Source organism: Meleagris gallopavo, chromosome 27, assembly GCF_905368555.1.
Source record: "Meleagris gallopavo chromosome 27, MGAL_WU_HG_1.1, whole genome shotgun sequence".
Lineage (NCBI taxonomy): Eukaryota > Metazoa > Chordata > Aves > Galliformes > Phasianidae > Meleagris > Meleagris gallopavo.
This window is the reverse complement of record NC_139430.1, coordinates 2151238-2421450: the sequence shown is the minus strand read 5'-3', so window position 1 is coordinate 2421450 and position 270213 is coordinate 2151238. Positions and strand designations below refer to the sequence as shown.

Here is a 270213-nt window from a genome sequence, read left to right as displayed (position 1 = left end):
GTAGGGATGGACAGATGTAGGGACAAACAGACCGAGGGGGGGATGGATGGACCAAGGGAGGGACAGACAGACTGCAGCAGGGATGGATGTACCGAGAGGGATGGATGGAGGCAGGGAAGGACAGATGTAGGGACAGACAGACAGAGGGAGGGATGGATGGAGGCAGGGAAGGACAGATGTAGGGACAGACGGACAGATGGATGGAGGCAAGAACAGATGGACCGAGGTAGGGATGGACAGACAGACAGAAGTAGAGACGAAGCAAGGCAAGGACAGCGGCAGGGCTGGACACAGGAAGGGAGGGAGGCAGGCAGGGATGCATGAAGGCGCGGATGGAAGGACTGAGGTAGGAACAGAGCGAGGCAAGGACGGACAGAGGTAGAGACGGACAGAAGAACGGACAGACGGACCGGGGCGGGGACAGACGGACGGACGGACGGGTCCCGCGATTCGCGGGGTCGGGAAGGACGAAGGGACTCGAACGTCACCGCCCCCCAGCTCAGCGCTCCCCGCGGGGGAAGGACGGACGGACGGACGGACGGACGAACGAACGGACGAACCGACGGAAGGACGGACCGCTGCCCCCCCCCCCCCCGTACCTCCCGTCCGCCGACCGCCGCTGCCCCCAGCAGCAGCAGCGCGCCCAGCGCCGGCGCCGCCATTTTCCTTCCGGTGCAGCACATCACGTGACCGCATCTCCCCTCCTTCCCCCCTCCCTTAAAGGCGCCGCGCCTCCCGAAAGAAGACGCTCTTAAAGGAGCCGCTCCCCTCCCGAGGTTGGGAAGTAGAGGACACCTCCGCCCGGGTCAGCACCGTTCACCCGCCCAGCGCAGAGCCTTGCTGAAAAACGGGGCTAAAAATCCCTAAAACAATTTAAGTACGGGGAGCCAAAGGCGGCAGAAAGGCAGCTCAGAAAACGGGGTAATGGGGAGTAGATGTGGGGCTGGGGAGAGGGGGGGTGGGGGAGACGGAGAGCAGGGAGGGGACACGAGGACACGTCAAACGGGGAGAGATGGGAAGACTGAGGGAGGGGAGCAGACGGGCACGGGAGAACCCACAGCTGTTTCACAATGAAGCCCCCCAAGATGCGATGCCTTTTATTGTTAAGGCAAACTGCAAGGAATTACAGACTTAAATTAAACACCAACACCTCCCCCCAGTACACAGGCACTGCGCCCTGTCCCCGTCACCACGTTCCCATCCCACCCCCCAATTCGGGCAATTAACTTCAGGGCCTTTGCTCCAACTCGGGACGGGGAAACGGCAGCTCCAGGTGTGGCCCCATGGCACACAGCCCTACGGAGCACGGCCCCACTACTCCTGGGCTGCCTCAGTGGGTGCTGGCGCCTTGCTGTGCTCCTCGCCTTTCTTTTTGTGTCCCGAGACGATGTCATCGATGCGGAGCAGGAGGACGGCGGTCTGCAGGAAAGCCCACAGCCCGGTCAGAGCAAAAAGCGAGGGATGGAAGCACACACGGGCAGCCCTCACCTCGCAGAGCAGCAGCTGCAGCATCAACATTTCCACCCAACTGCCAGGAAAGGACGGCAGCCCCAGCAGCGACCCAACCCCAGGGAGCAAACGCTCACGCTGGGCTGAAATTGAAGGCACGGCAGAGCCGAGCTGCGCTGTGCTGCCCTCCCAGTGCTCATCCACGCACCCAGCACTGACGTTCCCTGCTCCGGGAGACACAGCAGACGCCCGCCCACCCTCCTCACCTCCACGGCCGTTTTGTAGGTCTGCAGTTTGACGGCCAGGGGCTCCCAGACCCCCAACTCCTTCATGTCAGCCAGGGCTCCGCTCTCCCCGTTCACCCCCCACGTCTGGCTGCCCTCCTGGGTGTGCTTGGCCTGCAGGGAGGACAGGGAGGTTGCACGAGGGAAACGTGAGCGCTCGCCTCTCCAACCTCAGCACTGACCCAGCACAGAGGAAGGTTTGAGCCCTGCCCACCCCCAGGGGTTCGTTATTGAAACGGAGCACTGAATTCCACATTCACACTGCGGTACAACCGCAATTCCGACAGCTGCAGCAGGCAGAGGGGTTGGAACGGTGATCTTTGGGTCCGTTCTACGATTCTATGGGTCCCTCCACCAAACCGGAACCTGGGAGCTCCATCTCAGTCGAGCCCATAGCGGTGGGAGGGCTCTGCTGGACAGACCCCAACCCACCGGGGCACCTCTGGTGATGAAGGGAACCTGCTTTAAGCAGGGGGGGAAAAGGGGGTCTCCAGTGGTCCTCCCAACCCCTGCAGCACTGCAAGAGAGAATGCTGCAAGTGCCGAAGAGCTGCAGGCTCAGCCTGAGGAGCTGCCCCACGGAACCAGAGGGAGGAAGGAGCAGCCCCATAGGAACCTGGGGGCAGGAGAAGCGACCCCCTGGGAGCTGGGGGGAGAGAGGAGCTGACCCCTGGGAGCTGGGGGGGTGGGAGGAGCTGCCCTACAGGAGCTAGGGGGAGGAAGGATCGGCCTCCATGGGAGCTGGGGGGCAGGAGAAAGGAGCTGCCCCCACAGGAGCCGTGGGGCAGGAGAAGCAGACCAGAGGAGCCCTAGGATGGGAGGAGCTGCCCCACAGGAGCCAGGTGCCTTACCCGCAGCGAGGTGAGCACGCGGATGGTGCTGGCACCGCAGTTCTGGATGAGCGTGCGTGGGATGACCTCCAGCGCCTGCGCCACCGCTCTGTAGGGCCACTGCTCCACGCCCGTCATGCCTTTGGACTTCTCTGTCAGCGCGTGGGACACGGCCATCTCTGCAGCCCCTCCCCCTGGCACCAGCTGGGGGTCCACCAACACGTTGCGGCACACCTGCATGGCGTCCTGCAGGTTGCGCTCCACCTCCTGCAGCGGGGGGAAGAACATCAGTGCTGAATGCAGAGTGCTGCTGGGGGACACCGGCCGGGCTGGGCTGCAGGCAGTGCACGGATGGGAACTACCACCACTCACAACACCAGCAATGACTGACGCCAGGGAGGGAGAGCAGAACTCACGGCCAGGATCTCCTTGCTGGCCCCACGCAGGACGATGGTGCACGCTTTGGGGTCCTTGCAGTCGGTGATGAAGGCAAAGTACTCATCTCCAATCTTTTTCACCTCGAACAGCCCGGCGCCGGTGCCCACGTCCTCCTCCCGCAGCTCGTCGGTGCGGCTGACGATGCGTGCCCCGCAGGCCCTGCGCACGGAGGGGGACGGAGGGGACGTCATCGGGTGAGGACCGCCCCAACGTGCGCCCGCGGCGGGACGGCGCTCACCTGGCGATGCGGTTGTTGTCCGTCTTCCTCACCCTGCGGACGGCGCTGATGTTGGCTCTCATCAGGTAGTGCTGGGCCAGGTCTGAAAGCGGTTTGTGGGCAGCTTAGGGGTGGGCAGCGCCCTCAGGACCCCGCGCCGGCAGAGCGGCGGGTGCCACTAAAGGGGGTGTGGCGCCGTTACCCGAAATGCCCTTCTCGGTGATGACCAGGTCTGGCTTCACCCTCAGCAGGTCCTCGCAGATCTGCTGGATGTACTCCTCCTCCATCTGCAGGATGCGCGCAAAGTCCTCCTCCCGGGTTATCTCAATGTCGGTCTGCACGGGACGAGAAGCATGGCTCACAGCCCAGCACCCAGCTCACGATTCCCCCGCCCCCATCCCGGGGGAGCACTGGTAAGGCTGCAACTTTCTGCTAACGAGAGCCGTGCAATTAACGGCAAGAGGCTGACGGCTGGCTCAGCCCCGCCATCCCGCTCACCTGGCTCTCCCCTTTCTTGTACTCCAGCGAGCAATCCAGCAGCACGATGCGTGGGTTCTTGATGAGGCGGCGCATCCTGGGGTGCGTCACGTCCTTGTTCACCATGATGCCACGCAGCACGCACGAATCCTCGCTGAAACCACCGGGGATCTGACAGACAGAAGGGAGATGTGAAGAGAAGGGAGATGTGAAGAGATCCACCTGCTTCCCCAACAGCGCTCCCAAAGCGACGCTCCCTGCCGACTCAGCACATACATCCCATAATATGAGTTCGTGGCACGACAGCACCGAAGAGGATGGAACAAAAAGCTGCAGAGGACGCCGAGCAGCAGAACCCACTGAGTTCTCCCCGCAGCATCCCAGCATCGCCCACCCCGCACACACGGGCGGCAGCTCAGGACGCACCTTCTCCACTTTGGCGTATTTCTTGATATCGATCTCCTTTCGGCCGTTCTCCTCCAACTCCACCGTCCTGACGGCATCCAGGGCGATGCTGCAGGCCAGCTCGGACCAGCGGTTGATGGCTTTGGTGTTTATGGCGCTCTTGATGATCTTCAGCATCATCTCTCTGTTGTTCACATCCACCGGGGTGCTGTGGGACGGGGAGGGCTGAGCAGCGACCCGAGCATCGCTCCACGCCGTAACCGAGCTGTAATTGTGTGCCACCCCCCAGCTCTGCGTTTCGCCAACGTGAACCCCTCCGAGCCACACAGAACCCACAGCCCTCCTCACCACCTCCACAGAAGCGCGGATGTCAGGGGTTGGGAGGGACCTGGAAAGGTCACCCAGCCCACCCGGGCTCTCTGGGCAACTCAGTGCACGGTGAAAGCCAGACCAAGAGCAGGATCCCGAGAGCCAGCTGTGCACCAAATACGTGGGGCACATCCCCAAGGACCGCAGCACAGAGGTACGCCGGTACGATGGCAGCAGTGCAGGGCAGAGGGGAAAAAAGACCCCTTCTAAAGGAGCTGCTTAATAAACTCCCGGACTTTGATTACATTTAGCCCCTCTACGACTTCGTGTCTCAGCCTTTGCAAAAGCAGCGGAAAAACTGGGCAGAACGGAGAGCAATCGAGAAGACACGACGGATGAACCGCCTGCTGTGCTTAATGCTGACGGATGGCAGCACGGTGGGCCCAGGATTCCCAGAACAGCCTCCTGGAAGGGCTGATCAAATCGCTTTCCTCCCAGCCGCATCAGCCAAGGGCTCGGCTCAGCAGCAGACGTCCTCCTGCTCGAGCAAGGGGCAGCAGGAGGCCGACGTCACGTTTTGCCTCGTGGCTTTGCCTGCTGAGCACGGAGGGATCTGCAGAAGCGGCATAAAAAATCCCCTCCCGCACTGCGGGCGCGGGCCAAAGAACTGCAAGACGGAGCGACCACCAGAGCAGCTGCTCCAAAAAGCGACCGCTCCGGTTGCTGCGGGACACGGCAGCAGCCTGAGAACACAGAGGTACCAACAGAGGGGTGCTGCCCACAGCCGGGGGGGGGAAGGGACAACAGGCTGCGCTGGACCGGGTGGATCAGGCGGCCTGGCACATCAGAACCACAGAAGTCGGAGGCACCGGTGGCCGCGGGGTGCAGAGGGGGAGGAGCAGCTCTCAGGACCTCCCGCACCCCCTCTTCTAACACACCTCGGGACGCCTCCAGCCTTCTCGGCCACAGGGGCACAGCGCTGCCTCGCGGTCCTCCTGCTGCCCACCAGGACCCCCAGCCCCCTCCCCTCTGCTGCTCTCCAGCGGCCCGCTCCCAACCCGCTCCGTACCCAGGCTGCTCCTGCCCACGCTCGAGGCTCTACGCTGCCCCTGTTCCCTCTCGTCCCACTTCTCCCCGCCCGGCTCTCCAGCCTGCCCAGCTCTGCCTGGATGGCAGCACAGCCCTCTGCCGCGTCAGCCTCTCCTCCCGCTCCCGGGCCATCGCCAAACCGACTGACGGCGCGCTCTATTTCCTCACCAAGTCGCTGCTGCGCGCACCGAACAGCGCTGATCTCAGTACCGACCCCCGAGGGACCCCGTGGGACCCCGGCCTCCGGCTGGATGGAGATGAGTCTGATGCCCTACAGTTACCCAGCTCCTCCTCGCCCTCCGTGAAGGCTGCAGTGACGTCTGCTTTCCTTCACTCCTCAGCTCTCCCACCCCCCACCGCTTACCAAAGACAAAGCGGCCGAGCAATGCCTGCCAGCTCCCTCAGCACCCACGGGTGCTTCCTGTCGGGACCCACGCATTTATGGAAGCCCACAGAGCTCAGCCGGACCCTGACCCAGGTGCACTGACCTGATCTTCTTCAGGACGTGGATCATGTCGTCCAGAGCTTTGCGGTAAGCGCCGATGATGACAGTTGGGTGCATCTGCTGCTCCAGGAAGTGCTCAGCAACAGAGAGCATCTCTCCAGCTGTGGGTGGGGGGAGGCGGTTAGGGTTGGGGTCTCCACGCTCCCACAGCATCGGCACTTCTCACTGTGCTCCACCCAGGGGCAGAGCACAGCTCTGTCAGCACTGAGCCCCACCGACAGCTCTGACCGACTGCTCCTCTCCTCTCACAACCCCAAACCCACGTTTTAGGGCTGCAAACCACAGATGTGTCTCTGCAAGGCGAACTCACTGGGCACGCGATAAACCTCAGCTTAGGTTTTACGCACATCTTCCCCCCTTACCGAGGATAATGACAGACGTGGTCCCATCCCCGACCTCCTCGTCCTGAGTGCGGCTGATCTCAATCATGGACTTGGCAGCGGGGTGCTGCACTTGGATCTGTTGGGGGTAAATGCTGCTCTGTGCTCTGGAGATCTCAGCACCGCTCCCAGCGAGCGGAGCTGTTCTGCACAACTGCAGCACAGAGATTTTCTTTCCTTCTGGGAGGAAACAGAAATTCCTTCCCCCTTTCCAAGCACAAAAGCCCTTCCTTCTTCAAGGAATCACACCATTCCTCTCCCTCAGTTTTTCACCCCTTTCCAGTCCCTACGATGCTCTTCCAGTGCCATCTGCACTAAAACAAACGCAACAATTTCTTGGTCTAATTATCCAGGACAGTAAAACAAAGCATGGACTCCTCAGATTCCGATGCAAATGATGACAACTGCAATGGGCACAACTCCCAGGGTCCTACAGAAGCCCAGTGACCACTCCGTGACCAAACCCACCTTTCGGAGGAGGAGCGCTGCATGGGATCATTCAGTGCCCCCCAGTGAGGACCCCACGGCTGCTGCTGATACTCCAGAAGAAAATCAGGAGAACGCAGAGAACACAGCCTCACCCAACCCCAACCCCAACCCCAAATCCAATCCAAAACCCAACCCCAACCGCTGCTCCCTCCCTCCCGGAGGCACTCACCTCCCTCAGGATGGCATTGCCATCATTGGTCATCACAATGCCTCCCATGGGGTCCAGAAGCATCTGCAACCCAAAGATGAGCACTGCTGGTAACGACTCCCTTACGTGCAGCGCTCGGTCAGCACGCAGCACGGGGACGCAGCACCCACCTTCATCATCGCCCTCGGCCCCAGGCACGTCCGGATGATGTCAGCGATGGTCTGTGGGGCACAGTGGGAATCAGGGGACGCGAGGAGTCCGAGCAGCACTGCAGGAAACCACGCACCACCCCTCCCCACGCCCAGCCTGCAATCTGCAGCACAGCTCCGACCCCACGGCGCTCAGACCCCCCTGCACCGCACTGAGCGTCGCCCAATGCCCACCCCCACGTCTGCACCCGCTCAGATTTTGCAAAGGAAAAGGTCCGATGGGTTCAACCCTCTCCACGTTCAGTTCCGTCCCCCTATTGCTCTTAATACTGAAAATCCAGCGCATCCGCTCCTTCCAGTGCACACAGACACCGCACTCACTGAGCGGAGGCAGTGACGTCAGTACCTTTGCAGCAGTGATGTTCCCAGCCTGGACTTTTCTTCCAGACTCCCGCTTCACGTTCTGACCTACAGGACACAGAAACAAATTGCTAAGAGCTGCCATCCCATCGTGTCCCTTCCAACCCAACTGCACAGTGATTCTGTGTTCTGGACCTACAGGATCCCTTCCAACCCAACTACGCGGCAGTTCTTTGACACTGTGATTTTTAAGGTACAAACCAAAGCCATTCCATAGTTTTGTGGTCTTCAAGGATCTTCCCAACCCCATAATTCTGGGGCTCTACGGTTCTGTGGACTTCCAGAACGCTCCCAATACAACCATTCTGTGATTCCATGGCGCTACGACCTTCCAGGACCCCCCAACCCCACCAGGTTGTAATACTACAGCTCTGTGATCTTCCAGGACTCTCCCTACCCCACCACCACTCTGTAATTCCACGTTTTCGTGATTTTTAAGATCCCTCCAATCCAAGGCACTCAATGGCTCTACAGCATTCCAGGACCCTCCCAACCCAACCACTCTGTGGTCCCGTGCTTCTGTGTCTCTCCAGGACCCTCTCACTCCAACCATTCTGTGATCCCGTGGTTCCACCACCTTCCAAGACTCTTCCAACCGAACCATTCTGTGATCCCACAGTTCCATGTCCTTCTAGGACCCTCCCAACCCCACTATTCTGTCTCCCCATTGTTCTCCACTGAGCTTCCAGGACCCTTCCAACCCCACCGCTGTGTCACCCGATGGCCCTATGGCCTTCCAGGTCCATCTCAACCCCACCGCTGTGTGACCACACGGTTCTGTGGCTTTCTAGGACCCCCCAAAACCAACTGTGCTGCGATCCCACATTTCTCTGACCTTCCAGGACCCCCAAACCCCACCCTCCCGCCATCCCACATTTCTCTCACCTTCCAGGACCCCCAAGCCCCACCCTCAAGTCATCCCACATTTCTCTCACCTTCCAGGACCTTTTTTTCTGCCATCCCACATTTCTCTCACCTTCCAGGACCCCAAACCTCCCCCCCCCCGCGCTCCCGGTCCCCGGAATCCAACATGGCGGCCGGCGATGGCGGCAGGGACGCGGCGGCCGCCCCCCCACCCCGCGCACCCCCCACCCACGACCCCGTCGGCGCCGCGCGGCCCCCCGGCCACTCACTGAGCACGAGCACGGGGCGCGGGCCCATCATGGCGGCGGCGATGACGGCGGACGGGAGCGCGGAGCGGCGGCGGAACGTTCTGGATCCGCTTCACATGGACTCAGCGCTTCGCTCCGCCGCCGCGGCGCCTTGCCCCCGCCTACCGCCCCGCCGCGACCAATCAGAGGCCGAGCGGCGGGCCGTGCAGCCAATAAGGAAGCGCTCTGAGCTCAGCCGTTCGGATGAGGGGAGGTGGGTGGTGCCGTGCTGTACTGCGCATGTGCGGGATGCCCGAGCCGAGCGCGTGGAGGGGGCACTCAGGGCGCATGCGCAGAGGGAGGAATGGGCGGAACCATTGTGCGGTGCTGGAGGGGTGGGACGGACCATTGTGCGGTGCTATGGGGGGGCTGGGAGGGACTATTGTGCGGTGCTATGGAGGGTGGGAGGAGCCATTGAGCCCAGTTGTCTGTAAAGCTCAACGTTGTGCAGGTTGAGGAACCGTTGCTGTGAAGTGACAGAGTGTGTGCTGAGGGGGAGGAGACAGGGACGTGGGATGGGATCTGGAATGGGAATAAGGGCACAGATAGGGACAAGGTGGGGCAGCGCTCCTCCCACCTTTTAGCTTTGCACTGTTCTCCCCCAGCACTGGGTAATCCTGTATCGGGGTGCAGGTTGGTGGGGGGCGATGCACGCAAACCCCGACCCCCCCTCTCCTACACAGGGACTGAGCACCAGGAGACGCACGAAACGCTGCAGCACAAACCCTGAGTCTATCCTCCCAACCTGGCACCCCCCCGCCCCGAACCTCAAATCACCGCTTCTGGGGCTGCAACGTGGAACTGGAACTTTTTCCCCCCGGAAAATGGGTGTAACGGACCCCATCGCCCTCAGCACATCGGCGCTCCATTAGAGCCCCCTGCAGGGCTCTCCCACCCCGTAGCCCCGCCCATGAACCCACGCCCATAACGGCTAAGCCCCGCCCCACCACGCTCCCTGCGTTGCATTTCCTCAGAGCGGCAGCTAGAGGGCGCCGCAGCGCGGGGGTGAGTTATGCCGCCCCCTTGCGTCCGCGCGGGGAATGGAGCGGCACGGCCGCGCGGTGGGCGGGGCTTGGCGGAGGGGGGGTGTCGCGCGAAGTGGGCGGGGTTACGAGGCCACGCCCCGTCCCTCTGGCGGTGGTGGCGCGGCGCGAAGATGGCGGCGGAGCCGGGGCCGGGCTCAGACCCGGAGCTGGAGGAACTGCTGGAAAGTGAGCGGGGCTCGGGGGCTCCGTGGGGTACCGGGGGCATGGGGGGGCTGTGGGGTCGGGGGTACCGGGGGCATGGGGGGAATCGGGGGGCTGTGGAGCCTGGGGGTACTGGGGGTATGGGGGGGCTGGGAGTCCCGGGGGCACGGGGGAGCTGTGGGGTTCTGTGGGGGGGTACAGGGGTCTATGGAGGTCTGTGGGTATGGGGGGGCTGTGGGGCTCTGTGGGTCTGGGGGATGGCCGTAGAGTTCTGTGGGGTTTGCGGCAGTTTAGAGGATTTTAGAAGAGCAATGGGGTCTGGGGGGGGGGGGCTATGGGGTGCTGAGGGTGGGGTGGTTGGGGTTCAGAGCAGTTTAGGGGCTGCTGTGGGACTGGGGGGACATGGGGAGTGCTAGGGGTATGGGGCAATTTGGGGTGGGGGGTCTGTGGGGGACAGTGGTGCCTGGGAGAGGTTATGGGGCACTCGGGGGTCCTGGGGGCTGCAGCAGAGCTGTGGGATGGAGGGAGGTGTGGGGGTCCAGTTGGGTATGGGGGGGTGCAGGACTCTGGGCAGTGCTGGGGGGCTGGGGTCGATTTGGGGGAGTTTAGGGGGGCTTAGCGGGGGGTTACGACCCACTGGGGCGGCTCGGGGGTCTGGGGGTGAGGTGGGGTCTGGGGGGGTTATTGGGGTGTGGAGCTGCAATGGGGCGGTGGGGCTCCAGGTGAGGGTCTGGTGAACATTAGGGCACAAAGGGCTCCAGTGGGTTCTGGGGGGATTTTGGGGGCAGTGGGGGGGCTGTGGGGCACTGGGGGAAGTCTGAGGGTTGTGGGGGGCTGTGGGGGGAAGGGTTCTCGGGGAGCAGCGGATGTGCTGCTTCAGAGGGGGGAGCAGGGCTGCGGTGGGGTCTGGCAGAGTTATGGGGCACGGTGGGGCCGGGGGGGCTCTGTGGGGCCGGGAGTCACCCCCTCACTGTGCCCCCCCACACCAGGTGCCCTCGATGACTTCGAGAAGGCCCGGCCCGGCCCCCCCGCCCCCCCCCCACCGCCCCACGTTCCCGGAGACCCCACTGCCACTGAGAAATCCCCCGGCGCCGCAGCGCAGGTGCGCCTTCACTCCACATCCAGGGCTGGAGGGTGGGGGGCTGGGCAGACCCCTCCCCACAGCTCTGACCCCCCCCTCATTGTGCCCCCCCCAGGACTCGCTGTTCGCCTCGCAGGAGCGCTTCTTCCAGGAGCTCTTTGATGGGGAATTGGCCTCGCAGGCGTCCGCCGAGTTCGAGCGCGCCATGAAGGAGCTGGCAGAGGAGGAACCGCACCTGGTGGAGCAGTTCCAGAAGCTGTCGGAGGCGGCGGGGAGAGTGGGTGCGTGGGGGGGTCGGCGGGGTTGGGAGGGGGGCCGGGATTCCTCGGTCGGGGGGGAATCTTTTTATGGGGCTGGGAACCCGCACAGAGAGCTGGGACACCCAGGTGAGACTGGGATCGTCTGTGTAGGAATGGAATTCTGAATAGGGCTTCGGAACTCCCTGTAGGGCTGTCTCCCCTCAAATGGGGCTGGAAACCCCTGTAGAGAGCTGGGACAGCGATGTGGGGCTGAGGAACCCCTGTATAGGGCTGGAGCTCCCTATAGGGCTACCCCTCCCCCTCCCCCCTTCTCCCAAATGGGGCTGGGAACCTCCCCCCAGTAGCACCACGACCCCCTCTCCAGTTAGTTGGGATCTCTCCGTGGGGTTGGTACCCCCCCCTCGCCCCCCATGGGGCTAGGAACCCCCACAGAGAGCTGGGACATCCCTGTGGAGCCTGAAACTGCCTATGGGGCTTGGGAACTTTCTGTAGGGCTGCCTCCTCCCCCCCGCCCCCCCATGGGGCTGGGACCCCCATGTAGGTCCATGGGAACTCTCCTGAGGTTGTGAATCCCCGTATAGGGCTGGGAATCCCCAAGTTGGCCTGGACTCCCTGTGGGGTTGGGACGTTCCCTCGGGGGCTGGACCACCCCCATAAGGCCGTCCTTAATGGGGCCAATGGGACCTGGGCCTCATTGGGAGCGGGGGTTATGGGGTGGGAGGAGGGGGGTCGGAGTCCCACAGCCCTCTGTGGGGTTACGGGATGGGATGAGAGGGTTGGGGGACCCACAGCCACAGGGGGTGTTATGGGATGGGAGGAGCAGGGTGGGCGGGAGTCCTGCAGTCCCTCAGGAGTTATGGGATGGAAGAAGGAGGAAGGTGGGGGTCCCGCAGCCCCTGCCCACCCCGTCCCACCCCGCAGGTGGTGACGCCGCGTCCCAGCAGGAGTTCACCTCGTGCCTGAAGGAGACGCTGAGCGGCCTGGCCCGGAACGCCACCGACCTGCAGGTGGGCATGGGGACGGGGGTCCCCAGCCCCGGTGTCACCCATGTCACCAAGCCCTGGTTTCAATAATGTCACCACGTCCCCACAGGGCCTGGGGACATGGATGGTGGGCTGTCCCCAACCCCAGTTCCTGATGTCACCAACCCCTCGTGTCCCCACGTGGCTCAGTGATGTGGAATGAGGGGTGTCCCCAACCCTGGTCCCTGGTGTCACCGATGTCACCTGCAGGACCCAGGGAATGGGTGGAGGGGTGTCACCAACCCCTGCTGTCACCCGTGTCAGTCACCATGTCCCTGCATGGCCTGGTGACGTGGAATGAAGAGTGTCCCCAACCCTGGTTCCTGGTGTCACTGATGTCACTGTGTCCCCACAGGGCCTGGGGACATGGACAGACGGCTGTCCCCAGCCCTGATGTCACCGATGTCACCAACCCTTGGTGTCATTGATGTCACCACATCCCCACAGGACCCGGGGATACAGAGGGCCGTCCCCTGATCCCCGGAGTCACCGACGTCCCCACATCCTCGCAAGGCTCGGAGACACCAACAGAGAGGTGTGTGTCCCCAATGTCCCCGCTGTCACCCGCAGGGCTCGGCAGCATCAGAGGAGGATCTGGCGAAGGCCATGGAAGGGCTGGGGCTGGAGGAGGGCAGCGGGGAGGGCGGCGTGCTGCCCGTGGTGCAGAGCGTGCTGCAGCACCTGCTGAGCCGTGATGTGCTCTACCCGTCGCTCAAGGAGATCACCGACAAGGTGAGGGACAGCAGGGACAGCAGGGACAGCAGGGACAGGCTGCTCCTTGTCACTGTCACAGCACCCCGAGCGGCTGCTGGGGCTGCCGGGAGCTGGAGGGTGAGGGTCCTGGCGATGGGGATGGGGACAGATGGGAGGAGTGGGGACAGCGGGGGCACCTACTTGTTGTCACTGTCACAGTACCCCGAGTGGCTGCAGCGGCACCGGGCGGCGCTGCCGGAGGAGCAGTACGAGCGGTACCGGGCGCAGCACGGCGTCATGGGCCGCATCTGCCAGCAGCTGGAGGCCGAGCGACCCGAGGACAGCGAGGGGGACAGGAGGGCGCGCTTCGAGGCCGTGCTGGAGCTGATGCAGCAGGTGGGGACCTGGGGACGCAGTGGGGGGAGCGGGGATGCGGGGCTGGCGGCGGGTGCTGATGGGGCGCTGCTCTTCTCCAGCTGCAGGAGCTGGGGCACCCGCCCAAGGAGCTGGCTGGCGAGGCGGTGAGTGTCCCCGAGCGTCCCCGGCTGTCCCTAGAGGTCTTTTGTACGTTGTCCTCAGCTGTCGCCGGCTCTCAACCATCCCTGGTTGTCCCCAGCAGTCCCTACTTGTCCCCACCGGTCCCCAACTGTCCCCCAGGTGTCCCCAGCTCTCAGCCGTCCCAGCTGTCCCTAGCTGTCTCCAACTGTCCCCAACCACCCCCAGTTGTCCCCAGCCCATCCCCACGAGTTCCTGATTGTCCAACCAACCATTCCCAGTTGTTCCCAACTGTCCCCAGCAGTTCCCAACTGTCTCCAGTTGTCCCCAGCAGTCCCCTGTTGTCCCCCAAATGTCTCTAATTGTCCCCAGTTTGCATTCAGTTGTCCTCAGCCGTCCCTAATTGCCCTCCACCATCCGCAACTGTCCCCAGTTGTCCCCAACTGTCCCTCATTGCCTCCATCTCCATCCAACCCCAGTTGTCCCCAGCTGTCCCCTCCGTTTCCCTGGAGCTCTGGACACCCTATGGGGACGGAGCCCCTTGGGGACGACCCACCTCAGGGTGCTGAGCTGTCCCCATTCTCTTCCATCCCCGCTGTCACCTGCAGCCCCCTGGCTTCAACCTGGACCTGGAGGGGCTGACTCTGCCCGAGGCCACCGGCGAGCAGTGCCGCGTGATGTGACAGCGATGTCCCCTCCCCGCTGCTGAGTGTTGAGGCCAGCCCCCGGCTCGTTAATTAGGGTCATTAACGCCCGACGAGGATGATGAGGACGAAGGACCGGCGTGTGGCTGCGTGGGACGCGGAGCGGTGCTGGGTGCGGCGCTGGGTGCGGTGTCCCCGATGTCCCCGTGGGGATGGGACCTCGCTTTGAGGGCAGGAGGAGTCGGGTGCCGGGCTGGGGGGGACGTTCCTGTCCCCAACCCCACAGCGATGTCCCCACGCATGGGGACAACCCGCAGGTGGTGAGCGGCCACCACGGCCCCAATAAAGGTGATGGCAACCGCGGCGCTGCCGCATGGCGGAGCTCATGGGACCCTGCAGTAACACGGGGTGACCCTACAGTAACATAAAGGGGGACGTGATCCTACAGTAATGCAATGAGGGGCGTGGGGTGACCCTACAATAACATAAGGGGGGACATGACCTTACAATAACGCAATGAGGGCCATAGGGTGACCCTACAATAACATAAGGGGGGACATGACCTTACAATAACGCAATGAGGGCCATAGGGTGACCCTACAATAACATAAGGGGGGACATGACCCTACAGTAACACAATGAGGGCCATAGGGTGACCCTACAATAACATAAGGGGGACATGACCCTACAGTAACACAATGAGGGCAAGGGGGTGACCCTACGATAACATAATGGGGGACATGACCTTACAATACACAATGAGGGCCATAGGATGACCCTACAATAACATAAGGGAGGACATGACCCTACAGCAACATGGGATGATCTTATAATGGGGCAGGCCATGGGGTGACCCTACAGTAACACAATGAGGGCCATGGGGTGACCCTACAATAACACAGGGGGGAGCACACGTGACCCTACAATGGCACAGGGTGACCCTACAATAACATGGGATGGTCTTGTGATGCTGGGGAAGGTGATGGGTGACCCTACAATAAAATAAGTAGACCCATGGGACGGCCCTGTGATAACACAGGTGGGGAATGTGACCCTACAAGAACACAGTGGGGGGACATGTGACCCTACAAAGGCACGGGGTGACCCTACAATAACATAAGGAGATCCATGGGGCAGCCCTATGGTAACGCACGTGGTGGATGTGATCCTACAATAACATGGGGGACCCTACAATAACACGGCAGGGGAGTGGGACCCTACAATAACGTGGGGGACCCTACAGTAACACAGGAGGGGTATGGGACCCTACAATTACATGGGGGACCCTACAATAACACGGGGGAGGAGGAGGTCACGTGAGAACAGCGCCACGCGCCGGGCGACCTTCGACCCGACCGCAACACAGCGGGAGGGGGCGCGGCCTCCGTTGCCATGGCGACGGCGGGGCGGGGAGCGGGTGGTACCGCGGTGTCGCACAGCGGCCGGTGCCGTAGAAGGAGACGCGGTGCCGTAACGCGCGCCGCGCTGCCGTAAAGGACGCCGCGCTGCCGTAAAAGTATCTGGAGGCGGCGCACTGAGATGGCGACGGTTGGGCTCGGGGCCGGCGGAGGGGGAGCAGTTGGGGAACGCGGGGCTCGCGCCTGAGCGTTGGCCGGGAACGGCAGCAAAAGGGTCTGTGCGGGACCGCCGAGCGGGGAGGGGTCGTTCTTTCCCCTCTTATCTCTCCCGGTAGCGGTTGGGCCCGGGTTTGCGGCCTGCTTCCCCCTCCCCCCCCCCGCCTGAGGCCTAGTGAGCCCCGAGGTCCCTGCGGGCCTCTGCTGGGCGGCCGGGTGCGCCGTGCGGTGACCGCGTCCTGGGGAGGGGACCGTCTGACCCCGGGGGGTCCCTCGGGGGTCGCTGCCACTTTACGGTGGTGCAGAAGGGGTCCCTGAGCCCTGCGTGTGGCCGTTACTCTTATGAAGGGGATCGCTGCTCTTCTCAGGGGGATCCCTGTTATTGTGAGGGGGGTCCTTGGTGTCCCTCAGGGGATATCGCTCTTTCTGGGGGGGCGCAAATGGGATCCCTCGTCTCCCCGTGGGGCCGTTGCCCTTTTGAGGAGGAATCCGTGCTCTTCCTTGGGGGTTCCCCCTTCTTTGGTTGGGGCGAGGGAGTACGTGGTGCCCCTCGGGGGTCACTGTTCTTCTAGGGTGGGTGCAGAAGAGGTTCCTGCCGCTCCCCATGGGGCTGTTCCCCGTCTGGAGGGAGTCCCTGTTCTTCCCAGGGATTCACTGTGCCTTGAGAGGGGTACGGAGGAGGCCTCCCTGCTGCCTGCCTTCCCCTCCCCACTCCCTGAATACGCTGTCCCTTCGGGAGGGGTCCCTGCTACCTCCATGGGAACGTTGTCCCTTTGAGTTTGAGGTCCATGGTCGTCACCGTGTCCCTCAGGAGTTGCTGTACCTTTAGTGGGGGGGCACAAAGTGGGGATCCTTGCTTCTCCACGTGGGTACCTGATGCCTCTGGGGTGCTCTATGCAGGGACTCCTTGCTATCCCACCCAGGGTGCCCTGCATCTTTTGGGGAAGCACTGGGGAGGGGGGCAGGGACCTTGCTCTTCCTAAGGGGTCACCCCTCCATAGGAGGTGTCCCTGCTTTCCCTGGGGAGGGAGTCAGAGTGCTTTTTGTGGGGACAGAAAGGAATCCCTGCTCCCCCCAGGTCCCTCTGTGCCCCCCCCCCGTGGGCATAGTGCCTTTTGGGAGGGAGTGGGGGGTCCCTGCTACCTATAGAGCATCTGTGCCTGTTCTGGGGGAAGCTGAGAGGGCATCTTTGCTGCTCCATGGAGATCCTCCAACCCCATTTGAGAGCTCCTGGGGTCAGGGGGTCTGGAGGAGGTGGAGGGAGAGGGGGGTCCTTTCTCCTTTATGGGAAACATTACAGGGATCCTTGTGCCCCCAGGACAGGACCCTCTGTGTGGGGCTATCGTCTCTGTTGCACCCAGATCCTATTTCTGTAAACCCAAAGATCCTCAGCCTTTGGGGGGGAAGGGGAGGGGGGGTGACAGTGGGGGTCTCTTCATCCCAGAACGCCATCATCCCATCGAGGGGCTACTGGGGCTCCTCCCTGCCCCCATGTCCAACCTTTATCTACTGTGTGGCTTTGTCACCCCCTCCTTTCCAGGACTGTCACCATTGTCCCCGTGGCGCTGCGGTGCTGGGACGGCTGTCCCCGGTTCCCGACCTTGCCAGGCCTTCACCCTTCCTCTGCTTGCAGGTGAGTCGGGCACTGGGCAGCACCTCCCAGTAAAGGCTCAAACTGGGAGATGGGAGCTTACTGGGGGGGCTGTTTGCAATGGGCAAGTTCTGCTCCTTGGGTCTGTCTGTCCATCTGTCCTTCCTTCCTGTGCATTGATTTTTGGGGCTGTGTTGGTGCTGATCTCCATTGTGACGCCGGACTCCTGGTGTCAGCTCGTGGCAGGGAGCTCCCGGCTCCTCATATGTGGGGGTTTCCCTGTTCTTGGGGTTGGCCCACCTCCCCCAGCCCCAGTTCCTCTCAGTGAGGTGGAGCCCCTGTCCTCGCAGTCTCCGGATGGAAAAGGGGAGATGCAGGGTGCTGAGGGGCTCATTACCTGCAGTTAATTAGGAGCACAGTTGCACTGTTCTGTATTTCCGTTGCTCAGCCTCCCCCCACCCAGGAAATAGTGGGGCACTGGCTATGGGGTTTTGCTGTGGGAGAGCAAATAGGGGTAGAAGGGGGCCTGTGGGGCAGCAGGGCACTAACTGTGGGATATTGCTCTGGGCTGCAAATAGGGGGTACGGGGGGGTCTGTGGGGCAGTAGGACCCTGGGTCTGGGGTATTGCAAGGGGGGACACCAGGGAGTCTGTAGGATGGCAGGGCCCTGGGTCTGGGGTATTGCTGTGGGACAGCCCCACGGACGGACGCTGCATCCCCATAGAGGTGCTGTGGGTCGGTGTGCTGGTGGGCGCAGATACTCTGATCCGGGGGGAGAGATGGGACCTGTGGATCTCCCTTTAACCGCGAGTGGGAAGCTGCTTAATTAGCGTCATCAGCGGGGACTGGGAGCTTTGTAATTATCCAAACCTCTCCAGATCTCTCAGCACAAGAGGGGGGATTTCCCAAGCGTTGGCCAACCGGAGGCTCCCCCCGCCCCACAGGAGGGATTTGGGGTGGGTGCTATGGGTCGGTGGGGTTTTCTGTGGGGACTGAGGTACCTGCTGGCCCCGGAGCCGCCCCACACTGCGGGCTGCCGCCGTCCGGCCCCGATGAGAGAACTTTCCTTAAATAGAAGAGGCTGAAAGGAACCCGGCACAACACGTGTGCAGGAGCACCGGCAGCGCCAACGCCACGAGGCTGCGGCTCGGGGTGGGGGGTGGGTTGGAAATGGGGCCGAGGGGCTCTCGCTTGTGACTGTTTTCTCTTTTTTTTTTTTCTTTTTGTGTCTGGTTGCTCCTTATTTGTGTATCCCAAACACAGCCAGGCTGCCCGGTGGGGCTGCGTGGTGTTTATAGAGCTGTGTAAATATCGCAGGGAGGAATTGTTCGGGATGGAGCGGCTCTGAACGCTGCGATTGCCGGCGCCCTGTGGCCCGTTGCTGATTTGTGCCAGCACCCAGGAGCAGCGCGAGCTGCTGGAGCGGATGGGTGGCTGTGTGTGAGCTCAGCGTGGAGGGAACGGACCCAGGGAGTCCGTTGTGGTCACTGGGGATGAGCTCAGGAGGCGGTGGCGGCTCGGTGCCGAGGCACCCGGGCGGCTGTGGCATGCGGAGGGATATTTATAGGGCCCTCGCAGGGTGCTGCGAGCATGTGAGGCGTTCAGTGCTGATCCTGTCCAGATGCAGCGTCCGGGGCAGCGCAGAACCCGGATGTCGGTGCCTGGGAGGGGAGCCGGGCTGCGGGACGGGGCGCTGCTGTGGGGCTGCTGATGGGCGCCCGGCCCCCGGCCCGGATCAGAGCGAGCGCCCCGTGTGGAGCCTTGGGGCCTGCTGTGGGGCTGAGTGACCTCCAGCGGGGCCGAGCGGCGTCCCGTTGATCACCTGAAGCATTGCTGCACGCTCGGGGAGGTGGAGGCGATACCTTTGGTGCTGCGGTTCTGGCGTAGCCGTCCTGGCAGCACCTCTGGCAGGTAACAGCCTCAGCTCCGCGCTGCACGCAGCACACTGAGCTGTTCCCCACGCGCTGCCTTCCTTTCCATCCCTGTTACCACCGTGAGCCGCAGCCCCGGCTCCTCGGGGGTTTCTTTCCGCCTCCCTGCGGTGATGCCTTGGGGTCGGGGCTCCTTCCAGCCCTCAGCACGTGCCAAGGGGCTGCTGGCATTGCGTCTCACGGTGAGCGGAGCTGGCATGGGGCCATGGGGATGCGTTCCTCCTGCCGATGCGGAGCAGCTGCCCCTGGGTGATAACTCTCACAGCCCCACATGAAGAGATGGCAGAGCTGTGGCTGTGCTCCTCCTCCTTGAGTGTCCTCAAGCGTGCTGCTCACCACCAGGAGCTCAGTGGTCGGCTCACTTTCCTTCCAAGTGAAGCCCTGTCCCCTCGTGAGGGTGGGTGAGACATGAAGACAGGCTTTCCCAGAGGAAAGGCTGGATTCTTTTCCTCTGGGAAGCTGCTGCTCACCTTTGTGAATGACAGATCAGAGCGGGTGATTTGGCAGAGGAAGAGCCCTCCCGAGGAGCAAAGTGCAAACGCTGCTCCCTCTGTGGGCCCTGAGGCTCTCCCAGTGCGGGTGTGCAGCCGTGGGATCCCTGATGTGACAGAGCCACGCAGGGCTCTTTGTGCTGGAAGAGGCCGTGCTTGTGACCGGACGCTGAGCTGTGGGTTGGGGTCCTCGGTGGGCAGGGCTGTGACCCGGTGCCGGCAGATGTGCTCAGGGCGAGCTGCCCCCCCCGGATCCCCACGATGAGTGTGGTTGGCTCGGAGCATTTGGCCTTTGGCTGTGTGCTGCCTGGGGCTGGTGTTAATTCCTGGTTAATCTCGGTGCTGATTGTAATCGGAGTTAATGATGGCCCAGCTTTGGCTTTGCCCTCTCTGTAAACGGGGAGCTGAGAGAGCCTGAAAGCGCTCGGCCTAAAAACAGGAGGGGAGCACTGAGTGAGCAAAACATCCCTGAAATGCTTTTGTTTTTCTCCTCTCCTTTACCTGCACTGCTCGTGTCTCCCCACTGTGTCTCCCCGGGTCTGGGCCGGGCTTTGGCTTTGGGCTGCACTCGGTGTGGGGTTGGGATGTGCTGTGCCCATCCGTGGGGAAGCACTGCTTTTTGATGTGGTGTCTGCTGCATCCTGTGCAGAAATGGGTTCTTTTTGCCAACGGGTGGCCTTGGTGGCCCCTTGGTGGGCCTTGGGAGGGAGGGGAGAGTGCTGTGTGTGGGAAGGGGCTTCAAAACCTTAAAAAATTGCCCCTGGAGCAACTTGTGGGCTGCAGGTGCTGAGATGGAGGGGGAGGCCCAGCACTCCTCGTGCTCCAGGTGTCGGGGGAAGCAGCACAGGGCACTGGGTTATCCCGTGGGGTGTGCGGGTCAGAGTCCATCGCTGGAGGAGAGCAGCCGGGCTTCACGGGGGATGTGGGGCGGTGGAGCTTTGGGGTGTGCTGCGTGCGCTCACTGTGTTCCTTTGTGTTTTAGGACAGCGTGGTCCCCACGGCGGGGCCGCTCCAGCTCCTGCTTTCTCCCTCTCTTGCCTTCAGGGGAAGCACGCAGCGGGAAAGGAGATGTCGGATAAAGGGAGCAGCATGGACGGAAAGACGGACATCACAAATGGTGAAGGCAGGGGAAGCTCAGCCCCAGGAGAGCAACTTGGGGAGCACTGGGGGGGCAGATGGAGTTGGGGGAGACAGAAAGAGGGACCGAGCCTGGTTGGGGTCCAGCTCTGCGGGCTGTGGCACTGGGTGCAGAGCAGAGGCTGGAGGGGTCAGGGCTCGCTCTCACCACCTCAGCTCCCTGTCACAGGGACACGTGCCTTGCTCCTCTGCCATCGTGCAGGAGATGGATGGGGTGGAAAGAGCAGGTGGCCGGGAGGTCTCGGAGCGCCGTGTCTCCCGCTGGGAGCTCACAGCACTGTCTGTGCGGTGCAGGCAGCCTGTCCAGCAGCCCAGAGGAGATGTCAGCCGAGGAGGGCAGAGAAATTTCTTCCGGCATCGAGGTGGAGGCGTCCGACGTCAGCCTGAGCCTCACTGGAGACGACGTGGGGCCCAACCGCACCAGCACCGAGAGCCGCGACACCGACACCGAGAGCTCGGGGGAGGAGAAGGACTCTGACAGCATGGACGACACGGGCCACTACTCCATCAACGAGGAGTCGCGCACCCTCGACTGCTCGCACTCGGAGGAGGAGGAGGAAGAGGAGGAAGAGGAGGAGCAGCGATCCCACCGCCGCGCTCAGCGCAAACGTGCCAACCACGACCGAGACTCCTCGGACGACGAGCAGGCGCTGGAGGACTGGGTGTCCTCGGAGACCACGGCGCTGCCGCGGCCCCGCTGGCAGGCCATCCGTGCCCTGCGGGACAGGGAGCTGGGCTCCAGCCCCCGCTTCGTCTACGAGGCCTGCGGGGCCCGGCTCTTCGTGCAGCGCTTCCGCCTGCAGCACGGCCTGGAGGGCCACACGGGCTGCGTCAACACGCTGCACTTCAACCAGAGAGGCACGTGGCTGGCCAGCGGCAGCGACGACCTCAAAGTGGTGGTGTGGGACTGGGTGCGGAGGCGGCCGGTGCTGGAGTTCGAGAGCGGCCACAAGAGCAACGTCTTCCAGGTGAGGAGCTCCTGCTCTGGGCTCTGTGGGTACGGTGTCCCCTCCGGTGGGATGAGGGGGTGCCGTTTCCCTGCCTGGTGCTGCGCGGAGCAAAAGGGGTTTCCTCAGAGCTGGGGGGACGCGGAGGCTGTGCCGGCCGTCAGAACTCGAGCGGCTCCAAACTTGGGTCGGGGGGCGCGCGTCCCGCTTTGCTGCTCTGCCCGGAGCCCCCAGCCGTGCTGCTGCTGTTGCTCGGTTGCTCGGATCCCGGTCTGGGAGGAGCAGCGTTCCGGTGGTGCTGCGCTGTGCCTCGGCTCTGCCGCCGCCAGAGGGGGCCCGGACAGCCGGCCTCGCCATGGGATGCCGGGACGGTGATCCTTCCCGTGTCTCCTCCGGGTTCTCCAAAGAGAACTGGGGTGGTTTCTCAACCCTCCAGCTGTATCTGTGCCTCTAGAGATGAGACGGAGGGTCAGATCCTCATTCCTGCTCTGACTCAGCCGTGAGCCCTCACCCTCTGCTTGCTCTCTTCCAGGCCAAGTTCCTCCCCAACAGCGGTGACTCCACGCTGGCCATGTGTGCTCGGGACGGGCAGGTGCGGGTGGCTGAGCTCTCGGCCACGCAGTGCTGCAGGAGCACCAAGCGTGTGGCGCAGCACAAGGGAGCTTCTCACAAGGTGAGCCCTCAAAACTGCCCTTACCTCCTTGGGCTGGGGGCGCGGGGGGCTGAGGAGGGCCTCGGTGTGCTGCCTGCCAGACAGCACGCAGCCGTGGGGCTTCGAGGGTGCGGGGATGTGGGTGGGTTATGGGGAGAAAGGGATCTTAGCGCATTGTTGGGTGAAAAGGGAACCAATGCCCGAGTATTTATCTTACAGCTGGCCCTAGAACCGGATTCCCCATGCACTTTCCTATCAGCAGGTGAAGATGCTGTCGTCTTCACCATTGATCTGCGACAAGACCGGCCTGCCTCGTGAGTATCCCCCTCCTGCTGCAGGTGGGGATCTGTGGGATCTGGATTGGGGGTGAAGGTCTCTGCCCCATAACCATCGTATCAGTGTGTTGGGTCACCGCTTTCTTGCTGGACATGCGGCATTTTGGGGCTGTGACAGCACTGTGTTCCCTAAGGGCACTGGGAGGTGACCAAAGAGATTCTGCTGCTTGGGAGGAGCAGCGTTGGGACCCCAGGCGGGTTTGGTATCAGTGTGGCTACATTCCTCATTAATTAGTCTGCAATTAAACCTTGTCCTCCACCAGTGTGGAGCGCAGGTAGAGCAGCAGTGCTGCTGCTGTGTGTCCCCATGCAGCCCCTCTGTGCTGGCAACTCGCTGTGTCCCCACCTCACTCATCATGTGAGTGCTATCCCAATTAATCAAAAGCCAATAACGAAGGAGCAGAGAGTTTGGCCATTTCTGACAACCCTCCAAATCAGAGCGGCCGTCTGGGCTTGGACTCGGGGCGCTTCTCCAGCACAGCACAGTGTTATTGCAGAGATGATCCTGCTTAGAGCACAGAGCTTCACAGCTCAGCTGCTGGAGCTCTGCTTTTATTTCTGTGCATGAGGGCTTTTGTCTGCAGCCCCGAACGCATCTGTTTCATAACCAGGACAAGAGCAGCTTTGCAGCTTGCTGTTCCCTCCCCAGGATGCTGCCTGGGTTTGTGTGCCGAAATATTTTCCCCAGTTCCTGGGGGGGGGAGGGGAAGGGAGGCAGTGTGTCAGATTCCGCTCAATCTGGGCCTCGTTACAGCGAGACGGGTGGGGAGAAACAACAGCAGAGGGTTTTGGCTTTGGAGTTTATCTGATTCCGCTCTCGCTGCTGCTGGCCCGGCTCTGCTGGGCCGTGAAACCCTTCGGATGCTTTCAGAGGCCGACGCCAGGGGATGATTTCACTGCGCTGTTTGACTCACAGACAGAGCTCGGTTTGGAAGCTGCGGTGGTTGGGAGGTTTTTTGTGTGCGTGTGCTTTTTTGTCTGAGTGTGAGTAAGAGCTCACGCCGCTCCTGCGTTTCCCATCTGGGCCCTGTTTGGAATCCAAGGTGGATTTTTTTGTTGGTGGTTGTTGCTGTTATTCCCTGTCTCTTAAAGGAAACTGGTGGTGACGAAGGAAAAGGAGAAGAAGGTGGGGCTGTACACCATCTTCGTGAACCCAGCCAACACCTACCAGTTTGCCGTGGGAGGCAGAGATCAGTTTGTGAGGTGAGTGGGTGCCCCCCCAGCAGCACTGCGGTCCTTAATGCCCGCAAAGCCCGCTCTCCCGTAAGCAGCACGAAGACCAGTGGGATTAATAGAGAGGGATTTGGATCCGTGGAGGTTTAGCACTGGGATCTGCTGCCAAGCCCTGCTCTCCCTTCCCCCGGAGGCAGTGATTCTCTTAGCCTTAACGAGCTTCTGAGCCATCTTCTCTCAGCCCTCACTGCCGGGCCAGGCCTGGTGCGCTTTGGAGCTGAGATTGAGCTCGGGGAAGGTCTTTGTTTCTGTGAGACTGGGCTCCCTAATCCCAGCCCCCTCCCTTCCCCTGCTGCAGCAATTAAAATCTCCCTGCACTCAGATAATGGGCAGCACTGGGACGACCCCACAGCACCAACTGCTCCGTCCCCGCAGCGCCGTGGGTTTGCCCAGCTGAGCCCTTCCCCACGGCCACGTGCCATCCCCTCCCATCAGCAGCTGCTGGGATCCAAGCTGCTCTCCCCTCCTGCCGTCGTCCCCCCAGAGCACTGCCCTGGAGCACTCAGGGCTTTGTTTTCAGGCACAGTCCCTCTCTGCTTTGGGCCGAGGTTGTGTCTCCACGTGAGCGGCTCCACCACAGCACCTGCAGTCAGCAGAGCTGCTCATCCCCCATCCCTCCTCACCGTCCTTTGCCAAGCATCCGCTCGCTGCCTTTACTGGGAGGGGGGATGCTGAGCCCTGGACGCGCAGAGTGCTGCTGGCAGCAGCTTTGCAGCTGCACAGAGGTGCTGCTCAGCACCCTGAGGACACGGCCGGGCGCACGGCTCTGTGCCGGCGGCGTCGCCAGCCTTCCCACGTGAGCTCAGCAGACTGCGAGCAGAGCAGCGGCGCAGCGCCTTCCGGGAGAGCCCTCAGAGAGCAGCCCCTCCTCCTCCCTGTGCTCCATCTGCTGCCTTTTTCGGCCGCCGTCCCCGTGCCCCATCCCGACCCCATCCCTCCTCCAGGAGCCAGGGAGGAACAGAGAGGTTAACAGCTCCCGTGGGGTGCAGAATGGTGAGCTGACAGTCACATCCCCTGAGCGCGGGTTGCGGCCTGCGTGCTCACAGCCATTGACATTGCCGTGCAGCGCCGAGCAGCGCCTGCGACGTAATGAGAGGTGACACTGAGCTGCTTGGGCTGCAGTTCCTGCCTCTCCCATCCGCTCGTGGCTCCGCAGAGCATCACTGAAGGCTGCGGTGTCCGACGTGACATCGCCTGGTCGGGGCTGAGCCGCCCTGTTTGCAGGAGTGTTTGGGGTGAGTGCCACGCATCCTTCCTCCCCCCAGGATCTACGACCAGCGGAAGATCGACGAGAATGAGAACAACGGCGTGCTGAAGAAGTTCTGCCCCCACCACCTGGTGAGCTCCCCGCTGCCCGAGCCCCTCACGTGCTTCCTGCCTGGGAAACACCTGGGGCAGCTGAACCGGCAGCCCAGTGCTCTCTTTTTTGCGTTATTTGACCCAAATTTCCCGCTGTCCGTGCTTGGCTTGGGAAGGCACAGCAACTCGTGCTCTGCCTTCGAGATCAGTGAGCACGTGGCTGGTGTGGGTGCGCCGGGTCCTGGCAGGGGAGGAGCAAGCTGAGCTCTGCGCTTTCCCTTTAGGTAAGCAGCGAGTCCAAAGCAAACATCACCTGCCTGGTGTACAGCCACGACGGCTCTGGTGAGTCCCAGGCCCCCCAAAGCATGAAGGGTGAAGCTGGGGAGGCCATCCCAGCTCTCACATTTCTGCCATCCCCCCGCAGAGCTGCTGGCCAGTTACAACGATGAGGACATTTATCTCTTCAACTCCTCGCACAGCGACGGCGCTGAGTACATCAAGAGATACAAAGGGCACCGCAACAACGCCACCGGTGAGGGGGGGGATGTTCTGCACGAGGGGTGGGGCTGGGGGATCAGGTTGGGGCTGGAGGGGAGTTGGGCTGCGGGTCGGGCTGGGAGCTGAAGGGGGTCGGGCTGGGGGGGCCGGAATGGGGGGCTGGCTGGGGCTGGGGGCACAGGCTTGGGGTCAGGCTGGGGCTGGCAGGGGCTTAAGCTGGAGGGACAGGCTGGAGCTGCAGGGGCTGGGATGGGGTCAGACTGGAGGCCAGGTTGGGGCTGGGGGCTCCCATCCTTGCAGCGGGGTGACAGCTCCCCGTGGGCCGGTCGGGTGGCTCTGAACGTCCCATCTCTCCTTTCCAAGACTCCTAAAGTCGTGGGCTCACGAAGAATGAGCCATTATGTGTCTGGGGACGGAAGAGATCCGCGCCGGTTACCTTGGAAACTCGCTGGCTGCCGGGAGGGGAGCGGAGGGGTGCAGGGAGGGCTGCCCGGCTCTGCGGGGCCTCACCCCGCTCCTTTCTGTTCCTTTGCAGTGAAAGGCGTCAATTTTTACGGCCCGAAAAGCGAATTTGTGGTGAGCGGCAGCGACTGCGGCCACATCTTCCTGTGGGAGAAGTCCTCCTGCCAGATCGTGCAGTTCATGGAGGGCGATAAGGGCGGTGTGGTGAGTTCGCCTGCTCCCTCCTCGCTCCCTCCACACCCCCACCGACCCCCCCAGGTTGTGTCAGCACCCCGCCGAGCTCCTCCTGAGCCCGGCAGCTGAGCAGTCAACGCTGCACGTCCAGCATCGGGGCTGGAGGAGCCCCTGGCTGCTGACGTGAGCTCAGAGAGCAGCCCCACATCGCTCCGCTGGGGGTGGGAATGCAGAGGGAAGAGCCCCCGGGTGCCCCCACCCAAGGAAGGGGACGGCAGTGGGCCCGGCTCTGGGTGAAGCTCCGCACCCCACTGTGCTCACAGCTGCACGGGGCCGTCCCACACTGCATTTCCCACGCTCCGTGCTCGGCTCCCAAGTGACGACGCAGCCCCCCCGCCACATTTCCAGCCCCCCCGCCACATTTCCAGCCCCCCTGCCATCATTTCCAGCCCCGCCTTGGGCTGAGCCGTGACAGCCATGGAGCTGCCGGGTCCCCGAGCGCCGGCAGCTCGGTGCCGCTCACGCAGCACAGCCGCCCTTTGTCTGGGTGGCCAAGGCAGCGTGCCAACAACGCCTGGTGGCCGCTGGCACCGCCGCCCCCCCTCCTCACCCCCCACCGGGCTGCGGTGCCGCCGGGCTCTGCCTTTCCCTTTGCTTCCCCCCCTCCCCCGTCGCTCCCCTCGGCGCCCCGCGCATTACTCAGGGCTCGATGCACCCTTTGCATGGCGATGGGGGCGGCGATGCGCTGGGCTGGCAGTGCGGGGCTGGGGGGGGGCACGGGGAGCCCCTCTGCCCGCAGCCCCCTCCCCTGCCCTGTCCCTTCCCGTGGGCACGGGGCACCCGGCGGTGCCTGGGATGAGGGTCCTTCTGTTGTGGCACCTAGAGGTGCTGATTGCGGTTCCCCCGTGGGCCTGGCTGTCACTGTTTTCTCCCCTTCCCCCCCCCCCCAAATTCATGCTTTTGGGCCTGTTTTCCGCCCCTCTTCTGCCCCTGGTTGCGTTTCTGTGCTCCCCGACATTCATGTCTGTCTGTGTGCCTCTCATTCATATCCATGTTTGTCTCCTTTCTTTCATGTCTGTCCCCCCTCCCCTCTCATATCTTCATATCTCTGTGCCCCCCCATTCATACCACTGCCTTCATGCCCCCCCATTCATTTTTCTGTGCCCATCTTTCCCCCCCCCCCCCCATTCATGTCTCTGCACCTCTGTGCCCCCCCCATTCACATCTCTGTGCCATGGGTGCCGTCCATTCACCTCCACACCCCCTCCGCTCTCTTTCTGCCCCCCCCCAGGTGAACTGCCTGGAGCCTCACCCCCACCTCCCCGTGTTGGCCACCAGCGGCCTGGACCACGACGTCAAGATCTGGGCGCCCACAGCGGTGACCCCCACCGAGCTGAAGGGCCTCAAAGAGGTGGGTGAGACCCCAACCCCTGGGCCAAGGGGGGGCCCTGACCCCCCCCTTAACCCTCCCCCCCCCACGGCCGCAGGTGATCAAGAAGAACAAGATGGAGCGGGACGAGGACAGCCTGCACCACACCGACATGTTTGACAGCCACATGCTCTGGTTCCTCATGCACCACCTCCGACAGAGGCGTCACCACCGGGTTGGTGCCCCCCCGCCTTTGTGTGTCCCCCCCCTTCCCCAAATCAAACCCCCTCCCACTTTTATTCCCCCCCTCCTTCCCAGCAGCGCCGACGGGATCCCGGTGCACCAGAGGCCGACTCGGATGAGTCCCCCAGCTCTTCTGACAGCTCTGATGATGAGGAGGAGGGTCCGGACCGGGTGCAGTGTATGCCCTCCTGAGCCCCCCCGCAACGTGTGGACCCCCCCTCCCCCCCTCCAACCCCGGGGTGTGGTGAGGGGGGGCTCCGGACTGCCCCCGTTTCTCTACTAACAACACTTTGAGCTTTTTATTGACATGTTAAGGACCCCCCCTCCCCCCTTTCTTCCTTCCTCATCCTCGCAGCCCTACGGGTGGGGATGGGGCCACAAGATGGGGGGGGTGAGAGGATGACACACTGTGCCCCCCCAGCACCCACACGGTGATGGGAGGGAGGTGGGGGGGGGGCGGGAGGAGGTTCTTATATTAAAACCCCCACTGTGCCCCGAATCCCTGCAGTTTCACCATTCCCACTGAACTGGGTGTGGGGGGGGGATGCAGGCTGCTGCCCCCTCTGTTCTTCAGGGCTCCCCCCTCCCCTCCCCCATCCCGGGGGGCTCCAGCTGCTCTGCCCCCCCCCCCCACTACAGGGCTGCACACTCTCCTTTTTTTTTTTCCTTCCCACCCCCCCAAAAAGCCACAGGGGTGTTTGCAGAGCGATGCTTGTCTAGTTTGTACATATCGGTGATTTGCACTTGGTTTGACCTCCCCCTGCCCCCGCCCCCCCACAAAGCCCCCCCTCACCCAGGGCATCGGCTGGAGCCCAAACTGGGGGGGGCGGGGGGGGGATTTGGGGGAAGATCCTTTAATTTTCAGTTCCTTTTGAGGAGATCTCACAGGGGGAGTGGAAGGGGGTGGGGGGGGTGCAGCACAGAGGACCCCCCCCAGCTGGCTGCCCCCCCCCCCCTTTGAGGGTCACCCCCCCCATTCACTGTTAGAGGCCTAATTTTATATGTATTAAAACCAAACGGAACTTTGGATGTTATCCACCTCAAATTGTTATTGTAAAAGTTGGAATATATATTATTATATATAAATGCAATAAAAGCCAGCGGAGAGAGGCGCAGCGCCGCGTGTCCCATCACCCCCCCGCCCCCCCCAGCCTTTATTTCCAAGCCCCCCCCCCTTTAAGGCTTCAGGTCCATTTTAGTGCAAAAAATGGGTTAAAATGGACTTAAATCCTAAAGAGGGGGAGGGGGCCGAAAATAACCCATATTTTGCACAATTTCCCCCCACCCCCCCATATTTTCAGCCCCCCCTTCCCCTCTATTTAGGATTGAGGTCTACTTGAACCCATTTTTTGCACAATTTCCCCCCCCCCCCCAGGATTGATGTCTATTTCAACCCCTTTTTTGCACTATTATCACCCCCCCCCCCATATCTTTAACCCATTTTTTGCACTATTTCCACCCCCATATTTTCAGCTCCCCCCCCTTTAGGATCGAGATCAATTTTAACCAATTTTTTTGCACTATTTCACACCTCCCCCCCCCCCCCCCACAGAGCCAGGCGGACCCTCCAGAGCTGTTTCATCTCCATCTCTTTATAGGAGCTGTACACAGTCAGTGCGGTCAGGACATGGGGAGGGGGGGGATTTTTTAAGGTCTGGGGGTGGGGGGGGACAGGGCTGAGCCCCCCCCCATGTCCCCACTGTGGGGTTGGGGGCCACCACGTTCCCCCCCTCCCCTCTGGGATCACAGCGGTGGTGGGGGGGGTCCTGAACAGTCATTTTGTAACCAAAGCCACAGTTTGGAACTGGGGGGGGGGGGGACAGACAGACACACAAACACAATAAATACGGGGGGGTTGGGGGGGGGGACACGGGGACACACAGCCGCTCTGCGGGTTTTAGCTTTTATTAAATAAAATATATTAACATAAACTCTCTCCAATGCCCCCCCCCTTGGTTAGTAACTAAGAGCTGTTGGACCCCCCTCCCCCCCCCCCCACAAACTACCCCCCTCAGTGGGGGCTGTGTCCATTTCTTGCTCCCCCTCTCCCACTACAGCACTGGGAGGAACCACCCCCCCCTTATATCAGCCTGGTTGATTTGGGGGGGGGGGGGGGGAAATTCTATTTCTGCACACCACCCCAGCAAAATGGGGGGGGTCCTCTTGCAATGGAGCTTCCCCCCCCCTTTAGAATACCACTACTCTGCACAGGGGCTCCCCTCCACCCCCCCCCCCCCCCCATGTCACCTCCTCACCACCCCCACCCACTGCAGCCCCCATGGGGTGGGGTGGGGCAAATCCTCCCCCCTTTCCCCCCCATATGGTGCTGAGTCCTTCCAGCCTCATGTCCTCCTCCAGCCCCTCGGGGGGGTCAGCAAAGGACCCCCCCCCACACACACACACATCCAGCCCTGCTGCTCTCCTCCATCCCAACATGCCCCCACCTTCAACCCTGTGTCCCCTCCCACAGCCACGTTCCTGGGGGGGGTCCCCTGTCTGTGCCTCCCACCCCAATTTGGGGGGGGTCTCTATTTGTGCCCCCTACCCCACAACTGGTGGGGGGATGTCTCTGTGCACCCCGCAACTGGTGAGGAGGGGGAGGTCCCTATCTGTGCCCCCCACCCCAGCATTGGGATGGGATGGGATGGGAGGATGGTCCCTATGCACCCCCCCCTCAAAAAAAAAAAACAAACCACAATATGGGGGGGGGGGGGGCATCCCTGTTTCTGTTATCCCAAAGATTTGGGTAAAGGGTCGGAGGGGGTCCCCTGGAAATAGCAAAGCCCCCCCCCAAATCACGCTCACACACACACCCACGTGCACACCCACGCACACGCAGAGCCCCCCCACAGCGCTGGTTTTGGGGTGGGGGGGGCGTTAAGACTTTTGTTAGTGACCGTGTGACCCCCATCCCCCACCCCCCCGTGGGGTCGGAGTGGTGGGGGGGGGGACACCTCCTCTTCCTCCTCTTCCTCACCCCCCCCCCTCAGGCTTTTTTGGGTGGGGGGGCCAACTTGATGATCTCCTCCTCCGAGGGCTGTCGGATGATGTCTGTGGGATGCTTGGGGTCAGTGCCCCCCACCCCGGCCACGGGGGGGGGGGAGGGGGGGGTTGGGATCAGCAAGGGGGGGAATCCCCCACCCCAATCATTAGGGGTCATTTGGATGCGGTCTGGGGTGGATTTTTGGGGTCAGGAAGAGGGTCCCCGTTGGGGTGGGCAATCGGGGTCAGCAAGGGTGGGTTCCCCAACCATTGGAAGCCATTGGAATGGAGACTGGGGTGGGCATTTGGGGTCCCCCTCCCCAAACATTGGGGGTCATTGGGATGGGGTCCAGGGGGAGGCTTGGGGGTCAGGAAAGGGGTCCCCCACCCACAATCCCCCATCCCCAACCATTGGGGATCACTGGGATGGGGTCCAGGGTGGGCATTCGGGGTCAAGAAAGGGGTCACCCACCCCAACAATTGGGGTTCATTGGGATGCAATCCAGGGAGGGTATTTGGGGTCAGGAAGGGGGGATCCCACCTGTGGACCCCTTCCCAATTATTGGGGTGGGCATTTGGTGTCAGCAAGGCGGGAGTCCCCAAGCCCAATCGCTGGGGGTCATCGAGATGGGGTCTGGGCATTTGGGGTCCCCCTCCCCAGCCATTGGGAGTCACTGGGAGGGGTGCTGGAGTGGATATTTGGGGTCAGGAAAGGGGTTCCCCTCCCCAACAACTGGAGTGGACATTTGGGGTCAGGAAGGGGGGCCCCACCCCAATAATTGGGGGTCAGTAGGATGGGCTCTGGGGGGGGATTGGGGTCAGAAAAGGGATCCCCCACCCACAGTCTCCCACCCCAACTCTTGGGGGGCACTGGGATGGGGTCCAGGGGGGTATTTGAGGTCAGGAAAGGGGTCCCCCACCCACAGTCCCCCACTCCAACCATTGGGGATCACTGGGGTGGGGTTCAGGGAGGCAGTTGGGGGTCAGGAAGGGGGTCCGCACCTGTGGTTCCCCTCCTCAACCATTGGAGGTCACTGAGATGGGGCTGGGGTGAGTTTTGGGGTTACCTACCCCAACCACTGGGTGTCATTGGGATGGGTTTGGGGTAGGTTTTGAGGTCAGGAAAGGGGTCCCCCACCCATGGTCCCCCTCCCCAATTATCAGGGGTCACTGGGTGGCATCTGGGGTGGGTTTTGGGGTCAGCAAGGGAGGGCGATGGGCCGGGGGGGCTCACCTTTGTACTTCTTGGCGCTGGGGATGCGGGTGAGTTTGGTGTCCACCTCATCCTCCTCCGAGATCTTCAGCACCTGCGTGCGGTACTGAACCACCATGGTGAGCAGATCGGGGCGGCGCGAGATCTCAAAGATGTGCTCGATGTACGACAGGTTGGCTGCGGGGACAGCGGGACATCGTGGGGACAGAGGGACAGCGTGGGGACAGAGGGACAGCGTGGGGACAGCACTGGAGGACACTGGGACAGGGGGACATGTGCACACGGGGATATGGGGACATGGGGACACAGTGCTGTGGGGATGGGGTGGGGGATGGGACAGGGCTGAGGGACAGGAATGGGGACGGGGCAGGGATGAGAACGGGGGTGGGGTAGGGGACACGGATTGGGGACGTGGCTGGGGGTGTTTATTGGGGTGGGATGGGGACAGAGATGGGCGTGAGGACTGAAAGAGGGGACATGAGACAGGAACGGGGACTGGGATGGGGAGTGGGGCAGGTGACAGGGAGCGGGGTGTGGGGTGGGAAGTGGGATAGGGATGGGATGAGGGACGGGATGGGGCCAGCAGCACAGCCAGTGATGGGAAAAGGGGTGAGGGGACTGGGATGGGGACCATGAAAGGAGACAGGATTGGGATGGGAACGGGCAGGGGCCAGGGATGGGGGGAACAGGGTTCTGGGGCCAGGGATGGGGGATCGGGATGAGGGGACAGGAGAGAGGGACCAGAGGGTAAGGATGGGAACTAGGAGAAAGAATGAGGTATGGGAACAGGGATCAGGGGACCAGGATGAAGTCTGGGATGGGGGAAACAGGGACTGGGGGAGGGGACGGGGATGGGGGGACCAGGATGAGGAAACAGGAGAGGGACCTGAGGGTGAGGGTGGAACCAGGAGAGGGGACAAGGAGGATCGGGGGGACCAGGGGAGAGGAGAGGGACGGGGCAGGGGTCCCGGGGGGGGGATGCTGACCCTTGTCCAGCTTGCTGTGTTTCTCCAGGAAGGCGAACCAGTGCTGGCTGGTGGCGATGGCCTCCCCCTCCCCGCTGGGGATGTCCTCTTTGCACGCGGATTTGAGCTGCTCCAGGTCCTCGGCGGTGATGTTCTGCGCCAGCTCCTCCAGCAGGCTGCGATACTCGGCCATGGCTGCACCACGTGTGTCACGAGCTGCCCGGTCTCAGTTGCCCCCCCCACCTCGGCCCACCCTCCCCCCCCCGGCCCCACAGGCGGCTCTGCTGGGCCGTGACTCATGTGATGCTCACGGGATGTGACAGGGATGGGGGATGAGGGACAGCAAGGCGCATATGTGTGGCCAACCCCCCCAACCCCCCCACATCCCACACCACCCCCACCCCCCACGGCTTTGATGTTATGGGAAGAAAAAGGGGGGGGGCACCCCAAGTTGGGTTGGGGGGCTGCATCGTTGTTTTGGGGAGGCAGCGGTCGCCATGGCAACTGAGATGCAACAGGAGATGGGAACAGGTTGACCCCCCCCCACAAAAAAAAAGTGAAATGGGGGATGGGGTGACCACGGTGGGGAGGGGGAAGCCAACCTCATGACCCCCCAGGGGTGACAGTGGGGTTGGGGGATGACACGGGAGGTACAGCATTGTCACCCCTTGTTGGGGGGGGGATGGGGTCACCCCCCCCCCCACAGTCACCATACCCCCACTGTCACAGCCCCTCCCCTACTCCTCTGTCACCAACTGGGGGGGAAAGGGGGCGGATGGGGATGAGGTCCCCCCCTCCCCCACTGTCACCCCCTGGGGGGTTCAAACTGTCCCCACTCACCCCCATAATGCTCTGGGGACAAAGGAGGTCACCCCTTGGGGGGGGTGAGGTGGGGGTGGGGTGTCTCCCCTCCCCCGTTGTCCCCCTGCCCCTCCCACTGCAACCCCTTGGGGGGGGGAGGGAGTTGACCCCCCCGTCCCCATCTCCTGTCGTATCTCAGTTGCCATGGCGACCGCTGCCACCCAAACCCAGGGATGTGGTTGCCATGGTGACCAGTGGCCCCGCTGTGCCCCCCCCACTCACACTCCACTCACACTCACACTCACACACACACTCACACATCACACACTCACACACACACTCACACTCACGTGGGCAACCCCGTGCCCCCCCCATGCACTCCCACTCCCCCACACCCACACCTGATGCACACCCACGTGCACACCCCCCCCACGTGCACACACAACCGTGCACGCATCCCATGCACACACGCATCCATGTGTGCACACACCCACGTGCACACCCACCTCCGTGCACACGCCAGTGCGCACACCCACACCCGTGCACATCCACATCCACCCCCACCAACACTTGTGCACACATCTGTGCATGCAAAACCTTGCACGAGCACACCCTCATAGTGCACACCCACAGCTATGCACATGTGTGTGCACACACACCCCATGCACACATCCAGGTGTGCCCACCCCAGAGCACACCCATGTGCACACCCAGACATCCCTGTGCACACCCCCATCTCCGTGCACACCCAGGTGCACGCACGCCCCATGCACACTCACACATACCCACGCACACCCACCCAAATGCTCACTCACGTGCACGCTCACCTCCGTGCACGCACACCCGTGCGGAAGCACACTCACACTTGTGCCAGCACACCTGTGTGCTCACCTGCATGCACACACCCACGTGCACGCACACACCAGCACTGCCACACCACCTGCACACCCACACCCCTGCACACACACTCTCCACATCCACGTGCAAACACGCTCACTAATGCCCACACACACACCTGTGCACGCTCACCCGTGCACACACCCACACGCACACACCTAGCACACCCACGTGCACAAACACACCTGTGCACACCCCCCCGCGGTGCACACGCACACCCACATGCACACCCCCACCCCCACGTGCGCATTCACACTCTTGTGCACATGCACAGCCGCCCACATGCACGCCCACACCTGTGCGCACACCCCCTGCACACTCACCCCTCTGTGCACACTCCTTTGCACACTGCCCCCTCCCCCCCAGCCCTGCACTGTCTCTTTAAGGCTCTCAATGACTCAGCCCTCAGCCCACACCCCTGTGCATTGGGGGGGGGGCAGCATCCGTGCCCCCCCCATCACTAAATGGGATGCTCCCCCCCCCCCCCATTTTTCCCTTCCCCTCTCCCAGTTAACACTGCCCCCCCCCCCCCCCCAATCACTTTTGGTATATGAACAGGAACGTGTATGGGGGATGGGGGGGGGGGGTCACACCATGGGGGGGTCACACCGGGGGGTCCCATGTGGGGGGGTCACAACAACCCCCCCCATCTGACCCCATTTAGGGCACTGTAATCCCTAAATCCCGTTCCCATGGGGGGGGGCAGGCAGGATGCGGGGGGGGGCACTTCCTTCCCGCCTTTGTCTCCCGCGCTCCGTCCATCAAATGAGGTGGGGGGGGGGGGAGTTGGAGTGTTGGGGGGGGTCCTGGATGAAGAGTGAGGCAGCAATGTGGGGGGGTCCCCAAATAACACCGCCCCCCCACCCTGCCCCCACCTGACTTTGAGAGGGGTGGGGGATTGGATTTGGATGGGGGGGGGGGGGATCCCAAATAAACTCCTCCACACTTTGGGTTTTTTTGGGGGGGGATTTAAGGGGGTGCCCCCATATTGTGTGCGTGTGTTCCCCCCCCCCCCCCGGAGTGACGCGGGGACAAATGGCCTTTGTGTCACTGGGGACAATGGGCCCTTTGGGGGAGGGGAGGGGGGGGGGAGGAAACTGAGTCACGGTGGGGATGGACCCATAGGGAACAGTGGGGGGGGGGTGTCACATCCGAACACATCTGGACACATCTGGATGCCCCCCCACCCCCCCAGTCTCTGCCTCCCTTTTCCATAGTGGGGGGTCACATCCATCCCTCCCCCCCCATATCCCTCACCAGCCCTCCCCACATCCTGATGGTTTGGGGGTGGTTCCCGGGGGGGCGTGGGGGTCACCACTCGGCCCAGTTTGGTCTCAGTTTGGGGCACGTGGTGACATCACGCGGCCCGGGGGGGGGGGAGGGGGCACTATCTGGGGGGGTGACATCGTGGGAAAAGGGATCTGGAGCAGGGGGGGAGAGATTTTGGGGGGGGGGTCACTGACACGGGTGGCACCGAGGGATCTAAGGGGGGGGAGGGGGGGTTGCATGGCAGCGTCACGGGTTTGAAATCCCCCTCTGTCTGCTGTGGGGAAGGAGAAGCGAAAGTGGGACCGGGGGGGAGGGGGGGCTGCAAATTGTGAGGGGGGGCCGTACCGGGTCTGTGGGGTTTGGATGAGGGGGAGGAGAGCACGGCCGGGGGGGTCCCGGTACCACCGGGGGGGGAGAATGGGAGGGGCAGGGGAGGGGTCTTTGGGGAGTGCTGGGTGTCTGGGGGTGGGTTATGGGGGTGGGGGGGTCCGTGAGGTTGGAAGGGGTCTATGGGAGGGTGGTTGAGGGCGGGGGGGGGTCTGTGGGAGCGGGGGGGTCTTTGGAGAGGGGGTCTATGTTGGTGGGGTGGGGGTCTGTGGCTGGGGGGAGTTTATGGGGTTGGAGGTGAATATGGCCACGGGGGGAGGGGAGGGGGGTCCTTGGGGATGGGTGACCATGGGGGGGTCTGTGCGGAGGTCGGTAGCTGGGGGGGTTCTATGGGGTTGGAGGGGTCTGTGGATGCGGAAGGGTCTATGGGGTGGGGGGTCTGTGGCCGGGGGGGGGTCCTCGAGGATGGAGGTGTCAATGGAGATGGGGGGGTCTATGGGGGTGGGGGGGCTTTCTGAGGCCGGAGGGGTGTCTTGAGGATGAGGGGTCTATGGGGCTGGAGGCATCTATGGCCGCGGGCGGGTCAACGGAGATGGGGGGGTCTATGGGGAGTCTGTGTCCGGAGGCGGGGGGGGGGGCTTTGGGGATGGTGGGGGGTCTACGGCCGAGGGGGGTCAATGGAGGATGGAGGGGTCTGTGAGGGTGAGGGGGATCTGCGGCCGGGAGGGGGGCGTCAATGGGGCGGGGGTGGGGGGCGGATGGAGTAGGGGTGGGAATGCGGCCCCCCCTCCCGGTCCCCCTCCCGCTCCCGTTCCCGTACCGGCCGGTGGCGGTTCCGGTGGCGGTGCTGGCGGTGCTGGCGGTGCTGCCGGCGGTATCGGCGGCGGTGCCGCTGCGGCCGCTCCGTCTCTCGGCTCAGCGGGGCGGAGTCTGAAGCCACGCCCACTTTCCCGCCACGCCTCGTTAGGCCCCGCCCCGTCCCCGCGGCCCCGCCCCGCGCCGAACCGACGGGCGGGGAGCGCTGCCAGCGAACCCCAAAGCTGGGGGGGGGCGGGGGTGAGGAGGGGGGGCGACCCACGGGCGTCACTGTCCTCTTCGGGGGCTCCGTCCCGTAGGAGTGTCCCCATCCCTGTAGGGTGTCCCTGTCCCCTTCGTGTGTCCCCATCCCTTTGGGGTGACCCCACCCGCCAGGGGTGTCCCCGCCCCTTTGGATGTCCCTTTGGGATGTCCCCATTCTCAGGGGTGTCCCCCTCCCTTCGGGTGTCCCCCTCCCTCCCCACGCACACTGGGGACCATCCCACATGAGGACATTTTTGCCCCCCCTCCCACGTCCCCGCAGTCACACAGCCCAGTGCTGGCTCTATGGGGACTTTAATGGCCACACACAGGGATGGGGACAGGGACGGAGTGACCCTAATCATCGTCATCGTCATCGTCATCGTCCTCAGTGCTGATCTCCCCCTCCAGAACGTCCTCGATCCACTCCTCCAACTCCGCCGCGTCCGGAAGGTCGTCCTCATCCGCCATCGGCAGCCACACGCTGTCAGCCTGGGGAGGTGGGGGGTGGGGAGGTGGGAGGTGAGGACATGATTGTATGGGGATGTGGGGACGTGGGGATGTGGAAATATGGGGATATGGGAACACGGGATGGGACATGGGGACATGGGATGGGGACGGGGGATTTGGGGTCCCAGGGATACTCACATCTGTGACATTGACCACTCCGATTTGGGGCTGGGAGAGGTCGATGCCGAAGGTTCTCTCCCAGAAGGGGATGAGCTGTGGGGGGACACGGGTGAGCCCCGGGGGGTGACAGTGACACGTCCCCTGTGGGGGGGGGCCGTACCAGTGGGAAATCCTCGGGGTCGATCCAGATGATGCTGAGTTCGGGGTTGTCGGTGTTGTCCCGCGCCACCTCCTTGAGGGTCTCCAGGAACTCGAAGCCATCTGTGGGGTGGAGACATGGGGACATGGGACGGGGTTATGGGGACACGGGGCAGGGAAGTGGGGAATTGGGCAGGGACACAGGATGGGGATGTGGGGACATGGAATGGGTCCATGGGGTGGGGACATGGGGACACAGGATGGGGACACAGGGCAGGGACATGGGAATATAGGATGGGGACACGGGATGAGGACATGGAGTGGGGACATGGGGAAACAGGATGGGGACATGAGATGAGGACACGGGATGGGGATGTGGGCTGTTGGGGTCCCTTACCAGGATCGTCCTCCTCTGCAAAGGCCACGATGTGAATCCCATCAATGTCATCCTCCTGGGGGGGTCATGGGATGGTGACATACCGGGGGGGGGGGGGGGGACGACCTTGGGACAATGGGGACAGTAGGGACAGCCCCCTCCCAAACTCACCCATGTCTCATACATACTCTCGGGTTTGAGCTTCCGCAGCGTTGCCCTGGAGGGTGGGAGGGGTGTCAGTGAGGGGCGCAATGGGGGGTCCCTGTGCCCCACAGATCCCTGTAGGATTGGGGTCATTTCTGGGGAGGGGGGAGTGGAGGGGTTGATCTATCGGCATTAATAACCCCCCCCCCACTGCCATCATGTCCTCTCTGTCCTCTGAGCCCTCACAAACTCATGTCAGCCCCAGGGCTCACCCAATCCCCCTCAGCCCCCTGCACTGTCACTGGGAATCCCCCATCCCCGGGGGCACCGCTGTCCCCGCCATCACTTCCCCATGGCAACCACCTCCCGTAGCAACCATCCCCCTGGCAACCACATCCCTATGGCAGCCACATCCCCGTGGTAACCATTTCCCATGGCAACCACATCCCTGTGACAACAACCTCCCCATGGCAACCATTCCCCCCGACAACCACAGCCCCGTGGCAACCCCATCCCTGTGAAATCTGGTCTCCATGGCAACCACCTTCCCTGACAGCCACCTCCCATGGCAATGTGATCCCCATGGCAACCATATCTCTGTGACAATCTGGTCCCCATGGCAACCAGCTCCCCATAGCAACCACCTCCCCATGGTAACCATATCCTTGTGACAGTCTGATCTCCATGGCAACCAGCAACCACCTCCCATGGGAACCAGATCTCCATGGCAACTCGATCCTTGTGACAACCACCTCCCCATGGCAAACACATCCCTGTGACAACCTGGTCCCCATGGCAACCCCTCCCCATAGCAACCACCTCTGGTCCCAAGGTGGGTGACATGGGGGATAGGAGGGACAGTGGGCCCCCACCGCTTGTGCTCTTCCACGAAGGCGACGATCTCCTCTTTGCCCTGGGGCGGTGTGGGAAGTGTGAGTGGTTCCTCCATGAAGGGTTCATAGAAGTCGATCTCGTTGAGCTTTAGGGTCAGTTTCCTGGCCACCTGTGGGGCCATGGGGATGTGGGGTCGTGGGGCTGTGGGCTCAGGGTGGTCCCCGTGGGGCACAGGGGGAGGGAACAGAGTACCTTGGGGTCAAAGGTGGCAAAGAAGGGGATGTATGGGTGGAACTCTGCTGCTGCGGCTGAGAAGGCTTTGAAATCTGGGGGAGGGAAGGAGGGACGGAAGGAAGGATGGAGGGGGAGAGAGAAGGATCAAGGGAGGGGGAGAGAGAGGGAGGGATGGAGAGAGGGATGGAGAGAGGGGGGGTGGAGGGAGAGAGGGAGAGAGAGGGAAAGAGAGAGGAAGGGAGAGATGGAGGGATAGAGGGAAGGGTGAAGGGAAGAAGGCAGGTATGGAGAGAAGGATGAAGGGAAAAAGGAATAGAGGGAGGGAGGGACAGAGAAAGGGAGGCATTGAGGGAGGAAGGGATGGAGAGAGAGAGTGAGGAAGGGAGGGATGGAAGGAGGGACGGAGGGAGTTAGGGAGGGATGGAAAGAGGGAGGTGTGTAGGGATGGAGAGAAGGATGGAGAGAGAGATGGAGAGAGACAGCGACGGAGGGAGGGAGAGATCGAGGTAAGGATGGGAGGTGGGAGGGAGAGAGGGAGGGATGGAGGGGTGGAGGGAAGGATGGAGAGAGAGAGGGAGGGATGGCAGGAGGGAGGAAGGGCTACACAGCCACCGCTGGGGTGGGCAGAAGGGACACGGGGGGGGCACGAGGGCACGGTGGGCACCCCACCTACGCTCTGATTCCCCCCCCTTGAAGTATCCGATAACTTTGGGGTCCTCCTCAATGTTCTCGAACGCACGCAGCTCGTGGTCACCCTCAATGAACTCCACGGGGTCTTCCAGCACCTGGGGCAGATGGGGGGGGGATGTCGTGATGGGGGGGCGGTGGGAGGGTCCCATTTTGGGGCGTGGGGGGGGAGAGACGCTGACATCCAGCAGGAACTCCACCAGCGTGTCGGCTGACAGCTCGCCGTCGTACTCAATCACCTCATCTCCCTTAAAGATGTAGATGCTGTTCTCCTCCGTCATCCCTGAGGGGGGGTGGGAAAGGGGGAGGGGAGCGTCAGCCCTGTGCCGGGTGGGGGGGGCACAGGGGGGTCCTTGTGACAGATCTGGGGGGGTCATGGGGTTCGTCTCCCAGATTGGGGCATTCTGGGCCATTTTAGGGGGTCCAAGGGGGCTATTCTGGGGGGGATGGGGGGATGGGGGTCTGTGGGTGTCTCTGTACCTCGATGGGGGTTATGGGGGGCCCTGTTCCAGGGTGGGGGGGGTCCTCGGGGATCCCTGTGCTGGGTGGGGGGGAGTTGTAGGGGGGTCCGTGTCCCAGGTCTTTGGGGGGGCTATGGGATCCGTCTCCCTGGCATTGGCATTCTGGGCTATTTTTTGAGGGGGGTCCATGGGGTCTCTATACTTCGATGGGGAACATGGGGGTGTCAGCCCTGTGCCAGAGCGGGGGGTGGGATGCCCAAGGGGGACCCTGTGCTGGGTGGGGGGCATGGATGGGGGGGGGTCCCAATGCCAGGTCTGGGGGGGTCGTGCTGTATGTCTCTCAGATTGGGGCATTCTGGGCCATTCTGGGGGGGGCTGGGTCACTTTTTGGAGGAGGGTCCAAGGGGTCTCTATACCTGGATGGGGGACCCGGGGGGGCCCTGCTCCACGTTGGGAGGGGTCCCCCTACCTCTCACGGGGGGCACACAGAGCGATATCTCTGTTCGTCTATCAGAGCCACGGGGGGGTTCCGGCCCTGATGCCCCCCCACCGCATGGTGCCCCAACCCCCCCAAACCCCCTCACCCAATTTCTGGGCCGTGGCCGCATCCTTCTCCGCATCCACGAAGCCAAACCCCACTCCTTTGTCCTCCAGCACCTGCGCTGCCAGCTGGGGGGGGGACACCGAGGGGACATCACCACCCACACTGTGACCCCCCCACCCCCTTCAAGTCCTGTCCCCACAGCGGGTGACAATGGCAGTGGGACAGGTTGGTGGCCTTTTGAGGGGGGGTCGCCTCATCGTCCCCCCCCAAGTGTCACGCAGGTGGCACCTGCACCACCCGACCCCACCAGTGTCCCTTTTCCTCCAGTTGTCCCCAGGTCCCCCCCGTCTCTCCAGTCCCATGTAGTCCCCCTGTGTCCCCCAATGTCCCCTACTGTCCCACACCTCCAGCACGAGCCCCTCCACATCCCCGTGTCCCCACCATCCCCCACTGTCCCTCGATGTCCCCCAATGTCCCCATTCCCTCCAGTCCCTCAATGTCCCCCACTGTCTCCTGTTGTCCCTCACTGTCCCCATCGCTCCCAGTTCCCCACCATCGCATCTGTCCCCCGCTGCCCATCCCTCCAGTCCCCCAGTGTCCCCTGCTGTCCTTGATGCCCCCCACCTCCATCAGGAGCTCCTCCCCTGTCCCCTCCAGTCCCCACTGTCCCCCACTGTCCCCCACATTGCCTCCAGTCCCCCACTGTCCCCTTTTGTCCCCCTGTCCCTCCAGTTCCCAATGTCCCCCACTGACCCCATTGTTTCCAGTTCCCCACCGTCCCATCTGTCCCCAACTGTCCCATCCCTCCAGTCCCCAGTGTCCCCCATTATCCCATCCCTCAAGTTCCCTCCAGTCCTCCAATGTCCCCCGCTGTCCCTACTGCCCCCCACCTCCATCAGGAGCTCCTCCACATCCTGCTGTCCCCCCCGTCCCCACTGTCCCCTTTTGTCCCCCATTCCCTCCAGTCCCCAATGTCCCCCACTGTCCCCACTACCTCCAGTTCCCCACCGTTCCATCTGTCCCCAGCTGTCCCATCCCCCCAGTCCCCAAAAGTCCCCTGCTATTCCTGCTGCCCCCCACCTCCATCAGGAGCTCCTCTACATCCCGCTGTCCCCGCTGTCCCCCCAGTCCCCACTGTCCCCCACTGTCCCCATTCCCTCCAGTCCCCAGTGTCCCCTTTTGTCCCCCTGTCCCTCCAGTCCCCAGTGTCCTCCACTGTCCCCATTCCTCCCGTCCCTTGCTGTCCCCAGCTGTCCCATCCCTCCAGTCCCCCAATGTCCCCCGTTATCCCGTCCCTCCGGTCCCCATTTGCCCCCCGCTGCCCCCCCCCATCCCCGCCCCCCCGGCCCCCCCGCACCTCGAGCACGCGCTCCTCCCGTTCTCTCCGCGTCCCCCCGGGCCGATGAAGGAGCAGCGCGACCACCGGGGAGCCCCGCAGCGCCGCGCGGAAATTGCTGGCGGTGACGGACAGAACCCGCGGCGCTCCGTCGTGGGAGGGGAAGCGGAGCCCCTCCTCGGCCCCCCCCGGGGGGGGAAACCCCACCGCCAGCAGCGCCAGCAGCGCCGGCAGCCACCGGCAGCCCAACATCGTCCGGACAGACGGGAGGAGCTGCGGGGAGGGGAGAGGTGGGGATGGGGCGCAGAGACGGACGGACGGACGGACGGACGGACGGAGGGAGCGGAAGGGGATGGAGAGTTCGGGTTGGGGCGGATGGATGGACAGACGGACGGACACTAGGGAAGGGGACAGAGGTTTGGGTTGGGGAGGACAGACAGACGGACAGACACAAGGGAAGGGGTCAGAGAGTTTGGGATGGGGCGGATGGGTGGACAGACAGATGGACGGATGGATGTGATGGAAGGGGTTAGAGGCTTGGGTTGGGACAGAAGGACGGACAGCCAGAGACACAAGGGAGGGGAGCAGAGAGTTTCGGTTGGGGTAGACAGATGGACAGACAGACAGACAAATGGATGGATGCTATGGGAGGGGGTAGAGGCTTGGATTGGAGCGGATAGACAAACGGACAGACACAAGAGAAGGGGTCAAAGAGTTTGGGTTGGGGAGGACGGGTGGACGGACAGATGGACAGATGGATGGACGTGATGGAAGGGGATAGACAGATGGACGGATGGACAGACACAAGGGAAGGGGACAGACACAAGGGAAGGAGACAGACAGTTTGGGCTGGGGCGGGCAGACAGACAGATGGACAGATGGATGGGTGCTATGGAAGGGGACAGAGGATTGGATTGGGACGTACAGATGGACAGACAGCCACAAGGGAAGGGGATGGAGAGTTTGGGTTGGGGTGGACAGACAGACAGACACATGGATAGATGCTAGGGAAGGGAAAAGAGGTTTGGGTTAGGACAGACAGATGGACAGACGGATGGATGCAAGGGAAGAGAAGAGAGGTGTCATTTGGAGTGGACTCTTGGACAGACAGACAGATGGACGGACGGATGGATGGAAGGGGATAGGGGCTTGGGCTGGGACAGAGATGGACAAATGGACGGATGGACAGACAGACAGATGGGGTTATAGAAGAAGATGATAGAGGCTTGGGTTGGGGTGGACAGGCAGATGGACGGATGGACATAGCGAAGGACAGACAAAGTGACAGGCAGACATAAGGGAATGGGATGGAGAGTTTGGGTTTGGGGCAGATGGATGGACAGACAGATGGATGGACAGATGTATGGATGCTACGGAAGGGGAGAGAGGTTTGGGTTGGAGAGGACAGATGGACAGACAGATGGACAGACAGACAAACTGACGGATGCTATGGGAGGGGACAGAAGTTTGGGTTGGGGTGGATGGGGACGGACAGACAGACAGACCGAGCAATGGATAAATGACAGGTGCTACAGAAGGGAACAGAGGTTTAGTTTGGGGTGGACAGATGGACGGATGGACAGACGGACAGACAGCCCCTGGGGAACATGTGCGTGCTCAGAGACAGACAGATGGTGCTTCTGTATCTGGTGGGGACAGACAGACAGACCCACAGCCCCACAGGGACAGACGGACCCACAACTCCAGAGGGACAGATGGACTCACAGCCACACAGGGACAGACAGATGGACAGCCTCACAGCCCCACAGCGACAGACAGACGGACTCACAGCCCCACAGGGACCCGCAGCCGGACCCACAGCAACGGACAGACGGACAGACGGACGCCTTCCCTCCCAGCCCCCCCCAGGGAGGGGGCAGCCGCAGCCCCTTTCGGCCATGGGGCGGTGACAGGGGGTGACAGCGTGTCCCCCCCCAACCCCCAACCTCCCCCACCTCTTCCCCATAGATGGGGCACAAAGGGGGGTGCGCAGGCTGGGGTCCCCATAGGGTGGTCAGGGTTCCCCTGGGGGGGTCACGGTGCCCCGTGGGGGGGTCACAGCCCCCTCCCCCTCCCCGCTCAGCCCTATTCCTTATTAAGGAAGGAAATAGGACCCGAAGGGACAGGGGGGTGGGGGGGAGGAACTAAAAATAAAGAGTTGAGAAGGGGTCACCGCCACGCCGCCATGGGGACAGCGTGGGGACAGGGACCCCCCCGTGTGGGAGACCCCCATGATTTGTCCCCATCCTTTGGGGACAAATGCCACCGCAATGGGGGCCCCTCCATCCGTTGCCCCCCCCCCCCAGACATGGGCAGGGCCGGGGGGGTGGGGGTCCCACTGCCCCCTGCCCCCCCCTTCCCCCCCATCTGCCCGTCCCCATCAGGATTTGGGGACAAGATCATTTGTCACCTCTCTGTCCCCCCCCTATATCGGATGACCACCTCTGAGCGCTGCAGGAGCGGATCCCTGTGGGACCAGGGATGGGGGGGGGAGGGGGCAGGACCCCCATGACCCCCCAGGTTATGGGGTGCTCAGGACCCCCACATTCAGTGACCCCAAACCCCAGGGCTCTGGGTGCCCCTATATGGGATCCCTGAGACCCTATGGGCAGCTGGGGAGCCAGGACAGCCATGCAGAGGTTCTGGGGTTCCCAAGATCCCTATGTGGGGGCAGTGGGGTTTTGGGGTGCCCCTCCCTTTGCCATGTCCCCATTCCCCCCCAGGCAGTGTCGGATCACCCCGACCCCATTATTTTGATATTTTATTTTTAAACCCCAGGGCCGACACCAACACCACGCCAGGAAACCCAAACCCCCACCCTGAACCCCCACCCCCCCACAGAGCGGCTGTGTGACCCCAAAGTTATGGGACCATCCCCGGTGCGACCCACAGAGCCCCAGAACCTCTGCATGGGGGTCCTGTGCACCCCAGTGCCCTATAGGTTCTCAGGGCCCCATATAGAGATATCCACAGGGATGGGGGGGGGTCACTGAGTGTGGGGGTCCTGAGCACCCCATGACCTCTACATGGGGGTTTAGGGCACCCCGATGGCCTATAGGGTCTCAGCGAGCCCATCTAGGGGCACCCGGAGCCCAACCCCAGGCTGGGGAGGTTACAGAGTTTTGGGGGTTCTGGGCATCCCATAACTTCTGCATGGGGGTCCTGGGGACCCCATATCTCTAATGGGGGTTCTGGGTTGGGTGTTCTCTAAGGTTGGGGGTCCTGAGCACTCCGATTCCTTCCCATAGGGGTCCAGAGACCCCATAGGTTCTACATACGGGTCCTGGACACCCCACAACGTCTGCATGGGGGTCTTGGGTACCCCAAGTCCCTATAGGGTCCCAAGAACACTATATAGGGCACCCAGTGCCCTCAGGTTGGGGGGTCACTGAGTACAGGGGTCCTGGGCACCCCAAGTCCCTGGGGTTTGGGGTCACTGAGTGTGAGGGTCCGGAGCACCCCTTGACCCAGGAACAGCAGTCTCAGGGGCCCCATAGGTTCTACATAGGGGTCTTGAGCACCCCATAACCTCTACATGGGGTCCAGGGGTCCCCAATGCCCTATAGAGTCTCAGGGACCCCATTTAGGGGCACCTACAGCCCTGCGGTTGAGGGTCACTGAATATGGGGGTCCCGGGCACCCCCGTTCCCTGGGTGGGGGGCGGGATCCCAGAGACCTTATAGGACGTGTCCCCCAAAGTGTCCCCTGGTAAGGGGCTCATGTCCCCAGTGTCCCCAAAGTGAGGGTGGACAGTGGGTGCCCACCCCTATTGATACCCCATAGCTACCGGGTGCTGATTTCTAGGGGGGTGGGGTGGATATAGGGGCATGGGGGGGGGACAGAACATGGGGACACGGGGGGATTTGTGGGGATATATGGGCGGATGGGGGCATGCGGGGTATGGGGCAAGGAGGGGCACGGGGGTCTGTGTGGGGGTGTATGGGGTAGTGGGGGCAATAGGAATATGGGGGGGTCATGGGGGTCATGGGATATAGGTGACTGGGGGGGCACGAGGATCTGTGTGGGGGTACAGGGGCAGCGGTGCATTAGAGATATGGGGGGCATGGGGGTCTGTGTAGGGAGTATAGGGGCGGGGGGGCACGGGGGGTGATGGGGGGTGGGGGGGTATATGGGGTATAGGGGGCGTTAAGAGTATGGGGGGGATAGGGGCGTGGGGGAGGCGAAGGGGATATATGGGGGTACGGAGGGGTGTGGGGGGTGTAGGAGTATGTGGGGATGGGGGCACGGGGGGGGACAGTGGGAGCGCGTGGGGACGTGGGGGTATATGGGGGCGTGGGACCCCCCAGCACAGAAGGGGCAGTCCGGCAATGAAAGGGTTAAACTGCTTTATTGCTTTGGGGTTAGTATGGGGGGGGGGGGGGGGCGTGGAGGAGTGCGAGGGGGGGCCGGGACCCCTGTGAGTGGGGGTCCTTGTGGGGGCGTGGGGGGAGCGGGGGGTCCCACGCCGACGCTCAGTAGTACGTCTCCTTCTCCACCCAACCTGGCGGGGGAGACGTTGGGGGTGGGGGGGGGCAGTGGGGGGGGGTGAGGGGGGGATCCCCCCTGCCCCATGGAGACTCCCCCCAACCCACGGCCCACTCCCCCACCCAGAATTTCCCTTTATTCCTGGGGGTGAGTGGGGGAAGGGCGCCTCAATGGGGTATGGGATATGGGATATGGGGTGTGGGGTGTGGGGTATGGAGTATGGGGTATGGGGTACAGGGTATGGGGTGTGGGACATGGGGTACAGGGTATGGGGTGTGGGACATGGGGTACGGGATATAGGATATAAGCTATAGAATATGGGATACAGGGTGTGGGCTATGGGATATAGGGTGGGCTGTGGGGTGTGGTTTATGGGATATAGGGATGTTGTGGGGTGTAGGTTATGGGATGTAGGGGGGTGGGTTATGGGACGGGGGGGGCTGTGGGTGGTCCCGCTCCGTGCTGACGCACCTCCGGGGTAGCGGCGCAGGATGAGTTTGCGCACTTCGTCGTAGGCAAAGATGAGCAAACTGTAGGGGAAGGCGCAGAACCACCAGGTGACCCTATAAGGGGGGGGGGAGACCGTCAGCTCGGGGGGGTCCGGGATGGAAGGGGGGAGGAGGGGCGGAGCTGGGGACCCTCACTTGAGGGGGTACATGCGCAGTGCCACCCCCATCCCGGGGCAGTAGGACAGGAACGCCGCCAGCGCCGTCTCCTCCAGCAGCCCGAAAATGAGGATCTTGTTCCTATGGGGGGGAGACGTGGGAGGGGCTACGGGGACGAGGGGGCACCTATGGGGGTGGTATGGGGTAGAGGGGGCACCCATGGGTGAAGGGAGTGGGGGGGGGGGCATCTTTGAGGAGTGAGAGCTGGGGTGGGGGGGAGCCGTGGATGGTGGTACGGGGTGGGGGGGCACCTATGTGTGGGAGGCGTAGGGTGGGGGGAGGAATGCGTATGTGGGGGGTGGGGGGGCACCTATGAATAGTGGGAACTGGGGGATGGGCACCTAAGGTGGGGGGTATGGGGTGGGGGGGCAGGCATGGGTGATGATTATCTAGTGGGGGAGGAGAGAATCCATGGGACTGTAGGGGGGCACTCATGGGTGATAATTATGTGGTAGGGGGGCATCCATGGGCAGGCAGGGGTGGGGGGGCACACATGGGTGATGATTATGGGGTGAGGGGCACCCATGGGTGATGATGTTGTGGTGGGGGGGCACCATGGGTGATGATGTTGTGGTGGGGGAGCACCCATGGGTGATAATTATGGGGTGGTGGGGCACCCATGGGTGATAATTATGGGGTGGTGGGGCACCCCAGTTGATGCTTACGGAGTGGGGTGGGGCATCCATGGGTAATCATTATGGGGTGAGGGGGCACCTACGGGTGATGATTATGGGATAGGGGGGCACCCATACGGGAGTAGGGGAGTGGTGGTGCACCCATGGGTGCAGGGTTTTTTTTGGGGGGTAGGGGGGTAGGGGTAGGGGGGTCCCCACTTCATGCCCTGCTGGAAGACGGAGTTGCGTCGCGTTTTGCAGATGATGAGGTCGGCCCACTGCACCACCACGATGCTGGCGAAGAACGCCGTGTGGCACGTGAACTCCACCACCTTGCGCTGCTCGTACGTCTGCGGGGCACACGCGTGTGCAAGGTGAGCGGGGGGGGGCGGGGGGAGGGCGGGGTGCAGCGCAATGGGGAGCCTGGAGCTGTGTGTGTGTGCAGGATCGGGATGTGTGAGTGTGCAATGCAGCTGTGTGCAAAGCAGCTGTGAGTGTGCAATGCAGCTGTGTGCAATGCAGCTGTGAGTGTGCAATGCAGCTGTGTGCAATGCAGCTGTGTGTGTGCAATGCAGCTGTGTGCAATGCAGCTGTGAGTGCAATGCATCTGTGCGTGCAATGCAGCTGTGAGTGTGCAATGCTGCTGTGTGCAATGCAGCTGTGAGTGTGCAATGCAGCTGTGTGCAATGCAGCTGTGAGTGTGCAGTGTGAGGGTGTGTGCAATGCAGCTGTGTGTGTGTGACTGAGTGCAGCGCAGCTCTGTGTGTACATGCAGTGCAATGCAGCTCTGCGTGTGTGCACTGCACTGCAGCACTGTGTACATGCACTGCCGTGCAGTGCAGCACCATGTGAATGTGCAGTGCATGCAGTGCAGCCCCGTGTGTACATGCAGTGCATGCAGTGCAGTGCAGCACTGTGTGTACAGGCATTGCAGTGCAGTGCAGCCCCGTGTGTACATGCAGTGCATGCAGTGCAGCCCAGTGTGTACGTGCAATGCATGCATTGCAGCCCCATGTGTACCTGCAGTGCATGCATTGCAGCGCAGCACCGTGTGGCTGCGCAGTGCATGCAGTGCTCACCCACTCCTGCCCATAGGAGTCCTCCAGGTCGTTGGTGGAGCGGTCGTCCCACGCCAGGCGCACCCCCAGCAGCCGTGCAGGCAGGAAGCCGTTCTCAGCCAGGATCACAAAGTATGTGAAGAACCCCCCCAGCGCCTGAATCATCCCTGTGCACACACAGACACCCGCGGGGGTCCCGGTGTCACCGGTGGGTGCTCTGGTGTCATCAGTGGGTGTCCCGGTGTCGCTACGGCTGTCCCAGGGCCGCCTGCGGGTGTCCCACTGCCACTCGTGGGCACCCCGGAGTCACTTGTGGTTGTCCCCCATTGCCGCCTGTGGGTGTCCCGGTGTCACCGTGGGCACCCTAGTGTCACTCATGGCCATCCCAGTGTCACCTATGGGTGTCCCCATGACAGCCGTGGGCACCTCACTGGAAGATACGGTGTCATCAGTGGGTGTCCCAGTATCACTATGGATGTCCCAGTATCACTATGGATGTCCCGGTGTCACTGTGGGTGTCCCAGTGCCACGCATGGGTGTCCCGCTGCCACCCGTGGGCACCCCAGTGTCACCCATGGTCACCCTGATGTCACCCATGGGCACCCCAGTGTCACCAGTGTCATCAGTGAATGTCCCAGTGTCTCTATGGGTGTCCCAGTGTCACCTATGGATGTCCCAGTGCCACTATGGGTGCCCCAGTGCCACCCATGGGTGTCCCACTGCCACCCGTGGGCACCCCAGTGTCACCTATGGGTGTCCCCATCTCACCCATGGGAATCCCAGTGTCATCCGTGGGAGCTCTGGTCCAACTATGGGTGCTCTGCTGTCACCCTTGGGTGTCCCAGTGTCACACATGGGCACCCCAGTGTCACCCGTGGGTGTCCCTGTGTCACCAGTGGGAGCTCTGGTCTCGCTATGGGTGCCCTGCTGTCATCTGTGGGTGTCTCCATGTCACCCATCGGTGTCCCAGTGGCACCCATGAGTGTCCCACTGCCACTCATGGGCACCCCAGTGCCACTATGGGTGTCCTTTTGTCATCAGTGAATGACGTGGGTGCCCTGGTGTCATCAGTGGGCATCCCAGTGTCACCAGGGGGAACTCTGATATCACTATGGGTGCCCTCTTGTCACCTGTGGGTGTTCCACTGCCACTTGTGGACACCCCAGTGCCACCCGTGGGCATCCCAGTGTCACCAGTGGGAGCTCTGCTGTCACCACTGGGTGTCCTGGCGTCACTACGGGCGTCCCGGCATCACCTACGTGGGAGCCCCACTCACACCAGTGTCATCAACGGGAGCTCAGGCACAACTGTGTGTGTCCCACTGCCACCCATCGGCATCCTGATGTCACCTGTGGGTGCCCCCATGTCACCCATGGGCACCCCAGTGTCACCGGCGGGAGACCTGGTGTCATCAGTGGGTGTCCCAGTGTCACTAAGGACATCTCAGTGCCACCCGTGGGCATCCCAGTGTCACCACTGGGACTTCCAGTGTCATCAGTGGGTGTCCCACTGCCACCAGTAGCTCCCACTGTCACCAGTAGCCCCCAGTAGCCACGGCATGGACCGATCGGCCTGTAGGCCATGCTGATGAAGTATTTGTTGACCAGCTGGTCCCTATGGCCCCCACTGGCCCCACTGACCACCAGTAGCTCCCATTGACTCCCATTGACCCCCAGTAGCCCCCAGTAGCTCCCAGTAGCCATGACACGCACTGATCTGCCCATAGGCCATGCTGATGAGGCCCTCATTGACCAGTTGACCCCTACAGCCCCCATTGGCCCCATTGACCACCAGTAGCTCCCAGTAGCTCCCCCTGATCACCAGTAGCCCCCATTGACCACCAGTAGCTCCCGCTGACCACCAGTAGCCCCCAGTAGCTCCCATTGACCACCAGTGGCTCCCAGCAGCCATGACACGCACCAATCTGCCCGTAGGCCATGCTGATGAGGCGCTCGTTAACGAGTTTGTCGGTGCGGGGGTTGCGTGGCTGCCGCTTCATGATGTCACTCTCAGCTGCTTCGTACGCCAGAGAGATGGCGGGGACCTGCGGGGGGCACCCTGTGTCACACCATGTTACCCCATGGGACACACTATGGGTCCACCTATGGGGCAGCTATGGGGCAGCTGGCCATGCCGGTGCCCAGGTCGATGCAGAGGATGGCTATGGTGCCAAGGGGCAGCCATGGGGCATCTATGGGGCAGCTATGGGGCAGCCATGGGGCAGCTATGGGGCAGCTACAGAGCAGCCATGGGGCAGCCATGGGGCAGCTATGGGGCAGCTACAGAGCAGCCATGGGGCAGCTATGGGGCAGCCATGGAGCATCTATGGGGCAGCTACAGAGCAGCCATGGGGCAGCCATGGAGCATCTATGGGGCAGCTACAGAGCAGCCATGGGGCAGCCATGGGGCATCTATGGGGCAGCCATGGGGCAGCTATGGGGCAGCCATGGGGCATCTATGGGGCAGCTACAGAGCAGCCATGGGGCAGCCATGGGGCAGCCATGGGGCAGCTACAGAGCAGCCATGGGGCAGCCATGGGGCATCTATGGGGCAGCTACAGAGCAGCCATGGGGCAGCCATGGAGCATCTATGGGGCAGCTACAGAGCAGCCATGGGGCAGCCATGGAGCATCTATGGGGCAGCTACAGAGCAGCCATGGGGCATCTATGGGGCAGCCATGGAGCATCTATGGGGCAGCTACAGAGCAGCCATGGGGCACCTATGGGGCAGCCATGGGGCAGCATGGGGCAGCTATGGGGCATCTATGGGGCAGCTACAGAGCAGCCATGGGGCAGCCATGGGGCATCTATGGGGCAGCTACAGAGCAGCCATGGGGCAGCCTTGGGGCATCTATGGGGCAAACTGTGGGGCAGCTGACCATGTCGGTGCCCAGGTCGATGCAGAGGATGGTGACGGTGCCGAGGGGCAGCGGGATGTTGGCGATGATGAAGAGCAGGAAGGGCGTGATCTCGGGGATGTTGCTGGTCAGCGTGTAGGCGATGGACTTCTTCAGGTTGTCGAAGATGAGGCGCCCTGCGGGGACACGAAGGGTGGGGGGGGCGGATCGTGTCACCCTGCGGCCGCGGTGGCCCTCGGGGACGTGGGGGTGGCGGTCACCTTCCTCGACGCCGGTGACGATGGAGGCGAAGTTGTCGTCCAGGAGGATCATGTCGGCTGCCTGCTTGGACACATCCGAGCCCGCGATGCCCATGGCGATGCCGATGTCCGCCTTCTTCAGCGCCGGGGAATCGTTCACGCCATCCCCCGTCACCGCCACGATGGCACCCTGAGGGGTCAGGGGTCATGGGGTGAGGGGTCTGTGGGCAAGGGAAGGGGTCATGGGGTCACAGGATGAGGGGCCAGGGGGCCATGAGGTTGTGACCCATGGGGTCGCAGGGCCGGGGGTCATGGGGTCACTGGATCATGAGATCAGGGGGTGAGGATTCAGGAGGGTGAGGGGTTATGAGGTCATGGGTCACAGGGTCAGAGGGTCGTGGGGGCAGAGGATGAGAGGTCAGGGAGTAGAAGTCATGGGGTCAGGGAGAAAGAGGTCAGGGGTCATGGGTCAGGAGGTGGGGTCATGAGGTCATGGGGTCAGAGGCACAGAATGAGTGGTCGGGGTCACAGGATCAGGGGTCATGGGGCCACGGGGTCAGGGGTCATGGGGTCACTGGGTGAGGGGTCAGAGTGAGGGTCAGGGGTCACTGGTAACAGATTTGGGGGCAGGGGGCAACGGTCATGAGGTCATGGGGTGAAGTGGTAGGGGTCAGAGGTCATGGGGTCACAGGGTGAGGGGTCAGGAGTTCAGGGGCCACAGGGGTCAGGGGTGAGGGGGCGTGGGGGTGGGGGCACTGTGGGGACAAGGACATTGCAGGGGTAACGTGATGGATGGGGCCACCGCGGGCTGGGGACACTGTGGGATGGGGATGGGGACACTTTGGGGACATCACAGGGACGCCACCACGGGGCTGGGGACATTATGGGGATGGGACACTACAGGGTGGGGACACTACAGGGACACAGGGATGGGGAAAGTGTGGCGTGGGGACACCTTGGGGTGGGGACACCTTGGGGTGGGGACACCTTGGGGTGGGGACACCATGTGGGGACGGCGGGGCACCTGGCGCTGGCAGCCCTCGACGATGATGAGCTTCTGCTGGGGGGAGGTGCGGGCGAAGACGATCTCGGTGTGGTTGCGCAGGATCTCGTCCAGCTGCTCCGACGTCATGTCCTTCAGGTCGGAGCCGTGCACCACGCACGCCTTGGCCTCCCTGCGGGGTCACAGCCCAGGGCGCCGTGTCCTCAGTGTCCCCATGTCCCCAGCGTCCCCGTGTTCTCACATCCCCATGTTCCTTTATTCTCCATATCCCCACATCTGCACAGCCCCATGTCCCCTTGTTCCACTTCCCCATGTCCCCACATCCCCACGTCCCTTTGCCCCCTCCATGTCCCCACATCTAGGCACCCCGTGTCCCTCCTGTCCCCATGTCCCTCCTGTCCCCATACCCCCACGTCCCTACGCCCCTTCATCCTCCGTATCCCCACATCTGCACAGCCCCATGTCCCATTTCTCCACGTTCCGATGTCCTTATGTCTCCACATCCCTACATCCCTTTACCCTCCATACCCCACACGAGGACACCCCCAAGTCCCTCTTGTCCCCATGTCCCCACGTCCCTTTATTCTCCATATCCTTTTGCCCCTACATCCTTCGTACCCCCACTCCCCATGTCCCCATGTTCCACTTCCCTGCGTCCCCACCTCCCTTTGTCCCCATATCCTCCATGTCTCAGTGTCCCCATTTCTCCATGCCCCCATATCCATCCCACTCCCACCTCCCCATGTCCCTTTATTCTCCACATCCCCATGTCCCCATGTCCCTTCATCCCCCATACACCCAGGGAAGCGGCGGGCCGAACGCTGCGGAGTCACAGCACGTGGGGATACGGTTAGAGGGCTTGGGGTGGTGGGTTGAGGTCAGACCTGGTGGTCCTAGTGGCCTCCTCTGACCTTAACAATGCTATGATCCTATAACTCTATGAGTGGGATGAGTTGGGATCAGACTAGATGACCTTAAAGGCCCTCTCCAACCTTAACGATGCTACGATCTCATTTAGGGACACGGTGAGCAGGCACAATGGTGGCACTGGTCGATGGTTGGACTGGGTGATCCTAAAGGTCTTCTCTGACCCTAATGGTGCTACAATCCTATAATTCTACGAGACGGATGGGTTGGGATCAGACTGGATGACCCTAAAGGCCTCCTCCAACCCTAAGTACTCTACAATCCTATGGAGGGACAGGGTTAGCGTGCACGGCAGTGGCGTTGGGTTGATGGTTGGTCTGCGTGATCCTAAAGGTCTTTTCCGACCTTAATGACACTACAATCCTGTAACTCTGAGTGGGATGGGTTGATGATTGCACTGGGTGACCCTAAAGGCCTTCTTCGACCCTAAGTACTCTTTGATCCTACTTAGGGATGTGGTTGGTGGGCACAGAAGTAGCGTTGTGTTGATAGCTGGCCTGGGTGATCCTAAAGGTCTTTTCTAACCCTAACGACACTATGATCCTATAACACCATGAGTGGGATGGGTTGATGGTCAGAATGGATGACCCTAAAAACCTTCTCTGACCCTAACGATCCCATGAACAGCCACGTGGAGACGGGTGAATGGTTAGACTGGATCCTACAGCTCATTCCCAACATGAATGGCTCTACAATCCTACAATCCTACAGTACTCAGTCCTCTCACCCCCCGTGTCTGGGTGCCCCGTGTGTGTAGACCCCACACCCCAAACACGTACCGGGGGTTCACCTGGCTGACGGGGATGTTGAGCCGCGCCGCAATGTCCTCCACCGTCTCGTTGCCCTCCGAGATGATCCCGACCCCTTTGGCGATGGCTTTGGCCGTAATGGGGTGGTCCCCCGTCACCATAATCACCTGAAGGATGGGACCACCCCCACGAACCCCTGTTAGCCGTAATGGGGTGGTCCTCCATCACCACAATCACTTGACGGATGGGACCACCTCCACAAATCCCAATTAGCCGTAACGGGGTGCCCCCATCACCAGAACCACCTGAAGGATGGGACCACCCCACAAACCCCCGGCTATTTGTGGGGTCAGCAAGGGGTTGGGTCGGGGTCTCACCTTGATCCCAGCACTGCGGCACTTGCCGACGGCATCGGGGACGGCGGCGCGGGGGGGGTCGATCATGGACATGAGCCCCACAAAGCAGAGGTCGCTGGTGGGGAAGTTGACCTCGTCGGCATCGAAGCGGAAACCCCGCGGGAATTTGTCCGGGGGCAGGTAGAGGTGGCAGAAACCTGGGGGGAGTGGGGGGTGACGGGGCTGGCCCACCACCCTCTCTTGTCCACTTGCCCCCGGTGCCGTGTCCCCTGTGCTCCGCTTCTTCCATGTCCCCGTGGCGCTTGTGTCCCCACATCCCTATATCCCCATGTCCCACTCCTCCGTGTCCCCAAGTCCCCATGTCCCTTTGTCCCCATATCCTTCGTGTCTCCACATCCCTTTACCTTCCACATCCCCACACCTGGACACCCCGTGTCCCTCTTGTCCTTCTACCCCCACATCCTTTTGCCCCAATACCCTTTCTACGCCCATGTCCCCATGTCCCCGTGTTCCTTTGTCTCCATATCCACCATATTCCCACCTTCCCACGTCCCTTTGTTCCTATATCCTCCATATTCCCAATATCCCCACATCCCTTTGCCCTCATATTCTCCACATCCCCACGTCTGGACATCCCATGTCCCTCCTGTCCTCATATCCCCATGTCCCCGTATCTTTATGTCCAAATGTCCCCATGTCCCCCTGTCTCCATGTCCCTTTGCCCCCATATCCTCCATGACCCCACATCTGGACACTCCATGTCCCTCTTGTTCCCATGTCCCCATGTCCTTTTGCCCCAGTATCCATCCTACTCCCATGTCCCACTTTTTCATGTCCCCATATCCCCCGTATCCCCATGTCCTCACGTCCCATTGCCCCCACACCCTCCCACCCCATGACACCACTCCCCCAGCACGCGCTCCCCCGGCCCCCCCAGCTCCATGTAGCATGAAGGCCCCCAAAGACCCCTATAACCCACCAAATCCCCCCATAACCACCCCATAACTTCCCCAAAGCCCACCCAGCACCTCCCCCAGGCCCTCCCCATACCCAGCACGCGCTCCCCCAGCCCCCCCAGCTCCAGGTAGGCGTTCTGGAAGGCCTCCTTCATCTCCTCGTCCAGGGGCACCTCCTGGCCCTGCAGCAGGATTCGGGAGCAGCGCTCCAGGATGCGCTCGGGGGCCCCTTTCATCACCAGGATGTGTCCCTGGGGGTCCTCCTCCCGCTCGTGGATGGAGAGCTGCAGGGACGGCCACGCGTTGGCACCACACCTCGGCTCCCCCATCCCTTGGGTCCCAAACCCTTGGGCACCCCAACCCCTGGATTCCCATTTCCTTTGGTCCCCAAACCTTTGGGCACCCCAACCCCTGGATTCCCATTTCCTTTGGTCCCCAAATTGTGGACACCCCAACCCCTGGATTCCCATTTCCTTTGGTCCCCAAACCCTTTAGTCTCCAAACTCCTGGGTTTTCAAACCCGTGGGTCCCCAGTCCCTTTGGTCCCCAAACACTTTGGTCCTCAAACCCCGGGGTCCCCAATCAATTTGATTTCCAAATCCTTCAGCCCCAATCCCTTTGATCTCCGAATCCTTTGGCCCCAAACTCTTTGATCCCCAAACCCCTGGACCCCAAAAATCTTGGATCCCCAACCCCTTTGGTCTCCAACCCCTGAGTCCCCCATCCCTTCAGTCCTCAAATGGTTGAGTCCCCAAACAGTTGAGTCCCCAAAACTTGGTGGGTCCCCAGGCCCTTCAGCCCCAGAAGCTTGGGTCCCTGATCCCTTTGGTACCAAATATCTCAGGTCCCAAATCCCATTGGTCCCCAAACCCCTCAGTCCCAAAACCCTTGGATCCCTAAATCCTTGGGTCTCCAATCTCTTTAATCCCCAAACTCAGGGGTCCCCAAACCCCTAAGTCCCCAAATCCTTTGGTCCCAAAACTCGAGGTCCCCAGTCTCTTTAGTCCCCAATCTCTTTGGCTCCAGGCCCTTCAGTCCCCAAAAGCTTGGGTCCCTGATCCCTCTGGTCCCAAATCTCTGGAATCCCAAATCCCATCAGTCCCCAAACTCTTGGATCCCTAAACCCCTGGGTCTCCAATCCCTTCACATTCCCACCTTCCCATGTCTCTTTGTCTCCATATCCTCCATATTCTCCATGTCCCCATGTCCCAAACTCATGTGTCCCCAAACCCCTGAGTCCCCAAATCCTTTGGTCCCCAAATTCTTGGGTCCTCAGTCTCTTTAGTCCCCAGTCCCTTCTGTCCCCAAATCCTTCTGTCTCCAATCCCTTCCTTTGGTCCCCAAACCGCTGGGTGCCCAATCCCTTCAAACCCCTTTGGTCCCCATCCCGTGTCCCCACCCCGTGTCCCCGGTGCGGCCCCACCTGGTACTTGTTGGTGGAGTTAAAGGGGATTTCGGTGACTTTGGGGTTCTTGTCCCGCATCTTCTTGACGGAGCCACACGAGAGCTGGATGCACTTCAGCAGCGCTGACTCGGACGCATCGCCTGCGGTGTCGCGCTGGGGGGGAGCGAGCGAGGTGACACATGGGGACAGCAAGAGATGGCAGTGATGTCACCCCAACACCGGGGTGGGGATGGGACAGGGATGGGGGCAGGGGCAGGGATGGGGTTAAGGTTGCTTGGGTTTAGGGTTGGGGTTAGGGTTAGGGTCAGGGATTGGGTTAGGGTTAGGGTTAGGGTTCGGGTTAGGGTTTGGGTTTGGGTTAGGGTCAGGCTTGGGTTGGGGCCAGGGGGTTAGGGTTATAGGGTTATAGGGTTAGGGTTATAGGGTTAAGGTTATAGGGTTATAGGGTTATAGGGTTATAGGGTTAGGGTTAGGGTTATAGGGTTATAGGGTTAGGGTTAGGGTTAGGGTCAGGTTTGGGTTGGGGCCAGGAGGGCACTGACCTTGGAAATGGAGATGTTCTCCTGTCCCGGTTTGAAGACGGCGCGGTTGCAGAGCCCAGCGATGCGTGCCAGCGCAGCCCAGGTGGGCGAGCGCTTATCAAAGGTGGCACCTGGGGGACAACGTCTGTCACAGCCTGAGTGCCCTGGGGTCACCCCCTGGGGGGCTGGGGACATACCCTGGGAGTGGGGGCAAGAGGGTTGGGGTGTCAGAGGACTGGGGAACCAGAGGGATTGGGATATGGGGTTTGGGGACTGAAGGGATTGGGACTAAAGGGATTAGGACCCAAGGGTTGGGGACTGAGAGGATTGGGGACCCAAGATTTTGGGGTCCAAGAGGACTGGGGACTGAGAGGACTGGGGACCCAGGGATTTGGGGGCCCAAGATTTTGGGGATCCAGGCTTTGGGGACCCAAAGGTGCAGGAAATACGTGTGAAGGAGGTGGGAACCCAAGGATTGGGCATCCAGGAAATGAGGACCCAGGTGATGGGGACCCAAGGGTTGGGGAGACGATGGTTGTGGTGTTCAGAGTTTGGGGAAACCTTGGGATGGGGATCCAGGACTTGGGGACTCAAAGCTTGGAAATTGAAGGGATGGGGCACCCAGCGGTTGGGGAATCCAGGAAATGGGGATCTGCGGGATGGGGAGCCAGCGGTTGGGAATTCAGGGAATGAGGACCAAAGGGACGGGGACCCACGGGATGGGGTGCAGTCACCCACCCGACTGATCCTCGGTGGTGTCAGCCTCGTGGATCTGGTTGTCGAACCACATGTGAGCCACCGTCATGCGGTTCTGGGTGAGGGTCCCGGTTTTGTCGGAGCAGATGGTGGAGGTGGACCCCAATGTTTCCACTGCCTCCAAGTTCTTCACCAGGCAGTTCTTGCGTGCCATGCGCTTGGCCGTCAGCGTCAGGCACACCTGGAGGGGCACCCACGGGTGTCACAGAGAGCCCATGGGGCTGAGTGGGCACTCATGGGGCTCACAGGGCGCCCGTTAGACTCATAGGGCACCTGTGGGGTTTATAGGGCACCCGTGGGTCTCATTGAAGCACCTATGGCTCACACAGGGCACCTATGGGGCTGAGAGGAATCCATGGGTTTCACAGAACACCCATGGGGCTGAGAGGGCACCCACTGCTCTCATAGGGCATCCACGGGGCTGAGAGGGCACCCATTGATCTCACAGGACACCCATGGGGTTTACAGGGTGTCCATGGGACTTACAGGTCACTGATAGGGCTCATAGGGCACCTGTGGGGCATAGAGGGCAACCATGGGGCTCATAGGGCACCCATTGATCTTACAGGGCACCCATAGGGCTGAAAGGGCACCCGCTGACCTCACAGGGTACCCATGGGTCTCAAAGAGCATTCATGTGTCCCGTAGAGCATCTATGGGATGAGAGGGCACCCATGGAGCTGAAAGAGCACCCATGTGTCTCATAGGGCATCAATGGGGATGAAAGCACCCATGGGACTCATATAGTATCTATGGGGTTCATAGGTCACCCATGGGACACATAGGGTGCTCACGGGTCTCAAAGGGTACCCATGGAGCTCAGAGGGCACCCATGGGGCTCAGAGGGCACCCACTGATCCCACAGGACACCCATAAGAGGGAACCCAAGGCTCCAAGCCCAGTGTCACCAGCACTCCCAACCCACTGGCCCCTCTGCCCCATCGGCGGCCCTTACGGTGACGGTGGCCAGCAGCCCCTCGGGGACATTGGCCACGATGATGCCGATGAGGAAGATGACGGCCTCCAGCCACGTGTAGCCCAGGATGAGGGAGAGAATGAAGAAGGAGAGGCCGAGGAAGACGGCGACGCCGGTGATGAGGCGGATGAAGTGCTCGATCTCCATGGCGATGGGCGTGCGTCCCACCTCCAGCCCCGAGGCCAGCGAGGCGATGCGCCCCATCACCGTGCGGTCCCCCGTGGAGATGACGATGCCTCGGGCGGTGCCTAAGGGACACCCACAGGGGGAGGGGACAATGGGACATCTGTGGGGCTTGTGGGGTACCCGTGGGGCTCATGGGGGGGACCCGTGGGGCTCACAGGGCATCCATGGGGCTCACAGGGTGTCTATGGAGATTGTAGGGAATCTATGGGTCTCATGGGGCACCCGTGGGGCTCGTGGGGATCCACTGAACTCACAGAATATTCATGGGACTCAAAAGGCATCCGTGGGGATTGTAGGGCATCTATCAGGCATGGACATCCGTGGGGCTCATAGGGCATCTATGGGTCTCATGGGGCACCCCTGGGGCTCATAGGATATGAGGGCCTCACAGGACCATCTGGGGGGACCCATTTATGTCATAGAGCATCCATGGGGCTCATAGGGTGTCTATAGGGCTCACAGGGCATCTACAGATCACACAGGGCACTCATGGGGCTCACAGTACACCTATGGGGCTCATAGGGCACCCAATTATCTCACAGGGCACCCATGGGCTCAGAGGGCATCAAAGGGTCCCACAGAGCACCCGTGGGGCTCATTGGACATCTATGAGTCTCCTAGGGTACTTGTGGGGCTCATAAGGCAGCTATAGGTCTCACAGGGCACCCATGGGTCTTACAGGGCATCTGTGGGGCTCACGGGGCACCCATTGGTCTCACAAGACACCTACGGGGCTTAGAGGGCAACCATGGAGCTCACAGGACATCCATGGGTCTCAGAGGGCATCTGTGGGGCTCATAGGGCACCCATGGAGCTCATAGGGTACTTATGTGTCTCACAGGGCACCCATGGGGGACATGGAGGGGCGGTGGTAGCACCCACCCCCCTGGGTGCCACTGGGGACGCGGTGGGGACACGGGGACAGCCGTGGGTGCACACCTTCCACGCAGTTGGTGGAGAAGAAGCAGATGTTGCGCGTCTCCAGGGGGTTCTCGTGGGTGAACTCCGGGGAGCGTGTCTGCGGCTCCGACTCCCCCGTCAGAGAGGAGTTGTCCACCTGCCAGGGGACGGGGCAGCGGGGGGACAGCGGGGGTGGGGTGACAGAGGGGTGACAGTGGGAACGGAGTGACAGCGGGGTGACAGTGGGGACGAGGTGGCAGCGGAGTGACAGAGGCGTGGTAGTGGGGTGACAGCGGGGACAGTGGGTGACAGGCCAGTCCCAGAACCCCGTCCCATAGCACACCCGGTGCCCACCCCACACCAGTCCCAGTTCCCATCCTGTACCAGCCCTGGTGCCCACCTCACAACAGAGCTGGTGCCCACCCAGTATCACCCCACCCCAGTCCCGGTGCCCATCCCGGTGCCCCCCGCCCACCTTGCAGCCATGGGAGGAGATGATGCGCATGTCGGCAGGGACGCGGTCTCCTCCCTTCACCTCCACCAGGTCGCCCACTACCACGTTCTCCGCGTTGATCTGGATCTTCTCTCCCTCGCGGATCACCAGAGCTTGCTGTGGGGTGAGGGGCACCATCAGCTGCTGGGCACCCCTGGGACCCCCCCACCCAGTGTGGAGCGGGGACCTGGAGCCACCTCCCATAGCAGATGGGTGCCCACCCCATCACAGAACTGGTGCCCACCCTGTACTGGTCCTGGTGCCCATCCTATACCAATCCTGGTGCCGACCTCATCGTGGTCCTGGTGCCCGTCCTGTAGGAGTACCAGGTGCCCATCCCGCCCCAGTCCTGGTGCCCACCTCATAGCAGACTTGGTGCCCATCCTATACCAGTCCTGATGCCCTTCTCATCCCACTGCCCACCCCATACCAGTTCTGGTACCCACCCATCCCCATCCTAGTACCCATCCTGTAGTGGTTTTGCTGCCCATCGTATACTGGTCCCAATGCCCACGCCATCCCAGTCCTGGTGCTCATCCTATACAGGCCTGGTGCCCACCCTGTACCAGACCTGCTGCCCATCCCATATGAGTCCCAGTGCCCATCCATCCCCGTCCTGGTGCCCATCCCACACCCCACCCCAGTGCCGGTGCCCCACAGCACCTGTGGCACCATGTTCTTGAAGGAGTCCATGATCTTGGAGCTCTTGGCCTCTTGGTAGTAGGAGAAGCAGCCGGTGACAATGACAACGGCAGCCAGCACCACCCCCAGGTACAGCTGGGGACAGGCATGGGGACAACGCGGTGACAATCGGGGGCACTCTGTGTCCCCCCCACAACATCCCCCCCTCGTGCCCGTGTCCGAACAATGCCCACGTCCCCATTGTTCCATGTCCTACTGTTCCACGTCCCATTGCGTCCATGTCATTCCCACGTCCCTGTCCCCTTATGGTAGCAATGTCCCCTGTAATGCCCATGTCCCATTGTTCCCACATCATCGCCACATGTCCCCACCTGTCCCCACATGTCCCCACCTGTCCCCACATGTCCCCACCCGCCCCCGCAGTACCATGTCCCCATCCCTGCATGTCCCTGTGTGTCCCCCCTGTCTCCATGTTCCCTTGTCCCCACCATCCCCACGTCTCCACCATCCCCTTAGTCCCCCCGTCCCCACCGTCCCCCTGCCCCTCCATCCCCCTGTCCCCATGTGCTCCCATCCCCCCCATCTCCCTGTCCCACTGTTCCCCTGTCCCTGCTCTCTCCCTGTCCCCCTGTCCCCCCGTCCCCCCGTCCCACCACCCGCTCACGTTGTCGTTGGAGGGCTCATCCTCCATGGCAGCCTGGATGCCGTATGCCAGGAAGCAGAGGATGGCTCCGATCCAGAGCAGGATGGAGAAACCCCCGAAGAGCTGACGGCAGAACTTCACCCACTCGGGGGTGGTGGGAGGGGGGGTCAGCGCGTTGGGGCCGTCCTGCGCCAGCACCTCCGCAGCGCGGGCATTGCTCAGCCCCTGTGGGACAGCAGGACGTGGCACATGGGGACGTGGGGACACGTGGGGACACGTGGGGAAATGGGGACAGGTGGGGATAGGGATGTGGGGACACATGGGGACAAGTGGGAATGGGGACGTTGCACTGTGGGGACATGGGGATATGTGGGGACGTGTTGGGATGGGGATGTGTCACTACAGACATGGGGACAGTGGTGAAATGTAGGGACATGTGGGAGATGGGGAGGTGGTACCACAGGGACATGTGGGGACATGTGGGAAGGTTGTGGACAGGTGGGGACAGGTGGGATGGGGAGGTGGTACCACAGGGACAGGTGGGGACATGTGGGGACATGGGGACAGGTGGGGATGGAGACACGGTATTGTGGGGAACAGGGGACAGGTGGGGACATATGGGGATGGGGATGTGGCAGTGCAGGGATATGGGGACATGTGAGGACACACGGGGACATCTGGGGATGTGTGGGGAAGGGGATGTGGCACTGGCGGGGATGTGGGGACATATGGAAATGTGGGGATGGGGATGTGGTGCTGTGGGGACGTGGGGACACATGGGGATGTGGGGATGTGATACTGAGCATATGGGGACACATAGGGACACAAGGGGTTGGGGATGTGGCATGGTGGGGACGTGGGGACATGTGGAGACACATGGAGACAGGGTGGTGGCACCAAATGTTGGGACAGATGGACACAGGGTGGTGGCATATGGGGATATGGGTACAATTGGGGACAGGGTGGTGGCACCACATGGGGACACATGGGATGGGGACACGTGGGGACAGGGTGATGGCACAGGGCGACGTCTCACCCGGGACAGATCCACCTGGTACTTCCTTCCCAGCTCATCGAGGGACAACTTATGGTCATCCTGAGGGGGGAGGGGACACACACCGGACGTCACCACGTCACCCCATGTCCCCAACCCCCTTGCGATGTCCTCTGTCCCGTCCCCCCCCTCCTCACCAGGTTGACCTCCTTCTTCAGCTCATCCAACTCCTTCTCCTTCTGCTTCCGCCGCCCACCCCCATTCTCCGACGTGGTGGCAGCGGGGGAATATTCGCGGCCGTCCTGGGGGGGACATCGTGGGGACACCATGGGGACACCGTGGGGACAGCGGCGCTGAGGTCACACGGAGCGGTGCCACCGCGGCCGTCATTACCATGGGCATGGATGTCACCGCCAGCGAGGGCGTCACCGTGGCCACCGGCATCATCGAGGGGACAGGACGGCAGCGCGGGGTGGAGGCGTGGGGACGGGGGGGTCGCCGGGGTCATGGGGGGTCAGCAGGGCTACGGGGGGGGGCACCGGGGTCATGGGGGTCACCAGGGCTATGGGGGATCAACAGGGTGATGAGGGTCATAGGGGTCGTGAGGGGGCACCGGGGTCACGGGGGGTGTTGGAGTGGCAGGGGATGTCAGGGTCATGGGGGTCGCTGGGGCAACGGGGGGCACCGGGGTCATGGGGGTTCAGCATGGTTACAGAGGGGGCACCAGGGTCAGGGGGGGTTCGCTGGGGTCATGGGGGGTGGGGGGTCAGTAGGGGTTTGGGGTCATTGAGGTCGACAGGGCTATAGGGGGTCACTGGCATCATGGGGGGTCATTAGGTTCATGGGGTCACCAGGACTATGGGGTCAACAGGGCTGTGGGGGGATCACTGGGGTCATGGGGGACATTGGGGTGACGATTGCCAGGGCTATGGGGACACCAGGTGATGGGGGTCATTGGGGTCATGGGGAGGTCACCAGTGCTATGGGGTGTGACTGGGGTCAATAGGGGGATCACCAGGGTTGGGAGGGCATTGGGGTGATGGGGTTCGCCAGGGTCATGGGTCTCCAGGGCTATGGGGTCATCTGGGGCTATGTGGGGAGGGAGGAGTCACCGGGGTGATGGGGTTGCCAGGGTTATGGGGTCATCAGGGTCATAGGAGTCACCAGGGTCATGAGGGGGTCACCAGGGTCATGGGGTCATCAGGGCTATGTGAGGGAGGTCAGCGGGGCCATAGGGGGTTGCTGGGGTCATAGGGGTCACCAGGGCCAAGGGGGTAACGAGACCCATAGTGGGGGGGTCAAAGGGGTAGGGGGTGGTCAAGAACCATGGGGGGTCATGGGGTCATGGAGGTGACACTGGGGTAAGGAGGGTCACCGGGGCCATAGGAGTGTCACCAGGGGGTGTCACTAGGGCCTTGGGGGGGGTCACCAGGGTCAGGCAGGGTCACCAGTGTAATGGGGGCTATGGGACCACCAGGGTCGGGGGTGACCAGGACTATGGTGTGCCACTGGGGTCAGGGGGGGTCATGGGAGTCACCGGGGTCAGGGGGTGGGCACCAGGACCATGGGGGGGTCACCATGGGGGAGTGTCATGGGAGTCACCAGGGTCATAGGGGGTCACTGGGACTATGGGGAGGTCACAGGGGGGGTCACCAGGGCCATGGAGTGTCACCGGGTAGATGTCACTGGGGTCATGAGGGGTCACCAGGGTCATGGGGGGGGTCATCAGGGGGGAGTCACCAGGGTCATGGGGTCAGCAGGGCCATAGGGGTGTCACTAGGGGCGTGTCACTGGGGTCATGGGCAAGTCGCGGGGTCGTGGGGGGTCACAGGGGTCACGGAAGGTTACAGGGTGCCACTGTCACCACGGGGGTGTCCCCAAAAGCCACGATGATACCCCCCCCTCCCCCAGAACTGTTCCCAAGTGCCAGGGATGCCAATGCGGGCAGGGGAGGGGCGCAGTGCCAGGAACCCGCTGTCCCCACGGGGGGGCTGCGGGGGGGGGGTGGAAGGGGACACGCACCCCCCCTGTGTCACCAAGGGGATGAGAGGGGGAGGGGGGGCAGCAGCGCTGGCACAGCGCAGTGACACGTCCCATGGGGTTGGCAGGAGGAGGAATGGGGGGAGGAATATGGGGGGGTGGGAACGGAGGTGGGGGGGGACAACGGGGGGGCCGTGATGGTGTCATGGAAAATGGCCCCGTTGCCAAAAACAGCACTGGGAGCGCTGTGGGGTCCTGTTACCGCGGGGGGGGGGAATGTGGGGGGGTCTGGCTGCCCCCCAACTGCTGCCCCACTGAGCTGAGGGGGCTGGAGGGGGGTGAAAGGAGAGCTGAAATACGTCGCTCCCCTCCCCCCCCCCCATATATTGGGGTCCCCCGTGTGGGGTCATTTCTCTTGGGGGGGTCACCCCCTCACCCCCATTTTGGGACACAGTGCTCTGGGGGGGACACCTGAGGGATTTTTGGGGTGGGGGGGCTCAGAAGGGGCGTGGGAGAACCGCAATGTGTGCCCTCCCCCCTCCTCATATTGGGACCCCCCCCATCCCCCCATTCGAGGCCATTTCTGCTTATTTTGGGGTCACCGCAGCGTTTGTTTACTTTTTTTGGGGGGGGGGCACAGCGAGGTGGTGTCACGTGGCCGTGGGGGGGGGGGGGGGGGTCAATGTCACCACTGCTCCCTTCCCCTCCCCCCCCCAAACCCCCCACGCCGTTGCCATAGCGATGGCGACCCCCGGGGTGAGGAGCTGCCGTGTGACAACGGCACGGGGCCACCTCCCCGCGGGGACACGGACACGGGTGGGGTGGGGAGGGGTGGGGGGGCACGGACACGAGTGGGGGGAGCAGCGGGAGGGGCTGTGCCGCCATTTTCCCTCGTGGGGGGTGACAGTGGGAGTGGGACACGCGGGGTGAGGGGTAAGGGGGGGGAACGGACCCACGCGGGACAGTCTGAGTGGGTGACACGAGTGGGCGTGGGAAGGGGAGGGTGGGGGGTCAGAGTGGGCCCGTGGGTTGGCGAACCGCTGCGAGTGGGTGAGTGGGAGCCCACGGGGATGAGTTACCCCGAGTGGGTCAATGGGAGACACGCGTGGGGTTGTGTCGCACTGGTGCTGTCACGCGTGGGTTTGCACCACGAGTGGGTGAGCGGGAGTCCGGAGTGGGTGAGTGGGTGGGTGGGAGTCGTTAAGGGTGAGCGCCCCGAGTGGGGTGGGTTCATGTGTGGGTCTGTGCCAGGCGTGGGTGGGAGCCCACCAGGATGGGTCCCCCGAGTGGGTCGGTGGGAGCCTCGCGTGGCCGGTTGCCCTGAACGGGCGTCCTGGAGCCCGCGTGGGCGCACCACGCGTGGCTCGGAGTCCCGCGCGGGTCGGTTCCACACGTGGGCTGCCGGGACCCCGGAGCGGGCAGCCGTGTGACACGCGTGTGTCCGCGCCGCGCGTGGACGGGCTGGAGCGGTTGCCCCGCGTGGCTCCGCGCCCCCCACGCGTGGGAGCTGCCCCTACTCACCCCTCTGCCCATGGCGCTCCTGTCGCTCCGCGGACACTCGTGGGCGGCGGCGGCGGTGGAGACGGCGGAGAAAAACCCTCCGGGCTCCGCCCCCCCCCCCCCCCGGACCCCCCTTCCCACCGCCCCCCCCGGACCGCACCGCCCCTCCGGACCCCCCACGGGGACGGGGAGGGAATGGGGGCTTCGGTCACGCGTGGGGGCGGCGGTGCAAGCCGAGGGGGGTTGGGGGGGAGCACAGTGCCGTCCCGTTTTTCCCAGTCCAGTCCCAGTTCTCCCAGTATGGTCCCACTTCTCCCAGGATGATCATATACCCATTCTCCCAGTTCAATCAGTACCATCCCAGTTCAACCAGTACCGCCCCAGTTCTCCCAGTATGGTCATTTCTCCCAGCATGATCATAACCCAGTTCTCCCAGTACGGTCCCAGTTGTCATCGAATGGTCCCAGTTCATCCAGTACCATCCCAGTTCTCCCAGCGGCATCTCACTTCTTCCACTGTGGTCCCAGTTCTCCCAGTACAGATTTCCCAGCAGTCCCAGTTGTCATTGGATGATCCCAGTTCAACCAGTAAAGCGTCAGTTCTCCCTGCGCCATCCTGATTCTCCCAGTACAATCCCAGTTCTCCCAGTACAGTCCCATTTTTCTCAGCATTGTCCCAGTTCAACCAGTACAGCACCAGTTCTCCCAGTAGGATCTTATCCCAGTCCTCCCAGTTCAGCCCCACTTCTCCCAGTACGGTCCCATTCTTCCTAGTACACATTTCTAAAGTCCCAGTTTTCATAGCACAGTTCTATCCCAGTTCTCCCAGTACAATCTCAGCTCCCCCAGCACCATCCCAGTTCTCCCATTACAGTTCTATCCCAGTTCCCCAGCGCCAACCCAGTACCCCCAGTATCGTCCCAGTTCCCCCAGCACCACTTCTCCCTGTGTGGTCCCACTTCTCCCAGTACGGCCCCAGTCCTCCCAGAACAGTCTGAGGGGGGGTTACATACTGGGGGGGGTTAAGGCCACAGCTGAGGACTCCCAGTACCCCCCCCCCCAGTGCCCTCCCAGTACCCCCCCCCCCCCAATCTCCATGGCAACAGCCGCTGCTCAAGGGCAGCCCAAGGGCACTGGGGGGGGGGGGGGGAGAGGGGTGTACTGCACCAGTGGCACCAGTCTGCACCAGTGTCCCAGTTCCCCATACCCACTGTGCACCAGTACCCCCACACCTTGCTATGCAGCCCCACAGGGTTCCAGAACTCCCAGTTCATCCCAGTATATCCCAGTTTGTCCCAGTTCTCTTGGTACCCCCAGTACCCCCCAGTCCATCCCAGTGCCCCCAGTCCCCTCCCGTCTCTCCCAGTTTGTCCCAGTTATCCCAGTATCCCCGGTCACCCCAGTCCATCCCAGTCTGCCTCAGCACTCCCCAGTCTGTCCCAGTACTCCCAGTCCCCTGAGTATCCTCAGAATTCCAACTCCATCCCAGTCTCTCCCAGTTTATCCTAGTTTATCCCAGTGCCCCTGATCCTCCCAGTACCTCCATCCCAGTCCATCCCAGTGTGCCCCAGCATTTCCCACTCTCTCCCAGTGCTCCCAGTACTCCCGCAGCCCAGCCTACACCAACGCTCCCATTATACCCACACTCTGCTCCGCAGTCCCCCAGGATTCCAGAATTCCCAGTTCATCCCAGTATATCCCAGTTTGTCCCTGTCCTCTCAGTATCCCCAGCCCATCCCAGTATATCCCAATCCAAACCAGTATACCCCTGTCCATCCCAGCCTGCCCCAGCAGCTCCCAGTCTGACCCAGTGCTTCCCAGTATCTCTCCCCCAGTATCCCCAGTGTCCCCCGGTCTCCCTCAGTCCATCCCAGTCCTCCCAGTATCACCAATTCCCACTCTATCCCAGTCCATCCCAGTGCCCCCCAGTCCATCCCTGTCCTCCCAGTATCTCCAGACTCTTCCCCCACCCAGTCCATCCCAGTCAGTCCCAGTGCCCCCCCCCTTTTCCCCTTTCCCCTCCTTCCCAGCCCCCCCCCACTTTCCCCCCATCCTCCCCACGCTGGGTTGTGGCCGTGAGCCCCCCCGTGTCCCTCTGTCCCCCCCCGCCGTCCCGCCCCACAGCTGAACAAACACTGCTGCGCCCCCCGCCCCCACGCACCGCCCACGGCCCCACGGGGGATCGCGGCGCGGGGCCCGGACCCCCCCGTCCCGGCGGTGCCCCCCCACTGGCGGGTGGGCGGTGGGAACGTGAGCGTGGGGACACGTGGACACGGGGAGGGGGCGTGGCCTGGGCTACGGGGGCGTGGCCTGTTCGTGTGGGGGCGTGGTCTGGTAAATGGAGGTGTGGCTTTGTGAGTGTGGGCGTGGCTTTTGTATGAACGGTGCGTGACGGGGGTGTGGTCTGGTAGTAGGCGTGGTTTCGTGACGGGTCCTTCCCGATGCCCCGCCCCCTTCAGCCTCACTCCGTTCCATGCGTTCTCCTCCCCACCCCGAACTCTCCGTCCTTCCCAGTCCATCCCAATCCATCCCATCCCAGTCTGTCGCAGCGCTGCCTGTTCACTTCCAGTCCATCCCAGTCCATCCCAGTCTGTCGCAGCGCTGCCTGTTCTCTCCCTGTCCTTCCCAGTCCTGCATCCTCCCCCAGTCTTCTCGGTTCCTCCAGTCCTCCCAGTCCCCCCGGTCCATCCCAGTATCCCCAGTCCATCCCAGTGCCTCCTATTCCTTCCCAATCCTCCATTCTCTCCCAGTCCCCCCAGCCCATCCCAGTGCCCCCCCAGTGCCTCCCAGTCCTCTCATTCCATCCATCTCCATTCTCCCAGCCTGGACTGGGAGGGGGGACACACAGAGGGGGCAGTGGTGCAGTGGGGGGAGAGGTGTGCAGAGACCCCCAGGTTGGTGCCATTGGGGGGGGATGGGGTGACACACACAGTGTTTGGGGTATGGGATGAGGCCCCTCCCCCACCCCAGGGACACCCCTGTGACCTCAGGGTGGGACGGGTGGCACCGGCCCCACACCCGCAATGGGAGCAGTGACACCCTGACCCCAACGGCCTCTCAACCTCAAATCCCCCCTACCCCGAACCCTCCAACTCCCTGGAACTCTCACCCCAAAGGCCCAACCCCAAAGACCCCCTGAATCCAAACCTTCCCAACTCCAAAACCCCAACATCAGCCCCTCCACCCCAAAACCCTCAACTCCCCTCAATCCCCACCCCAAACCTCCCCACCCCAAAGACCCCCCAAGCCCCAAATCCCTCCCACAATAACCTCCCATTACCAAGACCTTCCAAACTCCACTCCCCTCAACTCCAAACCCTCAACATCAACCCCCCACCCCAAAGACCCCCAAAACCCCAAACCCCCAACTTCCCTCAACCCCCACCCCCAACCCCCCCACCCAAACACCCTCTGAACCCCAAACACCCCCAACGCCCCAAACCTCCCACCCCAGACACCACCCAAACCCCAAAACTTCCCACTCCAACTCCCCCACCTCAAAATTCCCCCCCAGACCCCACCAACCCCAATCCCATCCCCCCAACTTCAAATACCCTCCAAATCCTCCCACTCCAAGGACCCCAACCTCAACCCTCCCAGTCCCAAACCCCACAGACGTGTCCCCATGGAGGCTGTACCCCATAGACGTGTCCCCATGGAGATGACCCCATGGAAGTGATGTCCCCACTGAGATGCCCCCATAGCGGTGGTGGGATCCCAATAGCGGTGTCAATGGAAGTGACATCCCCACAGAAATGTCCCTGCAGAAGACGTCCCCACTGAGGTGTCCCCATGGAAGTGGTGGCACCATAGAGATGTCAATGGAAGCGATGCTCCTGTAGAGACGTCCCCGTGAAGATGTCCCCATAGAGGTGTCCCCATGTCCCCACAGGGATGACCCCGTGGAGGTCATGTTCCCGTAGTCGGGTCCCCCTCGGGGCTGTCACCCCCCACTTATGAGGAGGGAACAGAGGGGGGGGGATGGGGCTGCAGGGGGACGGCGGTGAGGAGCGGATGGGGGGCGATGGGGGGGGGGTCGTATGGGGCAGCAGGACACCCCCTTACCCTCCGGTTACCTCACTGTGCCCCCGCACTTATGGGGAGGGGACAGTGGGGGCAACCCTTACCTCCCCATCCCCAAATCCCCCACGCGTGACTCGACCCCACGCGAGAACACTCAACTCCCCTCTCATTCCCCCTCACACCCCCGAAGCCCCACGGCCGCCCGTGGCCCCTCCCCGCCACCCCCCTCCCACCCCCCACGGGTGAACAAAGGCTCTTTGTGCCGCGGCCACGGGGGAACCGCGCCGGGAACAGCGGAGCTCTGTGCGTGTGGGCCGGGGGGGGGGGGGGAAAAGGCGGCAAAGGCCCCGCGAGCCCACGGACACGCAGCCCCACGCACACCCACCCCACGCACGACCCCATGGAGAGGGGAAGGACACGCATGGGGTGAGCCCCGAACGTGTCCCCAAATCCGCAGTGGGGCCCCGGAGCACCTCAGTAGGGTCTCATCTCCTCACTCCAACCGCCACGCAAAACACGAGTGGGACAGTGGAGTGCTGCACCCCCACACACAACAAATTGAGGGGGGGATGGACACACGTATGGAGGTGACCTCCGCCCACATCCCCGACCCCAACGTGTGGTCCCCAAACCCCTCTGCGCGCTCCCAGCACTCGACTCCCACCCCCACGCAAAACACGCGCGGAGCTACGTGAGAGGAGGCGGCGGGGTGGGGGGGGGGCACACGGGGCGAGCTCTGCTCTCACCCCCAACCCCACAGCGCCGTCCCGGCACCCCACAGCGGGCTCCTGGCTCCCCACTGCCCACCCCCACGTGAAACACGCGTGGGTCCCCCACACCACACCGAGGTGTCGGGGCGCTCCGTGCCCGTTCTCCCCCCCCAACCCCGCCCGCCCCACAGCCGGTAACGTGACCCGCCCCGGGCTCCTTTTCCACCCCATTAACCCCCCCACCCCCCCTCGCCGCCCCACGCCGGCTCCTCCCCACGCCCCCCCCACCCCCCCGCGCATGGGCCCCCCTCCCCGTTCCCACCAATCGGTGCCAGCCGGGCCCCGTCCCGTCAAACCCGTATGGGGACACGGCGGCAGCGGGAAGGCTGAGCGCGGCCACGCACCCCCCGCGGCCCCACAGCGAAGGTAAGGGGCTGCGTGGGGGGGGGTGGGGTGGGCGCGGACCCCTGAGCCCCCCCACCCCAAAAAGGCCCCGTTGTGAGGGGGGGCTGCGTGCCCCTCCTGGAGTGGCCGGGGCTCTGTCACAGTGTCCCCAGTCCTGTGGGTGTCCCCATCACTCCATGCCCGTCCTTCTGCGTCCCCACATCCCCCAGCCCCACATCCCCCAACCCCACATCCCCATCTCCACGATGTCCCCACGTCCTTTGATCCCATACCCTCACATTCCCCAGCTCCATGTCCTCATATCCCCCATCCCCTTGTCCCCATGTCCTCTGACAGCATGTCCCCATGTCCTCCATCCCCATGTCCTCATGTCCCGATTATCACCATGTCTCCATGTCCCCACCCCTCCATCCCCACGTCCCCATGTCCCCAATGTCCTCATGTCCTCTGACCCCATATCCTCATATTCCCCTTCTCCATGTCCCCACGTCCTCCTCTCCCCACGTCCCCAGTGTCTCTGTGTCCCCACGTCTCTCTGTGCCCTGTCCCATGTCCCCATCCCGTGTCCCTCAGCCCCGTGTCTCCATGTCCCCCCTGCTGTGTCCTCATGGCCCCATGGCCCCATATCCAAACCTTAACCCCACATCCCTACGTCCCCATGTCTCCACGTCCTCATTTCCCCATGTCTCCAGGGTATGGGTTAACTGAGCTATGGGTTAACCAGCCTGTCGGATAACCAGCCTGTGACTTACCTGGGCTGTGGGTTAACCAGGCTGCAATTTAATTTAGCTGTAGCTTAGCCAGGATATGGGTTAACCAGGTTATGGGTTACTTGGGCCGCGCTTTAACCAGGCTATGGATTAACTAAGATATGAGTTAACCAGGCTGTGAGTTAATTAAGCTGTGGGTTAACCAGGCTGTGGGTTAACCAGGCTGTGAGTTAACTAACCAGGTTGTGGGTTAACCAGGCTGTGTGTTACCTGGGCTGCAGGTTGGGTGTGTGGGATTAACCAGGAGCGAAACCACAGATTAGTTACGCTGGATTAGCGGGGCTGCAGATTAGTCACGCCGGATTAACCAGGTTGGGATTAGCGGGGCCGCAGATTGGCTATGCCAGATTAATGGCGCTGTGGGGTCATCCTATGGGGTCAGAGAGTGGGTGGGAGTGTGGGAATGGGGTGTGGGTTATCGGGAGTGGGTTATCAGGTGTGGATTATCAGGTGTGGGTTATCAGGTGTGGGTTATCAGGTGTGGATTATCCCAGGTGTGGGTTATCAGGTGTGGCTTTTAGGAGTGGTTTATGGGGTGGGTTATCTCAGCCATGGCTTATCAGGAGTGGGTTATGGGGTGTGGGTTATGGGGTGGGTTATGGGTGGGTTATGGGGTGTGGGTTATCAGCTGTGGGTTATGGCTTGCAGTTTATCAGGTGCAGGCTATCGAGTGTGGGTTACCTGGGTTAATTGCCTGCAGTTAATTGGGGGTGGGGATAACGAGGCTGCATTACCAGTGCTGTGGGCTCTCCGCTGCACATCGGGGCTGCGCTTCCCTGCTGCCCTTATCCACCCCATGGGTTACCCCCCACCCATGGGTTACCCCCCACCCATAGCCCTCCGGATGAGCTCCTCTCCCATCGCCCTTCCTTGGAGGTGGCAGGTTTGACAAGAAGCCCAAAAAGGGCTTTTTTTTTTCTTCCCCCCTGCTGGGTGGGGATGGGTCACGTGGAGGTTCCGCAGTTCTGGTGCAGTGCTGGAGGGGAAACTGAGGCACTGATGGCTGCGTGGTCCTGAGGGGCGTCCCTGCATTTCCCAAATCCTGCACGTATGGGGGCGGCGTGTGAAGACCCCCCCACCCCACAAAGATCCCCGCTCCCAGGGAACCCCAAGTCCCACGGACCCCCCCAGCCCCATGGACCCTCCAATCCCAAACCCAATGACCCCCCTGAACCCCAGTGACCTCCCCATGGATCCCCCAGGCCCCAGGGATCCCTCCACCTTGAGGACATCTCCACTCTCAGGAACCCCCCCAACGCCACGAAACCCCCAATCCCAAGGACCCCCCCACCCCCAGGACAACCCCAACCCCAGGGATCCCCCAACCTCGTGCCTCCCCCCGCCCCACAGACCCCCAGCCCCCTGGATCTTCTACCTCCACAGATCCCCCGACTCCCAGGACAATCCCCACCCCCACAGATCCCCCAGCCCCATGGACCCCCAACTCAAGGACCCCCGACCATAGGGGCCCCTTAACCCCAGGGACCCCAACCTCACAGACTCCTCCACCCCCAGGGACCCCCCGAACCTCAGAGACCCCCAAACTCTCAGACTCCCTCACCCCAGGGACCACCCTCCAGCCCCATGGACCCCCCACCCCCAGAGACCCCCTCAGCCCCAGGGACTCCCCAACCTCAGAGACTCCCCTCAACACCAACCCCACGGACCCCCCAGCACCGAGGACCCCCCAACCTCATGGACCCCTGCGACCCCATGGACCTCTCCTCAATCCCACGGACCATCAACCCCCAGGAAACCCATAACCCCATGGACCCCCCACAACTCCCCCCAGCCCCAGGGACCCTACAGCTGTACCAAAATCTGGGGGCAACGTGGGGGTCCCAGGACAAGGGCAGAGGATCTGGTGGCGGGGGAGTGAAGGGGGAAGAGGTGACAGGGGGATGGGGGGGGACGGACAGTGGGCACATGGCTCTGAATCTTAACGAAGCGCTTCATCAAAGCCCCATTGTGCCCCATTCAGGCCGCTCCTCCGGGGCGCACAATGGCCCCACTGTCCCCGTGTCCCCCCCCCTTCTCCGCCCGCCCTTGCACATCCCCCCACCCCCCAACAGCCCTATGGGACTAACTTCATAGCGTCCCCGCTGCTGCCATCCCCATCCCATAGCTGTTACTTGGGGGTCCTGAGCACCTCATAACATCTACGTGGGGGTCCTGGGGATCCTATATCTCCTATATAACCCATAACGTGGGCACAGGGATCTCACGGACCCCATATTTCCTATACAGGAGTCCTGAATACCCCATAACCTCCGCATGGGGTCCTGGGCATTCCCTATAGGGTCCCAGGGACCCTATGTGGGGGCACACATAGCCCTGGGGTTGGATTCCTGAGCACCCCGATGCCCTCTCATAGGGGTCCAGAGACCTCATAGCACCCCATAACCTCTATATAGATGTCCTGGGCACCCCAATGCCCTATAGGTCTCAGGGACCCCATATGGGGACACCCACAGCCCTGGAGCTTGGGGTCACTGAGTATGGGGGTCCTGAGCATCCCATAACCTCCACATGGGAGTCCTGTGCACCTTAGTTCCCTATAGGGTACAAGGGACCCCATAACTTCTACATAGGGGTACTGACCACCCCATAACCTTTACATAGGGGTCCTGGGTACCCACATTTCTGGGGTTGGGAGTCACTGAGTATGGGGGTCCTGAGCACCCCATGCCAACGGGACACAGCGAAGGGTGGGGTGGGAGCGTGCATCCCTATAGCCCTACAGGATTGGGAGGGGGAGGTGAGTCAGGAGGAGAGTTATGGGGTTGGGGTTAATGGGTAACTGAGCCGGGCTCCGCGCTGTGCCCCACGGCGCCGTACGTGCATGGGGAACAAGCAGTGCCATGTCACAGCCCGTGTCGGGGACATGTAGGGTGGCAGTAGGGCGGCCTGGGGAGGGGGAAAGGGGGGATTAAAGGGGGGTAAGAGTGCGGGAAGCCAAAAGAGAGGTTGTTGGGGTGCAGCCAAGGGGTTGCAGTGCTCCTATGGGGTTGGAGGAGGGGATTGGGGTCCTGAAGGGGTATGGGGACCTAAGAGGCGTGTGGGAACCGCAGAAGGGGTATCAGAAGAGGTACAGGGTTCAGGAACCCCCGGTGGGGGAATTGGGGTGCAGCCAGTGGATATAGGAACCCTATGGGGCTGGGAAGAGGAGGATGGGGTCCCAAAAGAGTATGGAGACACAAAGGGGGGTGTGAGGACCCCAGAAGAGGTATGGGGAGAGGTGTGGGGTGCAGGGACGCCCAGTGAGGATGTTGGGGTGCAGCCAATGGGGTACAGCAGTCCTTTAGAGTTGGGAAGAGGGGTGTGGGGACCCCAAGAGGAGTGTGGGGATGGTGGGGTGCAGGGAGACCAAAGGGAGCTATGGGGACCCCAAAGAGGGGGTGTAGGGATGGAGCCAAAGGGGTGTGGGGAGGTGGGAGTAAAGAGATGGGTATGGGGACCCCAGAAAGGGGTACGGGAAGAGATGGGGTGTAAGGACCCCTTAGAGGGGCGCATGGGGGTGGTGTGTGGTGGGGAATCCCAAAGAGAAGGGCATGGGGAAAAGGGGGGGACAGAAGGGCTGCAGAACGTGGATGTCACCACCCGCCTCAGGCAGAGCGCTGGGACCTGTGGTGGCCCCAGGACACGTAGGGACGCAGGGTGTGAGTTGGCTTTGGGGGCATGGTGGCCCTGGGGTGGTGGCTTCGGGGGGACAGGTGGCTTTGAGGACAAATGATGGCTCTGGGGACACGGTGGCTTTGAGGACGGGTGGCTTTGGGGATGGGGTGACTTTGGGTACAGAGTGGCTTTGAGGACAGGTGGCGGCACAGTCCAGGCTGAGGTCCCCGCTGTGCCTCCGTCCCCTCCCCGGACCCCCACCAGGAGGTGACACAGCGGGAGCAGTGGCAGTGCCACCCGGGTGTCCGATCCCCCCCATCTCCCCCTTTTTTGGCCAACACGGCACCACCGGGCTCCAAGGGGACCCCCCATGGTGGCACCGCGTCCCCGGCACCGTGCCCTGCAGTGGGGCCAAACGCTGGCGGGGGCTGAAAGGGCCATTCTGTGCCGCGGGGACAGGGACGGGGACGGAAGCGCTGCCACCGACCATTTGTCACCTCCCATTCATCCCCTCCTTCCTCTTCCTCCCGGCCTCATTCTGTCCCGTCTCCCCTCCTCCTCCTTCTCTCCTCCTCCTCCTCCCCAGGTCCTGTCCCCATAGAGGTGGAGGGGGCACAACTGGGGGACAGGGAGGAAAGAGGGACGGACGGACATACAGGTGAAGGGTGAGAGTATAAAAGGAGGGACGGACGGACAGACAGAGGCACGAGTGGGCAGGCAAAGGTAGGGGGAGCGGACGGATGGGCAGACGGATGGATAAGGGATGGATGGATGGACGGGCGGAAGGAGGAGGTGGTTTGGGTGGAGGTGGATGGACAGACAGATGGACGGGTGGGTAAGGGATGGATGGATGGACAGGCAGTCTGATAGGCAGACGGATGGACAGACAGGTGGACGAAGGGGATGGGTTGTGTCTGGATTGGCAGATGGACAGACGGACGGATGGGTGGATAAGTGGTGGGTGGACAGATGGAGGCAATGTGTTGGATGGAGGCGGATGGACAGACAGGTGGACAAAGAAGTGGATGAACAGTGATGGTGGAGGTATGGGTGGACAGGAAGACGGACGGATGTTGGGATGGATGTGTCAATAGAGGGCTGGGCTGAAGGAGGGACTGACAGACAGACGGGCAGATGCTGCAGGAGTGGTGGGAGTGACAGCCCCCGCTGTCCCTGAGGTGCCACACGTCCCTCACTGCTGGAATGGCTCTGGGGTCCCCATTGTGCCCAGTGAGCTCCCAGCGCCGTCATCCCCTTCTTTCCCCCACATCCATCCTACCACCACAGCCCGTCCACCTCCACCCACCCATCCGTCCTACTCATCTTCCTCACCCATCCTCTCCACCCCCTCCACACCCCATCCATCCACCTTCTCCATCCACCCATCCGCCTTCGTTATTCATCGTACCCACCCATCCATCATCCCATCCATCCAATCACCATCCATCCATCCATCCATCTGTCCATCATCCATCTGTCCATCCTCCCATCCATCCATCCATCCATCCATCCATCTGTCCATCATCCATCTGTTCATCATCCATCCATCCATCCATCCATCCATCCATCCATCCATCCATCCTCCCATTCTCCCATCCATCTGTCCGTCCATCCATCCATCCATCCGTCCTTCCATCTGTCCTCCCATCCAGTCCTCCACCCACCCAGTCCTTCCAGCCATGCACCTTTCTGTTTTCTCCATCCATCTTGTCCACCCATTCTACCACCTTTCTCCGCCTTAGTCCTTCTCCACCCACCAGCCTTCTCCATCCCTCCAATCCATCCATCCTCCGCCCTTCTCCTCCACCCTGCACTCCTCTATTCCTCTCTGTCCCTCGCTATTCTCCATTCTTCACCCTTCTCCTTCACCCCCCACTTTTCTCCACCCATTCTTCCTCCTTCTCCATCCATCCATCATCTTCTTCTCCACCCCTGTCATTGTCTCCATCCATCTTCTCCATCCTTTCCCCTTCTCCATCCTTCTGTTTTCTCCATCCATCCAATCCATCCATCTTTCATTCTTCTTCATCCAACCTTCTGTCTTCTCCATTCTCCAGCCTTCTCCATCTCTTCTCTATCCTTTGCTCTTCTCCTCCATCCTTCACTCTTCTCCATCCATCCAATCCTTCCACTCATCCAATCCTTCAATCCTTTCATCATCTCCATTCTTCTGTTATCATCCCATCCTTTGACTTTCTGCACCCATCCGACTTACCCAGCCTTCATTCTTCATCCAACGTTCCGTCATCTCCATCCTTTTCCCTTCTCCATCCGTTCAATCCTTCCAACTTTCCCCTTTCTCCATCCATCCAATCCCTCCAACCTTCATTCATCTCTATCCATCCAATCCCTCCAATCTTCATTCTTCTTCCTCCAACCTTCCATCATCTCCAGTCTTCGCCCTTCTCCATCCATCCAATCCTTCCGTCCTTTTCCCTGCTCCATCCAATGAAAGTTGGATAACTTTCGTTCTTCTTCATCCACCCTTTTGTCATCTCCATCTTTCACTCTTCTTCATCCGTCCTTGGCCCTTCTCCATCCGTTCAGTCCTTCCAACTTTCCCCCTTCTCCATCCATCCAATCCATCCGACATTCATTCTTCCTCATCCAATCTCAAACTTTTGCTCTTCTTCATCCATCCAATCCTTCCGCCCTCCGTTCCTCCCCCTCCCCCGAACACCCCCCATCTTTCTCCCCCTTTCCCCCTCCCTCAGCACCTCTCTTTCTTTCCACCCCCCAGATGACGTCGGCCACCAAGGTGTATTACAGCCAGACCACGCAGACGGACAGCCGCCCTCTCATCGGCACGGCGCTGCGTCGACGCCGCGTCATGACCAAGGATGGCCGCAGCAACGTGCGCATGGAGCACATCGCCGACAAGCGCTTCCTGTACCTCAAGGACCTGTGGACCACCTTCATCGACATGCAGTGGCGGTACAAGCTGCTCCTCTTCTCCGCCACCTTCGCCGGCACCTGGTTCGCGTTCGGCGTCGTTTGGTACCTGGTGGCGGCGGTGCACGGCGACCTGCTGGAGTTCGAGCCGCCGGCCAACCACACGCCGTGCGTCATGCAGGTCCACACGCTGACCGGCGCCTTCCTCTTCTCCCTGGAGTCCCAAACCACCATCGGTTACGGCTTCCGCTACATCAGCGAGGAATGCCCGCTGGCCATCGTGCTGCTCATCACCCAGCTGGTCCTCACCACCATCATGGAGATCTTCATCACCGGGACCTTCCTGGCCAAGATCGCCCGGCCCAAAAAACGAGCGGAAACCATCAAGTTCAGCCAAAACGCCGTGGTGGCCCAACACGACGGCAAGACGTGCCTGATGATCCGCGTGGCCAACATGCGCAAGAGCCTCCTGATCGGCTGCCAGGTGACGGGCAAGCTGCTGCAGACCCACCTCACCAAGGAGGGCGAGAGCGTGCGGCTCAACCAGCTCAACGTGGACTTCCAGGTGGACACGTCGTCCGACAGCCCCTTCCTCATCCTGCCCCTCACCTTCTACCACGTGGTGGACGACGCCAGCCCCTTCCGCGACGCGGCGCTGCGGACGGGCGAGGGGGACTTTGAGCTGGTGGTCATCCTCAGCGGCACCGTGGAGTCCACCAGCGCCACGTGCCAGGTGCGCACCTCCTACCTCCCCGAGGAGATCCTCTGGGGCTACGAGTTCACCCCCGCCATCTCGCTGTCGGCCAGCGGGAAGTACGTGGCGGATTTCAGCCTCTTCGACCAAGTGGTGAAGGTGGCCGCCCCGTGCTGCGTCCGCGAGACCGTGAGGTTTGGGGACCCCGAGAAGGTGAAGCTGGAGGAGACGCTGCGGGAGGCGGCGGAGCGCGAGGGAGCGCCGCTCAGCGTCCGCATCAGCAACGTCTGAGCCACCGGCGGCCACCGATGCCACCACCAGCACTGGAGATGCCACCACCAGCACTGGAGATGATGCCACCAGCGCGGGGAGATGTCGCCGGCTCTGGAGATGTCACCACCAGCAGCCCTGGAGATGCCACCACTCGGGTGGGGAGATGCCACCGCCATCGGAGATCCCGCTACCAACCAGCCCTGGCGATGCCACTGCCAGCCCTGGTGATGCCACCACCAGCATGGGGAGATGCCACCAGCTCTGGAGATGTCACCACCAAGGCACAGAGATGCCACCATCAGGGCAAGGAGATGCCAGCACCACCGGAGATGTCACCAGCAGTCCTGGAAATGCCACCACCAGGGTGGGGAGATGCCACCACCACCAGAGATGTCACCACTAGCCCTGGAGATGCCACCACCAGGGTGGGGAGATGCCTCCAGCCCTGCAGATCCCACTACCAGCCCTGAAGATGTCACCACCAGCCCTAGGGATGATGTCACCAGACAGGGAGATGCCACCGTCACTGGAAATGCCACCGCCGGTCCTGGAGGTGCCATCACCACCAGCACTGGAGATGCCACCAGTGCGGGGAGATGCCACCACCATGGCAGGAAGATGTCACCACCACCACTGGAGACACCACTACCAGCCAGCCATGCAGATGCCCCGACCACTGGAGATGCCTCCACCGGAGTGGGGAGATGCCACCAGCTCACCCCCCGTCTCCATCCCTCCTGAGTCACTGTCCTCCTCCTCTCCGTTCAGGGCTGCCCGGACCCCCGCTCGCTGCTGGGACCACCTCAGCCCATTCGGGGACAGCGTTGTCCCCATCCCTGTCCCCACCCCCTAATGCTCTGCTAACGCCCTCCAGACCCCCCAGCCCCACCGAGAGACACAATGCTGCTGTCCCCACAACGGGGGGTGGGAGGGGGGTTTCCAGGGGGACACAAAGTCACCTCCAGCCCTTGGGGACACTCAGTGACAGTTTCCCACCAGGAGGAGCAGCACAGCTCCACGCCAGCGGGGAGACTGAGGAAGAATCCCCACCCCCCAATTCCCAGTGCTGCTGCCCCCAGAGCCGGGGCCCCCTCCCCACGCTGCTCCCCCCCCCCTCCACTCCCCCCCACACCTGTGGGGTTGGGGACACGGGGGTGACACTGATAATCGGACACGGCCCTGAGCCCGTCACTGCTGCTAACGTAGAGCATCTGCCCTATTAACCCCCGCCCCCCCCCGGGTAGCCCCCCCAGCTCGGGGCTGCCTCCCCAACCCCCCCAAAATCCCCGCTGCACTGAGTCCAGGTGATGTGTACACCTTTATCTATATATAGTGCCACTAATCTATATATATTATATATATATATATATATAAAAATGGGGACGAGAGGTTTCTCCCCCCCCAACACTTCCCCTTCCTCCTGCCGCTGCCGAGGGGGTCCCCTCCTCAATTTGGGGGTGGGAGGGTTAATAAGTGATTAATAAAAGTTCTACTGATGGTTAGGAAGGGCCTGGGGGGGTCACAGAGTCGCGGGGTCCCCAGCGCCAGGGGGAGCACAGAGCTGTGTCCCAATTCCCCCCCCAAAAAAAACCAGCCCAAGCACTCCATAAAGGACAGTGGTTTATTGGTTTCCAGCAACTGGGAGCAATGGGGTCTGCGCTCCCCCCCCACTGCTGCCCCCCAGGAGATGATGGGGGGCTCTGCCCCTATGAGGATGCAGTGCTGGACCCTCCCCAAAGTGTGGGGACAACGCACGGCCACCCCGAACCGAGGGTTGGGGGGAACAATGAGGCTTCGAGGGGAGGAGGTCGAAATGCCCCAAAAAGGAGCCGACGTCAGGAAGGCGCTGGGGAACACTTAAAAAAAAAGAAAATAAACAACCCCCCCCCATTCCCAACCCCCCCCCCCAAAAAAAAAAACCCCAAAGCCCCCAAAAGCCCCCAAATAGTTCAAATTGTGGTGGAGCTGCAGCGATGGGGAACATCCACAGCCCTGTGGGGTCACACCAGGAAGGACGACGTCTGCTTGAACTCCCCCTGTGGACAGAGAGAGGCGTTGGGGGGGCAAAGCGGGGGGACCCCAATATCGGTTCGGGTAATGGGATTTGGGCACCAGAAACCCCAATATTGGTTCAGATTTCATCACTAGAGTTCCCCAATATCAGTTCAGAGAAAGATTGGTTTGGATAAAGGGGTTTGGGCACCGTGGGACCCCAATATGAGTTCAGATTTGGACAAGGGAGAACCCCACTATTGGTTTGGATAATGGGATTTGGGAACTGGGAGGACCCCAGTATTGGCACAGATAAAAGGATTTGGGCACCACAGGACCTCAATATCGCTTCAGATAATGGGATTTAAGCACTTTGGGGACCCCAATATTCAGAAAAAGGGATTTGGGAACTGGGGGACCTCAACACTGGTTCTGATTTCGGCATCGGAGGACCCCGATATCATTCAGATAACGGGATTTGGGCACCGAGGATCCAAATTTTGGTTCAGATAAAGGATTCTGAGAATTGGGAAACCTCAATATTGGTGGATTTGGCATTTGGGGCGCCCCAATATCGGTACAGATAATGGGATTTGGGAATTGGAGGGACCCCAATATTGGTTCATATTTCATCACTGGAGGACTCCCGTATTAGTTCAGATAATGGGATTTGGGAACTGGTGGGGGACCCCAGTATTCGGATAATGAGATGTGGGCAGTGGTGGAACCCAATATCAATACAGATAATGGGATTTGGGCACTGTGGGGAACACAGAATTTGTTTGGATTAAGACTTTTGGAAGCAGGGATCCCAATACTGATTGGATCTGGGCTCTGGGGGAAGCCCAGTAACAGTTCAGACAATGGGCTTTGGGAACTGGGGGGACTCCAATATCGGCTTGGATAAGGGGATTTGGGAACTGGGAGACACCAATATCAGTATGGATTGCGGGATTTGGGCACCACGGGACCCCAGTATTGGTTTTGGGCAATGGAGGACCCCGATATTTGTTTGGATAAAGGGATTGGGGCACTGGGGGGGACCCCAATATCAGTTGGGATAAGGGCATTTGGGCACTGGGGGGACCCCAGTATCAGTTGGGATAAGGGCATTTGGGCACTGGGGGGACCCCAGTATCAGTGTGGGTTTTGTCACCTCACTGTGTTCCAGGGACACCCCTGGGAGGCACCGGGGTCCCCTCTGACCCCTCTGGCCACCAGTGTCACCCCACAGCGGTTTGGGGGACGCCCCCGTGTTCCCCCCCTCCCATACTCACGTCGCTGCGCTGTGAGGGTTGGCTGTAAATCACCTTTTTGGAGGCAGTGCTGCAAAAAGAGGAGGTGCTGCATCAGGGGGGCTCTGCTGCCCCCAGCCCCCCCAGCGCCCACCGGGCAGCAGTCCGTCCCAGCACTGCAAACCCCAGCTGGGAGGAACCGGCAGCGATGGCTGAGCTTACTCTTTTCTCTCTGTAAGGAAAAAGAGACAGTGGGGTGATTATGGGGTGATGTGTGGGGGGACATATGGGGTGATGTGTGGGGTGATGGGGTGATGCGTGGTCTTATGGGGTGATGTGTGGAGGGATGCATGGGGGGGATGCGTGTGGTGATGTGTGGGGTTATGAGTGGGGTTTGGTTTTGTATAGGGTGATGTGTGTGGTGATGTGTGGTTATGGGGTGATGTATGGGGGGACATATGGGGGGGTGTGTGGTGATGGTGGGGATGAGTGGGGTATTTATGGGGTCATGTATGACGTTTTGTATGGGATGATATATGGGGTGTTGTGTGGGGTTATGGGTTGATGTGGGGGTTATGGGGTGAAGTATGGGGGGACATATGGGGAGGATGTGTGTGGTGATGTGTGGGAAGATGTATGGGGTGATGTGTGGGGTCATGGGGTGATGTGTGGGGTGATGAGTGGGGCAATGCATGGGATTATGGGGTGATGTAGGGGGTTGTATGGGGGGATGTTGGGGAGATGGATGGGTGATGTGTGGGGTCACGTACGGGGTTTTGTATGGGATGTATGGGGTGGTGTGTGGTTATGGGGTTATAGGGCAGCACGAAGGGCTCTACTCACGGAAGTAGCCGCGGCTGTAGGCGAACCAAATCCCGAAGGCGATGAGTCCCAGCAGCATCAGCAGCACCACCACCGCCGCCACGATGCCGCCCACGTTGACCTCACCTGGGGGAAACGGCGTGGGGCAGAGGGGGGGACGTGGGGACCCCTTTGGGTTTCCCACTAGGATTCCCCTTTTAGCACCTAGAATTCCCCTAATAACACCCCACCCCACCCATAGCACCCACACCACCCCATAGCACCCTATGGGACCCCATAGCACTCCACACCATCCCACAGCGCCCTATGGGACCCCGTAGCACCCTGCACCACCTCATAGCACCCTATGGGACCCCATAGCACCCTACACCACCCTCTGGCACCCATGGTACCCTACACCACCCCATCAAATCCATAGCACCATACACCATCCCATAGCACCCTATGGGACCCCACAGCACCAAACCCCACCCCATAGCACCCTACACCACCTCATCACACCCATAGCACCCTACACTACCCTACAGCACCCTATGGGACCCCATAGCACCCTACACCATCCTTGGGCACCCATGGCGCCCCACACCACCCCACTGCACCCTACATCACCCCATAGCACCCATGGCATCCCACACCACCCCATCGCACCCATAGCACTCTACACCACCCCTAGCACCCTATGGGATCCCATAGCACCCTACCCTACCTCGTAGCACCCTACACCACCCCGTAGCACCCAATGGCACCCCATACCACCCCATAGCACCCTACACCACCCTATGGCACCCGAAGCACCCAATACCAACCCATAGTACCCTACACCGCCCCATGGCACTCCATGGCACCCCATAGCACCCTACACCACCTCATAGCACCCTATGGCACCCCTTACCACCCTACACCGCCCTCTTGCACCCAGGAGCCCCACACCACTCCATCACACCCATACCACCCTACACCACCCCATAGCACCCATGGCATCCCACACCACCCCATCTCACCCATAGCACCCTATACCATCCCATAGCACCCATGGTGCCCCACACCGTTCCATAGCACCCATAGCACCCTATACCATCCCATAGCACCCTATGGCACCCCATACTACCCCATAGCACCCTACACCACCTTCTGGCACCCATGGTACCCTACACCACCCCATCAAATCCATACACCCTACACCATCCCATAGCACCCTATGGGACCCCACAGCACCATACCCCACCCCATAGCACCCTACACCACCTTCTGGCACCCATGGCACCCCACACCACTCCATCACACCCATAGCACCCTACACCATCCCACAGCACCCTATGGGACCCCGTAGCACCCTACCCCACCCCATAGCACCCTACACCATCCCACAGCACCCTATGGGACCCCGTAGCACCCTACCCCACCCCATAGCACCCTACACCATCCCACAGCACCCTATGGGATCCTATAGCACCCTACCCCACCCCATAGCACCCTACACCATCCCACAGCACCCTATGGGACCCCATAGCACCCTACCCCACCCCATAGCACCCTACACCACCTTCTGGCACCCATGGCACCCCACACCACCCCATCACACCCATAGCACTCTACACCACCTCATAGCACCCTATGGGACCCCACAGCACCCTACACCATCCATAGCACCCTATGGGACCCCATGGCACCCCACCCCACCCCATAGCACCCTATGGGTACCATAGCACCCTACCCCACCCCATAGCACCCTACACCACCCTCGGGCACCCATGGCACCCCACCCCACCCCATAGCCCCCTATGGGTACCATAGCACCCTACCCCACCCCATAGCACCCTATACCACCCTCGGGCACCCATGGCACCCCACACCACCCCATCACACCCATAGCACCCTACCCCACCCTCTGGCACCCGAAGCACCCCATACCACCCCATGGCACCCTATGGCACCCCACCCTATGGCACCCCACCCTATGGCACCCCGCCCCACAGCCCCCGTGGCGCCCCGTCTCTCACTGGCTTCCATGCGCACCGTGTCCGACCTCTGCGCCGTGCCCACGTTGTTGGAGGCCTCGCAGTAATAATCGCCGGTGTCGAAGGCGCTGACGGGATTGAAGGTCTGCAGGAGGGGGGAGGCACCCATGGGTGGGGGTGGGAAGGCGCCGGGGGTCCCGTGGGTTTCCATCCCCCCGGCGCTCACCAGCTCCCCGGTGGTGGAATCCAGAGTGTAGGAGGAGTTGCGGAAGCTGAGGCTGCTTTTGGGGTCGGTGGGGACCAGCATCCCGTCCCGGTACCAGCGGAACGTGGGGGGCGGGGAGCCGTCCGACTCCGTACAGCGCAGCACCGCAGTGCGGCCGATGGTGGCGGAGCTGGGAACGTGGGCAACCGGCTTGGAGGGGGGCACTGCGGGGGGACCCCAAAAGGGTCAGCGAGAGAGATGGTGAGGGGAGACCCCAGAAGGGTCTGTTAGGGGGGGAAAAAGAGGGGAGACCCCAGAAGGGTCAGTGTGTGGGTGGGGGGGATGGTGAGGGGAGATCCCAGAAGGGTCTGTTAGGGGGGGAAAAGATGGGGGACCCTAAAAGGGTCTGTGTAGGGGGTGGACAGAGAAGGGAGATCCCAAAAGGGTCTGTGTAGAGGGGCACAGAGAGGGGGAACCCCAGGATGGGGTCAGACTATGGCGGGACAGGAAGGGGAGGGACCCCCAAAAGTGTCAGTGTATGGGGGGACAGAGAAGGGAGACCCCCAGGATGGGGTCAGACTATGTGGGGACAGGGAGGGAGGGATCCCCAAGAGGGTCAGAGTATGGGGGACAGCGAGGAGGAATCCCAAAAGGGCCAGACTGTATGGGGACAGTGTGGGGGACCACAAAGGGTCAATGAATGGAGGGGCAGTGTGGTGAGACCCTCGGGTGGGGTCAGACTATGGAGAGACAGAGGGGAGGGACCCCAAAAGGGTCAGGATATGGGGAGATAGCGAGGGGGGACCCCAAAAGGGTCAGACTATGGGCTGCAGAAGGAAATGGGAACCACGGGGTGTGCCTCGAGGGTATGGGCACCTCCACTGCTCCTCTGGGTTCTACAGGGAAGCACCCACCCGATTCCATTCCCCAACGGGTTCTATAGGGTAACCCACATGGTTCACCTCCCCTACTGGTTCTATGGGGAAACGCCAACCTGATTCACCACCCCTACGGGTTCTATAGGGAATTGTCAACCCCTGGGGTCACCTCCACTGCCCCTATGGGTTCTGTAGGGAAGCACCCACCCGATTCACAGCCCCTGTGGGTTCTATAGGGAAAAACCAACCCAAAGAGCACAGGGTTCCCCCAGCAATGCAGTGACATTCTCATCCCTTATGGTTCCACGGGGATCCACCATCCTGATTCACCCTGTCCAGGCTCTACAGGGGAGAACCAACCAGGTTCATTTCCCCTATGGGTTCTATAGGGAAACACTGATGCAAAGAGCACCGGGTGCAACCCAAGAACGTGGGAACCTTCACCTTCACCCCAGCCCTACTGGGGATTGCGAGGACATGGGGATGGGGGACACAGGGACATGGGGATACGGGAAGATGGGGGTGTGGGGACATGAGAATATGGGGAAGTGGGGACACGAGGATGTGGGAACACTGGGATGTGGAGAAGTGAGGACATGGGAAAATGGGGACACAGAGAGGTGGGGATGTGAGGACATGGGGAGGTGGGAGGATGGGGAACCGGGGACATTTAGACATGGGGATGTAGGCACATGGGGACATGGGGACACACGGATGTGGGGACCCACCCTGCACGATGAGGTTGACCTCCGACTTGGCGATCTGGGAGTCGCCCCCCACCACCTCACAGATGTATTTCCCCGTGTCCTCCCGCGTCACCGTGGTGAAGTGGATGGAGGTGACGGAGAACACGACGCGGTTCTTGTAGGGGTCTGCGGGGAGAGGCGGAGGGTTGGGGGACGGACAGACGGACAGACGGCAGCACCCACAGCTCCAAGCGCGGCGCCGTACCTGTGAGTGCTCCCGCGTAGTAGAAGAGCACCAGGGAAGAGCCCTTCTGGAACTTCCACTCGATGCGGGGACTTCCCCAGTCGGAGCGGTACGCAGAGCACGGGATGTCGACGGCTGCGGGGAGAGATGGAGCTCAGCGGGGGGAGCAGCGCCCCGAAACCCAACTGCTGCGGGTGGTGGGGGGCTTGGCGGGGGTGTGGGGGGCTCCTGTGGGCTTGTAGGGGGCTCCCGTGGGGTCGTAGGGGGCTCCCGTTGGGCCACGGTGGGGCTGGTGGAGAGTTATAGGGGGCTTGGTGAGGTTACGGGGTGCTGTGTGGGGTTGTGAGGGCTTGGTGGGACCATAGGGTGCTCATAAGGGTTATGGGGTGCTCCTGTTGGTTGTGGGGGGCTTGGTGGGGCCATAGGGCGCTTGTGTGGGGTCGTGGGGTGCTCATGTAGGGTCACGAGGGGCTTGGGAGGGTCATGGGGTGCTCGCGTGGGGCCATGGTGGGGCTCGTGGGGGGTCATGGGGTACTTGTGGGGCCATGGGAGGCTATGGGGCCTTGGTGGGGTTATGGATTTTCGTGTAGGGTCACGGTGGGGCTCATGGGGGCTATAGGGGACTTGGTGAGGTCATGGTGGGCTTGGTGGGGTTAAGGAATGCTCGTGTGGGGCCATGGTGGGGCTCCTGGGGTGCTCTTGTGAGGTTATGGGGGGCTCGGGATGTTCAGGTGCACTCTTGGGATGCTTATGTGGAGCCATTGGGTACTCGGTGGGGTTATGGAGTTCATGTGTGGGGCCAGGAGGGGCTCGCATGGGGGTCATGGGCTTTTGATGGGGACATGGGGCAGTTAATAGGGCTGCGGGGCATTCAGTGGGGCTGTGGGGCACTTAATGGGGCCATTGGGCACTTGATGGGGCTGTGGGGTGGTTAATGGCACCGTGGGGTTGATGATGGGGCCATGGGGCACTTAATGGGACCGTGGGGTGGTCAGCGGGGCCGTGGGGAACTTGATGGGGTGGCTAACGGGGCCAGGGGGCATTCGATGGGGCCATAGGGCAGTCAGTGTGGGGCAGTTAATGGGGCCGTGGGGCAGCGGGTGGCCCCACTGGAAGTTGTGGGTCGCAGTGACTCACGTTGGTTCTCAGGCACTTCCTTCGTCTCCGAGGTGACCTGGGCGCCCGCCAGGGACACTGCGGGAGCGGAGGTGGCTGAGCGACACGGGGATCCCCAGAGGGGAGAGGGAGGGAGAGGACCCCTCCGCATCACCCACCGTTATCAGCTCTCTTATCAGCCTCGTTAATCAGTGCCCAGATGTGGTTAGCGATTAACGGCACCTCCCGACCCGCGGGTTTATTAGCACGGGGTCACGGCTGCGTCGGGAGGTGACGGTGTGGGGCACCAGGAGGTGACCCCACGCGGAGCCGGAAAATCCCGTCGTGCCGGCTGCCACCCGCGTCACCTCCCGGTTTCACACCGCTCCCCACGCTCCAGGCACACGCACACACGCACACGCACACGCATGTGCACGCACGCATGCCCGTCCTCGCACACTCACCCCACGCTGACCCCCATCCCCCACCCCGGTGCCCATGTTGCGAAGCAGCGGAATGCAGCGGTGACCCCCAGGGGCCGTGGGCCCCATTGCTGTGGGTCTGGGACGGCCGCTGCACCGCTGAGTCACTGCAGAGACATCGCCCAGCGCCGCTCCCACAACGCCTGGGGCACCAAAACTCCAAGGGGGGGAACCACCACGTCCCCAGTCCCAAGGAGGTCGGCCACCACGGTGTCCCCAAGTGCCACAGCGTCCCCAGGTCCAAGGGGGAAACCGCTGTGATGTCCCCAAACCCAAGAACAAAGGCCACCACAGTGTCCCCAAGCACCATGGTGTCTCCAAACCCAAGTGGAGAAGACCGCTGTGGTGGCCTCAAGACCGAGAAGAAAGGCCACCATGGTGTCCCCAGGTGCCACAGTGTACTCAGGCCCAAGGAGGAAGGCCACCATGGTGTCCCCAGGTGCCACAGTGTACTCAGGCCCAAGGAGGAAGGCCACCATGGTGTCCCCGAGCACCGCAGTGTCCCCAAACCCAAGGACAAAGGCCACTATGGAGTCCCCAAACCCCATAGAGTCCCCAGGCCCAAGTGGAGAGACCATGGTGGTGTCCCCAAGGCCAAGGAAGGAGACCACCACGGTGTCCCCAAATCACACAGTGCCCCCACACCCAAGCAAAGAGGCCACTGTGGTGTCCCCACACCCCATGGTTTGGGACCATTGCTCACCACAACGTCCCTGAGCCCCATGGAGGCTTTGGGGACACTGTGCCACGAGGGCAGGAATGGCAACACCTGGCAGCGGCCGCGGGGCCACCTGGAAATGGGGGGGGTTGGGACTGGGATCCACAGGAAGCGGCGGTGGGGACAGGAAATGTGGAGCGGGGACGGGAAGAGCTGCAGCCACCGCACAATGGGGACACGGGAAGGGCGGCAGCCAGGCAAAAAAAAAAAAAAAAAAAAAAAAAAAACCAACCCAAAATGACCGAATTTGGGGTCCCAATGTCCTGGGCCACACAGGTCACTTGGGTCACACACCTGCTCCCATCCCCACGGCCCTAAAAGAGTTAATGCCAACACTGCCCCGAGACAAAGGAGGGGACGTCACCGCCACCATCACCGCACGGTGACGGAAGGGAAACTCCATGGGGAGAAGTGAAACTTCGGCCTTTGGGTACACATTAACCCAGAGCGGGGACCCACGGCTGCTCCTCCGCCACCGGCAGGACGGGGACGGGGCTGTCCCCATGGCTGTCCCTATGGCTGTGTCCCCATGGCTGTTCCCATGGCAGGACGGGATGTTTGAAGAGCCATTTCCGCACTTATTCTCCCCAAATCTTCACCCTGGATGCCCTCGGGGCAGTCACTGCAGGGCCACCGGCGTCACCCCGAACTGCTGGGGGGCAGAGAGGGGACAGCAATGGGGTGGAGGGGACACAGATGGGCTGGAAGGGACACAAGGTTCCCCGGCACAGATGTGCGGCCGATAGCCGCGACTGGACCACGTCCACCACCACCAGGGATGGGTAACGACGTTCCCTAAGGGCTTTGTCCCCACGGGAGGAAGGAAAGGTTCTCCTGCGACCGCAGAAAGAGCAGCGGGACGGGGACAAGAAGGGGACGGGGACAAGAGCGGGACGGGGACAACAAGGGGACGGGACAGCAGGGCGGCGCCCCCGGCATTCCCACGCCGCCAGCGTTCTCACGGCCGCGCTTTGGGTTTTTCTCCTACACCAACCCCGCGGTCCCCCCGTAGCCGCGCCCGCAGCCCGCGGCCGAACGCCGCCGCGCTGTCAACACCCTCTTATCGCCGCTCCGAACCTCCGCGGACGGCGACCGCGGGCGGCACCGGAGCTCGGCGTGGAGCGGAACCCGAGCACCGGGGGTCGCGCATCGCTCCGGCGCCGCTCCCCGTGGCCTAACCCCGCTCCCGCCCCGCCCCCCCGGCCCTCCGTCCCGGTTCTCACCGGCCGCCGCGCACAGCAGCACCAGGGGCCGCGCTCCGCCGCCGCCCCGCCGCACCCCGCCCGCCATCGCCGCCGCCGCCGCCGCACTGACCCCGCGCCCCAGGTGCGGCCCCGCCCCGCCCAGGTGCGGCCCCGCCCCCCCATTCCGCGCTGATTGGGGGGGTCGTCCCGCCTCCTCGGGGACGGGCCAACCCGGCGACGCCCCTTCGGACAGGTGCGGATGGCCCCGCCCCTCCCTCGGTCCATTGGCCGCGCCGCCCGTCTCGTCAAGGAGAGAACACCTGTGATAGGCTGAAAAAGAGGTCGCGCGCGACACAGGTGTGCAGAGGGCGGGGCGCGCAGGCCAATCAGAAGGAGCGCTGAAACTTTTGACCAATGGGAGCGCTTTGCGTCCCGTCTGCACCTCCCGGGCGGGGTGACGGTGCGTTGCCATGGAGATGGGCCGTGAGGCCCTGTAGGCCTCAGTGCTCCCAGTGCTCCCCACACTCCCAGTATTCAGTGCTCCCCCAGAGCCACAGGGTGCAACTATGTCAAGCCACGATGTTGTGACACAGTGGCACGGTGACATCGCAGTGACATCACGGTGACGCTGCCCGGTGGCTCCCACCCTGTCAGCCCACTCCTCATCACCCAATGGAGAGGTGACACGGGGGCTCCCAAGGCCCCCATGGCTGAGCCCTGACACATCCACATGTCCCCAGGGCTCCAAACTAGCCCCAATTACTCTAATTAACAGTGGGGAGCTGCCAGCACCACCTCCACAACGTTAATCAGGGACTGAGAACACGACCTCCAGACCTCCAGCCCCATGGGGAGATGACAGGGGTGCAGGGGCGACATGTGGGGCTGGGGGACAACAGAGGACAAAGCGGTTGGGAGGGACAAGACAGGGGCGGGGAACATAGTGGGGACATGGGGGCCAGGAGAGGAATGGGAGACATGGTAAGGACATGGAGGGGACAGGGCAAGGGTGGGAGACATGGGAGACAACGGAGTTGGAGGGGGACAGGAGAGAAGTGGGGGACATGGTGGGGATATGGGACAAAACAGGGATGGGGGACAAAGCGGGGACAAAGGGCTTGGGGGGGACAGGGCAGGGGTGGGGGACACAGTGGGGATATGAGGGACAAAAGGGGGGACGGGGGTAGGGGACATGGGGAAGAAGGGAGAATGGGAAAGGGTTGGAGGGGTCACAGTGGGGTGAGGGGGAGGACACTGGACATGTGGTGGGGACACAACAGGCCATGGTGGGGCTGGGGGTACATTGGGACACATGGGGTGGGGGGGGCGAGAAAGGGAATCATTGTGAGGTCCTGGAAAAACAAATCACTATTTTTATTTCTTTTTGCTTTTTTTTTTTTTTTTTTTTTTTCCTTTTGAAATTCAGAGTTTTTAAAAAAAAAGTCATGGCCCATCGGAGCGGTGGGGGGAGGAGGGGGGAGGAGGGAGAGGGGTGTGGGGGACAGAGGGGAGGGACCCTGCACCCCAGTGGGGGACAAAGAGCCACCACTGCCCCCTGGGAGAGGGGTGACACCCTGGGGAAAGGAGGGGTGACACCCTGGGGAAAGGAGGGGTGGTGACAATGTGGGGGGTGACACCCTCGGATGACACTGGGGGGGGGGTGACACCCTGGGGAAAGGGGGTGACAATGGAGGGAGGAGTGACATCCCGGGGGAGGGGTGGGGGGGGGTTGACTCCCAAAGGGGTGACACTGGAGGGGTGGGCTGGGGAGGAGGGGCCGAGGCAGTGCTGGGGGCAGCGGGGTCGCCTGGCCGAGAGCGTGTGCAGGAAGCGCTGGGATGTGGGGGACACAAACCAAATGGGGCTGGGGGGCTCCTCACGTCACCCTGGGGCTGGTGGGGTGATGATGAGGAGGGGGTGTGGGGGGTTGGATGCTGCGGGGGGGGGGTCCCCGTCCCCGGGGTCAGTGGCTCTCATTCTTGATGACGATCTCCACACCATGCTGGCGGAGCTGCGCCCGGAGCATCAGGTTCTTGTTCTTCAGCTCCTCCACCTGATGGGGTTGGGGGGGGAGTGAGGTTGTGGGGCCCCATTCTGATCATGAGAACCCCCCCTCCCATCCCCCTGGCACTCACCTGCTGCCGTAAGACCTCGTTGTCCATCTGGAGCTGGTCCAGGCCCTGCAGCTCCTCAGAGAGGCGGTGGTTGCTCTGCCGCAGCTCCTGGATGTAGTCGCAGGCTTTGGAGAGGATTCCCCCTTTGCTCTGTGGGGTTGGTTTGGGGGGGGAGGGGGGGTGAGAGGGGCGATGGGACACCAGGAAGGGGCAGCAGCCACCACACTCCCAGATCTCGCGTCCCCACCCCATGGATCTGGCAAACAAGTGTGGCCCCGTGGATGGGGGACCCCAACGGATGTGGGACCCCAACAACATGGGATGCCACAGATGTGGGACCCCCAGGATTCAGGATCCCATAGATGCAGGACCCCATGGATACAGGACTCCAATGAAGTAGATCCCAGGGATGGGGGACGCCAATGAAGCGTGATCCCATGGATGTGAGATCGCATAGATATTGGGATCCTATTGGGATCCCCTGACATAGGATGCCATAGATGTGGGATCTCCATGATTCAAGATCCTATAGATCCAGGACCCCCAATAAAATGGGATCCCATGGATGGGGGATCCCACTGGGTAAGACCTCCTGTATGTGGGACCTCAATGATACGGGGTCCCAATGGATAGGGGACTCCAATGATACAGGACCCCAAAGGATAGGGGATCCCATAAACGCACAACCCCAAAGAAGACAGGACCCCAACAGATATGGGATCCCATAAATGCGTAACCCTATAGATGGAGGACTCCAAGATCCCAGCAACACAGGATGAAATAGATGCAGCACCCCAGTGATACAGGATCCCATTGAGATGGGATCGCATAGATATGGGACCCCAACGGATTTGAGATCTCCTGGATGTTGGACCCCAGCAATATGGGATCACAATGGATGCTTGACACCAGTGATACAGGATCCCAACAGATATGAGATCTCATAAATGCTCAACCCCAATGGATATGAGATCCCTTAGATGTGTGATCCCATAGATGGGGGACTCCAACAGACGCAGGATCCCCACAACACAGGATAAAATAGATGCAGTACCCCAATGATGCAGGATCCTGTGGATGTGGGATCCCATTGATGCAGGACCCCAATGGACACCAAACCCTAACGGACGCGGGACCCCAGTGAAGTGGGACCCCACAGATCAGGGACCCCTATGGATTTGAGGCCTCGTGGACACAGGACCACAGATGGACGCTGGACGCTACTGATACAAGAGCCCACAGATCAACCCCAAAGCATATGCGACCCCAACGAATATGAGATCCTATAAATGCTCAACTACAATGGACACAGAACCTCATAGATGCTTGACCCTATTCTCCATCCCACAGACCGTCCCAGCCCCACGTCCCCTCTGCACCCCCTCATCCCCCTTCCCCCCCACCCCCTACCTGCCCCGACTTGGTGTTCTCCATGGAGCAGTCGGGGATGATCTTGGAGAGCTGCACGATCCAGTTGTTGATTTTGTCCCGGCGCCGGCGCTCCACTGCAAGCAGAGGGGACAGGGACATCAGCACCCTCGCTGGGACAAAGCCAGGACCCCCAAACCCACAGATCCTTTTGGGGCTCTCTGTCCCCCTCCTGCCTGCCTGGGATCCCATAACGGTACCTTCGTTGTGCTGTGCCCGACGCTTCTCATCCCGGGTCGCCCGCGGCGCCTCTGCTTTTCTGCAGGGAGAACAGCAGGGTCAGTGCTGGCCCCCACACCATGCCCCATGGAATTGGCCCAATGGAAACACCTCCCTCCCCCTCAGCGTGCCCCCCTTGGTGGGGCTGGTACTCACGGGGAGTAGGGATGGGCACGGGGGGCGATGGAGCGCTGCGTCCCACCTTGCAGGACCTCCTGGGGGGACATCATCACGAAGAATTGCCCTGAATGGACCCAAAATGAGCAGTGGGGTCACGCATGGGGTGCAGTGCCGCGTCTCGCAGCGAGGACCTGCGGTGCCAGCTGGCCCTGTCCCCACCCCCATCACTGTCCTGTCCCCATCCTTGTCTCCATTTCTTCCCACCAGTAACCCCACCCGTCCCTGTCCCCACCTTCATTCTCATATCTTCATTCCAATCTCCATCCTACCGCCCATGCCCTTCTCCTTGCCCCTATCTCCACCTCAATCCTCATCCCAAACCACGTCCCCATGTCCTTGTCCCCATCCCTATCCCCACGTCCATCTCCATCCACATCCCCACATTCCCACCTCAATCTCATCCACACCTCCAGGTCCCCACGTTCACCTCCATGCTTGTCCTATCCCCATCCATCCCCATTCTTGTCCCAATCTCCATCCCCACCTTTATCCCCATCCCCATCCCTGTCTCCACCTCCATCCATGTCCTGTATCTCCTCTCTTGTCCCCACCCTCATTCCAATCTTTATCTCCATCCCTTTCCCCATCTTTCCCCATCTCATCCCCATCCCCCATCCCCACCCATCCTCTCCTCAACTCCTGTCCCAACCTCTATCCCACCCGTCCCCCTCCCAACCCCCATCCTCATCCCCACCCCAACCTCCATCCCCATCCTCATCCCCACTCTTGTCCCCATCTCCATCCCCATCCCAGTCCCCGTTCCCATCCCAGCCCTCACCTCCTCCCCCATCCTCATCCCTGGCCTCACCTCCATTCCTGCCCCCACCCCCACCCCCACCCCACCCCCCATACCGGTGGGGGTGGGCTGCCCCAGCAGCGCCTCCGAGTTCTGCGTGGTGACGACGGCGGTGGCGGTGGTCCCGGCGCCGGCAGACGTGCTGGTGTCGGCCACGGCCGCGGTGGGGAAATAGGTGTAGTGGGTCTCAGTGGCCGTCGCCTCCGTCTCCACCGCATCGTCGCTGGTGAAGGCGCCCTGGATGACGGCCTGGAGGGGACGGGGACGGCGGGTGGCACGCTGGGACGGGACCCCCGGCCCCGGCGTCTCCCCGGTGCCACCCCCGGTGCCCACCTGTGTCATGGACTGCGTGGCGGGGTACCCGCTGATGGCGCTGGTGCCTTCTGTCTGTCCGTCCAGCTGTCCGTCCGCCACTTGGATCACCCTATACATCACCTGCAGGCAGAGATCCGTGTCACTCCTCAGCTCCAAGCCCCATTCTCGGTGGTTCCCCAGTGCTGGGTCCCCAGTGTGCTCCCCATTCCTGCAGGCCACTGTTCTCTGTACTGAAGACATTCTTGCCCCACATCTCCGTGTCCCGACCCCTATATCCCCACACCCCCATACCCCACATCCTCAAGTCTCCTTATCCCCCCATATCCCATGCCCTGATGCCCCCCTGTCCCCCTATATCCCATGTCCCCCTGTCCCTTGCCCCTATATCTCATCTCCCTTGACCACACATTCCCAGACCCCCATCCCCCATGTCCCACGTTTCCACATCCTCATGTCCCCGTCCTTTTTCCCCATATCCCACGCCACCTAACCCCACGTTCTCCAGACCCCCAAATCCCACATCCCCATGTTCATTTGTCCCCCATATCCCACATCTCCATGCCTCATGTCCCCCTGTGCCTTGCCCCTATATCCAACGTCCCCTGACCCCCATTCTTCAGACCTCCCACATCGCACGTCCCCATGTCCCCCTGCCCCCTATATCCCTGTCCCTTTTACCCCATATCCCCTCACCCCACAGCCCCAGATCCCTTCCCCCCCCCCCTCCCATCCCCATACCTGCGTGCCGCCGTTCTCTGTGCGGAAGACATATTTGATATTGGGGTCAGGGAAGGTGGCAGCAGACTGGATGCTGGCGATGGCGACACTGGTGGGATCCTCTCCTGTGGCCACTGCACCTTGGGGACAGGTGGGCAGCATGGGGCCGTGGTGGGGAGGGGGTGGCCATCACCACACCAGGACCCCCCCGTGGTGGGGAGGGGATGGCTGTCACCCCACCAGGACCCCTCATGGTGGGGAGGGAACGACTGTCACCCCAGCAGGCCACCCCCTCTGGATCATGGGGCTGGTGTTAACAGGTTGTTCCGTGTCACCAAGGGGCTGGGGGACAAAACGGGTGAGGATGGGGCTCACAAACACCTGGGACAAAGATGGGGACCCCTCACCTTCCTGGATTTGCACCGTTCCCTCTTCCGTCTCAGCTGCTTTCTGCTGTCTGCAGGGACAGAGGCAGAGCAGTGAGGATCTGTCCTCGTGTCCCATGTCCCCATGTCCCCCCATCCAGCCGCCCTGCTGACCACAGCCCCATGACCAACCCTAAACCCAGACCCAGCCTCCCCCCTGGTGACCCCGGCAGTGCTGGCACTCACCCCTTCATCGCTCCGCTCAGCCACACATCAGAGGCGGTGGCAGACGGTGCTGCGGCGCTCAGAGCCCGGTGGGGACTCAGCCTGGATGGGAACGTGGAGACAAACCATGTGAGGTTTGGGCTATGGGGTCAAGAAGATGAGGACAGAGAGCATGGGGGTGTGAGGTTTGGGGTATGTGGTTCAGGATATAGGGACAAAGGGCACAAGGACACAAGGTGTGGGGTACAGGGACATGGGGACACGAGATTTGGGGTATGGGGTCCAGGAGATGGGGACAGAGGATGTAGGGATGTGAGGTTTGGGGTGTGGGGACACAAGGCTTGGGGTAGGGTATGGCATTCAGGATATGGGGACAGACGGTGTGGAAATGCGAGGTATGGGGTACGGAAACACAGGGACATGAGGTTTAGGGTTCAGGATATGGGGACGTTGAGTTTTGGAGTATGGGGACATGAGATTGGGGATACAGGGAAAGAAGAGGTGGGGACACGAGGACAAGGACGAAGGGCACGAGGATACCAGGTTCGGGGCACAGGGTACACAAGGTTTGGGATATGAGGTCCAGGATATGGGGACAGAGAACATGAAGTCTGGGCTATGGGGTACAAAATATGGGGACAGAGGATGTGTGTGGGGACACAAGATACGAATATGGAGTCCAGGATCTGGGGACATGCGGTGTGGGGACATGAGGTTTGGGGTACAGGATTCAGGACATGGGGACAGAGGATGTGGGGATATGAGATTTGGGGTATAGGAACATGAGATTTGGGATATGGGGTCACAAGGTTCAGGACATGGGGTATGGGAACATAAGAGACATGAGGTTTGGGGTTCAGGATATGGGAACATAGAGAATGGGGACACAGGTTTGGGGCATAGGCGGTGAGGATATGGGGACAGGAGTTTCAGGATATGGGATGGGGGCACAGTGTACGGGGACAGGGACACAGGAACACGAGATCTGGGATATGGGGACGTGAGGTTCGGGATGTGGGGAGGACAAGATTTGAGGATGGGGGGACAAGAGGATGTGGGGCAGGGACACTGGAGACGTGGGGACAGAAGAAATGGGAACACAGGGACGCAAGATTTGGGACATAACGGGATATGGGGACAGGAGACATGGGACATGGGGACGGGGAGAAATGGGGACGGGGGGACACAGGGACACAGCACCAGACCCTCCCAGCGTTGACCCCCAACCCCGACCCCCACCACCATGGGCACCGGGGAGGTGACACAGACCGGGCACCGGGGCAGGAGGTGACACAGCCACCTCTGGCGTGGGGACAGCAGCAGTGTCTCCATTCATCACCAGGCCCTTTTTGGGCGTCCCCTGTTTCACTTTCGCATCTCGGGGGGGAGGGGGAAGCAGTGTCCCTTGGGGTGGTGGCAGTGCCCCTCACCCCCCCTCCCCAAGTGTCCCCACAGGGGTGGTGGCCCTGGAGGTGGCAGTGTCCCCAGACGAGTAGAGTGGCTCTGGGGGTGGGGGGAGGGGGGAGGGGGCTGTTGTCCCCAAAAGTGGGGGGAAAGGGGCGGGGGGGGGCGACAGTAGCTTCAGCGTCACTCCCCCTCCATGTCCCCCCCACCCCCCCATTTTGGGTCACTTCAGGCCGAGGCCAGCGAAGTGTCACCTCAAGGGGGGGAGGAGGGGTGGCGGCGGGGGGGTGGGGGGCACACCCCAAAATAGAGCCCTCATCGCACAACCAAAGGGAACCCCCCCACCCCCTACACAGGGGAGTGACAATTGGGGGTGGGAGACATAAAGGCAGGGAATGACAACGTGGTGGGGGGGGGCACAGCGCGGGCTGACCTGGGACACGAAGGGCGGGGTGACAATTTGAGGGGGGGAACACAAAGGGGGGCGACAATGGGAGGGGTGAAGGCCGCGGGGTTGACAGCCGTGGGACGGCACTCGGGGAGGGGACACCGCGCTGCGGGGGGGGGGGGAAAGGGACGGGAGGAGAAGGGGCGGCCCCCGGGGGGGGGTGGGCGGCCGTGGGGGGCAGCGCGGGGGGCGGGGGCCGCTCCGTCCTTACCCTGTGCGCGCTCGGCCCCTCGTCTCGCCATGGAGCCTCGCACATGCGCACCGCGCCGCGCCGCCGCCGCCATGGCGGAGCCGGGCGGAAGTGGGCCGCAAAGCCCCGCCCCACGCCGCCATCTTGGGGCGGTGGCGTTGCGAGCGCCGCTGAGCGCCGCCATCTTGGAGTTGGGCGCGCGAAACCCTCCGGCCGCCATCTCGGGGGGGGCGCCATCTTACACGGCGAAGCGCGGGGCTTCCGCTCGGCGCCATCTTGGAAGCGGGCAGCGCTCTCCCTTGGCCCTCCCCGCACCCCCCAACCCCGCGTCGCCGCATTCCGGCGTGCAGAAGCCCCTCCCCACGCCCCCCACCGCGCCCCCGCGACCCCCGCCTGTGGAGCCCCGCGGGGGACCCCAGCCGCCCCCCTCCTTGAAGCCGCCCCGCGTGCCGCCATGTTGTGTGAAGGAGGCCACAGCCAGAAACCACACTTTATTGCGGCGGTGCCAACATCCGCCACTGCAGGCCCCAAATCCTGAGCCCCACAGCCCAAAGCCCCACCCCACACCCTGCGTCCTCCCGTCCCCGCACGGCCCTCAGTGCTCTCCTGCCGTGCCCTCAGCTCTCTGTTTAGGGCTCGTCCCACCGTCTTGGCCCAACCCGCGGCCCTGTGGGGCGGCCATGCAGCTGTGGGGCCGCAGCAGCCGCGGCCTCATCGGGGCCTTCTGGAAGGGCAGGGGCTGTGGGGGGGCGTCATGGGGTGCGGCGGGCGGCTCCCCTCCGCCATAGGTCTGAATCCGGCGCACCGATGGCCGCTCGGCGGCGGCGTCCATCATGGCAGCATCGAAGGAGACGCTGCCACCATAACACCAATTCGCCCTCCGGCCCTCTGCCGGGAGGGGGTGGGGTTGGAGGGTGGGGGGGACGATGGCGAACTGAGGCTTTGGGGGCACGACGGGGACGGAGCGGGCCTGCTGCACCCGCACGGGGCGGGACGCCAGGCGCACCGGGGCGCTGCCATCACGGCGCAGGACGGCACCGGGGGGGAGGTGGCATGGCCTCTGGGGGGGGGAAGGGGTGGGAGTGGGGTCAGGGGCTGCCCCTTGGGGAGTGGGGGTGATGGCCTCTGGTGGGGGCTCTGTGCCCTCTGTGGTGGCCGCTGGGGTTGGAGGTTCCTCAGGGGCAGCCATTGGGGTTGGAGGAACCCCTTGGATTGCCATTGGGGTTGGGAGGACCTCAGGGACTGCCATTGGGGTTGGAAGAACCTCTTGGACTGCCATTGGGGTTGGGGGAGCCTCGGCAGCAGCCACCGGGGTTGGAGGAACATTGGGGACAGACTCCTGAGGGAGTGGGGTCACAGTGAGCTCCTGGAGGGTCCTTCTGGCGCTGGAGATACCTCTAAAGGTTGGGGGTCCCCCTCCTCACTCTGCTTTGGTGCTCCATCCATCTCCTCGTCCCCACCTGGAGCCAGCATTGCTTCTGCTGCTCCATCCTCAAGCCCCAGCTCAGTTCTGCTCCATCCATTGTTCCCTTCCCTGTCACCTCCACCCCCCTCCTCTTTTGCTGGGATCTGTCCCTCCTCCTCTGCTATGTCCCCACAAGGGTCCTCCAAGTGCCCCCCATCACCTGGAGCCACCTCCTCTGCAGGACATGGCTCTGGTGGTGGGCACCCATCCCACAGCTCAGCCCCACGTTCCTCCAGGGCCATGCTGTTGGTGGGGGTCTCAGGGTCGGCTGCCAGCGGGCTGAGCTCATCATGGGCACTGAGGAACATGTCATCGGAGTCAGTGTCCCCGGTGGGCTCCTCGGTGTCAGAGCAGCTGGGTGCCATGTAGAACATCTCCTCATCCATGCACTCCTCAATAGACAGGTAGCTGTCAGGCTGCTCCACGGGGACTCCCCTGGCTGGGGACAGGAAGGGGGTGGGAGTGATGGCCTCAATGGAGAGCCCTGACCTCCATTGGACATGGAGGTGTACTTGGAGGTGCATAGCCCCCAGACCCAGTACTGTGGACACGTGGGTTGGTGCCACACTGCTCTCTCCATCGCCAAATCTTCTACTCTGTCCCCAGCCCATTCACTTCATCATCATCTCACCCCCTCCACCCCCACCCCCCCCTCCATTCCTTCCATCCCCACCCCATCCTCTCTGCCCCAACTCCATCCCCTCCATCCGCACCACCCCAACCCCTCCATCCCTATTCTCACCCTCTCCATCACCACCCCATCCCCTCCATCACCGATCCTATCCCCTCCCCAGATACCAACCCCACACTCCAGCTTACATTCATGAATCCACTCTCCATGCCCTCCTCTATGGCCGGGTACTCATCGCTGTCCCCAGGGCCACCATGTCCCAACACTGCCCTCACTGCTGTGTCCCCATCTCCGTGCTCCAGCCACGCGTCCTGGCAGTCCAGGAAGGCAAAGGAGTCACGCAGCTCCAGGGACAGCCGGGCATCCTCCTCTACGAAGGCACAGTGGGGTGAGGTGATGACCCCTCCGGCCCTCCCCACACTTTGGGGTCTGTGCCTCCTCATCTCACCCGTGTTGGTTTGGGGGGGTTTGGACTCCTTGGTGAGGCGACGGGTGGGCAGCGGGGATCCAATGGCTCCATGCTGAGCCAGCGCCGGGCACTGCTGTCCCCGCGTCAGCCGGGAGAGGTTGGAGGTGATGTGCAAAGGGACGGTGACGGAGAAGGGACCTGAAATATGGACCCCCGCACACTTCTCAGCTCGGCTGCGGGCCCCCACCACCGCCATGCGGCCCGGCCGGGGGGTGGTGGGCTCCGACTTGGTGCTGCTCTCGCTCTCTGACTCAGGTCCCCGTGGTTCCTCTGTTGCAATCAGCTTCTCCTCGGGGCTCTCCTCCAGCACCGGGAAGGTCCCGTGGGTGGCAGCGAGGAGCAGGTGTCAAAGCTCTCCCGGCGCTGCGGTGGTTCCTTCATCACACACGTGGTGCTGAGCCGGGGATCGTCTGCTGGGGAACATCCCATCCTCATCCCATCCTCATCTGCATGCTCTCCATCTCCATCCCATCCCATCCTCCCATCCCATCCCATCCCATCCATCCCATCCCATCCCCATCCCATCCCATCCCATCCCATCCCATCCCATCCTCATCTGCATGCTCTCCATCTCCATCCCATCCCCATCCCATCCCATCCCATCCCATCCCATCCCCATCCCATCCTCATCTGCATGCTCTCCATCTCCATCCCATCCCATCCCATCCCATCCCATCCCATCCCATCCCATCCCCATCCCATCCCATCCCATCCCATCCTCATCCCATCCTCATCTGCATGCTCTCCATCTCCATCCCATCCCATCCCATCCCATCCCATTCCATCCCATCCCATCCCATCCTCATCCCATCCTCATCTGCATGCTCTCCATCTCCATCCCATCCCATCCCCATCCCATCCATCCCATCCATCCTCCCATCCCATCCCTCATCCCATCCTCATCTGCATGCTCTCCATCTCCATCCCATCCCATCCCATCCCATCCTCCCCATCCCCATCCTATCCCCATCCTCATCCCATCTCCATCCCATCCCCATCTCCATCCATGTCTCCACTCCAATCACAAGCCACTCCCACCCCATTCCCATTCCATCCCCACCTCAATCCTTTCCCATTCCCACCCTCATCCCATTCTTTATCTAATCCTATCCCATACTCATCCCCTTTCATCCCTATCCCCATCCCTATACTGTCTCTATCCTCATCTCATCCCTATTGTATCCTCATTCTCAGCTCATTCCATCTCCAATCCCATCCCACTGCCATCCCAATCCCAGTCTCATTCCTATCCAAACCAAATTCCAACCTCATTCCCATCCCCATCCCATCCCAACCCATTCCCCTCTGCCCCCCATTGCAGTGCTCCATGTCCCCATCCCTCATGGCTGGGGACATGATGCCCCCTCCCAGCACCCCTCACCCTCACTGCTGTATGGCACTGAGCTCAGTGAGTCCATGCTCTTGGCCGGGCGCAGGCTCAGCTTCCCACACTTCTCCTCTGTGGTGGGGGGACACAGGAGAGGGGATGGGGATATGTGGGGGGCACGGGGTGGGGGGCACAGAGGGGGCAGGGGGTGCGGTGCTCCCACCTTTCTCCTCTGCCTTCCCCAGCTTGCGCTTGGCATCGGAGCGGCCCAGGTGGAAGATGGACTTCCATTTCTTGGCCTTCAGGGACCCCTTCCTCCTGCGGGGACAGCGTCTGAGTGAATGCTCGTGCATCCGTGTGCACACCTGTGCAGCCATGTGTGTGCTTTGCACGCTTGTGTATCTATGTTCCCGCTTGTGTGCGCTTCTGCTTCTGTGTGCATCACTCTACCTACTTGTGCAGACACCATTCTGCGCACACGTGTGTGCGTGTGCATGATTCTGCGTGCTTCTGCTTGCATGTGCGTCACTGCCTGCTCATGCATGCATGATTCTGCACGTCTGCACACACTTGTGCATGCGTGTCCATGATTCTGCATCCGTGTGTGTCTGTGCACACGTGTGCACGATTCTGCACGCTTGTGCATGCTTATGCATACGTGATCCTGCATGCTTGAGCACACGTGTGCACGTCTGCACCAACCTGTGGTCGCTGAGCTCGATGATGGTGTGGTAGGGCCGGATCGGGGGGGGCCCATCGCCCTGGCTGAGTGCTGCAGGGACGTTGTAGGGCCCCGACCCGTCCCCAGGGAACAACCGGGAGCGTCGCGTCGCCTCACCGCCTGCAGAGGGGTCAGGGGTCAGGGGTCGGGGGGGCACAGGGACCCGGCCTGAGGGGTCAGTGGGCCAATGGGGTCAGGGGTCAGTAGGGGTCAGTGAGCCATGTGTCACTACTGTCCCTCTGGGATCACACTGCGGTGGGGACAGTGAGGTCAGGGGCCAGGAGGGATCATAGGACCCAACGTGAGGGGTTAGAGGTCAGGGGTCAGAAGGGGTCATAGGGACAAATGTCATCCCCATCCCAGTGGGGACATACCATGGAGGGTCAGTGGGGTCAGGAGGAATTGCAGGGACATGTGTCACCCTTGTCCCAGTGGGGACATGCTGCAGAGGGGTCCGGGGTCAGGAGGGGTCATGGGGACCTGATGTGAGGGGCCAGGGGTCAGGAGGGGTCATGGGAACATACATCACCCCCATCCCAGTGGGAACATAATGCTGAGGGGTCAGGGGTTCAGGGGTCAGGAGGAGTCACAGAGACCCAACATAAGGGGTCAGAGGTCAGGAGAGGTCATGGGAACATGTGTCACCCCCATCCCAGTGGGGACATACCGCTGAGGGGTCAGTGGGGTCAAGGGTCAGGAGGGGTCACAGGGACCTGACATAAGGGGTCAGACGGTCAGGAGGGGTCACGGGGCCATGTGTCCCCCCATCCCCATGGGGCCATACCACAGAGAGGTGCATCCCCAAAGAGCTGCTCCACGTGGGTGAGGATGAACTCCACCACGATGGACTGCACCCGCACCTCCATGAACGCGGCCGTCCCGTTGAAGCCCGTTGCCTCGATGTCCCTCGAGCTGCAGCAGGGAGGGATGGGACACCGTGACGTCCCCCTCCGCCCTGTGAGTTCATCACCTCCCGCCCCACATCCCCCCGTGCTCACCGCAGCAGATTGGGGGCCCAGACGATGGCCAGGTTCCGGGCGTGCATGTTGGTGGTGTGGCTGTAGGATGCCATGCGCAGGAGGTGCCGCATCAGGAACTCCAAAGTCCTGCAGGAATGGGGACTCGTGGGGACACGGGGACGAGTGGTGTCCCCCTATGGAGTGACGCGATGTCCATAGGGGGATGGGAACCCTACAACGTGTCAGGGACCCTCAGGTGGGGACAGAAACTCTGTAGGGTGGCATGAACTCCATAAGGGTGGGGGTCTTACTAGGGTGCAAGGAACCCCCATAATGTGTCAGAAGCTCTTATGGGATAACACCCATAAGAGGAGGGGTCAACCCAACGGGTGTCACAAACCCCACAGGGTGCCAGGGCCCCCCACAACCTGCTGGAGTCTCTATTGGGATGTCAGGGTCCTCTATGGGGTACAGGATCACATGGAGTGACAGGAATCCGATATGGGGCCAGGAACCCCAGGAGGTGCCAGAAACCCCATAGGGTGCCAGGGAGGCCCATAATATCGTGGGGACTCTCTTGGGGTGCAAGGCAGCCTTATAACATGTCAAAGACTCTTACGGGGTACCAAGAATCCAATATGGACATAGGGATCCCATAGAGTCCCAGGACCCCCAGGAGGTGCCAAAAAATCCATAGGGTGCCAGGGACCCCCATGACATTGTGGGGGCCCTACTGGGGTGCAAAGGACCCCCATAACATGTTAGAGACTCTTATGGGATATCAGAAACCCCATAGAGACACAGGGATCCCTATGGATGCCAGGACCCCCAGGAGGTGCCAAAAACCCCATAGAGTGCCTGGGACCACCAGAACATTCTGAGGATCCTATTGGGGTGCAAGGGACCCTCATAACCTGCTGGTGATGCTCTAGGTTGCCAAGGATCCCCATCAGACATTGGGGTCTCCTATAGGGTCCCGGGGCTGGCAGGCTGACCCCACTGTGTACCTATAGTGGGGGGGGGGCAGCTCCTTCAGCACCTCCTTGATCTTCACCAGGCGTGCCTCCTCCATCTGTGTGGCCACCGCATCCTGTGGGGGGGGACAGCGTGACATGGGGCCAACGTGACATGGGGACAGTGTGACAGAGGGCACTGCCACCATGGGGACACTTCTCGGGGCCTGACCTGGCATCCCCGTGTCCCTATATCCCAGCATCCTCCTTGTTCCCAGTGTTCCAGTAACCCTGGCATCCCAGTTGTCCCCAGCATCCTGTCCCAAGTGTCCCCATGTCCCTCTCTTCCTAGTGCTCCCAGTACACCCAGTGTCCCCATGTGCCGATGTCTTCATGTTCCCATGTCTCTCTATCCCCAGTGTCCCTATGTCCCCATATCCCTGGCACCCACTTGTCCCCAGCATCCTGTCCCCAGTGTCTCATGTCCCCCTGTCCCCACATCCCCATGTCCCACTATCCCCAGTGTCCCCTGCACCCCTAGTGCCCCCAGTGTCCTCACGTCCCACTAACTCCAGTGATCCCAGTGTCCCCACGCCCCTCTATCCCCAGTTCCCATGTCCCCAGTGCTCCCAGTGTCCCCACATCCTGCTCTCCCCATCAATGTCCCCGTGTCCCCAGTGTCCCCATGTCTCCGTGTCCCCCTCTCTCCATCAGTGCCCTCAGTGTCCCCACCCTCCTCCCTCTCCAGCACTGTTCCCATATCCCCATGCCCCTGTCTCCCCATCAGTGTTCCCATGTCTCCGGCAGTGTCTCCACATCCTCATGCCCTTCTTCCTCCAGCACTGTCCCCATGTCCCCACACCCCTCTCCCCATCAATGTCCCCATGTACCTCTCACCAGCAGTGTCTCCATGCCACATCCCCAGCATCACCATGCCCCCCTCTCTCCATCAGCACCCACAGTGTCCCCATGCCCCCCTCTCTCCCATCAGTGCCCCCAGTGTCCCCACGCCCCTCTCCCCCCAGCGGTGTCCCCCAGGGGACAGGAGGTGACCCGGTGGGGCTGGGGGCTCACGGCGAAGCGGTCGTAGAGGCGGTAGGTGAGCAGCGGGTTGGGCAGCTCACGGAAGTACGCCTTGCAGAGCGAGCTGACACAGTGGATGTCCTGCAGGTAGACGTCCTTCTGCAGGTCCGGGCTGCGCTCCCCATCAAACTCTTGGCTGGATGGTGGGAGACATGGGGTCAAAGCGGGGAGACAGTGCTGGCACTGCGGTGTGGGGTGGTGGGGATACAGAGATGTGGAGATACAAGGATGTGGGGATACAGGAATGTAGGGACAATTGGAGTGTTGAGGAAAGAGGGACATGGGACACAGGACAGTGGGGATGTCAGGGATAGAGGGGCATGGGGACAATTGGGATGTTGAGGATAGGGGGACATGGGGACACTGGGGATACTGGGAACACTGGGAACATTGGGGATAGAGAGAAATGGGGATGCCAGGGATACATGGATGTGGGGACTCTGGGGACACAGGGGATGCCAGAAATATAGGGACATGTGGACACAGGGGCCAATGCAGATGGTGGGGATGAAAGGACAGTGGGATATAGGGACACGGGGGACAATTGGGAACCAGGGATGCAGGGACATGGGGACACTGGTGATGGTGAGGATGCTAGGGACACACTGACATGAGGACATCTGGAATGTCAGGGATACAGGGACATGGGAACGCTGGGGATAGAGGTACACAATGAAAGAGTGAAGGTGAACAGGGGAGGGCGGGAGGGAAGGGCTGGGGGAGTGGGAGCACTGCTGCACCAGGGGCAGCTCCTGGTTATCTCCCTCCCTGTCCCCTTCTCTTTCCCCCCACTCCGTCTCATCCCATCTCATCCCATCTCCATCCCACTTGGCTCTATCTCCATCCCAGCTGAATCTCCCTGCCTTCCAGTCCCAACTCCATTTTTCCCCCATCTCCAAATCCATCCCATCCATCCCTGTCTCCATCCTTCTCCCATCCCATCTCCATCCCATCCATTCCCACCTCCATCCTTCTCCCATTTCTATCCCCATCCCACCTGGTCCTATCTCCATCCCATCTACATCCTCTTCCCTTCTGGTCTCAATCCCACCTCCCACTGTTTCCAGATCTCTCCAAATCCACTCCATCTGTCCCTATCTCCATCCTTCTCCCACTCCCATCTCCATCTCACCTGAATCTCCCTCCTTTCTGGTTCCAACCCTGTTTCCCCTCCATCTCCAAATCCATCCCATCCATTCACCTCTCCATCCTTCTCCCACTTCTATCCCCATCCCACCTGGTCCCATTTCCATCCATCTGTATCTTCTTCCCATCTGGTCCCAGTCCTGGTCTCCCCACTTCCAAATCCGTTTCACCTATTTTCTCTTCCATCCTTCTCCCATTTCTATCTCCACCCCATCACTCCCCACCTCTATCCCCACCCCACCTCCATCCCAGTTCCCTTCTGTCCCCCACCCCCATCCCCAGCCCCTCTCACCGCAGCCTCTGGATGTTGGAGGAGACCCCTGACAGCCGGTAGATGCCATCCACCACCCCGTGCTGCTCCACGAACTCAGTGCAGCTCCGCAGCACCTGCGGCACTGTAGGACAGGCACCGCTGGCACCGCAGCCCCACAGAGCTCCCAGCCCCAAATCCGCCCCTCCTGACCCAAATCTAAACCCCCCCAGCCCCAAAACTGCCTCCCCAGCCCCAAATCCTCTCCTCCATACCCCAGACCTGCTCCCCACTGAGAGCAGGGGGTGACAAGATGGACCGGGTCCTCACTGTGCTGACATCCCTGTGGGGTAGCTGGTCCCGGATGGAGACCAACGGGCCTGGGGATGAGGTCACCAAATCCCAGAGATGAGGCCACCATCCATGATCCCGTGGATGTAGCCACCAGGATTCTGAGGATGAGGCCACCAAATGCCCCAGAATGAAGCCACTGAGATCCTAAGGATAAGGCCACCAAATCCCAGGATGAGGCCACGAAGACCCCATGGATGAGGCCACCAAGATCCCAAGAACGAGGCCACCAAATCCCCAAGAATGAGGCTAACAAAATCTTAAAGGTGAGGCCAAGATCCTGAGGATGAGGCTACCGAAATCCCTAGAATGAGGCCACCAAATCCCAGGATAACGCCACCGAGATCTTAGGGAGGAGGCAACAAAGATCCCTTGGGCGAGGCCAAGATCCTGAGGATAAGGTCACCAAATCTGAGGATGAGGCCACCAAGATCCCAGGATGGGGCCATCAAATCTCAGGATGAGGCCATGGAGATCCCACGGATGGGGTCACCAGGATTCTGAGGATGAGGCACCAAATCTCAGGACAGGGCCACCAAATCCCCAAGAATGAGGCCACCAAATCCGAGGATGAGGGCACTAAGATCCTATGGATGACACCACCAAATCTCAGGATGAGGCCACAGAGATCCCACGGGTGAGGCCAAGAACCTACGGATGAGGCCACCAAATCCCAGCATGAGGCCACCAACCCCCACAGCGACCCCCCGGAGCTGCGAGGTGCCAGGATTCCCTCCATCCGATGGAGGAGACCCCCAGTGTTCTGGGTTCCTCCCTGGGCCGCTCCCCAACCATTACTCAACGCCGTGATGCAACCGCATGGCGCCGTCCCCACATCCCCTCCCCACTTCCTCCGCGGGGACCGATCCTGGGGGCGACCCCCCGTTATAAACCCCCCCACAATTCCCCCAGGACCTCCCCCCTCCCCAGAAAATCACCGTCCTTCCCCGACTGCTGCAGGTGCTCCAGGAGGTCGCAGCCGAACACCCTCTCCTTGGCGCCGCCGCCTTTGCGCTTCGCCTTCTGCCGTGCTTTGAGTGCCAACGACATGGGGACAGCGGGGACCCCCAGAGGGTCACCTTCTCCTGCCCATGGCCCCCCCACCCCCCCTGCTCTGCTCCGGGGGGAGGAAGTGCAGCTCAGAGCCCCGTGCACAGCCCTGACGCAGCTTCGAGGCCCCGCGCTCCGCTTCCTTCAGGGCGGCTTCCTGCCTCGGCGTCGAGAAACCGCAGGGCAGGGCTGGGTGCTCTGCTTCCGTGCTGCCCCACCGACCTTGTGCACACTTGTGAGCCCTCGTGCAACAGGGGGCCGGGCCTGGTGTGCACTCACGCATCCTTCTCCTTGCTGTCCGTGGTTGGGAATCCTGCTTTGTGGTTTTGCAAAGCCGTGCGGCCTTGGGCATGGTGGCGTGTGATTGTGTATGGTTGTGCATCCCTGTGCATGGCTGTGCATCCCTGTGCATCTTTCTCCATGGTTGTGCATCCTTGTGCACGGTTGTGCATGGCTGTGCATCCTTCTCCATGATTGTGCATCCCTGTGCATGGCTGTGCATTGCTGTGCATCCTTGTGCATCCTTCTCCATGGTTGTGCATCCTTGTGCATGGTTGTGCAGGGCTGTGCATCCTTCTCCATAGCTGTGCTTGACTGCACGGCCTTCTTTGCGCTTGTGCAAAGCTATGCGGCCTTGCACACGGTGGTGCATGGTTGTGCATCCTTCTCCATGCTTTCCACAGTTGTGTGTCCTTCGTGGTTGTGCAAAGCTATGCGGCCTTGGGCACAGTGCTGCACGGTTGTTTACGGCTGTGCATCCTTGTGCATGGTTGTGCACTCTTCTCCATAGTTGTGCTTGGTTGCATGTCCGTGTCCGTGTTCGTGCAAAGCCCTGTGGCCTTGGGTGTGGTGCTGCAGTGTTGTGCATCCCTATGCATGGCTGTGCACCCTTCTCCATGGTTGTGCTTGCTTGCATGGCCTTGTTCATGCTTGTGCAAAGTCATGTGGCCTTGTGCATGCCTGTGCAGGGTTGCAATCCGTGTTACACACTCACGCATCCTTCTCCATGGTTGTGCAAACTCCTGCATCCCTGTGCATGGCTGTGCATGGTTGCACATCCGTATCTATGGTGGTGCACCCTCACGCCCCCTTTTCCATGGTTGTGCAAAATCATGCGGCCTTGCGCGTGGTGGTGCAAACTCATCCGTTGTTGTGAATGGTGGTGCATGGCCACCCATGGTTGTGTAACCTTGTGCGTGGTTGTGCACTGTTGTCTGTGCTTGGCCACAGTTACACTTCCTCATCCATGGTTGTACAACCATGTGCAGCCTTGTGCACGGTTGCACATCTATAGTGGTGCACGCTCATGCATCCTTCTCCACAGTTGTGCAAACGTATCCAACATTTCCATGGTTGTGCATAGTTGTGCGTGGCCGTGCATCCATCTCCATTGCTGTGCATCCTTGTTTGTGGTTGTGCAAACTCCTGCATCCTTGTGCATCACTCCGCACCCACAGCTGTGCACGGCTGCACACCCCCACGCACACTCACTCTCCCTCATGCATCCCTGCACACTCGTGCATCTCCAGGCATGCTCACGTAGCTGTGCAACCTCACACTCACGCACTTACACACATTTGCACACACGCTCACACGTTGTTCTTCACTTTTGCACGTGCTCACCCACTGCACTCCCAGAAGTGCTTGCACACGCGTGTGCACCAACAGAGCCGTGCACGCCGCTCCCAGGGTGTTTATTTACAGCCGAGCAGCGCAGATCCGAAACGGTGATGGGGGGGTGGGGGGGTGGGGAATGCCACCCCTGTCCTATACACCTATGTACAGCAGCACTATCTACAGCACGGACCCCCGGGATGGGGGAGACAACAGCAGTGCCCCACGGGAAGCGGGTTCCAAGTCGGGACCCCACGCTGTGACCAGGGGGAGTGGCAGTGGGGGGGGACCCGTGGGGTCCCCGTGTCCCCAACACGGCAGCAGCACGGGTGGCAGTTGGGGATGGGGCACTATCCTGGTGGCACAGCACACGTCCCCAGTTCTGTGCCATGCAGCAGAGGTGGCATTTGGGGACAGGGCTCTGTCCTGGGTCATGTCCCCAACCTTGTCCCATGCAGCAGGGGTGGCATACGGGGACAGAACCCCATCCTGGTGGCACAGTACATGTCCCCAAACCTGCACCAAGCAGCAGAGGTGGCATCTGGGGACAGAGTCCTGGTGGCACAGCATGTATCCCCAACTTCATGCCAAGCAGAGAGTGGCATCTAGGGACAGGACCCCATCCTGGTGGCACAGAGCGTGTCCCCAACCCTGTTCCAAGCAGCAGAGGTGGCACCTGGGGACAGGAACCCAGCAAAGTGCACATCCCCAACCTCACACCAGCAGCATGGGTGGCATTTGGGGACAGAACCCCACCCTGGTGTCATGGCACATGTCCTCATCCCTGCACCAAGCAGCAGGGGTGGCATCTGGGGACAGAGTCCAAGCGGCACAGCATGCGTCCCAGCTGCAGTGCATTTGGGGACAGGACCCCCTCCTGGTGGAACAGCACATGTCCCCAGTCCTGAGCCATGCAGCAGAGGTGGCACTTTGGGGCCAGAGTCCTGGTGCACAGTGTATGTCCCCAACATTGTCCCAAGCAGCAGAGGTGGCATTTGGAGACAGAGTCCATTCTTGGTGGCACACACACGTCCCCAGCCCGGTGCCAGCAGCGAGGGTGCCATGTGGGGACAGTCCTGGTGCACGGCACATATCCCAGAGGTGGTGCCAGCACCGAGGGCGGCATTTGGGGACGGAGCCCCATCCTGATGGCACGGCGCGTGTCCCCAACCTCGTGCCAGCACCAGGGGTGGGTGACACGCGGGGTCAGAGCGCACAGCACACGTCCCAGACGCGGTGCGTTTGGGGACAGAACTCCCATCCCCACGACACAGTGCACGTCCCCAACCTCACACCGGCACCAGGGGTGATGTTGGGGGATGGAATGCAGCAGCACCACGCCGGGGCGGCAGGGAGGGGACGGCGGGCTGTCGATGTCCCCCCCCTCGGCCCCGTGTCCCCCCTCACACCAGGTGCCCGCGCCCATTGATGTAGATGCCATTGGTGCTGGGCCGTGCCTGCAGCATGCCGTTCTCCTGCACAAAGTGCGTCATTGCCTGCTTGATGGGGTTGTCCCCACCGTCCTCCTCCTCCTCCTTCACCTCTTTGCCCTCCAGGGACGGGGACAGCAGTGGGGACACGGGGACCTCGGTCTGCGTCTCGATCTCCCGCACCGTGGAGAGGGTGGAGTAGCTGCGGCCCTCAGCCTCTTCACTCTGCAGGGACACGTGGCCACCCCGTGTCACCCCATGTCCCCACTGTCACCCTAACCCCAACTCCAACTCCCAGCCCCATGGGTGCCCCAACCCCCCTCCATATGGACACCCCAACACCCCCCCCCATGGGCATCCAGTTCTCATAGTAACCCCAACACTTAACCCCACGAGCACCCCAACTCCATCCATATGGACAACCCAATCCCCATCCCCAGACACCCCGATACCCAGCCCCCCATGTACCCCAATGCTCAGCCCCATGGTCACCACACTACCCAGCATGCCATGCACCCCGATCCCCACTCCCACAGTAACTCCAATCCTGATCCATGTGAGCACCCCAATCCCCACCCATTTGGGCACCCCAACTTCCCTCCATATGAGCACCCCAACCCCTGTCCCCATAGTATCCCCCACCCCACGGACACCCCAATACTCAGTCCTTCCTGAACACCCCAATGCACGAGGGTGTGGTGCACAAGTGTGCAAGGCGCACACACCAGGAAGGGATGGACACGGGGACGCACACCAGGGATGTTCTGAACCCCGAACGCGGAGCTCACCATAGCAGAGCAGATGCTGGTGCCACGCAGGCTGTCCCCACGCAGGCTGTCCCCACGCAGGCTGCCCTGCCGGCTCTCTGTGCGGAGCTGCAGCGTCTCCTCCAGCTGCAGAGCCGCACTGTCAGAACCCCGGGGGCAGCCACAGCCCCCCCATGTGATCCCCAGTGCCTGACGTATCAGGCATCCCCACACCCAGCTCCCCACATACTGCAGTGCTCGGCCCCATGGCCACCCAATACCCATCCCCATGGTGCCCTGATTCCCAGCCCCATGGCAACTCGATATTCAGCCCCATGGGCACCAATCCCATCTCCACAGCACCCCAACTCCTATCCCTGGAGGACCTTAATATCCAGCCCCATGGGAAAGCCAGTCTCCATCCTCAGAGCACCCTAATATCCAGAACCATGGATACACCAGTCCCCATGCCAACAGAACCCCAATTCCCCATCCTCATGGCATTCTAATATTCAGCCCCATGGGATCCGCAATTCCCATCCCCGTGGCACCCCAGTATACAGCCCCATTGGTACCCCAATCCCTACCCCCACAGCACTCCAGTTCCTGTCCACATGAGAACCCCAACCCCCATCCCCATGGCACCCCAATATCCAGCCCCATGGGAATTCCAATTCCCCTCCCCATGGACTCCAATTCCCATCCCAAAGCACCCTAATATCGAGCCCCATAGCACACCAATCCCCATCCCCTTGGCACTCCAATGCTCAGTACCTCATGGATACCCCAACCCCCATCTCCTCAGACACTCCAATTCCCATCCTCACGGCACCCCAAAATCCAGTTCACCATAAGTATCCCAATCCCCATCCCCTTGCCTCCTCCCCGGAGACCCCCAGCACCCCTCAGCCCGTCACCCACCTGGGTGCGCGTGTCGGTGCTGTGACTGGAGTGCAGACGGCGGATGGAGTTCTCCCGTGTGAGCGTCAGCTCCTCCTCACTGTGGGGCCACACCTCAGTGAGGGCCCACCACGGGGTCCGTGGGGTCCCACCATGGGGTCTTTGGGGTCCAAGGGGTCTCACCATAGGGGTCTACGGTTTCCACCATGGGTACATGGGGTCTATGGGTTCCATGGGGTCTGTGGGGGTCCCACCATAGGATCCATAGGGTCTATGGGGTCCTTGGGGTCCAACCATGGGTTCCATGGGGCTCCACCACGGGGTGGTCCATGGTGTCTATGAGGTCCCACCTTGGGGTCCCACTGTGGGGTCCTTGGGGTCCATAGGATTCCACCATGGGGTCACGTCTTGGACTCCTACCATGGAGTCCCATCATGGGGTCTATGGGGTCCATGGGGTCCCACCATGGGGTCCTTGTGGTCCGTGAGTTCTCACCATGGGATAGATGGGGTTTATAGGATTCCACCATGGGGCCCGTGGGGTCTACAGGGTCCTTGGGGTCCATGTGGTCCTATCATATGGTCCCATCATGGGTTCCCACCATGCAGTCCATGGGGTTCCACCATGGGGTCTATGGGGTCCATGGGGTCCCACCATGGTGTCCATGGGGTCCCACCATGGGGTCCCACCGTGGGGTCCTTCATGTCCATGGGATTCCACCTTGGGGTCCCACCTTGGGGTCCCACCATGGGATCATGGGGTCCCATCCACGCCCATCCCACCCCACGCCCAGCTCTTACTACTTCTCAGAGATGCGCTTGGTCTTGCGCTTGTGATAGAGGGTCATGACGACGACGACGATGACGAGGACGCAGAGCAGCACGGCGGCAATGACGCCCACCACCACCACCGAGGCCGACACCAGGTCCACCCTCCGCACCTCGTCCTCTGCGGGGACAGCGTGGGGCAGTGAGCAGGGGGAGAGGGATGAGGGGGGATGGGAATGGGGGGATGAGGGCATGGATGGGGGGGTGGGGGGTTGGGGGGATGAAGAGAGGGGAGGAGGGGGGGAGAGGGAGGAGGAGGGAGGAGGAGAGGGAGGGCGAGAGGAAAGGGTTTAGGGAAGGAAGGATGAAGGAAGAGAGGGAGAGAGAGATGGAGGAGTGAAGAGAGGAAAGGAGGGAAGGATGGAAGGAGGGAGGGAGGGAGGGAGAGATGGAAGGGATAGAGAGAGGAAGTGAAGGATGGAGGGAGGGAGAGAGGGGGGGAAGGAATGGGGTGGGAAATGGATGGAGGAATGAGTACAGCAATGGACAAACGGATGAGCACATGGATGGAGGGGCAGACAGATGGACCGACAGGTGGAGAGGCGGATGGACAGAGGTGGCAGGACGGAAAGACAGACAGAAGGGTGAGCAGAGAGCTGAGCAGACAGAAGGGCAGAAGAATGGATGAGTACATGCATGAGTGGAAGGAGCGGTGGATGAGTGGACAGATGAGTAGACATGGGTGGATGAGCAGACGGGTGAGTGGACGGGTGGGCGGGGAGGGAGGGTGAGGGGTGGGTGGGGCAGAGAAGGGCTGGTGGGTGGGGGGGCAAAGGGATGGGTGGGTGTGGCGGGGAGATGGATGGATGGGAGATGGGGGGTTGGATGGGGGGTGGATGGGAGGATGGGAGGATGGATTGGGGGGATGGGTGAGGGGATGGATGGAGGGATAGGGATGGATGGATGGATGGATGGATGATGGATGGATGGATGGAAAGATGGATGGGGTGTGGATGGGGGGTTGGATGGGGGACGGGGGGATGGATGAGAGGATGGGGGGATGGATGGGGGGGTGAAGGGATGGACATAAAACCTGTGGGGAAAGGAACAGAGAGACAGACAGATGGAGCACAGCCTCGGAAAGGATGCGGCAGAAGGCTGCACCGACGACGGACGGACGGACGGACAGACCGAGCCGCCCAGGCGCCCACCTGCCGCCCTGCTCTTGATGCTGACGTTGGCCCTCGCCTCCTTGGCCGCCACGCGGTTGGCCACGCGGCACACGTAATCCCCGGCATCGGCGGCGGCGAGCGGGCGCTGGAAGAGCAGCGTGTCCCCCTTCACCCGCACGCCGGCGGGCAGCGGGGCGTCGAGCCTGCGGGGGCACACGGTGAGCCACGACGTGCCCGGGCGGCACCGCGCCGCTGCCGGCATCAAAGCCCGGCGCCGTTCCCACGGCGGTGACGCCCCACAACCGGTCGGTGTAGGACTTGCCTGGGCACGGCCAGACCTGCGGTGCAGCGCCGAGCCGGGGGTGGCACCGGCACCGCGCCGGCACGGCCGGGTGGGACGTGGAGGGTTGGGAGGGGATGGGAAGGGGGAGTGGGGACGGCAGTGGGACACGACGGGGACGTGGATGGGGGGACGCTGACACGGACAAGGGGACGCGGGGACAGCGAGAGGAAGTGATGGGGACGCGGATAGGGGACGGGGACGCAGATGAGGGGACGTGACGGGGATGGGGGACGTGGATGGGGACAGAGGACATGGGCGCAGCGACGGGACGTGGGGACAACTGGAGGACATTAGAGATGGGGGACAAGGGGATGTGGACGGGAGGACGTTGACACAGACGTGGGGATGTGGGCACAGCAAGGGGATGTGACAGGGACAGGGACATGAGGACATGGAAACAGCATGGGGCTGTGGACGGGGGCAGGGGGCATGGGGACAGCGAGGGGACAGGGATGGGGAAAATGGAACAAAGAAAGGACACAGCAGGAATATGGGAACGGGACACAGTGGGGCCGCTGGGGTGCACAGGAGATGCAGTGGGAAGGGGACGGGGATGGGGACAGGGGTGGGGATGGGGACAGAGCCACACCGTGTCCAGTTGTAGGTGGGTGGGGGGTTGCCGTCCCCCAGGCAGGTGAGCGCAGCCCCCTCCATGCCCTCCGCCCACTCCTCTGTGTGCCCCAGCACCGACACATCAGACAGGTCTGCGGGGACAGCATGGGGACGTCAGGGGACGGGCGGGATGAGGTGACACTGCCTGACACGCGTCCCCCAGCCCCATGTGACCCACATCCCCAGGGTCCCCCAAGGCTTCTCCATCCCCAACGTCCCCATTGCCCCCCATGTCTCCCATTTCCCCCGTGCCCTACGTGTCCCTCAACAACACCCATGTCCCCAGCGTCCCCCAAATCTCCCATGCCCACTATGCCCCTCAACTGCTCCCTCAGTGTCGCCATGCCCCTAATGTCCCCACATCTCCATAGCCCAATGTCCCCATGTCCCCAATGTCTTCCATGCCCCCAACATTCCCCATGCCCATGTGTTCCTCAACAACACCCATGTCCCCAGTGCCCTCCATGCTCCCGTATCTCCTTGTCTCCAACATCTCCATGCCCTCAGTGTCCCCCAGCAACTCCCACATTCTCCATGTCCCCATGTCCCCAATGCTCTCCACATCTCCATGTCCCCACTGCCCCCCACTCCCCCCAGTGCCCTCCATGCCCCCCATAGTCCCTTTGTCCCCAGCATTCCCCATGGTACCCCAGCACCCCTCATGTCCCTGTGTCCCCAATGCCCTCCAGGTCCCCCATGGTCCCCTTGTCCTCAACTTCCTCCATGGTCCCTCTGTGCCCCCTCATGTCCCCATGTCCCCAGTCCCTCCATGTCCCCACATCCCCAATGCCCTCCACGTCCTCATATGGTCTCAGTGTCCCCAGTGTCCCCCCACGGTCCCCAGTGCCCCCCATATTCCCGTGCCCCCAATGCCCTCCATGTCCCCCCACGGTCCCAGGGTCCCCAGCATCCCCCACGGTTCCCCACTGCCCCCCATGTCTCCATTTCCCCAGTCCCCCCATGTCCCCACATCCTCAATGTCCTCCACTCCCCCCAACACCCTCCACTCCCTGCACAGTCCCAATGTCCCCAACATCCCTCCACGGTCCCCCAGCGTCCCCACGTCCCCAGTGCCCTCACTCCCCCCATCACCCTCCACATCCCCCAAGGTCCCAATGTCCCCAACGTCCCCCCACAGACCCCCGGTGCCCCCACATCCCGGCGTCCCCCGTGCCGCACAGGCGACGCTCAGCTGGTGGGTGATCCTCTTCTCGTGGCGCAGCCCCGGATGTGCCACCACGCAGGTCAGGCTCTTCCCATTCATGCTGCGCCCCGGCACCACGAAGAACTCGCTGGTGACGGAGGCCGAGTGGTCGTGCTGGGACTGCCGCGTGGTGTTGGCGCCGCGCACCTCCGTCTCCCAGTGCACCGTGGGCACCGGGTTGCCCTCCGCCGTGCACGAGGCCGCCAGCGTCCGGCCCTGCCCCTCCTCCAGCGCCGGTCCCGGGTTCAGGATGGGCAGCGGCGGCACTGCAGTGCCCACCACCACCGTGACCCCACGGCCGTCACCCAACATCCATCACTCCGTGCCCATCGCCGCGCTGCCCAACATCCCATCGTCGCCCCACGTCCCTGTGCCCATTTTTCCATCATCCCATGACCCCGCATTCATCATGATCGCATTCCACAACTTCCCCATCAGCCCGCACTCAATATCCCACTATTCACCAACCCACGATCCCGTTCCCATCACTACCCCATCATCCCATCACCCCACACCCACCACCCCATCACTGCCCATCACTCCATCACAGATCATGACCCCATTGCCCATCACCCCACACCCACCATCCTATGACCTCATTTCCCATCATAACCCCATCGTCCACCACTCCCTCACTCCTCTGCCCATCATCCTATCACCCCCACATCCACCACAGCCCCATCACCACCACCCCATTCCCATCACATCCCATTGCCCATAACCCCACACCCGCAATCCCACGACCCCATTGGCCATCACCCCATCAACCCACATCCCTCACAAACCCCATCACCCACCACCCCATCACCCCACACCCACCATCCCATCACCCCATTTCCCATCACGACCCCATTGCCCAATCATTCCACATCCCTCACAACCCCATCGGCCACCACCCCATCACCCCATTCCCATCATGATCCCATTGCCCATAACCCCACACCCACCATCCCACGACCCCATTCCTATCATGATCCTATTGCCCACCATCCCATCACCCCACACCCACCATCACCCCAATCCCATCACAACCCCATCACCCACGGCCCCATCACTCCAACACCCCATCATTACCCCATCACCCCCCATCCCATCACCCCATTCCCATCACGATCCCATTGCCCACCACCCCGTCACCCCACACCCACCACTGCCCCATGACCCACCGCCCCATCACCCCCCACCCCCCACCCGCCATCCCATCACCCCAACACCCCATCGTTACCCCATCACCCACCACCCCATTCCCAACACCGCCCCACCGCCCATCACCCCATCACCCCACGCTCCCCGTCCCCCACCATCCCACCACCTCCCCTCGCCCCCCCGCTCACTCACCCAACACCCTCAGTGCCACCCTCCCCTCGAAGCTTCCCAGCGGGAAGGTGATGAGGTGACACTCGTAGTCCCCCTCGTCCCCTTGCACGGCGTTGCGCAGCACGATGCCTCCGTCCTCCAGCGCCCCGTCCCCCCTCCGCCGCACTCTCCCCACGTAGGCGTCCTGCACGTGCTCGCCGTGCCGCAGATCCAGCACCGCCACCTCCACGCTGCGCCCCGACGCGCCGCGCTTCAGCCAGGTCACCTGCACCACCTGCTCCCCCTCCTGCGCCCGGTACCGGCACGGCAGCACCGCGTCCTGGCCCAGCACCGCCGTCACGCTGCGCTGCACCTCCACCACGCCGCCGTCGCAACCTGCGGGCAGGGGGAGCAAAGATGGGCACCGATGTGAGCGGTGCATCACCGGGCGCCATTCTGCACCGTGGTGCGTGGCTGTGCACGCTTGGTGCATGCGTGGTGCGTGATTTTGCATGGTTGTGCATGGTTGTGCACGCCTCCTCACGGTTGTGCATGCTTGGTGCATGCGTGGTGCGTGATTTTGCATGGTTGTGCGTGCTTGGTGCACGCTTTGCGTGTTCTTTGTCCATGGCTGCACATGCTTGGTGTGTGATTTTGCATCGTTATGTGTGGTTGCTTGTGCACGGTGCATGATTTTGCAAGGCCGTGCATGGTTGTGCACACCTCCTCACGGTTGTGCATGCTTGGTGCATGCGTGGTGCATGATTTTGCATCATTATGTGTGGCTGTGCATGCTCAGTGCATGCTTTGTGCACGACTTTGCATCATTACGCATGGCTGTGCACACTTAGTGCACACTTCTTCATGATTGTGCATGCTCAGTGCACACTTTGCACAGCCTTTGTGCATGACTCTGCATGCTTGTGCATGGTTGTGCACATTATGCGTGGTTATACATGCTTTCTGCATGCTTTGTGCATTCTTTGTGCACAGTTTTGCATCATTATGCATGGTTCTACATGCTTGGTACATGCTTCGTGGGTCAATTTTGCACAATATTGCTTGACTGTGCATGACTCTTCATAGTTGGCCACAATTGTGCATGCTTGGTGCACACTTTGCACATCCTTTGTGCATGGTTTTGCATGATTGCACATGCTCAGTGCACGAGTTCTGCATGATTTTGCATCATTATGTATGATTGTGCACACTTGCTGCACAATTTGCACGTCCTTTATGCACAATTTTCATGGTTGTGCAAGATTGTGCATGCCTCTTCATGTTTGTGCATGTTTGTGCAAGGTTGGTGCACACTTTGCACATCCTTTGTACACAATTTTGCACAGCTGTGCACGATTATGCACGTCAATTCACGGTTGTGCACAACTACACACGCTTGGTGCACACTCCATGGTTGTGAACAATTGCGCACGCCCCGTTCACGCATCACGCATCCTTTGCACGTGATTGTGCACAGATCTGCATGCTATCTCTATGATAGTGCATCCTATTTACAGACTTGTGTGCACTTGTGCACATTTGTGCACGCTCTGTGCACACTTTGCACGTCCTTTGTGCACACCTTTGCATCACTCTGGATGCATTCTGCATGAGTGTGCATGCTAAGGGCACACTTCATGATTGTGTGTGCTTGTGCATGCTCCATGCAGATTTTGCACACTTCCAGCCTGTCTAGTGCATGCTTGTGCATGGTTCTTCATGATGGTGCACTTGTACAAGCTGGTGCACACTTTCTGCACAGCTCATGCATGGCTTTTGCACAGCGTGCACATTTTGGTGCCGTCGTGCATTTTTCTGCATGATTTTGCACAATTTCACACACTTGTGCACAGCTGATGCAAGCTTTCTGCACGGTTTTGCATTAGTGCACACTTATGCATGCTTGTGCAAGCTGTGTGCGTGTTCCATGCACATTCATGCGTCGTTTTGCACACTTTGTGCTTGTGCACACTTTGCACACCTGGCTTTGCACACATCCACTCCCTTGGGGTAAAAGGGGTTGAATCTGCACCCACCGTGTGACACACTCACCCTGTGACACACTCACACTCCCCCCTTGCACACTCACCCTCCATCCCCGCACTGGCAGCGCCCGCTCGTCCCCACAAATCATCCCTTAATGACCCTTTGGATTAATTAACCGCTACAGCCCCAAACCCCCCCGGCTTCAGTGGCCCCAAATTCTGCTCTGTGCCACATCACTCCCACTTTTATCCCAAACCCCCATCCTGTGCCTCACTTTCCCCAAACCTGACCTCAAATTCCATATTGGTGTCTCATTTTCCTCCATATTTCACCCCAAATCCCATTCCTGAGCCCCAATTTCCCCAAATCTGACCCCAAACCCCACTCCCATACCTCAGTTTCCTCAATCTAACCCCAAATCCCTCCTCTTTGCATCAGTTTCCCCCAATTCTGACCCCAAAATCAGATTCCTCTGCCTCAGTTTGTTTCCCCAAACCCCCACTGCCCTGCCTCAGTTACCCCAAATTTCACCCCTAAGTCCATTCCTGAGCCTCAATTTTCCCCAATCTCACCCCAAATTCCTCCTCTACACCTCAGTTGCCCCAAACCTGATCCCAAATCCCACTCCTGTGCCCCAGTTTTCCCAAACCCGATAGCAAACCTCACCTCCATGCCTCAATTTCCCCCAATCTCAGCCCAAATCCTCCCTCTGTGCCTCACCTTCCTCTGTTCTGACTCAGAATCCCACATCCGTGTCTCATTTTCCCCCAGTTTCACCTGAAATCCCATTCCTGAATCCCATTATCCCCAAAGCTGACCCCAAACCCCACTCCCATGCCTCATTTTCCCCTAATCTAACCCCAAATCCCCCTCTCACCCTAATTTCCCCAATTCTGACTCTAAATCAGGTTCCTATGCCTGAGTTTCTCAAAACCTGACACCAAATCCCCCCACTGTGCCACATTTCCCCAATTCTGACCCCAAATCCCACCTCTGTGCCTCCTTTTCTCCCAAATTTCACCCCAAATCTCACTCCTATTCCCCAGTTTCCCCAAACCTGATCCCAAATCCCACCCTGTGCCTCAATTTCCCCAATTCTGACTCCATAGCCCAACTGTGTGCCTCAGTTTCCCCAAACCCGACCTCAAATCTCATATCTGTGCCTCACTTTCCCTCAGTTTCACCCAAATCCCACTCCAGAGCCCCGGTTCCCAAAATCTGACCCCACACCCCACTCCCACGCCTCAGTTTCCCTCATTCTCACCCCAAATCCTCCCTCTGTGCCTCACTTTCCCCCATTCTGACCCTAAATTCCATCTCTGTTCTCAGTTTCCCCAAAAGGACCCCAAATCCCACTTCTCGCCCCATTTCCCATCTTTGTGCCTCAGTTTCCCCCAATCTCTCCCCAAATCCTCCCCTCCCCCCCGCCCTCAGTTTCCCCATTCCCATCCTTCACCCCAACGGTATTTGGGGGTTTCGGGGTGGGGGTCTCCGCCGTGGGGTCGCGGGGCCGTGGGGGGGGGAGGAGGGGGTGGGGTTGGCATTGGGCCCCACGCCGCGGGGCGTCCCCACCCAATAGGGCCGAGCGCGTGGGAACGGGGCCGGAACCGGCTCGACCGGCTCGGGGGGGTCACCGCCTCAGCGCCGCCGCGAGTGGAGGAGGAGGAGGAGGAGGAGGGCCCGGGGGGGTCCCCGTGGGGTCCCCGTGGGGCGGTCACGCGGCTGTGCAGCGCGGCCGGCCGGGTGGGCTGCGAGACCCCACGCGTGTCCGAGGGGCGGCGGCGAGGAGAGGGAGGGATGGAAGGCTGTAAGAAACCCCCCGAGCCGTATCGTTGGTGCCCCCTCCGCGGTCACGCGTGGGGCAGACATCGAGGGGTGCTCGCGGTGTACCCCCCACGTCCACTCGTATCCTCTCCCCCACGGAGGCTGCCCCGTTCCCACGCTGTCGGTCCACTCCCCCCACACCTCCGCCCCGCGACCCCAACTGGGTCGCTCCCATCCCCCCACATCCACTCGCGTCCCCCTCCTCTCCCCCACCCCACGCCTCGCAGTGTCCCCTCGGTGCCACGCGTTCCGGTCCCACGGTGCCCCACGCCCCGAGACGACTGGGGACTTTTCGCGGGAGGGACACGCGCGGCCGTGGGGAACCAAGGGCACGGACCCACAGACACAGGTGATGCCACGTCTCGCAGTGTCCCCATGCCCCACTCTCACAGTGTGCCGTCGTCCCCCCACGATGCGGTCGGACACGAGTGTCCGCGGGCACCCACGGATACAGACGGACGCGCAGACCCACGGATACAGACGGAGCCACGCCTCCCCGCGCCCCTCTCTCGCAGTGTCCCCCAGCCACCTCGAGACACGTGGGGGGGACACGCGTGGCCGAGGGGACTCGCGCTCAGAGCCTCGCGGACCCACGGACGCGCAGGTCGGACCCACGCGCACAGGTGCGCAGCGCCGCAGGTGCACAATCGCCCCTCACGCGCTCGTTCCCACGCGTGCCCCCCTCCCACGCCCCCCCCGCTCCCTCGCGTGTCCCGCACTCCCCGTTCCCCCGCTCTCCCGGTGCCGGTATCGCTCCCGGTTTCTCCTTACCGGTGAGGAGGAGGAGGAGGAGGCTGAAGGCGGCCGCCCCGGGCCGCGTCCCGCGTGGGGCCATGCGGACACGGCTGGGCTCAGGGCGCTGCTCGTATCCCGCTCAGCACCATACGGGCCGAACCGGGCCGCGGCGGGGGGGAGGGGGTGGCGGCTCCGGGGCAGTGCGGCGGTGCTGAGCCGCGGGGAACCGGGACGGGACGGAGGGGGCGTGGCTAAAGGAAGGGGCGTGGCTTAAGGGGGAGTGGCCTCAGGGTGGGGCCGGGCGGGGCGGACCGGTCCGGCAGGTCCGGGCGGGGCGGGGTGAGGGCGCGGCCTTAAAAGGGCGATGGCGGCTGAGGGAGGGGTGGGGCCCACCTGGGGGATGCGGTCCGATTCTGTGCCCCATCCCTGGGGATGAGGGGGAGGTCCGGTGTCCCGCACGATGGTACAGAGCGGACTCCACGCAATCCCGCTCCGGGATCCCGTGCGCCATCCTCACGGGTTTTTCCCGTAGGTCGTTTCTGTATGTTACCCCCATTAGTTATCCCCATAGGTTATCCCCAAAGGTTGTCCCTATAGGATGTTCCTATCGGTTGTCCCTATAGGTAATTTGTGTCCAGTATGCCCCAGTGTCTCCCCCTTGCTCCCCACCCATCCTCCCCAAACAGGAGCCAGGCTGGAACTCCACAAAAGTCCCATTTTTCACCCAAATCTTATAGGACGCAGTACCAGACGGGCTGGGTGGGAACGGCAGTTTATTAACATAACAAAACTTGGGAGAGGGGTGGGAAAACGCGAGGAGGGGGCAAAGTGTTGGGCAGGGTCAGGCTGCAACTCAGTGCCGCAATGACCACACAACCACACTCCTGTGGGTCTTTTGGGGGGGAGGAGGAGCAGGGCGTAGGTCCCAGAACCCCTCAGCCTCCCCCAGTTTCGGAGCTCTCTGGGGACTGATCCTTAGCGGCGGCACAGAGGTGGAAGAGCCCTGCGAGGGAGGGGGAGGATGAGAAGTTGGCACGGGGACCCTCCCCTGAGTGACAGCCCCACCCATGGGGGCCTTCAACAGAGAGCAGGCGCATCACAGCAGTGGCACAGCTGAGAACAGACACAACTCATCACAGCAGTGGCACAACTGAGAGCAGACACAACTCATCACAGCACTGGCACAGCTGACAACAGACACAACTCATCACAGCAATGGCACAGCTGAGAACAGACACAACTCATCACAGCAGTGGCACAGCTGAGAACAGACACAACTCATCACAGCACTGGCACAGCTGACAACAGACACAACTCATCACAGCAATGGCACAGCTGAGAACAGACACAACTCATCACAGCACTGGCACAGCTGACAACAGACACAACTCATCACAGCAATGGCACAGCTGAGAACAGACACAACTCATCACAGCACTGGCACAGCTGACAACAGACACAACTCATCACAGCACTGGCACAGCTGACAACAGACACAACTCATCACAGCAATGGCACAGCTGAGAACAGACACAACTCATCACAGCAAGCGGCTCAGCTCAGCGCAGCTGGGACTGCACACAACTCATCACAACGGTGACACGGCACAGCTGAGGCCCTGCACAGCTGAGACCCTGCACAGCTGAGACCCTGCACAGCTCAGCGCAGCAGTGACTCCCCCCACCCTTCCATACCTGCAGAGCCGATGAGGACGACGCCGACCCAGCCCAGGATGTAAGACCAGGAGAAGCGCCAGGCGGTGCCCCGTGCCCCCGCCGTGCACACTGCCAGCCCCAGCAGTGCCAGCACACCTGCGAGGAGACAGCAAGCGTGGTGCCAAGCTCAGTGCTGCACTGACGCAGCACAGCTCAGGGCAGCAGTGACGCAGGCACTTCACTGCAGCAGAGAACGGGCAGCTCACAGCAGCAGCGACGCAGCTCCGGGTGTCGGCTCACCCCCTGCCCCCACGTACCGCCCAGCAGCATGGTGATCCCAGCCGTGCGTGCGCGCGCCCTCCATGCAGCGCCGCCGGTGGCCGACAGCCCCACGGCGAAACCGACAGCAGCAGCCAGCGAGGCCAGCAGCATCAGCGCCCGCGTGGCGTCCCAAAGCACTGCGGGGGCAGAGAATGGGGACATGAGAACGGACCGCACACAGCTCGGGGTGGCTGAGGCCGCGCACAACTCATCGCAACAGTGGCACGGGTCGTGGAGGCAGAGACAGTGTGCGCGTGGGAATGCAGAGGTCAGGCACAGCTCGTGGCAGCAGTGACACAGCGCAGCTGAAACCACGCACAGATCATCACAGCAATGATCCAACCCAACACAGCACAGCTGAGACGGCACACAATTAAATGCAGCAGTAACAGAGCCCAACACAGCCGAGGCCACACACAACTCATCACAGCAGTGACCCAACACCGCACAGCGCAGCTGAGGCCGCGCACAGCTCGTGCCGTTGGTGGCGGTGTCGCTCCGTACCGGGCGGTCCAGGGGGCGTCCCGCAGTGCCCCCCCGCGGTGCAGAGCCGCCACAGTCCGATCGCGTCCCCTTGTCCCCGCGGGCGCAGCCAGAAGTCGGTGGCGGTGGCGGTGAGCAGCGCGCACAGCCCGCTGGCCGCGCACAGCAGCCCCCCCGCAGCCATCCGCCCCTGCGGGCGGCAGCGCGGCCACGGAGTCAACAGCCCCCCAAAAACCATGGGGACATGGGGGGGGGGGAGGGGACGCGGGGATGGCGGTGTGGGGCGGCAGTGGGGGGCGGCTGGGGACTTTCTTGGGGACATGGGGACACCCGGGGGTGGGATGTGGAAGAGGGCTTGGGGACGTATGGGGACATCTCCAAGGATGGGAATGCACAGGGAAGGGACACTGGGGACAAATCGCAGTGACAGCTCAGGGACATGGGGACACCCATGGGTGGGATCCGGAAGGGGGGTTGGGGACATGTGGGGACATCACTGGGGATATGGGGACGTGTGGGGATGACAACGCAATGGGGACATTTGGAGACGCGTGGGAACATCTCTGGGCACAGGGAAGGCACCCGGGGGCGGCACGCAGTGGGGACGATGAGGACAACCGTGGGGACAGCGATGGGGCCGTGAGAACACACGGGGGTGGGACATGGGAGGGGCACTGGGGACATTTGGGGACATTGCTGGAGATGGGGGTGGCAGGGGAGTGGGGTCACCAAAGTGACACTATGGGGGGTGAGGGGAACAGAGGGGTCGCTCACCTTCAGCGTCCGCTGGCAGAGTGTCCCTCTGTCCCTCTGTCCGTCTGTACCGCCGGGTGACACGGAGGGGACATCGGGCCCCGCGCACGTGGCGCTGCCATTGTGTGGGGCACAAAGCCGGGAAGGATCCGGGCGCTGACAGCGCCAAAGCCGCCCCCACCCGAGGGGACAATGAGGGAAAGGGGGGGGAAGAGGGGAGTGGCACTGCGGTCCCCCCCATAGCATGGGGACACCACTGCCACGGGGGGGAGGAGGTGGCACACGGGGGGCACGGGGCCACACGGAGAGGTGACACTGGGGACACAGATAAGCACGCTCACATGTGCACACTCGTGGCACACACACACACCATGCCTACACGCTCACATCTTCACACACACCTACATGGATCCTTGTGCACACGTGTGTCTATCCACACGCACAACCACACACGTGTGCACGCTCACACACGTGCATACACACACGAGCACACACGCACATATGTGCGCACACCGATGCACACGCATACACACACATGTGCACATTCACACGCAAACACATCACACGCACAGGGGGAGGGTGGGGGGCAGGAGGAGGAGGAGGAGCGAGGGAGGGGTGAGGCTGAAGGCAGCACCTGTGGAGACCCCGGAGCAGGGGGGGCTGCAGGGGGCACCTGTGGGGGACATGGGGGCACTCAGCGCCTGCCTACGGCCCCATAGACTCCAGAGTGCCATCAGGGCTGTGTCCCCACGGCCCCACAGAGCCAATGTTGGGCTGTGGGGCCCCCACCCCATAGCTCTGACACCACCATGAGGGGCTTCCACCCCCCCAGCCCCACTGACCCAACACTGTGGTGAGGGGTTCCTGTGATCCCATATCCCCAGCGCTGGGGTGAAGGGCCCCCACCAGCCCAACACCACAGACCCCATACCACAATGATCCCATAAAGACCCTTCTGCGATCCCACAGAGACAATGCTGGGATGAAGGGCCCCCACCCCATAGACCTGACCCCACAGGATGGGGCTCCCATGTCCCTGTAGACACTGTATGGAGGTGAACGGCTCCAACCCCATAGATCTGACCCCATAGCATGGGGCTCCTGTGTTCCCATATCCCCATAGACCCAATGTTGGGGTGAAGGGCCACAAGCCCCCCAACGCCACAGACCCAAACCCACAGTAAGGAGTCCCTACCATAGATCTGATCCCATAGTGAGGGACTCCCATGATCCCATGTTTCCATAGACCCAATGCTGAGATGAAGAGCCCCCACCCCACAGATCTGACACCACCATGAGGGGCTCCCACCACCCCAACCCCATAGATCCAACACCGAGGTGAGGGGTTCCCGTGGTCCCATTTCCCCATAGACCCCATGTTGGAGTGAGGGCACCGACCCCCTCAGCCCCACAGACCCTATACCACAGTGGGGGGATGACACAGTCCCATTGACCCAATATTGGGACAAAAGGCCCTCCCACAACCCCCCGCTCCCCCACTCCATAGACCCCAATGTTGGGATGAAGGGCCCCCACCCCACAGACCCCACCGCCCAGAGCATGGCTCCCATGTCCCCATGGACCCAACATTGGCATGGGGGCCCCCGCACCCCCCCCAGCCCCACAGCGACGTGTCCCCCCCGTCCTCTCACCCCACAGCCGCAGTGTCACCCCCCCGCAGGCGCAGTCATCATTCCCCAGCAGCACGCAGCTGTAGGTCCCCCCATCCCCATCCTGCAGACCCCACAGCAGCAGGGTCCCCTCGGGACCCCCCAGCCTGGCCCGGCCCCGATATGTGGGGCTGCAGCTGGGGGGGGGCACGCGGCCCTGGCTGCACACCAGGACCCCCCCAAAGTGCCACTGCACAGCCAGGAGTGGTCCCAGGTGGATGTCCCCATAAGGACACCGCAGGGTGACAGAGGTGCCCAAAGTGCCGTTGGTTTCCACGTGGCCTCGGTGGGGGCTCCGGCACGCACTGCAGCCCCCCCCCGACTCGGTGTGGACACCTGGGGACAATGGGGACTGTCACCGCCATGGACGCCCCTATTGAGATTGTCACCTTTGTCATCAACCCCCATAAGGCATTGTCACCCACCATGGGGGGGAGGACACAACGGGACATGTCCCCACGTCCCTTTCATATCCACCCATGCTCCCCATATCCCCACACGTCCCCCATATCCCTCCAAGTCCCCTCATGTCCACCCCATATTCTCCCATGCCCACCCCATATACTCCCACGCCCTCCCATATCCCCTCGTGCCCCCCCAGTCCTCCCCCATTTCCCCTCACATCTCCCCCCACAGCCCCTCCCATATCCCTCTGTGCCCCCCTGTAACCCCCATGTCCTCCCCAAATCCTCCCATGCTCTCCCATATCTCCCCATGTTCTCCCCCACGTCCCCTCACGCCCCCCCATATCCCCCCAATGTCCCTCCACGACCCCCATATCCTCCTATATCCCTCCATGTCCCCTCACGCCCCTCCCGTGTCGTGTCCCCCCCAGGACCCACCGGGCGGTTGTAGGGCCGGGCTCAGCCCGAGGGGCAGCAGCAGCAGCGCCCACATCGCGGGCCGCTCCGGGGGGGGCGGGGGGCGGGGACGGGGGGGGGGAAGGCATCGGCTGGGGGGGTTGGGGGGCAGAGCCCGGACGGGGCGGGGTGGGAAATAGGGCGGGGGAGAGAAATGGAAGGGGAAGGGCGTGGGGGGCACAGAGGGACTTCAAGTGGGGTCGCCCCCTCCCCCCCCGATGCTGTGCAGTGGGGGGAGCGGATACCCGGGGACCTGGGGACAAATGGGACCCCGGGGACAGACCCCGACGTGGGCACAAGTCTGAGCCGGGGGACAAACCTCGACGTGGGACAGAGCGCGACATGGGGACCTTCCCTCAGGTGGAGAGAAATCCGACCCCGGGGACAAACGACAAACTCGGTCATGGGGACCGACCCCGACATCCCCTGATTGGGGTCCGACCCCGACGCGGGGACATTCCCGCAGCGGATGCTGTCGTGTCGTGTCGTGTCCCGTCCCGCCCCCCCCTCCGCGATGACGTGGCGGCTCTCGGCCCTTTCTTTGCTCCCCGCGGCCCCAAACAAACTCCCGTTGCTCAGCACCGCTCCCCCCGTCGGTGTCCCCTCCCTGTCCCCAAAGGCCCCGGGGAGGAGGGGGGGGGGGAACGAACGCTCCATGGGAAAGTGCGCCTGGAGAAGGGGGGGGTTATGGGGAGGGGAGGCTTGTTGAACTGGGGGGGGGGGGTGGTGGGGTAGGATTATGGTGGGGGGAGGGTAATTGGGGGGGGTTACTGGGGTGGGGGGATTATTAGAGGGGGTTTAATTAGAATGGGGGGTAATTAGGGTGGAGGAAGTTATTGGGGTGGGGAGTTAATTTGGGTGGGGCGTTGTGGGGTGAGGGGGTTATTAGAATGGGAAGTTATTAAAGGGGGTTTAATTACTTTGGAGGTTTTATTGAGGTGAAGGGGTTTAATGGGGTGGGATGTTGTGTGGTGGGGGATTTATTGGAGGTGTTATAGGGTGAGGGGGTTTACTGGGCAGCGGGTGGTTGGGGTGAGGGGGTACATGGGAATGGAGTTTCAATTAGAGTGGGTTAATAATTAGAGTGGGAGTGAGAGTGTGATTAGAACAGAGGAGGTTATTAAAGGGGGTTTTATTGGGGTGGGGGTTCTTGGGGTGGAGTTTGCTGCCACCTGTTGAACACAATATGATACTGGGATCGTTTTTAATGGATTTTTAGGGTCAGGGCTATCACAATCATTTTAGGGTCATTAGGACTACGATTAACGTTACTTTTAGGGTTAAGATTGCGGTTACTTGTAACGACTGCTTTTCGGATTCGATATTCATGAATGAAGCGCAACACCTGAGCAACGCAGAGGAAGGCAATGCGAATAACAGGGCAAGGAAAAGAGAACGCATGGGGAAAGCGAGAGGGAAAGGACAGACTGACGGTCCGCGAGCGGAATGCTCGCCCGCCCCTGGATGGTCAGTAGAAATTTCTGCCCTTTTTATGTCTACGAGCGCTTGGGAGTCACTCTTCGGAGGACTAAGCACAATAGAGATTGGAGGACTGGCTGCGCAGAGCGGTTAGAGCGAAGCGCCCCCACACTTCCGGATTCCGAACGCATGCGTGTTAGCGCCTGGAGGACCTTTAACCATAGAGACGGGCGGCGCAGAGCGGGGACAGTGGAACGCCCCCGCTGCAGTTCCGCGCTTTGGCCACGCGGGGGCAGCAGAGACCGAAGGCGGCCGCAGATCCGCGTCGGGCGCTCCGTTCTTTTTCCTTCAGATTCCGGGTGAAGAACTCAATGTTGGAAGAGGGAAAGAAAAAAAAACAGTAAAAATTCTCCAAACCCAGGAAAGCTCACGAATTTCTGTGTAAAGATGGATGGAATCCGTGCTTGGCTCCTGCCTTAGGACACTGCGGAGCTCTGGATGCTAAACTGTGTTTTAGGGATGAATTCAAGATGTTCGGGGCGTCCTCGTGATGGATGGGGAGCGTGGTGTAAAGGCTGCAAGTGCAACAAGTGCCTCTGAGCAACACCAGCTCCGCTTCCTCCAGCCCTGCTCCCTCCCCTTCGTTATTTACTGCTTTAATTGCCTGCGTGAGTGATCTGACAGATGGATGATCTTTAAAATAATACAAAGCAAGAACAGGAAGAAGGGCATGAGAGAGGACTACCAGAAATATGCATGTATACATCTATACATGTGTGTAAGGAAGAGACCAGGATCTGGGCCGTGTGTTAAGCATCTCAGAGTCGATCTGCACGCAGGAGCATTTGCAGGAGCCCCAGAGGAAGCTGCCACGTGCAGTCAGTGGGCACAGGCAGCACGAGCCCCTCCGTGGGGCTGCAGGGCTGAAGTTCCACAGCTGCACACCGCTTTGGGGCGGGTAAATGGCAGGGAGGAGCACGGGTGTCTTGCTGGGTTTCTGACCCCCAGTCAGCCTGCACCTGCACTAGGAAGCTTGCAGGGGTCGACGAGCCTGAAAAGATGGCAGATGGTTCAGCTGGGCTTGGATTGGTGCTGCGGAGAGCCTGGTGTGGAGCTCGGGTGAGATGATTTGCTCCTGGAGAGCAGCTCTCGCCTGCATCCCAGGCCATAGCAGTGCTGATCCCATTTGAAAAGCCTGTGCCCCCTGTGCTGCACTTGCTGACCTCCCTCATTACTGTGTCCGTGGGATTCGGGCTGCAGCTCTGCCCCGCTGCGCTTCCCCATCCACATTCACTGCCCCGTGCAGAAGGGCGCTGGGTGCTGATACCCAAAGCTCCCTGCTGCTTTGAGGCTAACGTGCAAACCAGCAGAGCTGGGAGGGGGCAGAAACACCCCGGCCCTGAGCTCAGGACACCGCAGCAAAATGCTGTGACTGCTCTGGAGGAGGAGCTCAGCTTGGCCAGCCTTGTTGGGGCTGCACAGTGCAGCTTCTGCTGGGACAGCGTGGGCTTCATGCGCTGAGGAATGATGCTGCTATTCCCTTCTGTTGGAAATATCCAGATAATTTATCAGGATGGTATCTCTGTTAAAGCAGATTTTATTCACAATTGCAATGTTGGGCCCACTGCAAGCAGGAGAGCCTGCAGAAAACAGCGTTCCATCTTCTATGCCCTGTTACCCGACGCTCATCTCCTTCTCCCCTGGTTCCTCACTGGCTGAGTACTTCAGGTTCACAATCTTCCCGATGCTCAACTAAACACACGGATACTGGATAAACATCCATTTTTGTTAGCTAAGCATCTATCGCTAATTAGTTAACTCCCAACCTTTGCTCACTCAACACTCGGTCGTTGTTTCTGGACATCTGCTCGTCCTTGCATACAGATAAGCTTGGAAGGAGGACAGAGGGGAGGATCTTCATGCCTGCCTGTTGAATCCCAGCCTACCCACAGAGCGAGGCCATCCATCCTTGTGTAGGGGCTCTGCCTGCTTTGCTGTTTGTTAAGTCTGTTTTTCTTTTGCTGAGGGTCTCTTATCCAAGCAGAATAGCCCTACAATATGCTTTCCAGTCCATAATACTATACCTGTACTGTTTGGAACATTTAAAAACCATTGCGGTTTTGCAAGCAAGAATTAATCACGTAATTCAGCAAACATATTTCTAAAATATGTTACTAACATAGATGGCATTTCTACTTTTTCACACCAACTATTCCTAAGGACAAGTTACAAAATACAAATACTTTGTGCTCTACTTCTTCAGATCAATTCCCCCTTTTCAATATCTAATGCAGAAACAACATTCCATTCCTGCACCTTCTGACAGCAGCAGCTTCCTTGTGGGCGAGGGGAGGGGAAATATATATAAAAGCATAAACTGAACCGGGGAGAAAATAAGAGAGCAGTGTTTGCTGACTGTGCTGCGTGTTGTTGGTGTTTGTTATGTTTCTGCCATTGCTTTGGCAACCCGGGGAAGACGCCAGGCTGCAGCGCTGCGGGGACGGGCGCTCTGCTGGGCGAGGTGGCCCTGGTGGGGCATGGATGGTGCTGCCCTCAAATCCAGCTTGGCTGCTGCCCTGCTGAGAGCGGTGCTTCCTCTGCACCTTGGGCTGTGCTTTCCTTCCGGCTCCAAGGCAGGAAAAGGTGGTTTCTGGGTCTGGCTGGCTCTCGTTGCATGTAGGGAAAGTGGTGAGCATGGCTGTTCCCCAGGGTAGCTGGGTTGTATGTGGGCTCATCCCCTCCTTTCAGTCCTTGTGGGTGGATGGAGGGAGGGTGCAGCTCAGCGAGGAGTAGAACCAGCCCCCAGGGCTCCGGGAAGTGTCAGAGCTGCACTGGGAGTCACTCACAAATGGGTGCAGCGAGGCACGGCGTGCTGCACTCACATTGCTTCCCACCTCCAGCAGCTCCCGCTCCCTCTGCTCTGCAGGTGGAGGTGGTCGCTGCCTGCAGTGTGGCTGCAGTGACGTCCCCATCCGCCTCCACAGCTGCGCCAGGAGCCCTGCAGCATCCCCGGGCACAGCAATCAATGGGGGGTGGTGAAGGCTTTGCCCTTTGGAGGCCAGGAACAGCTCGAGAGATGCACGTTAACCCTTTGGGGGCTGCAGCACATGGTGGAAGTTAAATAATTAACAGTGTATGCTTAGCTAGCAAAAATTTATGTTATCCGTATGCTTAGTTGAGTGTCAGGAAGATTGTGGGCCTGAATCACTCAGGCAATGGGGAACCAGGGCAGGAAGAGATGAGCTTCTAGTAATAGGGCAGAAAAGATGGAACGCTGTTTTCTGCGTGCTCTCCTGCCACTGCAACTGCGAGTAAAATCCGCTTTCTCAGAGATACCATCCTGATAAATTATCTGGATGTTTCCAACACCACTTGTGCCACACTCCAAATGGTGTCACTCTCCTTTTGGATTTACACACACACCATATCCCAAGTTGGAAGAGACCCACAGGATCATCAAGTCCAACCCCTGGCTCCACACAGGACAGCCCAGACTCAAACCCAGTGTCTGAGAGCGGTGCCCCAGTGCTCCCTGAGCTGAAACAGCTCGGGATTGTCCCACTGCACTGGGCAGACTGTGCCATGCCCACCGCAGTCTGGTGCAGACCCTTTCCACAACAACCACCTGACCTTCCCCCACCACAGCTCCAAGCCATTCCCTGGGCCCTGTCACTGTCACCAGGCAGCAGAACTCAGCACTGCCCTCCGCTCCCTGTGAGGAGCTGCAGACGTTGTGAGGCTGCCCTTAGCCTGCTCTGGGCTGAGCAAACACAGAGACCTCAGCCACTCTTCACCCACTGTGCCCTCAGACCCCTCCCCATCTCGGCACCCTCCTTTGGACTCCCTAATGGCTCTATCTCCATCTCATGTAGTGGCTGCCAAACCTGCACCCAGTGCAGGACAACCGCTTCCCTCGCTCATCAGTGCTGGGCCTGACGAGCCCAGGGTTCAGTTGGCCTTTCTGGCTGCCAGGCTGCACGGCCGGTGCTCGTGAAGCAATGTGTAATTGAAGTCCTCCATGAGAATTCATCAACTCCTGCTGAACAACAATGAGGCCAAACAGTGGACGTGAGCACAGCGAGCTGCTGCATTTCAGCAGTGGTGACAGCGGCTGCTGTCAACCAGAACACCCAGATCCCTTTCTGTGGGGCTGCTCTCCAGCCCCTCGCCCCTCGGTCTGCACACAGAGTCAGGGCAGCACCATCCCAGGTGCAGAGCCCAGCACTTGCTCTTCTTCATGCGGATGGTGACCACCCTCAAATTTGTCCATCTCGGTGCAAGGCCTCTCTACCCTCAACGGAGTCAACACTCTTCCCAGCTTAGCATCATCCACGCACTTACTTCACACAACTTCCAGATCTTTATTAGAATCAAGAGTGAAAACATTAAAGGCAAAGGGCCTTACAATGGACCCCACAGAATCCCAATGGGGACAAGTATGGCCTGTCAGGCCATAGCCTCCCCGTGCCCAACACAGCCGTGTTTTGGTTCTCATGGGACGTTCTTAGGGTCGCATCATCATGGCCTTATTTTGTCATGAGCCACCTCCCTGCTCACCGCTAGAACTACAGGGACCCTGACAGCACAACAGTTCCTGACCGACTTCGGCCCAGAAAGAACGCACTTGAGACACAGAGCTCCTTACCTAGATCCATCCCTCCCAGCGTAGGAACTCCTTCAAATTCTCCTTCAAAGAAGCGTCGGCTTCTAGAAGCAGCAGGGAGCCCAAACCAACAGATAGAGACCCACCAGAGAGCGACATCGAGCCCATGGAAGTGAATCCAACTCCAGAGGACTCCCTCATCATTAGCGGTAACACTGAGAGAACATCTCAGACATATTAATTAAAGCAACATTCCGCATTCTCTTCTCCCCCATAAAATCTCTGGATACCATATTGCAGGTATTGTGGGAGCAATCACCACTGCTGGTTGCAACCTTCGCTCCCCCCCAGGGGTCTCTCCCCCTATTTTCCTCTCCACGAAAAGCAGAGCCTGCTAAAGGAGCAGCAGCCAAAAGGTATCTGGTTAGGGAGGAGTGGGCCCTGAGCCCCATGCCTGGACCTGTGGGTCTCTGCAGCCCCTGAGGCAGCAATGCTGCTGCAGTGCTGCTGCCAGGCTGCTGTGGACAGGGTTGGGGCGCAGGTTCCAGCCCTGGGCTGGGCACCCACTGCTAGGAAGCCCCTGTGGTGACGGAGGCCGGCATCCTCAAACCAAGCCCTGTTCCCCGTAAGCAGCAGTACCAGGTAGAGCTGGAGGCAGCCCAGCAGCCTGGGGCTGTGCTGCCCAACATGGCGGAGGCCGAAATGGCAAGGGGCAGAGCCCACCACATCCCTACCCCATCCAATGGGGGTCTCTCTGGGGACGGGGCTCCCTGCAGCACTGCTGCCAGGCTCCCGCTCTCCCACACGAGCCCCGGCTGCGCAGCGTCAAGTCCATGGAAGTGGATCCACCTCCAGAGGACTCCCTCATCATTGGAGGTGCCAGCATCGACATGAACGGAACATCTCAGACCTGTACATTCCAGTGTTGGATTTGCTGGCTCTGCTTTCTCTTCTCCCCTGTAAGATCTCCGAATACCATCATATCATGGCGGCAATCAGCAGTGCTGGTTGCAACCTTTGCTCCCCCCTCAGGGGGGGCTGCTCAGCCCCGGCGTGTTGCTCAAGCCATGAAGACAAGGTCTGATATGGGGTTGAGCATGCTGGAAATTGGTGGTTCCCTCAGCAGAGCACCTGAGCTGAATGCAGGCCACACTCCTCAGTCCCAGCTGGGTGAGAGATCTCCCTGCTGACACCTGAGTGCCACAGCCACCCCAACCACCTTTTCAGTGACACCGAGAGCCCCTTTGTTGGGCAGGAATTAAGGCCCAGTGTTTCTGCCCGATTCCTCACACGTAAGCCACTCTTGTGGGAATCAGATGTTGTTTCTGCATTAGAATTGGATAATATATTTTTTTATTTCATGATCTCCGCTGTCATAGTTCTTTTTGGAGTCTTTCTGCTTAACTTGGGTAAGATCTCTGATAGTTTACGTCACTTATCCTCTAGATGACCCCTCCCAGGAACGCACGCTCTGTATATAGGTGTATATAGGTGTATATATGTGTATTTTGTCATACACACTGCAAGAATATCCTGCACCAGATCACACCAGAAAACAAGTGATGGATGCCCGAGGAAGCGCCTGAAGAGACATGGGAAGGCCTGGCATCATCCCTGTTGGAAATATCCAAATAATTTTGTCAGGACGGTATCTCTGATAAAAGCAGATTTTATTGGCCATTGCAGTGGCGGCGTCCTGCAAGCAGGAGCCCCTATGGACACAACATGACAGCCTTTATTCCCTGTTTTCTCCCCCTTGCCTCCCCCCCTCTCCCCTGTTTCCCCACTGGCTGCTACTCCAGGTTCACAATCTTATCAGAGGATTTACATGTGTTATTTACTTGTTAATTGTTTTGTTATCTGGTGTCAGTCAGTCGCCATCCTGTCCTTTCCAAGATGTCTCAGTGCTCTTCTTGTCGTATTGATATGGTGATTTGCTTCCAAGTCTTCGTTAAACAAGGAGCACCGGGGCGGGGGATGATGTCAGGCCTTCCCATGTCTCTTCAGGTGCTTCCTCGGGCATCCATCACTTGTTCTCTGGTTTGATCTGGTGCAGGATATTCTTGCAGTGTGTATGACAAAATATACATATATACACCTATATACACCTATATACAGAGCGTGCGTCCCTGGGAAGGGTCATCTAGAGGATAAGTGACGTAAACTATCAGAGATCTTCCCCAAGTTAAGCAGAAAGACTCCCAAAAAGAACTATGGCAGTGGAGATGATGAAATAAAAAAATATATTATCCAATTCTAATGCAGAAACAACATCTGATTCCCACAATTCCCCCCTTTTCTTTTTTCATAGATTGTTGATTTCTGCAATTCCTTTTGTTTTTTTTTTTTCTTTTTTAAGGATGTTTTATAGACATCTCCTTCTTCTTCATTTTCTTTATCTCCCATCTCCTCTACACAATCATTTTTTTCCAAATGTGGTGGCTGCATTGGTGTTTACTTCAATAGTGCTGTCTCGATCAATCACTCTACCGGTCCCCTCATACAGGGGATAACTCAGCAACCAGTGGCCATCAGGGCTCCTTTTATTACTATCAAAGAAGTAAATGTGGATACAGTCACTCCTTTCCATTCACCAAACCAGGACTCCAAACATCCAGTGATAGAAGTATCTATTCCTGATTTTTCTGACAGTTCATTAGCAAGGGTGGCAGCCCTTGCAATGCCTTAGTTATTTTGTCATCCGGAGCTGTTACTGGGATGAAGGTACAACAACAAGTACCCAGCATTACACATACACCCCTTTCTTCAGCTTGTATCATATCTTAGGAGATCCTATTTTCCCAGGCCATCCTACTTGTGGCATCTAATTGTTCTGCAATCCCCTTTATTGCACTCACTGTATAATTTGTAAATCTCCATTGATTAGAACAGATGTAGTTAATCCAATCTACATTCTTGTTGATCATCACCCACCAGGACGGTCACTCAAATCCTGCAACAGTTTGATTTCTCACCTTAAAATTATCAGGGACAAGAAGTGAGAAGTTTAAATCCTTGGCTTGCTCACATGACAAACAATTACTGATATAAGCATACTTTGCAATGATGATTTTTTTTTTTTTTTTACAAGAGATGCATAAGCATTTACATCAAATGCTGCACTTAACTAAATGAACATTTCTAACAATTATAAGAGCCCGTATTACTGTCCTTGGATTTACAATTTTAAGGATCCAGCTGACTTCAGTTCCCATTGTGTTCGAGGGACCTTCTTAACTCTAGTATGATGTATCCACAAAGTTTGTTCTTTAATTTTTACTGTTGTGTGGGGCATTAGCAGCACCTGGAACAGACCTTCCCACCTTGGTTCCAGGGGCAAATCTGAAAGAGATCTGCAATATACACATAATCTCCTTGTAAAATATTATGTATCGGGCCGTCAAGGCCTTGGGCTCTAGTTCCTAGAACCAGTTTCTCTATTTCCCAAAGTTATTCCTGTAGACTTATCACATGCTCAGTTAGTGTTTCACTCCCTCGTTGAGTAGAGATCCTCATTTGTACAACATAAGGCCCTTTGTACAGTATTTTGAAAGGACTTAACCCTTCTTTGGCTCTAAGTTTCATTCTGGTCCTAAGGAGAGCCAAAGGCAACAACTGTGGCCAGGACAGTCCAGATTCCTGGCCCAGTTTTACAACCTGTGATTTAATTCGATGGTTCATCTTTTTCACCTGACCACTCGCCTGTGTTCTGTGCGTTCAGCGCAATTGCCAATTTATTCCCAATGCTTGCTGACCTGTTGGACAATCTCTGCAATAAACTGAGTTCCCTGGTTGAAGGGTTTTGTTGCAGCACACCCAAACCTTGAAATAATCTCCTGCAACAATACCTTGGTTATTTCTTTGGCTTTATTGGTCCTGCAAGGGAATGCTTCTGGTCACCCTCAAAGGGTATTGGTTAAAACTAGCATATACCGAAACCCTCCTTTTCCTGGCAGTTCTGAAAAAAATCAATTTGCAATTGTTCTGACCTGAAAGGTTTCCCTTTCCCAACAAGCCCCACTTGTACCCTGTTCCTGGTAGTAGGATTGTACAGTTACTTTCTGGTGTCTGTACCCCCTCCATATGTTTCATTATGTTCTCTTAGAACTAAATTCTATAAAATACTAATCGGACACAACAATGTGTCCATCTGGGTATGCACCCATCTGTCAGTTTGCTCTCTCCCCTTCTAAATTATTAATTAGATTCCTATCCTCTCTAGGATACCTTATAGGTTCTGACTAAGGTTCAGATATTTTAAGTTTACCGTCTGGAATTAAAGCCAGTTCACCAATTCCTTTTCCTTCAGCTGCCTGTTTTGCCACCTGATCCACCATCAATTCCCAGTTTCCTGTACAGTGTCACTCTTCTGATGTCCTTTACAGTGCATAACAGCCATGCTGCTCTTTGGTAGATTTACATCATGCTGAATGTTTTCCTTTTGTGTAAGCAACCCTCGCTCTTTCCAGATGGTACCATGAGCAGGTACCACCCCAAAAGCTTATTTAGCATCTGTCCCTGTATTTAAGCTTCTTGTCAAGGCAGTTATTTCAGCCTCCTGAGTGGAGGTCCCCACAAGAAAAGGTCTTGCTTCAGTTACCTTGTCAGTAGCAGTTACTGCATATCCTGCCTTAGTTTCCTTGTCTTCACAAAACTCCTTCCATCGATGAATGCAGGAATCCTCAGCATCGTCCAGTAGTTTAGGTCTGACCAGCTGGCACAGACAGTCTCCATGCAGTCACACACTGCTGGCTTGCAGGTAGCTCTTCGTTGTTGTTCTGGGTGTTCAGCAAATTGCTTCCTTCTCTTTGATCAGTTGTGCTTTCTGTTGAGAAACTTGATAGCCATTTAAATCAAGAAATTCAGCAAACTCACAGTCCATTGTACACAGTCCTCCTTTGTTACTGTGGCATCCACGTACTGCAGTGAAGTTCCACCGTGGAATAGAGGAATGCAAATCTCAGGCTCACAAGCTGACCAGCTGTCAAAAATCATTGGGCTGTTCTCACAACCCTGGGTAACACTGTCCAGGTTAACTGAATTTTCATTATTATTTTTTTTTCCTTCACCCCATATTGGAGTTTTCTTATTCAAAGGCATTTTAGACTTTCTTTGGCAAAACCAGGCAGAAAAAGGTGTACTTCTAATCCAGAACGGTAAACCCCACCTACTTATTCCTTAACTTGATTAATAAAGATATACACTATGGGTTGTATATATTCAACATTTCTATTATTTGCTCTCAAATCTTCTACCTAACTATAGCTCTTGCCATCCAACTTTTCATATGCAAGATTAGGGTGTTGTATTTGAATTCCTATCCAATTAATAATCCAAAATTCAAAAAGTTATTTATTATTTCTTTTATCCTCCTACAATCTTCTATCCTCAAAGGGAATTGCTTTACCCTGGTTGGGCTGGCTCCCATCTTTAACTTAACTTTTATTGGGCTGCATTTTTGGCTCTGCCAGGCATTCCTGATGCCTGCAATCCTGTGTATACCTGACAGGATTTACGTAACTTCTGGGGGTACCAACATTGCTTTTCCCAGTTTATGTTAAAGCCAAACTTAAAATTTTCAGTCAATTGCTCTTGCTTGACACTTAGCTCCAATTTTCTCTACTGAATTTAATCTCTACATTCAACTATTCTAATATGTCATGCCCAAGTAATGGTTTTGGAGAACTTGGCATGTACAAGAATTTATATATTCCTACTTCTTCTCCTAGCCTGTATTTAATTGGTCCCCTCAAAAAAAATACAGCTCCTACAACTACAAAAAAAATCATCTACGGGTAATAATTCTTGATGTAGCATAGGGTAAGAGGCATCCATATCAGAAAATAAACCTCTTTACCCTGCTTCCCCAGCTGCTTTTGGTCCAGTGGCGGGGGGGGATCTCTCCCTGAGCCCTTCCAGGCTCCCCCTTACCTCTTCTTCTTGGTAAGGACATCCCTGTTACGCCTTGCTCAACTTTGCCTTCCTCAGCCTGTGGGTTTTTTGTTGTTGTTGTTTTTTGTTTTTTCCAAACCCTTTTCACTTTCTAGGCTTTCATCATCACATACATTACTAACATTTCAGTTTCACCCCCTCCCCTCCCCAGGCTTCCAGTGCTCACACTGGATATCGGGTTTCCGAGCTCTCTGCAGATGACGGCTATTCTCCCTTTCAGTGTCCCGTCCCATCCCCATTCACAAGCAATGCACCCTTTACAGTCACAGCGGGAGGCTCCGGCCCCCACCTCTTTCTCCTACTCCGAGTTGTTCTTATAAGCCGCGGTGTGGGGGGAGGGGGGGGGGGTAGTACGGGGATGTGTTCTCGTGCCGGCCCAAACTCTAAATCCCAAACTCACTGTTTCCTATCCTATTTTTTTTTTTTGCCGTTTTGTTGTTGTTTGTTTGTTTTCCACAATTCCACTCTTTATACCTCAACTACATTTCCACATACCGTTAACAACTGCTTTTCCACATACCATTACAAGTTGCATTTCCACATACCATTAAGACAGTTTGTCCCAGTGCCTTCAAAATCCACAAATCAAACAATACAATTCCTCAACTTCCACAAATACCCAGCACTTGGTCTCATGATTAGAGTACTTAACTATAAAACTGATCCCATTACTCCATTTACGTTCCTGGTTTCTTATTCAATATTCTCCCTGGCTCACCAGCAATGTTTCTCCACTGAGCCAAAATACAACCCAGGGGGTCTTCTCAGTATCACTTTAGACCTCCTTGTATCACAACAGCCTCGTACATGACATATCATAACACAACATAACACTTTCACAACATAAACATTTAACAATCACAAAGACAGTGACAATAATCAATACAATTTATCCTCAGGATCCTTTCTCTCTCTGCCTCCCTCCAGAGCACAATCTTCCTCTGTATTCCTTTCCCACACTTGCAGAGCTGCCCACCTCCTTCTCCAATAAACAACATATCAGTGATAACATCATTTCCATCCATGAGTAGAAATTAGGCCCTAGAAATTGATCTAATTGTTCTGCTACACTTACAGAATCCTCAATTAAGGAATTCTTCTTGAAACTCCTAACTTTTCTTCTCATAAAAACAACAGACATTAGCATACCCTATTTCCCTTTGACCTAAGGAGACTGCCCTAAGAGGATAAAGTGAAGCATTAGTAAGGTTAGTGTTAGAGAAAGGAAAACTCTCCAGGTCCCATTCACATTGCTCCAACTCCCTCAGTAACAGAATGTGCATCCTCTCTCCAGGACCCTGCACAGATCAGCAACACGGCCACTCTCTTACTCTGTAGAGATCTCTGTCACTTGCAGTGCTTTTGAAATTGAAGGGGGGGGAAGTTGTCTAAGGGATCCCATTTATGATCTTTCTGGTTCTCTTTCCTATTTCCTCCCCTTTTGGTCCGGACCTTTTCTTACTAGTAACAGACTGGCTTCTTGAATCCAGCAAGCAGCGTAGTCTGATTCCTCCTTTGAAAAGGGGGTTTTATTCTTTACATACGAATTCAGAATCTGACACAGCCAATCTTCATCAGATCCATATTCTGGCCAGAATATTTATTTTCCCTGTATTGGCTCTCTAGGCCATGTCTGTATACAATATTTAAGCATCTTTTTCTTATCCTTGTCCCTGGTCTTGGGACCGTCTTTCCAATTCTGAAACATTTTCGTAAGGGGTTTCTTTAGGCACAAACCAGGGGACCTTTTTTCCCCTGCTCTCGGGAGCTCCTATTCCCCATCCCTCCGGAGCGCTGCTGTGAACTACCCAGCCCACAGGTCACCACACTCCGACTCTCGGATTTAGGGCCGATCCCTCCGGAGTACCTTACTCCGATTCTCGGATTCAAATAGGGGTGCACTGCTGCCACTTCGTCAAGTGCACAGGGTGCCGCACACCAACAGCTCCCTCCCGAGACTCTTCCTTCCACCAACACAGCCGCTTCGTCCGTCCCTGGCCGTGCCCCTCGCGGGACAACGGAGCCGCAGGTCGGGACTCCGCACTCGCTTCGCACTGAAGTGCGTCTCACACATACACACACTCAAGAGTCTCAACCGACCCCCAAGGCAAGAATTAAACTCTCTTACCTTGGTCCGTGCACGAAGTTACCGGGTCGCAATGGCCAACACCCGTGCCTACCTGCCCCTTGGCTTTTACAGAGCCCGTCCTTTATCTAACAGTCTCGGTTTCTTATCGGCCGTCCCAAGGAGTCACCTCACCACTCAGACAGGACCGCTGAAATCAGCGGGGTGCGCCTGTCCTGTCCAGGGCAGTAGGGAGACACCCAAAGAGGCAATAATAATCCCGGACGAGCCCCCAAATTGTTGGAAATATCCAAATAATTTTGTCAGGACGGTGTCTCTGATAAAAGCAGATTTTATTCGCGATTGCAATGGCGGGCGTCCCGCAAGCAGGAGCGCACCTATGGACACAGCATGACAGCCTTTATACCCTGTTTTCTCCCCCTTGCCTCCCCCCCTCTCCCCTGTTTCCCCACTGGCTGCTACTCCAGGTTCACAATCTTATCAGAGGATTTACATTTGTTATTTACTTGTTAATTTGTTACCTGGTGTCAGTCAGTCGCCATCCTGTCCTTTCCAAGATGTCTCAGTGCTCTTCTTGTCGTATTGATATGGTGATTTGCTTCCAAGTCTTCGTTAAACAAGGAGCACCGGGGCGGGGGATGATGCCAGGCCTTCCCATGTCTCTTCAGGCGCTTCCTCGGGCATCCATCACTTGTTCTCTGGTTTGATCTGGTGCAGGATATTCTTGCAGTGTGTATGACAAAATATACATATATACACCTATATACACCTATATATAGAGCGTGCGTCCCTGAGAAGGGTTATCTAGAAGATAAGTGACGTGAACTATCAGAGTTCTTCCCCAAGTTAAGCAGAAAGACTCCCAGAAAGAACTATGGCAGTGGAGATGATGAAATAAAAATATATATATTATCCAGTTCTAATGCAGAAACAACATTTGATTCCCACACTAGGATTTGCTCCCCTCTGTTAGAATCAGTGTTTCTGAAATACTTTGGAGCCTTACCAACCTAGAGTTCTGGGTCAATGAAGTCTGAGGTCCACCTAGAAATAATACTCCAAACCCAGAATGATGCTCCCTTCCTACAAGTCTTCCAAGAGTAACTTTTCCTACCACGTTAGCATTCATTTTAGACTGTTGTGGCAAGAGTTCAGAGAAGGAACAAAACAAGCGTGTCTAATCAAAAACTAGAAGGGGTGAAAGGGAGAGGACTGGGGGGGTGGGGGGGGGAAAAATCAGCATTGGAATGTGAAGCACAACCCCAGCTTGGCCCTGTACTGGCATTCCTGAGGAGCCCCTCAGCCCTGTTTCTCAGCTGAAGCCCAGTCCTCTTTCCAACCTCAGAAACAAACTGAATGAAATAGGAGGCTTTACACCAGGAGGACCAGCTAAAGGCAGTGATGCAGGTTTAGATTTGGCTTTATGGAGATCTAAAGAACTCAAAAGGAATAAAAAAGTTTAAAAGAGAGTGATTTTAAAATGTACCCATTGTGAAAGAGCTTTGACAGCTCTGCCATCTTTTGGCATTAGTCTTCTATCAGAGAACACACGCAGGGCATTTTCAATTACTTTGACTGAAAGTTATTGTGCACTAAGCCCTGCCAGCCATTCCACAACACTGTCTGTAATCGCCAGCAGTTTCTTACCTGTGTTCCAAGTAAGACTATTTTCAGGTATTTTACTGGATAAAAAGGGTGCATTTTAATTGATCAGAAGGTGATAAGCAGCTCCGTTTTCTCACCCCTCATAATATCATAATTATCCCACCGGCATTATTTACCTTTGTAAAACTTCAAAACACTTTCTGGTGTAACACTAGGACTCAAGTCCCTGCGGTTTCTTTCATATCTTTCACTAGAGACCTCGAGTCCCAAGAATTCAGGCACGTAGGAGAACAACAGTAACACCATCTCTCACACCGGGCCAGCCTGTCTTCAGCAGCACAGGACACTCGTTACGGACAGACTATATGAAATTCCCTTGTCCCCTTTCCTCTGCTAAGCCTTGGGGTGAGAGGAAACCCCAAAATGCCCAGAAACAAGGCTATCACTGTACGTCAGCACAGGTCCCCTCAAGTCACCTTTTTGACACTGGAATCACCTAGATGACCCCCGGAGGGCGAAACACCTCTCAGAATTCTGGGCGCTACTGCAAAGACATCCAGCATCCTAACTGCATCTGCATGCTGTGAAGTCTGAACAAAAGGACGTCTGTAAGTAAGCGCAGAAATTAAACAGGAGTCCCAGAATGGAAGTGATCCTGCCCATCTTCCTTCACACTCGTATGTAGAAAGAAGTTGATGGAACAGAGCAGCCGAACTGAGGGAGCTGCACATCTTCCATACAGGGATGAACTAACAAGCGACCAAGAGGAATCCAGAGTGCACCTACTGAATCCAAACTGCATCTACTGAACTAGCCGGGGGATGGCAGATGATGTGTGCTCTGCGCTTCCACCTGAAGGACTCAGCCAGGAGGTGGCAACGCCTCTTGTACAGCACACGGCCTGCAGGAAAAAGGAGATGGAGTTCTGGTAGCAGTTGATAATATGACATTTTCATAGGTGATTTTTAATAACTGAAAGAACAATGAAAACCATGCATTTTCATGCGGGATTAACTTTAAGCCCATTGTTTATATGGAGGACAGTCGGCGTACGACCATCTTATATTTACTGTATTACAGAAATATCCATCCAGCAAGATGTTTCACAGCTCCTACTGTACAACGGCAGGGGTAGAGTCTGTTCCAGACTCTATCAACACCTCAAATTACTTCCACATCCCCAGGAGTCCAGGCTCCTTCCATTCATGAGAATGAACGTGGTCTATGAGGGCTGGCAACTGGATAATCTTTGAGTTTTCTTCCAACCCAAGCCATTCTATGATTCTGTGATTTAGGAACAGGTCCAGAGAAGAGCCATGAAGATGGTCAGAGAGCTGAAGCACCTCTCTGATGAGGGGCAGGCTGTGGGAACTGGGTTTGTTCAGGCTGGAGGTGGATGAGGAGACTTCACAGTGGCCTTCCAGTACTTAACCGGAGCTTGTAAGAGGGAGAGTGACTTTCTACGTGTTGTGATGGGGGCAGGACAAGGAAGAACAGCCTTAAACTAAAAAGGTTAGATGTTAGGAAGAAATTTACTCAAGGTGGCGAGGAACTGAAACAGTCTGCCCAGATGAGCTGTGAATGCTCCATCCCTGGAGGTGTTCAATGCCAGAGTGGATGCGGCCCTGGGCACCTGGATCTAGTGGGTGGAAACTAGCTCGTGGCATGAGGGCTGAAACTGGATGGGTTTTAAGGTCCCTTTCAGCCGAAGCCATTCTATGATAGGGGGGCTATAGGGGTTTCAGGGAGCTATGGGACCTATAGGGGTCTATATGTGGGCACAGGGGTTTATAGGGTCTGGGACATGGGGCTGTGATAGGGTTTGGGAGCTATAAGGGATCTAGAGGGTGCTATATGTGATAGTAGGAGCTACAGGGATGCTATAGGTGGTTCTGGGAGCTATAGAGGTGCTATGGATGCGCTACAGGGTTTCTGGAAGCTATAGAGGTGCGATGGGAGTGCTACAGAACTGCTGTAGTTGGTCCTATAGGCAATCCTCGGAGCTACAGAGGGGAAACTGTGGTGCTGCAAGGGTCTTGGCAGCTACAGAGTGCCATAGGTAATCCCACTGATGTCCTGGGAGCTACAGGAGCTCACGGGAGGTAGAGGGAGCCATGGGGATGTTACATGCAGTGCTGAGAATTATAGGGGTGCTATGGGGATGCTTTGGGAGGGGGGGGCATAGGTTGTCTTGGGAGAGACAGGGTAGCTACGGGGTAGGCTATCGTGGTATCTATACGTGGGATATATTGGTGCTTTCATTGGTCTTTGCAACATTAGGGGTGTTTGGGAGTTCTAGGTAGATATGGGATGCTATAGGTGGTTATAAGAGCTATAGAGAGCACTATGGATGTTAGGAGGTCGTGGAAGCAACAAGGGCCTGTGTGATCCCATTGGGTTCCTGGGAGCTATAGAGATGCTGTGAGGGCACTCCAGGTGGTTATGAGTCATATGGATGCTAGAGGGGCATTGGGATCTCAGGGGACTATTAGGTGCTTCGGGGGTGCCATAGGATCGTGTCCAATCCCCCCTCTTCAGCCCCGTGGGAGGATGCAGCCTTGTGTCCCGTGGCAGTGTTGAGCTCCAAATGGCGGGTGTGCATGCCAGATGTGTGCATGGGGTGGGAGCCTTCCTCTGCAGTGACCGTAACAGCAACAACATCCTTGGATCTGCACAGGAGCTCCTCAAGGCCAGTGGGAGAGGGTCATGGGGGAAGGACAGCAGGGTCACAGGTTGAGGGGTCATTTGCCCTTTCTTAGCAGGGCTGCTCATTAGCACCAGGCTCTTCCTTGCAAACAGATCCTCAGGGGTGCGCCTAAACCATGGGATCCTGGATTGCCCCACCATGACCATGCACAAAACAACTTTTCAACAACAAATAATAGTTTTTAAAAAACAGCTTTATTGTGCTGCAAAAACACAACTGGAATCCAAAATGGGTGTAGTGCCCCCATAGTACCATCCACAGCTCAGGGTGGGGAAGATGTCACTGTGGGGCTGGAAAAGGAAGAGTGGGGTGGAAGTTTTGGGGTGATGGGGGTGGTCTGGGGGTCCTGGGAAGTTCTGTGGCAGTCTGAAGGGTTTTAGGGGTTCTTAGAAGAATGGGGTCCGGGGAGTTTTTTGGGGGGTCTTGGCGTGTCCTGTGCATTCCGGATGGGAGGGGATATGGGGGTAGGTCTGAGGGTTTTGAGGAGGTGAGGGGCTTTTGGGGGTGCTTAGAGGTCCCACCTTCCGTAGCGCTGCCAGCGTCATCGTTGAAGTAGAGAAGCACGGTGGGGATGAAGTCCTTGGGGTCGAGGCGCAGGCTGCGCAGCTCGGAGGTGCTCTCCGGGATCCCGTTCTGCTCCAGGCTGAGGTGGGGGTTCAGCGGGACGCCGCCGTAGCACGCCGTGTATTTCTCCAGCTGCTCCTTCCAGCCCCGCGCCCGCCGCAGCGCCACCCCACCGGCTCCTCCCCGCACACCTGGGGGACCGCAAGAAGGGAAGGGGACGGGGTCGAGGTTCCCAGCACCTCGCTGGGGACAGCAGGACCCCACCGGGGAGCGGGCTTGTATCTCGGGGTCCGGGTGCCCCCCGTCCCACTGACCTCGATGACGCAGTTCTGGCCCGTCAGGGCGTTGCAGAGGCGCAACAGGCGGGGGGCGGCCGTCAGACGTCCCACCTGCAGCCGGGGGTCCCGCCACCACGCGGCGTCCCTCGGGGGGGCCCCGTCTGAGCGCGGCGTGAGGAGCCGGGAGCCGCCCGGGGTCCCCAGCGGGTACCGGGAGCCGGTCTGGCCGGTGCGGGGCTCCACGCGGGGCAGCGGCTGCCGGTGGGAGGGACGTCTGAAGCGCGTGGCCGGGATCGGAGGCCGCCGCCCCGCCCGTGCGGGGATCCCCGCCTCGCACCGGGATCGCCCAGCTCGCACCCCCGCCACACCGGGACCGCAAACACCGGCACCGGGACCGCCCGACACCGCGCCGGGACCCCGAAAACTGCGCCGGGACCCGTCCTCCGCCCCGAAGCCCCCCGGACCCGGGGACGCTCCCGGCCCTCCGCCCCACTCACGTCGCCGCTCTCGGGGTCAAAGCAGCGGCTCACGTCGGTGCCGATGGCGGCCAGCAGGGGGGCCAGGGTGACGTCACCTGGGGGGGAGGGTCGGACTCGGAGCTTCGGGACCGGGACCGGGACCCGTCCCTCACGGCGGCCACCCCCGTACCGCGGCGCTCCCGCAGCAGCGGGCCCAGGTCGTAAACGCGGCCGAGAGCGCTGAGCAGGGGCCGCCCGGCCTCCGCCACCTCCCGCGCCGTCAAGTACCGGGGCAGCCGCTCCGCGCCGCCCGCCGCCATGGGGGCGCCGCCGTTTCTATGGCAACGCCGCCGCCGAGCGCCCTCTCCCGATTGGCTGCCTACGGCCCCGCCCACCCCGGCCCCGCGCTGCCATGGCGACGGCGACGGCACCGCCCACCCGAAGTTCCACCCCGCCGCCGCCGCCGCCGGGAAACGCGACCCTCGGCGGCTGCGCGGGGACTGCCGGGAAACGGCGGCGCCGAGGAGAGCGGGGGAGCGGCGCTGGGGGGACGGGGGGTTGTGGAGGGCTGTAGGACGTGCGTGGAACTATAGAAGGCATACAGAAGACGCAGGGGGGCTGTGGGACGTACAGTGGGGCGTAAGTGGGCATAAGGGTCTATAGGGTCTGTGGGGGGTGGAGTTGCTACAGGGCTCCTTGGAGCTCTAAGGGTGTAATGGGTGTAGAGCAAACAAAGGCGATGACAGAGCCTTTAGTTGAGAAACGGGCGCTGTAGGAAAAGATATCAAAGAGAAATTAAGTCACCCCTCCCAGGAACAGTTTGGAGAAAGGGGCGAGCTGAGGAATGCAGCCTTGTCCCGTTCGTACTAAAACGGGAAATGGGGCCACAGGGGGTGCTTTCTTGGGGGGGGAGGGGGGAGGAAAGGAAGAGTGGAAATCCATACTGCGTACTCATTCTTTGTGTAATACAATTTCTGACTATAAACAGTCCAACTATTTGCATCTACACCCTGATAACACTGATAAGATAAAACACACAGATGGGAGCCCTGGGGACAGAGGTGGTCTGGGATATGGCACAGGGCCCCTGCTTAACGGCAGGCATTTAATTAAAAGGCAGGCCATCAATTTTACGGAGGGAGTGATCATTTCTGTGAGCAAATTAAAGAAAGAGGGACAATTATCATTATGAATGTGGATGCTGATTCACTCCATACAGTTCTCTGGCTCTCAGTGGTGCTTGGCTGGTGCACGTTGTTTACATGGCACCACTACTGCCACTCAAAGTGATTCGATCCTTCAATCACCCAGGTGTGGAGAGCCAGCCCAATGACAGTGGGTGAGGACCGGGAGCGTGACAAAAGCACCGGTGGGATTGGGTGGGGCACAGGGGACACTGCGTGGGGGGAGTGAGGGTGGGAATGGGCGCCAGGACGGACAGATGGCGCCTGGGGACAGCACTGATGGCACCGGGTCCTGGCTGGGACAGAGGCCGTGGGCGGCTGGCGACATCGCAAGCAGCCAACAGCGAGGACAAGGACCCGAAAGGAACGGCGGCACCGTCCGATGGGGACAGCGGCGGTGTCCCCGAGGGCTGGCACTCACCGGTGCTGCACGCGGGCTGCCAGGGGTCCATGCTGAGGACCCGTGGGGCGGTGGGATCGGGAGGGGCGGTGGGTCCCCAGGGGATAAAAGGGCAGTGGGGGATAAGGGGGTGTCCTTACAAAAGCGAGACGCCACTCAGCTTCTGAAGGTGACCTCGAGATTAGATTTATTGACCAAAGGCGCCAGGAGGTTGGAGAGAACTAGTCTGAATTTAGAGAGAGAAGCTGGAGCGAGGCCGCCGGGGAGGCTGTCAGGCATAGGATGGATGACGTGGTGGGCAACCCGGGAATGGATCCCCCGAGTTCCTCGGCCAGTGGGTGGGGAAAGGGAGCGTGTCTCATGTGGCCAGGAGGTAGGGACTGCAAGGGGTCGGAGCTTGGAGAACGTTTGAGAACTTCCACAGCAGTTTCTGCCTGTTGGCCGTCCCTTGAGTCCAAAACGTAAACCTGTTCCGAACCCCTCTATCACCTCCTTGAACATCCAACCATGGCCTAGCGATTCTGAACATCACGGCTGCCCTCTGTGACATCACAGCCGCCTTCTGTGACATCACGGCTGCCCTCTGTGACATCACGGCTGCCCTCTGTGACATCACGGCTGCCCTTTGTGACATCACAGCTGCCTCCGCCCACCGCCAAGGGCTGCAGCGTGGCGGAGCCCCTGTGGGCTCAGAGCTTTTGGGACCGCGGTGCTGAGAGGACGCGCTGCTTCCAGGGCTCAGCTATTGCAGAATGGCGAGGAGAAAGGCTGCGCAAACAAGGCGCCCAAGGGCGTCTAAGAGCTGCGCAGGGAGCCGGGCTGTGGGCGAGGGCCAGCAGGTCCCCGCTGGGGACACATCAGTGCAGAGGCAAAGGTACGAGGCGGGTGGAACCCGCAGGGGGCATCGGGCTGGGGGCAAGCACGCACACAGCCCTCGGTGGCCCGGGGAGCGGGGCAGCCGGGGGAAGCCTCTGGCTTGACCCCGCTGGAGGCCGAGGCTGGGTGGTGCTGAGAGATGGCTCAGGCTGGCAGCCGGGACGGCAGAGCAGAATGGAGCTGTGCTGCCTCAGGCAGGGCACCGCCACTGCGAGCCTGGAAAGCCCTCTCTAAAGGTGGGGTGGGGAGCGTGGGGACCCCAGAGAACAGCCCCCACCCGCGCTGCCCTCTCGCTGCCGCCGGGATGGAGCCGGGAGGCATCCCAAGGCCCGTCCTCTGGGAGGGCCTCTGCGAGGCTGCTGCTGCCTGCCTCGGCTCTCACGCAGTGGGACCGGTGCTCAGCCACGCTCTTTCCTCCCGCAGAAGCCTCCCTGAGCCGGCGGAATTGAGCAGGCCTTTATCAGCACCAGCTCCTGCCTCCGCTGGCCAACAGCCTTCAGTGTGGCGTGAAATGGGAAGGCACCTGGCTGCTGCTGCTTCAGAGCACAAGATGAGCCTGTTCAGAGCGTTCATTGTACTGTCCGTGGTCTCCCTTGGTGAGTTCTGATGAGCAAACATCCCGCAGCGACCCTGGGACTGTGCTGGATGATGTCAGTGTGAGCAGAGGCCTCCAGAGGCACTGAGCACCAGTGTGGTACCTTCTGCCTTCCTATCCTGGCCGCTTGCTTGCTCCAGAGCTGCTCTCCACCACTGGGTCCCACTCAGCCCGAGAGCTGCTGCGGTCCCCCCAGCGTTAGGGTGTGGACCGAGTAGGACCCCACGGCCCCGGTGCCGCTTCTCCAGGACATCCTCGAGTCGGCCTTGCTTTGGCCTCACTGTAGGGCTGGCGTTCTGCCCGCCACGCTGCTTTCGGTGCCACCGGGTGCACCCAGGGGAAATGGGAGCAGCTCTGGGGCACCGAGCTGCACGGCCACGGGGCTGCAGTGCCCTGAAGGATGTGGGCAGAGACATGTCCTCAGTCCGCACCATTCCCGACATCCTCCGCTCACCTGCGACTTCCCAGGCTCCGAGGAAAAGCCAGCATGAGATCAGGGACCAGAAGCAACCCCTGTACTTACGACCTTCTCTCTGCCTTGTCAAATTGCAGGAGCCACCTGCGCGCATCTCCTTGCGTCTTTGGGGACGCTCCAGAAAACACAGGAAGACAGCGTGGCACAGGTCAGTGTCCGTGGGCTCGGACATCCTTCCCCAGTCCTGGCCTCTTGTGCCGGCCAGCACGAGCTCACAGCCCTCTGGACGCGGCTTGCCTTGCGTGTCAGACCTCCGGGTGCTGGCAGTCACGCTGAGCTGCGCGCTGACGTGGTCGTGTCCTGACATCGTTTCTTGTCTTCCCCTGGGGATAAAGGCAGTGTCTGAGCTGAGAGCACAGCAGGACTGCTATCAGATGCCTGACTGGGCATGGAAGAGCAATGGTGAGGACAGAGGACACAGGCAGGCAAGCCCTGCTACCCTCAGCTTCTCCACGTCTGCCGCCTCTTGCACTCACCTCCTCCCCATCATTACAGGTGCTGCCATCGACCTCCAGAGAACTTCTCCTACCTATACATTTAAGTGCTGGTTTTGCTGGCTCCACCATTTCATCGTCCCCGTGAATCCTCCGGATACCATCTTGCAGGTATCGTGGCGGCCATCAGCAGTGCTGCTTGCACCCCTCGCTCCCCCTCGGGGGTCTCCCCTCAGCCCCGGCGTGTTGCTCAAGCCGTGAAGCCAAAGGTCCGATACGGGGCTGGGGGTGCTGGCAATCGCTGGCTCCCCTCAGGAGGGCACCTGAGCTGAACTGCTGTGTGAGGCCCACACTCCTCAGTCCCAGCTGGGTGAGAGATCTCCTCCCCGCCGACACCTCAGTGCCGCAGCCATCCCACCTGTCCCTCTGTGGGGGTAGAGCTGGGGGCCAGCAGAGCCAGTGCTGGAGAGAGAGAGATGGTCCCACTGCGACGCTTTCCCAGCCACCGTCTTCCCCTTTTCAGTGACACCGAGAGCCCCTTTGTCGGGCAGGGAATTAAGGCCCTGTGTTTCTGCCCGATTCCTCACACGTAAGCCGCTCTCAAGCAGAAGCGCGACCCGCAGACGCTCGCCGCCTTTGCCTTTAGCTGCACCTGGAGTGCTGTGGCCCCAGCGCTCTCTCCTACTTCTCTGCTCTCCCATTCTGTTTGCAGCCGGGTGTTTCACCAGGAGAATGCTGGCCCATGCAGGGACATCAGGGCCAGGTTGTCATCAGGTTGCCAGCTGAAATCCTGCCCGCTTGTGTCACTCTGCGACACGTTGACCCAGAGCTGACTCCAGCTGGCTTCTCCAGCAGCGCCCCGGGAGAATTTGCTGTCTTTGTAAGTCCCTACTTGGCTCTTTTGCCTGGGATCTGGGCACAGGACAGTGCCGGAGCAGGGACTGGCTTGCTTTTGGGCATCCTCCCGAGCCCTGCGTCCCGCTGTCTCCTGAGCACTGCAGTGCCCCCAGGGGATGTTTCCTAAGTTGGAGAGGTGGGATCCTTCTTAAGCCTTGCTCGGCAAGCATCTCGGGGTTCCTGATGAAACCTCGAGGTGGAGACTGAGCTCCAGCAGAAGCAGTGCTGGGCTACTGCCCGAGCCCCAGGGCAGGGGGGTGGACAGTACACACCTTTGCTCTTGGTGGCACGAACCTGAGCATCAATCCTTGTGCTTTGCTTGCAAGGGACTGGATGTGGACAGCGAAGAGGAGGTTCCGCTTGGCTCATTCAGCTTTAATGTGCGGAAAGCACCCTTACAGACCTTCCTGCTTGAGGTAGGACAGGGGCAGCACGCCAGGGAGGACGCCTGCTCCCTGCCCCTCCCTGTGTTCCCACATGCCTGCAACTGGAGCCCTCCTGAGCAACAGGAATGGGAATTTGAACCCCCATTCCTTTGTTCCTCCCCATTTCCTTTGCAGAATAATCATTCCAGAGCCTTTCGCTACATCAAGGTTCTGGTGAAGAGCAACTGGGGACATCCAGAATACACCTGCATTTACCGAGTGCAGGTGCATGGGAAGGTGGTGGAAAAAATGGTCATCTGAAATTGGACTTGTAAGATCGGAAATTGGACTTGTAAGATCGGAAATTGGACTTGTAAGATCGGAAATTGGATTTGTGGTCAAAAAAATAAAGACATTAACATCATCTCGAAGTGCGTCTGTGTTGAGATGGGGCGCAGCTACGTGGGGTGGGCAGCTCCTCATTCATCTCCAGCCTCCCAAAGCTCTGCGCCGGGCTCGCCGGTGCTCCCCTGACACCAACACGGCGACCGCTCGTCGCAACAGCCGGGCTGAGGCACAAACCCAGGCGGAGGGGCCACAGCCTTTCTGGGCTGACACGGGCAGCCAGATGGAGCTCTGAGGAGCGACCGAGCCGCCCAGCCCTCTGGCCGTGGGGAACTCCAGAACCTCCAGGCTGCGAGAGGAAATGGGCAGGCTGAGATGTGTCCAGCGCTCAGAGAGAGAGATTGACGCCTGGCGTCTGTGCCTGGGGAGATCGTGGAGCAGATCCTCCGGGAAAAGATGCTCAGGCACATGCGAGACGAGCCCTCCTCACCATCGTGTCCGTCCTGGCTCCGGTACCAAGGACACCAAGCAGCGCGGTGCAGTCACCATTGGAGGAGGAAGGGACGGCATCCAGAGAGTGGGACTGGGGCAGGTTGGAGGAGTGTGCCCATGAGAACAGCACGAGCTTCGACACGGCCAAGGGCACGGTGCTGCTCCTGAGTCGGGGCAATGCCAAACGTGAGTACAGAGCAGGAGAAGAACTGAGTGCGAGCAGCCCTGCGGAGAGGGACTTGGGGTCCTGGTGGACAGGAGACGTCACACCAGCCATCAGCGTGCCCAAACGGCCAAGAAGGCCAGGGGCATCCTGGCTCCTCTCGGAAGCAGTGTGGCCAGCTGGCCTGGAGAAGAGATTGCCCTCTGCAGCCAGCACTGGTGGGACTGCACCGTCACCGGTTTGTGGGTCGCTTCGGCCCAGTTCTGTGACTAATACGGCCCATCCAGCCCCATCTGGAGCCCTGCACCCGGGCCTGGGCGCCCAGCACATGAGAGACGTGCAGCTGTCAGAGCGGGTCCAGAGGGGGCCGCGAGGACGCGCTGAGGGCTGCAGCAGCTCTCCTCCAAAGAAAGGCTGAAGGAGCCGGGGCTGTTCATCCTGGGGAAAGGTCTGGGAGGCCGGCAAATTGCTTCCTTCCTTCTCTTTGATCAGTTCAGCCTTCTGTTGAGGACCTTGGGAACCATTTCAGCTAAAAATTCAGCAAACTCGCATCCATTGTGCACAGTCCCCTTTAGTTACTGGGGCACCCACATACTGCAGTAAAGTTCCACCCTGGGATGGAGGAACCCTCGTCTCAGGATCACGAGCTGACCGGTTCTCAGAAATCACTGGGCTGTTCTCACAACCCTGGGTAACACTGTCCAGCTTGACTGCGTCCCTATTTTTGTTGTTGTTATTATTATTATTATTATTATTATTATTTTCCGTCTTGGGGTTTTTCTATTCAAAGGCAAATAACTTTAAGCTTCCTTTGGCCAAACAGGCAAGAAGGCATCCTTCAAATCCAGAAGGTAAGCTTCACCTACTCATTCCTTAACTTGGCTAATGAGCTGTATCAATTTGCCACCACTGAGTGCATCCATCCAACAGTCCTATTACTTGCCTTCAAATCTTGTACCAAACTACAGCACTTGCTCTCCAACTTTTACTTATTTATTAGTGGTGTTTTTTTTTAATCGGCAAAATTGGAGTATTGCGTTGGCATTCACACTCAATTAATAATCCAAACTTCAAACAGTTACCTATTATTTCTTTCATCCTTCTATACCCATATATCCTCAAAGGGCACTGCTTCACCTTGACTTGGCTAGCTCTTGCTTTTAACTTAACTTCTATTTAGGGCTGCAAGTTTTATCTTTTTTTATTATTATTATTCCTATTTTTGGCTTTGCCAGGTATCCCTGATACCCACACTCCTAAGCATACCTTCTTTAAGATTCCCGTAACTCCTGGGGGTCCAACCTTGTTTTTCCCAGTTTGTGTTAAAGCCAGACTTACAATTTCAATCAGGTAATGCTGTTTGACCCTTAGCTCCACTTTTATTGAGTTTAATCTCTGCACCCCTTTGTTCTAGTAAGTCTTGCCAGAATAACAGTTTTGGAGAACCTGGCATGTACAAGGATTTATGCATTCCTACTTGCGTTCTCAGCCCATAGGTAATTGATCCCAGAAGGTAAGCTTCCTCTTGTTGGGCAGCAGCTCCTACTACTGTTGCAAAATCATCTACAGGTGGTGAGAGGCACCCATACCCACCAGAAAACAGAACTCTTTCTCCTGCTTCCCTAGCCACCCCCAGGAATTTTACGGACAGGCCCGGACCTTGCACCTTTGGGGGATTTATAGCCCATCCCCTGAGTTGTAAATAGGCGGTTAATGAATCAGCCGCCTGTCCTACTGCCTCCAGTGAGTCGGATGTCAGCAGGAGATCATCAGTGTAGTGATACAGGTTAACATCATCAGGTTTTCTCCAATCAGCCAGGTCACGCGCCACTGGATTGTGACTATACGTTGGTGAATGCACGTACCCCTGTGGCAGGACCTGAAAGGTCCACTGCCTGCCTCCCCACGTAAACGCAAACTGATCTTGCGATTCCTCGCAATTGGGATACTGAAGAACGCATTTGCTAAATCTAGGACACAGTGACAGGTTTTTATCTCCCTACTCAATGTGTCCAATAGGGAGGCAATATGGGGTACGGCCGCATGAATAGGTGGTGTGACCTTATTTAATTCCCTGTAATCCGCTGTTATTCTCCACGTGCCATCCGACTTTCGCACTGGCCATATGGGGGAATTATATGGGCTGTGGGCAGGTCTTATAACGCCCACTTTTTCTAATTCCTGCACTGTTTTTGATATTTCGTCCTGCCCACCCGGGAGTCCATACTGTCTCACATCAGTAATCCGGCGTGGTTTCGGCAGGCAAATGTTTCGCATGGCCTCTTAATATTGCCTGCACTGCCCGGATACTGATACATCTCTGTCCAAGTCTGAACTAGAGCCAGAACCCATAGAATATCTAAGCCCAAAATGTATTCCTGGACTGGGGCAATAGATACCTTATACTCCCGGGATGGGAGACGCCCAACCCCCAGCGTCAACCACGTCTGGGTTACAGGAATAGTCTGTCCCCCAAAACCACCAATCATCACTCTGTCTCCATGAAATTTGTTCGGATCTCCGTAAATAATTGATGTTTCTGCTCCAGTATCAACTAGTGCCATAACTCTCTGGACATTTTTCCGGGACCAGTATATCGTTAACTCTACATAGGGCCTCCGGTCCTGTCTGGAGGCCCTAGGGGGGACTGACATCCCTGGTCACGCCATGAACTGGGCCAAAGTCAAGTCTTTTGCTTCAGGTGGTTCAGGCATTGTAGCCCGAGGCACCTGAAGGGGCTTTTTTTTTTCCTGGTGGGAAAGATGAAATCCTCTAAATTCCATGTCGTCATTGGTACTGTTCCTGTAACTCTTACCCTTGGCTTCTTAGGGTAGTTCTGGAATCTCTGATTGTCCTTCAGCTGTCACCTCAGCTGAAGGAGGATGTGATTGGGCTGGCGGTTGATCTTAGCAAATTGGACCCCAGCCCGAATAAGGTCATTAAACATTTGTTTCCGTGAGGCCCCGACTGAGAGTTCCGCACAGGTGGCCTCTTGGTTTTAACTACTGGAGACTACTAGAAGAAGCACCTCTGCTTCTTCTACCACTCGGATATTGCGCTTCGGGCGCAGACGCTCCATCTCCCCCAGATCAGCTACTATCTGGGCAGCCTGTTGAACCACGGCTTCCGAGGTCACCAGAGGGTTTAATATAGAAACTAAGGTCTCATACAGGTGGGAAGGGGTCTGTTGTAAGATTAAATCTCGCACACCTGCCGAGAACTTGGTCATATCCGGGCTATCAAACGAGTCTTCGTATATCGCTTTTCTCATGCCTAATTCACGAATGTAATTCTGAAGGTCCTCCACGGAGGACCATAGTCCTGTGTTTAATGGAATGTCTGTTTTGTTTGGCCAGACCATACGGCATGGTGCCATTAACCAATCTATTATTGAATGGTTCTCACTGCTATACTGGACAGCAGCGTACAGTCTCTGCCTGACAGCAGGGTGTACCGTTACGGTGGCCAGCTTTGCCACTTCTGGCCCATTAACCAAGACACTTTCCACCCCTGAATCCCATGCCCCGAGCAGCCATGCAGGTACACTCTCTCTTGGCCTCTGCCGAAATGGCTGCACCACATCAGTCAATTCGGTTAGAGTATATGGCCTAGCTGTTACGTGTAAATGCGTTTGGGCAGGGGCCATTGGTCAGGGGGCACCCCTGCCGGTCTGTCTGGTACTTGTTTTGTCTTTTGAGTTATTATAGGACGGAGTTCCAGGGGCTCTGCCATAAGTGGAACCTCTAGATCTGACTTAGAACTCCTGTTTTCCTGCTCAACCAGGTCCGCTACTTCAGAGGTACGACTATCATCCACTGAAATACTACGGACCTGACCTAGAGACTGTAAAATTGGGTTTTTTTCCTGTTAATACACTAAGCTCCTGTTCAATTTGTCAATACGAGCTTTTAATAGCTGATTTTCATTCTCTAAGGTATCTGATCTTGTCTCAGAGCTTGATTTAAGGCATTTAACAGTGGCCATGCCACTGGGGATGCAGCTAATTGCCTTTCTTTTGTGGTTAGGATGTCTCTGTCTAGTCCCTGAAAGTATTCTGTCATGCGTACTGGGGAAATATTCCCCAAAGTACGCAGGGGACCCCATTTCTCAATTATGGTCGCTAATTGATAATAAGGAGATCCCAGAAACCCTGGGATCCGCCCAGGGATCATTTTATCTAGGGGAATGGTGTTCTCCCCCTTGACCCACTTATAGAAATTCCACAAAAAAGCCAGGATATAAACTATATTTGGCCTGCCTGGCTCGCCAACTGTACAATCAATGAAAACACAGATGGGGTACTATATCCAGGAGCTTGGCTGATCTCCTGTAATTATTATACTGGAGTAGGAAAAGACAGACACTCACCCTATCCTGGGCTCACTGCAAAACTCCCATGGAGCGGATCTCCAGCAGAGACCCTTCCCCACTGCTGGTCAGCTCTTCCATGGCTCTAGGAGAAGTGCAGCCAGGCTCCACCCCCTCCTGCAGCACAGCTGAATTGCCTTCACCTGTGCTCCGTGGCTGGCTCACTGCTCGCCTCAGGTGATCAATCAGAGGTTCAGGCCGTGACTCAGCAGCCCCATACGCAAACTCATCTACAGGTGGTGAGAGGCACTCATACCCACCAGGAAACAGAACTCTTTCTCCTGCTTCCCTAGCTGCAGTTTAACCAGTGAATTTGAGAGGGTAAACTTCTCAGAATCCCATCCTGCAGATTCTGCATTCTCACTCTGATTAGCAAAAGAGCTTGGGAGATGGAAACGAGTCCAGCAGACATGGAGGGAGAAAAACAACAGGTTGTAACTATTCATGCCAGACACACCCTTTCAACATCATAACCACCATTCGGCCCCGCACAGCCCCAAGAACCCCAGAACCCGCACAGCCCCACAGAACCCACAGCCCCCACAGAACCCCGCACAGCCCCACAGAACCCCCACAGCCCTGCACAGCCCGCAGAACCTCGCGGGCGCGGCGCGGCGCCGGGACGCGGAGTTTCAACGCAGCGACGTCCTCACCTGAGCCCAAGCCGCGGCCTTTCCGCTTCTTGGCCTTCTCCTTCAGCTTATGGATGCTCTCTGCGGAAAGACGGCCGGTCAGGGCCGGGCAGCCCGAGCGGGGGCGGGGCGGGGCGTACCGGGGAGCGGGGAACGGGAGCAGAGCCGCACCGCCCGCCCGCCGGGCCTCGGCCGCCCTCACCGTCGCCGTCCTCGTCCATGGCGAAGTCCTCGCCGCTCGGCTCCCCAGATCCACAACGTCCGCCACCTTGCCGCGCTCTCCCCAACCGCCTTGCGCTGCACGACGGGAAACGCGCCGCAAGCGGGGTGGTGCCGCGCGCGGGAAATGCGGCGGCGTAGCGCACGGGCCGTGGCGTGGGGTGCCGCCGTCTTGGGGAGGACAGAGGCGGAGGGAGAGGGGCGGGAGCGCGCGCGGCGCCATCTTGGGGAGCTCCAAGCGGCCACTGGAACAGACGCGCCCCATAGAAATCCCACGGAGCAGACCCCAAAAGTACACACGCACCCCATAGATACCACACAGACATCCCAAGGAACAGTGGCTCTGGGCCTCCACCCCACAAACACACATACCCCATGGATGTGCCCCATGGATGCCCTATGGATACGCCCTGGAGACCCCACAGATACCCTATGGCTGCCCCATGGACACCCCATAGAGAGCCATAGATAACCCATGGATACCCTATGGACACCCCATGCATGTCCCATAGATAACCCATGGATGCCCCATGGACACCCCATGGATGCCCCATAGATACCCCATGGAAGCCGCATGGATACCCCTTGGGGACCCCACAGATACCCTATGGATACCCTATGGATGTCCCATGGATCCCCATAGGTACATCAAGGAGCAGGGGGACTCCAGGGTCCTGCCCAGAAAAAACACGTGTACCCACAGATAGCCCATAGACCCCAAAGATGCCCCACAGATACCCCAAAGAGCAGGGTGGCTACGAGGCCTCAGCCCCACAGAAAGGAGTGTATCCCATAGATACCCCACAGACACCCCACACATACCCCTTGGATACCCCATGGTGCAGGGTGGCTCTGGGGTTCTGCCCAGCAAAACCACGTGTACCCCATAGATATCCCATAGACACCCCACAGATCCCCCACATTGGAGTGGTTTATAGTATAAAACCATGGATTCAAAAGGCAGCGCTTGGTGGGTGAGCAGCGATGTGTGCGGGAACTGCTATGGGGTGAGCACAGCACTGCATAGGGTCGGGTCGGCATTGCTATGGGGTGAGCACAGCACTGCAGTAGGGTCGGCACTGCTATGGGGTGAGCACAGCACTGCATTAGGGTCGGCATTGCTATGGGGTGAGCACAGCACTGCAGTAGGGTCGGCACTGCTATGGGGTGAGCACAGCACTGCAGTAGGGTCGGCACTGCTATGGAGTGAGCACAGCACTGCAAGTAGGGTCGGCACAGCTATGGGGGAGCACAGCACTGCAGTAGGGTCGGCACTGCTATGGGGGGAGCACAGCACTGCATTAGGGTCGGCACTGCTATGGGGGGAGCACAGCACTGCAGTAGGGTCGGCACTGCTATGGGGAGCACAGCACTGCAGTAGGGTCGGCACTGCTATGGGGGGAGCACAGCACTGCGATCTGCCAGCTCTCTGCCCTTCCCCCTCTGCCGGAGCGCACGCGGCCCGGGGCCAGCCGGCTCGCGGCAAACCGTTCCGACTCCTTCCTTTTTTTTTCTTGTTCCCGGGGCTGTGCCCCCCTGTCACGGACTTCTGTCGAGGGATAACCTCGTGACAGAGCTGTCGGAGCGGGTCCAGAGGGGGCCGAGGATGCGCTGAGGGCCAAAGCAGCTCTCCTCGGAAGAAAGGCTGCAGGAGCCGGGGCTGTTCATCCTGGAGAAGAATCCGGGGGACAGCACGGTGGCCTTGCACTCCTTCGAGGGAGCTGACAGACAGGAGGGAGAGAGACTTGGTACGCGGGCAGGTTGTTACAGGACGGGGGCTACGGTTTTACACTGCAAGAAGGGAAACTGAGGTGTGCTGTGAAGAGGGAATTCTTTACAGGGAGGGCAGTGCGGCCGCGGCAGTGCTGCCCAGAGCACGGCGGCTGTCCCATCCCTGGAGGTGCCCAAAGCCGTGGGGGGGAGCTGGGTAACCCGAGCAGGTGGTGCAGCCAGCCCACGGCAGGGCTGGGGCTGGGGCTGGGGACGCCGAGAGGTTCCTTCCACCACCACCACAATTTGATGGGACGGTTTTATGAACCTTTCGATCCCGTGCAACCCATCCGTTCGTGCATGACGCGTTCTGTGATCTCGAAGGTCCCTGCAGTGCCACCCGTGCAATGATTCTGTCCTTCTGTCACCCAGATGTGGAGAGCCACCCCACCGCCCCTCAGTGCCAGCGGTGGGACTGGGTGAGGACCGGGAGCGTGACAAAAGCACCGGTGGGATTGGGTGGGGCACAGGGGACACTGCGTGGGGGGAGTGAGGGTGGGAATGGGCGCCAGGACGGACAGATGGCGCCTGGGGACAGCACTGATGGCACCGGGTCCTGGCTGGGACAGAGGCCATGGGCGGCTGGCGACATCGCAAGCAGCCAACAGCGAGGACAAGGACCCGAAAGGAACGGCGGCACCGTCCGATGGGGACAGCGGCGGTGTCCCCGAGGGCTGGCACTCACCCGTGCTGCACGCGGGCTGCCAGGGGTCCGTGCTGAGGACCCGTGGGGCGGTGGGATCGGGAGGGGCGGTGGGTCCCCAGGGGATAAAAGGGCAGTGGGGGATAAGGGGGTGTCCTTACAAAAGCAGACGCACTCAGCTTCTGAAGGTGACCTCGGGATTAGATTTATTGACCAAAGGCGCCAGGAGGTTGGAGAGAACTAGTCTGAATTTAGAGAGAGAAGCTGGAGCGAGGCCGCCGGGGAGGCTGTCAGGCATAGGATGGATGACGTGGTGGGCAACCCGGGAATGGATCCCCTGAGTTCCTCGGCCAGTGGGTGGGGAAAGGGAGCGTGTCTCATGTGGCCAGGAGGTAGGGACTGCAAGGGGTCGGAGCTTGGAGAACGTTTGAGAACTTCCACAGCAGTTTCTGCCTGTTGGCCGTCCCTTGAGTCCAAAACGTAAACCTGTTCCGAACCCCTCTATCACCTCCTTGAACATCCAACTATGGCCTAGCGATTCTGAACATCACGGTCTGCCCTCTGTGACATCACAGCCGCCTTCTGTGACATCACGGCTGCCCTCTGTGACATCACGGCTGCTCTCTGTGACATCACGCTGCTCTCTGTGACATCACAGCTGCCCTTTGTGACATCACAGCTGCCTCCGCCCACCGCCAAGGGCTGCAGCGTGGCGGAGCCCCAGTGGGCTCAGAGCTTTTGGGACCGCGGTGCTGAGAGGACGCGCTGCTTCCAGGGCTCAGCTATTGCAGAATGGCGAGGAGAAAGGCTGCGCAAACAAGGCGCCCAAGGGCGTCTAAGAGCTGCGCAGGGAGCCGGGCTGTGGGCGAGGGCCAGCAGGTCCCCGCTGGGGACACATCAGTGCAGAGGCAAAGGTACGAGGCGGGTGGAACCCGCAGGGGGCATCGGGCTGGGGGCAAGCACGCACACAGCCCTCGGTGGCCCGGGGAGCGGGGCAGCCGGGGGAAGCCTCTGGCTTGACCCCGCTGGAGGCCGAGGCTGGGTGGTGCTGAGAGATGGCTCAGGCTGGCAGCCGGGACGGCAGAGCAGAATGGAGCTGTGCTGCCTCAGGCAGGGCACCGCCACTGCGAGCCTGGAAAGCCCTCTCTAAAGGTGGGGTGGGGAGCGTGGGGACCCCAGAGAACAGCCCCCACCCGCGCTGCCCTCTCGCTGCCGCCGGGATGGAGCCGGGAGGCATCCCAAGGCCCGTCCTCTGGGAGGGCCTCTGCGGAGGCTGCTGCTGCCTGCCTCGGCTCTCACGCAGTGGGACCGGTGCTCAGCCACGCTCTTTCCTCCCGCAGAAGCCTCCCTGAGCCGGCGGAATTGAGCAGGCCTTTATCAGCACCAGCTCCTGCCTCCGCTGGCCAACAGCCTTCAGTGTGGCGTGAGAGCCAAAAGAATGGGAAGGCACCTGGCTGCTGCTGCTTCAGAGCACAAGATGAGCCTGTTCAGAGCGTTCATTGTACTGTCCGTGGTCTCCCTTGGTGAGTTCTGATGAGCAAACATCCCGCAGCGACCCTGGGGCTGTGCTGGATGATGTCAGTGTGAGCAGAGGCCTCCAGAGGCACTGGAGCACCAGTGTGGCACCTTCTGCCTTCCTATCCTGGCCGCTTGCTTGCTCCAGAGCTGCTCTCCACCACTGGGTCCCACTCAGCCCGAGAGCTGCTGCGGTCCCCCCAGCGTTAGGGTGTGGACCGAGTAGGACCCCACGGCCCTGGTGCCGCTTCTCCAGGACATCCTCGAGTCGGCCTTGCTTTGGCCTCACTGTAGGGCTGGCGTTCTGCCCGCCACGCTGCTTTCGGTGCCACCGGGTGCACCCAGGGGAAATGGGAGCAGCTCTGGGCACCGAGCTGCACGGCCACGGGGCTGCAGTGCCCTGAAGGATGTGGGCAGAGACATGTCCTCAGTCCGCACCATTCCCGACATCCTCCGCTCACCTGCGGCTTCCCAGGCTCCGAGGAAAAGCCAGCATGAGATCAGGGACCAGAAGCAACCCCTGTACTTACGACCTTCTCTCTGCCTTGTCAAATTGCAGGAGCCACCTGCGCGCATCTCCTTGCGTCTTTGGGGACGCTCCAGAAAACACAGGAAGACAGCGTGGCACAGGTCAGTGTCCGTGGGCTCGGACATCCTTCCCCAGTCCTGGCCTCTTGTGCCGGCCAGCACGAGCTCACAGCCCTCTGGACGCGGCTTGCCTTGCGTGTCAGACCTCCGGGTGCTGGCAGTCACGCTGAGCTGCGCGCTGACGTGGTCGTGTCCTGACATCGTTTCTTGTCTTCCCCTGGGGATAAAGGCAGTGTCTGAGCTGAGAGCACAGCAGGACTGCTATCAGATGCCTGACTGGGCATGGAAGAGCAATGGTGAGGACAGAGGACACAGGCAGGCAAGCCCTGCTACCCTCAGCTTCTCCACGTCTGCCGCCTCTTGCACTCACCTCCTCCCCATCATTACAGGTGCTGCCATCGACCTCCAGAGAACTTCTCCTACCTATACATTTAAGTGCTGGTTTTGCTGGCTCCACCATTTCATCGTCCCCGTGAATCCTCCGGATACCATCTTGCAGGTATCGTGGCGGCCATCAGCAGTGCTGCTTGCACCCCTCGCTCCCCCTCGGGGGTCTCCCCTCAGCCCCGGCGTGTTGCTCAAGCCGTGAAGCCAAAGGTCCGATACGGGGCTGGGGGTGCTGGCAATCGCTGGCTCCCCTCAGGAGGGCACCTGAGCTGAACTGCTGTGTGAGGCCCACACTCCTCAGTCCCAGCTGGGTGAGAGATCTCCTCCCCGCCGACACCTCAGTGCCGCAGCCATCCCACCTGCCCCTCTGTGGGGGTAGAGCTGGGGGCCAGCAGAGCCAGTGCTGGAGAGAGAGAGATGGTCCCACTGCGACGCTTTCCCAGCCACCGTCTTCCCCTTTTCAGTGACACCGAGAGCCCCTTTGTCGGGCAGGGAATTAAGGCCCTGTGTTTCTGCCCGATTCCTCACACGTAAGCCGCTCTCAAGCAGAAGCGCGACCCGCAGACACTCGCCGCCTTTGCCTTTAGCTGCACCTGGAGTGCTGTGGCCCCAGCGCTCTCTCCTACTTCTCTGCTCTCCCATTCTGTTTGCAGCCGGGTGTTTCACCAGGAGAATGCTGGCCCATGCAGGGACATCAGGGCCAGGTTGTCATCAGGTTGCCAGCTGAAATCCTGCCCGCTTGTGTCACTCTGCGACACGTCGACCCAGAGCTGACTCCAGCTGGCTTCTCCAGCAGCGCCCCGGGAGAATTTGCTGTCTTTGTAAGTCCCTACTTGGCTCTTTTGCCTGGGATCTGGGCACAGGACAGTGCCGGAGCAGGGACTGGCTTGCTTTTGGGCATCCTCCCGAGCCCTGCGTCCTGCTGTCTCCCGAGCACTGCAGTGCCCCCAGGGGATGTTTCCTAAGTTGGAGAGGTGGGATCCTTCTTAAGCCTTGTTCGGCAAGCATCTCGGGGTTCTTGATGAAACCTCGAGGTGGAGACTGAGCTCCAGCAAAAGCAGTGCTGGGCTACTGCCCGAGCCCCAGGGCAGGGGGGTGGACAGCACACACCTTTGCTCTTGGTGGCACGAACCTGAGCATCAATCCTTGTGCTTTGCTTGCAAGGGACTGGATGTGGACAGCGAAGAGGAGGTTCCGCTTGGCTCATTCAGCTTTAATGTGCGGAAAGCACCCTTACAGACCTTCCTGCTTGAGGTAGGACAGGGGCAGCACGCCAGGGAGGACGCCTGCTCCCTGCCCCTCCCTGTGTTCCCACATGCCTGCAACTGGAGCCCTCCTGAGCAACAGGAATGGGAATTTGAACCCCCATTCCTTTGTTCCTCCCCATTTCCTTTGCAGAATAATCATTCCAGAGCCTTTCGCTACATCAAGGTTCTGGTGAAGAGCAACTGGGGACATCCAGAATACACCTGCATTTACCGAGTGCAGGTGCATGGGAAGGTGGTGGAAAAAATGGCCATCTGAAATTGGACTTGTAAGATCGGAAATTGGACTTGTAAGATCGGAAATTGGATTTGTGGTCAAAAAAATAAAGACATTAACATCATCTCGAAGTGCGTCTGTGTTGAGATGGGGCGCAGCTACGTGGGGTGGGCAGCTCCTCATTCATCTCCAGCCTCCCAAAGCTCTGTGCCGGGCTCGCCGGTGCTCCCCTGACACCAACACGGCGACCGCTCGTCGCAACAGCCGGGCTGAGGCACAAACCCAGGCGGAGGGGCCACAGCCTTTCTGGGCTGACACGGGCAGCCAGATGGAGCTCTGAGGAGCGACCGAGCCGCCCAGCCCTCTGGCCGTGGGGAACTCCAGAACCTCCAGGCTGCGAGAGGAAATGGGCAGGCTGAGATGTGTCCAGCGCTCAGAGAGAGAGATTGACGCCTGGCGTCTGTGCCTGGGGAGATCGTGGAGCAGATCCTCCGGGAAAAGATGCTCAGGCACATGCGAGACGAGCCCTCCTCACCATCGTGTCCTCCTGGCTCCGGTACCAAGGACACCAAGCAGCGCGGTGCAGTCACCATTGGAGGAGGAAGGGACGGCATCCAGAGAGTGGGACTGGGGCAGGTTGGAGGAGTGTGCCCATGAGAACAGCACGAGCTTCGACACGGCCAAGGGCACGGTGCTGCTCCTGAGTCGGGGCAATGCCAAACGTGAGTACAGAGCAGGAGAAGAACTGAGTGCGAGCAGCCCTGCGGAGAGGGACTTGGGGTCCTGGTGGACAGGAGACGTCACACCAGCCATCAGCGTGCCCAAACGGCCAAGAAGGCCAGGGGCATCCTGGCTCCTCTCGGAAGCAGTGTGGCCAGCTGGCCTGGAGAAGAGATTGCCCTCTGCAGCCAGCACTGGTGGGACTGCACCGTCACCGGTTTGTGGGTCGCTTCGGCCCAGTTCTGTGACTAATACGGCCCATCCAGCCCCATCTGGAGCCCTGCACCCGGGCCTGGGCGCCCAGCACATGAGAGACGTGCAGCTGTCAGAGCGGGTCCAGAGGGGGCCGCGAGGACGCGCTGAGGGCTGCAGCAGCTCTCCTCCAAAGAAAGGCTGAAGGAGCCGGGGCTGTTCATCCTGGGGAAGGATCTGGGAGGCCAGCAAATTGCTTCCTTCCTTCTCTTTGATCAGTTCAGCCTTCTGTTGAGGACCTTGGGAACCATTTCAGCTAAAAATTCAGCAAACTCGCATCCATTGTGCACAGTCCCCTTTAGTTACTGGGGCACCCACATACTGCAGTAAAGTTCCACCCTGGGATGGAGGAACCCTCGTCTCAGGATCACGAGCTGACCGGTTCTCAGAAATCACTGGGCTGTTCTCACAACCCTGGGTAACACTGTCCAGCTTGACTGCGTCCCTATTTTTGTTGTTGTTATTATTATTATTATTATTATTATTTTCCGTCTTGGGGTTTTTCTATTCAAAGGCAAATAACTTTAAGCTTACTTATTTATTAGTGGTGTTTTTTTTTTAATCGGCAAAATTGGAGTATTGCGTTGGCATTCACACTCAATTAATAATCCAAACTTCAAACAGTTACCTATTATTTCTTTCATCCTTCTATACCCACATATCCTCAAAGGGCACTGCTTCACCTTGACTTGGCTAGCTCTTGCTTTTAACTTAACTTCTATTTAGGGCTGCAAGTTTTATCTTTTTTTATTATTATTATTCCTATTTTTGGCTTTGCCAGGTATCCCCGATACCCACACTCCTAAGCATACCTTCTTTAAGGTTCCCGTAACTCCTGGGGGTCCAACCTTGTTTTTCCCAGTTTGTGTTAAAGCCAGACTTACAATTTTCAATCAGGTAATGCTGTTTGACCCTTAGCTCCACTTTTATTGAGTTTAATCTCTGCATCCGTTTGTTCTAGTAAGTCTTGCCAGAATAACAGTTTTGGAGAACCTGGCATGTACAAGGATTTATGCATTCCTACTTGCGTTCTCAGCCCATAGGTAATTGATCCCAGAAGGTAAGCTTCCTCTTGTTGGGCAGCAGCTCCTACTACTGTTGCAAAATCATCTACAGGTGGTGAGAGGCACCCATACCCACCAGAAAACAGAACTCTTTCTCCTGCTTCCCTAGCCACCCCCAGGAATTTTACGGACAGGCCCGGACCTTGCACCTTTGGGGGATTTATAGCCCATCCCCTCTGTTGTAAATAGGTGGTTAATGAATCCGCCGCCTGTCCTACTGCCTCCAGTGAGTCGGATGTCAGCAGGAGATCATCAGTGTAGTGATACAGGTTAACATCATCAGGTTTTCTCCAATCAGCCAGGTCACGCGCCACTGGATTGTGACAATACGTTGGTGAATGCACGTACCCCTGTGGCAGGACCTGAAAGGTCCACTGCCTGCCTCCCCACGTAAACGCAAACTGATCTTGCGATTCCTCAGCAATTGGGATACTGAAGAACGCATTTGCTAAATCTAGGACACAATGATAGGTTTTTATCTCCCTACTCAATGTGTCCAATAGGGAGGCAATATGGGGTACGGCCGCATGAATAGGTGGCGTGACCTTATTTAATTCCCTGTAATCCGCTGTTATTCTCCACGTGCCATCCGACTTTCGCACTGGCCATATGGGGGAATTATATGGGCTGTGGGCAGGTCTTATAACGCCCACTTTTTCTAATTCCTGCACTGTTTTTGATATTTCGTCCTGCCCACCCGGGAGTCCATACTGTCTCACATCAGTAATCCGGCGTGGTTTCGGCAGGCAAATGTTTCGCATGGCCTCTTAATATTGCCTGCACTGCCCGGATACTGATACATCTCTGTCCAAGTCTGAACTAGAGCCAGAACCCATAGAATATCTAAGCCCAAAATGTATTCCTGGACTGGGGCAATAGATACCTTATACTCCCGGGATGGGAGATGCCCAACCCCCAGCGTCAACCACGTCTGGGTTACAGGAATAGTCTGTCCCCCAAAACCACCAATCATCACTCTGTCTCCATGAAATTTGTTCGGATCTCCGTAAATAATTGATGTTTCTGCTCCAGTATCAACTAGTGCCATAACTCTCTGGACATTCTTCCGGGACCAGTATATCATTAACTCTACATAGGGCCTCCGGTCCCGTCTGGAGGCCCTAGGGGGGACTGACATCCCTGGTCACGCCATGAACTGGGCCAAAGTCAAGTCTTTTGCTTCAGGTGGTTCAGGCATTGTAGCCCGAGGCACCTGAAGGGGCTTTTTTTTTCTGGTGGGAAAGATGAAATCCTCTAAATTCCATGTCGTCATTGGTACTGTTCCTGTAACTCTTACCCTTGGCTTCTTAGGGTAGCTGAAGGAGGATGTGATTGGGCTGGCGGTTGATCTTAGCAAATTGGACCCCAGCCCGAATAAGGTCATTAAACATTTGTTTCCGTGAGGCCCCGACTGAGAGTTCCGCACAGGTGGCCTCTTGGTTTTAACTACTGGAGACTACTAGAAGAAGCACCTCTGCTTCTTCTACCACTCGGATATTGCGCTTCGGGCGCAGACGCTCCATCTCCCCCAGATCAGCTACTATCTGGGCAGCCTGTTGAACCACGGCTTCCGAGGTCACCAGAGGGTTTAATATAGAAACTAAGGTCTCATACAGGTGGGAAGGGGTCTGTTGTAAGATTAAATCTCGCACACCTGCCGAGAACTTGGTCATATCCGGGCTATCAAACGAGTCTTCGTATATCGCTTTTCTCATGCCTAATTCACGAATGTAATTCTGAAGGTCCTCCACGGAGGACCATAGTCCTGTGTTTAATGGAATGTCTGTTTTGTTTGGCCAGACCATACGGCATGGTGCCATTAACCAATCTATTATTGAATGGTTCTCACTGCTATACTGGACAGCAGCGTACAGTCTCTGCCTGACAGCAGGGTGTACCGTTACGGTGGCCAGCTTTGCCACTTCTGGCCCATTAACCAAGACACTTTCCACCCCTGAATCCCATACCCCGAGCAGCCATGCAGGTACACTCTCTCTTGGCCTCTGCCGAAATGGCTGCACCACATCAGTCAATTCGGTTAGAGTATATGGCCTAGCTGTTACGTGTAAATGCGTTTGGGCAGGGGCCGTTGGTCAGGGGGCACCCCTGCCGGTCTGTCTGGTACTTGTTTTGTCTTTTGAGTTATTATAGGACGGAGTTCCAGGGGCTCTGCCATAAGTGGAACCTCTAGATCTGACTTAGAACTCCTGTTTTCCTGCTCAACCAGGTCCGCTACTTCAGAGGTACGACTATCATCCACTGAAATACTACGGACCTGACCTACAGACTGTAAAATTGGGTTTTTTCCTGTTAATACACTAAGCTCCTGTTCAATTTGTCAATACGAGCTTTTAATAGCTGATTTTCATTCTCTAAGGTATCTGATCTTGTCTCAGCTTGATTTAAGGCATTTAACAGTGGCCATGCCACTGGGGATGCAGCTAATTGCCTTTCTTTTGTGGTTAGGATGTCTCTGTCTAGTCCCTGAAAGTATTCTGTCATGCGTACTGGGGAAATATTCCCCAAAGTACGCAGGGGACCCCATTTCTCAATTATGGTCGCTAACTGATAATAAGGAGATCCCAGAAACCCTGGGATCTGCCCAGGGATCATTTTATCTAGGGGAATGGTGTTCTCCCCCTTGACCCACTTATAGAAATTCCACAAAAAAGCCAGGATATAAACTATATTTGGCCTGCCTGGCTCGCCAACTGTACAATCAATGAAAACACAGATGGGGTACTATATCCAGGAGCTTGGCTGATCTCCTGTAATTATTATACTGGAGTAGGAAAAGACAGACACTCACCCTATCCTGGGCTCACTGCAAAACTCCCGTGGAGCGGATCTCCAGCAGAGACCCTTCCCCACTGCTGGTCAGCTCTTCCATGGCTCTAGGAGAAGTGCAGCCAGGCTCCACCCCCTCCTGCAGCACAGCTGAATTGCCTTCACCTGTGCTCCGTGGCTGGCTCACTGCTCGCCTCAGGTGATCAATCAGAGGTTCAGGCCGTGACTCAGCAGCCCCATACGCAAACTCATCTACAGGTGGTGAGAGGCACTCATACCCACCAGGAAACAGAACTCTTTCTCCTGCTTCCCTAGCTGCAGTTTAACCAGTGAATTTGAGAGGGTAAACTTCTCAGAATCCCATCCTGCAAATTCTGCATTCTCACTCTGATTAGCAAAAGAGCTTGGGAGATGGAAACGAGTCCAGCAGACATGGAGGGAGAAAAACAACAGGTTGTAACTATTCATGCCAGACACACCCTTTCAACATCATAACCACCATTCGGCCCCGCACAGCCCAACAGAACCCCACACAGCCGCCCACAGAACCCTCCACAGCCCCCCCGCAGAACCCCACACAGCCCTGCACAGCCCCGCGGGCGCGGCGCGGCGCCGGGACGCGGAGTTTCAACGCAGCGACGCCCTCACCTGAGCCCAAGCCGCGGCCTTTCCGCTTCTTGGCCTTCTCCTTCAGCTTATGGATGCTCTCTGCGGAAAGACGGCCGGTCAGGGCCGGGCAGCCCGAGCGGGGGCAGGGCGGGGCGTACCGGGGAGCGGGGAACGGGAGCAGAGCCGCACCGCCCGCCCGCCCGCCGGGCCTCGGCCGCCCTCACCGTCGCCGTCCTCGTCCATGGCGAAGTCCTCGCCGCTCGGCTCGCCCAGATCCACAACGTCCGCCACCTTGCCGCGCTCTCCCCAACCGCCTTGCGCTGCACGACGGGAAACGCGCCGCAAGCGGGGTGGTGCCGCGCGCGGGAAATGCGGCGGCGTAGCGCACGGGCCGTGGCGTGGGGTGCCGCCGTCTTGGGGAGGACAGAGGCGGAGGGAGAGGGGCGGGAGCGCGCGCGGCGCCATCTTGGGGAGCTCCAAGCGGCCACTGGAACAGACGCGCCCCATAGAAATCCCACGGAGCAGACCCCAAAAGTACACACGCACCCCATAGATACCACACAGACATCCCAAGGAACAGTGGCTCTGGGCCTCCACCCCACAAACACACATACCCCATGGATGTGCCCCATGGATGCCCCATGGATACGCCCTGGAGACCCCACAGATACCCTATGGCTGCCCCATGGACACCCCATAGAGAGCCATAGATAACCCATGGATACCCTATGGACACCCCATGCATGTCCCATAGATAACCCATGGATGCCCCATGGACACCCCATGGATGCCCCATAGATACCCCATGGAAGCCGCATGGATACCCCTTGGGGACCCCACAGATACCCTATGGATACCCTATGGATGTCCCATGGATCCCCATAGGTACATCAAGGAGCAGGGGGACTCCAGGGTCCTGCCCAGAAAAAACACGTGTACCCACAGATAGCCCATAGACCCCAAAGATGCCCCACAGATACCCCAAAGAGCAGGGTGGCTACGAGGCCTCAGCCCCACAGAAAGGAGTGTATCCCATAGATACCCACAGACACCCCACACATACCCCTTGGATACCCCATGGCGCAGGGTGGCTCTGGGGTTCTGCCCAGCAAAACCACGTGTACCCCATAGATATCCCATAGACACCCCACAGATCCCCCACATTGGAGTGGTTTATAGTATAAAACCATGGATTCAAAAGGCAGCGCTTGGTGTGTGAGCAACGATGTGTGCGGAAACTGCTATGGGGTGAGCACAGCACTGCAGTAGGGTCGGCACTGCTATGGGGGGAGCACAGCACTGCAGTAGGGTCGGCACTGCTATGGGGGGAGCACAGCACTGCAGTAGGGTCGGCACTGCTATGGGGGGAGCACAGCACTGCAGTAGGGTCGGCACTGCTATGGGGGGCAGCACCAGCCACTGCTATGGGGTGAGCACAGCACTGCAGTAGGGTCGGCACTGCTATGGAGTGAGCACAGCACTGCAGTAGAGGTCGGCACTGCTATGGGGTGAGCACAGCACTGCAGTAGGGTCGGCACTGCTATGGGGGGAGCACAGCACTGCAGTAGGGTCGGCACTGCTATGGGGGGAGCACAGCACTGCGATCTGCCAGCTCTCTGCCCTTCCCCCTCTGCCGGAGCGCACGCGGCCCGGGGCCAGCCGGCTCGCGGCAAACCGTTCCGACTCCTTCCTTTTTTTTTCTTGTTCCCGGGGCTGTGCCCCCCTGTCACGGACTTCTGTCGAGGGATAACCTCGTGACAGAGCTGTCGGAGCGGGTCCAGAGGGGGCCGAGGATGCGCTGAGGGCCAAAGCAGCTCTCCTCGGAAGAAAGGCTGCAGGAGCCGGGGCTGTTCATCCTGGAGAAGAATCCGGGGGACTGCACGGTGGCCTTGCACTCCTTCGAGGGAGCTGACAGACAGGAGGGAGAGAGACTTGGTACGCGGGCAGGTTGTTACAGGACGGGGGCTACGGTTTTACACTGCAAGAAGGGAAACTGAGGTGTGCTGTGAAGAGGGAATTCTTTACAGGGAGGGCAGTGCGGCCGCGGCAGTGCTGCCCAGAGCACGGCGGCTGTCCCATCCCTGGAGGTGCCCAAAGCCGTGGGGGGGAGCTGGGTAACCCGAGCAGGTGGTGCAGCCAGCCCACGGCAGGGCTGGGGCTGGGGCTGGGGACGCCGAGAGGTTCCTTCCACCACCACCACAATTTGATGGGACGGTTTTATGAACCTTTCGATCCCGTGCAACCCATCCGTTCGTGCATGACGCGTTCTGTGATCTCGAAGGTCCCTGCAGTGCCACCCGTGCAATGATTCTGTCCTTCTGTCACCCAGATGTGGAGAGCCACCCCACCGCCCCTCAGTGCCAGCGGTGGGACTGGGTGAGGACCGGGAGCGTGACAAAAGCACCGGTGGGATTGGGTGGGGCACAGGGGACACTGCGTGGGGGGAGTGAGGGTGGGAATGGGCGCCAGGACGGACAGATGGCGCCTGGGGACAGCACTGATGGCACCGGGTCCTGGCTGGGACAGAGGCCATGGGCGGCTGGCGACATCGCAAGCAGCCAACAGCGAGGACAAGGACCCGAAAGGAACGGCGGCACCATCCGATGGGGACAGCGGCGGTGTCCCCGAGGGCTGGCACTCACCCGTGCTGCACGCGGGCTGCCAGGGGTCCGTGCTGAGGACCCGTGGGGCGGTGGGATCGGGAGGGGCGGTGGGTCCCCAGGGGATAAAAGGGCAGTGGGGGATAAGGGGGTGTCCTTACAAAAGCGAGACGGCACTCAGCTTCTGAAGGTGACCTCGGGATTAGATTTATTGACCAAAGGCGCCAGGAGGTTGGAGAGAACTAGTCTGAATTTAGAGAGAGAAGCTGGAGCGAGGCCGCGGGGAGGCTGTCAGGCATAGGATGGATGACGTGGTGGGCAACCCGGGAATGGATCCCCCGAGTTCCTCGGCCAGTGGGTGGGGAAAGGGAGCGTGTCTCATGTGGCCAGGAGGTAGGGACTGCAAGGGGTCGGAGCTTGGAGAACGTTTGAGAACTTCCACAGCAGTTTCTGCCTGTTGGCCGTCCCTTGAGTCCAAAACGTAAACCTGTTCCGAACCCCTCTATCACCTCCTTGAACATCCAACCATGGCCTAGCGATTTCTGACATCACGGCTGCCCTCTGTGACATCACAGCCGCCTTCTGTGACATCACGGCTGCTCTCTGTGACATCACGGCTGCTCTCTGTGACATCACAGCTGCCCTTTGTGACATCACAGCTGCCTCCGCCCACCGCCAAGGGCTGCAGCGTGGCGGAGCCCCAGTGGGCTCAGAGCTTTTGGGACCGCGGTGCTGAGAGGACGCGCTGCTTCCAGGGCTCAGCTATTGCAGAATGGCGAGGAGAAAGGCTGCGCAAACAAGGCGCCCAAGGGCGTCTAAGAGCTGCGCAGGGAGCCGGGCTGTGGGCGAGGGCCAGCAGGTCCCCGCTGGGGACACATCAGTGCAGAGGCAAAGGTACGAGGCGGGTGGAACCCGCAGGGGGCATCGGGCTGGGGGCAAGCACGCACACAGCCCTCGGTGGCCCGGGGAGCGGGGCAGCCGGGGGAAGCCTCTGGCTTGACCCCGCTGGAGGCCGAGGCTGGGTGGTGCTGAGAGATGGCTCAGGCTGGCAGCCGGGACGGCAGAGCAGAATGGAGCTGTGCTGCCTCAGGCAGGGCACCGCCACTGCGAGCCTGGAAAGCCCTCTCTAAAGGTGGGGTGGGGAGCGTGGGGACCCCAGAGAACAGCCCCCACCCGCGCTGCCCTCTCGCTGCCGCCGGGATGGAGCCGGGAGGCATCCCAAGGCCCGTCCTCTGGGAGGGCCTCTGCGGAGGCTGCTGCTGCCTGCCTCGGCTCTCACGCAGTGGGACCGGTGCTCAGCCACGCTCTTTCCTCCCGCAGAAGCCTCCCTGAGCCGGCGGAATTGAGCAGGCCTTTATCAGCACCAGCTCCTGCCTCCGCTGGCCAACAGCCTTCAGTGTGGCGTGAAAGAGCCAAAAGAATGGGAAGGCACCTGGCTGCTGCTGCTTCAGAGCACAAGATGAGCCTGTTCAGAGCGTTCATTGTACTGTCCGTGGTCTCCCTTGGTGAGTTCTGATGAGCAAACATCCCGCAGCGACCCTGGGGCTGTGCTGGATGATGTCAGTGTGAGCAGAGGCCTCCAGAGGCACTGAGCACCAGTGTGGTACCTTCTGCCTTCCTATCCTGGCCGCTTGCTTGCTCCAGAGCTGCTCTCCACCACTGGGTCCCACTCAGCCCGAGAGCTGCTGCGGTCCCCCCAGCGTTAGGGTGTGGACCGAGTAGGACCCCACGGCCCCGGTGCCGCTTCTCCAGGACATCCTCGAGTCGGCCTTGCTTTGGCCTCACTGTAGGGCTGGCGTTCTGCCCGCCACGCTGCTTTCGGTGCCACCGGGTGCACCCAGGGGAAATGGGAGCAGCTCTGGGGCACCGAGCTGCACGGCCACGGGGCTGCAGTGCCCTGAAGGATGTGGGCAGAGACATGTCCTCAGTCCGCACCATTCCCGACATCCTCCGCTCACCTGCGGCTTCCCAGGCTCCGAGGAAAAGCCAGCATGAGATCAGGGACCAGAAGCAACCCCTGTACTTACGACCTTCTCTCTGCCTTGTCAAATTGCAGGAGCCACCTGCGCGCATCTCCTTGCGTCTTTGGGGACGCTCCAGAAAACACAGGAAGACAGCGTGGCACAGGTCAGTGTCCGTGGGCTCGGACATCCTTCCCCAGTCCTGGCCTCTTGTGCCGACCAGCACGAGCTCACAGCCCTCTGGACGCGGCTTGCCTTGCGTGTCAGACCTCCGGGTGCTGGCAGTCATGCTGAGCTGCGCGCTGACGTGGTCGTGTCCTGACATCGTTTCTTGTCTTCCCCTGGGGATAAAGGCAGTGTCTGAGCTGAGAGCACAGCAGGACTGCTATCAGATGCCTGACTGGGCATGGAAGAGCAATGGTGAGGACAGAGGACACAGGCAGGCAAGCCCTGCTACCCTCAGCTTCTCCACGTCTGCCGCCTCTTGCACTCACCTCCTCCCCATCATTACAGGTGCTGCCATCGACCTCCAGAGAACTTCTCCTACCTATACATTTAAGTGCTGGTTTTGCTGGCTCCACCATTTCATCGTCCCCGTGAATCCTCCGGATACCATCTTGCAGGTATCGTGGCGGCCATCAGCAGTGCTGCTTGCACCCCTCGCTCCCCCTCGGGGGTCTCCCCTCAGCCCCGGCGTGTTGCTCAAGCCGTGAAGCCAAAGGTCCGATACGGGGCTGGGGGTGCTGGCAATCGCTGGCTCCCCTCAGGAGGGCACCTGAGCTGAACTGCTGTGTGAGGCCCACACTCCTCAGTCCCAGCTGGGTGAGAGATCTCCTCCCCGCCGACACCTCAGTGCCGCAGCCATCCCACCTGCCCCTCTGTGGGGGTAGAGCTGGGGGCCAGCAGAGCCAGTGCTGGAGAGAGAGAGATGGTCCCACTGCGACGCTTTCCCAGCCACCGTCTTCCCCTTTTCAGTGACACCGAGAGCCCCTTTGTCGGGCAGGGAATTAAGGCCCTGTGTTTCTGCCCGATTCCTCACACGTAAGCCGCTCTCAAGCAGAAGCGCGACCCGCAGACGCTCGCCGCCTTTGCCTTTAGCTGCACCTGGAGTGCTGTGGCCCCAGCGCTCTCTCCTACTTCTCTGCTCTCCCATTCTGTTTGCAGCCGGGTGTTTCACCAGGAGAATGCTGGCCCATGCAGGGACATCAGGGCCAGGTTGTCATCAGGTTGCCAGCTGAAATCCTGCCCGCTTGTGTCACTCTGCGACACGTTGACCCAGAGCTGACTCCAGCTGGCTTCTCCAGCAGCGCCCCGGGAGAATTTGCTGTCTTTGTAAGTCCCTACTTGGCTCTTTTGCCTGGGATCTGGGCACAGGACAGTGCCGGAGCAGGGACTGGCTTGCTTTTGGGCATCCTCCCGAGCCCTGCGTCCCGCTGTCTCCTGAGCACTGCAGTGCCCCCAGGGGATGTTTCCTAAGTTGGAGAGGTGGGATCCTTCTTAAGCCTTGCTCGGCAAGCATCTCGGGGTTCCTGATGAAACCTCGAGGTGGAGACTGAGCTCCAGCAGAAGCAGTGCTGGGCTACTGCCCGAGCCCCCGGGCAGGGGGGTGGACAGTACACACCTTTGCTCTTGGTGGCACGAACCTGAGCATCAATCCTTGTGCTTTGCTTGCAAGGGACTGGATGTGGACAGCGAAGAGGAGGTTCCGCTTGGCTCATTCAGCTTTAATGTGCGGAAAGCACCCTTACAGACCTTCCTGCTTGAGGTAGGACAGGGGCAGCACGCCAGGGAGGACGCCTGCTCCCTGCCCCTCCCTGTGTTCCCACATGCCTGCAACTGGAGCCCTCCTGAGCAACAGGAATGGGAATTTGAACCCCCATTCCTTTGTTCCTCCCCATTTCCTTTGCAGAATAATCATTCCAGAGCCTTTCGCTACATCAAGGTTCTGGTGAAGAGCAACTGGGGACATCCAGAATACACCTGCATTTACCGAGTGCAGGTGCATGGGAAGGTGGTGGAAAAAATGGCCATCTGAAATTGGACTTGTAAGATCGGAAATTGGACTTGTAAGATCGGAAATTGGACTTGTAAGATCGGAAATTGAAAATGAAGATCGGAAATTGGATTTGTGGTCAAAAAAATAAAGACATTAACATCATCTCGAAGTGCGTCTGTGTTGAGATGGGGCGCAGCTACGTGGGGTGGGCAGCTCCTCATTCATCTCCAGCCTCCCAAAGCTCTGCGCCGGGCTCGCCGGTGCTCCCCTGACACCAACACGGCGACCGCTCGTCGCAACAGCCGGGCTGAGGCACAAACCCAGGCGGAGGGGCCACAGCCTTTCTGGGCTGACACGGGCAGCCAGATGGAGCTCTGAGGAGCGACCGAGCCGCCCAGCCCTCTGGCCGTGGGGAACTCCAGAACCTCCAGGCTGCGAGAGGAAATGGGCAGGCTGAGATGTGTCCAGCGCTCAGAGAGAGAGATTGACGCCTGGCGTCTGTGCCTGGGGAGATCGTGGAGCAGATCCTCCGGGAAAAGATGCTCAGGCACATGCGAGACGAGCCCTCCTCACCATCGTGTCGTCCTGGCTCCGGTACCAAGGACACCAAGCAGCGCGGTGCAGTCACCATTGGAGGAGGAAGGGACGGCATCCAGAGAGTGGGACTGGGGCAGGTTGGAGGAGTGTGCCCATGAGAACAGCACGAGCTTCGACACGGCCAAGGGCACGGTGCTGCTCCTGAGTCGGGGCAATGCCAAACGTGAGTACAGAGCAGGAGAAGAACTGAGTGCGAGCAGCCCTGCGGAGAGGGACTTGGGGTCCTGGTGGACAGGAGACGTCACACCAGCCATCAGCGTGCCCAAACGGCCAAGAAGGCCAGGGGCATCCTGGCTCCTCTCGGAAGCAGTGTGGCCAGCTGGCCTGGAGAAGAGATTGCCCTCTGCAGCCAGCACTGGTGGGACTGCACCGTCACCGGTTTGTGGGTCGCTTCGGCCCAGTTCTGTGACTAATACGGCCCATCCAGCCCCATCTGGAGCCCTGCACCCGGGCCTGGGCGCCCAGCACATGAGAGACGTGCAGCTGTCAGAGCGGGTCCAGAGGGGGCCGCGAGGACGCGCTGAGGGCTGCAGCAGCTCTCCTCCAAAGAAAGGCTGAAGGAGCCGGGGCTGTTCATCCTGGGGAAGGATCTGGGGGACTCAAGGATCTGGTGTTCTGGGAGGCCGGCAAATTGCTTCCTTCCTTCTCTTTGATCAGTTCAGCCTTCTGTTGAGGACCTTGGGAACCATTTCAGCTAAAAATTCAGCAAACCCGCATCCATTGTGCACAGTCCCCTTTAGTTACTGGGGCACCCACATACTGCAGTAAAGTTCCACCCTGGGATGGAGGAACCCTCGTCTCAGGATCACGAGCTGACCGGTTCTCAGAAATCACTGGGCTGTTCTCACAACCCTGGGTAACACTGTCCAGCTTGACTGCGTCCCTATTTTTGTTGTTGTTATTATTATTATTATTATTATTTTCCGTCTTGGGGTTTTTCTATTCAAAGGCAAATAACTTTAAGCTTCCTTTGGCCAAACCAGGCAAGAAGGCATCCTTCAAATCCAGAAGGTAAGCTTCACCTACTCATTCCTTAACTTGGCTAATGAGCTGTATCAATTTGCCACCACTGAGTGCATCCATCCAACAGTCCTATTACTTGCCTTCAAATTTTGTACCAAACTACAGCACTTGCTCTCCAACTTTTACTTATTTATTAGTGGTGTTTTTTTTTAATCGGCAAAATTGGAGTATTGCGTTGGCATTCACACTCAATTAATAATCCAAACTTCAAACAGTTACCTATTATTTCTTTCATCCTTCTATACCCACATATCCTCAAAGGGCACTGCTTCACCTTGACTTGGCTAGCTCTTGCTTTTAACTTAACTTCTATTTAGGGCTGCAAGTTTTATCTTTTTTTTTTATTATTATTCCTATTTTTGGCTTTGCCAGGTATCCCTGATACCCACACTCCTAAGCATACCTTCTTTAAGATTCCCGTAACTCCTGGGGGTCCAACCTTGTTTTTCCCAGTTTGTGTTAAAGCCAGACTTACAATTTTCAATCAGGTAATGCTGTTTGACCCTTAGCTCCACTTTTATTGAGTTTAATCTCTGCATCCGTTTGTTCTAGTAAGTCTTGCCAGAATAACAGTTTTGGAGAACCTGGCATGTACAAGGATTTATGCATTCCTACTTGCGTTCTCAGCCCATAGGTAATTGATCCCAGAAGGTAAGCTTCCTCTTGTTGGGCAGCAGCTCCTACTACTGTTGCAAAATCATCTACAGGTGGTGAGAGGCACCCATACCCACCAGAAAACAGAACTCTTTCTCCTGCTTCCCTAGCCACCCCCAGGAATTTTACGGACAGGCCCGGACCTTGCACCTTTGGGGGATTTATAGCCCATCCCCTCTGTTGTAAATAGGCGGTTAATGAATCCGCCGCCTGTCCTACTGCCTCCAGTGAGTCGGATGTCAGCAGGAGATCATCAGTGTTTCGCATGGCCTCTTAATATTGCCTGCACTGCCCGGATACTGATACATCTCTGTCCAAGTCTGAACTAGAGCCAGAACCCATAGAATATCTAAGCCCAAAATGTATTCCTGGACTGGGGCAATAGATACCTTATACTCCCGGGATGGGAGATGCCCAACCCCCAGCGTCAACCACGTCTGGGTTACAGGAATAGTCTGTCCCCCAAAACCACCAATCATCACTCTGTCTCCATGAAATTTGTTCGGATCTCCGTAAATAATTGATGTTTCTGCTCCAGTATCAACTAGTGCCATAACTCTCTGGACATTTTTCCGGGACCAGTATATCGTTAACTCTACATAGGGCCTCCGGTCCCGTCTGGAGGCCCTAGGGGGGACTGACATCCCTGGTCACGCCATGAACTGGGCCAAAGTCAAGTCTTTTGCTTCAGGTGGTTCAGGCATTGTAGCCCGAGGCACCTGAAGGGGCTTTTTTTTTCTGGTGGGAAAGATGAAATCCTCTAAATTCCATGTCGTCATTGGTACTGTTCCTGTAACTCTTACCCTTGGCTTCTTAGGGTAGTTCTGGAATCTCTGATTGTCCTTCAGCTGTCACCTCAGCTGAAGGAGGATGTGATTGGGCTGGCGGTTGATCTTAGCAAATTGGACCCCAGCCCGAATAAGGTCATTAAACATTTGTTTCCGTGAGGCCCCGACTGAGAGTTCCGCACAGGTGGCCTCTTGGTTTTAACTACTGGAGACTACTAGAAGAAGCATCTCTGCTTCTTCTACCACTCGGATATTGCGCTTCGGGCGCAGACGCTCCATCTCCCCCAGATCAGCTACTATCTGGGCAGCCTGTTGAACCACGGCTTCCGAGGTCACCAGAGGGTTTAATATAGAAACTAAGGTCTCATACAGGTGGGAAGGGGTCTGTTGTAAGATTAAATCTCGCACACCTGCCGAGAACTTGGTCATATCCGGGCTATCAAACGAGTCTTCGTATATCGCTTTTCTCATGCCTAATTCACGAATGTAATTCTGAAGGTCCTCCACGGAGGACCATAGTCCTGTGTTTAATGGAATGTCTGTTTTGTTTGGCCAGACCATACGGCATGGTGCCATTAACCAATCTATTATTGAATGGTTCTCACTGCTATACTGGACAGCAGCGTACAGTCTCTGCCTGACAGCAGGGTGTACCGTTACGGTGGCCAGCTTTGCCACTTCTGGCCCATTAACCAAGACACTTTCCACCCTTGAATCCCATACCCCGAGCAGCCATGCAGGTACACTCTCTCTTGGCCTCTGCCGAAATGGCTGCACCACATCAGTCAATTCGGTTAGAGTATATGGCCTAGCTGTTACGTGTAAATGCGTTTGGGCAGGGGCCGTTGGTCAGGGGGCACCCCTGCCGGTCTGTCTGGTACTTGTTTTGTCTTTTGAGTTATTATAGGACGGAGTTCCAGGGGCTCTGCCATAAGTGGAACCTCTAGATCTGACTTAGAACTCCTGTTTTCCTGCTCAACCAGGTCCGCTACTTCAGAGGTACGACTATCATCCACTGAAATACTACGGACCTGACCTACAGACTGTAAAATTGGGTTTTTTCCCTGTTAATACACTAAGCTCCTGTTCCAATTTGTCAATACGAGCTTTTAATAGCTGATTTTCATTCTCTAAGGTATCTGATCTTGTCTCAGCTTGATTTAAGGCATTTAACAGTGGCCATGCCACTGGGGATGCAGCTAATTGCCTTTCTTTTGTGGTTAGGATGTCTCTGTCTAGTCCCTGAAAGTATTCTGTCATGCGTACTGGGGAAATATTCCCCAAAGTACGCAGGGGACCCCATTTCTCAATTATGGTCGCTAACTGATAATAAGGAGATCCCAGAAACCCTGGGATCTGCCCAGGGATCATTTTATCTAGGGGAATGGTGTTCTCCCCCTTGACCCACTTATAGAAATTCCACAAAAAAGCCAGGATATAAACTATATTTGGCCTGCCTGGCTCGCCAACTGTACAATCAATGAAAACACAGATGGGGTACTATATCCAGGAGCTTGGCTGATCTCCTGTAATTATTATACTGGAGTAGGAAAAGACAGACACTCACCCTATCCTGGGCTCACTGCAAAACTCCCGTGGAGCGGATCTCCAGCAGAGACCCTTCCCCACTGCTGGTCAGCTCTTCCATGGCTCTAGGAGAAGTGCAGCCAGGCTCCACCCCCTCCTGCAGCACAGCTGAATTGCCTTCACCTGTGCTCCGTGGCTGGCTCACTGCTCGCCTCAGGTGATCAATCAGAGGTTCAGGCCGTGACTCAGCAGCCCCATACGCAAACTCATCTACAGGTGGTGAGAGGCACTCATACCCACCAGGAAACAGAACTCTTTCTCCTGCTTCCCTAGCTGCAGTTTAACCAGTGAATTTGAGAGGGTAAACTTCTCAGAATCCCATCCTGCAAATTCTGCATTCTCACTCTGATTAGCAAAAGAGCCTGGGAGATGGAAACGAGTCCAGCAGACATGGAGGGAGAAAAACAACAGGTTGTAACTATTCATGCCAGACACACCCTTTCAACATCATAACCACCATTCGGCCCCGCACAGCCCAACAGAACCCCACACAGCCGCCCACAGAACCCCACACAGCCCTGCACAGCCCCGCGGGCGCGGCGCGGCGCCGGGACGCGGAGTTTCAACGCAGCGACGCCCTCACCTGAGCCCAAGCCGCGGCCTTTCCGCTTCTTGGCCTTCTCCTTCAGCTTATGGATGCTCTCTGCGGAAAGACGGCCGGTCAGGGCCGGGCAGCCCGAGCGGGGGCGGGGCGGGGCGTACCGGGGAGCGGGGAACGGGAGCAGAGCCGCACCGCCCGCCCGCCCGCCGGGCCTCGGCCGCCCTCACCGTCGCCGTCCTCGTCCATGGCGAAGTCCTCGCCGCTCGGCTCGCCCAGATCCACAACGTCCGCCACCTTGCCGCGCTCTCCCCAACCGCCTTGCGCTGCACGACGGGAAACGCGCCGCAAGCGGGGTGGTGCCGCGCGCGGGAAATGCGGCGGCGTAGCGCACGGGCCGTGGCGTGGGGTGCCGCCGTCTTGGGGAGGACAGAGGCGGAGGGAGAGGGGCGGGAGCGCGCGCGGCGCCATCTTGGGGAGCTCCAAGCGGCCACTGGAACAGACGCGCCCCATAGAAATCCCACGGAGCAGACCCCAAAAGTACACACGCACCCCATAGATACCACACAGACATCCCAAGGAACAGTGGCTCTGGGCCTCCACCCCACAAACACACATACCCCATGGATGTGCCCTATGGCTGCCCCATGGACACCCCATAGAGAGCCATAGATAACCCATGGATACCCTATGGACACCCCATGCATGTCCCATAGATAACCCATGGATGCCCCATGGACACCCCATGGATGCCCCATAGATACCCCATGGAAGCCGCATGGATACCCCTTGGGGACCCCACAGATACCCTATGGATACCCTATGGATGTCCCATGGATCCCCATAGGTACATCAAGGAGCAGGGGGACTCCAGGGTCCTGCCCAGAAAAAACACGTGTACCCACAGATAGCCCATAGACCCCAAAGATGCCCCACAGATACCCCAAAGAGCAGGGTGGCTACGAGGCCTCAGCCCCACAGAAAGGAGTGTATCCCATAGATACCCCACAGACACCCCACACATACCCCTTGGATACCCCATGGCGCAGGGTGGCTCTGGGGTTCTGCCCAGCAAAACCACGTGTACCCCATAGATATCCCATAGACACCCCACAGATCCCCCACATTGGAGTGGTTTATAGTATAAAACCATGGATTCAAAAGGCAGCGCTTGGTGGGTGAGCAGCGATGTGTGCGGGAACTGCTATGGGGAGAGCACAGCACTGCAGTAGGGTCGGCACTGCTATGGGGGGAGCACAGCACTGCATTAGGGTCGGCACTGCTATGGGGGGAGCACAGCACTGCAGTAGGGTCGGCACTGCTATGGGGGGAGCACAGCACTGCAGTAGGGTCGGCACTGCTATGGGGGGAGCACAGCACTGCAGTAGAGTCGGCACTGCTATGGGGTGAGCACAGCACTGCAGTAGGGTCGGCACTGCTATGGGGGGAGCACAGCACTGCAGTAGGGTCGGCACTGCTATGGGGTGAGCACAGCACTGCGATCTGCCAGCTCTCTGCCCTTCCCCCTCTGCCGGAGCGCACGCGGCCCGGGGCCAGCCGGCTCGCGGCAAACCGTTCCGACTCCTTCCTTTTTTTTTCTTGTTCCCGGGGCTGTGCCCCCCTGTCACGGACTTCTGTCGAGGGATAACCTCGTGACAGAGCTGTCGGAGCGGGTCCAGAGGGGGCCGAGGATGCGCTGAGGGCCAAAGCAGCTCTCCTCGGAAGAAAGGCTGCAGGAGCCGGGGCTGTTCATCCTGGAGAAGAATCCGGGGGACAGCACGGTGGCCTTGCACTCCTTCGAGGGAGCTGACAGACAGGAGGGAGAGAGACTTGGTACGCGGGCAGGTTGTTACAGGACGGGGGCTACGGTTTTACACTGCAAGAAGGGAAACTGAGGTGTGCTGTGAAGAGGGAATTCTTTACAGGGAGGGCAGTGCGGCCGCGGCAGTGCTGCCCAGAGCACGGCGGCTGTCCCATCCCTGGAGGTGCCCAAAGCCGTGGGGGGGAGCTGGGTAACCCGAGCAGGTGGTGCAGCCAGCCCACGGCAGGGCTGGGGCTGGGGCTGGGGACGCCGAGAGGTTCCTTCCACCACCACCACAATTTGATGGGACGGTTTTATGAACCTTTCGATCCCGTGCAACCCATCCGTTCGTGCATGACGCGTTCTGTGATCTCGAAGGTCCCTGCAGTGCCACCCGTGCAATGATTCTGTCCTTCTGTCACCCAGATGTGGAGAGCCACCCCACCGCCCCTCAGTGCCAGCGGTGGGACTGGGTGAGGACCGGGAGCGTGACAAAAGCACCGGTGGGATTGGGTGGGGCACAGGGGACACTGCGTGGGGGGAGTGAGGGTGGGAATGGGCGCCAGGACGGACAGATGGCGCCTGGGGACAGCACTGATGGCACCGGGTCCTGGCTGGGACAGAGGCCATGGGCGGCTGGCGACATCGCAAGCAGCCAACAGCGAGGACAAGGACCCGAAAGGAACGGCGGCACCGTCCGATGGGGACAGCGGCGGTGTCCCCGAGGGCTGGCACTCACCGGTGCTGCACGCGGGCTGCCAGGGGTCCGTGCTGAGGACCTGTGGGGCGGTGGGATCGGGAGGGGCGGTGGGTCCCCAGGGGATAAAAGGGCAGTGGGGGATAAGGGGGTGTCCTTACAAAAGCAAGACGGCACTCAGCTTCTGAAGGTGACCTCGGGATTAGATTTATTGACCAAAGGCGCCAGGAGGTTGGAGAGAACTAGTCTGAATTTAGAGAGAGAAGCTGGAGCGAGGCCGCTGGGGAGGCTGTCAGGCGTAGGATGGATGACGTGGTGGGCAACCCGGGAATGGATCCCCTGAGTTCCTCGGCCAGTGGGTGGGGAAAGGGAGCGTGTCTCATGTGGCCAGGAGGTAGGGACTGCAAGGGGTCGGAGCTTGGAGAACGTTTGAGAACTTCCACAGCAGTTTCTGCCTGTTGGCCGTCCCTTGAGTCCAAAACGTAAACCTGTTCCGAACCCCTCTATCACCTCCTTGAACATCCAACCATGGCCTAGCGATTCTGAACATCACGGCTGCCCTCTGTGACATCACAGCCGCCTTCTGTGACATCACGGCTGCCCTCTGTGACATCACGGCTGCTCTCTGTGACATCACGGCTGCTCTCTGTGACATCACAGCTGCCCTTTGTGACATCACAGCTGCCTCCGCCCACCGCCAAGGGCTGCAGCGTGGCGGAGCCCCTGTGGGCTCAGAGCTTTTGGGACCGCGGTGCTGAGAGGACGCGCTGCTTCCAGGGCTCAGCTATTGCAGAATGGCGAGGAGAAAGGCTGCGCAAACAAGGCGCCCAAGGGCGTCTAAGAGCTGCGCAGGAGCCGGGCTGTGGGCGAGGGCCAGCAGGTCCCCGCTGGGGACACATCAGTGCAGAGGCAAAGGTACGAGGCGGGTGGAACCCGCAGGGGGCATCGGGCTGGGGGCAAGCACGCACACAGCCCTCGGTGGCCCGGGGAGCGGGGCAGCCGGGGGAAGCCTCTGGCTTGACCCCGCTGGAGGCCGAGGCTGGGTGGTGCTGAGAGATGGCTCAGGCTGGCAGCCGGGACGGCAGAGCAGAATGGAGCTGTGCTGCCTCAGGCAGGGCACCGCCACTGCGAGCCTGGAAAGCCCTCTCTAAAGGTGGGGTGGGGAGCGTGGGGACCCCAGAGAACAGCCCCCACCCGCGCTGCCCTCTCGCTGCCGCCGGGATGGAGCCGGGAGGCATCCCAAGGCCCGTCCTCTGGGAGGGCCTCTGCGGAGGCTGCTGCTGCCTGCCTCGGCTCTCACGCAGTGGGACCGGTGCTCAGCCACGCTCTTTCCTCCCGCAGAAGCCTCCCTGAGCCGGCGGAATTGAGCAGGCCTTTATCAGCACCAGCTCCTGCCTCCGCTGGCCAACAGCCTTCAGTGTGGCGTGAAATGGGAAGGCACCTGGCTGCTGCTGCTTCAGAGCACAAGATGAGCCTGTTCAGAGCGTTCATTGTACTGTCCGTGGTCTCCCTTGGTGAGTTCTGATGAGCAAACATCCCGCAGCGACCCTGGGGCTGTGCTGGATGATGTCAGTGTGAGCAGAGGCCTCCAGAGGCACTGAGCACCAGTGTGGTACCTTCTGCCTTCCTATCCTGGCCGCTTGCTTGCTCCAGAGCTGCTCTCCACCACTGGGTCCCACTCAGCCCGAGAGCTGCTGCGGTCCCCCCAGCGTTAGGGTGTGGACCGAGTAGGACCCCACGGCCCCGGTGCCGCTTCTCCAGGACATCCTCGAGTCGGCCTTGCTTTGGCCTCACTGTAGGGCTGGCGTTCTGCCCGCCACGCTGCTTTCGGTGCCACCGGGTGCACCCAGGGGAAATGGGAGCAGCTCTGGGGCACTGAGCTGCACGGCCACGGGGCTGCAGTGCCCTGAAGGATGTGGGCAGAGACATGTCCTCAGTCCGCACCATTCCCGACATCCTCCGCTCACCTGCGGCTTCCCAGGCTCCGAGGAAAAGCCAGCATGAGATCAGGGACCAGAAGCAACCCCTGTACTTACGACCTTCTCTCTGCCTTGTCAAATTGCAGGAGCCACCTGCGCGCATCTCCTTGCGTCTTTGGGGACGCTCCAGAAAACACAGGAAGACAGCGTGGCACAGGTCAGTGTCCGTGGGCTCGGACATCCTTCCCCAGTCCTGGCCTCTTGTGCCGGCCAGCACGAGCTCACAGCCCTCTGGACGCGGCTTGCCTTGCGTGTCAGACCTCCGGGTGCTGGCAGTCACGCTGAGCTGCGCGCTGACGTGGTCGTGTCCTGACATCGTTTCTTGTCTTCCCCTGGGGATAAAGGCAGTGTCTGAGCTGAGAGCACAGCAGGACTGCTATCAGATGCCTGACTGGGCATGGAAGAGCAATGGTGAGGACAGAGGACACAGGCAGGCAAGCCCTGCTACCCTCAGCTTCTCCACGTCTGCCGCCTCTTGCACTCACCTCCTCCCCATCATTACAGGTGCTGCCATCGACCTCCAGAGAACTTCTCCTACCTATACATTTAAGTGCTGGTTTTGCTGGCTCCACCATTTCATCGTCCCCGTGAATCCTCCGGATACCATCTTGCAGGTATCGTGGCGGCCATCAGCAGTGCTGCTTGCACCCCTCGCTCCCCCTCGGGGGTCTCCCCTCAGCCCCGGCGTGTTGCTCAAGCCGTGAAGCCAAAGGTCCGATACGGGGCTGGGGGTGCTGGCAATCGCTGGCTCCCCTCAGGAGGGCACCTGAGCTGAACTGCTGTGTGAGGCCCACACTCCTCAGTCCCAGCTGGGTGAGAGATCTCCTCCCCGCCGACACCTCAGTGCCGCAGCCATCCCACCTGCCCCTCTGTGGGGGTAGAGCTGGGGGCCAGCAGAGCCAGTGCTGGAGAGAGAGAGATGGTCCCACTGCGACGCTTTCCCAGCCACCGTCTTCCCCTTTTCAGTGACACCGAGAGCCCCTTTGTCGGGCAGGGAATTAAGGCCCTGTGTTTCTGCCCGATTCCTCACACGTAAGCCGCTCTCAAGCAGAAGCGCGACCCGCAGACGCTCGCCGCCTTTGCCTTTAGCTGCACCTGGAGTGCTGTGGCCCCAGCGCTCTCTCCTACTTCTCTGCTCTCCCATTCTGTTTGCAGCCGGGTGTTTCACCAGGAGAATGCTGGCCCATGCAGGGACATCAGGGCCAGGTTGTCATCAGGTTGCCAGCTGAAATCCTGCCCGCTTGTGTCACTCTGCGACACGTTGACCCAGAGCTGACTCCAGCTGGCTTCTCCAGCAGCGCCCCGGGAGAATTTGCTGTCTTTGTAAGTCCCTACTTGGCTCTTTTGCCTGGGATCTGGGCACAGGACAGTGCCGGAGCAGGGACTGGCTTGCTTTTGGGCATCCTCCCGAGCCCTGCGTCCCGCTGTCTCCTGAGCACTGCAGTGCCCCCAGGGGATGTTTCCTAAGTTGGAGAGGTGGGATCCTTCTTAAGCCTTGCTCGGCAAGCATCTCGGGGTTCCTGATGAAACCTCGAGGTGGAGACTGAGCTCCAGCAGAAGCAGTGCTGGGCTACTGCCCGAGCCCCAGGGCAGGGGGGTGGACAGTACACACCTTTGCTCTTGGTGGCACGAACCTGAGCATCAATCCTTGTGCTTTGCTTGCAAGGGACTGGATGTGGACAGCGAAGAGGAGGTTCCGCTTGGCTCATTCAGCTTTAATGTGCGGAAAGCACCCTTACAGACCTTCCTGCTTGAGGTAGGACAGGGGCAGCACGCCAGGGAGGACGCCTGCTCCCTGCCCCTCCCTGTGTTCCCACATGCCTGCAACTGGAGCCCTCCTGAGCAACAGGAATGGGAATTTGAACCCCCATTCCTTTGTTCCTCCCCATTTCCTTTGCAGAATAATCATTCCAGAGCCTTTCGCTACATCAAGGTTCTGGTGAAGAGCAACTGGGGACATCCAGAATACACCTGCATTTACCGAGTGCAGGTGCATGGGAAGGTGGTGGAAAAAATGGCCATCTGAAATTGGACTTGTAAGATCGGAAATTGGACTTGTAAGATCGGAAATTGGATTTGTGGTCAAAAAAATAAAGACATTAACATCATCTCGAAGTGCGTCTGTGTTGAGATGGGGCGCAGCTACGTGGGGTGGGCAGCTCCTCATTCATCTCCAGCCTCCCAAAGCTCTGCGCCGGGCTCGCCGGTGCTCCCCTGACACCAACACGGCGACCGCTCGTCGCAACAGCCGGGCTGAGGCACAAACCCAGGCGGAGGGGCCACAGCCTTTCTGGGCTGACACGGGCAGCCAGATGGAGCTCTGAGGAGCGACCGAGCCGCCCAGCCCTCTGGCCGTGGGGAACTCCAGAACCTCCAGGCTGCGAGAGGAAATGGGCAGGCTGAGATGTGTCCAGCGCTCAGAGAGAGAGATTGACGCCTGGCGTCTGTGCCTGGGGAGATCGTGGAGCAGATCCTCCGGGAAAAGATGCTCAGGCACATGCGAGACGAGCCCTCCTCACCATCGTGTCCTCCTGGCTCCGGTACCAAGGACACCAAGCAGCGCGGTGCAGTCACCATTGGAGGAGGAAGGGACGGCATCCAGAGAGTGGGACTGGGGCAGGTTGGAGGAGTGTGCCCATGAGAACAGCACGAGCTTCGACACGGCCAAGGGCACGGTGCTGCTCCTGAGTCGGGGCAATGCCAAACGTGAGTACAGAGCAGGAGAAGAACTGAGTGCGAGCAGCCCTGCGGAGAGGGACTTGGGGTCCTGGTGGACAGGAGACGTCACACCAGCCATCAGCGTGCCCAAACGGCCAAGAAGGCCAGGGGCATCCTGGCTCCTCTCGGAAGCAGTGTGGCCAGCTGGCCTGGAGAAGAGATTGCCCTCTGCAGCCAGCACTGGTGGGACTGCACCGTCACCGGTTTGTGGGTCGCTTCGGCCCAGTTCTGTGACTAATACGGCCCATCCAGCCCCATCTGGAGCCCTGCACCCGGGCCTGGGCGCCCAGCACATGAGAGACGTGCAGCTGTCAGAGCGGGTCCAGAGGGGGCCGCGAGGACGCGCTGAGGGCTGCAGCAGCTCTCCTCCAAAGAAAGGCTGAAGGAGCCGGGGCTGTTCATCCTGGGGAAGGATCTGGGAGGCCGGCAAATTGCTTCCTTCCTTCTCTTTGATCAGTTCAGCCTTCTGTTGAGGACCTTGGGAACCATTTCAGCTAAAAATTCAGCAAACTCGCATCCATTGTGCACAGTCCCCTTTAGTTACTGGGGCACCCACATACTGCAGTAAAGTTCCACCCTGGGATGGAGGAACCCTCGTCTCAGGATCACGAGCTGGCCGGTTCTCAGAAATCACTGGGCTGTTCTCACAACCCTGGGTAACACTGTCCAGCTTGACTGCGTCCCTATTTTTGTTGTTGTTATTATTATTATTATTATTATTTTCCGTCTTGGGGTTTTTCTATTCAAAGGCAAATAACTTTAAGCTTCCTTTGGCCAAACCAGGCAAGAAGGCATCCTTCAAATCCAGAAGGTAAGCTTCACCTACTCATTCCTTAACTTGGCTAATGAGCTGTATCAATTTGCCACCACTGAGTGCATCCATCCAACAGTCCTATTACTTGCCTTCAAATCTTGTACCAAACTACAGCACTTGCTCTCCAACTTTTACTTATTTATTAGTGGTGTTTTTTTTTAATCGGCAAAATTGGAGTATTGCTTTGGCATTCACACTCAATTAATAATCCAAACTTCAAACAGTTACCTATTATTTCTTTTATCCTTCTATACCCATATATCCTCAAAGGGCACTGCTTCACCTTGACTTGGCTAGCTCTTGCTTTTAACTTAACTTCTATTTAGGGCTGCAAGTTTTATCTTTTTTTATTATTATTATTCCTATTTTTGGCTTTGCCAGGTATCCCTGATACCCACACTCCTAAGCATACCTTCTTTAAGATTCCTGTAACTCCTGGGGGTCCAACCTTGTTTTTCCCAGTTTGTGTTAAAGCCAGACTTACAATCTTCAATCAGGTAATGCTGTTTGACCCTTAGCTCCACTTTTATTGAGTTTAATCTCTGCACCCGTTTGTTCTAGTAAGTCTTGCCAGAATAACAGTTTTGGAGAACCTGGCATGTACAAGGATTTATGCATTCCTACTTGCGTTCTCAGCCCATAGGTAATTGATCCCAGAAGGTAAGCTTCCTCTTGTTGGGCAGCAGCTCCTACTACTGTTGCAAAATCATCTACAGGTGGTGAGAGGCACCCATACCCACCAGAAAACAGAACTCTTTCTCCTGCTTCCCTAGCCACCCCCAGGAATTTTACGGACAGGCCCGGACCTTGCACCTTTGGGGGATTTATAGCCCATCCCCTGAGTTGTAAATAGGCGGTTAATGAATCAGCCGCCTGTCCTACTGCCTCCAGTGAGTCGGATGTCAGCAGGAGATCATCAGTGTAGTGATACAGGTTAACATCATCAGGTTTTCTCCAATCAGCCAGGTCACGCGCCACTGGATTGTGACAATACGTTGGTGAATGCACGTACCCCTGTGGCAGGACCTGAAAGGTCCACTGCCTGCCTCCCCACGTAAACGCAAACTGATCTTGCGATTCCTCAGCAATTGGGATACTGAAGAACGCATTTGCTAAATCTAGGACACAGTGACAGGTTTTTATCTCCCTACTCAATGTGTCCAATAGGGAGGCAATATGGGGTACGGCCGCATGAATAGGTGGCGTGACCTTATTTAATTCCCTGTAATCCGCTGTTATTCTCCACGTGCCATCCGACTTTCGCACTGGCCATATGGGGGAATTATATGGGCTGTGGGCAGGTCTTATAACGCCCACTTTTTCTAATTCCTGCACTGTTTTTGATATTTCGTCCTGCCCACCCGGGAGTCCATACTGTCTCACATCAGTAATCCGGCGTGGTTTCGGCAGGCAAATGTTTCGCATGGCCTCTTAATATTGCCTGCACTGCCCGGATACTGATACATCTCTGTCCAAGTCTGAACTAGAGCCAGAACCCATAGAATATCTAAGCCCAAAATGTATTCCTGGACTGGGGCAATAGATACCTTATACTCCCGGGATGGGAGATGCCCAACCCCCAGCGTCAACCACGTCTGGGTTACAGGAATAGTCTGTCCCCCAAAACCACCAATCATCACTCTGTCTCCATGAAATTTGTTCGGATCTCCGTAAATAATTGATGTTTCTGCTCCAGTATCAACTAGTATCCAGTATCAACTAGCCATAACTCTCTGGACATTTTTCCGGGACCAGTATATCGTTAACTCTACATAGGGCCTCCGGTCCCGTCTGGAGGCCCTAGGGGGGACTGACATCCCTGGTCACGCCATGAACTGGGCCAAAGTCAAGTCTTTTGCTTCAGGTGGTTCAGGCATTGTAGCCCGAGGCACCTGAAGGGGCTTTTTTTTTCTGGTGGGAAAGATGAAATCCTCTAAATTCCATGTCGTCATTGGTACTGTTCCTGTAACTCTTACCCTTGGCTTCTTAGGGTAGTTCTGGAATCTCTGATTGTCCTTCAGCTGTCACCTCAGCTGAAGGAGGATGTGATTGGGCTGGCGGTTGATCTTAGCAAATTGGACCCCAGCCCGAATAAGGTCATTAAACATTTGTTTCCGTGAGGCCCCGACTGAGAGTTCCGCACAGGTGGCCTCTTGGTTTTAACTACTGGAGACTACTAGAAGAAGCACCTCTGCTTCTTCTACCACTCGGATATTGCGCTTCGGGCGCAGACGCTCCATCTCCCCCAGATCAGCTACTATCTGGGCAGCCTGTTGAACCACGGCTTCCGAGGTCACCAGAGGGTTTAATATAGAAACTAAGGTCTCATACAGGTGGGAAGGGGTCTGTTGTAAGATTAAATCTCGCACACCTGCCGAGAACTTGGTCATATCCGGGCTATCAAACGAGTCTTCGTATATCGCTTTTCTCATGCCTAATTCACGAATGTAATTCTGAAGGTCCTCCACGGAGGACCATAGTCCTGTGTTTAATGGAATGTCTGTTTTGTTTGGCCAGACCATACGGCATGGTGCCATTAACCAATCTATTATTGAATGGTTCTCACTGCTATACTGGACAGCAGCGTACAGTCTCTGCCTGACAGCAGGGTGTACCGTTACGGTGGCCAGCTTTGCCACTTCTGGCCCATTAACCAAGACACTTTCCACCCCTGAATCCCATGCCCCGAGCAGCCATGCAGGTACACTCTCTCTTGGCCTCTGCCGAAATGGCTGCACCACATCAGTCAATTCGGTTAGAGTATATGGCCTAGCTGTTACGTGTAAATGCGTTTGGGCAGGGGCCATTGGTCAGGGGGCACCCCTGCCGGTCTGTCTGGTACTTGTTTTGTCTTTTGAGTTATTATAGGACGGAGTTCCAGGGGCTCTGCCATAAGTGGAACCTCTAGATCTGACTTAGAACTCCTGTTTTCCTGCTCAACCAGGTCCGCTACTTCAGAGGTACGACTATCATCCACTGAAATACTACGGACCTGACCTACAGACTGTAAAATTGGGTTTTTTCCCTGTTAATACACTAAGCTCCTGTTCCAATTTGTCAATACGAGCTTTTAATAGCTGATTTTCATTCTCTAAGGTATCTGATCTTGTCTCAGCTTGATTTAAGGCATTTAACAGTGGCCATGCCACTGGGGATGCAGCTAATTGCCTTTCTTTTGTGGTTAGGATGTCTCTGTCTAGTCCCTGAAAGTATTCTGTCATGCGTACTGGGGAAATATTCCCCAAAGTACGCAGGGGACCCCATTTCTCAATTATGGTCGCTAACTGATAATAAGGAGATCCCAGAAACCCTGGGATCTGCCCAGGGATCATTTTATCTAGGGGAATGGTGTTCTCCCCCTTGACCCACTTATAGAAATTCCACAAAAAAGCCAGGATATAAACTATATTTGGCCTGCCTGGCTCGCCAACTGTACAATCAATGAAAACACAGATGGGGTACTATATCCAGGAGCTTGGCTGATCTCCTGTAATTATTATACTGGAGTAGGAAAAGACAGACACTCACCCTATCCTGGGCTCACTGCAAAACTCCCGTGGAGCGGATCTCCAGCAGAGACCCTTCCCCACTGCTGGTCAGCTCTTCCATGGCTCTAGGAGAAGTGCAGCCAGGCTCCACCCCCTCCTGCAGCACAGCTGAATTGCCTTCACCTGTGCTCCGTGGCTGGCTCACTGCTCGCCTCAGGTGATCAATCAGAGGTTCAGGCCGTGACTCAGCAGCCCCATACGCAAACTCATCTACAGGTGGTGAGAGGCACTCATACCCACCAGGAAACAGAACTCTTTCTCCTGCTTCCCTAGCTGCAGTTTAACCAGTGAATTTGAGAGGGTAAACTTCTCAGAATCCCATCCTGCAGATTCTGCATTCTCACTCTGATTAGCAAAAGAGCCTGGGAGATGGAAACGAGTCCAGCAGACATGGAGGGAGAAAAACAACAGGTTGTAACTATTCATGCCAGACACACCCTTTCAACATCATAACCACCATTCGGCCCCGCACAGCCCAACAGAACCCCACACAGCCGCCCACAGAACCCCACACAGCCCCCCCACAGAACCCCACACATCCCTGCACAGCCCCGCGGGCGCGGCGCGGCGCCGGGACGCGGAGTTTCAACGCAGCGACGCCCTCACCTGAGCCCAAGCCGCGGCCTTTCCGCTTCTTGGCCTTCTCCTTCAGCTTATGGATGCTCTCTGCGGAAAGACGGCCGGTCAGGGCCGGGCAGCCCGAGCGGGGGCGGGGCGGGGCGTACCGGGGAGCGGGGAACGGGAGCAGAGCCGCACCGCCCGCCCGCCGGGCCTCGGCCGCCCTCACCGTCGCCGTCCTCGTCCATGGCGAAGTCCTCGCCGCTCGGCTCGCCCAGATCCACAACGTCCGCCACCTTGCCGCGCTCTCCCCAACCGCCTTGCGCTGCACGACGGGAAACGCGCCGCAAGCGGGGTGGTGCCGCGCGCGGGAAATGCGGCGGCGTAGCGCACGGGCCGTGGCGTGGGGTGCCGCCGTCTTGGGGAGGACAGAGGCGGAGGGAGAGGGGCGGGAGCGCGCGCGGCGCCATCTTGGGGAGCTCCAAGCGGCCACTGGAGCAGACGCGCCCCATAGAAATCCCACGGAGCAGACCCCAAAAGTACACACGCACCCCATAGATACCACACAGACATCCCAAGGAACAGTGGCTCTGGGCCTCCACCCCACAAACACACATACCCCATGGATGTGCCCCATGGATGCCCCATGGATACGCCCTGGAGACCCCACAGATACCCTATGGCTGCCCCATGGACACCCCATAGAGAGCCATAGATAACCCATGGATACCCTATGGACACCCCATGCATGTCCCATAGATAACCCATGGATGCCCCATGGACACCCCATGGATGCCCCATAGATACCCCATGGAAGCCGCATGGATACCCCTTGGGGACCCCACAGATACCCTATGGATACCTTATGGATGTCCCATGGATCCCCATAGGTACATCAAGGAGCAGGGGGACTCCAGGGTCCTGCCCAGAAAAAACACGTGTACCCACAGATAGCCCATAGACCCCAAAGATGCCCCACAGATACCCCAAAGAGCAGGGTGGCTACGAGGCCTCAGCCCCACAGAAAGGAGTGTATCCCATAGATACCCCACAGACACCCCACACATACCCCTTGGATACCCCATGGCGCAGGGTGGCTCTGGGGTTCTGCCCAGCAAAACCACGTGTACCCCATAGATATCCCATAGACACCCCACAGATCCCCCACATTGGAGTGGTTTATAGTATAAAACCATGGATTCAAAAGGCAGCGCTTGGTGGGTGAGCAGCGATGTGTGCGGGAACTGCTAGGCGGTGAGCACAGCACTGCAGTAGGGTCGGCACTGCTATGGGGGGAGCACAGCACTGCAGTAGGGTCGGCACTGCTATGGGGGGAGCACAGCACTGCAGTAGGGTCGGCACTGCTATGGGGTGTTAGCACAGCACTGCAGTAGGGTCGGCACTGCTATGGGGGGAGCACAGCACTGCAGTAGGGTCGGCACTGCTATGGGGTGAGCACAGCACTGCGATCTGCCAGCTCTCTGCCCTTCCCCCTCTGCCGGAGCGCACGCGGCCCGGGGCCAGCCGGCTCGCGGCAAACCGTTCCGACTCCTTCCTTTTTTTTTCTTGTTCCCGGGGCTGTGCCCCCCTGTCACGGACTTCTGTCGAGGGATAACCTCGTGACAGAGCTGTCGGAGCGGGTCCAGAGGGGGCCGAGGATGCGCTGAGGGCCAAAGCAGCTCTCCTCGGAAGAAAGGCTGCAGGAGCCGGGGCTGTTCATCCTGGAGAAGAATCCGGGGGACAGCACGGTGGCCTTGCACTCCTTCGAGGGAGCTGACAGACAGGAGGGAGAGAGACTTGGTACGCGGGCAGGTTGTTACAGGACGGGGGCTACGGTTTTACACTGCAAGAAGGGAAACTGAGGTGTGCTGTGAAGAGGGAATTCTTTACAGGGAGGGCAGTGCGGCCGCGGCAGTGCTGCCCAGAGCACGGCGGCTGTCCCATCCCTGGAGGTGCCCAAAGCCGTGGGGGGGAGCTGGGTAACCCGAGCAGGTGGTGCAGCCAGCCCACGGCAGGGCTGGGGCTGGGGCTGGGGACGCCGAGAGGTTCCTTCCACCACCACCACAATTTGATGGGACGGTTTTATGAACCTTTCGATCCCGTGCAACCCATCCGTTCGTGCATGACGCGTTCTGTGATCTCGAAGGTCCCTGCAGTGCCACCCGTGCAATGATTCTGTCCTTCTGTCACCCAGATGTGGAGAGCCACCCCACCGCCCCTCAGTGCCAGCGGTGGGACTGGGTGAGGACCGGGAGCGTGACAAAAGCACCGGTGGGATTGGGTGGGGCACAGGGGACACTGCGTGGGGGGAGTGAGGGTGGGAATGGGCGCCAGGACGGACAGATGGCGCCTGGGGACAGCACTGATGGCACTGGGTCCTGGCTGGGACAGAGGCCGTGGGCGGCTGGCGACATCGCAAGCAGCCAACAGCGAGGACAAGGACCCGAAAGGAACGGCGGCACCGTCCGATGGGGACAGCGGCGGTGTCCCCGAGGGCTGGCACTCACCGGTGCTGCACGCGGGCTGCCAGGGGTCCGTGCTGAGGACCCGTGGGGCGGTGGGATCGGGAGGGGCGGTGGGTCCCCAGGGGATAAAAGGGCAGTGGGGGATAAGGGGGTGTCCTTACAAAAGCGAGACGCCACTCAGCTTCTGAAGGTGACCTCGGGATTAGATTTATTGACCAAAGGCGCCAGGAGGTTGGAGAGAACTAGTCTGAATTTAGAGAGAGAAGCTGGAGCGAGGCCGCCGGGGAGGCTGTCAGGCATAGGATGGATGACGTGGTGGGCAACCCGGGAATGGATCCCCCGAGTTCCTCGGCCAGTGGGTGGGGAAAGGGAGCGTGTCTCATGTGGCCAGGAGGTAGGGACTGCAAGGGGTCGGAGCTTGGAGAACGTTTGAGAACTTCCACAGCAGTTTCTGCCTGTTGGCCGTCCCTTGAGTCCAAAACGTAAACTGTTCCGAACCCCTCTATCACCTCCTTGAACATCCAACCATGGCCTAGCGATTCTGAACATCACGGCTGCCCTCTGTGACATCACAGCCGCCTTCTGTGACATCACGGCTGCCCTCTGTGACATCACGGCTGCTCTCTGTGACATCACAGCTGCTCTCTGTGACATCACAGCTGCCCTTTGTGACATCACAGCTGCCTCCACCCACCGCCAAGGGCTGCAGCGTGGCGGAGCCCCAGTGGGCTCAGAGCTTTTGGGACCGCGGTGCTGAGAGGACGCACTGCTTCCAGGGCTCAGCTATTGCAGAATGGCGAGGAGAAAGGCTGCGCAAACAAGGCGCCCAAGGGCGTCTAAGAGCTGCGCAGGGAGCCGGGCTGTGGGCGAGGGCCAGCAGGTCCCCGCTGGGGACACATCAGTGCAGAGGCAAAGGTACGAGGCGGGTGGAACCCGCAGGGGGCATCGGGCTGGGGGCAAGCACGCACACAGCCCTCGGTGGCCCGGGGAGCGGGGCAGCCGGGGGAAGCCTCTGGCTTGACCCCGCTGGAGGCCGAGGCTGGGTGGTGCTGAGAGATGGCTCAGGCTGGCAGCCGGGACGGCAGAGCAGAATGGAGCTGTGCTGCCTCAGGCAGGGCACCGCCACTGCGAGCCTGGAAAGCCCTCTCTAAAGGTGGGGTGGGGAGCGTGGGGACCCCAGAGAACAGCCCCCACCCGCGCTGCCCTCTCGCTGCCGCCGGGATGGAGCCGGGAGGCATCCCAAGGCCCGTCCTCTGGGAGGGCCTCTGCGGAGGCTGCTGCTGCCTGCCTCGGCTCTCACGCAGTGGGACCGGTGCTCAGCCACGCTCTTTCCTCCCGCAGAAGCCTCCCTGAGCCGGCGGAATTGAGCAGGCCTTTATCAGCACCAGCTCCTGCCTCCGCTGGCCAACAGCCTTCAGTGTGGCGTGAAAGAGCCAAAAGAATGGGAAGGCACCTGGCTGCTGCTGCTTCAGAGCACAAGATGAGCCTGTTCAGAGCGTTCATTGTACTGTCCGTGGTCTCCCTTGGTGAGTTCTGATGAGCAAACATCCCGCAGCGACCCTGGGGCTGTGCTGGATGATGTCAGTGTGAGCAGAGGCCTCCAGAGGCACTGGAGCACCAGTGTGGCACCTTCTGCCTTCCTATCCTGGCCGCTTGCTTGCTCCAGAGCTGCTCTCCACCACTGGGTCCCACTCAGCCCGAGAGCTGCTGCGGTCCCCCCAGCGTTAGGGTGTGGACCGAGTAGGACCCCACGGCCCCGGTGCCGCTTCTCCAGGACATCCTCGAGTCGGCCTTGCTTTGGCCTCACTGTAGGGCTGGCGTTCTGCCCGCCACGCTGCTTTCGGTGCCACCGGGTGCACCCAGGGGAAATGGGAGCAGCTCTGGGGCACCGAGCTGCACGGCCACGGGGCTGCAGTGCCCTGAAGGATGTGGGCAGAGACATGTCCTCAGTCCGCACCATTCCCGACATCCTCCGCTCACCTGCGGCTTCCCAGGCTCCGAGGAAAAGCCAGCATGAGATCAGGGACCAGAAGCAACCCCTGTACTTACGACCTTCTCTCTGCCTTGTCAAATTGCAGGAGCCACCTGCGCGCATCTCCTTGCGTCTTTGGGGACGCTCCAGAAAACACAGGAAGACAGCGTGGCACAGGTCAGTGTCCGTGGGCTCGGACATCCTTCCCCAGTCCTGGCCTCTTGTGCCGGCCAGCACGAGCTCACAGCCCTCTGGACGCGGCTTGCCTTGCGTGTCAGACCTCCGGGTGCTGGCAGTCACGCTGAGCTGCGCGCTGACGTGGTCGTGTCCTGACATCGTTTCTTGTCTTCCCCTGGGGATAAAGGCAGTGTCTGAGCTGAGAGCACAGCAGGACTGCTATCAGATGCCTGACTGGGCATGGAAGAGCAATGGTGAGGACAGAGGACACAGGCAGGCAAGCCCTGCTACCCTCAGCTTCTCCACGTCTGCCGCCTCTTGCACTCACCTCCTCCCCATCATTACAGGTGCTGCCATCGACCTCCAGAGAACTTCTCCTACCTATACATTTAAGTGCTGGTTTTGCTGGCTCCACCATTTCATCGTCCCCGTGAATCCTCCGGATACCATCTTGCAGGTATCGTGGCGGCCATCAGCAGTGCTGCTTGCACCCCTCGCTCCCCCTCGGGGGTCTCCCCTCAGCCCCGGCGTGTTGCTCAAGCCGTGAAGCCAAAGGTCCGATACGGGGCTGGGGGTGCTGGCAATCGCTGGCTCCCCTCAGGAGGGCACCTGAGCTGAACTGCTGTGTGAGGCCCACACTCCTCAGTCCCAGCTGGGTGAGAGATCTCCTCCCCGCCGACACCTCAGTGCCGCAGCCATCCCACCTGCCCCTCTGTGGGGGTAGAGCTGGGGGCCAGCAGAGCCAGTGCTGGAGAGAGAGAGATGGTCCCACTGCGACGCTTTCCCAGCCACCGTCTTCCCCTTTTCAGTGACACCGAGAGCCCCTTTGTCGGGCAGGGAATTAAGGCCCTGTGTTTCTGCCCGATTCCTCACACGTAAGCCGCTCTCAAGCAGAAGCGCGACCCGCAGACGCTCGCCGCCTTTGCCTTTAGCTGCACCTGGAGTGCTGTGGCCCCAGCGCTCTCTCCTACTTCTCTGCTCTCCCATTCTGTTTGCAGCCGGGTGTTTCACCAGGAGAATGCTGGCCCATGCAGGGACATCAGGGCCAGGTTGTCATCAGGTTGCCAGCTGAAATCCTGCCCGCTTGTGTCACTCTGCGACACGTCGACCCAGAGCTGACTCCAGCTGGCTTCTCCAGCAGTGCCCCGGGAGAATTTGCTGTCTTTGTAAGTCCCTACTTGGCTCTTTTGCCTGGGATCTGGGCACAGGACAGTGCCGGAGCAGGGACTGGCTTGCTCTTGGGCATCCTCCCGAGCCCTGCGTCCCGCTGTCTTCCGAGCACTGCAGTGCCCCCAGGGGATGTTTCCTAAGTTGGAGAGGTGGGATCCTTCTTAAGCCTTGCTCGGCAAGCATCTCGGGGTTCTTGATGAAACCTCGAGGTGGAGACTGAGCTCCAGCAGAAGCAGTGCTGGGCTACTGCCCGAGCCCCAGGGCAGGGGGGTGGACAGCACACACCTTTGCTCTTGGTGGCACGAACCTGAGCATCAATCCTTGTGCTTTGCTTGCAAGGGACTGGATGTGGACAGCGAAGAGGAGGTTCCGCTTGGCTCATTCAGCTTTAATGTGCGGAAAGCACCCTTACAGACCTTCCTGCTTGAGGTAGGACAGGGGCAGCACGCCAGGGAGGACGCCTGCTCCCTGCCCCTCCCTGTGTTCCCACATGCCTGCAACTGGAGCCCTCCTGAGCAACAGGAATGGGAATTTGAACACCCATTCCTTTGTTCCTCCCCATTTCCTTTGCAGAATAATCATTCCAGAGCCTTTCGCTACATCAAGGTTCTGGTGAAGAGCAACTGGGGACATCCAGAATACACCTGCATTTACCGAGTGCAGGTGCATGGGAAGGTGGTGGAAAAAATGGCCATCTGAAATTGGACTTGTAAGATCGGAAATTGGACTTGTAAGATCGGAAATTGGACTTGTAAGATCGGAAATTGAAAATGAAGATCGGAAATTGGATTTGTGGTCAAAAAAATAAAGACATTAACATCATCTCGAAGTGCGTCTGTGTTGAGATGGGGCGCAGCTACGTGGGGTGGGCAGCTCCTCATTCATCTCCAGCCTCCCAAAGCTCTGCGCCGGGCTCGCCGGTGCTCCCCTGACACCAACACGGCGACCGCTCGTCGCAACAGCCGGGCTGAGGCACAAACCCAGGCGGAGGGGCCACAGCCTTTCTGGGCTGACACGGGCAGCCAGATGGAGCTCTGAGGAGCGACCGAGCCGCCCAGCCCTCTGGCCGTGGGGAACTCCAGAACCTCCAGGCTGCGAGAGGAAATGGGCAGGCTGAGATGTGTCCAGCGCTCAGAGAGAGAGATTGACGCCTGGCGTCTGTGCCTGGGGAGATCGTGGAGCAGATCCTCCGGGAAAAGATGCTCAGGCACATGCGAGACGAGCCCTCCTCACCATCGTGTCCTCCTGGCTCCGGTACCAAGGACACCAAGCAGCGCGGTGCAGTCACCATTGGAGGAGGAAGAGACGGCATCCAGAGAGTGGGACTGGGGCAGGTTGGAGGAGTGTGCCCATGAGAACAGCACGAGCTTCGACACGGCCAAGGGCACGGTGCTGCTCCTGAGTCGGGGCAATGCCAAACGTGAGTACAGAGCAGGAGAAGAACTGAGTGCGAGCAGCCCTGCGGAGAGGGACTTGGGGTCCTGGTGGACAGGAGACGTCACACCAGCCATCAGCGTGCCCAAACGGCCAAGAAGGCCAGGGGCATCCTGGCTCCTCTCGGAAGCAGTGTGGCCAGCTGGCCTGGAGAAGAGATTGCCCTCTGCAGCCAGCACTGGTGGGACTGCACCGTCACCGGTTTGTGGGTCGCTTCGGCCCAGTTCTGTGACTAATACGGCCCATCCAGCCCCATCTGGAGCCCTGCACCCGGGCCTGGGCGCCCAGCACATGAGAGACGTGCAGCTGTCAGAGCGGGTCCAGAGGGGGCCGCGAGGACGCGCTGAGGGCTGCAGCAGCTCTCCTCCAAAGAAAGGCTGAAGGAGCCGGGGCTGTTCATCCTGGGGAAGGATCTGGGGGACTCAAGGATCTGGTGTTCTGGGAGGCCGGCAAATTGCTTCCTTCCTTCTCTTTGATCAGTTCAGCCTTCTGTTGAGGACCTTGGGAACCATTTCAGCTAAAAATTCAGCAAACCCGCATCCATTGTGCACAGTCCCCTTTAGTTACTGGGGCACCCACATACTGCAGTAAAGTTCCACCCTGGGATGGAGGAACCCTCGTCTCAGGATCACGAGCTGACCGGTTCTCAGAAATCACTGGGCTGTTCTCACAACCTTGGGTAACACTGTCCAGCTTGACTGCGTCCCTATTTTTGTTGTTGTTATTATTATTATTATTATTATTTTCCGTCTTGGGGTTTTTCTATTCAAAGGCAAATAACTTTAAGCTTACTTATTTATTAGTGGTGTTTTTTTTTAATCGGCAAAATTGGAGTATTGCGTTGGCATTCACACTCAATTAATAATCCAAACTTCAAACAGTTACCTATTATTTCTTTTATCCTTCTATACCCACATATCCTCAAAGGGCACTGCTTCACCTTGACTTGGCTAGCTCTTGCTTTTAACTTAACTTCTATTTAGGGCTGCAAGTTTTATCTTTTTTTTTTATTATTATTCCTATTTTTGGCTTTGCCAGGTATCCCTGATACCCACACTCCTAAGCATACCTTCTTTAAGATTTCCGTAACTCCTGGGGGTCCAACCTTGTTTTTCCCAGTTTGTGTTAAAGCCAGACTTTCTGCATCCGTTTGTTCTAGTAAGTCTTGCCAGAATAACAGTTTTGGAGAACCTGGCATGTACAAGGATTTATGCATTCCTACTTGCGTTCTCAGCCTGTAGGTAATTGATCCCAGAAGGTAAGCTTCCTCTTGTTGGGCAGCAGCTCCTACTACTGTTGCAAAATGTACAATCAATGAACATACAGATGGTGTAATATATCCAGGAGCTTGGCTGATCTCCTGTAATTATTATACTGGAGTAGGAAAAGACAGACACTCACCCTATCCTGGGCTCTGATGCAGGCTGTGCGCTCCGGGAGGAGGGGAAGGGCAGAGATGGGTTTATCAAAAGAAACACAACAGCAATGATCTGAGGAGGAACAGTAATTTACTAAATCCAACAAAAACAAACAAAATGAGAGAGAGAGATCAGACTGCCCAAAGTGCGAGTCCCCACGATGGTGCAAGGAGAGCATGTGCCCTGCGGCAGCCGGCCCAGAGGGAGAACTGCTGGGGTCCTGTCCTGTGATCCACCTTTGCTCCAAGTCCTCCAGGATGCCACCTCTTCCTTCCCATCAGAATACTCAAAATGCCCATAGGAGGCAGTAAATGGAACCAGAACATTAACTCTTTAACTCCCACTGGTTTACAATGATGTTTTGATGTGGAATACTGACAACAAAAAATCACCAAACCACAACATTCCACCCCTTATTCCACATCACCATATTATGCTTAACATATATCTATATTACAAACAAACAATAATTAACACGGGTTACATATGCACATATCTACATACATATATATTCATGGAATCAGTGACTGCACTCCCCCAGCATCAAATTCCCTTGATATACACTGGACGTCCCCATTTTTCTCCATCACCCGCCAGGTGCCCCCAGGTCTCTGGGCAAAAACAGTTCCACAGAGAGGTTTGCCCTTTCCAGAAGCTGGAAGGACCCAAACTGCTTTTCCCAACATGCTTTTTACATGTACCAAAGGACCTTGTTTCCCTCTCCAGTATGTAGGGACTGGACTGTGTAGGACCATCTCGATTGACCCATCCTCTAGTGTTGACCAACCAGGCAGCTTCCACCAAATGCTTCTCCCAGTGCTTAAATGCTCCTCCACCCATTGCTTTTAACATGGTTTTTAACAACCCGTTGTTCGATCTTACCAGAGGCTGGTGCATGATAGGGGATATGATAAATCCACTCGATGCCATGTTCTCTGGCCCAAATATTCACAAGTGAATTTTTGAAATGAGTCCCATTATCGGACTCAATTCTTTCTGGGTGCCACATTGCCACAGGATTTGCCTCTCCAGACCTAATATGGTATTTTGGGAGGTAGCATGGGGTACTGCATATGTCTCAAGCCACCCAGTGGTTGCCTCCACCATGGTGAGCACATAACGCTTACCTCTGCAAGATCGTGGCAAGATGATATAATCAACCTGCTGTGCCTCCCCATATTTGTGCTTTTGCCATCGCCCTTCCACCCAGAGAGGTTTCATCCTCTTGGCTTGTTTAATTGTGGCGCATGTGTCACAGTCATGAATAATTTGTGCAATAGCATCCATAGTTAAATCCACCCCTCGGTCTCCAGCCCACTTATATGTTGCATCCCTTCCTTGATGACCTGAGGTCTCATGGACCCACTGAACTAGAAATAAAACTCCCTTGTTCTGCCAGTCCAAGTCTATTTGAGCCACCTTAGTTCTGGCAGTTCGGTCTACCTGATGGTTATTTTGCTGTTCTTCAGTAGCCCGACTCTTGGACACATGGGCATCTACATGGCGCACCTTTACACCACATCCTTTATTTGGGCAGCAATGTCTTTCCACAGCTCAGCAGTCCAAATAGGTTCACCCCTCCACTGCCAGTTGTTCTGTTCCCACTGCTGTAACCACCCCCACAAGGCATTTGCCACCATCCACCAGTCAGTGTAAAGACTCTTTACATGGGAGAGGCCACCTCTCCCGTTCAGCAGCACCTAAGGCCAGCTGGACAGCCTTTACCCCTGCACATTGCCTTGATTCTCCTTTCGCTTCAGTGGCCTCTGCAACTCGTCGTGTGGGGCTCCACACAGCAGCTTTCCATCTGCGATGCTTTCCCACAATACAACACGATTCGTCTGTGAGCAGGGCACATTTCTTTTCATTTTCTGGTAGTTCACTGTATGGTGGAGCCTCTTTAGCTCGTGACACCTCTTCTGCCAGTGATGTGCTGAACTTTTTGCCTTCAGGCCAGTCCATGATCACCTCTAAGATTCCTGGACGGCTGAGGTTCCCCATCCGTGCTCGCTGTGTAATCAGTGCAATCCACTCACTCCAAGTGGCATCAGTTGCATAGGGGTGGGGGGAACTTTTCCTTTAAACATCCAGTTCAGCACTGGCAGTCGAGGTGCCAGAAGGAGCTGCATTTCAGTGCCAATTACTTCAGAAGCAGCCCGAACCCCCTCATATGCTGCTAAGATCTCCTTTTCAGTTGGAGTGTAGCCCTCTTCCGACCCCCTGTAGGCTCAACTCCAGAATCCCAGGGGTCGGCCTCAGGTCTCTCCTGAGGCTCTTTGCCACAGACTCCAAGTGGGACCTTTCTCTCCAGCAGCAGTGCAGAGGATATTCTTTACATCCCGTCCCATCCGTACTGGCCCCAGAGCCACAGCACAGGCTCTCTCTTGTTTAATCTACTCAAAAGCCTACTGCTGCTCAGGACCCCATGTGAAATTGTTCTTTTTTCATATCACCTGATAGAGGGGGCTTACTATGAGGCTGTAGTTTGGGATGTGCATCCTCCAAAAGCCCACTACACCGAGAAAAGATTAAGTCTCTTTCTTGCTTTCTTGGTGGAGACATAGCGTTGATTTTGTCGATCACATCTCCTGGGATGTGGCGATGCCCATCTTGCCATTTTACTCCTAGGAGCTGAATTTCTTGGCCAGATCCTTTCACTTTGCTTCGCTTAATAGCGAAACCAGCACACAGAAGAATTTGGATTCTTTGCTCTCCTTTCTTGAAAACTTCCCCTGCTGTATCGCCCCACACAACAATGTCATCGATGTACTGCAGGTGCTTGGGAGCACCGCCCTGTTCCAGTGTGGTTTGGGTCAGCCCACATCAAACAGCCGGGCTGTGTTTCCACCCTGGGGAAAACAGTTCCAAGTATACTGCACATTCCTGCAAGTAAAAGCAAACTGTGGCCTGCATTCCGTGGCCAAAGGAATGGAGATGAATGCACTGGCAGTGTCAGTGGTGGCACATCATTTGGCTGCTTCTGACTGCAGTTCATACTGGAGTTCTAACATACCTGGCACAGCAGTACTCAGTGGGGTTGTGACCTCAGTCAGACCATAGTAGTCCACCGTCAGCCTCCATTCTCCACTGGCTTTACGCACAGCCATATGGGGCTGTTAAAAGGCGAGGGAGTGTTGCTGATCACTCCCTGACTTTCTAGCTGACGAATCAACTTATGAAAGGGGAGCAAGGAATCCCTGTTGGTGCGGTGCTGCCATCCGTGCATCGTTTTTGTGGCAATCGGTTCCTGCTGCTCTTCCACTTATAGCAACCCCACGACAGACGGATCTTCTGACAGGCCAGGCAAAACAGAAGCTGCTTAATGCTGCCTGTATCTAAAGCAGCTATTCCAAAGGCCCATCGATACCCCCTGGGATCCTGAAAATATCCCCTTCTAAGGTAATCAGTGCCAAGAATACATGGAGCCCCTGGGCCAGTCACAATAGGATGTTTTTGCCAGTCTTTACCAGTGAGGCTTATTTTGGCCTCCAACACAGTCAATTCTTGAATGCCCCCAGTCACTCCAGCAATATGGATTGATTCTCATCCCTGTCGGTCCCAAGGGCTGCCAGGGCCTGTTCTTTGCAGACACTGCTGTATCTAATGGCTGGGAGACTTTAATTGCTGTAGAACCTCCCGAGGCCCTGACTCACTTATATGATGGCTCCAAAGCCCGGGCCTCGTGCACCTCTCCGAAGCTCTGGTCCATCCCCAAAGATCAGTTCTGCGCCACCGCAGATGGCTCAGCTCTCTTGACTCCCTAATCCCTGGGCTGCTTGAACTCTTGTGTTAATCCAGCCAAGGTTTGGCACCCGCACTCGTCTGCTCCCCTGACCCGCTGCTGCCAGGGCTCAGCCTCCCTCCTCGCAGAGTTTTCCCCACCTCCTGATGGCACTGCAGCAGAGCAAAACCTGCTGCTCTTTGAGCTCCCTGCCTGCTTCTGCATCACACCCTGGGCTCAGCTCCATCTGGGTGGGGGGTCTGCAGTGGCACCCCAGTGCTGTGTGGGCCTTGGACCCCAAGAGACCCTCTGCATTTGTGCAGAGCAGGCACAGCTCTCACGGCCCTTTGCTTTCCTCCAGCTGAGTCACATCCACTGACTCAGGAGAAAGGAATTGAAAGGGGAAACATCCCCCAAGCAGCAGCGTAGAAAGAGCCCAGGCTGTGATGCGGGGGTGGCAGGGGAGCTTTGCTTCTCCTGGACTTCCCCAAGCAGAGAGCAGAGCTCACTCACCCGACCTGGCAGCATACTGGGCAGGAGCTCTGCCCGGATCCTGCTCAGCTCTGTGCCCATTGCTCCATCCCCACAGCTCCTCCTTCTCCCCCTATCCCAAATCCTCACAGCTGTGCTCAGCAGCCCGAGGCAGTCCTGCCCTGCTCACAGCTCACAACTCACAGCTGCCTCTCACGCAGGAAGTTTTTGGCAAGGAAACTGCAACTCCATCATCCTGGGGTTAATTGGGATGGCTCCAGGTGTCACCAAAGCCCCACAACCCAACGATGCAGCTGGGGAGCACATGGGTTCCAGCCCACCCTGCCTCCCTGCTTTCTGAGGAGTGAATTCCCAGATCAGAGCGGTGGGAATTTCATGCATTTCTTTGCAATCCAGCAGTGACCCCAGAGCCAGGAGGAGAATGAGTCAGCTTCCAGCACGGGGCAGGACTTCTCACCACACTGAAAGCTGCCACTTTGCTCTGGGTTCAAACCGCTGCCATTCGGAGAGGCAGTGGTGAAATCAAATAATTAACTCGGCACCTCTCACCAGAGAGGGCTGCAACCTTCCTGCATGCACAGTTCCTACACAAAGCAGAATCCAACACAACAGGTCTGTCCTCCCCCCCAGACCTCCCCTCACCTCCCCACAGACCACGGCTTGAGTGAACCTCCAGGATCTGAAGCTCTGGGGCTGCTCCCAGCTTCTGTGCTGCAGCACCCAAAGGGTTAACGTGCATCTCTCGAGCTGTTCCTGGCCTCCAAAGGGCAAAGCCTTCACCACCCCCCATTGATTGCTGTGCCCGGGGATGCTGCAGGGCTCCTGGCACAGCTGTGGAGGCGGATGGGGACGTCACTGCAGCCACACTGCAGGCAGCGACCACCTCCACCTGCAGAGCAGAGGGAGCGGGAGCTGCTGGAGGTGGGAAGCAATGTGAGTGCAGCACGCCGTGCCTCGCTGCACCCATTTGTGAGTGACTCCCAGTGCAGCTCTGACACTTCCCGGAGCCCTGGGGGCTGGTTCTACTCCTCGCTGAGCTGCACCCTCCCTCCATCCACCCACAAGGACTGAAAGGAGGGGACGAGCCCACATACAACCCAGCTACCCTGGGGAACAGCCATGCTCACCACTTTCCCTACATGCAACGAGAGCCAGCCAGACCCAGAAACCACCTTTTCCTGCCTTGGAGCCGGAAAGAAAGCACAGCCCAAGGTGCAGAGGAAGCACCGCTCTCAGCAGGGCAGCAGCCAAGCTCCACCTCGCCCAGCAGAGCGCCCGTCCCCGCAGCGCTGCAGCCTGGCGTCTTCCCCCGGGTTGCCAAAGCAATGGCAGAAACATAACAAACACCAACAACACGCAGCACAGTCAGCAAACACTGCTCTCTTATTTTCTCCCCGGTTCAGTTTATGCTTTTATATATATTTCCCCTCCCCTCGCCCACAAGGAAGCTGCTGCTGTCAGAAGGTGCAGGAATGGAATGTTGTTTCTGCATTAGATATTGAAAAGGGGGAATTGATCTGAAGAAGTAGAGCACAAAGTATTTGTATTTTGTAACTTGTCCTTAGGAATAGTTGGTGTGAAAAAGTAGAAATGCCATCTATGTTAGTAACATATTTTAGAAATATGTTTGCTGAATTACGTGATTAATTCTTGCTTGCAAAACCGCAATGGTTTTTAAATGTTCCAAACAGTACAGGTATAGTATTATGGACTGGAAAGCACATTGTAGGGCTATTCTGCTTGGATAAGAGACCCTCAGCAAAAGAAAAACAGACTTAACAAACAGCAAAGCAGGCAGAGCCCCTACACAAGGATGGATGGCCTCGCTCTGTGGGTAGGCTGGGATTCAACAGGCAGGCATGAAGATCCTCCCCTCTGTCCTCCTTCCAAGCTTATCTGTATGCAAGGACGAGCAGATGTCCAGAAACAACGACCAAGTGTTGAGTGAGCAAAGGTTGGGAGTTAACTAATTAGCGATAGATGCTTAGCTAACAAAAATGGATGTTTATCCAGTATCCGTGTGTTTAGTTGAGCATCGGGAAGATTGTGAACCTGAAGTACTCAGCCAGTGAGGAACCAGGGGAGAAAGAGATGAGCGTCGGGTAACGGCATAGAAGATGGAACGCTGTTTTCTGCAGGCTCTCCTGCTTGCAGTGGGCCCAACATTGCAATTGTGAATAAAATCTGCTTTAACAGAGATACCATCCTGATAAATTATCTGGATATTTCCAACAGAAGGGAATAGCAGCATCATTCCTCAGCGCATGAAGCCCACGCTGTCCCAGCAGAAGCTGCACTGTGCAGCCCCAACAAGGCTGGCCAAGCTGAGCTCCTCCTCCAGAGCAGTCACAGCATTTTGCTGCGGTGTCTTGAGCTCAGGGCCGGGGTGTTTCTGCCCCCTCCCAGCTCTGCTGGTTTGCACGTTAGCCTCAAAGCAGCAGGGAGCTTTGGGTATCAGCACCCAGCGCCCTTCTGCACGGGGCAGTGAATGTGGATGGGGATGCGCAGCGGGGCAGAGCTGCAGCCCGAATCCCACGGACACAGTAATGAGGGAGGTCAGCAAGTGCAGCACAGGGGGCACAGGCTTTTCAAATGGGATCAGCACTGCTATGGCCTGGGATGCAGGCGAGAGCTGCTCTCCAGGAGCAAATCATCTCACCCGAGCTCCACACCAGGCTCTCCGCAGCACCAATCCAAGCCCAGCTGAACCATCTGCCATCTTTTCAGGCTCGTCGACCCCTGCAAGCTTCCTAGTGCAGGTGCAGGCTGACTGGGGGTCAGAAACCCAGCAAGACACCCATGCTCCTCCCTGCCATTTACCCGCCCCAAAGCGGTGTGCAGCTGTGGAACTTCAGCCCTGCAGCCCCACGGAGGGGCTCGTGCTGCCTGTGCCCACTGACTGCACGTGGCAGCTTCCCCTGGGGCTCCTGCAAATGCTCCTGCGTGCAGATCGGCTCTGAGATGCTTAACACACGGCCCAGATCCTGGTCTCTTCCTTACACACATGTATAGATGTATACATGCATATTTCTGGTAGTCCTCTCTCATGCCCTTCTTCCTGTTCTTGCTTTGTATTATTTTAAAGATCATCCATCTGTCAGATCACTCACGCAGGCAATTAAAGCAGTAAATAACGAAGGGGAGGGAGCAGGGCTGGAGGAAGCGGAGCTGGTGTTGCTCAGAGGCACTTGTTGCACTTGCAGCCTTTACACCACGCTCCCCATCCATCACGAGGACGCCCCGAACATCTTGAATTCATCCCTAAAACACAGTTTAGCATCCAGAGCTCCGCAGTGTCCTAAGGCAGGAGCCAAGCACGGATTCCATCCATTTTTACACAGAAATTCGTGAGCCTTCCTGGGTTTGGAGAATTTTTACTTTTTTTTTTTCTTTCCCTCTTCCAACATTGAGTTCTTCACCCGGAATCTGAAGGAAAAAGAACGGAGCGCCCGACGCGGATCTGCGGCCGCCTTCGGTCTCTGCTGCCCCCGCGTGGCCAAAGCGCGGAACTGCAGCGGGGGCGTTCCACTGTCCCCGCTCTGCGCCGCCCGTCTCTATGGTTAAAGGTCCTCCAGGCGCTAACACGCATGCGTTCGGAATCCGGAAGTGTGGGGGCGCTTCGCTCTAACCGCTCTGCGCAGCCAGTCCTCCAATCTCTATTGTGCTTAGTCCTCCGAAGAGTGACTCCCAAGCGCTCGTAGACATAAAAAGGGCAGAAATTTCTACTGACCATCCAGGGGCGGGCGAGCATTCCGCTCGCGGACCGTCAGTCTGTCCTTTCCCTCTCGCTTTCCCCATGCGTTCTCCTTTCCTTGCCCTGTTATTCGCATTGCCTTCCTCTGCGTTGCTCAGGTGTTGCACTTCATTCATGAATATCGAATCCGAAAAGCAGTCGTTACAAGTAACCGCAATCTTAACCCTAAAAGTAACATTAATCGTAGTCCTAATGACCCTAAAATGATTGTGATAGCCCTGACCCTAAAAATCCATTAAAAACGATCCCAGTATCATATTGTGTTCAACAGGTGGCAGCAAACTCCACCCCAAGAACCCCCCCCCCCCAATAAAACCCCCTTTAATAACCTCCTCTGTCCTAATAATCCCCTCCAGCCTCCAAAAAACCCACCTTATTAAAATTTCCAACCCAACAGTTCCCCCACTCCAACCAGTCCCTCCCCATTAAACCCCCTCAACCCCCTCACCCTAATAATGCCCATCAGAACCCCCCCACCCCAATAAACCCCTTCACCCCAATAAAACCCCCAGCCTAATAAATTTTCCTCTAATAACCGCCTCTGTCCTAATAATTGCCTCACCCCTAACCCCTCCCACCCTAATTAACCCCCCACCTCAATAACCCCCCTATCCCAAAAAACCACCCACCCCAACAACCCCCACCCTAATTAAACCCCCACTGATAAACCTTTCTGTCATAGTAACCTCCCTAAAAACCCTTCCTAATTAAAACCCCATCCTAATAATCCCCCCGTCATGGTTTTATGATTTTTGTTATAGATATTCCACATCATAGCATCATGTAGAGCATGGGCAGTTAAACAGTTAATGCTCCAGCACCATGGGCTGCCAATTTTCTGGGTACCTGGTTCTCAGAAGAGAAGAAGAACTGCACACCCCAGGAGACTTTGCATTCAGAGGAAAAGATAAAACTCCTTGCAAGTCACAAGACTCTCATTTCACTGCCAGGCAGTGTGTGGGTGGGTTCCCCAGCCATCTCGCCTTCAGTTTTAGAGTAAGGCCTTTGGTTTTGGAGCCCCCTTTCAATTTGTTTTATTAGCCTCTATTCCAATTATATATTGTACTATATTGTTTTATCTCGCATTCTGAAATCATATTTAGTCAATTTTATTTCCTCCTCACATCATTGCTGCCATTCTGTTTCCCACCTCCTATCACCCTACACTTTCCCATTTTTTCCCATCCCCCTTTGCCTTGGCATGGGTCCGTGGGCCCTTGCCCCATTGCTCACAGACCTGGGCCAAACTGCTCTGTGAACAATCAACACACCAGGCATCCTATTTCTTTTTTTTTTTCCTAGGGCTGGTGGGACTGTGGGCCTGCTGTCCCACTGTCAAAGGACACAGAGGGGTCTAAAGATAACGCCATTAGACATTCCAGGCCAGCTGGCCACATTGTTTCTGAGAGGAGCCTATGAGGAAAGGTTGAGGGAACTGGGCTTGTTTGGCTTGGAGAAGAGAAGGCTGCAGGGAGACCTCAGTGTGGCCTTCCAGTACTTGAAGGGAGCGTATAAACAGGAGGGGGTACGGCTGTTTGTGAGGGTGGATGGTGACAGGACAAGGGGGAATGGCTTTAAAGTGAGACAGGGGAGGTTTAGGTTGGATATGAGGAGGAAGTTTTTCACCCAGAGGTGGTGAGGCAGTGGAACAGGTTGCCCAAGGAGGCTGTGGATGCCCCATCGCTGGAGGCATTCAAGGCCAGGCTGGATGTGGCTCTGGGCAGCCTGGGCTGCTGGTTGGTGACCTGCACACAGCAGGGGGTTGAAATGAGATGATCATTGTGGTCCTTTTCAACCCAGGCCATTCCATCATTCTATGACTCTTTTTATTTGATTTGCTCCTTTCACTGCCAATTACATAGTATTACATTGCGTTACCTTGCATTCCGCCGTCGTATCCAGTAAATCAGTTTTCAGCTCGTTGCTGCTGTTTTGTTCTTAGGCCTATCTCCCCGCCTCTTCCCCTTGTTCCCCTCCCCCTCACCAGGGGTGTGGGTCGCTGGGTCCCTCTGCCCTATTAGTCACAGAACCGGGCCGAAGCGACCCACAAACCGGTGACGGTGCAGTCCCACCAGTGCTGGCTGCAGAGGGCAATCTCTTCTCCAGGCCAGCTGGCCACACTGCTTCCGAGAGGAGCCAGGATGCCCCTGGCCTTCTTGGCCGTTTGGGCACGCTGATGGCTGGTGTGACGTCTCCTGTCCACCAGGACCCCAAGTCCCTCTCCGCAGGGCTGCTCGCACTCAGTTCTTCTCCTGCTCTGTACTCACGTTTGGCATTGCCCCGACTCAGGAGCAGCACCGTGCCCTTGGCCGTGTCGAAGCTCGTGCTGTTCTCTTGGGCACACTCCTCCTCCTGTCCAGGTCGATCTGGATGCCATTTCTTCCTTGGAGCAGAAGCCAGAAGAATTCAAGGATGAGGAGAGCTGTGGGGAATCCCTGTGGACCCCTCCAGGATACCTGCACTACCTGCTCAAATTGCTTCTCTAAAGTGCCAGTATAGCAACATGCACAGCACAGCACTAAAGATCTGTATGCAGTTGCAGGACCACAATCTCACTGCAATCACAGAGATACTGTGGAACATCTCACGACTGAAATGTTGTCATGAATGATTATGTCCTTTTTGGCGAGGCCGCGGAGTTGGTCTTTAAGTGAGAGAATAACTGGAATGTATCAAGCTCTGGATGGGGATGAATGAGTGAGCAGAGAGCTGTGGGTAAGAATTAAGGGGCAGCCTTATATGGCTGACGCTGTTGTAGGTGTGTACTACAGGCCACCTGGTCAGAAGGAACAAGTTGATGAGATCTTCTGCACACAGTTGGAAGTAGAGTCATGATAACAGGCACTGGTTCTTCTGGGAGACTTCAAATACCCTGGTATTTGTTGGGTAAGCAATGCTGCCAGCTGCACACGGTCCAGGAAATTCCTGCAGTGTGTTAAAGACAACTTTCTGATGCAGGTGGTGGAGGAGCCAATGAGGAGAGGTGTGCTGCTGGACCTTGTTCTTACCAACAAGGTAGGGCAGACTGGGGATGTGAAGGCTGGGGGCAGCCTGGAATGCAGCAATCATGAGATAGTGAGCTTCAGGATCCTGAATGGAAAGAACAAGGTAATAAGTAGGATCACAACTTAAAGTTGACTTTGAGAGAGTCAACTTTAACCTCCTCAAAGAACTACCTAGAGATACCCCATGGGCAAAAGCACAGCAAGGTAAGGGGGTCCGTGAGAGCTGGTTGATATTTAAGCACCACGTCTTCCAAGCTCAAGATGGATGCATCTCTAAGAGAAAGAAGTCAGGCAAAAATGGCAGGAGACTTGTGAGGAAGAACAAGGAGTTTGTGGAAAAACTCAAAGAGAAGAAAGTCTATGAAATGTGGAAAAGGAGTCTGGCCACCTGGGAAGTAAATAGGAATGTTCTCAGGGCCTGTGGGGACGCAGCAAGGAAGGCTAAGGCCCACTTGGAATGAAATTCGGTGGGAGAAGTCAAGGATAAAAAGTAAGGCTTCTGAAAGTAATGTCACCAGTAAAAGGAATATGAGCAAAAATGTGGTTCTGCTGCTTAAAATGAGGTTTTGGCAAAAACTGTCGACAAAGCTTTCAACACTGTTTTCCATAACTTCCTTGTAGGTAAGCTTAGGAAGTGTGGGATAGAGTGAGGTAAATTGAGAACTGGAGGGTGGATAGAGCTCAGAGTGGTGAAGAGTCTAGTTGGAGGTCTATAGCAAGTGGTGCTCCTCAGGGGTTGATACTGGGTCTAGACTTGTTTAGCATCTTCATTAATGATCTGGATGAAGGGACAATGTCCACTCTCAGCAAGTTTGCTGATGATACAAAGATGGGAGGAGTGACTGACACACCAGAAGGCTGTGCTGCCATTTGGTGAGAGCTGCACAGAGCAGACAGTCAGGCAGAGAGGAACATTAGGAGGTTTGACAAGGGCAAGTGTAGGATCCTGCACCTGGGGAGGAATACCCTCATGCATCAGCACAGGTTAGGGGCTGGACTGCTGGAAAAGATGTCTGTTGAGATGGACCTGGGTGTCCTGGTGGTCAACAAGTTGCCCGTGAGTCAGCAGTGTGCCTTTGTGGCCAAGAAGACTAAAGGTATCCAGGAGTACATTACAAGAGGAGAGCCAGCAGGTCCAGGGAGGGTCTCTGCCCCACAGCTCTGCCCTGGGGAGGCCACATCTGGAATATCGTGTCCAGTCCTAGGCTTCTCGGTTCAAAAAAGACAGGGATCATCTCCTGTATGAGGAAAGGCTGAGCATCTTGGGACTGTTCAGCCTGCAGAAGAGAAGGCTGAGAGGGAATCTGATCACTGTTTATAAATATCTAAAGCATAGGTATCAAGTGGATGGGAGCGGACTTCAGTCCTGTGCTTGCCACACAGCCCTCAGACATTTGGTTTGGTAGGAGGGGATTGGAGAAGCAACATTCATCCCACTGTAAGCAAAAATCAGATTCATGACCACCTGAGGAACCTCAACATCCACAAGTCTACAAGTCCCACTGAGACACATCCCAGAGTCCTGAGGAAACTGGCCGATGTAGTTGCTAAGCCACTCACAATGATGTCTGAAAAGCTGTGGCAATGGGGTGAAGTCTCTAGTTACAGGAAAAAAGGTAACATCACACCAATTTCTAAGGGTAAAAAGAATGACCTTGGGAACTACCAACCAAGACCAAGTCTCATCTCTGTGTTGGGAAAGACCATGGAGCAGATTCTCCTGGAAGCTATGCTAAGGCACATAGAAGATATGAAGATGATATAGGAGAACCAGTGTGGCTTCACTAGGACAAATCCTGCTTGACCAACTTCTGTGATGGCATCACTGCATCAACAGAAAAGGGAAGCGCCACTGATACAATCTGTTTTGACTTCAGTGTGGCCTTTGACACAGTAACCCACAGCATCTTTCTCCCCAAATAGGAAGTATATGGATTTGATAGGTGGATTGTTCAGTGGACAAAGAACTAGCTATAGGATTGAGTCCAGAGAGCAGCGTTCAATGGCTCAATGTCTGGATGGAGATTGGTGACAAATGGTGTTCCCCAGGGGTCAGTGCTGGGCCGATACTCTTTTAATATCTGCATCAATGACATTGACAGTGGGATCAAGTGCACCCTCAACAAGTGTGCTGGTGACACCAAGCTGTGGGGTGTGGTCAACACACCACAGGGATGGGTACCATTCAGAGGGACCTAGGCAGGCTTGAGCAGTGTGCCCAGGTGAATCTCATGAGGTTCAACAAATGCAAATGCAAGGTCTTGTACCTGGCTCAAGGCAACTCCCACTACCAGTATGAGCTGGAGGGTGAAAGGATTGAGCACGGCCCTGCTGAAAAGGACCTAGGGGTGCTGGTGAATGGCAAACTGGACATGAGCCAGCAACATGCCCTCGCAGTGCAGAAAGCCGACTGTATCCTGGGCTGCATTAAAAGAAGTGTGGCCAGCAGGGCGAAGGAGGTGATCCTGCCCCTCTGCTCTGCCCTGGTGAGGCTTCACCTGGAGCACTGCATCCAGATGTGGAGTCCTCAGTACAGGAGAGAAATGGACTTCTTGTGTGTGTCCAGAGGAGGGCCACAGAAATGATCCCAGGGACGGAACACCTCTCCTATGAGGACAGGCTGAGAGAGCTGGTGCTGTGCAGCCTGGAGAGAAGGCTGTGAGGTGACCAGATTGAGGCCTCAGTATCTGAAGGGGCTACAGGAAAGAAGGGGACAAACTCTTTAGCGGGGTCTGTAGTGACAGAACAAGAGGAAATGGCTTCAAACTCAGAGGGTAGATTTAGGTTAGATATAAGGAAACGTATTTTGCAGTGAGGGTGGTGAGGCACTGGAACAGGCTGCCCAGGGATGTGGTGGATGTCCCTGGAGACTTCCAAGGCGAGGCTGGACCAGGCCCTGGGCAACCTTATCTAGCTGTGGTGTTCCTGTTCATCACAGGGGAGCTGGATTAGATGGCCTTCAGAGGCCCCTCCAACTCTAAGGACTCTATGATTCTATGATTCAGCGGTGTGCAGTGAGAGGACAAGAGGCAATGAGTACAAACTGCAGCACGGGAAATTCCATATAAAGACAAGGAAGAACTTCTTTACCGTAAGAGTGCCGGAGCCGTGGGACACATTGCCCAGAGATGTTGTGGCATCTCCTCCCCTGGAGACAGCCAAGTGCCGTCTGGTTGCCGACTGTGACCTGCTGCAGGGAACCTGCTCTAGCAGTGGGTGGGAATCCCAGGCATCCATCCAGACTGGAAGGAGCAGCACTTGAGAGCAGCCCTGCACAAAGGACATGGGGGTCCTGATGGATGAAAAGCTGAACATGAACCAGCAGTGTGTGATTACAGCTCGGAAAGCAGATGGGATCCTGGGCTCCATCAGCAGAGGGGTGGCAACAAGGACAGGGAGATTATCGTCCCTCTCTGCTCTGCTCTTGTGAGGCCCAATCTGCAGCACTGCGCCCAGGCTGGGGCACCCAGGACAAGGGAGACAGGGAGCACAGAGCACAGAGATGAGCGGGGGGCTGCAGCACCTCCCTGCAAAGCCAGGCTGGGGAGCTGGGCTCGTTCAGCTGGAGAAGAGGAGGCTGGGGGTGAGCTGAGTGCAGCCTGCAGGACGTCAAGGGAGCCACAAACAGGAGGGGAGGCAGCTCTTGGGAAGGGGAGATGAGAGCAGGACGAGGGGAATGGCTGGAAGTGGAGGGAGGGCAGCTTTCAGCTGGCTGTCAGGGGGAAGTTGTTTGCTGTGAGAGTGGGGAGGTGCTGGAACAGCTGCCCAGAGAGGCTGTGGATCCCCGTCCATCCCTGGAGGTGTTCAAGGCCAGGTTGGATGGGGCCCTGGGCAGCCTGGGCTGCTGTGAGATGTGGACGTTGGTGGCCCTGCGTGTGATGGGGGGTTGGAGCTTCGTGATCCTTGAGTCCCTTCCAACCCTGGCCGTTCTGTGATTCTGTGATCTCCACAGGTCCCTTCCGACCCCGACATGCTGTGACTCTGTGATGTTTACGAAGCAATGCCATCAACCTCCGTCACACTGATGCGGCTCGTTCCTGAAAACCTCCGTGCGAGCTGCGCGTCGCACCTTCCAGACCAGAGAAGGAAAACGCGCCTTTTGCTGCCCGGAAAGCAGAGATAGGAGCGCTCTGCCGGGAGCCGTAGTCCAGCGCCGTGGCGCGCGCAGGAGCGGAAGTGCGGCGCTGCGCGGCATGCCGGGAGCTGTAGTCCGTCACCGCGCCGCTCCCGCCATCCCCTGCCGCTGGAGGACTGCGCGGTCCGGCGCGGAGCGGAGGGGCTGAGGCGCACAGCGGAGATGAACGCCGTGCTCGCCGTGAAGCAGTACGTGTCGAAAATGATCGAGGACAGCGGGCCGGGTATGAAGGTGCTCCTGATGGACCGGGAGACGGTGAGCGGCGGGGCCGGGCCGGGCGGGGCGCGGGGCCGGTGTTCGGCGCGTGGTGACGCTGCGCTCCCCGCAGCCCGGCGCGGTCAGCATGGTGTACACGCAGTCCGAGATCCTGCAGAAGGAGGTTTACCTCTTCGAGCGCATCGACTCCCCCGGCAGGGAGCCCATGAAGCACCTGAAGGCCGTCTGCTTCCTGCGGCCCACCAAGGTGAGAGCCCTCCCCGCGGGGAGGCGGTGGGGCTGAGCGCCTCTGATCGCCGCTCTGTCGCTGTGTGTTCCTTCAGGAGAACGTGCACTGCCTCATTCAGGAGCTGCGGAGGCCGAAGTACAGCATCTATTATATCTGTAAGTACGTGCTGTTCGGAGCTCCCGACGTTCAGGGAGGCCGATGGGAGGCACTGACCTCCCCCGTGGGCAGAGTGCCGCTGAGATGCTGAAAATGCCTGAATTGGAGATTTTACATTGTTTAGATCTCCAGATCTAAGTTTACCCTTTAATGTATTTATCGGTGACACAGACAGTGGGACCGAGTGCACCCTCAGCAGTGGCTGATGGCACTGAGTGGATCACAGAATCACAGAATTGTAGGGGTTGGAAGGGACCTCCAGAGATCATCGAGTCCAACCCCCCGCCAAAGCAGGTTGCCTACATAAGTAGGTGTCCAGGCGGGTCTGGAACATCTCCAGAGACGGAGACTCCACAACCCGCCTGGGCAGCCTGTTCCAGCGCTCCGTCACCCTCACCTAAAGAAGTTCTTGTGTGCATTTGTGCGGAACTTCCTATGCTGCAGTTTCTGGCCGTTTCCCTTTGTCCTGTTTCCACACACCGCTGAAAACAGTCTGGCCTCACCACTCTGCCCTCTACACCTTAGGTATTTACAGACCTGGATTAGGTCCCCTCTCAGTCTTCTTTTCTCAAGGCTAAACAGACCCAATTCACTCAGCCTTTCTTCGTAGGAAAGATGCTTCAGGCCCTTCACCATTTTGTGTCCCTCCCCTGGAGTCTTTCCAAGAGATCCCTGTCTTTTTTTGTACTGGAGAGCCCAGAACTGGACACAGTACTCCAGATGAGGCCTTACCAGGGCAGACTGAAGGGGAGGATCACCTCCCTCGACCTGCTGGCCACGCTCTTTTTAATGCACCCCAGAATGCCATTGGCCTTTTTGGCTACAAGTGCACTCTGCTGGCTCATGGCCAACCTGTCGTCCACCAGGACATCCAGGTCTGTCTCCGCAGAGTGGAGCGGTGCAGTTGGCACAGCAGAAGGAAGGGATGGCGTCCAGAGGGACCTGGGCAGGCTGAGGAGTGGACTCACATAAACTTAAAAGGTTCAGCAGGGCTGAAGGCTGTGTTGGGTCGGGGCAATCCCAGATATGAGTACAGACTGGGAGAAGAACTCCTTAAGAACTGTCCTGCAGAAAAGGATTTAGAAGTCCTGATGGATGAGAAGCTGGAGATGAGCCAGCAGTGAACGCTCACAGCCTACCAGGCCAACTGCATCCTAGGCTGCACCAGCAAAAGGGTGGCAGTGGGGCAGGGAGGGGATTTTCCCCCTCTGCTCTGCCCTTGTGAGGTCCTGTCTGGAGTAGTGCATCCAGGGCTGGGTCCCAGCACAAGAAAAACGGCTGTTGGAGAGGTTCCAAAGGAGGCCATGAAGATTGTCAAAGGGCTGGAGCACCTTTCCTGCAAAGAAAGGCTGAGGGAGCCAGGGGTGTCAGCCTGGAGGAGAGAAGGCTCCAGGGAGACCTGAGAGCAGCCTTCCAGTACTTAAACAGTAATTATAAGCAGGAGGGAAGTCAACTTTTTCCTCAAATAGGTAGTGATTGGATAAAGGTGAGCACTTTTAAATGAGAGGGGAGGTTTAGACTAGACATTGGGGAATATTTTCACTGAGGGTGTGATGAGGCCGTGACACTGCTGCCCAAAGAAAGTGTGGGTTCCCCATCTCTGGAGGTGCCTAAAGCTGTGCTGGATGGGGCCCTGGGCAGCCTGATGTGGGGGGGAGGGTCATCCAGCCCATGGCAGAGGGATTTGAACTCTGTGATCTCTGAGATCCCTTCCAACTGAAGCCATTCTATGAAATAGTTTTAGAAAGGGTTACATGCATATAAAATGAAATAGTTAAACTGAAACAACTGATAAGAATCTTTATAAAGCAATGCCATAACCCATATTACTCTCATATGGCTTATTCCTGAAAACTTCAGGGATTTTAAAGCTTTGTGGTGCTTCATAAACATGAAAGAAGCTGGCTTTAGAGTGCCTCTATTACAGTGGAAACAGAGAGATGAGACACTGGCCTAAATCTTGAAGGTAAATCATTTAGAGACAATGCTAACTTGTTGGACTAAACCCAGTACACAGCATCTTGTAACGCCTGGTGGATCAGGCAGGTGTTCCTCACGCATTCTGTTCGTGCTGTAGAATATTCTGTAGGTTTGGAAATGAAGCAGAATAACTACAGCGGCCTTTCTATTGAGGTGTAGCTGTCGTGCACGACAGGTTCTGGGCAGTGATCCAAAGTGGCCTCTAGATGTCCCTGTCGCCCCGCAGTGCTGGAGGAGCAGCTCCGGGTTGCAGGGGACGGTGGTGGTGACCTACTGACAGCGATGCTGAGAAGCTCCAGCTTGTTTTAAGCTGGCCACAGTGTTAAACTATTTAATAGTGCTTATCTTTTAGCTTTATAAATCTACTAATTACAGCCATGTATGGCGTTACCTAATTGAGCAGATGCTGAGCAGGGAGATGTAAGAGAGACTATTATGGGAGTGAAGGCAAATGATTTCTGTTGCAATCCACTCTTGCTCCAGGGGAGAATCAGGTCATACTGTGCTGTGATGTTCTTGTGTTCTGTGTCACTCACAGAGCCCAATTGCTCTTTCTCTGTTGTTTTCTTTCAGATTTCAGTAACGTGATCAGTAAGAGTGATATCAAGGCATTAGCTGAGGCTGATGAACAAGAAGTTGTGGCAGAAATTCAGGTGAATTTTGAATCTTTTAAGTAGATTTCTTTATTCAAGGGCATTAGGAGGTGAATATACAAGCTAGCAAACATGCACGTGGTAATAGGAGGACTCTGGAGGTCTTAAAAAGCGTGCAACAACACTGCAGAAAACCCGTGTGTTCCATTTTTCTCTGCCCTCCAGTTGCTGGAGCTGCTGGCATTATTTCACAAGGCTGCTACGTGTTGTCTGTGGCATCAACAAAGAGCTATGTACCTGAAAAGTACAACAGGAACTGGCAGTGGAGTTGTCAGCAGAAGTGTAAAGATTATGAGTATGTAGGCATGGAGGAAGGAGAAATGATCAGAATCAGTGAGTGAAGCGCTTAGGATTTTAATGTTGCCAATACACATGCTCTTGTAGGTTGAATAGGGGTTGGCAGGGCATTAACTGTATTTGCTTTCACTTGTTGGCAGGAGTTCTATGGAGATTACATTGCAGTGAATCCACACGTTTTTTCTCTCAACCTCTTGGGCTGCTGCCAGGTATGAAAAAAGCTAACTCTCCTCCAGGGCTCTGGGGCCTTGTTTAATGGTTAACAGAGAGCCCAGTAGCCACGGCAAAGTGGGTGCAGTGGCAGTAGTTGCCCAGCAGGCAGAGTGCTGTGTCCAGCCCAAAAGGGGTGGCTGGTTGTTAGCAGGAATTGGCAATCTGGATTGTGGCCTTTGGTGTACCTGCTCCTTTAGTCAAAATATTGTCTGCTTGGAGGGAAATGCAGCTTCATGGGACAAAGGGTTTGGGGATGGCATGTCCATCTCTCACATAACCTTTCCTTCTAGGGTCGCAACTGGGATCCAGCCCAGCTGTCCAGAACAACTCAAGGGCTGACTGCTCTGCTTCTGTCCCTGAAGAAATGCCCCATGATTCGATACCAACTCTCTTCTGAGCCAGCAAAGAGGCTTGCTGAATGTGTGAAGGTGCGGTGAGCAGTGTTAAGTGAGTTTGGCAACTTTGTTTAATTTTTGTTTAATGTTTTTTCGTAATGTTCTTTAGCCAGTTCTTGTAAATTCTTCCATTTTTATGTTGTGTGGCTTTTGGCAGGTCACATCGCCTTGTTTCTGCCTCCACCAACCTATGAAAAAAGTGAAGGCCCTTATTTCTCACAAGTCCCATTAACTGCAGTGCGTTACTGATGCCTTTTGAAAGCAGATGTTGTGTTCTCAATAACAGTGTTGACTAAGATAGCGGCGCAACTTGTTTTTCTCCAGCTTTTCACTTTTTATTCATCTGTTACAAAAGTAAGAGGGAACTTTTTCCAGGTATACCTATAACCAAGTGGTTTTTTCTTACTTTTCTCAACAGCAAGTAATCACTAAAGAGTATGAGCTGTTTGACTTTCGTCGCACTGAGGTTCCTCCTTTGCTCCTTATTCTGGACCGCTCAGACGATGCGATCACCCCACTTCTGAACCAGGTGAATAACCTCAGTTGTCCAAGGGGATAGCAGTGTGAGTTCTGGAAGTGCACAGAATCTCCTGGCAGTAGCTCACAACCTGACAGGGTGTGACTTGTATTTAAGGGTAAAAAATATTGCCCCCGTTCTTTTGAAATCTTTCTTTTATTTTGTGGCTCAATTTTCAGACAGTTGAGTGTGGATTGTACATATTGGCTTCAGAGGCAGAGGTGGCCAAAAATCAGATCAAGTACACTTTCGTAAGACACACTTTGCATTTAGACACTGCTAGGTGTCTCAGCAGTGCTGTTTTAAGTGGTGTGTTTGTGCAGTCTGCTTGGTAGTACGTGAACATATTTACAGAGTGGCCAGGTGTATTTCTCTGTCTTTGTTATTGATGGGTGGCAGTATTTTTCTGTGATTCGTTTCTTTGCTGCATTGTTGCTGTGCTGCAGAACCTGGCATGGGTCTGTTTCTCTCCTTTCTGTGGGATATGCTCAGATCTCAAGTCACTCTGGGCTACCCCAGCTGCAGGCAGCACTTCAGGAAAGCGATGGTGTGGGAGCTGCTGGCGATCCTTATGCACTGGAGAAATCTGATAGTCAGCAACCAAGCTCACATGTGGTTGGTAGAGTTAAGGACAACACTCAGCACAGGGTACCAAAAGTGTTATCTGCTGTGTGGAGATTTTCTATCCAGGAGGGAGTCAAATGAATGTAAATGCAGTGTCAGGCATGTCAGCATTCTAATCAGCTTTCAGTTTTCTCTCTAAATTAAAATTAGTCTTCCCAAGATAAATATAGTAACTCACTGATGTACAGAAACATACTCTCCAGTTGCTGTGTAAGAAGCACAGGAGTGTGTAGGAAATTATAGTTTGTAACTGTGGAATCTCTGCAGCCAAAAATAAATGTTCATTCACAGAAGGAGAAGGGGAAGCTAATGGTGGCAAATAGAGCTGCTGGAACAGGAATATTAATCCCAGCTGTGCTTTTAGAGTCATTTCCTTTGAATGTACCTGCAGTAAGCATCCTTGGATGTGGTTTGTTTTCCTATATGTTGGCATCAGCACCTCTGACAGTGAGATGCCTTTGTGATAGTAACAGAATTTATTTCTGATTGTAATGTTCTGACAAAAGTTTGAGGAGCAGATACTCTGAATCTGCTCTGTTACTGGAGGAATGGGAAATGACCTTGCTTGAGTTCAGCCTGAAATCTTTCTCAGTGCAGTGTGATACCGTGCTGAAGTCAATACTTGCCTTTCTCTTTCCCCATCTGTGTCAGTGGACGTACCAGGCTATGGTTCATGAATTGCTGGGGATCAACAACAACCGCGTTGACCTCTCGCGTGTGCCAGGCATCAGTAAGGATCTCCGAGAGGTGGTCCTGTCTGCTGAGAACGACGAGTTCTACGCCAATGTAGGTGGCTGTGTCTTATGATGGGGATCTCCCTGAGTAGCTGAATGCTGGAATCAGGTTCCATTCTTGGAACCTTTCAGTCTTTCAGTGACTTTAATGTTAAGGTGAGGAAAGTTTATGTAGGGTGAAAGTCATTGTGTCACGCAGACATTATCTGACGTGTAATAACACAGTTTTTTGATAGTTTTAAATAAAATCTGGACCAATCACAAAGCTGTTTGGTCAAGTTTGAGTGTCAAATAGATGATCACCGATCTGTAGTGGTACCGAAGTGTTTTTGGGTTCACAGTGTCTTAGCTGTGTATTAGGACTTGTGTTCAAATGGTTGTGTCTTAGCTGTGTATTAGGACTTGTGTTCATTCTCTCAGATGCCCTCCTTTTTCCATGCAGAACATGTACCTGAACTTTGCAGAGATTGGCAGTAACATCAAGAATCTTATGGAGGATTTCCAGAAGAGGAAACCTAAGGAGCAGCAGAAGCTGGAATCCATAGCAGATATGAAGGTACAGACAGGACTTGTTAAAGCCCATCTGTGGCAGAGTAGTGCAGGTCAGTGCTGACTGACGCTGAAAGTCTGGATTCAGTTCAGACCTCTGCAATGAGGGGCAGGAACCTCTGTCCTGAGTTCAGCACGGTATTTTTTTACTGAGAGCCAGACCCTGTGGTAGGCCGTTCTGCACCGCTGCAGCACAGCCTTCAAGCCTGCTTGCTCTGACTGCTCCCTGAGCTGCGGTTTAGAGTCTGCTGGAATCCGGAATCCCCCCAGTTGAATTGATAAGCTCTAGTTCAGGTACTTGGTTTTACCCAGTGTGGCTGTGTAGACTTCCTATCTGAGCTGGGTCACTTGGCAGCTGCCCACAGCAGGTTCTGTTAATTTAGTCGCTGCTGAAGATTTAAAGAATCCTGGCAGTGTCTCTGGAGTTACTTTATATGTTCTTTTATTTTGAGTGTAAACAAAAAGTACAACCAAAAATCTTGTAACTGGAGAACTTTCAGTCTTTTTCTGGATTTGAGGTGCCTGACCATCCGTGCACCTGCAGTGGTCTTGCTTATTAGTGGACATGTGCAACCCAGTGATAAATTGTATAAACCACTCTTGTTGTCTGCTGCTTTTACTCTGAAGAATGTGTCGCTCTGGTTTTCCCCTCGCAGGCGTTTGTGGAGAACTACCCGCAGTTCAAGAAGATGTCAGGCACAGTGTCAAAGCACGTGACGGTGGTAGGAGAGCTCTCTCGACTGGTTGGTGAGCGCAACCTGCTGGAGGTGTCTGAGGTGGAGCAGGAGCTGGCCTGTCACAATGACCATTCCAGCGCCCTCCAGGTACCTCAGACTCGGAGCCTGGCTGTGGTCCTTTGAATTTAGGTGTTTTGCTCCTGACAGTCTCCTGCTGATGGAAGTTTGATACTGAAAATCAGTGGGAGTTTTGCGTGCAGATGTCTTCGAGGGTAGGGACGTAAGATGTTAGGATTATTCTTCTCCTACCTGTTCAGTTCAGATGGAGATGAATCATAGTTAATAACTGGCTTGAGAAGCATCTTTGCAAATTCTGTCTACATTTCACAGTACAACATTCCTTCATTGTATGTAGTTGGTTGGAACCTGGCAAGCTGCCTGCATAGGCACCAGTAAAAAAAACTTGGACCTCTATTCAGAAGCTTCTTATATTTGTTGGGAAGGAGAAGAAATGGAATCCATAACTAAACCAGACCATTCCTTGAGGTGATGACTTTTACTTCTTTTCTAAAAAACAGTGTAAAACAGTGAAAAGCCTTTTAGATAAAAGATTTCTTTGGCAGAGGGGACTGAAAAAGCCTACAAGAGACTTCTGTTATAGCTGAGTTTAGACTGAAGTTTTGACCCTGTGCTGGCTTGTTGGATTCCATGACCTGACCTAATATCTGACAGTATGTCAATAATGATGAATTGTGGCTGCTGACTATTCAGAGAAAATAGCAGTATTGTTAAGAGTGACTGTATTATAGCAGAGTCCAACTACTGACTCAGTATTAGAAAGCGAATCATTTATTTTTTTATAGCTGGGATAGAAGTTACACCATATAATGGACTTATTTACACTTTGATTAGAAAACAGAAAGAATTTTGAACAGATTTGAGAGATATGTTTTCTTTACCTCTGTTACTCTCCAAGTGGGTGGCTAAGTGATAACATCAGCTCTTCGAGCACTGTCATCTATTACCAGATTCTGAGCTGATGTAAATCAGTATAGACTTGTTGAAATCATCACAGCTATATAGATCTATCAGCATATAGATGTGATCTGATAGCTTATATTTGGTGGAATTTTGATGACCAAGTATTGAAGTGGGATTGTAACCATAAAATGCATTTGCTGAGCACAACCTCTCATGCCCTCTTGCTATGTTATGGTTTCTAGGTCAGGCTTGTGCAGGTTAAAAGACAAATTTTTGACTTCTAATCTGTCAGCACGTCATGTCTGTACTGTGATCTTTGTTTCTGATGTTACAAGCAGATACTCTGCTGAAGACAACACAGAGTGTGAGTGCTGAAACTTGGGTGCTTGGCATTGGGGTCCATTTTGAAAAAATGTTGATTTTTATTGTAGTAGGTCACCTCAGATTCACTGGAGAAAGGGATGACATGAACTTCTGGAGGTGGAGCAGTTGCATGTTACAGCTTTATGGGTAGAGGAATACGTGGCAGTGCTGGAAACTGGATTGAGATGGAGGGAGGTCAGCCCCCACTGAGTGCCACACTGTAGTGGTAAGGTTGTTAGCTAGATTCACCTAATTCAGGTCTCAGTCTGCACTGAGTAGTGTTTCTGCAGTTTTTATGGCACATAGGATGCCTGCATTTCTTTATAGCCACATGCCTAAAGGGCTCTATTGTGTTTCTGTCAACTGAGAGTGACTGAAAACCATATAGCAGCTAGAAAATAAATGCAAAATGCAAAAATGGAACTGGTATATTTCTATATGAGAGATCAGTATCTCTTTAGTTGCAGTGCCCCAGGCTGTTCCCTGCTACAGACTCTTAATGGCAGGGAAGGGGCAAGGCCACAGACACAATGAAGAATAACCAGTGCACAAAATAAAGGCAGAATTGTTCTCTCACTGATGTAACTTCAGCAATTGTTAATTTCTCTGTGGCCGAGGGCCCCTGAGAACAGTACGTTTTCGTTATTCTTTTCCCGGTCTCTTTATTAATCCTGACATTGTACATGAGCCTTGAGAGATGAATGGGAGGTTTTGAATCCCATCTCCTTAGATGGACAATAGCTTTTCTGTTTTACAAGCTTCCCGCTTATATAGACATTGCCACTGTGCTGCCAGCACAGGATCCAGAATGTGGCAAGCAGGCATTGCTGTGGGCCTCTGTCCTTACCCTGGCAGGTGAATTGCTGACCTCAACAAGAGTTTCTTCGTTAACTTCAGTGAACAGCTCGCAGCCAGGATTTTACCCCATATTTTTGTAACTGGTCTGCATCAGTGGACCGGTTAGCAACAAACATAGCTGAATCAGCTCGGTCAATAACAACTGTTACAGTATTGTTTCACAGCTGTTCGATGAATATTTCCATGCTGCCTCTCTGTTCTGGGAGGATGGGAAAATGTTGCCAAGATGTGCTGGGATTTTTGGAGTGTTTGAAGGTCATGTTCTCTTGTAGCATGGAAAAAATCCTCCTAGCTGGTTCTGTCCCTGTCTTGGAACCGCCGTTTCAACCACTGTACAACTGGAAGCTCTGCTGCTCTCTTGCACTTGAGCCAATGCAGGCTGATGTTTTGCTTTAAGCACGGGGAGGATTGCAGACTTTGCTGTGCCGTTAAGTGTCGGTCCAGTCCTTAACCTGCAAGTGCAGTCAGTAGTGATGCCTCTTCCTTGAGATCCGTCTCCAGGCTTGGCATTAAGGAGCTTATTGCTCCCACTGCTCACCAAAGCTACCAACTTGGCTCTGGTGTCTTTTCCTCTGTTAACTTCAGTATCTCAACTGTGCAGTGACTGAGAAGTTGCAGAGAGGAAATAAGTACTTTTGTTGTAATGACAAGGAGTAGCACTTACATGGCAAATTGTCAGCTGACATGATACAATAATATCCTGCCTGCAGTCCCTGGAGGGTACATGGCATGCCTCAGGGGTTCTGAGCCTTTTCTGGAAATGGTCTCTGCTTTAGCAGGTAGCCTCTGGGACGTGCAGTCCTTGTGTTTACAATGCTGCCATGTTCTGTTCAGCAGAAAAACTAATAATCTGCATGTGAGAAGTAAATAACTATGGATTTCTGTATTTACTTCTCCAGTAATCTTTCTTTGCCTTTCCATGCTTTAATTCTTTCTTTGCTTCAAAGTGCTTTGTTTGCTTCCCCCTAGCCCCACACTTCTCACATCCAGAGATTGTCTGAGATTTCATGCTTCATTCCCACACCTTCCAGAAAACAAACTGTAGCTCTGCTAGCACTTCTTTCCCTTGATGGTTGATATTACGATGGAACCTGTGGGCCAGCTTTTGCTGTATTCAGGTTGGAAAAGGAAAGGGCAAAGACTAAAGGATTCTACAAGCGTCTGCGGGTGCCCCATCTGGGAGGAATGCACTGAGCTGGGCTCACTGTGAGGCACGTTATGTAGAGTTACAGGGAATTACAGAGGATCCCAGCTTCATGAAAACAACTTGCAGTCCATTATACTCCAGTAAATCTAAACAAAGAGCACGTAAGAAGCTCAGGTCTGTTGCTTATGGTAGTTTAATTCCCTTGCGTTCCTCCTGCTTGCAATTTTGTTACTAAGCAATGGGCTTGATGTTAGTCTGATTCAGTGTACTCTGAAGGCCTCTCCATTAATCCCACTTTGTATCTTGTTGCAGAATGTGCGGCGACTCCTGCAGAACCCCAAGGTGACAGAGCTCGATGCTGCCCGGCTGGTGATGCTCTATGCCCTGCACTACGAGCGGCACAGCAGCAACAGCCTGCCAGGGCTGATGGCAGATCTCAAGAATAGGGGTGTTTCTGAGAGATACCGAAAGGTAATGCAGTATTTCTCCTTCTGCTGGATGAATGAGTGGGGCAGAAGGGCACACAGGTGTCAAATTTTTCTTAGTTGGTGGAAGATGCCTGTTGCTTGCCTTAACGTAGCATAGTACTTTTTTTCTGTTGATTGCACCACACTTCTCAATAAGAGCACAGAGCTTTGCTGGGGCCTGTAGATGTTAAAGGGATAGCTAATTACTTAATTTCCATTTCCAAAATCAGTGATATCATGAAGGATTCTAAAAGCAGAGGTGGTGTGTTTGGCAGGAGTCTAGACCTGGTGTATGGCATGCAGGCAGCCTGATGCACTTTTCCTTTCTCCTTCTTCCACCTCCTGCTGAATAGGCAATAGCTGTAGCAAGGGACTTAACCAAGACAGTAAGGGGGGCTTGGCTGGGAGGGAGAGGGTGGCAGAGCTTGATAAATGTAGTGAGCAGCTGAAGAGGAGGTGGAGGGGCAGAAAAATGTCACTGTCTAGAAGATCTGCTTTCACTGCAGAGGACTGTGGGAATGAAAGCAATTCTCCCTATGCAGGCAGTGCCATGGCTGCCTGTATTCAGAGAATACTTCTCTTCCTTCTTTCCTCTCTCTGACTTCTTGGTCATTGTTCCAGTACCTCCACTGAACTCGATAGGACAACTGTATGAAATTTTGTTTCCCAGATTAACAGCACTCTGGTTTTGCCTCTCTCTGTACAGCTAGTGTCTGCTGTTGTGGAATATGGAGGGAAACGGGTCCGGGGCAGTGACCTGTTCAGTCCCAAGGATGCTGTAGCCATCACAAAACAGTTCCTCAAAGGACTGAAGGTATGGATCTGCTATAGATGAAATAATGACAGCTTTAGTCAAAGTTACAGTAATGGGGCAGGATTCTTATGCCATGTGTTCTGGCTTTCAGAGGTGTTCATTTTCTAGGCCTGGGTCAGGGGCCTAAATGGCTCAATGACCAGAAGGGTGGTGGTGGGGGGTGGGTCCAGATAAAAGAGGAACAAAAAAAACCCAGCAGCAATGATTTAAGGAAAAAACCTTAATGAAATACAAATTAATTGGAATTGAAGCTAATAAATCAAATGAATGAAAGAGAGTTTTTGATACTGAGTCTCTGATGCTGCATTGACCACCAGGGAGCTGGAAAGAGAGAGGTCGCGTGACCTCTCCATTCTTTTGTCTTTTCCCTCTTGCTGGAAGACAGAAAATAACAAAGTGAAGTCTTCTGGTGCTGAGTCTTTTCCTGGCCCATGGAAGATGTAGTTTATTCTTCTCTTCAGAACATGGACCTGCCACATGAACTCTTCAACTCCCACCATGGCATGATGCTATGAATGTAGAATACTGATGCAAAGAACGATAAAACCATGACACAGACGTTTAATTTTTTTTAGAGGTTTAATAGTAAGCGCACTGAACGTTTGAGGTGTAATTCTCATTTTAGGCAATGGAAGTTGGTTGCTGAAAAGCCCCTCTAAGTCTTGACTCAATGGTTAATAGTTGCTTTATCCATCAGATGCTGGGGCTCTTTGAGTGTAGCTTTGCTGATCAGCTTTCTTTCAGCATGCTGCCTTGCTGTATTTATTCATAACGGGAGCTTCTTTTGCACTGTAGGGTGTTGAGAATGTGTATACACAACACCAGCCTCTCCTTCAAGAAACACTGGATCAGCTCATCAAAGGAAAACTGAAGGACAGCCAGTACCCCTACTTGGGTCCCAACACCCTCCGTGACAGGTATGTGGGGTCTTGTTGGGCAGCACCTGGAATTGAAAAACGTCTGCTCTTCCCTGTGCTCCCACTTGCTTATTCTTTGCCCATAGGTGAAAAAATTCAGGCTTGCTGAATAAATGTTCTGATCAAGTAGGTATTTCTTGAGCTCTCAGGTAGGTGCCAGGCTATTAAAGCTGAAATACAGTCTTCTGTTCTCCATGTTCAGTGCTGACCAAAACATTCCCACTGGAAGTAAGAGCTTAGGTAAAGATAAAGCCATTGCACCAGGCTGCCAGGATGTTCACATGATGGATTTCAACATGCCCCCTAACTTCGGTCTGTGCCATCTGGCGTTTACTTGCAGAGAACCAAAAATAGTCCAGCTGCTAACTCTCCCTTCTGAGCCAGTTACTATTTCTGATTAGAATGGGATGTTGCTGATTGTGGCCAGTAACTGTAATTGAAAAGAAGTCTGGCTGTCTGGTTCTAGTTGACTTTGCTAGATCTAGGCTAACCTGTTGTCAGTGAAGTCATTGAATATAAATATGGGCCTCAGAGTGAGGGCACTGAGTTGGTAAAGAGAGGGCTACAAGTTCTTCAACAGCTTTCTGTACAAATCACTGATTTGTTTGGTATCTCAGTTTCCTTTCTGTAAGTTACCTTAAGTTCTGCGGCATGCTGGCTGGCATTTCTTATTCCTCCTAGTAGTGTCCTTGGAGGGGAAGATCTTGATGTTGCTTTGGTTCCTTTGGGTGATCTGTGGTGAGACCAGCACAACTATTCTCTAAGTCTTCTCAAATGTTCGCTGAATGCCCCAGGGTTTTACTTGCAGCATTACAACAGCCATCATGCTCTTCACATGCTCCATATGACTGGCTTTTTATCAGCAACTGCCACATTTGTAGTGAGGCAGAAAATAAATTCAAGGTAGTAATTCTCACCAAATGAGGTGGCTACTGCAGGGAAGTCTGAGTTAAATTGAATATGCAGGTTTGTTTGGAGCTAGAGGAAGTGGGCTTGGGGACCAAGGGGCAGCAGTGTCAGGTAGGTGAGAGGGGCAAGAGCTGTCATTCATGTCTGGCTCTTCAAGATAACACACACACTGGTCTTCTCACTTAGCCCTGCTTTGGGGCATTTACATCCACCTGATGAAAGCAAAAATGTATTTTGTAACAGGGAAGGACCCAAATTCCATGCCAAGTTGGTGGCAGGGGATATAAATCATTTCATTTATGAATTAAAGAATTATAATCGTACAAGAATCAATTTGTTTATGTATGTCCTTGGTAGACTGAAACTTACCTGCCTTACTCCAAATTTTCCTTTAAAAAATAAAATGGTGGACAGGGTGGATGGACAGTTTTAATGAGTGTGAGATATCAAGGCCCCTTCCTAGTAACAGATAGGGCATATCTGGCATGGATATCTCCTTGAAAGAGATGGATTTCAGCCCAACAAAAAGAGATGGAGTGATGGGAAACATAGTGGGCAGAACAGTAGAGACTGCATCCAGGCAGCCCTGACCCTGGTTGCTTCTGAACTAACTAGAAGCAAATGGTCTTCTGACCTTTGTTTTCTCATTCTTAGTACCCATTTACATTCTGCTGAGTTGTGTTTCACTTAGGTTCCTCTTTAAATGTTTAAGAGCATGTGGTTATTGGGGCTGTTCCCATATGGGGAAATCTTGTTCAGCTTAAGACATGAGAACTCTAGGAATCAAAGGTTCTGTAGCTTTGAGAAAACATCAGTGCCAAAATACTTTTGTGCCTGGTCTTTATTTGCTTTTCAAAATGGAGGTGCAGCACTGTGCTGTATGTTGGGTATGAATATTAAATGTCATGCAACTGAGTTCTCATCTAAAGACAGATTCTAGCTATCAATTTTGGAAGAAAAAGAACTGCTGTATGGTGTTGCTGCAGTGCCAAATGAGTTGTGTGAGGAATTTACATTAAATAGTTTTGCAAAACTTCCACTAAATTGCAGCCTGAGGCAAACTGGGCTATCCTGCTTCTCACTGTATTTCCAGAGGATGGTGTTACCGTGACTGGCAGCAGTTCAGCAGCAGGTCGGGGCAAAAGGCTTTGTATTTTTTGATCAAAGGGAGGCAGTTGCTTCAACAGCAGAGAATTTAAAAGGATTCTTTTTAACTGTTTCTTTCTGTATTAAACATCACACTGTTGCGAGGAAGGAAAAGCTCATGGTCCAAATTCATCTGTGGAAATCGGCAGCGGTGAAGGAGAGGGAATCTGCAAAACACTGAGCAGGGTTTCTAGGAGAGAGCAATAAGCAATTCTGCTTTATTTTGCTTCTCTTTTCTTTCCTGCTGTGTTAAATGTTGTCCTTTTCTAGCAAGCCATAAGTCTGCAGTCCCCTCTACCTTACTGCTGGAAAGTACCAACAAAAGTTCCTGCAGCTCCTTCCCATTGCAGCAATCTGTGTGAGCCCAGCTGCGTTGTGCACTGCAGAAGATGCCTCCAAAGGCTTGTGACACATTCAGAGCACTGCTGGGCTCTGCAAAGTGTGCCCTTTTAGTGGCATTTTTGCTTTGTTTATGCTTTGGAATTGCCTGGGAATTTCTCTAAGTAGGGCATTTGTCCTGGCAGGCCAAGTGGGCCTCGTGGTGTTAACACATGAGAACTCACTGATACCATCCAGTGATACCACCCAAGATATGCTGTGACTTGCAGCCTGAGTGTGATCTTTCACCTGTAATTTTGTTGAAGGAGGAGTTGCTCTTGACTGCTTGAGGAGAGGAAGAATTTGGAAGCAGTTCACCATTATAAATGTGACACGCATCTGAAGGGATGGGTGAGGTGCCTCCTTAGGCAGTAAATATAAAATCTCCTTTTTTGGAAACATCAGCTTGCAGCGTGTGTTGTGGCACCACTTAGCTGTGCCCTTTTTTATCTGAGCTCACACAACACCACCCTAAAGATGATGGAAAGTAGTTGCTATTGCTAAATCATACATATTATCTTGTGTTTAGTATGATTGGTGTTTTGTGGTTTTTTTTTTCAAGCCAAAACTCTGACAGTGTCCTTGTTTGTTCAAGGCAGTTGCTTTATCCTCCTCTGTGAAATGCTCAAGCATTTAGCTGTTAAATTGGCAGTTAACCCGAGGAAATACATAGCCACATCCACAAATTGGAGCTGAGGAGCACAACAGCTGGAGGTAGTGTTCCTGTAGATTGCTTTCCCACTAATCCTGTAAGAGTCTTGGGGTTTCTTCCTGTTCCAAAATTCCTTATTGTTCGCCCATGATAGAAGCAATAATTCCCTGGGCACTCCATGAGAACACTGAGATGTTTTTCATGTGGCTTATATATGTGTGTGTTCATATGTGTATATATATGTATGCCTTTTTTCCTTGCTATCGATGTGTGTACATATATATGTGTACATATAAAACCCACCTTGAACTTCCATCTGTAGGGTTTCTTAGTTCAGCCTCCCTTAGCAGTTTGATATGTAATCCTCATCAGTGCTACATGAAGTATGGCTGTTCCTGGCAGTATTAGTCTGCTTCTGCTTTCATTTATGGTAGTGGAGGAGTGCTAGGGTAGTGCAGACAGGAATGGTCTCATTATTTGCTGCTGCTTCTCCTGTGTGTACTCAGTTCCTCTTTAACTTGATGTGATTTGAAGCGGACTTCATCATTTTCAAACCTGTTTTAACACATTTGTAAATACCTTCATAAGATACTTCTCTGTTCTTGACCCTGAGGTTGAAAAACTCTCAAATCGTCCCTCCTGTGCATCTGGGCTTTGCATAAGCGAGAAACACAGTTTCCCTTCCTCAGCCAAGCCTTTTCTCTGTGAAGTGATTGGGCTGCTAATGCACAGCCACCTCATTTGTGGAGATCCAACATCAATTCATGTAACCCTATGAGGGAAACTGTGACCTCAGGACTTGGGACTGCTCCCTGTGATGAGAATGAGCAGGAGAGGTGTCTTGGTGACAGTGATAGATGATGGAAGATTCGTGGACTGGTTCATGATAAGATGATGGGTTGGTAGTTAGGATGTGTTGGCGTTGAACTTGATGATCTTAGTGGTCTTTTCCAACCTTTACAATTCTGTGATATTTCAGAGGAGCGCACGGGAACTGGCTGCACAGCTTCTGCATTTAAATCTTTAGGTCTCTTAAAGTTCCAACCCAAAATGCATAAATGATGGTATTGGAGGTTGATGCTGTGGACTTCAGGCTGCTAATAAGCTGCCTGTTTCATTTCCTTATTGCTCCTGTGATCCAGTTAGTAAAGATATCTTTACCTGGAAGGTCCATACTGACCTGCAGGCTTCCTCACCTGAAAGGGATTCTCCCTAAGAACTGTGGCATTGCCTACTGGCCACATCCCTTACACATATTGTGATAAAAATTGGTTTGTAAGGATTTTCAATATGATTCTTTTTTTTTTTCAGTCTACAGCTGCTTATCAGATCGCTTCATTGCTATGCTTTGCCTTCCCTTTGATTTCCATTCCCAAGAGACTTGGGCACATTTGCATCTAGTTTTCAAAGCGGCCTGCCTGAACGCAGGCAAAAAGACAAGGTACAGCACTGCCCTGTCCTCTGGGGCTGCTCAGTGGCTCGTGCTGCCACTACAGGACAGTCTGCCCTCAGTCTGCCTGAGCAGGATGTCTGAACCTGCACAACTTGGGTGTGCGGTTGCTATATATAACCTGCTTGTTTTAAGGCTGCAGTGCAGATTTCACAGCCTGTTCCTGCACAGGAGACACAGAGTAGTTCTGCAGGGAGACAAGTACACTGAATCCCAGTCTCTGTAAGGGAAGCTGATGCAGCACAGACTGAAATCGTGTCCTGTGCTCCTGGCTGCATGGGCTAAGCCATGCACAAGGACACTTGCCACTGTGTCCAGGGAGTGCTGGCATAAAGCATCTGATAGAACGTGTTGTAATCATGCTGACTTCTCTGCAGAGGATTCTATTCTAACTCTTGTACTTTACAAGGAGGCTCTGCAGTAAGTTGCTCACAGGTTTCAGGTACTGAGGTGCAGTTTTCCCTCTCCACCCCACAGTGGCAGTCTGCCTGCACCTCCTAAAGTATCCTAAAGACTTTGTTTTGGCTGTTCAGGGCATGTTATGCTGACCTAACCTAAGCTTCCAGAAAACACCCATGCCTTGGAAGATTATTGGTAACAATGGTTGCTTTGAGGAGGGATTTTTCTTACCTTTCTGCATCCTTTCCAGGGGCAGGGAGGCAGTAGTGTGCACCCGATGGCTAACACAGTTGTTTGGAGCCAGCATCCCATTCTGATGGCAGAAGCAATTTTGCTCTTTGTAGGGTTCTCTTGTCAGTGACAGCTCTTCTGAAGTGAGTGCTGCTGCTCCTCTGGGCAGTAACAGGTGTCTTGGGCTTTCCAGGGTGGCTTCTCAGCCAGGAGTAACCAAAGACAGCATTAAGGTGATTGCCAGGGTCATCCCTGTCTTATGCTTCATTTGCTTTGTCACTGATCCAGAGCTTGCACAGACAGAGCAGATGAATGCCTGCTGCTTTCACCACTGCAGCAAGCGTCTGTGTTCTAACAGAGGTACCTACTTGGAAAGCAGAGACTAGTTTTGAGACTGTGACAGAAAGTTAATTGTGTTGAGACTTGCCTGCTCTCCAGAGTGAAACACTCTGATTGCAGAAGGGGATGGTGTGCAGCTGGTGGGATGCAATCCAGACCTTTCATTATAGATTCTGCAGAAATCACTCTTATAGCTTCTAGGTGCTAGCAAAAGCTAATTTTGTGCTTACCATCCTTACTATGGGTGGTTACACCTTTACTTCCTTTGAAAGCAGAACATGCAGGACGCGTGCCTAGATGCCTGGAGGATATGCCGAAGCATAAATCCTCTGTTCTGTAATCAGCCAGCAAAACTGCAGCTGATCTGTGCCCTTCCAACCAAGCCCAAGAGCTCTGAAGCTCCACTGCTGTCCTCATTTGACTCCAAATTGATCTGAATTTAACAGCCACAGCGGCGTCTCCATCATGCATTAAACATCAGTGATGTGTCATGGTGGAGCTCTGCAGGGATACGGCGTGTGAGTGTGCTGAGGAGGCTGTCAGGACCGTGAGCACGGTGTGTAAATGTTTAGGAGAGACAGTGTTTTAAAGGCGACTTCATGGGCTGTGTGTTGTCAGTCTTCAGCCCAGCACATCACAGAATTGAAATGTGGTCTGGGAGAGAAACCAGCAGGATTGCTGCCTCCGTGCCCATAGCTGGTACGGGATTTATGCAGTTTTGTATTTGTGTCTATTGCAGGCCCCAAGATATTATTGTTTTCATCATTGGAGGGGCGACTTACGAGGAGGCACTGACTGTGTACAACCTGAACCGCACCAACCCGGGTGTCAGGATCGTCCTTGGCGGGACCACCATCCACAACACCAGAAGGTAACAGCCCTGGCAGTAAGCCAGGGATTCTGCGTGCATTAAACTGCTGACACGAATGTGAATTGGTGATGCCTGAGGGATCTTCACTGCTCAATAGAACACAGATATGTGTCTAAGTGGTCTGAGCCCAGCACTGCTCATTATGGCTGAGAGACGTATTATCAAGCTGAAGGTTTAATGTTTGCTTTGCTGAGGAAGTAGATTTGTATAGGTTTTCCTGCTTATAATTCACCATACACTGTACTATGAATGAAAAGCCAGTGCAGCACACAAGGATTCAGAGCTGACTGTGGTCTCATTGCTTCTGTTGAAATCTGGAGCAGTTGCATTTGATAGCAGTGAAGTTAATGTACCTATGATTAGAATGGAGTTCTGTGACTACACTGCTTGCAGGCTCTGTGCCGCCCACGAGCCTGCAGAGCATTGGCTGTGCCTTTTGCATTTCTCCCTGGAGAACTTTCCTTATTGGTTTGTTTTACACTCTGAGCTGCCTTTCCTGGGAGGCCAGACAGTTGTGAGGGCTCAGTCCTGCAGGACTGAGTGGGAGCAGGGAGCACTGAGCAGCTGAGCTTCGCTGATTTCCTGGACACTGTCTGAGTCATTCTAGCAGCTGGCTAAAAATGTAGACCATGTTGAGGATTGTTTTCAATCAGCACAGCTTGCTGCCTCAGCTGAGCAGAGGCATTTGTTGCATGTCTTATGGAAAGTCCAAGTAAGAAACCAGCTGAAGAAATTGGGACTACCACAGACTACTGCCAGAATTTAGGATTCCAAACTTGGTCAGTTTTGCTTTTCTGTATCTTGTTTGCCTCACTTTGGTGACATTGCCTTCCCATTTCATTGGATGCCTAACTAAGCAGATAATTTACTTTGAAATAGATTCTGCTCCGTGACTGATGTACCTTGTCTCTTGCTTCCACTGAACAACATTTGAGCAGAAAGAATGGCCTCTGTTATAGAATTGCCCCCAGTAATATCCTATCATCTTATCTTAAGAGAAGAATTTTCATTCTTGTAGGAGGCAATCTACTATAGGAGTCTTGTCTCTGTGAGCTATATCAGGACCACTGGTGAGTGGTCTGTCACTGGAACAGCCTCCAAAGGACACTGCTCTCAGAAGGAGGGAATGTGACAGGTGACATGTCTCTGCCATGTGTTGCAGCAGGAAGTGTGCTGAAATCCAAGTCCTGGGAGAGCCGCTTGGTTGTCCAGCAGCTGCTTGGAGCTGAAAGGGAGCACCAGGCTGAGAGGGAAGGGCAGCTCCAGCGTGGCCAAGTAGGAGCACAAACAGAATGGTGCTGCGCTGGAAGAAGTTGTGCTTCTCAACGTTCAGGATGGCATTTTTAGAACCACTCTGGGTGCCTCAGCAGTGCTCTGGAGCTCAGGAAGCACACGCTGTTATTGCCACAGGCTTTGTGTGTCAGAAATACAGCTGCCAGGTGCTTCCTTGATCTCAATTACTGACAGGTAGACACAGGTGTGGTGCATAGGCTAAAAAATGGTTTTGGATTTAGGCCATGTCTGCGCACTGTTGCTGTGTTAGAGTGCGGTGTGATATTTTTAACACCCCTGCACTTTTGCCCTTCCTTTTCACGCCTTCAGGCTCCAAAACTGCCTACACAAAGCAGTAATAACTCTTATGCAAGGCGTTCCAGTGGTTCCCACCATCACTTTGCTAAAAAAAAAATGCCCAAACCCACCGAATTCCCACTCCAAAATTTGGCCCTTTCTTTGGTTTAATTTCAGCTGATGAGAAAGCTCCTGAACTGGTGATAGCCCAGAAGCAAATTACTGTCACAAATTGGGTTACAGAGGCAAGTCTGTATTAGCCCACATATCAACCAGTGCCTGCCCAAATTACCAGGCTTCCTCGACCTTTGCTTTCCAGAGTGGCTTTTGAACTAAGTCCTGTACTAGCCAGACCTGGAAATAGTAAGAAAAAGAGATCAGACTAGCTGCTTCTTAATTAGGAAACAAAAGAAATGAAGTGAATTGTCGTCTTGAAGGGTGCAGAAGAACTGGTTCATGTTCACCTGACATCCAGTTCAACCTCTCAGTCTACCATTGCATTCCAAGGCTGATTTTGACATCTGCCAACAGTCCTACATCAAACCTTAACCAGCGTCTGCGCTGAGAACCTGGATAGCACCGTCATCACACCACACTAAAAACACAAAACCAGAACGAAGATAGGAAGATGGCACAGCTTTTCACTCCAGATTGGAGGCCAGGACCTGCCCTGCAAGGGTATCAGTGCAGCACATTCAGCAGAAACTGTCAATGGGGGAGGGAGAATGGAGGAAACCTGGCAGCGTTTGGTCTAGAAGGAAAATGAGCAGGACAGGTGAGAAGGGATGGTTTTAGGTTCCCACCCCTGCTCTGCTGCTGACCTGTTAGGTGACAGTAAGCAACTTTCTGCTTTGTCTGTTTGCACTAGAAGGTCTCTGAGCTTTGTGAAATTTAAGATTTGCAACTACACTCCTTAGATTTGTGCTGTAAGGAGTAACATTAGCTAGCTGGAGCTTCTACCGTGACTGAGTTTTGGTGCAGCCTCTGAATTATTTACAGAAAAACGAGGATACTGTATCAGAATTTGCATTTCAAAGAATGAAGTGAAAAAAAAAATAATTTAGAAAGGCTATGGCTTTATAGGGGGTTAATGGTAGGGGTCCTGTCCGAGAACACTGAGATGAGGGCTCTCAGGAGTCCTGCTCTGAAAATAGCCCTTTCCCAAGTGAGTTGCTTTTCCCTCGTGGCTTGAATAAGATTTCCTGAATGATGAAAGGCCACACTGGTAATAACAATAGAGCTTCCCAGACAAAAAACTTAATGATTTTCAGGGGATGGCTGACACTCTGCAGGAGGAGGAGCAGCATATAGAACAGAGTGAGCCAGCTCCCACCAGGTACCCAAGAAGAGGAGGAAGGTTTCGTGTCTGCAGCGATCGTAGCAAAGTGTGTGAGGATTCTGGCTATATCAGCAAATACACCAATATGTGAGCAAACCTAGATTTGATGGTGTTCTAACTCCTCCAGTAATCCACCAGCCTTCCTTTAATGAACCGCTGCTTATTTCTGCTGGATTAGGACTGATATGTCACAATAAAGGGAGATTTTGATATTAATGCGAGGAGCAGCACGTGTAAGCACACTAATCCCATGCTTTCATTGTTCTTACAGCCCAACTTAAATTGTGATCAACATCTGTGTTTATGGAGTGGGGGATGGCTTAGGGGGCATCGATCTGCTGCTTCTCAAGGCAGGCACAAACAAACCCTCAGAGTTGGTTGTGCCATTACAGCTCTATACTGGTGTAAAGCTTATTTGTGGAAGAGACCATCTGTGTTGTCCAATGGGATGCTTGAAAGTGTGGGTGAAAATGCTCCTTTACACACTGTGTTTGCAAAGGTCTCAAATTGGGCATAGGAAGGACCATTTTTAAGTTTCTTTATGCTACATAGTGATGTCAAGGAGAATCTGTCCGTGTTGATCTTCATGGATTTGTATCCATATATATGCAAAATAAGAGCAGGTATTTAATAGCAATGCCCATATTCTGAAGTGAGGCTCGGGATTCCTTGTAAATAAATCAGGTTAGAGGCTCTCTTGTTGGAGATTATTCCTTGATTTAAGAAACTAACAGACAGCCTCTTACCATTCGGTGTATGGAAGTACACCGATACATATTGGAAATGTTCTGAGATCCGGCAGGGTCGAAAAAATCGGTTGTTTGTCAGGATTATTCAGTGTTTTTGTAATTGAACCACGTTGTCTTCCTGTTACTTTGGAAATTTTTGCTGCCCTACTAAAAACACTTCTGCTATGATGTGATTTTGAGAAGGATAAGGAAGGGCTTTCCTGTACGATGAGCCCAGGCAGTGCGCCCTGCAGAGATGTGCCCCACAGAGGAGAGCCCAGATCTGGGCTGTGTGCACCATCTGCATCTCTTCTGCTTGGTGCTCAGCCTGTGGCTCTTCTGCTGCACCTGCCCCCGGGCAGAACCACCTGCTGCACAAAGACGTGAGTGCAGAGCTCCTCTCTGTGTTCTCCCAGCGATGTGATGAGCTGTAATGAGAGGCTGAGGATTGTTAATTGTGGGTTCTTTTGAGAAGTATGTGTGTAATATGTTTTTCAATTACAGTTATGGTGAATGTGGGAGTTCATTCTTGACTTGATTCCTGGCCATAGCAGTTACTGAGGAACCCAGATAAATTTGGGCAGATCTGTGCTGGAGTTGAATCTGTGGGTTCCCAGGGACTTTCTCCTTCCTTGGAGGATTTCAGTACACTGTTGTGTCTGTAGAGGGGCTGGGTGCTTACACCAAAGAGCTGTGAAGCCTGCGGTTTTGCTGTGGCTTTAGGGCTAGGAGTGACAGCAAAGTGTGTAATTATGGGGCAGTGGAACCCAGTGTGTTTGGTTGAGAGCTGGAGAGCTGCTGCCACTTCCTAAAGAAAAGGCAAAGTGATTTCTTGCTGTTGGCAAACAGCTCCAGCACCGGTCCCATGGGCACACAGTCCTGCTTTTCCTGCACAGCCACCTGGATTGCAAGGAAATTTCACTAGAGAAGGGGTTAAAAGAGATCAATAATGCCTAAAAAGGGATGAATGAGACCCAGAGACCATCTGGTGTGTGGGACTGACTCATCCAGAGCGCAGGTTAAGCAGAAACCTGCTGTGACTAATCCGAGGGAATGCCAGCCTGACCCACTTACCCACTTCCAGCAATAGCTCAGCTGTCTCTTGGTGCCGAATTCGGCCGGTCCAGCCCATGTTGTGATGCTGGTGATGCTGGTGCCCATAGGGGAGCACCCGCACCGGCCCTTAGGATCCTTAATCTGGAGGGAACAAGGTGTGGGAGCAGGTGGAGGCATCCCTGATCCTCTCTGTGCTTCTTTCTATGATGTAATGGGGAGACTGTTGTCCAGGAGTCCCTTTTAAAAGGAAAAGCAAGTCATCCTTTGTTGAGAACGCAGTCTGTGTGGCTCTAATGCCTAAAAATAAAGCTGGAGGAGGGATGGCTTTGGCTGTAATCGCCGTGCTGGTGGACCACAGCAAAATGCACCTCCTGTGCGTCAGGCTGCTGCCCTCAAGAACGCGTATTTCTGAGCAGTGCAGGGTTGAGATCTGCAAATTGGTGCAGGCATTTGCATGTGGTTTTTGGTTGTGTTTTTTTTTAACTTTTAGAAATTCTCAGGATTCACAGCCTTCACAGGTAGCCCTATCTCACCTTACCCCACTTCTAGGTGAACAGAGATTTTGTAGTATTTGTGGTGTATCCTGATTTTTATTTTAGTTTACTTTTTAAGCATTAATGTCAGGATAATTTGATCAGCATATTGAAGCATGAGTCAATGGGAGCTGGTGGTAGTGTCCTCCTGGTAGCACAGCCTCAGCAGAGCTCACGTGGCAGCACTGCTGTGGCGTAGCACAGTGCCCGGCAGCCTCCCACGCTGCACAGAGTGGTGGTGCAGATAGCCACCGTCCTGCCTGGTGCTCAGGGCTGCTCCTGCTTGGCTTTGCAGGCGGGAGCGCTGTGCAAAAGTGTGGAAAAGCCTATAGCTGAACAAAAACAATGCAAGAAGCTTTAAAGAATCACTCTTTCAAATCCTTTTTTTATTATTCCTTTTGAATTAGTCTCAAACCTTAACCCACTTCTAAACCTATTTAGACAAGGGTGCTCTCCTCGCTCGCCATCCTTTGCTGGATTAAGCTGCACTGTGATCTGTGCAGGGGTTGAGGCTGCTGGAATGCAGTGTGCTGCAGCTAACCTTGAGTGAGCTCCAGCTCACGTAGCACAGGGCAGGTACCTGCTGCTCAGCCCGCCCTGCGCACCCCATCCACCCCTGCACACCCATCCACCCCGACCTGTGTGCTCATGACAGGGGTAAGCCTGGAAACTAAACCACCATGGCATGTTTCAGGGATAAAACTGGCCTTTGAAGACTGGTTGGTGACAGAATGGGTGAAGTTAATTTTGCAGACCTATCGAGGTAGAAATCTTCTCTCTCGCTGCATAACCAAAGAGCCACAGTCCTGCCCACAGCAGGAGTTCGGTGCTGGCAAACAGGGCTGCCTGTGCAGCGATCTCATCACAAGAGCTTTAAGGTGCTCTGCAAGCAAGAATGGGATTTTCCACACTGTCACACAGCCTAACTCAGCTCTTAAAGACATAACGGGGAATTTTGCTGTGGTTTAAATGGAAATAGGTTTGGACTAAGACAGAGTGATCTTGTAAGCTCAGATTTCAGTCTCTCGGTCCCCAAAACAGGGCACAGCCCCGACCCACCTGTCCAAGTTCCTGCCCGCTCCAGGCTTTCCCCCTCCAGTTGGCCAGCCTTAGCCCCTAACCCACAGCACAAGGGTTTGCTGAGAGTCCCAAATGTGGCCCTGAAGAAGTCGTCCTTTTGTTTTCCTATGGAACCATTGCTCTGGTACATGGCTGAGCCAAATGCTTGGCTTTAGATCCTTGGGGCCCCAACTTCCCTTAGGAAAATCGGAGAGAGAAGGTAAAAGGATGAAGCTTTTTTAAGCATTTTACTTAGTCCTTGAGCTCTGGCTGGATTAATGCTTGGCACCCAGGACTTCCATGAGGCTCATTAGTTGGATTGAACCATAAAACATGGTTCAAACAGGCTGAAAGCAGAGTGAGGATCCCAGGCAGGTGAGAGCCCTGCAATGGGCTGAGGGAGGCTGAGCACAACCCAGGGCTGCTTTCAGAATGCCCTGCCAAAGATGCCACAGCAGGAGGTTTCCACCCTGCTTCTTCCTGCTCTCTTATCCTCACAGGAAGGCTGGGAGCAAGCAGAAAACCAAGCCTGAGCTCTGACCTTCCTGGGTTTGTTGCCAAGAATCAAATGGGGCTGCCAGCAAACCCAGGTGCTGAGCTAGGCTGAGAGAGCGAGGAGCCCATTTTGGGAGCCTTACGGGATGGGGCATTTAGGGAGGGATGGAGCTTCTCAGTGGAGGTGATCCTTGCCGGCTGCCTAGGCTTTGTTGCTCAGGGAGCACTTGTTGGTGTGGTTCAAAGGCCATGTGGTTGCTTTCTGTTGGCTGGGAGACTAACCTGAGCTTTGCTTGGCAGCTTCCTCGAGGAGGTTACAGCTTCAGGTTTCCGCGGCCGAAGCACCGAGAGCTCCCATGCTGTACCAAGGCCAAGCAGCAGGCGGTGAAGCTTGGGGCAATTCTTGCCTCCCCCATGCTCTGTGCTGGTGTTGGCCTGCATGGAGGAACGTGCCCCAGACTGCAGCACCCACACCGTCTCCACTCTGACATGGGACACTCAGAACATCCCTCTGCAAACACTGCGTGTCTGCCGTGATGCTGCCCCGAGGCTCTGCTCTGCTGATGTGTCCAGACACATGTGAGTCCCCTAACGAACATCTAGTGACACGGCCCAGACCTTCATGTGCATCTCTGGAAGGTGAAGCTGATGGGTATTGTTCTGCTCAGTTGTCTGTATATTTTGAGTCCTATTAAAGAACTCATTTTGGCTGAACCTCTTTTCTATTAAAGAGTGCCACTCCATGCTTCATCTTCTCCATTAACTTCCCTTTACTGTAAGAAACCTGCACCACTCAGTGCCCCTTTCCTCATTCCCATGTTCTGAAAAAGTGTTGTTTATTTAACAATAAAAATTACTCTTGCAGTAATTAAACGTACTGGGTTTGAAAAGAAATAAGAGCACCGCAATGATGGAGCAGAGCTGGGCTAGGAGGTGGCCAGTTGGCATTCTCCTGAGCATGGAACTGGACCAGGGACAGACAGACAGACAGTGCTGCAGTCCCCGCAGTGCCTCCTGCCAGGAGCATCCAGGAGAGATGTGCGGACTCTCTGTCCCTTTGTTGTTTTTCAAAATTACATTTAATTTAGGTACAGGAACTGTGAAAAGGTTGAGTCGAAACAGATATCGGCAGACCGGATATGTGGCTTCTGGGAATGTCTGCTGCCAACGAGCATGGCTCTCCTTATCTCCTGCCTTCCCGTAATGAAATAAGACTGAACCTCCCGTTCCCTGAGAGCTCTGCAGGGCTGCTGGATGAAAAGTGCTTGAAATTCAGACTCATTTCTCTGGCTTAATTCCCTGAAGCAGGGTCACTGCAAGGCTGGGTGCCTGTCCATCCAAAAATCTTCCCGCAGTGCTGAAGGATTGATGCTTCATGCGCCACGGAGCTGCTCCAGGGCTCCTGCATGAAAACACTGGGGTCAAGGCACAGGGCAGGGTTCCCACACACATCATTAGGGAGTGTTTCCTTCCTAACTCAGGACTGTCAGCATTGTAGTCAGAGGGATTGGGTCCTGGAGGGGTTTCCAGTCCATCACCTTCATCCTGGCACTTAGGAAGCTGACACATTTTGTGGCTTTTAGGACAAATGCCCTGCAATGCTACAGTCCTTGGGCAGTGGGGTTGCTGCGGTTCTGGAGGCAGGAGTACCAACCCAATGAGATGTCCAGGCTTCATTTAACCAGATCAGGCAGCTTGTTTTCTTACCAGAACCCTCTAAGTTGTGCTCCTAGTACTAGCTCCTCTGTGGTGGATTAAGAGACTCCTACTGCTTGCATCGGCCTTTACCAGGTGAAACCCGGGCTTGCTTTTGCAGCCTCCCTTGTACAACTTTGTGCTTACAGGCCAATGGAAGAAGCACAGAATGTTTGGTCCATGCTCAGCACAAACTCCTTTGGGCCCACGGATTGGTATTTTTCCCCTTTCTCCTCACGTCATGAGCTCTGGGTCTTGGCACAACATGAGCTCACCACATGTTGCAAGCACCTGAGAAGGGTTTGTTCACAAACTGCTGCAAGTGGGGCTCATGCACAGCCCTGAACCCACCTGACCGCAGCAGACAAGCCAGAGAATTTCTGCACCTCACATGTGACGCCTGCTGAAGCTGAGGTGTGCATTAGAAATTTCTTTTTAACTACACACCAGTGGTTGAATTCAACATGCTGCAATTTTTAGCCTCTGGATTTCTGCTCTTGGCTCTTTTAGGGCTTTCTGCTGTGCCAGTGGTTGCACAGAGTGTAACCAAGGGTAGACACAGGGGAATTAATTTGCCTTCTGGCGAGTGGATGGGGAAGCAGCAGCTCCCAGGGACTCAGGGGAAGAGGAAGGAAAGGTCTCAGGAAGGAAAGGCTGTAACTTGGGTCTGGGGCATTGTGAACCTAAACCAGGAGCCCCCAATCCTGCTGTCATCCTGAGCCCTTAGACCCCAAATGTCCTGAGGAGAGGCGAGGAGCCACAGCCCCACAGGGAGCACAGCTCCTCCCTACCCAGCTGACCCTTCCAGACAGTAGTGCTGTAATTATCTAGAGACAAGGAAAAACACATGCCCTAATTAAACTCAATTCATCTCCTAAGCAGCAGTTTCACACTTGATATCCAGAGGCAATATGATCCAGGGGATGAGAGGAGTGTTAAATACATAAATAAGCCAAGAGTGTTTGCTGTGCTGCTTTTGCAGTAGGAAGATATTTTTGTATTTGTTATTGAATCAACACATCGTAGGGGAGCAGAGCAGCAGCATCAGGGCTGAGTGGAGCAAATGGGACATATGAGAACAGCAGGAAGGACACAAGCACAAATTAAGACCTTGATCCCACACAGGGGTTGCACTACAGAACCAATCATCTTCATTTTATAATGCTGTCATTGAGCACTTCTGCTGCAGCCTCCTGCACCAAGGGCTGCTCCCATCCTGGGGCCACACGTTGCATTTTCCTGTGGAGATGTCCATGAGGCACTCCTGAGGGACTCCGTACCAAACGCAACCACTGCTGACAGTGCAAACTGGGAAAACAACTGTCCCAGCACACAGACTGTGCAGAGGCTATTAAAACTATGGCTCAAGTTCATTAGCAGCTAATAAAGGACTCGGTTCTTCCATTAGCCGTTGTGGTATGTGAGATGCGCTGATTTCACTGGGGGCTGTGTGCATGTGTCCCTGGGCATGAGGCCATGCTGACAGGAGCACAACTCTCAGGACAGGGGCTAGCTGTGGGCAGGACGGGAATGGGGAAGGGGACGAGGACGTGCCAGGGGGCTGTCACCATGCAGGACAACTCTGTGCCACCCTGCAGACACAGCACAGCCACCCATCCCTGCCCATTTCATGCACAGATGCAGGAGCTGGACTCACTCCTATCTCCCTTCTGTGCGAGCTGTTGATGCTTTCAGCTCTGAATCACTGCTCATATCCCATCCCAACGTGAGTCACTGCCGTGGGTTGGAGCAGCTGGCCTGGACTTTTCCAAAGCAGCCTGAGGATTTTGTGAAGCAGCAGTCTGAGGATTTTTGGGAGCATCCTTAGCATTTCTGGGAGCATCTTGAGGATTTTGGCTTAAATCCTCAGTTCCACCTCCTTGCACTGAGTGTGATGTCAAATGCTTTTTTTTTTTTTTCCCCCAAAGCCCCTTTTACACCACCAGGATGCACTGAAGGGATGCTCATTAGGATCCACCTCAGCAGACCTGAATTAAAGGAGGTTAATTGTTACTGAACTGCGGATTGGTTTAAAAATACATATATACACATACACGGGGCCTCTCCCTTGGAGATGTCCAGCCCCATGTGGACGTGGGGCTCAGCACCAGCTCTGGGTGAGACCCCGTGACCCTGTGCCCCTCACCTGGCACTGCTCATCCCCAGGGTTGGATCCCTGCTCTGCTGCCCACCTTCAGACATGCAGTACTCAGTGACAAATGTACTGAAAAAGGGAAGTGATAATGGAGCATATACCACTTCCTAACTCCTTGCCAAAACTGCTGAAAACTCGTCAGAGAAAACTAGAAAAGGGAACTGAGGCACTTTGAAAACAATATCCAGCCTGGAGCCAAGCCCTGCAGATGAAGGGCTGCCCAGGTTCTGAATGGCAGCCAGCCCTAAAGCCATCCCTGAGCTCCTCTGAGAGCAGATCTGTGCCAGCCAGTTGCTTGTTGCTGTCTGCCATGGCATCCTATTGAGAACTGCCAGTGACACGAAGCTGGGAGGGATGGTTGCCACCACAGAAGGTTGTGCTGCCATCCTGCAGGCCAAGAATTGGGTAGAGAGGGACCTGATGAGTTTCAACAAGAACAAGTGTAGGTCGTACACCTGGGGACGACAACCCATACACCAGTACAGGCTGGGGGCTTAGCTGCTGGAGCGAGCTCTGCAGAAAAGGACCTGCTAGTCCTGAATGACCAACAGTTGACCAATGGATGACCAACGGATGACCATGAGACAGTAGTGTGCTCTTGTGGCAGGAAGGCCAGTGGGACAAAGGGTGCACTGCCCAGAGTGTGGCCAGCAGACGAGGGAGGTTCTCCTCCCCTCTGGTCTGTCCTGAGGAAACTACAGCTGGAGCACTGTGTGCAGTGCTGGGCTCCCCAGTTCAGAGCAGAACGGCTTGGAGAGTCCAGGGGAAGGCTGCAGAGATGGCGGGGGCTGGAGCACCTCCTGATGGGGACAGTCTGAGGGCCTGAGGCTGTTCGCCAGCAGGAGAGAAGGCTGAGAGGGGACCTGATTGGTGCAGACCAATATCTGGAGGGTGGAGGCAAGGAGCACAAGGCTGGACTTTGTTTGGTGGTGCCCAGCATCAGAACAAAGTGCACTGGGTGCAGACTGGAGCCCAGGGAATTTCACCTGAACATGAGAAAGAATTTCAGTGCTGTGAGGGTGGCAGCGCCCTGTCACTGCTGCTCAGAGGTGGAAAGTCTCCTTCTCTGGAGAGACACAAACCCACCTGGATGCCTGGATGCAGCATCCTCCGTGCATTCATCTCTGTGCAGAGCGTGGGTGTGCCAGACGGACCGAGGCAGAGGGTCACCATGAGCACCAACGGATCGATTGACCAGCAGTGATCAATCCATTTATCTTATCTACCTCTTCCAAACAGGGCTGTTTCTCTCTTACTGTTTTTTTTTTTTTTTCTCTTGTTCTTTTTTACACATCTCTCTAAACCCATTGTTATTCCCACACTGAGACTTCTAGACCTGCTCAAATGCGGTGGAGGAGAACAAACAAGCAGAAAAGGTTTTTTCTGCCACGCATTCCCTCAGTTCAGGGAAGGCCTCAATCTTTCTTTTTTTCTGCTCAGTGCTGGGCACAGTCCTTCCCTTCACCTTCCCTTCTTCTCCCCCTATTTCCAAATCCTCAGCACCGCGAACCCTCCCTGTGCCACTGGGCCGTTTCCCCCCGTTGCGGAAGGGGCTGGCACACGGCACCCCGCTGCCCCACATCCAGACACAGACAGTGAGTCAGAAACAAAGAAGCAAAACCCTCGTGGGCTGCGATTCGCCCTTTCTGGTGAACTCCAGACGTCATACGCACACGGCTATAGATGGAGCTCGGGAGCCCAGGCCAGCCCAGTGCGAGCCCACGAGAGCTCCGCCATGGTGGCGGCGGCGGGGGACGCGATGGCTGCGTGGCCGAGGACGCGTCATCGGCGCCGGCTGTAACGGGAGAGCGTCCGTGAGCCGCAAAGGGCGAGGGCAGAGCGGAGGGGCCCCGTTCTCTCCCGGGGAGGAGCCCCTCGGAGCCCTCCCAGCCCTTCTCCCTCCAGCTCAGCGCCGCGAGGAACGATGAAAAAGAATAATTCGGCCAAACGGGTGAGTAGGATCGCTTCCGCTCAGGGGCAGGGTGGGCCGAGGGACTCCGGGTGCTGGGGGGAGGGGGCTCTGCTGCTTTCCAGTTGTGCCTTACAAGCAAGAAAAAAACCAACCGGATCGCAGCGAAACACGGGCCGGCACCCACCGCCCGCAGCCTCCCTGTCCCCTGGATCCAACAGCAGATGCGATGCGCAGAGCTTTCCTTTCTGATCGCGAGGAAAGGACCGAACCGAGCGGCACCGGCACCATCTCTGCGCTGCCGCCTCTGTTCCGTGTGCTGTGCCCTCAGATCCTGTCTGCGCCCGTGGGGTTAATTAACCTTAAGCATCAGACCTGCCGTGGATGTCGCCCTTGGGGTTAATTGCCGGTGAAAGGCTCAGAAATGCCGTTTTCACTGCTGCGGGAAAAAATCCGTTAGGTGAAATCCTCCCCTGTTCTTCTTTGCATGTTGTGCAAAGCGAATGGCAGCCCGGCAGCCGTTCTTATATAACGCACGGGGCTCCATTCTGCCCCGTTTCCCGTTGTTGCCCCACGGCTGCAGAATGAATGGAGCGCAGCTCGGCGAGCAGAGGAGCAGGGAAGAGGAGCGAAGAAGAGAAGGGGAGAACGGGAGGAAGAGCGAATAACACCGTTTTCCCCCATTTTCTTCCCTTTCCCTTTGTGTTAGGGGCAACAGGATGGAAACCAGCAATCTGCGCAGCCCGAGAAGGTTGGCTGGGTGCGGAAATTCTGCGGGAAAGGCATTTTTAGAGAAATCTGGAAAAACCGTTATGTGGTATTGAAGGGAGATCAGCTTTACATCTCGGAGAAGGAGGTAGGCTCGGTGTCGTTTTCCTCTCCCTTCCCCCTTTCCTTCCTTTGCATATGAAACACGCGTTGAGCCCCGACCCCCCCTGGGGGTGGGGAGGGCAGGGACCGGCTCACCAGCCTGGGTTCGCCAACCCCCTGTGCTCCCATGGCTTCTGTCCCCGTCCCCAGTAAAGCAGGGAGATCCAGGCTCCCCCTGGAATCATACCCCCGCCGCTGACGGGCTGTCTGTAGGGTTTCTATGGGATTTAACGGGATGTGACTCACAGCAGCGCCCGGCTGTCCTCACACAGCCGTTCCTCTTCCTTTTCTCGGGATGCATCTATCAGGAAAGGATCCTCAGGCAGGAGCGCACCTCCCTCCAGCCCTCTGATCTGAGTTGTGTCCCAAGAGGGCATCGGGCTGCTTGGAGGCAGGATGGGTACATCGGGCTAAAAATGACCCGTTTGGGTTTTAGTTGGCCCCCTCCCGTGGCACCGTGGGGCTGGGGGCTGGTCAGAGCCGTGCCTAGCCCAACTTCACCCATTAGGATCTGGAGAGAGAGAATGGTCCTGAGTGTAATTTGATTTAGAGGCTCATTGAAGAGCAAGGGGATCAGGAGCTGTCAGAGCACAGGAATACCTGAAAAGCATCTGGGAAATTCAGCCGTGTGCTGGCACTGCACAGCTCACCCCTTGTGATCCTGTTGAGGCTTGGGGAGTTGGTGCTGCTGGCCTTCCAAGAGAGGCCAAGCCACAGGAGACTGAGGCTGCAGGCAGCTCAACCTATGATGAACCTGTAGGGAAGGGACCGTGGCTAAGTCCAAGTGATGGTGGAGCTGCTCAGCGCTGTCCCTCTTGGAATGGTGGAAGGGCCCGAGAGAATCTGGGCAACATATACTGCCTGTAGGGGCAGATGTAGGGGCTGTGGGACATGGAACAGTGTCAGCAGAGTGTGTTGTGATGGTCGGAGAAGGCATGAAGGGCAGGATCAGAGCAGGGGCACTGCAGTCATTGCCCCATCCCAGGGAGCTGCCTTGTTCTTGGGGCAGCTGGGCCTGCAGGAGGCACAAATACAGGGATTGGTGGCAGTGGCCACGTGCTCCCCAAAAATCTGGGGGTTCTGATTCCCAAAGGGCCACCTGAGCAGCCACGGGGTGCCAGAGCCCATCACTTGGAGGTGTTCTGGGGAGTGTGCGTCTATTTCTTTATGGGGAAAAACCTGATGTGTGCACAGCTGAAGCGGCCCTGTGGCTCTGCACTGTGCATATGTGTGTGAAAGGCCATAAATAACATGCAGCAGCGACTGCCTATGTCTTTATATGGAAGAATCTGTGGCGGTGTAGAGATGTGGTTGCAGAGGTAACATCTGACTATGTGCATGTGCACCGAAGTGACTCCATATGCCTGTGGGAAGGGAGAACCGGCCCGTGCCACTGCTTCCCGAGCTGCTCCGGCACTTGGCTGAATGGGAGAACATGTGTATGTGCACAAGAGGATATGTGTGTGTGTGCGCGCACGGATGGAGGGCACGTCTGTGTGAATTTGTGCATGGACAGAGGGCACACAAATGTGTCTGCATGGACATGTGTATGAGTTTGTATGTGCAGACGGTTCTGCTGCTTGTGCATGAACACATCTGCATGGATACATCCGGCGTGTGTGCACAGACAAGGCACATGTATGTCTTTATGGACACGTCTGGTGTGTGCATGGATGCGTCAGGTTGTACACGGACAGTTCTGGAGTGTGTGCATGGACGTTTGCTGTGTATGCATAGACAGAGAGCACACATCTGGGGTGTGCTCATGGACACGTCTGGTGTGTGCATGGACAAAGGGCACATGTGTGTGTCTTGCCTGGTGTGTGCATGAGTGTGTCAGGTGTGTAGATGGGCAGTTCTGATGTATGTGTGCAGACATGTCTGGTATGAGTGGGCAGATGGAGGGCACGTGTGTGTATGTGCAAAGATGTGTATGGCTATGTCAGGTGTGTGCATGAACAGTTCTGGTGTATCTGCATGGATGGGTGTGCTGTGTGCGTGGACTAAGGGCACACGTATGTGTCTGCATGCACACATGTGGGGTATGCATGGGTATGCCAGGAGTGTGCATGGACAATTCTTTGCGTGTGTGGACACTTGTGGTATGTGTGCATGGATGGAGGGCACGTGTGTGCGTGTGTGTGTGTATGGATGGAAGGACACGTGTATATGTCAGCAGACAGACAGCACATGTATGTGTGTGCATACACAGAAGGCACACGTGTGCATGGGGTGTGCATGGACATAACAGTGTATGTGCATGGACATACCTGCTTTGACTGCCCATTGCTCTGCTTTTCCAAGACTTTTTGCTCAAAGGCAGGCTGACTTCTAACAGTGAAGCAGCTCAGTGAGTCACTCACATAGAAGCAGGTCCCCCTGCATAGGTCCATGTGTCCCACATCTCACCCCCCAGTATTGCAGTGCACTGGGTTTGGCCCAGCAGAACAGGACAGAGGACAGAGAAGAACTGTTTGGTTCTTGACATGCCACATTGTGCCCAGTGAGAACACAGAACTGCTGCTGGGCTGGGTGGGTGAGCGGTGCTCTGCTCTGCTCTCAACTTGCAGGTCACAGCCCGTGGGTTGAAGGGAATTGCACTGTGCAGACCTTGAGGAGATGCGAGCAGAAATCTCTGACAGAAGTGGTGGAATCCACCGGTGTCTGCAGCATGAGCACAGAGGTGGCTCGCTTCTCTACTCCAGCAAAAGATCAAAGCACTCCGCGATAAATTGTTTTTGCTCCATCAAAGCCCTTGGAGTGCAGTGGATGTGGTAGATGGAGTTCCCACATTTAACCTTGGTGCTCCCCGTTGGCTCCTCTTGGGCTCAGGGCATGCGGGGAGTGGGGAAAACAAGCTGTGAGCATCAGGTTCTCCGTTGGAGCTCGAAAGGGACAGAGGGACAGGTTCCACAGGCAGGCTGAGTCCTGTGGGCTGGGTCACAGTGCAAATCTTGCTGCACCTGCATGGTACCTGCTGGGCATCCCCCAGCTTTTCTATCTGAGGTCTGTGCTTCGTTCCAGTTTGTTCATTTCATTTGGGAGAAGATGGACTGCATGATTTTGTCCCCCTGTCCTTGGCAGAAAGCAAGTCTAGAAGGAGAGGAAATAGTTTTTGTTGTCTGATAGTTCTGGAGAATGCAGGCAGGGCTTAGGGCTGTGCTCTCACATAGGACATCAGTGCGACCTGCCTCAGCACCCTTCCCTTCCCTTCCCTTCCCTTCCCTTCCCTTCCCTTCCCTTCCCTTCCCTTCCCTTCCCTTCCCTTCCCTTCCCTTCCCTTCCCTTCCCTTCCCTTCCCTTCCCTTCCCTTCCCTTCCCTTCCCTTCCTTCCTTCCCTTCCCTTCCCTTCCCTTCCCTTCCCTTCCCTTCCCTTCCCTTCCCTTCCCTTCCCTTCCCTTCCCTTCCCTTCCCTTCCCTTCCCTTCCCTTCCCTCCTTCCCTTTCCCTATCCAGACACCAGACTGGGGCTGTGGGGCCATGTCTCTGTATGGAGGCCTGTGCCACTGCTGCAGGCCAAACTCTGTGAACTTCTGCAAAAACCCCTTTGTTATTCAGCATTTGGTTACAAGCCAAAAAAAGCACTCGGAGCAGCAAACTGCTCTCTGTCGAGCAAAACCTCCTCGGTGTCGTTCTTGCATTCTTTCCCTTCTGTTCTCCTCCATGCAGGCTCCTTCCCCCCTGCACATTTCTGGTGGTGGTTGTGATGCTCCCAGGCCCAGCGCTGGTGAAACTTCCTGCCAGGAAGCCCAGCACTGTCCAGACAGCACAAACAGCGCTGTGAAAATGACATTTTAATGAGGAAATGCTTCTCAGGGCTTCCTTAAGCCCTGGCTTGTTTGCTACCAACAGCGTCAGCTCAATTAGCACAAGAGCACTTGAAAAGTAGTCTGTTCTGCTTCTCGTGCAGTGCTGCACCAGTGAGCAATGCTTGGCAGGCCTGGAGCGGCTGTGCATGTGTGTGTGTGTCTGTATTAATTCTGTGTGTGTGCATGTGCGTGTGGCTGTGTATGCTTGTGTGTGCATGTGTGTGCATGTACACATATGTGCATGATTGTGAGCCTGTGTGTATTTGTGTGTGCATATGCATGGATGTGTGTGCACGTGTGTGCATGTGTATTTGTATGTATGCATCTGCATATGAGCATGTGTGCATGTGTGCACGTGGCCTTATGTTGTTCTGTGGGAGGTTGGAGTTGGACAGTAGGAAGCATTTCTTTGCTGAAGGGCTGTGAAGCACTGGGAGTGCTGCCCAGGAGAGAAACGGAGCTGTCATCTCCAGGGGGGGGACTGAGGAGACATGCGGATGTCGTGCTTATGGACATGGTTCAGGGTTGGCAGTGCTGGGATGGTGGTTGCAGTTGATGGTCTTAGAGTTCTTTTCCAACCGTAATGATTCAATGAATCTGTGAATGTGTGTGTGCACAGCAACACCTGGGGCTCCCATGCGTGGTCCATATGTGCAGAACATCCTGCAAAGCTCCTGCCTGTAGGGAGGCTGCACAGCATGACATGCAGCAAGTAGCAACGCTTAACCATCTCACGTACACGGCTCCCTGATCTTAGCTACACTGCGTGGAAATGTCTGTCCTCTGCTGTGCGGTGGAGCTGCTGAGGAAGTGAAACTTTGGTCCGAGCCGGAGCGGAGCGGGCTGCCTGCTGCTGGCCACAGCACTGCTGTGCTCTGCTGCTCGGTTTGGTCTCTGGTTGTGCCTGGAGCCATGCGGTCGCCTCTTGGGCGTCTGCTGGACGTGCCACACTTGGTGCCTTGTGATTTCCTGCAGCCTTCTGTGTGGGTTCTGAGCACAACTCAGCGGGACACTGCTCTAACAAATCCTCCAAACAAACCTAAAGGAAGGCAAACCTGAGGTCCTCTCCTCAGCTTTCAGAGCTGAAGAAATGTTAATTGCCCATGGTATCACCCAGGGGTTACGTTAACTAGTTCAAGCCACACTCAGGGGATGAAGGATAGATGTCACATCTATGCACAGAGTCATAGAATCATTTGTTGGAAGGGAAGCTTTAAAGGTCACCTTGTCCAACTCCCCTGAAATGAATGTGTGCCCCAACCCCAAAACAGCAGTGAGGGCTGAGCCTGCCCCTAATGGCAGCCCAACACCATCCCTATAGTGCACGTGGATGTGGTTTGTGCCCAGTTCTCTGAGATCTTAGTGTGTCTATGGACACGTGGACAGTTTGATGGAGAGATGTTCTGCACTTCATGCAGGACTGGAGAAGCTGGAGGTGCTCATCCTGCAGAATGGCTGCTCCCAGGGACGAGGCTTTGGGCTCCCTGCAATCATGGCGTGGGCTCAGTGTATGAGATAGGAGGGCTGGGGAGTCCCACTGACCTACATCAGCAAACATCTGGAGCGAGGACTGCTCACAGCTGGGCTCAGGGGATCTGCTCCTCCCGCCCTGCAGACAGGCAGGGCTAAATTTGGCCCAGATTCTTGGAAAGAAGTGGATTGCAGGACGGCACTGCAGCAGGAGGAAAGCTGATTAGAGATACCCCGGGGAGGATACACAGATATACATGTTGTGCTGTTCATAAAAGCCTATACGCAGATTTCTGCTTTGAGCAACAATTGCTTCCGGGCTTTGGGGCTGCACCCAGTACTTGGTGACAACCTGGGGACCGATGGAACTACAGCCACTGGGCACAGCCATATGGCTCATCTCAGTTGGTTACAGCATTTTTGCCAACATCATTGTTTACACTGACTGAAAAATCATGGAACCTTCCTTCCCTGTCCCCCAAAACAAGGGGTGAAATATATAGCAAAAGTGATGGAGTCCCTCCAAGGAATCACCCACCCCCCAAAAGCAGCTGTCAGGCTCTAGCAATGCCATGGGGCTAAAAATAGGTATCGCTAATCTTTGTCCTTCCAGTGTTTGGAGTGCTGTCCCAGCAGAGCAGTGAGTGCTGTGGCACTGCCTCGTGCACTGAGCAGCTGGAGGTCCTCCCTCCTGTCCTCGCTGCTCGCACCAATCCTGCTGTGTGTGGGGTGCACAGGCACGGGGACAGTCCGACCTCCCCTTTGGAGGAGGGGGCTCCTTTGGCAGAGGTGATTTGGTGACTTGCTGGGGGTCTCAAATGAGTTCTGGAGAACAGCAGGAACCAACCTTGGGGACCACAGTTTTCATTGTCCTTCTAAATACAATTCCTTCATGCTCAGAAAGACAAAGCTATCACATGGGAAAGCTCTGTTTCTCCCCCAAACCCAAGCAGAGCACCACCAAATAGTGCTGCCTGTGTACTCATGCCCTAGATGGATGATTCTTGCGTCTCAGCACTTGCTCTGGGTGTGCACTGTGCACCCAGGCACCTGCACCATTTGCACCTGTGCCAGCTGACACCCACACAGTTCTCATTTCTTGTTATTTTGCAGGTAAAAGATGAAAAAAACGTGCAGGAAACGTTCGACCTGAGTGATTATGAGAAGTGCGAAGAGCTCAGGAAGTCCAAAAGCAGAAGCAAAAAGAACCACAGCAAATTTACCCTAGCTCACTCCAGGCAGCCTGGGAACATGGTAGGCAAGCACACAGAAGGCCATCAGCCCCAGGTTGCTGCAGCTTCTGAGGGTGGCACTGGGCAGTGTGAGCGGTGCAGGAGTGCAGAGCGAGCTCCTGGTTTAACACCCCAGTCCTCACCTGGGGACCACTAGCAGCAGTGAAAGCTGCAGGGAGGAGCGACATCCCTGCTGCTGTAGGGCTGCTAGGCCCAGTGACTGTGGCTGAGCATGCAGCTCTGCCTCCAAGCACTGACTTGGGAAAGCAGAGACATCTGCCCCGAGATAGGATGGAGTTGTTGCACCCGACAGCTGCTGTTCTGCTGACTGCACTCCTTTATTCCCTGGGGGGCTGAGGAAGGCAGGGATGCTGATGCTGCATGCCTGGATTTGGGCAAAGAGCTGCAGGGAATTTTTTCCAAGAGCACTGGAAAGCAAAATGGTGTCCAAATGGGGCACAGCTGTCAGGATGCAGGAGCCCCAGTGGTCTCAGCTCCTCGCAGACAGAGGCAGACTCCATCTCACACTGTCTCTGGCATGAATGCGCCCATGCACAGCCCTACATGTGCTCTGGGTTTGCAGTCCTTGTGCTGGCTATTCCAGTGCCGTAGGCTTGTCCACCTCACACTTTACTAAAGATTGTATAACAGTGTGCTGTGCAGAAAGAAAGGAGAAGAGGAAAATGGAAAGTAGCCGCGCTGTCCTCCAACACCTTCAGTGGTGGAGACAATCAAACCAAAGGGTTGGAAGCCAGAACTCATTTTTGCTGAATATCTAGATTATAAAACTAAGGCTGTGGATCCCCTATAGAAGTCATATTTTCAAATTGCTCAGCCCTCACCATGCATTTCAAATTGGAGTTGGCAGCAGATAGGCGGCACAGAGCAGCAGAAGCACGGGGTGGCTGAATCACCCTGGGTGAGGAGCAGCATCTGCGCAGTGTGAGCACTGACCTCAATTCCCTCCTTTTAGGCACCAAATCTCATCTTCCTGGCCGTGAGTCCAGAAGAGAAAGAGTCCTGGATTAATGCCCTCAACTCCGCCATCACTCGTGCTAAGAACCGCATCTTAGATGAGGTGAGCAGGGCACTGGGCCTGGCCTTTAATCCTGCATGAAGCTTTCAGATCTCTGCAAACCCCTTTGGACCTCTGGGCCAATGTGAACCCCCAGACCTGAATTAATGATTGAGAACTGGTGGTGTATCCAGTGCTGCCTTGCAGGGATGTGGCACTGTGCTGGAATCAGAGTGAGCCTCCTGGTTTAACATACCAAAATCTCCAGCTTCCCATGCCTTGGGGGGTTTCCTTCCATCCTTGGGGCTCAGCATGTTGTGTGCTCAGGTCTGCAAAGGAGCTTTAAGCTGTGGAACTGAATTAAGGAATTAGCTGAAAACCAAAATAGCCCTGCGCTATCTTCAGCCTCATGGCATGGCACCATCTGTCACCCCAGCCCAGCCCATCCTCGTCCCTCCCAGCCCTCCTCTCTGCTGCCAGAGCTGCAGTTTGGAAGTGTTGCAGCATTTCGCTGCTGTCTTGCATTCATGCTTCACACCAACTACTTTTGATCTCAGATCCATCTCCTGCACATTCAGCTTGTTGCAATACAGGCAGCCCAGTGCTCTTGGTTTTTGTGGACAGCAACACAAATTCCTGCAGATGAAAAACTGAGGGCGTGGCATAGGGAGAGCCTGACAGCAGAAAGTAGCACATCAAAACAATGGGATGGATTGCTTGGAGGAGAAGTAGGAGCAGAAAAGTTTACAAATAGATCCAACAGATAATTATCAGGAATGACTCCAGCAGATCCAAAGGGATGGAGCAAGGAGCTCTGACGTGGGTTGCGTCCCCACACCCCATGCAGGTCTCCTTGCAAAGGATCACACTGCATGCATCCCATGGATCCCAAACCCACGGGCTGAAATACTGGAAAACCGCAAACTAAATCTGGGTGTGGGAGGTGGTCTTTGCAAGCCAGGATTCTAGCCAGCAGCCTTCAGGGCAAAAGCCTGGCCCGTTGGCAGGTGGAGAAGCTCTGCGTACGGCCAGGTCAGAAAGAAAGGGAATCCTGGGTAGATAAGTCATGCTTGTCACCCCTTCAGGTCACTGTCGAAGAGGACAGCTACCTCGCCCACCCAACGCGGGACAGAGCAAAAATCCAGCACTCCAGACGCCCTCCGACACGGGGACACTTGATGGCTGTGGTATGTATGACAAACACCAGGCGCCTGTTTGGGTAAAATTTCCTTTATCTGTTTCACGTGTCAGGAGATCAGATGACCCAGTGCTTGAGCTCTGGCCATATCCTAAGAACTAGGGCTTTCCTGGGCCATCAGACCTTTGTTCTTGTATTGTGCAAAGTGACAGATTGAAGCAAGCTTTCCTGATGCTGAAAATGAAATGCTCCTTCAATGTCCTGATGCTGAATGGCCTGACAGCTGGGAACTTGGCATAGCTCATAGAACCACAGAATGGGTGGTGTGAAAGGGACATCAAAGATCGTAGAACCATGGAGTCACAACACGGTTGTGTTGGAAGGGACATTAATGATCACAGAACCATGGAATCACAACGTGATTGGCTTGGAATGGACCTTAAAGACTGTAGAACCACAGAATCACAGCACCGCTGGGTTGGAAGGGACCAGACAGTCCCTCGGCTGCCAGTACCTCAAACCCAGCCTATCCGCAGCTCAGCTACGCTTTCTTTTATTCCTAGCCTGGATTTCCAGCCAGGCGATGTACGTCTCAGGCGTGAACCTGCTCCTAACGCAGCTCTTTGCCTCCCCAGGCATCTACCTCAACCTCTGATGGCATGCTGACTCTTGACCTGATCCAGGAGGAGGATGCCTCGCCAGAGGAGCACAGCACCTGCGAGGAGAGCTTCCGCGTGGACCTGGACAAGTCAGTGGCACAGCTGGCTGCTGGCCGGCGCCGCTCGGAGTCAGAGAACGTCAGAGCATTGGAGAAGGGCCACACCGGCAGCCTGCCGCGACGCGATGTCACCTCGTGGGACAGACCCGCACAGTGCAAAGACTCCTTGGACAAAGGGACCGTGTACACCCCGCAGGTCCCCAAAAAGCTGTCGCACTCAGAAAAGAATAAATGTGCCTCCATGGAAGAGATCCTGTCGCGGCGGGACTCGGCACACCGCGCAGCGCTCAGGAGGGGCCTTGAGGCTCACTGCACCGCAGCAGAGCCGGAGCAGCTGTCCCGGCTGCAGGAACTGGTTGCACTGAAACTGGAAAAAACTCAGGAACTGCTGACAGAGGTGAAGGGCTACGGGGAAGGCAAGAGGAAGGTGAAAGACTGCACTGCCGGCACCACCACCACTTCCTCCTCCTCCTCCTCCTCCTCCTCCCGGTTGGACTGCGAGCGGATCCTGCAGGAATCAGAGCGGCTGCTGGGTGAGGCCTCCTCCACCTGGAGCCAGGCCCGGCGTGTGCTGCAGGAGGTCCGCGAGCTGCGGGACCTGTACCGACAGATTGAGCTGCAGCAGGTAGACTGCAACCCCAAACAGAGCTCACAGTACAGGAAGAGCATGATGTGAAGGCAAGCCTGGGGACGGGGGAGCGGGAGGGCTGTGCTTGGGCTTTTTTATTATTATAATCATATACAGTGTTCAAATGAGTGAAAAGGTGCCTGTTATCCGGATTTGCTTCTCAGAGCTTGAAACCTTCCTTCCCTCCATCGCCCTGCGTATTCCACTAAACCCACTGCAGTTCACAGCTCTGTTTTACATGTGCCCTTTGCACCGCGGCCTCAGAACGCACTGTGCCCTCCCTGTGCCCTGCATGCCCTGAGCAGCCACGCACCACGCTGGGGACAGCACGAGCCCTGGCTTTGCTTCTCTAGATCTGAGCTGTCCTCTGCGTCCTAGCTCCTTTGCCAAGAGTCTTGTCTCGCTCTTGGGAATAAACGACTGAAAATACAAACAGGTTTCCGTCCCAGCAATGCTTGCAAGTCCCCATGATCCAGGAATTGCCTTGGAGGTGCTTGGGAGCTTGGACTGACCTCAGGTTTCTGCAGTGGCTCTTGGAGAGTGTCTCCAGCAGGAGGGCAGCAGGGATTCAACCCCAGCTCCAGCCTGCACTGCCAAACCCAACCTGGCAGCTCTATGTCTTCCGTTCTGTGCAAATAGAGGATGAAAGCCTTGAACCTATCTGTCGGTGGGGTTGTTTTGGGGCTTTTTTTTCACTTAAATTCCTTTTTATTATTATTATTTTTTGCCCCTTTGGGGAAATGGAAAAATCAGGGTTGCCTATAAGCAGCAGCTGGGTGTTGAGACGTCTCACAGGCTTTCAAGTACACCAGTGTGGTATCATCCAATTGTTACTTTTTTTTTAAGAAACATAATTCCCTTGCAAATAATCCATGACAGTATTAAAACCAACAGAGTTATTTCCTGGTCGCAGGTGGTGGTGTCTGTCTTCTTTGAACGGTGGCTGTCCCCGGTTGGCTGCACTGCTACCCAGTGCTGTGCTGCAAGGAATGCAGTTCTGTTTGCTTTCAATTAGCCCTCCCCCAACTTTCCTGCTGGAATTAACCATCAAATTGCTGCTATTGGCACCAGGTTGCTGAAGACCTCATTAAGTGCAAACTTCCAGCCTGCTCCTTTCACCACTCCTGGCTCCGGTGTGGCTCGTTGCCCACTTTAAGGGACAGTGTTGAAGGGACAGCACTGATTCATTCAAGCTCTGTTGCAGAGCTGCTACAGTGCAAGGGAACGCATTTCACCCATCCAGCACTTCTTTTATTTTCTTTTTCGTTACCTTTTCTATCTGCCTGGGTGCACCAGAGGAAATAACATAATCCCTAGAAGAGATTAAGAGAGAATGCATGTGAGCCACTCTGATAAAACCCTTCCCAGACAGCTCTTTGATCAAGAGAACAAGAAAAATATGCAAATTCCAGGTGTGACACTCAGCATTAAAATTAGCCATGTTTTCAAAATAGTCTGAAACCTGGGGTCTGATTTGTGCTCCATTGGGATGTGATGGCCCCCCGGTGTTTGGCAGCGGGTTGATGTCTCTGTGTGAGCGTGGAAACACACCTGGCTCTGAGTGTGCGGGGTCAGTGGAGGCTCCCAAGTGGTTTTAAATGGCGAGAATAAAAATGGGCTGCTGAACAGAGTCAGATTGGCCTTTGGGCAGTCATCTTGAGCAGAATTTTTTTTAAGTAACCGAAGCCTCCTTTATTACTGTGCTCCTTCAATCAGATTTTGGGACTGAATCCCATGTAATGAGACCTGGGGTCTGGGCACAGCATTGCCATCCTTCGGTCCCTGCTCTGAGACAAAGCATTAAGCAGTAGGGCAGGAACATGGGGGGGGTCTGACCCTTTGGAGCAAACTGTGCAAGCCCTTTTTTTTACATTACGGAACTTCAGAGGAAGTGATGGGGCTGAGAGAAGACGCACAGATTTACCTGCCAGAATGCAATCCTAGCTGAACAAGCATGCTACATTGTGCTAGCATGGACGCAACTTGATTTAGGGTGATTTTCCATGTGTGCAGCATAAAGTCCCATCTTCATATTTGTCTTTCCCTCCCTTTCATCACTGTTGAGCAGGGTCTTAGGAAGGTTCAGAATTTCCAAAGCTGACTGGAAACTGTCTTTCATAATATGTTCCTGATAGCAAGCATCATTTCTGCAGGGCAGAACGTACTGGGAGGGGAAAACTCTGCTCTTTACAAAAATACCTATAAAGTTATCCATAAATTAGCAACCCTTGGCTGTATACACTGAGCAAACAGAAAGGATAGAAAGATAACTAGATGATACAAATGAAAGGTTCCTTCCAACCAATGCCATTCTGATTCTGTGATCTCCAACCTCTTCTCCCAAATGAGCTGTTATTCTGCCCTCTTTTTATGTTTTTCCATCCATCCGACTTCTGAGATTAGAGATAAAAAGCCATTTTTCAAGCAAGAATGGCAGGTGTATGGAAAACCATGATTCCAGTCATCAGGTGCCACTGCACAAGCTCAGCAAATGGGGCCAGGGGCTCCCAGAGTGAGTGGGAGTCAGCCCTGTCCCATTCTCTGTTCTGCCATGGAAAAGGCAGAGGAGCTGGACATGGTAGTTCAGGACCTCACTTTCTTACTGAGTTATGTTGGAAAAGACTGGGTAGAAATTCTATTTCTACAAAAAACAAAAACAAAAAACAAAACTATAATAAACCTCTGCAAAGGATTCCAGCAGTTTTGGAGTTGGAATGTACAGGAGGACTCTTGGTGTCTTTGAGCCCAACCCAGCAGATTGGTGAAGGTGAAGCCCTGCGCACCGGGAACCTCTTCGTCATCTCCAGGACATAAAGCCTGATATCTTCAAACCCCCATCAGCGCTTCTGCTTTTTTTCATGAATGGCATCAGGCAGCAATTTTTTAGGAAGACCATATTTTACCATAGGAATGAGATCACAAGACAGGAGATGAATGGCAGAATCTACCAAGAGCTTTTGTGTTTTGCTTTCATCGCTGTGGTGGCTGCATCTGCCCGCAATGCTCTATTGCACATTTGGAGGAATTGGGGAAAATTTGCAAGGGAGAGAGGCAGAAAAATCCTCAGTTCTCTACTGGTGTGGAGCAGCATTAGGATCTCAAAGGAACTTCTGGAAAAAAGCAAGAAAACCACCTGTCTGCTCCTCCTCATGCTGCTGCTGTCTTCCACCATTCCCTTTGCAGCTCAGCAGCTGCCAGACTCCAGAGCTATTTAAGACTTTTCCAAATCCCCTTCTTCAAATCTGCATTTCCTTCTTTATGCACAGCTGCATTGTAATGAGGAAGCTGCCTTTGATCCAGATGTGGGATGTTTGTAAACCAGCTTGCACCTACTTACTGTCTTTTGCAATACGAAACAGCTTACCTTGATTCTGTTGTAGAGAAATATTTCCCAGCTCTCCTCTTCAATCTCTCTTGTCCCTTCAAAAATAAACTACAAAAAGGCAGAAAGTCCCCCATAGAGAAATCTTCGTCCCAGCTTGTATTTCTGGGGCTTTCCCCTCGCCTTCACATCCAGGTCCTGATCGCAGAAGATCTTCCCTCCCCTTCCCAACCCAGCTGCTCTTCACTGCCCATCCACAAGCACGGCCATTCCCCTTGGCTGGGGCAGAGCGCCCTGCCCTAAATGAACAGAGGTCTCAGAGGGCTGGGAGCTGTTTGCACCCAAGCCACAAGAACCCGCAGTGAACCAAAGGCGCAGGGAGGAACAAAGCAGGGACTTAAAGCTGCCTCTCACTGCAGCTCACCCCACAGCCAACTCCCAGCCTTCTGGCAAAGCAAAGGATCTCAGGGACTCAAGAGTTTTAGTTATTTGCTAGGAGGTTGGTTTGGTCTGAAAGCAGTGCAGACATCTGAAGGATGCCGTGACACTTGCTGAAGAGCTTGGTGGGCTGTAGCAAGGCTACCCGAGATCAACTTTCATGTCTACCTTGCTGCACAAGGAGGGAGCATTTTCCTCTTCACTTTTCTGCATCCAATACTCAAAGGGATCAAACACTGTGTAAACTAGGACAACAAATGGAAATCTGGCCCTTGCCATAATGAATTTTCATGCCTAATGAATCATATGAGCAAAATACGTTTCCAAAAAATCCCAGGAGGGAATTTAAGGAATTGGGTCCCTATCTTCCCCAAGAACATAGCAGTGGTTTAGGAATGAAGATGCCTTTGTGGCGGGGCGATCGGGGCAGGATTCATTTTTCCTGCTATTTGTCATTTCCCTGCCCAAATCTGGTACCTTCATAGACACAAACTATTTCAGATGCTTAGCAGGGGGTTGATGAATCACCTTCTGGAGGTACTGATTTCTTTCCTTTACTGTATGCAAGCCCAGACAGAGAAAGCTGAAGGAACTGATTCCAACCTGTAAGCAAAATGCCACATCATGTCTCTAACTCCACGGACAGCCTTGGTTTCCACATATATTGTACAAAGGGGCTTTGAAGGTGCTATTTTTTGCTGCAACTGCTCAATGGAATATTTACAAACAAGATACTGGTTTTGTTGTTGCTTGATCTATTCTTTTCTTCTTTGAATTGTATTTCAGTTTCTGCTTTCTTCTTCTTCTTGAAAAGGGGATCCGGGAGGGGGGAGCGGAATGGGTTGTTTCAGAAAAAAACTGCACTGATTTTTATGTGAAAGGAACCTTCCATATGTACAGACTCTAGGACATTGTTCCAGTCTGCTGCAGCTCTGTTTACTTTGATTGATTTTAAGGCTGTGATGAAAAGAACTTTTTAAATTAAAGGAAAATAAATAAATAAAAAAAGTCTTTCTTAATGGGTCTTGCATAACGAGAATGAAGTGATGTTTCCAGCACTGCTTCGTGCTAATGAGTGGTATGTATTAAATAGAGGAAGATGGCATGGAGCTGCTGCAGTGGTCCAGAGGAGACTGTGGGGATGCTCCAGGAGCATGCAGCTCATTGCACACACTGTTGCAGAACCACCAGGTGCACCTTTTATGAGCTCAAGGCACGGATGTTGTGCAACTCTTTGCATTACATAGTTCCCTCCTACATGTCCTTTAAATATCCAGTAACACTCTGCAGTATGAAAAGGCGATGTTTTGTTGCTTTTGCGGCTTGCAGATCCCAATATCTGCACTCGCACAGAGCACAAGTTTCATGTCCCAGAGGCATCCAGAGCTACCCAGAACTGTTCATGTGCCCAGGGGCTCAGACAAT

At 57.2% G+C, this 270213-nt stretch overlaps 25 protein-coding genes and 4 long non-coding RNA genes across 46 annotated transcripts in view; 12 read left to right on the top strand and 17 right to left on the bottom strand.

Annotated features, from left to right (window-relative positions):
• GLMP (glycosylated lysosomal membrane protein) overlaps window positions 1-748 on the bottom strand; it is a 5572-nt gene extending 4824 nt beyond the window's left edge. The window contains exon 1 of the mRNA XM_085209757.1: window positions 600-748. Coding sequence (XP_085065883.1) covers window positions 600-683 — 84 coding nt within the window. The 5' untranslated portion in view covers window positions 684-748. The remainder of the gene's footprint in view (window positions 1-599) is intronic.
• A 315-nt stretch (window positions 749-1063) lies between these two features.
• On the bottom strand, window positions 1064-8881 carry CCT3 (chaperonin containing TCP1 subunit 3). The gene is made up of 14 exons (XM_085209754.1): window positions 8722-8881; window positions 7575-7636; window positions 7190-7240; window positions 7041-7103; window positions 6365-6461; window positions 5986-6103; window positions 4121-4307; window positions 3716-3865; window positions 3420-3552; window positions 3239-3320; window positions 2979-3159; window positions 2584-2829; window positions 1716-1847; window positions 1064-1419 (listed from the first exon to the last, which is right to left on the bottom strand). Exons 1-14 carry the CDS (start codon window positions 8750-8752, stop codon window positions 1315-1317), a joined length of 1638 nt encoding a protein of 545 aa, XP_085065880.1. The 5' UTR covers window positions 8753-8881; the 3' UTR covers window positions 1064-1314.
• An 883-nt stretch (window positions 8882-9764) lies between these two features.
• Window positions 9765-14502, top strand: PEX19 (peroxisomal biogenesis factor 19). Of its 3 annotated transcripts, none has more exons than XM_085209763.1 (8): window positions 9814-9950; window positions 10916-11028; window positions 11123-11288; window positions 12189-12274; window positions 12860-13021; window positions 13301-13378; window positions 13459-13503; window positions 14086-14502. In XM_085209763.1, the coding sequence occupies exons 1-8, from the start codon at window positions 9896-9898 to the stop codon at window positions 14158-14160; spliced, it is 780 nt and encodes a 259-aa protein (XP_085065889.1). In that variant the 5' UTR covers window positions 9814-9895; the 3' UTR covers window positions 14161-14502. The 3 variants fall into 3 exon arrangements, with proteins under 3 accessions (XP_019467454.2, XP_085065889.1, XP_085065888.1); XM_085209762.1 differs by having other exon boundaries at window positions 9822-9950; window positions 13202-13378; XM_019611909.2 differs by lacking the exon at window positions 10916-11028 and having other exon boundaries at window positions 9765-9950; window positions 13202-13378.
• Window positions 14503-15597: 1095 nt separating this feature from the next.
• Window positions 15598-29172, top strand: DCAF8 (DDB1 and CUL4 associated factor 8). 4 transcript variants are annotated; one of them, XM_085209751.1, is made up of 14 exons: window positions 15598-15753; window positions 17236-17328; window positions 20753-20825; window positions 21140-21813; window positions 22325-22465; window positions 22664-22758; window positions 23872-23982; window positions 25278-25350; window positions 25596-25653; window positions 25736-25843; window positions 26345-26475; window positions 27737-27856; window positions 27933-28049; window positions 28133-29172. In XM_085209751.1, the coding sequence occupies exons 3-14, from the start codon at window positions 20777-20779 to the stop codon at window positions 28247-28249; spliced, it is 1794 nt and encodes a 597-aa protein (XP_085065877.1). In that variant the 5' UTR covers window positions 15598-15753; window positions 17236-17328; window positions 20753-20776; the 3' UTR covers window positions 28250-29172. The 4 variants fall into 4 exon arrangements, with proteins under 4 accessions (XP_085065877.1, XP_085065879.1, XP_085065876.1 ...); XM_085209753.1 differs by having other exon boundaries at window positions 20691-20825; window positions 28136-29172; XM_085209750.1 differs by having other exon boundaries at window positions 20691-20825.
• A 983-nt stretch (window positions 29173-30155) lies between these two features.
• PEA15 (proliferation and apoptosis adaptor protein 15) lies at window positions 30156-37488 on the bottom strand. The gene is made up of 4 exons (XM_085209766.1): window positions 37332-37488; window positions 33239-33412; window positions 32274-32429; window positions 30156-31108 (listed from the first exon to the last, which is right to left on the bottom strand). Exons 2-4 carry the CDS (start codon window positions 33408-33410, stop codon window positions 31044-31046), a joined length of 393 nt encoding a protein of 130 aa, XP_085065892.1. The 5' UTR covers window positions 33411-33412; window positions 37332-37488; the 3' UTR covers window positions 30156-31043.
• A 341-nt stretch (window positions 37489-37829) lies between these two features.
• On the bottom strand, window positions 37830-44654 carry CASQ1 (calsequestrin 1). 2 transcript variants are annotated; one of them, XM_085209761.1, is made up of 11 exons: window positions 42973-44654; window positions 41656-41740; window positions 40850-40893; window positions 40597-40708; window positions 39942-40015; window positions 39728-39858; window positions 38883-38928; window positions 38733-38787; window positions 38358-38458; window positions 38216-38290; window positions 37830-38059 (listed from the first exon to the last, which is right to left on the bottom strand). In XM_085209761.1, the coding sequence occupies exons 1-11, from the start codon at window positions 43201-43203 to the stop codon at window positions 37925-37927; spliced, it is 1089 nt and encodes a 362-aa protein (XP_085065887.1). In that variant the 5' UTR covers window positions 43204-44654; the 3' UTR covers window positions 37830-37924. The 2 variants fall into 2 exon arrangements, with proteins under 2 accessions (XP_085065887.1, XP_085065886.1); XM_085209760.1 differs by having other exon boundaries at window positions 40793-40893; window positions 42973-44651.
• A 2655-nt stretch (window positions 44655-47309) lies between these two features.
• On the bottom strand, window positions 47310-68935 carry LOC104915899 (sodium/potassium-transporting ATPase subunit alpha-2). 3 transcript variants are annotated; one of them, XM_085209560.1, is made up of 24 exons: window positions 67878-68934; window positions 64770-64899; window positions 64574-64678; window positions 64419-64478; window positions 63404-63607; window positions 62761-62874; window positions 62080-62214; window positions 61644-61761; window positions 60498-60766; window positions 59525-59723; window positions 58808-58917; window positions 58284-58418; window positions 56955-57144; window positions 55926-56101; window positions 55579-55715; window positions 53894-54044; window positions 52891-53059; window positions 52652-52806; window positions 51694-51817; window positions 49795-49940; window positions 48935-49065; window positions 48081-48182; window positions 47908-47999; window positions 47310-47452 (listed from the first exon to the last, which is right to left on the bottom strand). In XM_085209560.1, exons 2-24 carry the CDS (start codon window positions 64821-64823, stop codon window positions 47424-47426), a joined length of 3105 nt encoding a protein of 1034 aa, XP_085065686.1. In that variant the 5' UTR covers window positions 64824-64899; window positions 67878-68934; the 3' UTR covers window positions 47310-47423. The 3 variants fall into 3 exon arrangements, with proteins under 3 accessions (XP_085065686.1, XP_085065687.1, XP_085065688.1); XM_085209561.1 differs by lacking the exon at window positions 64770-64899; XM_085209562.1 differs by lacking the exons at window positions 47310-47452; window positions 47908-47999; window positions 48081-48182; window positions 48935-49065; window positions 49795-49940 and having other exon boundaries at window positions 55590-55715; window positions 67878-68935.
• On the top strand, window positions 47856-49950 carry LOC146542735 (uncharacterized). Its single transcript, XR_014879786.1, has 3 exons — window positions 47856-47993; window positions 48977-49089; window positions 49811-49950. It is a non-coding gene; the product is annotated as an uncharacterized LOC146542735 (long non-coding RNA).
• A 3986-nt stretch (window positions 68936-72921) lies between the features above and the next one.
• On the top strand, window positions 72922-82463 carry KCNJ10 (potassium inwardly rectifying channel subfamily J member 10). Its single transcript, XM_085209868.1, has 2 exons — window positions 72922-73014; window positions 80119-82463. Exon 2 carries the CDS (start codon window positions 80119-80121, stop codon window positions 81253-81255), a length of 1137 nt encoding a protein of 378 aa, XP_085065994.1. The 5' UTR covers window positions 72922-73014; the 3' UTR covers window positions 81256-82463.
• A 672-nt stretch (window positions 82464-83135) lies between these two features.
• F11R (F11 receptor) lies at window positions 83136-92927 on the bottom strand. 2 transcript variants are annotated; one of them, XM_085209688.1, is made up of 10 exons: window positions 92776-92927; window positions 90395-90451; window positions 89279-89392; window positions 89056-89199; window positions 87471-87673; window positions 87287-87389; window positions 85308-85412; window positions 84687-84696; window positions 84507-84555; window positions 83217-83273 (listed from the first exon to the last, which is right to left on the bottom strand). In XM_085209688.1, the coding sequence occupies exons 1-10, from the start codon at window positions 92840-92842 to the stop codon at window positions 83238-83240; spliced, it is 888 nt and encodes a 295-aa protein (XP_085065814.1). In that variant the 5' UTR covers window positions 92843-92927; the 3' UTR covers window positions 83217-83237. The 2 variants fall into 2 exon arrangements, 1 of the variants encoding a protein (XP_085065814.1); XR_014879795.1 differs by lacking the exon at window positions 90395-90451 and having other exon boundaries at window positions 83136-83273; window positions 84507-84696; window positions 92776-92857.
• On the top strand, window positions 90425-91790 carry LOC146542734 (uncharacterized). The gene is made up of 2 exons (XR_014879796.1): window positions 90425-91222; window positions 91274-91790. It is a non-coding gene; the product is annotated as an uncharacterized LOC146542734 (long non-coding RNA).
• Window positions 92928-94089: 1162 nt separating the features above from the next.
• On the bottom strand, window positions 94090-101272 carry USF1 (upstream transcription factor 1). Of its 2 annotated transcripts, none has more exons than XM_085209809.1 (11): window positions 101159-101272; window positions 99117-99197; window positions 98913-98962; window positions 98527-98645; window positions 97807-97908; window positions 97530-97722; window positions 96654-96741; window positions 96479-96537; window positions 96261-96355; window positions 94872-95000; window positions 94090-94789 (listed from the first exon to the last, which is right to left on the bottom strand). In XM_085209809.1, exons 2-11 carry the CDS (start codon window positions 99122-99124, stop codon window positions 94700-94702), a joined length of 933 nt encoding a protein of 310 aa, XP_085065935.1. In that variant the 5' UTR covers window positions 99125-99197; window positions 101159-101272; the 3' UTR covers window positions 94090-94699. The 2 variants fall into 2 exon arrangements, with proteins under 2 accessions (XP_085065935.1, XP_085065934.1); XM_085209808.1 differs by having other exon boundaries at window positions 98527-98639; window positions 101159-101222.
• Window positions 101273-101613: 341 nt separating this feature from the next.
• Window positions 101614-111720, bottom strand: ARHGAP30 (Rho GTPase activating protein 30). Its single transcript, XM_085209550.1, is given in 14 exon segments — window positions 101614-102491; window positions 102494-103041; window positions 103412-103603; window positions 103682-104023; window positions 104026-104112; window positions 105084-105161; window positions 105253-105347; window positions 105732-105870; window positions 106535-106662; window positions 106749-106856; window positions 107717-107799; window positions 108737-108881; window positions 110184-110286; window positions 111431-111720. Coding segments are annotated over 14 exon segments (2919 nt in total). The 5' UTR covers window positions 111543-111720; the 3' UTR covers window positions 101614-101732.
• Window positions 111721-113183: 1463 nt separating this feature from the next.
• NECTIN4 (nectin cell adhesion molecule 4) lies at window positions 113184-131956 on the bottom strand. Of its 2 annotated transcripts, none has more exons than XM_085209756.1 (9): window positions 131896-131956; window positions 121669-122022; window positions 120306-120596; window positions 119104-119218; window positions 118211-118374; window positions 117033-117180; window positions 116254-116332; window positions 115375-115479; window positions 113184-114811 (listed from the first exon to the last, which is right to left on the bottom strand). In XM_085209756.1, the coding sequence occupies exons 1-9, from the start codon at window positions 131948-131950 to the stop codon at window positions 114560-114562; spliced, it is 1563 nt and encodes a 520-aa protein (XP_085065882.1). In that variant the 5' UTR covers window positions 131951-131956; the 3' UTR covers window positions 113184-114559. The 2 variants fall into 2 exon arrangements, with proteins under 2 accessions (XP_085065882.1, XP_085065881.1); XM_085209755.1 differs by lacking the exon at window positions 131896-131956 and adding an exon at window positions 126208-126437.
• On the bottom strand, window positions 126928-130901 carry LOC104916892 (lens fiber membrane intrinsic protein). Of its 2 annotated transcripts, XM_085209764.1 has the most exons (5): window positions 129405-130896; window positions 128652-128820; window positions 128144-128284; window positions 127866-127982; window positions 126928-127174 (listed from the first exon to the last, which is right to left on the bottom strand). In XM_085209764.1, exons 1-5 carry the CDS (start codon window positions 129627-129629, stop codon window positions 127107-127109), a joined length of 720 nt encoding a protein of 239 aa, XP_085065890.1. In that variant the 5' UTR covers window positions 129630-130896; the 3' UTR covers window positions 126928-127106. The 2 variants fall into 2 exon arrangements, with proteins under 2 accessions (XP_085065890.1, XP_085065891.1); XM_085209765.1 differs by lacking the exon at window positions 128144-128284 and having other exon boundaries at window positions 129405-130901.
• Window positions 131957-150460: 18504 nt separating the features above from the next.
• On the bottom strand, window positions 150461-151973 carry CYB5D1 (cytochrome b5 domain containing 1). The gene is given in 6 exon segments (XM_085209767.1): window positions 150461-150575; window positions 150807-151016; window positions 151019-151040; window positions 151164-151382; window positions 151625-151701; window positions 151776-151973. Coding segments are annotated over 6 exon segments (669 nt in total). The 5' UTR covers window positions 151906-151973; the 3' UTR covers window positions 150461-150564.
• A 4318-nt stretch (window positions 151974-156291) lies between these two features.
• Window positions 156292-157235, top strand: LOC146542733 (sperm-associated antigen 4 protein-like). Its single transcript, XM_085209768.1, has 3 exons — window positions 156292-156429; window positions 156773-156862; window positions 157007-157235. The coding sequence occupies exons 1-3, from the start codon at window positions 156292-156294 to the stop codon at window positions 157130-157132; spliced, it is 354 nt and encodes a 117-aa protein (XP_085065894.1). The 3' UTR covers window positions 157133-157235.
• A 140-nt stretch (window positions 157236-157375) lies between these two features.
• LOC146542732 (uncharacterized) lies at window positions 157376-164035 on the bottom strand. Its single transcript, XR_014879803.1, has 3 exons — window positions 163014-164035; window positions 162833-162892; window positions 157376-157812 (listed from the first exon to the last, which is right to left on the bottom strand). It is a non-coding gene; the product is annotated as an uncharacterized LOC146542732 (long non-coding RNA).
• A 2050-nt stretch (window positions 164036-166085) lies between these two features.
• On the bottom strand, window positions 166086-175879 carry LOC146542730 (uncharacterized). 2 transcript variants are annotated; one of them, XR_014879806.1, is made up of 4 exons: window positions 175072-175879; window positions 174887-174946; window positions 174261-174641; window positions 169969-170115 (listed from the first exon to the last, which is right to left on the bottom strand). XR_014879806.1 is itself a non-coding variant. In XM_085209775.1 (3 exons), the coding sequence occupies exons 1-3, from the start codon at window positions 175457-175459 to the stop codon at window positions 167708-167710; spliced, it is 504 nt and encodes a 167-aa protein (XP_085065901.1). In that variant the 5' UTR covers window positions 175460-175876; the 3' UTR covers window positions 166086-167707. The 2 variants fall into 2 exon arrangements, 1 of the variants encoding a protein (XP_085065901.1); XM_085209775.1 differs by lacking the exons at window positions 169969-170115; window positions 174261-174641 and adding an exon at window positions 166086-167763 and having other exon boundaries at window positions 175072-175876.
• Window positions 168617-169465, top strand: LOC146542731 (sperm-associated antigen 4 protein-like). The gene is made up of 3 exons (XM_085209776.1): window positions 168617-168754; window positions 169098-169187; window positions 169332-169465. The coding sequence occupies exons 1-3, from the start codon at window positions 168617-168619 to the stop codon at window positions 169455-169457; spliced, it is 354 nt and encodes a 117-aa protein (XP_085065902.1). The 3' UTR covers window positions 169458-169465.
• A 3825-nt stretch (window positions 175880-179704) lies between the features above and the next one.
• On the top strand, window positions 179705-181451 carry LOC146542729 (sperm-associated antigen 4 protein-like). The gene is made up of 3 exons (XM_085209665.1): window positions 179705-180740; window positions 181084-181173; window positions 181318-181451. Exons 1-3 carry the CDS (start codon window positions 180603-180605, stop codon window positions 181441-181443), a joined length of 354 nt encoding a protein of 117 aa, XP_085065791.1. The 5' UTR covers window positions 179705-180602; the 3' UTR covers window positions 181444-181451.
• A 32-nt stretch (window positions 181452-181483) lies between these two features.
• Window positions 181484-187869, bottom strand: LOC146542727 (uncharacterized). Its single transcript, XR_014879793.1, has 3 exons — window positions 186822-187869; window positions 186034-186696; window positions 181484-182678 (listed from the first exon to the last, which is right to left on the bottom strand). It is a non-coding gene; the product is annotated as an uncharacterized LOC146542727 (long non-coding RNA).
• On the bottom strand, window positions 183928-185966 carry LOC146542728 (uncharacterized; the record flags this gene model as incomplete). The annotated part of the gene is given in 3 exon segments (XM_085209664.1): window positions 183928-185308; window positions 185311-185516; window positions 185518-185966. Coding segments are annotated over 3 exon segments (1299 nt in total), but the record flags the coding sequence as incomplete, so codon positions are not given.
• Window positions 187870-189267: 1398 nt separating the features above from the next.
• On the bottom strand, window positions 189268-199563 carry LOC146542724 (uncharacterized). 2 transcript variants are annotated; one of them, XM_085209663.1, is made up of 3 exons: window positions 198936-199563; window positions 198755-198814; window positions 189268-191400 (listed from the first exon to the last, which is right to left on the bottom strand). In XM_085209663.1, exons 1-3 carry the CDS (start codon window positions 199321-199323, stop codon window positions 191345-191347), a joined length of 504 nt encoding a protein of 167 aa, XP_085065789.1. In that variant the 5' UTR covers window positions 199324-199563; the 3' UTR covers window positions 189268-191344. The 2 variants fall into 2 exon arrangements, with proteins under 2 accessions (XP_085065789.1, XP_085065788.1); XM_085209662.1 differs by lacking the exon at window positions 189268-191400 and adding an exon at window positions 193584-194263.
• On the top strand, window positions 192254-193102 carry LOC146542726 (sperm-associated antigen 4 protein-like). Its single transcript, XM_085209666.1, has 3 exons — window positions 192254-192391; window positions 192735-192824; window positions 192969-193102. Exons 1-3 carry the CDS (start codon window positions 192254-192256, stop codon window positions 193092-193094), a joined length of 354 nt encoding a protein of 117 aa, XP_085065792.1. The 3' UTR covers window positions 193095-193102.
• LOC146542725 (uncharacterized) lies at window positions 196331-198540 on the bottom strand. The gene is given in 4 exon segments (XM_085209540.1): window positions 196331-197406; window positions 197409-197611; window positions 197613-198061; window positions 198493-198540. Coding segments are annotated over 4 exon segments (1347 nt in total). The 3' UTR covers window positions 196331-196759.
• A 1466-nt stretch (window positions 199564-201029) lies between the features above and the next one.
• On the top strand, window positions 201030-205209 carry LOC116217825 (sperm-associated antigen 4 protein-like). Its single transcript, XM_085209549.1, has 5 exons — window positions 201030-201255; window positions 203668-203777; window positions 204253-204486; window positions 204830-204919; window positions 205064-205209. Exons 1-5 carry the CDS (start codon window positions 201030-201032, stop codon window positions 205187-205189), a joined length of 786 nt encoding a protein of 261 aa, XP_085065675.1. The 3' UTR covers window positions 205190-205209.
• A 17291-nt stretch (window positions 205210-222500) lies between these two features.
• On the top strand, window positions 222501-249104 carry VPS45 (vacuolar protein sorting 45 homolog). Its single transcript, XM_085209777.1, has 15 exons — window positions 222501-222704; window positions 222778-222912; window positions 222989-223049; window positions 225604-225683; window positions 226121-226189; window positions 226484-226621; window positions 227007-227117; window positions 228381-228515; window positions 228906-229019; window positions 229669-229836; window positions 233351-233509; window positions 234212-234319; window positions 235115-235236; window positions 241480-241611; window positions 248691-249104. Exons 1-15 carry the CDS (start codon window positions 222612-222614, stop codon window positions 248776-248778), a joined length of 1713 nt encoding a protein of 570 aa, XP_085065903.1. The 5' UTR covers window positions 222501-222611; the 3' UTR covers window positions 248779-249104.
• Window positions 249105-253807: 4703 nt separating this feature from the next.
• On the top strand, window positions 253808-269796 carry PLEKHO1 (pleckstrin homology domain containing O1). Of its 4 annotated transcripts, none has more exons than XM_085209779.1 (6): window positions 253808-254191; window positions 254868-255005; window positions 261387-261551; window positions 262503-262607; window positions 263630-263731; window positions 264318-269796. In XM_085209779.1, the coding sequence occupies exons 1-6, from the start codon at window positions 254165-254167 to the stop codon at window positions 265074-265076; spliced, it is 1296 nt and encodes a 431-aa protein (XP_085065905.1). In that variant the 5' UTR covers window positions 253808-254164; the 3' UTR covers window positions 265077-269796. The 4 variants fall into 4 exon arrangements, with proteins under 4 accessions (XP_085065905.1, XP_085065904.1, XP_010722131.1 ...); XM_085209778.1 differs by having other exon boundaries at window positions 253814-254191; window positions 254859-255005; XM_010723829.4 differs by having other exon boundaries at window positions 253817-254191; window positions 261411-261551.
• The last annotated feature ends 417 nt before the right edge of the window (window positions 269797-270213 follow it).

Coding starts and splice junctions, on each gene's coding strand:
- F11R (XM_085209688.1), bottom strand. CDS start 92,842: ATGGCGGGCGGGGTGCGGCGGGGCGGCGGCGGAGCGCGGCCCCTGGTG. Junction 90,452..92,775: donor GCTGCTGTGCGCGGCGGCCG/GTGAGAACCGGG, acceptor CCGCTCCCGCAG/TGTCCCTGGCGGGCGCCCAG. Junction 89,393..90,394: donor GGAAGTGCCTGAGAACCAAC/GTGAGTCACTGC, acceptor CTCTCCCCGCAG/CCGTCGACATCCCGTGCTCT.
- KCNJ10 (XM_085209868.1), top strand. CDS start 80,119: ATGACGTCGGCCACCAAGGTGTATTACAGCCAGACCACGCAGACGGAC.
- LOC146542729 (XM_085209665.1), top strand. CDS start 180,603: ATGCAGGGACATCAGGGCCAGGTTGTCATCAGGTTGCCAGCTGAAATC. Junction 180,741..181,083: donor CGGGAGAATTTGCTGTCTTT/GTAAGTCCCTAC, acceptor TTTGCTTGCAAG/GGACTGGATGTGGACAGCGA. Junction 181,174..181,317: donor TACAGACCTTCCTGCTTGAG/GTAGGACAGGGG, acceptor TTTCCTTTGCAG/AATAATCATTCCAGAGCCTT.
- LOC146542733 (XM_085209768.1), top strand. CDS start 156,292: ATGCAGGGACATCAGGGCCAGGTTGTCATCAGGTTGCCAGCTGAAATC. Junction 156,430..156,772: donor CGGGAGAATTTGCTGTCTTT/GTAAGTCCCTAC, acceptor TTTGCTTGCAAG/GGACTGGATGTGGACAGCGA. Junction 156,863..157,006: donor TACAGACCTTCCTGCTTGAG/GTAGGACAGGGG, acceptor TTTCCTTTGCAG/AATAATCATTCCAGAGCCTT.
- LOC104916892 (XM_085209764.1), bottom strand. CDS start 129,629: ATGCTATGGGGGGGACCGCAGTGCCACTCCCCTCTTCCCCCCCCTTTC. Junction 127,983..128,143: donor GATCACCATGCTGCTGGGCG/GTACGTGGGGGC, acceptor GTCTCCTCGCAG/GTGTGCTGGCACTGCTGGGG. Junction 127,175..127,865: donor CGTCCTCATCGGCTCTGCAG/GTATGGAAGGGT, acceptor CCTCCCTCGCAG/GGCTCTTCCACCTCTGTGCC.
- VPS45 (XM_085209777.1), top strand. CDS start 222,612: ATGAACGCCGTGCTCGCCGTGAAGCAGTACGTGTCGAAAATGATCGAG. Junction 222,705..222,777: donor TCCTGATGGACCGGGAGACG/GTGAGCGGCGGG, acceptor CGCTCCCCGCAG/CCCGGCGCGGTCAGCATGGT. Junction 234,320..235,114: donor AGTTCCTCAAAGGACTGAAG/GTATGGATCTGC, acceptor TTTGCACTGTAG/GGTGTTGAGAATGTGTATAC.
- LOC146542724 (XM_085209662.1), bottom strand. CDS start 199,323: ATGTGTGTTTGTGGGGTGGAGGCCCAGAGCCACTGTTCCTTGGGATGT. Junction 198,815..198,935: donor CATGGACGAGGACGGCGACG/GTGAGGGCGGCC, acceptor GTCTTTCCGCAG/AGAGCATCCATAAGCTGAAG. Junction 194,264..198,754: donor AGGCCGCGGCTTGGGCTCAG/GTGAGGGCGTCG, acceptor ATGGTTCCCAAG/GTCCTCAACAGAAGGCTGAA.
- NECTIN4 (XM_085209755.1), bottom strand. CDS start 126,271: ATGGCCCCACGCGGGACGCGGCCCGGGGCGGCCGCCTTCAGCCTCCTC. Junction 120,597..121,668: donor GGTGGCACTGAGGGTGTTGG/GTGAGTGAGCGG, acceptor TGGGCACTGCAG/TGCCGCCGCTGCCCATCCTG. Junction 119,219..120,305: donor CCACCAGCTGAGCGTCGCCT/GTGCGGCACGGG, acceptor CTGTCCCCGCAG/ACCTGTCTGATGTGTCGGTG.
- LOC146542726 (XM_085209666.1), top strand. CDS start 192,254: ATGCAGGGACATCAGGGCCAGGTTGTCATCAGGTTGCCAGCTGAAATC. Junction 192,392..192,734: donor CGGGAGAATTTGCTGTCTTT/GTAAGTCCCTAC, acceptor TTTGCTTGCAAG/GGACTGGATGTGGACAGCGA. Junction 192,825..192,968: donor TACAGACCTTCCTGCTTGAG/GTAGGACAGGGG, acceptor TTTCCTTTGCAG/AATAATCATTCCAGAGCCTT.
- PLEKHO1 (XM_085209778.1), top strand. CDS start 254,165: ATGAAAAAGAATAATTCGGCCAAACGG. Junction 254,192..254,858: donor AGAATAATTCGGCCAAACGG/GTGAGTAGGATC, acceptor CCTTTGTGTTAG/GGGCAACAGGATGGAAACCA. Junction 261,552..262,502: donor CCAGGCAGCCTGGGAACATG/GTAGGCAAGCAC, acceptor CCCTCCTTTTAG/GCACCAAATCTCATCTTCCT.
- USF1 (XM_085209809.1), bottom strand. Junction 96,538..96,653: donor CGTGCCCATCCCTACTCCCC/GTGAGTACCAGC, acceptor TTCTCCCTGCAG/AAAAGCAGAGGCGCCGCGGG. Junction 94,790..94,871: donor ACGAGGTCTTACGGCAGCAG/GTGAGTGCCAGG, acceptor CAACCCCATCAG/GTGGAGGAGCTGAAGAACAA.
- LOC116217825 (XM_085209549.1), top strand. CDS start 201,030: ATGGGCGCCAGGACGGACAGATGGCGCCTGGGGACAGCACTGATGGCA. Junction 201,256..203,667: donor GGGGTCCGTGCTGAGGACCC/GTGGGGCGGTGG, acceptor CCATCATTACAG/GTGCTGCCATCGACCTCCAG. Junction 204,487..204,829: donor CGGGAGAATTTGCTGTCTTT/GTAAGTCCCTAC, acceptor TTTGCTTGCAAG/GGACTGGATGTGGACAGCGA.
- DCAF8 (XM_085209751.1), top strand. CDS start 20,777: ATGTCGGATAAAGGGAGCAGCATGGACGGAAAGACGGACATCACAAAT. Junction 23,983..25,277: donor GGCAGAGATCAGTTTGTGAG/GTGAGTGGGTGC, acceptor TCCTCCCCCCAG/GATCTACGACCAGCGGAAGA. Junction 28,050..28,132: donor GACAGAGGCGTCACCACCGG/GTTGGTGCCCCC, acceptor CCTCCTTCCCAG/CAGCGCCGACGGGATCCCGG.
- PEA15 (XM_085209766.1), bottom strand. CDS start 33,410: ATGGCCGAGTATCGCAGCCTGCTGGAGGAGCTGGCGCAGAACATCACC. Junction 32,430..33,238: donor ACACAGCAAGCTGGACAAGG/GTCAGCATCCCC, acceptor CTGTCCCCGCAG/CCAACCTGTCGTACATCGAG. Junction 31,109..32,273: donor CAGCGCCAAGAAGTACAAAG/GTGAGCCCCCCC, acceptor AGCATCCCACAG/ACATCATCCGACAGCCCTCG.
- PEX19 (XM_019611909.2), top strand. CDS start 9,780: ATGGAGCGGCACGGCCGCGCGGTGGGCGGGGCTTGGCGGAGGGGGGGT. Junction 11,289..12,188: donor GGAGGCGGCGGGGAGAGTGG/GTGCGTGGGGGG, acceptor CCCACCCCGCAG/GTGGTGACGCCGCGTCCCAG. Junction 13,504..14,085: donor AGGAGCTGGCTGGCGAGGCG/GTGAGTGTCCCC, acceptor TGTCACCTGCAG/CCCCCTGGCTTCAACCTGGA.
- LOC146542731 (XM_085209776.1), top strand. CDS start 168,617: ATGCAGGGACATCAGGGCCAGGTTGTCATCAGGTTGCCAGCTGAAATC. Junction 168,755..169,097: donor CGGGAGAATTTGCTGTCTTT/GTAAGTCCCTAC, acceptor TTTGCTTGCAAG/GGACTGGATGTGGACAGCGA. Junction 169,188..169,331: donor TACAGACCTTCCTGCTTGAG/GTAGGACAGGGG, acceptor TTTCCTTTGCAG/AATAATCATTCCAGAGCCTT.
- LOC104915899 (XM_085209560.1), bottom strand. CDS start 64,823: ATGATGCCGGTGGCCACGGTGACGCCCTCGCTGGCGGTGACATCCATG. Junction 63,608..64,418: donor ACCAGGTGGATCTGTCCCGG/GTGAGACGTCGC, acceptor GCTGTCCCACAG/GGGCTGAGCAATGCCCGCGC. Junction 57,145..58,283: donor ACTCCACCAACAAGTACCAG/GTGGGGCCGCAC, acceptor CCGTCCCTGCAG/CTCTCCATCCACGAGCGGGA.
- CASQ1 (XM_085209760.1), bottom strand. CDS start 43,203: ATGTTGGGCTGCCGGTGGCTGCCGGCGCTGCTGGCGCTGCTGGCGGTG. Junction 38,788..38,882: donor AGAGTATGTATGAGACATGG/GTGAGTTTGGGA, acceptor TGACCCCCCCAG/GAGGATGACATTGATGGGAT. Junction 38,060..38,215: donor GAGTGGTCAATGTCACAGAT/GTGAGTATCCCT, acceptor CCACCTCCCCAG/GCTGACAGCGTGTGGCTGCC.
- CCT3 (XM_085209754.1), bottom strand. CDS start 8,752: ATGATGGGCCCGCGCCCCGTGCTCGTGCTCA. Junction 7,637..8,721: donor GCGCCCCGTGCTCGTGCTCA/GTGAGTGGCCGG, acceptor TGTGTCCTGTAG/GTCAGAACGTGAAGCGGGAG. Junction 7,104..7,189: donor GGCCGAGGGCGATGATGAAG/GTGGGTGCTGCG, acceptor TTTGGGTTGCAG/ATGCTTCTGGACCCCATGGG.
- LOC146542730 (XM_085209775.1), bottom strand. CDS start 175,459: ATGTGTGTTTGTGGGGTGGAGGCCCAGAGCCACTGTTCCTTGGGATGT. Junction 174,947..175,071: donor CATGGACGAGGACGGCGACG/GTGAGGGCGGCC, acceptor GTCTTTCCGCAG/AGAGCATCCATAAGCTGAAG. Junction 167,764..174,886: donor AGGCCGCGGCTTGGGCTCAG/GTGAGGGCGTCG, acceptor CTTTATCCCCAG/GGGAAGACAAGAAACGATGT.